The sequence below is a fragment of the Sphaerodactylus townsendi genome, linkage group LG12 (genome assembly GCF_021028975.2).
Source record: "Sphaerodactylus townsendi isolate TG3544 linkage group LG12, MPM_Stown_v2.3, whole genome shotgun sequence".
NCBI classification, from domain to species: Eukaryota; Metazoa; Chordata; class Lepidosauria; order Squamata; family Sphaerodactylidae; genus Sphaerodactylus; species Sphaerodactylus townsendi.
The window spans coordinates 45831808-46104892 of record NC_059436.1 but is presented as its reverse complement, the minus strand read 5'-3'; the positions used below and the strand labels follow the sequence as shown (position 1 = coordinate 46104892).

General features: G+C 45.7%; 2 protein-coding genes across 6 annotated transcripts in view; both read left to right on the top strand.

Moving 5' to 3' along the window:
• The window catches only part of MEGF9 (multiple EGF like domains 9), a 91957-nt gene extending 66225 nt beyond the window's left edge, over positions 1 to 25732 (top strand). The window contains exons 3-6 of the mRNA XM_048513450.1: positions 17608 to 17747; positions 20016 to 20159; positions 23121 to 23393; positions 24667 to 25732. Of these exons, the coding sequence (XP_048369407.1) occupies positions 17608 to 17747; positions 20016 to 20159; positions 23121 to 23393; positions 24667 to 25121 (1012 nt within the window). The 3' untranslated portion in view covers positions 25122 to 25732. The remainder of the gene's footprint in view (positions 1 to 17607; positions 17748 to 20015; positions 20160 to 23120; positions 23394 to 24666) is intronic.
• Positions 25733 to 37042: 11310 nt separating this feature from the next.
• On the top strand, positions 37043 to 224623 carry CDK5RAP2 (CDK5 regulatory subunit associated protein 2). Of its 5 annotated transcripts, none has more exons than XM_048513447.1 (37): positions 37043 to 37226; positions 42426 to 42493; positions 46134 to 46201; positions 52806 to 52916; positions 59456 to 59532; positions 60524 to 60647; positions 62370 to 62524; positions 63873 to 64023; positions 65055 to 65108; positions 68005 to 68124; positions 70191 to 70283; positions 71415 to 71633; positions 84920 to 85093; positions 107614 to 107711; positions 114359 to 114486; positions 117131 to 117246; positions 118926 to 119054; positions 138379 to 138474; positions 140006 to 140184; positions 150644 to 151073; positions 154029 to 154272; positions 162187 to 162285; positions 165411 to 165990; positions 172068 to 172300; positions 176445 to 176493; positions 177268 to 177371; positions 184493 to 184621; positions 192893 to 193009; positions 195427 to 195616; positions 196967 to 197088; positions 203416 to 203664; positions 208965 to 209045; positions 212684 to 212913; positions 214668 to 214814; positions 216701 to 216839; positions 219977 to 220023; positions 222030 to 224623. In XM_048513447.1, the coding sequence occupies exons 1-37, from the start codon at positions 37174 to 37176 to the stop codon at positions 222084 to 222086; spliced, it is 5460 nt and encodes a 1819-aa protein (XP_048369404.1). In that variant the 5' UTR covers positions 37043 to 37173; the 3' UTR covers positions 222087 to 224623. The 5 variants fall into 5 exon arrangements, with proteins under 5 accessions (XP_048369404.1, XP_048369402.1, XP_048369406.1 ...); XM_048513445.1 differs by having other exon boundaries at positions 212681 to 212913; XM_048513446.1 differs by having other exon boundaries at positions 37044 to 37226; positions 184493 to 184618; positions 212681 to 212913.
• Positions 224624 to 273085: the final 48462 nt, after the last annotated feature.

Sequence of the window (273085 nt, the reverse complement as noted above, 5' to 3'; positions counted from 1 at the left end):
TAAAAGGAACACAGGATCTGCCCTCTGCTGCTTCCGCTGCTTCTCCCACAGGAAACGGGAGATCACGCCATAGGTGTATTCATGTGTATAATTAAACTTATAAAGCCACCTTCTGACAGGCAGACAGAAGACCTTTATTGGCATTTAAAACATACCAAATAATTATAATCGAACTAGAATCAAAATGCCCTGGATATGAAAGCTAAATGCAAGAAGATCTGTTCATACCCATTTCTCAAGGCAGATTCACAGGAATACTTATAAAGCTTCCTTCTGCTGACTCAGAATGTTGGTCCTTCAGTGTTATCATAGGATGATCCCTGCTGGATCAAACCAGTGGTCTGTTGAGTCTCACACAGTGTCCAACCGGTTGCTCTAGAGCAGGGGTGACCAACCTATGGTGCTCCAGATGTTTGTGGACTACAATTCCCATCAGCCCCTGCCAGCATGGCCGGACGTGCTGGCAGGGGCTGTGGCGCTTCCCCTCCCCGCGCAGGGCTCTCTGGCTGTGGTACCTTCCCTCCCTTTCCTGGGGTTTTTCCTCCCCAGAGATGTCTTTTTCCAATTGGCCCGAGGGGCCAAGAAATACTTTTGCCCACAGGGTGCCTGATGTTGGAGGTAGCCCGACCCTGTTTGCCCAGCTCTCCCTCCCCAACCCTATGCGTGCCAGCCGAGGTCCTGCTGCAGTCGCCTCACTGTCAGCTGGACCCTGCCCACCAAGCTGCGGCACTCCTGCCCAGTTGCCTCACTGGGCTCCCGCTAGCTTCCCGGCTTGAGCTGTTTCTAGCCTCCCCACCCGGCTCAGCCCCCTCACGCCTTTGCTCCTTTCACTGTCACCCAGAATCCCCCTCCTGTCACCCGGCTGCAGCGGCAGCTCCCGAGGCTCGGAGTTCCCCTCCTTAAATCCTCTTCCGACTCTCAAAAGCCTCCCTCTCCCCAGCTGGAGTGACTCTGAGCCACGCTGAATGGGCTCAGCTGTGCCCCGGGCGCGGCCGAGTCCATGGCCCTGCGCAGTTTCCCTGTGCGCTGCCATCCCCTTGCCCGGTTTTCCCGTCATTCCTCCGACGCGTTCCCGCTGCGCCCGGCTGTCTGCTCCTCCCGGGGACACATTGAAACTGCGACCGATCGCCTGGCTGGATGATTCTCCTGGGGTCGCGTCGACCCTTCGACAGGCTGGCGCAGTTTCCTCCCGCTCGCCCGCATGCCCAAGTCCGGGCGCAGGGGTGGCCAGAGTCCCTGTCACCGGAGCCCCGCCCGCGCCCGGACAGGGGCTGATGGGGATTGTAGTCCATGAACATCTGGAGTGCCATAGGTTAGCCACCCCTGCTTTAGAGAGACAACAAACAGGACAGAGAGTCCGAGGCCTTCTCCAGCATTGTCTCTTAGCAACGGTATTCAGAGGTTTACAGCCTCTGAATCTGTAGGCACCTTCTAGCTACTCTAGCTGGTAACCACTGGATGGACTTCTCCTCCATGAATCTCTCTGACACCCTTACTAAACTGTCAGGGGCTTCACTTTGTCCTCTAATAGTGAACTCTGTACTTGTATTATTTTTGGAGCAAAGCTTTTGCCACTGTGTCCTCTGGACACAGTGTGTAACAGACTTCCCTCTGTGATACACCTCTGAAGATGCCAGCCATAGATGCAAGCAAAATGTTAGGAACAAGATTTACCAGACCATGGCCACACAGCCCGGAAAACCCACAACAACCAGTTGAATCCGGCCGTGAAAGCCTTCGACAATACATATGTTTGATTGTTTACATGGTGCTGTTATAAGTGGGGGAGCCTTCTCAAAGAGAATAACCTGTTTGCCTAAACCTTACAATCCAGTCTATTGCATCAAGATGTATGCAGTGGATGTCAAACAGGCCTCATTTTCAACAATAATCACGCTGTCAAGTGTTGTTAGTATAGTCGTGGGGCAAAAAGAACGGCAGCTTCTTTGCAGACTTGGAGAACTTATGTCAGAAACTGGGATTTTCCAAGCGCGATGCCGGCAATTCAGTCACGTCTCTAGTGCTGACGTAGCTGTGGCCTGTGTCAAGCATTGAAGCTTTACCCCAGGCACTGTAGGAGGTTTGGTGCATATTGCCTTAGAAAAGATATAAAAAAAAAACATTTCTGCTGCCCGCCCGCTCTCAACCAAATATCTGCCACACACACCCGCCCAGTGGGCTAATTATTAATGAAGTCTCTGGTGGGGAATGTGGAGAGTAGAAACAGAATTCCTTCCTGCAGCGTCAGGCTGATCTTTGAATTGAACATTGACCTGACAGGCTGTCTCTATGAATGGGGTCTGCTGCTGACATAATCAAAGGCCGTTAAAGGAATGAAAAATCAGATTGTCGAAAGAGGGTGGGGTATGCGTGTATTTTTTTGGAGTGTATATTTTTTGGAGTGGGACACCACTTTTGTGTTGTATCTTAAATCCTCCGGGGGTGGGCGGTATAAAAGTCAATAATAATAATAATAATAATAATAATAATAATAATAATAATAATAATAATAATAATAATAATAATAATAATAATAATAATAATAATAATAATAATAAAAGTTATAGAGTTCAATGCTTTTTCTCATCTTGACTCTTTTTGCTTTGTTCTAGCATGCATTTATTTATTTATTTATTTATTTATTTCTTAGATTTATATACCGCCCGATCCCCGAAGGGCTCCGGGCGGTAAACAACATTGTCTAAGCATCAAACAGGAGCAATCGTACAAAATATAAATATATAGGCTCCATCCCATAAAATGACTTAAAACTCATAAAAACAGCGAAACAGTAATACATAAATAAACAGATAGAGGCGTCCAACCCCAATTTAAAACCTACCCCAGAGGAAAAGGGGGGGGAGGGCGGTGGGGCTCCTCAATAAAAGGAGCCCTGATATAACTGCACCGAAACACGGAGCAATGAAGAGCGACAAGGGGGCGACAAGAGCGACAAGGGGGCCCCATATCAGCGGCTGTGGTATTTGCAGCATTTGCTTTGTTCTAGCATTTTGTTCTAGCATTTGCAGGAAGACACCCACGCAGTCCTCTTCAAAAACCAATTTGTATCTTTCTTTTTAAAGCAGCCATGAAACAGTTTTCTTTTAAGGTTGGCAACTGAATTAATGTTAAACGTATGGGTCAGAACCCCCTTTTGTTTTTCGAAGTTTGTCTTTCTAGTCCCCAGATCTTTTCCTTTTTCAGCAATGCCCTGCCTTCTCCAGGTTTATAATGCTTCATCAAAGATTCTCTGCTCTTTTTCTTTTTGTAAAAACCCAGAGTCCCAACAGGTTTGCTCACTCTTTGACATTTCACAGATTAAAACAGGCACGAATTTGTAAGTCCCTTCTCTCATTGGCTGCTCGCTGAGTGCCACCCCTTTATCCCACCCTGTGTTTCTCAAAACTGTGTCCCATCTGGTGTCTGTCTGCATTTATTTCTTCTGTGGTAGCTCTTGGTTGTAAAAAAAACAACTAGAAGGCGTTTTTGCAATTTAAATTAAAGATATTCTGTGGGAGGGAGGTGGATCCCTGGCTGGTGGTTGTGTAGGGAGCTGTCCAAGGGAGGCAAAGGAGAGACACCACCAGATCAGCTGTGGAGCTGTCCAAACAGAAAATCAAACCCAGACTCAGAGAAATATACCTGCCAATTTCCGACTGCAACTGAGGAATCTTTAGAGATAGGGGCTAGTTCAGTGTTTCCCAACCTTTTCGAGGTCAGGGTACCCTTGACCTCACTCTTCATATCTCACGGTACCCCTGCCGCCACCCTCCAACTTCCCCTCCCATTGCCCCTGCTTGCCACACCCCCCACCTTCCCCTCCCAGGGTGAAGGGAAGCTGCTGACCTTGTGGCAGGCCCTACCCCATGGGCCATCTCCATGTCCTTGCTGGCACTGGTGGGAGACACCACAAAAATGGGGGCGGGGCGGTAGTGTTGCCGCGGTACCCCTGGGACATGCTCACAGCACCCCAGGGTACCACGGATCCCTGGTTGAGAATGGCTGGGCTAGTTGCTCCATCCTTCCTTTTGACTTGGGTGGAGTCCTGAGCTCAAGTCCCTTCTTTTGAGTAGAACTTTGGTGATGGGATGCTCAGGTACACCCCACACCACACACACATCTGGCCTTGGGCTCAAGTTTGTCACCTTCTTTGTTCTTCATGTTGTGGAGGCGGATGGATTTGGCTAGGGTGCTCTGGGTTCCCCATGTCCCACCAGCTCTCTGAATAGAGCCTCCACATGGCTGAGGGCTTTCCTCTGGCAGCGGGGGGAGAGCCTGACCTGGCTTGGTCCTTGGGGTATCAGGGACTTCCTCTGAAGGTTTCATCTCACCTTGGCTCTGGCAGTTATACCGTTGACTGCTATTCCAAGTAGTGAATGAGAGCAAGCCTTTATTGGCATAGACAACAGTACAACAATAATAAAAAACGGATTAAAAAGCATATACAATACAGGAAGTAAATGTTTGGTCGAAGGAAATCTACTGGCTTTTAGTAATTTCCAGGAGAAAGTCTGCCACTATCATACAGAGAGAAGGATCAGGGTTGTCCAACAAGTAGTGTAATCTCATTAAATCAGGGAGATCGGGTAAATGTAAAGGAGTAAGATTCACATACTTGGATCTGATTTCCATGAATCTGAGACAGTGAAGTAATTGGTGGGCCAGAGATTCAACTGAGCCATCGTTACATGGGCACAATCTTTTAGCCTTTTCTTGCTTATTAAATCTGCCACAAGTAGCGAATGGTGGATCTTCATCTGTAGTCTTCTGATATTTGCCATACGCTGGCAAATATCATCAGTCTTATTCATCAGTCTTTGTGGCACATTCCTAAATATCATTAGCAGATTAGTAAATAAAGCATAATTGCAGGATGTTTTAAGTTGTCCCCGGGAGGGCCAAATTAAGGGGATTTAATTCTCCCAGGAAAGAAAGACCCATGTATAGAAATGATTTAAATCAAGAAATGATTTAAATCAGGATTCCCACTTTGTAGCTCATACTTTCCTACTGTGTTGTAGGAACAGCACAAATACTTCTTTTCTTGCCTTTTCGCTGTAGCTTATTTGAATTATTTACTATATTTATATCCCCCCCTTTTCCCCCAGGGGCAACCTAAAGAGGCTTACCTGTGAGGTAGGTTAGGCTCAGGGTGTATGACAGGCTGAAGGTCACCTAGCAAGCTTCCATGACAGAGTAGAGACTGGAACTTGCGTTTCCTGGATCTTAGTCCCACCCTTTAACTTGTACACCATGCAAACTTTATGAATTAAACAGACCCCTTCAGAGGTTCCAGTGGAAAGATACAGTGATGGCGAACCTTTTCGAGACTGAGTGCCCAAATTGCAAATCAAAACCCACTTATTTATCGCAAAGTGCCAACACAGCAATTTAACCTGAATACTGAGGTTTTAATTTAGAAAAAACAGTTGGGTCCGAGGCACGTGTTACTCGGGAGTAAGCTTGGCGAAGCAACCGTGCAATGCTTCGAATGGGTGAATCAGGACCCTAGGAGAGTTTACTCAGAAGCAAGCCTCATTGCCAGCAACTGAGCTTACTCCCAGGTAAAGGATCGTGCCCAGGCCAGCCTGGGGGGGGTGGTGGTGGTGGTGGTGATTTTCCGCCCCCCACATGACGAACTCTGTGCATGCGTGCCCACAGAAAGGGCTCTGAGTGCCACCTCTGGCACCCGTGCCATAGGTTCGCCACCACTGGATTTAGAATGTGCAATGAAATAATGGCCCCTTCCCTTGGTTTATTTCCATATATTTCTTGGAGCCTCTCCTGGGTCTTCAGGATATAATAGCTACTGTCTGCTGTCTGAAAAGTTCTGCTTCTGTATAGCAGCGCTTCATAACCTCTGTAAAGCTTTCATAAATGCAGCAAGATATACTATTTACTGTCAAGGGCTATATACAGCGGTGGGATTCAGCCGGTTCGCACCACTTTGGCAGAGCCGGTTTGAAGAAGAAGAAGAGTTTGGATTTATATCCCCCCTTTCTCTCCTGCAGGAGACTCAAAGGGCTTCCAATCTCCTTGCCCTTCCCCCCTCACAACAAACACCCTGTGAGGTAGATGGGGCTGAGAGAGCTCCAAGAAGCTGTGACTAGCCCAAGGTCACCCAGCTGGCGTTTGTTGGAGTGTACAGGCTAATCTGAATTCCCCAGATAAGCCTCCACAGCTCTGGTGGCAGAGCGGGGAATCAAACCCGGTTCCTCCAGATTAGATACATGAGCTCTTAACCTCCTACGCCACTGCTGATCCATGGTGTTGTTAAAAATAGTAAACGACCAGTTGCTAAATTATTTGAATCCCTCCACTGGCTATATACTAATAAACATGGCCATGGGTGAATATTTGGCTTGCCTTTAGCCACGTTAGGAAAATAGCGCGATAACTTCTTAATCACATGGATCCCTTGTCTTTTGCGCTGCGCCGTTACAGCGGCTTCACCACGAGGCGAGCAGTTGCAAAACTGAACATTTCTGTTGTGGGTTTCATTGTACACATGCGAGTTATAATCTGATCAGTGGCACGACAGAAGGGGGGCAGAGAAAAAAGCCCCCTTACAGCCTTCTACCCGCCACAGCAACATCCACACTGAAAAAAATGGTTCATCTAGAGGCTGTTTTTTAAAGAGACAGTTCACATAACTGATTTTACTCCAATTTAATTTTTTTTAAAGAATCAATTTTTGTTGTTTAGCCTGTTTTCTCCTGGGGCTAAATCAATGCTTGCTGTCTCAAATAAGCAGACATACACTCATAGGTCATTTGACTTTTTTTTTTAAGTCCATCTATTTCAGCTTGGAACCTCTATCCCGTTTTGAAGAGTCAGGGCACGTGACTTGCTTTAACTATGTGCTTTATTTATTTATTTATTTATATATATTTATATTTATATTTATATTTATTTATTATTTCGATTTTTATACCGCCCTATCCCTGAGGGGCTCCAGGCGGTATACAACAAAATTAATGCAAACAAGTTAGGGGGCAAACCATAACAACAGCAGCCCATAAAAACTCCAACAGTAAAACACCCTAAATTTCATTATAACAGCGGTGATATCATAATAAAAGGTACCCGGTGAATCCTTTAAAACCCTCCTCTAGGGAGCAACCGGACTCTCCATAGGAGGATAATCTTGATGTAATCGAGCAGGGGTGCCATACTCAGCGGCTGGTTGCTCCAAAGGCTCGGCAGAACAACTCGGTCTTACAGGCCCTGCGGAATTCACTGAGATCCCGCAGGGCCCGGACAGCTGGAGGGAGAGTGTTCCACCAGGCCGGGGCCAGGGCAGTAAAAGCCCTGGCCTGCGTGGAGGCCAGCCGCATCACGGAGGGGCCGGGGACCACCAGTAAATTGTTTTTAATTGTTTTTATTCTGTATTTCTAATCAAGATAGTTTGCAGAGACCCATGTCCAGTACTGCAGGCCCCATGAATAGCATTGTAACACAACAAAATCGGCAGCCTTTCCCAGGTCCGTTGATCTGGAGACGCAACCAGTGTATTCGAACTGGGTCCTTGAAAGGTGTCCTGGATCACTTGTACAATTTCTTTTAATAGGTGATTACTGAGCCTTCACCTGTGACAATTAGAGATTGAACTGATCATATCTGCATACGAAGAAGGGAGTTGTTCCCCCCCACCTCCAAATGCACAAATCTTAGAAGATGCATGTAGGTGTCACAGCTTATTTCATTTTAGAAGCGTGGTAAGCTATAGTGCTGCTCACGCCCTGAGTTCGATCTCAACGGAAGTCAGTACATAAAGTCAGTACCTCTGAAATAGTTGGGCTGAGTAAAGGTACTGCAGTTTCCCTGAAAGGTTGACTCAGCCTTCCATCCTTCCGAGGTCAGTAAAATGAGTACCCCCCTTCCGCAGGGTAAAGTGTAGATGACTGGGGAAGGCAATGGCAAACCACCTTGTAAACAGAGTCTGCCTAGTGAACATCATGATGTGACATCGCTCCATGTGTCAGTTAGACCTGGTACTTCCTCGGGGGGCAGCCGTGGCGTAGTGGTTAAGAGCAAGTGTACTCTGATCTGGAGGAACCAGGTTTGATTCCCCGCTCCGCAGCCGCTTGAGCTGTGGAGGCTTATCTGGTGAATTCAGAATAGCCTGTATACTCCAACACACGCCAGCTGAGTGACCTTGGGCTAGTCAGAGTTCTTCGGAGCTCTCTCAGCTCCACCTACCTCACAGGGTGTTTGTTGGGGGGGGGAGGGAAAGGAGTTTCTTGTGAGGGGGAAGGGAAAGAAGACCCTTTGAGTCTTCTTACAAGAGAGAAAGGGAGGATATAAATCGTCCTCGTCCTCCTCGTCCTCGTCCTCGTCCTCGTCCTCGTCCTCCTCGTCCTTCTTCTCCTTCTCCTTCTCCTTCTCCTTCTCCTTCTTCTTCTTCTTCTTCTTCTTCTTCTTCTTCTTCTTCTTCTTCTTCTTCTTCTTCTTCTTCTTCTTCTTCTTCTTCTTCTTCTTCTTCTTCTTCTTCTTCTTCTTCTTCTTCTTCTTCTTCTTCTTCACTATTACCTGCTCTCCCCCCCGCCCCCAAACATGAGTGATAGAAGGGGGAAATGTATTGCTCTTCAGACCTCCTGGTGCTCCTTTCCTATCTGTTTTGTAGCTTGGGAAGGTTCTTTTCCTCCTTTATGCATCGCTCATACCCCTTTTGGGCCTGAGCCCAGACCTCCCTCTGCACCACATCATGGCACTTTTTAATGTGGTCGCTCCCCCTAACTTTAGAACTCAGCTATATCCCTGTCTCCAATACAATGTCTCTGATATAAGAGAATAAAGTGTCTCCGATATTCAAGTATTTTTTTCAGTGCTCCCCAAAGTTCCCAACTTTTCTATTTGAAAAAGGCCTGAGACCTTTTCATGCTATAAATTTTGAGTGTGAAAATCTTGTAAGAAGCATTTTGCTTCTTCTAAAAGAGAAAATAGGGGGTTCTTTAATGCTTCCTTGAATCTTTCATTGGAAAAGTTGAAAAAAAATTCAACACAGAGAAAATCTGTCCCCCCCCCCCCAGGATTCCCCATCTTTATTTCCAGATCTTCACTCAGTACTCTCATTTTTGGAGATTGGAGAGGCTGCAACTGGCGGCACGGCCTTCTTAGTGGTGGTGCTCAACTTCTGAAATCTTCCTCGATGTTGCCTAGTTCCAGTTTTCTGTCAGGCACCATGTTAAGACCTTTTAAGTCTGCTCGTGTTTAATACTACTTGTTTCTCTTTTCAAGTCCTCCAGTTGCTGTTTTCGTCTTATCATGGTGAGAGAACAGCAGAATAGAAATAATGTGTTTTTGCTATACTGTGAGCTATTTGTAACAAGTGAAAATCTTAAAAAAAAATTTTTTATTTGTATAGTTGGACCCATTTCAATACATACATGTATAACAGTTAACATTTATCCAAACCGTACAGTTTGCCTCCTTTTTCCCTCCCCCCCCCCAAAGGAGTTGGATTCTTCTTAATTTCTTAACTGAGCAGCGGCAGGTTCATTCTTTCCAGCCTCCTCTCCCATCTTCCTTCATTAACTCCAACTTCTCTCATCCAGTCCGCATATAACAGTGATGGCAAACCTTTTCGAGACCGAGTGCCCAAATTGCAACCCAAAACCCGCTTATTTATCGCAAAGTGCCAATACGGCAATTAAACCTGAATACTGAGGTTTTAGTTTAGAAAAAACGGTTGGCTCCGAGGCGTGTGTTACTCAGGAGTAAGCTTGGTGGTAGTTGGAGGGTTTACTCAGGAGCAAGCCCCATTGCCAACAACCGAGCTTACTCCCTGGTAAAGGATCGCACTTTAGTTCTTCACATGAAAATCAGTGGGGTTTAACAGCGCTTTACAGGGTTACCTACACTGCTTCCCCAAAACTAGGTCTTAGATTTAATTCTAATAATCGAGCCCAGTGGCCCAGGCCAGCCTAGATGTGTGTGTGGGGGTGGGTGGGGGCAACTCTGTTTGCCCGTGCCCACAGAGAGGGCTCTGAGTGCCACTTCTGGCACCCGTGCCATAGGTTCGCCACCACTGGCATATAAAGTCCGTATCTTACAAGTGAAAATCTGACGGGGGAAAGAATGATCTGTTTCCAGCCTTTCCCTTTTCGGACCTGGCTCCTAATGGGTCTTTTAGACCAGGGGTAGGGAACCTGCGGCTCTCCAGATGTTCAGGAACTACAATTCCCATCAGCCCCTACCAGCATGGCCAATTGGCCATGCTGATAGAGGCTGATGGGAATTGTAGTTTAGACAAAACAGCAACTGGAGCAAAAACTGGGCATCCCTTGCTCTGTCCCAGTTCTGCGAACTGTAATAAAGATGGAATGGTGGACGCCTCTAAAAATGTGGGACGTGGAAACATTTCCTAATGTTAGTTCTGTTGTTCATTTTCATGTTTGTTTGTCTTTTGCGAGCTGCCTGTTTTCCAAATGAGTGAAGTGACAGGATCACAAGTCTTTGGAATGAACCAAACACCCTATAATCCACGTAGCAATTTCAGGGTAGCCCCCCTTTTGGCTCAGGGGCCCAGAATGGTCCACGCTGGCAGGCTGATGTGGCGGAGGCTGTAATGCTGGCCAGACGCTTGTGCCTTTTGACATTTTACAAAACGCCTCCTCAAAGCTCTTGAGCGTTTCAGCTCCCTCGACTGATTTCGTGCAGCTGGATTCCATTCTGAGGCATAAAGCGAGGAATGTTTTATGCACAATGCCCGAGTGTTTTCTGGGAATAAAGCTGCCCTTCTTCCCTTCCTCTTGACCCCCCCACCACAAAAGGAGCTTTGCTGGGATTGCATAATGTTGGGGCTCCGGGGGGGGGGGGGGCTTCCTCTGAATACGTCGGGTGTGATGAAATTCAGATGGTTTCAAATTGCCAAGATGGATCCAGGGAGCAAAGTGATGAAATGGAACCATTTTGCTAATAGGCCTTTCTGCCTCTTGGTTTCCCTCTCTCCCGATGTCTGGATTAATTGCCCTGAAAACCAACACATAGGTTATGATGTTTCCATTAGGGCTCAATTGAGGCTTGGTGAATGTAGATGGTGATATTTCCCTCTGGGATCGTCTTGTACAATAAGTTCTCTGTGGGCTTGCTGAACCGTTCTGCGAGGCCAGAGGGAGGCAAAAAATGAATTCGGTTTCAGGCATTAGTCTTAGCGAGTGGTTTTGAAAATCCTTTTTTGGGGGGAAAAATATCTTTTTCTTTCTCAGTACAGCCAAGCAACAACATACCTTTTAAAATACATTTTTAAAACCTCTCAGGGTATAGAGTTACAACTTCTCACCTTCCAATAATAACTGAAATTATAGAACTGAAAACAAAGAGGTTATCAAGTGGGCTCTTTATACTATTATGGTCCGTTCATGTCAAGTTGCAGTTTAAAGTAGTCGAGAGATTGGCCGAGAATGATTCATTGTGAAATGTTTATCAATAGGCTGTCCTGTTTCATAACAGAGCAAAGAGCGGCAGTTACTGAAAGAGTTGGTGAGTTTACACTAATGCTCAGACTAGTTAGTTTGATTGTTGATAATCCTAATTTTCTTTCATTATGCAAGAATTTAAGATAGTCTCCCTTAGGAGATAGCCTATCCGGGCACTACCCAGACATTAACTTGCTTAGCTTCACCAAGACTGTTCTGCCACAGTGGCGTATTTGCCTAGGGACAGGGGGTACCCTCTGTCCCTGGGCGTCACTGATCTGATCACGGGGGGCGGTGCAAAATTGGCCCCCCACGTGACCAGGAAGACGTCAAGGCAGCAGGAAGTCCTGCTGCCTTGTCATCTTCTGGCACCCTCGACATCGACATGGGCAGGACCAAGGAAGCCAAAGGACCCTCCCAAGCCTTGCCCCTCTCCCAGCTGCCAGCTCCCCCAAGACTCACCCCCTCCAGGCTGCCGGCTCTGAGCTGGCAGCCAGCATTCCCCTCTGCCCTCCCCTCTGCCCCTTTGGGGGTGTGGCCCCACCCCCCAAGCTTATAAAAGCAAAGGCCCCAGCACAGAGCCTTCCAGTTGCAGAAAGGACTGCCGGCTACCAACTCTGAGGGACAGGGCTAAGGGGTGGGTCCTGCTGTGTGCCCCACCCCAGGCATAGTGGGGGGGGGGCGCCCGTGGAACGGATATCTCCGAGCACCATTTCCCCCCGGTATGCCTCTGTTCTGCCATGCGCCCTTCAACAATGCTCTGGAGCCTAGGCTGATTCCGCATGGGCCAAAAACAGCAGTGTGAAAACGGTGTGAAAATGGTGTAAAAGGGTTTAAAACCGTGTAAAAGGATTTATACCGTTTTCACGCCGCTATTTTTGGCCTGTGCAGAATCAGCCCTAGTTGCATCTGACAGGCCAGATTTTCTCTTTGGGCAAGTGAAAAGAACCCAGTTCATTCTAATGCCTGTGGAATTCCTCAACGACTTTGGCTCCTCAAAGACTGTGGCTAACATGGTGTAGTGGTTAAAGTGTTGGACTAGGATCCGGGAAACGCAGGTTTGAATTCCGGCTCTGGGATTGAAGCTTGCTGGGTTACCTCAGGCCAGTCACACACTCTCAACCCAACCTGCAGGGTTGTTGTGAGGATAAAATGGAAGGAAAGAGCACAATGTAAGCCGCTTTGGGCTTCCATTGGAGAGAAAGGGAAATGATGGGAACTGAAGTCCATAACATCTGGAGGGCCGTGAGTTTGACACCTGTGCCCTGGTGCTTTCCTGCCCCTGTGAAGCTGCCACGCAATTAAAATGTTTTATGCTTTGAAAGCCTGTAGACTTTTTAAAAAAGTAATTTATTAAGAATTTCAAATACAATTTTAAAAATAAACAGACAATTTATATACATTTCAGTAATCAATACAAAACATATTTCATTCAATAAATTAGTTAACTTCAAAAAAGAAAAAAATATACTTCTCCTTTCTCTTTGTTTATTACCTTCTGTACTATTTTAGATAAGTAAAAAAAGAATCTTCCTCCTCCACGTTTACATATTTCTCTCCATTTATACATATAATAAACTAGACTTTCATCTACATTTTACTCATTATAGTTCCATTCTCTCTAAAAAGTAAAACATGGAGTCGCATGGCGGAAAAAAAAGAAAACTTTTTCTCAGAAGTTATTACTCCTGTCCCTATAACTCTAAACATTCCATTTCCTAATTCTTAAACAAATACTATAATTTATAATATTGTATTGTCGAAGACTTCAGATCCTCTGAAGATGCCAGCCACAGATGCAGGCAAAACGTCAGGAGAGAATGCTGCTAGAACACGGCCATACAGCCCGGAAACCACACAGCACCCAATTTATAATATTGTTTAAATGGCTTCCAAATTTCTTCAAATCTCTCAAATCTGGTCACTTGCTGAAGCTGATCCCACTGCTTGTCCATAAGACTGAAACAAGCAACTTCTTGACAGCTGAAGGCTTGGATATGGAGTGGCAGTGTGCAAGAGCAGCAGTGGCGCAGTGGTTAAGAGCAGGTGTACTCTAATCTGGATGAACCAGGTTTGATTCTCCGCTCTGCCGCTTGAACTGTGGAGGCTTATTTAGGGAATTCAGAGTAGCCTGTGCACTCCCACACACGCCAGCTGGGTGACCTTGGGCTAGTCACAGTTCTTCAGAGCTCTCTCAGCCCCACCCACCTCACAGGGTGTTTGTTTTGAGTGGGGAAGGGAAAGGAGTTTGTAACCCACTTTGAATCTCCTTACAGGAGAGAAAGGGGGATATAAATCCAACTCTTCTTCTTTTTCTTCTTAATCTCCTCCTCCTCCTCCTCCTCCTCCTCCTTCTACTACTACTACTACTACCTAGCAGATTTTCAGTTCTCTGGGGGAGGGAGCCTTTAATAATATCAAATAAGAGCCACATTTTCTTGTCTGCCAATAAAGATCTGAATGAGATGCAATAATAATGGTGAATATATGCAATTGGGTAAGGAAGGTCATTTTTAAAAAATGAAAGGAAGTTGCTGGCTCAGGCTTGTCATTGAAAGAACAGCGCAGTCCGGAACCATGATGCTGTCAGCATTTTTTGCAGGGGGGGGGGGGTGGTTAAAAAAAAAAGAATCACCCTTTTAACAGGACCGTGAGTGTGCATGTGTGGTTTACACACATTTAGACTGTTGACCTTTTCCTGGCAGAGTGGCTTGATTATATAGGAGCTGTGAATGAGGATGTTGTAAAGAGCTTCATTCTATACGTGCATTGACCAGAGGCAAAAGGGAAAAAAAATCTCTTGCTGAAAGATTTAATTCTTGTATATACCCCGGCCTTGGCTTTGAGCCACCTGTGTCCTGTTGGACTTCCTGCCAGAGAAGCATCACATTTGAACTTTCCAGCACCCGGTCTCCTTTTCAAAAAGTTATCTTGCTTCCTTTCCCGCTATCTCTTGGCTGGGATGTTTAAAAGCAAGAGGTCCAATCCAGTGAGAATTAAGCCTTAAAATACTGGGGGCTCGACTGCTGCTCAAAGTTTAATATTTAAAGCTGACTGACTTCAATGGCGGCTTTAGAGGTTTCTTATGGATGGAAAAACAATAAAACGTTTCATATAAGAAGTGCACCCGTGTAGTTAAAAAAGTGGGAACATTTAAATACTTTTTTTTTTAAAAAAAGAAACAACTAATTGAACAGAAGGTTTAATGGGATATGATTGAATGTTTACATGATAATTCTAGATTTTGTTTCTGGTTGGTATCATATTGTTTATGCAGTGAAGGGTCTGCAAACAGTGCCTGGCTTGATCCAGTTCTATTGTGAGGGTATTATCAAATGGAATAGTCAGGAGGGGGCCTTAGGCTTAAGGTGACCAGATTGTCACCTTTGTAAACCGGGACCCGAGCGCGTGCACGTAGCCACAGGAGCACACTGCCTTCTGGGGCGCTCCCATTTCCCGCCCTGTCACACTGCCTTTTGGGGCGCTCCCTGTCCTGCCCTGCGGTGCCCCAGAAGGCAGTACACTCCTGCGGCCGTGTGCGCAGGAGGCTGCCACACTGCCTTCTGGGGCGCAGCCTTCCAAAAATTGGGATGGGGGACAAATTGTTTAAAAGCGGGACAAATTGTTTAAAAGTGGGACTGTCCCACCAAAAGCGGGACGTCTGGTCACCATACCTTAGGCAGATTTACTGGTGGTCCCAGGCCCCCAAAGTGTCCTGTTGTTCTCGACCACAGGTGGAGACTTCTGAGCTTTGGTCTGGTGGAACTCTCTATCAAAGGAGATCCAGGCCTTCATGGACCTGGCTCATTCCTGAGGGCCTTTAAGATTGAGATGTTCCACCAGGACTATAGTTGAGGACCGTGACCTCCCTGCCCTTCCCTTCCCTTTGTTCTTTCTCTTCTTCCCTCTTCCTGTTCTCTTTCTTTTCTTGCCCCTCCCTTAATTATTTCTCCCTGCTATTACTATTATAGAGGCCTCATCCGGAATTTAATTTTAATGATGCTAAATGTTTCAATCTATATTCTTGAGCAGTATCCGCCTTAATTGTATATTATGCCTCTTGGCAGCCTACTTCATTTGGGAAAGGGCGGGGTAAAAATTAAGTCAATCAATAAGAAAGTGCAGAGGTTTATGGCTGCCGAGTTGTCACGTACTTGCACCAGCTTGTGGCCTGTAACAAGCTGTGGTTTTTGTGCCCGTCAAAGCTTACAGGTCATCATTTCCAGGGGCAGCCTCTGTATACATAAGAATATTAAACAATAGTTTTAAATTAAAAGGCTCAACAACTGCAGAGCTTGGCCAACAAATCCTGCTCGCCAATGAACGTGGCAATTCCATTTGTGCAGGGAAACCCAGCCTACTATATTGCAGCGCTTACCAGCCCTATATATAGGAGAGCCTACATGCTGGCTAGATTTAACATTATGCCATCCCTGCTCCATAGAGGAAGACTCAAGGGTCTACCAAACGATAAGAGGCTTTGCCCCTGCAGTCCAGGGCAGTTGGATTCCATTGCGCACATTCTCCTCCACTGCCCACTTTACCAGAATCCAAGATCCAGCTTACTATTACAAATCATTGACTCTATGAAATCCCTGACAGAGCTTGATAAAGTAAATATGCTCTTAAACTGTAAAGACCTTGACTGTTGTCTCGCAGTGGCAAAGTTTCTGGCTGAGGTTTGCGAACTGAACTTATGATCCAGTGTGAAGTTTTATCTAGTAATTTTAACTGTATTTATATTGTATGTTCTGTATGCCATTAAAGGCTAACTGAAATTGAATTGAAATTAAAAGGCACTCTGTGTTTGGATGACGCACCCAGATATTGCAGGGGGCATCAGAGAAGAATTCTAGAGCGGCTCCATGTTAATTTGTTCCAGCAAAATCAAAAAAAGGATTTTGTAGCACTCTTGTGTACAGCATGCAACTGAAGCTGACTTAGGCAGATTCCGTATGGGCCAAAAACAGTGGTGTGAAAACGGTGTAAAATGGTTTAAAAGGGTGTAAAAGGGTTTAACACTGTTTTCACACTGCTGTTTTTGGGCCATGAGGAATCTGCCTTAGATCACAGTCTTTAAGGTTCTTCTTGCGGCTTCACCTGAGAAGAGGCATTCTCTCCTATGTGTGAGCAACAAGGATGCCTCCTCTTGGATGGTACTGGAAGATGGCTTTGCAGGTAAAAACTGTAACTCAACAGAGTTACAGCTGATGCATTCTCTTGGTCAGTACAATTCCTTTGACTTATATTTGGTTGAGGAGCACAGTTTTTAGCCAAGTGCTTTTTACCTCGTTATTTTAAACCACCGACTAAATGTCATCCTAGCAATTATGATGTATGGAATGATCTCCTAACATTTTTTCTATTTCCCCAGAAAAATTAAAATCAATTATTTCAGTTATTTTGTGCTGCATTTGACATCAGAACCTTGATACTACCTTTGGCTCATTCCGCACATGCAGAATAATGCCCTTTCAAACTGCTTTCAGTGCTCTTTAAAGCTGTGCGGAATAGCAAAATCCACTTGCAAACAGTTGTGAAAGTGGTTTGAAAACACATTATTTTGCGTGTGCGGAAGGGGCCTTTGATTGATGCTGCCTTTAATCTTATCACTAGACTTGATCTAGTATTTGTTAAAAGTACATCTGCTTAAGTGTCCTGCAGGTTCAGTAGGTCACAGTTCTGCTGTTCTGTATCCGCACTGTTTACAGTGAGTCCTACATTCAGTACCCAGTATCTCCAGACAAAGGTGATGTGAAAGGTCGTAGAGATCCGCAGCAGTCATAGCAGGCAGTGCTGATCTTGAGAGACCAAGGGCCGGATGAAGTTTAGGGTGGCTTCATGTGTTTATATACAGTGCACACAAGTTGGAAACGGCGTCTCTGGATCTCTGAGGATACTGTGAGGGATCCTGGGCTACACCAGTCAGATCTTGCGTGAGGGGTTGACCTACAACACAGTGATAGAATGGGTGCTTACTATGTAGAAATTCTCAGGATTCAATCCCCAGTTATTCCATAGCAGGCTTTCAAAGACCTGTAATCTGGTCAGAGCAGGTTATGTTGCGCTGCCTGTGCTTGCTCCAGATCCCTTCTTGCCGATTTCCCCTCATTCCAATAAGACTGCTCCACAGAGGCTAATGTGTTCACAATCCATCTCTGCCCCTTTCTCATCTCTCTCTATGCAGCTCTGGAAGATGTCTGTGTAAAGCTGGGGCAACGGGTCCAAAATGTGCCGAATGTCAAGAAGGGTACTCCAAGTTCAACAAAAGCATTTGCGAACCGTGTTGGTGCAATAACCATTCCAAGAACTGTGATCGTGAGACAGGTAAATCAAGGGCTGTTGGGGCGGGCGGAATAAGCCGATGGAAGGATACGAAAGGGGGTTTCTCCTCTCAGGGGAGTCTTTGTGGATCATTATTTTATTAGTCAGCATCTGATAAAAGTGTATGCAAAAGTTGATAAGTCTGACCTGGATAGCCTGCAAGGGTGGCCAACCTATGGCACTCCAGATGTTCATGAACTACAGTTCATGAATCTACAGTTATATCTACAGTTATATCTACATTATATCTACAGTTATATCTACATTCTATGGCTTATTGTTATATCTACATGAACTACAGTTCCCATGGCCAATTAGCCATGCTGGGAGGGGATGATGGGAATTGTAGTCCATGAACATCTGGAGTGCCATAGGTTGGCCATCCCTGACTGGTAGCTAAGCAGGATTGGCCCTGGTTAGTACTTGGATGGGAGACCTGGTCATTAGGCAGAGACAGGCAATGACAAACCACCTCCAGATGTCTCTTGCCTTGACAGCCCTACAGAGTCACTGTGAATTAGCTGTGCCTTGATGGCAAAAAAAGAAAAGGAAAAAAATGGACCCCAAATTACAATTTTGCAGGACTTATTACAGTTCTGCAGGCCCTGTTAAGGTGGAACTGTTTTGCCAGGGCTATGGCTGTGGGCTACAATAATATTCAAATGACTGGCCTCCCTTCTTCGTTCTCTTTCATTTAACTGCATTCTATGGCTTATTGTTATATCATATTAATTATTCCCCTTCTGGTTGATCTGGAAGTGACCGATGCACCTGGATATTGCGTTGTGTAGAAATTATGCTTTCAATATTGGGGCTTGACCAATGTGAACCACCCTTGAACACAAAGAGCGGCCTGTAAGCTGAATAAATAAATAGATAGATAGATTAAATACATATACATTTTAAATGCTCTGAATCACCTCTAGAGATCTATACATCTTTGGCTCAGGCAGGACGTACTAATTAACAGATCCCAGAGCCTCAACTGGTGACTTACTACAAAACTAGCTGAGTGCCTACAATTTTTAACAACCGTGGCATTTTCTGCAGAGAGAAGCACATTCTGTAACACTTGAAGCAAGTATACCTGGCCAGTGGGTGCCATTTCTTTCACGACTGGTGCTATTTGCACACAGTAAAATAAATAGGAGATGTAAATATTTATTTGCATATTATACGCGTGGTGGTCGGGAAATTATTTGATAGATGTTGAGCGCCCTCTAATGGCTGCCCGAAGCATATTTTTGTTATTGTTTTTTAATGGAGGATATGCAAAAGGAAACTTAACTTGTGAGAGTTTTTGCCTTCCAGCATGGTGGTCTTGGATGCCTATGCAATCGTTTGAATCTGTGCGTAGGGAGAAATCATCCGTGTGCATGCGTGAGGACGCATTGTCCTAGAAAGGCGGTGGTTGGAAATGCAAGGACCTGTTGGCTTCATGTTGCATCCCCCCCACCCCCCACGGAAGCACATTCCTAACTGACAAAAATCCCATTAGGAGAATGGATGCATGCCATGTCACTTTAGAGGGACCAGGCTTGGCAGCAGAGTCTTGAATTCCACCCATGAGCAGCCATTCAGCAGCTTAGCAGAAAAGGGGAAACGGGGACAGGGAGAAACACTCTTCACAAGCCGGTCTCCATAGCTGCCGTCCAGTCCCTCCTTCAGCAGGAAAGAGAGAATGGGGAATCCGGCTGTTCTCTGGGGCCCCTTCCGCACACGCAAAATAATGCGTTTTCAACCCACTTTCACAACTGTTTGCAAGTGGATTTTGCCATTCCGCACGGCTTCAAAGAGCACTGAAAGCAGTTTGAAAGTGCATTATTCTGCATGTGCGGAATGAGCCTGGGTTTTTTTACACCCATTTGTGTTCACTATTCCCTGTCTTATTTGCCTTATTTGCCTTGAGTTTTACTCTTCTTAAAAAACAACAGCAGCCAATTGGCCATGCTGGCAGAGGCTGATGGGATTTGTAGTCCATGAACATCTGGAGAGCCGCAGATTGCAGACCCCTGATCTAGCTCATTTATATCCTCCCCTACCCCCCCAAAAGCCCAGGGCACTGGACAAAATTGCTTTGGCATTTTGGATCAAAATTTGCATTGGATTGGATCAATAAGCTACTTTGGACCTTAACCTAATCAAAATAAATGTGTTTGGCTACCTGTTTTGGAAGCAATGGTGAGGGGGAGACTCCATCATAATGTAAATGAGAAGCATTGTTATTTCACCAGCCACTATGAACTTTTCCATTTCTGGTTTTGTTTGTAGGCATCTGTCTGAAATGTCAAGGAAACACCGAAGGACCTTATTGTGAAAAATGTACAGACCAGTCTTACAGAAATATCTTACATCACCACGAGTGTCTCCGGTGTCCCTGCTCCACGGTGTTTTCTACTGGCAGCTGTAGAATAAGTAAGACCGTTCTCTAAGTATTAGCGTTTGATCAAGAAAACTAGCCTCGCGGACAATTTAACACCCTGGATCTTTGCTTAACTGTGTGCGCAAACACATTTGATCCTGTGCTCCGCCAGTTTTATTGACCCATGCAGAGTGCTACGATGGCCAGTAGCACAAACAAACATAGAAAGGATTAGTGATGTCGAAGATAAATCCGTCAGTATCTTCCAGCAACGACACCCAAATGCCTTGGGAAGTCCGTTCAGAAATGTGAAGTTGTGCAAAATACAGCGGCCTGTCTATGAGCAGGGTTGCCAGAATGAATATATCTACTATCGACAGCCCCGGCTCCTAGTTTGTTTCCAGGTTCAATTCAAAGTGCTAGTTTGGAATCTGAAAGCCTTAAACAGCTTGGATCCAAAGTATCTGATGGACCCTCTCTTCCCATATGAACCTGCCTAGAGGGCCTTTGTCACAGGAACTCTTATTGTTCTGACGTAAGAGCTCATGACGTAGGAGCTCACGAAAGATCCTTAACAACCGCCACTCCTAAATTAGAACTCCCTAGAAGTGCATCTGGCATAATCTGACAATATATTTGCTCTAAAGGTAACTGTTTAGTGGGTCACAATAAGATTGGTTTTGGTTCCTTTGTCCTGTTTCGTTGATACTACTGGTTGGAATCGATGAGTTGAATGCACTTACGGTGTTTGATTGTAATTAACGTTGTAGGTTCTTTTTGTGGGGGAAGCTGAAGGTAGAAGTCATCCACTAGATCCGTGGTGGCGAACCTTTGGCACTCCAGATGTTATGGACTACAATTGACCATGCTGGCAGGGGCTGATGGGAATTGTAGTCCATAACATCTGGAGTGCCAAAGGTTCGCCACCACGGCACTAGAGGAATTAAATTCAGCCACTATGATCAGAGAGTATGTCTCAGAGTAGCACAGTTAGCTCAGCTTGTGGTTGTGTGCATGTTTCTCTACTTTTTGTCCTATACACGAGCCTCCTCTTTTTTCTTGTCTTCTATTTACATTTCTCCTGTCCACTTTGAGATACATCGTCTCTTCTCCTGCTTTCATTTTAGCTCTGTCTTCTCTCCACCCCCATGTCCTTATTTCCCATTTGAGAGATCGCCTGCGTCCACCTTCCCCTGCATGGCTTTCATTTAGCAAGAGGTGGGCGCGTGTCTTTTTTGTGTATGTACCCTGCTTAGTTCTCATTATGCCTATCAAACTCTGTCAGGGCTGTGTACCATAGCTAAGATGAACGTCACAAGGCTCTCACTCTCTGCCCCAATTTGCAAACCAAAGGGGGTGAATGGGGATAGGGACTTTTCTATGGCAAGACTTCAGGACTCCCTTCCCACAGACGTTCAGTACTGAGCCTATGGTCTTTTCAAGCATCCAGTCAAGGCATCTTAATGTTCCCACGCCTTTTGTTGACGTTTTCATCTTGCCTTGTATTATTGTTTTTTTCCTTCCTTTTTCTGACTTTTTTATTGTTGGGTTTTTTAAAATAATTTTTTATTGTATAGAATATTGTTGTATTTGTTACATTCAATATGTTTATTCAAACTATACATTTTTCCTTTTTCTCCCCCCTCCCCTCCTTCTTTTCATTGGTTATTCAAGCAAGCAGCAGAAGGTTCATTCTTCTTATTCTCTTGTTCCATAGTTCTTCGTTAAATCTGGCTTCTTCCATCCATTTCTCATACAATGTCCATAATTTCATAATATCTTCTAATTTCTCTTGCCATAGTGTATTTTTTGCCAGTCTCTCGAAAATTTCTAACTGTATTTGTTCCCAAATATATTCTAACCATTTTGAGACTCCATTTCTTGTTATCTTTCCAGCCCAACGCTAACACTGCATGTGCTGCTCTAATCATTATTTTATACATTGGTTCTTTATTGTTGGTTTTAACCTAGATAATTGGTCTTTTTTATTTTTGTTGGTTTTTTTGCTCATTTATTGCTGGTTTAAATTAGAGCAATGCTAGTTTTATTTTTTTTCCTTTCTGCTTTCATTAATGACCTCATTGCTGATTTTATTGGTTTTTATGCAGCGGGTGTTACTTTTTTTTAGGGGATTGGGTTTGCTGCTTTTCCTTGACCTGGCTCTCTCTGGCTGCCCACTCTCATCAGATCTTGGCTGCTAAGCAGGGTCTGCCCTGATTAATACTTGGATAGGAGACCACTGAGGAATACCAGGTTGGATGGGAGACCACTAAGGAATACCAGAGTTGGATGGGAGACCACTAAGGAATACCAGAGTTGGATGGGAGACCACTAAGGAATACCAGAGTTGGATGGGAGACCACTAAGGAATACCAGAGTTGGATGGGAGACCACTAAGGAATACCAGAGTTGGATGGGAGACCACTAAGGAATACCAGAGTTGGGTGGGAGACCACTAAGGAATACCAGAGTTGGGTGGGAGACCACTAAGGAATACCAGAGTTGGGTGGGAGACCACTAAGGAATACCAGAGTTGGGTGGGAGACCACTAAGGAATACCAGAGTTGGGTGGGAGACCACTAAGGAATACCAGAGTTGGATGGGAGACCACTAAGGAATACCAGAGTTGGGTGGGAGACCACTAAGGAATACCAGAGTTGGGTGGGAGACCACTAAGGAATACCAGAGTTGGATGGGAAACTACTAAGGAATACCAGGTTGCTATGCAGAGGCAGACAATGACAAACCACCTCTGTTTGTCTCCTGCCCCGAAACCTCTATGGAGTCTCCATATGCCAGATGAGACTAAACAGCATTTTCTACCACTACCATAAGCTCCCTCCGGAAATACTTTTTTTAAACAAAAAGTGCAAGGTTTTAAAAAACTGGATAAATGAATAGACGGATCAGCGATTTGACTCTGTGTACAGCAGGTTCCTACGTTCAGTTTGGCAACTAAAGAATTGGGGCAGCGTGCCGGATTCTGCCAACGGTTTTGTTTTTTCCTCCTGCAGGGTCTGGTCACCACACACCGACCTGTGACAAGTGTAAACCTGGCTACACGGGTGCCCTCTGCACCCAGTGTGACAACGGCTACTACAACTCTGACAGCATCTGCATAAAATGTCAGTGTAATGGGAACGTTGACCCGGCACGGACACCACAAGTCTGCAAGCCAGACACGGGAGAATGCATCGGCTGCCTCTACCACACGGCTGGGTTCCGCTGTGAAGCGTGTCAGGAAGGTTACGTCAGAAATCCCGAAGGAGGAAACTGCACCAGGAAAGGTGATGTCGTCTTCTGCCATTCATATTTAGAGTATCCTTGGCAAGAGCAGAAACTATGTGGGTTAGGAGAGATCTGTGCTTGGATCATCTAATGATTCTGTTAAATCTAGTTTGGGTGGTGACGACATACTGATTTTCATTAAACAGGGCTGTGCTGTGAGGGTTTATTTTCAGTGCGGTGTTTTTGTAGTGAGTTTGAAAGACTTGCAATACCACCATTAGCTCCATAGATGAGAAACTACAGGCATGACTTTCATATCTTTCTATTGATCCCTCTATAATAGTCAGTCAAAGCTTGGAGGAACATTAGCCTGCAAAAACAGGGAGACTAAAGTTTATATTCCATCTCTGTGATACATTCCTCTATTTAAGTCATTAGGCCCTGTGGCTCTTGTTAAATAAATGTAAGACCCTCAAGAGATCTGTCATGGATAAACCATGTAAATGGCGTCCCCTGAGTATGGATGCTAATTCCTTCAATGCTGATTTAACACCAAGATGATATATATCATAGGAAAGTTTGGAATGTAAAGGCATCCACTTTACAATCCAAATCATATGAGCAGTATTTGCAAACAATTGTTTGGAATGGTGCATGTATCACATGGGGTGCAGACTGTGGCCCCCGTACTAGCTGTCGCTCTGTTGGTGGTATCTGTCTTCATCATGTATCGGTAGGGCTCTAACAGTGTAGTCCGGGCGGGGGGAGGGGGAATGAAAGGGTTGTGGAATTGGCATGACCCTGTCTCTGGCGTAAACGCCACTTGACACAGCATAGGTGGCATCTATGTTGGCGATGGGGGTACTTATACTGGCACTGAGCAGCAGTGGCGTAGTGGATAAGAGCAGGTGTACTCTAATCTGGAGGAACCGGGTTTGATTCTCCGCTCTGCTGCTTGAACTGTGGAGGCTTATCTGGGGAATTCAGATTAGCCTGTACACTCCCATACACGCCAGCTGGGTGACCTTGGGCTAGTCACAGCTTCTCGGAGCTCTCTCAGCCCCACCTACCACACAGGGTGTTTGTTGTGGTGGGGGGAGGGCAAGGAGATTGTCAGCCCCTTTAAGTCTCCTTACAGGAGAGAAAGGGGATATAAATCCTCCTCCTCCTCCTCCTCCTCCTCCTCCTCCTCCTCCTCCTCCTCCTCCTCCTCTCTTCTTCTTCTTCTTCTTCTTCTTCTTCTTCTTCTTCTTCTTCTTCTTCTTCTTCTTCTTCTTCTTCTTCTTCTAAATTGTCTTGTTTTTTTTTTTTAAAAAAAAAAAAACCTTGCAGAACCCACACCTGGTCCAGAAGGTAGAGGACTCATCCCTCCATCTCCAAACGTCAGCGTGGCTACAACTGTCCCAACGATAGCCGTCAACAGTACATTCATCCAGACAATGGTACCATCGGTTTATCCCTTCAGCTCCTCTGATAACAGCACCTCTACGCTAGCCGACGTCTCGTGGACTCAGTTCAACATCATCATTCTTACGGTCATCATTATTTTGGTGGTTCTGCTGATGGGCTTCGTGGGGGCAGTCTACATGTACCGGGAGTATCAGAACCGGAAACTGAATGCCCCTTTTTGGACTATTGAGCTCAAGGAAGACAATATTAGCTTTAGCAGCTACCATGACAGCATTCCCAACGCGGATGTCTCCGGCTTGTTGGAGGATGATGGGAATGAGGTAGCCCCCAACGGTCAGCTGACGTTAACCACTCCCATGCATAACTACAAGGCATAACAACAAAACTAAAAGAATTTACTTTGAAGCCCCTACGTGGAGCAAATTAATGTAGTGTTCACTGGGGGAAGTACCGCTCAATGATGCAACTGTCCCAGACAAGGAAAACGGAGTACTTCCCCAGTGTTGGCATGGCAACGCTTTGTTAGCAGCCAATGAGGGCTGGGCAGCAGAGATGCTAGAGGAGTTTCAGGTAAATATTGTGTTGGGTTCAGAATTTCCCATCAAAATGGCATTATGGACAATAACTTGTATTTAAAAGGGGGGCGGCTGCTCTGAAATATATTTTTATATAGAACGACGATGGAGACATACCAAGACATCATCTCATACTTGATCAAAAGCAATGTTTGTTCTGGAATCTTAATTTTTAAGCTCCTGCGTTAAAAGGCGGAAGGTGACCAAGTGAATTCAGAGATGGTGCTCTATTTCATGTCCTGATGGTTTTGCTATTTATTTCATGGCCTGATAGTTTTGCCATTTAAAACAAAACAGAAAATGGGGTCGTATTGGTTTCACGGATTGGCTAAAAGCATCCCAACGCATACTCAACAGCAATCAAGGATTTTAATTCTTTGTATTGTCGAAGGCTTTCACGGCCAGAATCACTGGGGTGCTGTGTGGTTTCCGGGCTGTATGGCCGTGTTCTAGCAGCTTTCTCTCCTGAGGTTCGCCTACCAAACGCAGCACTCAGACACGAATCAAAGAACACGAAAGGCACTGCAGATTATTTCAGCCAGAAAAATCAGCAATAGCAGAACACATGATAAACCAACCTGGACACAAAATATTATTTGAGAACACAGACATTCTGGACCACTCTGACAACCACTACGTCTGACTACACAGAGAAGCCATTGAAATTCAGAAGCACATGGACAATTTCAACAGGAAGGAAGAAACCATGAAAATGAACAGAATTTGGCTGCCAGTGTTGAAAAACTCTAGAATCAAGACAGTGACTAATCAGCTCCACACAAACACAGGACAACTATAGACAATAGCAATCGAAGGAAACAAAGACCAGGATACTTCTATTCAGATGCATTCACCTATTGACCTTGCTAACTTCATTGTTACTCACAAGTTACAGACTTCTTTGTGACTCACATGCCAGGCTACTCTATTCAGATGGCCTCACCTTTTGACCTCACAGTATATATACTCCACTTGCTTTCCATTCCTACTATCAGATCCTCTGAAGATGCCAGCCACAGATGCAGGTGAAACGTCAGGAGAGAATGCTGCTAGAACACGGCCATACAGCCCGGAAACCACACAGCACCCCAGATTTTAATTCTTCTTTGACACCCAGGGCAGAAAAGAAAGAGGTTGTTGATGAAGTCAGAGAGGGTTTGTCCGTCTTTCTTCCTTTTCTGCAGCCTTCCTCCCAAGATGTCAACGCTATTTAAAATGCAAGGATCCCGTTTTAGCTTTAACAAACTTGGATTGAGTTCAAGGAAGGGGAACGATACAGGGGTAGCTTTCTCTCAAGTCTCCTCTCCTGAGCAGAAGCATTATGTGTACAGAATGTAACAAAAGATTGATAAGACATTGTATTTGTAACTATTTGTACAAAAATATCCCGAGTCATATTTTATTCCTTTAGATTTTATCTGTACAGGAGTTCATGGCATTGTAAAAAAGAACAAAAACCAAACCAACAAAAAAAAGCAAGTATTGCTTAAAAGAGTTGTAAATGTAGATAGCAATATGGTTGGAGCTGGGTCTCCACCAACCGTTCTTTACTGAGGGTTCCTCTTTTGATGATATGAATTACTTTTTGTCTTGAAACTGATCATGCTCCTTGCTCGTTTGCATCATGTTTTTTCTCATTGTCCCTCTGCCCCCTCATTATCGATATGTTTATCGTTGAAGCATTGGTCAATTTTTGGCAACCAGACATGATCAATGGAAAAATGGATGCTTACCCAAAATGCATAAGAACATAAGAACAAGCCAGCTGGATCAGACCAGAGTGCATCTAGTCCAGCTCTCTGCTACTCGGAGTGGCCCACCAGGTGCCTGTGGGAGCTGACATGCAGGATGTGAAAGCAATGGCCTTCTGCGGCTGTTGCTCCCGAGCACCTGGTCTGTTAAGGCATTTGCAATCTCAGATCAAAGAGGATCAAGATTGGTAGCCATAGATTGACTTCTCCTCCATAAATCTGTCCAAACCCCTTGTAAAGCTATCCAGGTGAGTGGCCATCACCACCTCCTGTGGCAGCATATTCCAAACACCAATCACACGTTGCGTGAAGAAGTGTTTCCTTTTATTAGTCCTAATTCTTCCCCCCAGCATTTTCAATAGATGCCCCCTGGTTCTAGTATTGTGAGAAAGAGAGAAAAATTTCTCTCTGTCGACATTTTCTACCCCATGCATAATCTTATAGACTTCAATCATATCCCCCCCCCTCAGACGTCTCCTCTCCAAACTAAAGAGTCCCAAACGCTGCAGCCTCTCCTCATAAGGAAGGTGCTCCAGTCCCTCAATCATCCTCGTTGCCCTTCTCTGCACTTTTTCTATCTCTTCAATATGCAGGGATACTTCTCCCAATATGAAAAGGATACTGAGAAGGATTGGAGTACTTTTCTGCTGTTGAGTTTCCGCTAGACCACGGGTTCCAAACCTAGGGTTTGTGTATCCCCCAGTGGTACATGCCAGAGCATTTGGGGATACGTGGAAAAATTCCAAATGGGTTTGCTAATACGGGGGTACAATTTTAGGAAAATGGGATGCCAGGGGGTTCACAAGTTTGCAGCTTCATATGCCTTTCTGAACAAGCAGTGGAGACATTTAACAAATGAGGATTGCAACAAATTCTGCTGGAAGTGGAATTCCGCTCCAACTCTGACTATCGTACTTCAGAATTCTTCCATACATCCCCCAAAAAGCTTTATTGACTGAACAGAATGTAGAGATTTCTTATGAGCCTCATAGCAACCAAGGAAAGACAGAGGGCCCACTCTGTACTTCTGTAGCTGCTGGCATGAGCTGATAAAAGCAACATGGCATTGTGGTTAGAGCAGGGGTCTGCAACCTGTGGCTCTCCAGATGTTCATGGACTACAATTCAGGGGCTGATGGGATTTGTAGTCCATGAACATCTGGAGAACAGCAGATTGCTGGCAGGGGCTGATGGGATTTGTAGCCCATGAACACCTGGAGAGCCGCAGGTTGCTGGGGCAGGGGGCTGATGGGATTTGTAGTCCATGAGCATCTGGAGAGCCGCAGGTTGCTGGGGCAGGGGCTGATGGGATTTGTAGTCCATGAGCATCTGGAGAGCCGCAGGTTGCTGGCAGGGACTGATGGGATTTGTAGCCCATGAACATCTGGAGAGCCGCAGGTTGCTGGCAGGGGCTGATGGGATTTGTAGCCCATGAACATCTGGAGAGCCGCAGGTTACTGGCAGGGGGGTTAGAGTGTCATCTAGAATTGGGGAGACCACAGTTCAAATCCCTGTTCAGTTGTGAACTTTGTTGCATTGGGCCTGGGGACACACAGAGCTTACAGGTTGTGCGGATAAAATGGATCCAAGAGAAAGCGGCCCTTTCCCTCTAGTGTCTCCACAGTATTCCTCAATCCCATTGTTAATGATGAAGGAGAAGGGACAGCAATTCAAGGGAGACCAGCCATACATCTCTAAAGCATATAAGAACTAGATTTTGCTGCATAGGGTACCAGTCTGTTATGTCAGAATACAGGACTTAATACGGCTTTTCCTGTCATGTAGGAACATAAATGAAGAGTAAATGAAAATAGGCAGAGAACATTGTCTTCACTGAAGAAGAGTGATAAAATCAGATTTGGGGAAAGGAGTTTCTGGATCAGAGAGACAGAGTGACCCCGCTTTTATCCCCCCTCCCATATTAAACACACTACCAACGTGCTTGTTAGGCCTAACCACTGCCACAGGCCATTTAAATGTTTGCCTAAAGAACGTACCTCATCCTCTTACCTAAGGTAGTGCTTTTCAAAGGACAATCTTTCCCCAGTCACTCTTTTCAAGGGACATTCCTGCTGTGTGACTTTGGACTAGTCACAGTTCTCTCTGAACTCTCAGCCCCACCTACCTCACAAGGGGTCTGTTGTGAGGAGAGGAAGGGAAAAGAGCTGAGAGAGTTCTGAGAGAACTGTGACTGGCCCAAGGTCACCCAGCAGGAATGTTTCCCCAATCACTTTTACCTAAGGTAGTGCTTTTCAAAGGACAATCCCAAACGGCTGGCAATCTGGTACACTTGTCCGCAGTTACAGAATGTGATGAAGGAACTGCAAAAGAAGGCTTTCATGGCCGGATTCAACTGGTTCTGGTGGGTTTTCCGGGCTGTGTGGCCGTGATCTGGTGGATCTTGTTCCTAACGTTTTGCCTGCATCTGTGGCTGGCATCTTCAGAGGTGTATCACAGAGGGAAGTCTGTCAGGAACGTTAGGAACAAGATCCACCAGACCATGGCCACACAGCCCGGAAAACCCACCAGAACCAACGAATTGCAAAAGAGTTTAGGAAGTTACAGGAAGACCACTTGAAAATCCCTCTCCACTTACAACTGAGTTTTGTTTACCTCATAAATAGCTGATTTGTCCCCATCTTAACTTTTGGGGGGTGCATGGTTTCAAAATGGTGTGAATTGGCATTCTTTAGCACTCTCCCCTAAAGGGTTTTTCTAGAAGCTCGACCTCTGTATCTTGGGTGGTTGCATTTTGCCTCCAGAGCACATGTGGACGAAAGCATGCGCATGAACACTAATACACTGTGCTGTGCGCAGCTTGCTCCTTTGCACATAGCACTTCTCAAGGTATGTTTTGAACTGTTGGTAACTGTAAAGGGCAGTTGTGTTCCTTCTTAATGAAAGATATACAATAAAAAAACCCCTGGTTTTTATATCAGTGGGAGACTGATTCTGTAAGGTTAAATGAGTATGGCATCCAGTTCATGGTGAAGAATTTCTAATGCTGTGTAATAACTGGAAAAGTATGAGCTTGCGTTGTTGTTTGATTTAAGAATTAGGATATTCCACGCGTGTTGATGTTCTTGTCTGTTAAATACTGGACGGATGCTAAAGCACCTGGCACGAGGGCATTAAAAGCTCGGAGGAACGAAGAAAAAAGTACGCAGAAGTTTCAGCCTCGAGATGTTTGACTCCACAAAACTCACTGTTGTTGGCCACATTCAGACATTGTGACAAACTTCAGTTTGGACAGGCAGGAGTATGGCTTGCTTGCTTTGCTGGCGGGCGGAGCGAGGGGGAATTGCGCCCGGGGCTTGCCTGCGTCCTCCGCCCCCACGCAGGCACACATCTGGGGCATCGTGCCCCACCCTGCCCCGTTGGCGCTACGTCGCTGCTTGCCGGTGCACGGTGCATAGCTGACGTTCTTTTGAGTTGGGAAGCCTCCATTCAGGCTCTGGTTTTCTATGGTGTACAAAATGCAGGGCTCGGGCAAATAGGGGCAGAGGTGGGATCCAGCAGGTTCTCACAGGTTCCTGAGAGTAGGTTACTAATTATTTGTGCGTGCCGAGAGGGGGTTACTAATTGGTGATTTTGCCACGTGATTTTTGCCTTAGTTACGCCCCTCCTCTCAGCAGTAGCGGCAGAACTTGAAGCAGTCTAGCAGGAGGTGCACTGGCGTGCGTGGCAGCCTGTGCCTCCGTGCATTCGTTTCCCGCCCAAGGACCGGCGCAGCGGCTGCGTCCTTGCCACAGCCCCGCCCAGGAATGCCCCGCCCCCGGAATGCCCGGCCACGCCCCCGTCGTGCCCTGCCCAGCCCCATTGGCGCTACGCCACAGTTTGAGTCCCACCACCATGGGAACCTGTTACTAACATTTTTGGATCCCACCACTGAATAGGGGGTTGTTTCCCTGTACAAGCCAGGGTTCTAAACTGTTCCCACTGTTAAAAGCCTGGATGTAGAGAGGAAATTAACTCCAGTTTGCCCAGGCCACCAGCATTTGGACACCATTAATAACCGGATTTTGATTTGAAGCTTCTGCATTGTGATGGCAAACAAAAGATGTACGTGTTTATTATGAAGCAACAGAAGTTTGTGCCTAACGCAGCCTCCGGACTCACTGGACAACAATAGTAACCAGATTAAAACTCTAGAAGACGGGGTCCAGCATGAGAATGGCCCATGTAAGTGTTACCCAGGTGTTTCATTATTTCTGTTCTCTGCATCCTCTCCAAATTCCCAGTCCCCTCAGGAAAGCCATGACAGGCTAAATCATTTGGGTTTGTGATGCAGATGCGTACTTTAAGGGATGCTATTTGACAAAAAATGTAAGGAAACAGTAGGGCTGCCATGTGACCATGGAGAAAATTGAAATAGAGATGGCTAGTCCATGGTTGCTTAAGACATAATGGCCCTTACAGCTTGTTCCAGCTATGATCTTAAAACACATCTGTGGGGAATTTTGAGTTTGCTCAATCCATGCGCTCAAATCAGGATGATAAATCACTCTCAATCCATGAATAGAATGACCCATACAAGTGGTGAGTTTTGCTTCCACAACATTTTTTTTCCCAAACAGGTGTTCCATAATCCTGAGAAATGGACCAGGTAAATCAATAACTCTATTCCGTAGCAAAGAGAAATAATGAGGTGCCGTATTCAGGATCTTATATTTCCTGAACGATCATAGCTAGAAATAACTGCACCAAGGTTTAACTGTAGAGAGACAGCATAAATCGTATGGGGAAAAGATGCAGCATTAGATCAGCCAAAACAATATACTACTCTTAAGGAGGTGCGATGATTTTAAAATCCCGGCAGAATGGTCCAAAAGACACCTTATTATCTGGCATCTTTATCCCACATGACATGCCCAAGGGATATAACATCCTGTTATAATCTGAGAATAAAGCTTGGAGCAAAAATCTTTTTTAACGTTCTATTCTAAATTTAACGCCACTCACGTCTCTGAGTCGTATAAAAACAGCAGGGGGTTACAACTTGAAGATAAATTGCATTTCTTCAGATACAGTTCATCAGTTATATTTTACAGCCAGGATCCCAAGCATACGTGAAGCTTTCAAGATGCATTTGTTTGAAAAAAGACAAAGGTGTATGATCAGAATATATGTTGGAATTTATACAGAAGAATGTTATTTAAAACAATTAAAAATAAATGTATATAATTTGTATCTATGCAAAGTCTGGCTTTGTCTTTTGGTTTTTAAGTGACCGGGCCCTGCCCTTGTCCAACAGAAGTTAAAAGGTGGGGGCCTGAGAATATTACCACCCGTTGTATATATTTTTGGCAAGGCAATGGTTGATTCTGCACGGCAAATATATAATGGGTTGCAGTCTTTATAAAGGAACCCATTTTCTTTTTCCCTGTTGACATGTGTGCTGTGCAGGCAGCAATTGGAATCCGGGTTGCTTTCACACCTTCGCATAGAGACACTTCTCTTTTTTAAAAACATTCCTTTTTTTTTGGAGGGGGGTTGTTTCCATGGGAGATAGGCATGGGTAGGGGATTCCAGCCTCAGATTACATTTCCCCAAGGATCCACAGCAGAAATGCAAAAGCCAACTCTCTGATCAATGTATTGATACAAGGTTAGAGAAACGGGAAGGAGTCAGTAACAGAGAGGAGGGCAAGGGGGAGGCGAGCAAAACAGAACAAGGAAGGTGGTGGTGGTAGGGGGGTGAGACTAGGCGGGCTGGCTGTGGGTAAAAGGAGGGAAGAGGCCCAGGGCAAAGCTGTTGCCCACTGGGAAATCTGCCCACTCTGGTGTCAAAGCAAAATTAAATTCATGCTGGAAGTGTTTCACTTGCCGTGGGGAGAACAGAAAGTGAAAGCGGGGCGTGAGGAAATACGTCCATACAAGAAATTCAACGGTGACACCCATTTGCCCCCATTGCGCAGCAAATGCCTTGTGCGTAGTTGGCCAATGTGTGCTAAAATGCACCCAAGATAAGCACAGTAACCACTCACCAAAGCAATTACTGTAATAGGTAATAATAGCCTTACAAGACTTGTTCAGCTCTTTTAACACTCAAGATAAAGGCATTAGTACAACCGAGGCTGAAATGGATAAACATCACACTGGCTTAATCTGTTTCTGCTAGGTGGTGATCGCATTGATTCGTAGGATCACCGTGAGTCAGAAGCAACTTGACAACACTTAATACCCGCAGGTGGTGATGAACTCCCTTCTGCCAATTCAGGAACGACCCAGCTGTTAACTCTCACCTTCAAAAACTGAGAAGTGATTAGAGTAGTGGAGTACATAGGACTCTTTTGACTGGGAACAGTCTGTTTGTGTGTAATGTGCCATCAAGTTTCAAGTTGGGGTGCTGTGTGGTTTCTGGGCTGTATGGCCGTGTTCTAGCAGCATTCTCTCCTGACGTTTCGCCTGCATCTGTGGCTGGCATCTTCAGAGGATCTGAAGATGCCAGCCACAGATGCAGGCGAAACGTCAGGAGAGAATGCTGCTAGAACACGGCCATACAGCCTGGAAACCACACACCACCCCAGTGATTTCGGCCGTGAAAGCCTTCGACAATAAGTTTCAAGTTGCAGCCAATGTATGGTTAGTCAGTAGGGTTTTCAAGGCAAGAGACTACCTGAGGTGGTTTGCCGTTGCCTTCCTCTGCATAGCAACCCTGGTGCTCCCTTGGTGTTCTCCTATCAAGATCAGGATGGCCTCTGCAGTCCATGGTAGAAATTGGAGTGCTTTTTCTTTTGCAGTTTACATTTGAATCTTGCTAGCAGGGGGTGGGGCCTGGGTGCTATTCCCCCTCCCCCACGCCTTTGGATGTCAGCATGGCAGTGGGGGTTCATTTGTGCATGCCTGCATAGCTATGCATCAATGACAGGTAAGTTTAAAAAAATAGACACATCACCTTGCGAAGGTGCGACGGCAATCTGCATTGTTTCCGTGGGCCCCAATCACTGCATGCACAGATACATGTGAACGCAAAATAGGAAAGCAGGTTACTTTATCCTGAGTGCAGCCTGCAATACATTTGCTGGGGGGAAGGGTCCTAAGTGTTTCTAGAACAGGGGACTTCAAACTATGGCCCTCCAGATGTTCATAGACTACAATTCCCATGAGCCCTACCACTTGGCCATGCTGGCAGGGGCTGATGGGAACTGTAGTCCATGAACATCTGGAGGGCCATAGTTTGAAGACCCCTGTTCTAGAACATGGGTCTGCAACCTACGGCCATGCTGGCAGGGGCTGATGGGATTTGTAGTCCATGAACATCTGGAGAGCCGCAGGTTGCAGACCCCTGTTCTAGAAAGAGTTAGCTGGCAAATGAAGTTTGGAGTTAGGAACTGCACCAATGGCTCTCTGGGATTTGATGCTTGCAGACTGCCTTTCCAGTTAGTAAATAAAGTACTACAAAGTCACCACAACTGTGCATGCTCTCTCTCATCCTAAGGAAAGGAAAGCCAATAGCAATCCTTTTGGAACTTCTCTCTACTTTTAGTTGAGCGGCTTATTAACAAAAACAGGGGATCCCTTTTCCCTAACTCCCCCCAAGACTGGCGCTTGCAAATGCTGGAACTCTGCCTGCCAATAACCACTTGCTGGTAGAAGGATTTAGAAGGATTTAATCTTTTGCAATGTACAAGTAATTAAGATAAGGCTAAACAATGCTAATCTGATTAGCAGGAAGGCAGGGCTTTTAATTGCCTCAAAAGGATAGCATAACCCACCCACCCACCCACCCAGCTTTTCCACAGCCCTCTGATGCCATCTGCGCTGGGAGACTCAAGAGTCTGGAAGAGAAGAACCCTTTTTTTACAAGGCAGGGATGTATAGCATTGTCCATACCCCACAGATTTCTCAGAGCTCTAGTTGTGCAGTTCTCGGTATTGGGCACAATCAGAAATCAGTTGGGATCTCTGATGAAACCAGCATGTTAGCTGAAACCGAGCAAATGGCTTTAGGTGACTGAAATGAGTCACAGGGAAAGTTCATTTCCACGTCCATCAGCATTGGACAGAAGAAAATGGAACCATAGAGTAGGAAGGGACCACAAGGGCCATCAAACCAACCTCTGCTATGCAAGAATATACAATCAGAATCAGGGGCGTAAGGAGGCAAACTGGAGCCCTGGGCAAAACCTGAGTTGGATGCCCCCTCCCCCCATGGGCGGCCACCCCACCACGACCCAAAAATTGTTTTGCACCAGGTCATTGGTGCCTTTAGAGCCGCCCCCCCCCCGCCTGGCTCCCCCGGGACCCCCCCTCCCCCGCCCGTCCTGATCGGGGGCCGCAGCAGAGGAGAATCTGCCCCACAGTGCTCGGGAGAGCCCCCTCCGTCCCTTCCCTGGACCACGCCACGCTGACCGCCGCCTTCGCACGAGACCGCACGTGGATGTTATGGGGGATTCCGCCATCTTCCCAAGCCTCTTTGAGCTGGGCAGCCCGTTTGGACGATGTAGCCGAGAGCCCCTAGGGCGCCACCTTCGCACGAGGCCCCACGTCGAGGTTGTGGCGCGTCCGAGCCTCTTTGGGCAGGGGAGCCGCTGGGGTGCTGCTGCCCTCCAGTGGCCAAAGGTGTGAATTACAAGCGCAACCCGCCCATCCTCCCAACGCGGCATTTCTCAGGTGATAGTTGGTATAATGTGGCGTGTCTCTTTGGGCAGAGAAGACACGGCGGAGGGCTGCCCGAGTGCGTGGTAACGGTTACAACACTTTTGGAAAGAGCCACCGGGATTCGGAGATCGTTACAACGCTCTCGGGAGGAGTCACCACGCTCTCTGACGAGCGTTACAACGCTCTCGGGAGGGAGCCGCCACGCTCTCGGAAGCGTTACAACGTTCTCGGGAGGAGCCACTACGCCCTCTCAGCGTTAGAACGCTCTCGGAGGAGTTAGAACGCTCTCGGGAGGGAGTTGCCACGCTCTCAGGATGAGTTAGCACGATCTCGGAACGCGTTACAACGCTTTCAGGAAGAGTCAGCACGATCTCGGAAAGTCGGCGCGATGTCGGAAAGCGTTACCACGCTGTCGGGGAGCCCTCCGCCGTGTCTTCCCTGCCCAAAGATACATGCCACATTATACCAACTATAACCTGAGAAATGCCGCGTGGTGGTGGTGGTGGGGGGGGGGGGGGCGCTTGTAATTCACACCTTTGGCCACTGGAGGGCAGCAGCATCACCAGCGGCTCCCCTGCCCAAAGAGGCTCAGACACGCCACAAAAAGTCATTTTATATGTTTCGCATGGAGACTAACCATTTCTCCTTTCTCCTAGCAGGCCAAAAGAGTGATGAAATCAATTTCATAAAACAGCATCTATTCAATGGGATGTGGATGAAACACCTGATACACCTTTGCCCTGTATAACTTCCCCGAGCCATGAAAAATGCAGCTCACCGCAGTCCAGAAACTAGTTGCAATTGTCAGACAACTCCACCAGGTTCCACCTGGAGATTGGCAACCATTTCAAGTTAGCATAATTTTAAAAAAAACCCTGATAAAGTGTGCATTTTTTTGGAAGCTGGCAATTAATATGATCAGATGTTGTCAGAGATAACATAACTTTAAAGCATGCAACGTAAAAAGGAAAAGCATGTTGAGTGCAATAATATGTCTTCCGGAGGGGGCGCCAAGAAAAAAAGCCTCGCTCGTTTTGTTCCGGCTTCTCGTCTTGATCTGTATTAATAGTTCTCAGCCCTTCGTTTCTATTTACCCACAATAAACATGGATCCCTCCACAGACTCCTCCCGGTTCCGGGTATTCAAAATGGCGCCCCATTTATAACCTTGCCCTCCTTCCCGGAGCTAATATGGCGCCTTTCTTAAACTCCCCGTCTCCGTTGTGTGATCATCGCTTTGCCACATCTTTCCCTTAACCCAAATGGCGCCCAAAACAACCTCTGAAGCCGATGCCCTCAAGAAAAATGGCCGCTCCCTCTTAATTATAGACGTTTCCACGGGGCCTTTTCCCAGTCTGGCTTCTTTGGCTTCACAAAGATGGCGGCGCCGAGAGGCTCCTGCGGTCGTTTGAATTCCATCCCCGCCGCCAAACTCGGACAATAACAGCTAGTGTCGCCAGCGGAGAAGTCGCAGCTGCCCGCCCGTCCTCCTCCTCGCCCATCATGGACTCCTTCCCGGGGGAAGACCCCACCTTACCTGTGGAATTCAACGGCAGGTGAGGCGGGGACCGTTGAAGTCCGTTAGAACCGTTACAGTTCGGGTTAACCCTTTCTTGCCCGTGCGCGTTTCAACACACAGGGATGGGCTTTGAAAGTGTGTTTACATCTCTCACTTACGGGGTGGGGAGAAAGATGCCAAGGAGGGAAACTTCCCTTTTGTGGGGTCACCTGGGTTTAGGATCCCCGATTGACTGGGGAGAAAGCAGCCTCCGAAGTAAAGAATTATGCCGTCCCTCCAGCTCCCCACAACTTCTTCAACAGGAGATTTTACAACGTTTCAAAGAGATAGATGGGTGGCAAGCTGGTTCTTTAAAGCAGGGGCGTCCAACTCTGGTCCTCCAGATGTTTATGGAGTACGATTCCCATCTGCCCCTGCCATCATGGGCAATTGCTGGCAGGGACTGATGGGAATCATAGTCCATGAACATCTGGAGGACCAGAGTTGAATACCTCTGCTTTACAGCAAGGTGTAAAGCTCATGGAATCTAGTCCACGGACATCTCGAGGGCCAGATTTGGGCACCCCTGCTTCAGAGCAAGGTGTAACGCTCAGTTGTCCATTCTGGCAGAGGCTGATGGGAATTGTAGTGTTACTGCAGACTATGAACATCTGGAGGGCCATAGTTGGGTACTGCTTCTTTAGAGCAAGTTGTAAAGTCTAGTCTGACATGCAGCTTCTGAGCCTACCTGACTTGCACCTGGATTGAGTTTACGGGGTGATCTTTGCCTTTAAGAGTTGATTTGATGGGCGGAGTTAAGAATCCCAGGGAATGCAGTCGGAACTGAGAAAGTTAAGACAGAGCTTCTGGTTAGCTGTTATTTAGTTCAGTGTTAGATGCAGTGTATCGTAACCATTAATGTGTTGAACTATGATCTGGGAGACCCAGATCTGAATCCCCACTCTCCCATGGAAGCTCATTGGCTGGCCTTGGGTCAGTCACACACTTACAGCCTCACCTACCTCACAGGGTTGTTGTGAGGATTAAATGGAGAAGTAGTGAACAATGTAAGCCACTCTGGGCCCCTATGGGGGAAAAAGGCAGGGTGTAAGCCAAATAAGTAAATAAGTCTTGCGAGAAACGGCATACTAGCTTTCCCTCTTGTGGTTTATCTTCATTGCAATCCTGTATGATAGGTGAATCTGGGAGAGAAAGACTGTGAAATTGGTACATGATCACCCATTGGGTGGGTTGCCTGGTGTAAGACACAGGTGGCCAATCTATGGTGCTCCAGATGTTTGTGGACTACAATTCCCATCAGCCCCTGGCAGCAAGGCTGATGGGAATTGTAGTCCATGAACTTCTGGAGCACCATAGGTTGGCCACCCCTTGTGTAAGGCAATGCTCTAACCCTCTGCCGTCTGTTTCTGATAGTGGTCAGCTAGATGTTTGTGGCAGGTGGCTCATGAAAGGCAGCAACGTTCTCCTTATGTTACCCTGGTCCCCTAGCGAGTGCATTCGGAGGTAGACTGGTAGACTGACTGTGAATATGGAGGTTCAATTGGCTGTCAAACCTAACAGCAACTGAAAGCCATATCTTTCCTAAATTTGTGTTGCTTTTGGTTTATTGGGAGGCCGCGATTGAGGGATTACATTTCCTTTGCAGCGGGGAGGAGGGAGGCTTAGTTTTCTGGAGCCTATTCCAATTCCTTCTTTGGGAGGAACTCACTGCAACAGGGGTATTGATAATAATTTCTACCATCTCTTTTCAGACATGGTGTTGGAAGGTAATAGGAGTGGTTTGCAGAGCATTTGGAGAGGATAAATGTTTTCCTGTGCAAATGCCAAACAGCGTCTTCGTAAAGTAATTGAGATTGGAACCTTCTCAGCTCCCCACATCTTACAAACAGTGTTGTGAACTGCCTGCCTTTAACAGAGGCTTAATGGGCAGTTATTTACCCAGCGAAGCTATTTATCAACGGGCCATGAAAACTTTCTCGGACCATTTCACGGAACCTCTATGAAAGAGACAGGCAGTTTTGCTCCAGGCCCCTTGGCAACCTTACCTACAAACTTCCAGATATGCCATGATAGAGTGTTGAGCATAAAGGTTTGCTTGTCTAAGGCTGGGCGCTCCTTGACATTGCTTTACAATACAAAGACCCCTCTGGGGAAGGAACTGGCTATTACCGCCTGCCACAAGTGGGCTTCGAATTCCGCCTTGCATATAAATCTCCAAAAACTGCTGACCCTTCTGACCATGCATGATAATTTAGCTACATATGGAGCTAAAGTAAAAAGGAATCTGTTTTTTTAAAAGGCTCCTTGTGTGTATTGTCGAAGGCTTTCGCGGCCGGAATCGCTGGGCTGTTGTGTGGTTTCCGGGCTGTGGCCGTGTTCTAGTAGCATTTTCTCCTGACGTTTTGCCTGCATCTGTGGCGTTTTGCCTGCATCTCTGAAGATGCCAGCCACAGATGCGTAAGCATTTTATTGTCATTGTGCACGCACAACGAAATTTACAGCAGCATTCCTCGACGCACACAGTTTCAGACTCATACCCCATCCTCACTTTCCCCTTCCTCCACCCATCCCTACACAGCCCCAAACACATCAACACGAAGCCGCAGAGTTTAGCATAGCCACAGCTCTAGAGCAGAAGCTGTCTCTAAGCCTCTTTGTCCTAGTTTTGATAGACCTGTATTGTCTGCCGGATGGTAACAGTTCAAAAAGAGAGTGTGCTGGATGAGACGGGTCTCTCAGAATATTTTGGGCTTTTTTTAGGCTTCGGGAATTATAGAGTTCTTCCAAGGAGGGGAGAGGGCAGCCGATAATCCTCTGTGCAGTAGTGATCACCCTTTGGAGCGCCTTCCTATCTTTCTATATTCAGGCAAAACGTCAGGAGAAAATGCTACTGGAACACGACCATTCAGCCTGGAAACCACACAACAGCCCAGGCTCCTTGCCTGTTCTCTTGGCCCTCATTCTTACCACACATTACTTATACAAGCCTGTTAGAGCACATTCTGGCTCATAAATTACAGATGCAGAGAGCCTGCCAGATGTGTTTGCAAGAAATTTGGTGGGCGTCTTTGAGCTCTACCGTTTCCTTCCTCCAGCAGCAGGCAGGAGGTGAAGAGAGTGGGAGGGGGTTGTTACAGCCTCTTTAGTCTTTTCAGAGGAATCCGGAAGCAGTGGCCTGCCATGACTGCTGCAAAGACGGGCTTTCTCGGGATCTGCCAGCAGCCATCATTGTCTGGCACAAGGATCCATGCTAGTGCTGTGTCCTGGTGTAACCGCGCTGCCTGGTAACTTTTAATAGCTCCAGACCAACCAGCTCTCGGCAGTGCAGAGGAACAGAAACGGGACCCAACACAGCGATTATAGTGAAATAATAAAGGAGTTTATTGAGATGCTGACCTACGTGTCAGCACCTCCACACCACAGCAGCTGCGCTGCCTAGCAGCTTTACAACAACCTTTATACACTTTCTCCCTCCCGGGAGTCCGGGGGAATACAGGACAGCCTACAACCATTCATTCACAAAATACATAGCAACCAATCATACACCTACAAATACATAGCAACCAATTAGAGTCCGGTGGGCAGTCCCTTCTTGAATTTCGTGGCCGGAGTAGGGCGAGGCGATGACGTAGGTACAGGCGGGAAAAACACAAAAGAGTCCTTTGGGTGCTTGGGGTCAGGAAACGAAACCTAACGACGACAGCACCCTTATCTGCCTGCTGGTGAGATTAAGGCAGGTGGAGGCGCTTCTTCCGGGGTCCCTTTTGTCAACGTCCATTCAGGGTTTTTGCAAATGAAAGGGACATGCCCAGGGGGAGCAGGGGTGGATTCCTGCCTTGAGCCAAGAAGGTTCCATGCAGACACAAATAGAAAATATAGCTATAATTCCTACTTTCCACCTAATACAGTTTGTTCCTACCTAACTTATACAGAAATAAAACATAGTTCCATCTTTATTTAAAAACAAGATCAGAAATGGAATAAATCATTTCTGGCCCCGCTATCACTGGGAAGTTGCGAGATGTAGCACTGGGGCCATTCAGAATTTTCCTACCCACAAGCTGGTGGCCTTTTGTGGAGAAGACAAAACGTAAGAACGAAGACCTTGAATTGCGCCCAGAGAATGTTGTTCTTTTTTAAAAAAAATACTACAATACTGCCAAGATGGTGAACCAACCATCCTACCAAAAGAAAGATAAAGCTTGAATACATCATTGTCAACCTAATGCCCATGCTTGTCAACCTAATTCGAACATCCCATACAGGGACATTTAGAATAGAAAAGTCAGAAAAGCAGAAAAAAGAAACTAAAGGGCTCCTGTCTTGCTTTCACCTTATGCATAGAGTTTTAAAAATCTAATGATATCTATTCTTATATCAGCTCTTCTTACTATTTTTCTTCCTTGTAAAACCAATCACATCAGATCACTTATAGCACTGCCTGTCTGTAGAAATCTAAACACAGACTCACTCTGTTTTGATCGCTTTCCTGAAAGCCTTCAACAATACATCACTCTTTTTTCTTTGGTTATCTGCAAACTGCCTCCACCCACCTTTTGTATACCCCCTTATGATACCCCCCACCAATAAACCAGGAAGCCCAGAAAGGTGGCTGATGAAATAAAAGCTGCTGCAATGTCCACAGCATTCCCAGGATTGCATGCTTCTTTGTTATGTTTCAGTGACTATCTCTAGGCAAGGCAGTTCCCATTTCAAAACTGTACTGAAAGACAGAGTTCTATAGGGTTAGATCAGGGGTCTGCAATCTGTGGCTCTCCAGATGTTCATGGACTACAGTTCTCATCAGCCCCCGCCACCATGGCCAATTGGTTTACAATTCTCTACAATTGGACTACAATTCTCATCAGACCCCTGGTTTAGCTATTATAACCAGGTCAGACACTCTGGGACTCTTGGTAGTGTACTGTCCCAAGTGGCACAGATGTAAGATCTACAACAGTGGTTCTCAACCTGTGGGTCAGGACCCCTTTGGGGGTCGAACGACCCTTTCACAGGGGTTGCCTAAGTCCCTCTGCATCAGTGTTCTCCATCTGTGAAATGGATAAATGTTAGGGTTGGGGGTCACCACAACATGAGGAACTGTATTAAAGGGTCGCGGCATTAGGAAGGTTGAGAACCACTGATCTACAATGATCTCGAGATGGTTTGGGAAACACAGAAAGATACTGAACAGATGCACCTGTAAACATCCTCAACGCACAATTTTTTTTTAAAGTGTCAACATTTCCCGACTGCCAGATGTCTCAGGAGATGAAATTCGTATCCCTTTGGGAGGTGGCGGAGGTAAGAATATTGTAAAGACTTCCTTTGAAACAGGAAAGTGATCAATTGTTAAATTTTTGAAGAAGAAATTGGGATGTTAGTTTCGTAACCGTTGGTGTAACTAAGGGTATCTGAAGAGTTTCCCTAGGAAAGACAGCTGGAGCACTCTCAAGTGTTTTTACAAGTCTGGGCAGCACAGCGACCTCTAGCAGCATGTAGAGTCAATTCCTGGCAAATTCTCATGAGTATGGGGTCTGCGTGTAACCATTTTTTCAAAATTGTGGTCCTCATTGTAATCAGGGACTTCCAAAATGTGACGTAATGCGCTGATTCTTAAACATCACAATATTGCAAGACCACTGTTCTGGATTTCATGTTCTTTACCGGCCGCTTTGTCTCCCAACATACAACTGCCATGTAGTCTATTTGAAAAGCTTCTGCTAATTTTAAAAAAATCTACTGTAGATGTGCTGGTTTGACCAGCATTTGTCAGTTAAGATGCTATTGTTCAAGACCGAAGTGGTCGATACGCAAAACTGTAAGTCTGGCAAACAAATTGTCCTCTTGGTCAGTCCTGGCATACAGAAAGAGTGGAATATTTAGTGTCTGTCACTGCTTGCTGGGGGAAAACAAGAATCGAAGTTATGCGGGCATCTTGCAAACGGACCGCAAGTTAAATACCAGTGCTTTTGTGTGACATGCAGTGAGTTTGACCAGATGGATTTTGTGGTCGCTTCCAGGCCAGTACGATTTTATAATTCTGTGATCTGTACCTTGTAATTCTCCACCCACCCAATAATTGATGATTCCCAGTGTTATCAAATCTCTTGACTCTTGAAATGCTGCCTTTCAGTCTCCTTCCAGAATCATTTATTTATGACCCTCTTGGAGGCACTGAAACATACTGTTATCTAATAACTTCAAGTGGAAGGTCTGTCATTCAGGCGCTAAGCCAGAGCGCCGCCATAGATAGCATGCATCCGATGAGGCTGGAAAAAAGTAGAAGGGAATTGCTCAGTTTGGATGGTGGTCCATGTGCCTGAGAATGAAATTAAAATGATCCATAGATTGTACAGGTAGAGCAGAGACGTAGGAGTGGCATAGGAGGTTAAGAGCTCAGCAGTGGCGTAGGAGGTCAAGAGCTCATGTATCTAATCTGGAGGAACCGGGTTTGATTCCCCGCTCTGCCGCCTAAGCTGTGGAGGCTTATCTGGGGAATTCAGTTTAGCCTCTGCACTCCTACACACGCCAGCTGGGGGACCTTGGGCTAGTCACAGCTTCTCGGAGCTCTCTCAGCCCCACCCACCTCACAGGGTGTTTGTGGTGAGGGGGGAAGGGCAAGGAGATTGTAAGACCCTTTGAGTCTCCTGCAGGAGAGAAAGGGGGATATAAATCCAAACTCCTCCTCCTCCTCCTCCTCCTCCTCCTCCTCCTCCTCCTATGGGAAACCTGAAGGGGCTTGAAATGATAAACGTGACGTTCTGAAACTTCAAATTAAAATGTGGATGTTAGCACTATGTAATAGGGCAGTGGTGGCGAACCTTTGGCACTCCAGATGTACATGGACTACAATTCCCATCAGCCCCTGCCAGCATGGCCAATTGGCCATGCTGGAAGGGGCTGATGGGAATTGTAGTCCATAACATCTGGAGTGCCAAAGGTTCGCCACCACAGTAATAGGGGATTCTAAACAAAAGAGGGAATGGGTGTTCCTGCTCCTTTGAAGGACTTCCCTGTTTCCCCGAAAATAAGACATCCCCTGAAAATAAGACGTAGTAGAGGTTTTGCTGAAGTGCTAAATATAGAGCATCCCCCAAAAGTAGTAAAGGCGTATTAGCAAAGTTTCTTTGTTTTGGAAGCATGTCCGATTTTAGACAAGAACAATTCAGAACATGCAGCTGTAGGAGCCCGGAAAAAGAAGACATCCCCTAGAAAATAAGACATAGCTACACATTCTTTGGGGAGACAAAAATTAATAATATAAGACGCACTGTCTTGGCTTTTAGAGCTCTGAGTGATCAAGTGCCAGTGCTTTTCACTAGCACTGGTGTAAAAATATTTCAGGTTTCCAGGTGACAGCATGAACTAAATATCTTGACTTTTCCAGCCTTTGGTGTGATTATTAGGAGACATATCTTTATTGTCATCAATCCTGTAGCCTTTTGAAGTGCCAAACTATTTTTCATTTTTCTTGCAGAAGTAGATTAGGCGTTGAGGTTGAGAATTGCTCAGGGTCTGCTTGGGAGCTTCTTTTTGGGTGGGGATTTTTTTTTAGATTAGTTTATTTATATGGTCATTTACCAGAAATAGATACAAATACATAAAAAAATAATTCACTAGAAGTTAAAATTACAATTATGTAAAATACAAAGCCCAGGAAAGGTGTAACAACCTGTGGTCCCTTCCCCATGGGCAGGTGAGTGGAGGGTTGTTAACGCTTGTGCATCCCCCGGGGATGTGAATTTTGATCTCCCCCAACCTAGCATAACATAACTACCAATGGCAGCTGTGTTCATGCCGCTGTTTCGCTTTGGGCAACTCTTCAATGCCGTTTTGTTCTGTTGCTGTTCTCACTGGGAGAGGAAATTAGGTGTGGCAGAAAAGAAGAAGAAGATGATGAAGAAGAAGAGTTGGATTTATATCCCCCCTTTCTCTCCTGCAAGGAGACTCAAAGGGGCTGACAATCTCCTTTCCCTTCCCCCCTCACAACAAACACCCTGTGAGGTAGGTGGGGCTAAGAGAGCTCAGAAGAACTGTGACTAGCCCAAGGTCACCGAGCTGGCGTATGTTGGAGTGTACAGGTTAATCTGAATTCCCCAGATAAGCCTCCACAGCTCAGGCAGTAGAGCAGGGAATCAAACCTGGTTCCTCCAGATTAGAGTACACCTGCTCTTAACCACTAAGCCACTGCTGCTCTTTGCATACAAAGGTGTATGTGTCCCTATTATAGCATGAGAATTTTGGGATGCCTTTGGTGACTTTCTTTGAATAACGCTCCTTGAGTGGGATATGTTCTTAGTGTTGTTTTACTTGATGTCAATTCTGCTTGCAGTGTGGCAGAATCCTAATCTAAGAAGAACAGGAGAATGAAATTAAAATGATCCGTAGTTTGTACAGGTGGACCAGAGACCACTTTCACAACTGTTTGCAAGTGGATTTTGCTATTCTGCACAGCTTCAAAGAGCACTGAAAGCAGTTTGAAAGTGCACTATTCTGCATGTGTGGAATGAGCCTAAGTAATGTATACCATACCTTTCTTCCCAGTGGGGCCCTAAAGAGTCTTAAAATGAAACTAACAATGGCAAGATTAACATTCCGTGAAGTCTTGAGAATCTCTACGCATTGCTCTCCTTGCTTGAAAATTAAACGTTTCTACAGCGAGCCATAGTTCTGTTGTTTCATCTGAATCGCAACCTATAATTTTTTCTCTTCTTTCCGGATTAGGGTTCCCAACCACATTTTAATCCTGTGTTGAAATTCTACTGCAGGGGGAAGAGATCAAACCATAATTTGTGGTTTAGGGGAAAAAAATGAAAAGCTGTGCTTAGTCGTAGAAGTGACAGGGTTTAATTTTTTTGAGCCGTGTTCTGCAAAGTCTGCCCAAATCTGTTATTTCTGGAATCAGAATCCCTCCCTTTTAATTGCTTTCTCACTTTTGTAGCGTTACCAGATGTGGCGGAAGATGCAGTTTCACCAACCAGAGTACGGACCATGAAGGATTTTGAAAATGTAAGTGAACCATAGTCTCTAATTTGAGTGGTGTGGTCGATTTAATTAGGTTTTTTGCAATAAAGTGGAAAAGGTATTTGTGAATGGGCAGTTAATTGATTAATCTAGACCTCTTCCACTCCTCCCTGAGATTTCATGTAGGGCTTTCACTGTATTCTTCTAAAACAAGAATGTCTCTTGTGTATAGGAATCACAGTTTTCTGAAACCTGCCTTATGCTTGCAGACTTCTTCTAGTCAACTATGCGCAAATCCAAACATGGGTTTGTGAGGTAACGATATTTCCTTTGTTGATTGTTTGGAGTGGAATCAGATTTTGTCTAAAATACTGGTTGAGAGAAAATGGCTGTTTTGGCTAATGGTTTAAAATCAGGGATGGTTGATTTGGTGCAATTATTAGTGTGTGTGTGTTAAGTGCCATCAAGTTGCATCTGACTCATGGTGACCCTATGAATCAATGCCCTCCAAAATGTCCTATTATTAACAGCTTTGCTCCGGTCTTGCAATCTGAGGGCTATTTCTTTATAAACTGATAGAATTGCTGACTTTGGTTGCTTAGTTTAAATGATACACTTGGAACCACATATTCTTCACACTCAGAAGCAGTACTGTATGTGACAGGGGATGGAATCAGTCTCAATTTAACTGTATCTTATTTTGAAGCTGTATTATTTTTATTTATTTATTTCTTGGATTTATATCCCGCCCTTCCTGAAAAGGCTCAGGGCAGCGAACATCATTATAACTGAATAAAAACAATTATATTAAGACAGAATGTTGGCCCGCTTGGTTCAGTACTACTTATTCTGACCAATAATGGGTCTTCAAGGTCTCTGTGAAGTCTTCCACAACATCTGGAAATGCAACTGGTTAACTTGTGAAACATGTGCTTTGCCACAGCCAATCCTGAACTAAGCATCCACAAGTGTTATGTAAACTGCTTCTGAATCAAAAGATGAAGGAGGGTGCAAATATTCTAGCCCAGCTTCCTGTACAACTGGCATCCTGATCAGTGATCTGGCAGTGCTGTTCTTTGTCCAGCGTGGCCATTATGAAGCATTCATGTGAACACTCTCTTTGGACTGGCACTCTTTAGAAGAAGACAAGCGGTTGGATTTAAGATGTTCCCAGGGTGCAGTGCTGCCCTGTGTGTTCATAGCTCCTGGCATCGGGACAGTTTCCACAGGGCTGCATATAATTCCCTTTCTCCCTTCTCCGACCACAGTGTCTACATACCTAGCTTGCCAAGGGCAGGTTGGAAAATAGGTATTCGTTGAGTACCTCCTATATTCCCATCCAGCCTTCCTTCTCTGCATGAATTGCCTTCCACAAGGACAGGGGTTTGCAACCTGTGGCTCTCCAGATGTTCATGGACTACAATTTCCATCAGCCCCTGCCAGCATGGCCAATTGGCCCTGCTGACAGGTTGCAGACCCCTGCACTAGGAATCACGGTGTAGGGAAGCTTGCTGAGGAACAGGCACGTCATACCAAAACCTCAACTTGTACGAAGTTGTTACAAAAGGCAAATAAAATAAAGTAGTCACGACTCTAAGAGTTAGAATGGGTGAGGTTCCCAAGTGCTGCCTTAATAAGGTATTTGGCAAATGATTGCGTTTATGCCAGTCAATTGAGTGTTTCTTAGATCCATGGCTTTCTTAAGGTGACAAATTACATGCATTATTTAAAAGCCTGCTAATCAGACACTTGAAAATTAAGAGGTTGTTGCAAATAATTAGCATTCCCAAGTGACTGACTGTTATTGAATAAACTGGGATTGTTAGGAGGCAAATGAGATTAAGATCACAACCTTTTGAAGGGCATACGCAAAGTAGTCGGCTGGTTGCTTAGACTTCTGGTTGTTTTCTTGTGTTGTCTGAAACTTCCAGGCTCTCCTCCCCAGGTGTTTTAAGGGCTGCTTTTGAAGCCCTATACAGATACTTATTCTTTTGAGGTTGCAAGACTGTGACCTGCTTGGAGCACAACATGAATCTGATCTGAACGGATCTTGTGCAGTCCAGGAATTTAATTTTTCTCCAGGCAGTTGCCGCCTTCCAGAAACCAAACAAAATCCTTCTGTTTCAACGGGGCCATAGAAACAGGATTCTTGTTCGTTCACTGGCACTGATTTACCTCGAGGAACAATTCTGCCACAGTTGATCTTCTGGGCTGGTTAATTGCTTGCTTGTTTGGGTTTTTCATGGGTTGTAAAGCAGCAAACTGATACGTAAATGAGATAACTGAAAAGTGGTACACAAAGGCTGCAAGGAAAATAAATCCCCAGGCCAGACCCCTGGAATTACTTCTCTAGAGGTGTTTGTTCATGGGGCAGGCTGCTTTGGAGTAAACTTCACTTGGTCCCTGTATTAGGAATGGGGAGAAGGGGGAGTCCAAGATGCAGTAGGCTGCTGAGGTCACCCACTGAGTTTGTGGCAGAGGCTAAAATTGAATTGACTCTAAAATTGAATTGGGAGAATGGGCCTTATAGCCCGTTCTCTTCACTGCCCAGCTGTGCTGTCTCCCAGTCAGTAGCAGCTGACAGGATTCCTGCTTTAGTTGCAGTTCTACAGGCACAGGGCTCTCAAAAGGATTGGAGCACCTTCCTGTTTGGACCATTTTACATCTGAGTTTACTCCAGAGGAGCCCCGAATGCTGCAAAGCTGAGGCTACCCCGTGCAGCCTTGTTAGCGTCTCAAGTTTCTAATAAGCCAGCTTGCCTGTAACCTCTGTACCTGTTCCAGCCCTTTCATTCCACCAAGGGATGGGCGTAAATATTTCATTGGTGTATTTGATCCCTCTGTTTGGAAAGCATCTGGCAGGTTGTGAGGGAAGAGGAAGGTGGCGGTTTTATTTGAATAAATATTTCATACTTACTCGCTTTAAAAATTTAAAAGACCTTTCTCTTCTTGTGAAATTCTTCTTCCCGTGGGCAGGGAAAATACCTCATGAAGAGAGTTGGACACACCTTGTGTTTAGAGTCCTGTTGACTGCCATTGGCAGGGAAGCAGTTGGCATCTGAAGTCATCAACGAAAGAATGAACTAGATGAGGTCTTGGGATAACAGTGAAAGGATCGTCCTAGGATTTTGGGGTGGGAGGGCAGCTATGCATAGCCCTAATTTGTATAAGGACCATAGTTTGGGGAGAGAGGATTAAATTCAATCCTTGCCCGGATGTGTGGCTTTGACTTGAATCTGCCACCCAAAATTATTTTTAGCCCTGGTAGGGGGAAAAGACACTGTGATGGGGAACAAACCAGCCCTTCATCTGCTATCTTACATTTTCAAGGCGGGAAGGTTATCGTCAAGATCCTTGTCTCAGTGATAACATTCCTGCCATGTTTAATTCGTTTGTGATGGAATGGACTCACAAGCCTTCCTTCAGCTCAGGCCTCAGTAAGTCGGAAAACCCTGCTGGTCCATAAGTCTATGCATGGCACCACCACCCTTTCTCCTCATTCCACAGTGGACCCCAAACAAGCAGGATCATAACCACTGCCACCAACGACTCTGCGAGGATTCCCTGCGGCATGGAGTTGCACATCCCACACATTGTACCTGCATTGCCATTTGGAAACTCTGCCTGTTTGCTGCAGCGTCTGCTTTGTCCCTGCGTAGGTGTGATCTCTTTCAGCTTCGCCATTTTGAGTAGTCATATTCCTAAGGATGGGCAGTTTGCCTGGTGTGCTTCCTCCTTTGGGCAGGCAGTCTTGGATGGGTCTAGCAGCAACAGCAGAAGAGTTGGATTTATATCCCCCCTTTCTCTCCTGTAAGGAGACTCAAAGAGACTTTCAAGCTCCTTTCCCTTTACCCCCTCCCACAACAAGCACCCTGTGAGGTAGGTGGGGCTGAGAGAGCTCAGAATAACTGTGACTAGCCCAAGGTCACCCAGCTGGCGTGTGTGGGAGTGCACAGGCTAATCTGAATTCCCCAGATAAGCCTCCACAGTTCAAGCGGCAGAGCGAGGAATCAAACCCGGTTCCTCCAGATTAGAGTGCACCTGCTCTTAACCACTACGCCACTGCTGCTCCTATTATCTTGAAATGTGTGAGTGGTGCAGTTCCTTTTCCACCCTTCTCAACCACACTTCTCTGGGGGAGAGAGAGGTAGAACTTCACCTTGCACTGCATCATTATGGCAGAGGGCTGTGACTAGCCCAAGGTCACCCAGCTGGTGTGTGTTGGAGTGCACAAGCTAATCTAGTTCCCCAGATAAGCCTCCACAGCTCAAGCGGCAGAGCGGGGAATCAAACCCAGTTCTCCAGATTAGAGTGCACCTGCTCTTAACCACTACACCACGCAGGCAGTCTCTCAGTCCTTTAGGAACACGAGGTCGGGATGAGCTGAAAGACGGGGCTGTTTTTCCCTTCCAGTCTACCCCTGCTCAGAATCCTATACATGAGAGGTACATGAGCCTATCCCTTCTTTGGATGTCGAAGTATCATTATGCTGGGTGCCTTTTGCAAAGTAGGCTGGAAAGGATGGCATGAAGAGCAAAAGTGTTAACTATTTGCAGCTAACAAGCTCTCTTGTTAGCTCAGTGTTTCACGTCCTTTATTTATGTGTGTGACACCAAGTACATTTCCTGGATCAGGCAATTTAGCTACTGCTCACAGAAGATGATCTCCCACAAGAAAAGGGCAGACGGGAGACGTAAGAACTGTTAGATTCTGAGTCTGGACTGATGCGGTGTTTAGTCTGCTGTACTGGAGCAGCAGGCCTCTAAGTATTTTGTAAAGACTTAAGCATTTCTGACAAATAAGGTAGAAGAGTATAAAGCATCACAGGATTTCGAAGTGGCACAATCTTTTTCCATTTACCCCATGACAGTTGGAAAGAGGAAGCGTGATTAACTGTGGAGTGGCATGCCACCATTAAACAATTAACCACCTAGGCCAAATATGCTATGATTTGTTTATTAAAAGATCTTTGCCTCAGTGTGGCTTGCAAATCCAGATTTAAAACGTACTCAATAGGGTAGAAGACCCCAGTAACCCACGCCTGCAGACTACACCCTATTAAAAGCCACAACAAACAAAATAGCCCAGAAGCACTGCCTAAAATCATCAAAAGATGGTGCTACTCTCACCTGTTCCATAGAATGAGAGCTGTAGTGGGGGACAGTCTGAGCTCTGGTCAATGCCAGACTGACTTCCTCAAGAGGGGAACAGCAACTAGGAAGCAAGAATGACAGTGTAGGTGAAATCTGTTTCATTTTCCTCTGTTTGTCTGAATGTATGATGGCTCTGTGTGTGCCCCTGTCCTCTTGGACTACAGAAATGCACATTTGTAGTCCCTGCCACCACCTTGAGAACATTTTTTAGGTTGGGTGGCTCTAGGCTGGGGTGGACAACCTATGGTGCTCCAGCTGTTCATGGACTACAATTCCCATCAATTGGCCATCCTGGCAGGGGCTGATGGGAGTTGTAGTCCATGAACATCTGGAGCACCATAGGTTGGCCATTCTACTCTAGGCCAACAGATAACTTTCCTCTTGAATGTATCTGCATGTGTGATAGATGGGAGGTTTCCTACCTCTCCTTTTAGGGTCTGTCTGGTAGAGTGAACTTAATAGGGAAAATGACCCTGAAAGTCTCACAAAACCAAAAGATGTTATTCTGTATACACACAAGTAAGCTAAAAGCATACACTAAAAGATGAACCTACATAATACAGGAAACAATACAAAAAACGAAAGCAAAGCGTAGTTTGCTTGCTGACTGAAACTTACATCATGGATTTCATTCAGTCGCCTTTTCCATAGCAGAAGTTGGCCTTGGCAAAATAGCGGCAAAGGCTTTCTCCTTTCTGGCCATATGTCAAGCGGTTCCTCAGAAGCAGGGAATTCCTTTGGGTCCGGTCAAAAAGTAGTATATCAATTCAAATTTCCTGCCAATTTATTTAACCAGAGAATTTAACCAGTAAACTCTTTCCATAAAATCCCAGGGCCATTTTTTGCATGGAGCCTTTTTTGATGTAGCGTGCAAAGGAGGAAGTAACGGGTATCATTCCCTCTGGAGCTGGAAACTTGGCAGATCATGATGTCATCTGTAGACAGCATCTCTCTTTCTCTCCCATGTGTGGGATTCTTATGTGCTTTTTTCATCTTTGGGTAATACAGCTGCGGAATCGTTGAGTCCCACAACCTTTTCAGTTGTACCCTGGTAGCATTTTAGCTTTTTAGGAAAAGCAGTGTACAGATATGTTAGACAATTTAATTAAGAATAACATGGTGATATATTAATCTTGGACGGTGCTCTGTAGTCTGTAGTGAAGAAGTTTCTCAACAGACAGATTTGCTTTGAGTTTTGCTATTGTATGTAGAGTTAAAATCTATTCAGTATGGACTGGATTTGTCAAAAAGATTCATATGCACAAAAGGTCTTAGGGACAATTCCTCCCTCCTGTGGCAGCTCTCTCACTGTCCCCTGATGCTGTCCCTGGGCATTCCCCCTCTTCTGGGAACACATGTTAAGGAGCATTTGGGGCTAGTTGGGAAGGAGGAGGCAGGGAACAACGCTTCTGCGCCCAGAATTCAGACAGTGTCTGACCCTGAGTCGTTGCATTTATGTTGCATATCTCTCACATGGTCTCTTCTTTTCTACCCTAGCAAATCATTGAGCTGCGAAAAGAGAATTTCAACCTGAAACTGCGCATCTACTTTCTGGAAGAACGAATACAGCAGAAATTTGATGGTCCAAGTGAAGAGATCTACCGAATGGTAGGTATTAAAAACCTTTCCAAGTCACTGGCCCAAGTGCAGACATCTTGGCCCAGTTGTGGGTTGGCTGCTGGGAAAATGCTGCGGGCTGATATGCTCTCTCCTCCCCGCACATTGTAATTTGTTTCTGATTCTGGCTCGGAGGTAAACTGTAGTCAGCGTTGCTGGATTCGAATCCAGCAGCCCCTTGAAGGCCAACAAGATTTTTGGGTTATAAGTTTTTGAAAGTCAAAGCTAGGCTCATTCCGCACATGCAGAATACTGCACTTTCAAACTGCTTTCAGTGCTCTTTGAAGCTGTGCGGAATGGCAAAATCCACTTGCAAACAGTTGTGAAAGTGGTTTGAAAATGCATTATTTTGCGTGTGCTGAAGGGGCCCTACTTTCATCAGATACCCTGAATATTAAGTTGGTCTCTAAGAGGCTGCTGGACTTGAATCTAACTGTTTTACTGCAGCTTAAAATTGCCACCCTCTGAAAATATAGCTAGCATTGACTATAGTATGCCTGGTTTGGGCGTTTGAGTAACTTGTGACTACTTTGAACCAGGATGTGGAGGAAAGAGTTAACATGTGCACAGGGATGTAGCCTAGGAGCCTGGAGTATGTTGCACATCTCTCACATGATCTTTTCCTTGCTGCACCTGATCATGTCCTGAATTCTGTGCCTTGAGAATGGTTAAGCAAGCTGCACTAATGTGCTACTGAATTATCCATTTGCAGAGATTATTTACAACACGGAGCATTCATCAGCATTCTACTGAAGTCTATAAAAATGCTTTGTTATCGCGAACGGCGTTATAGAATGGCTTTCCTCTGAATACTTCGTGTTCCAGAGAAGGAGTACAGCACTGCTCAAATTCCCTATCGTTGCAGCCAGGACTGTTACTAAGGGAATTTTTCAATTCATACATGTTTTGTATACATTTGTATGGTGGAATGTTTTGTATGTTTACACTGTTCTCGATAATTAGGTACCTTTATTACTTTTTCCTTCACTAAGTAAATGGTTTAGCTCAGGGGTCTGCAACCTGCGGCTCTCCAGATGTTCATGGACTACAAATCCCATCAACTCCAATTGGCCATGCTGGCAGGGGCTGATGGGAATTGAAGTCCATGAACATCTCTAGCTCAATGCAGGAATCTTGTATGTGTGTCTATGATAATAGCAGTAGGACTGGCAGTGGTTTCATATGTATAATTGCTATCTAGTATGCTTGTCTTAATCATAATAGTTACATAGCCTAGAGTCTGTCCCCAAATACCAAATGCTTGCTGGTGACCTCTGAGCTGAAGCTCCCGTGATTTCTTTTCCAAACATTTCCTTCTCTTGCTCATTTTGCTAGCTCCACACCTGCTTGATTCAGAATTGCTGGCTGTTGAAGCTTTCAGTGGATCTGTGTCATTATATTTCAGCTTCATAAATGTGCCGTAATGAAGGGTTTGCATGACCTTTATGTGATGTGCGGGATTAACTTTTTAAACGGTTCTGGTTCAATAGCATAAAACAATTTTTCCCCCTATCAGAGCACTTATTTTCCTTCTTCACTTAAATTGCTTGTTCAGTCTTATTCTTTTATCACTAAAACAAAGGCTTTCAGAAATTACATTCTAATCCTCTCACATCAAGCTAACTGTGGCAGAACGATGATGCATTCTAATCTGAGCTTGCTACTTCTCTTACATGGGTTTGTTTTGCTCTGTAAGGTCATGTATATTTACGATCGAGGGAATATTTAAAAGAATGCTATAACTGTTGTGCCTCTGCATGCCCACAATGAAAAAAAAATTCAGCTGCAATGTGTGCACCCATTGTTAACAAATAACAACCCTTCAACTACTTATACCCACTAACGTGTGTGACGTATATGGCTACCAGTTTAGCGAAAAGAAACTGGTATTATTTCCTGATCAACGCTTTGGTTTGCTTCACGTGCAACATCAGACTAACTGGTGTAACTTGAGCATACTAGGGCTTGCATTCTTTCTTCGGCCCCTTCCGCACACGCAAAATAATGCATTTTCAAACCACTTTCAACTGTTTGCAAGTGGATTTTGCCATTCTGCACAGCTTCAAAGAGCACTGAAAGCAGTTTGAAAGTGCATTATTCTGCATGTGCGGAATGAGCCTTCCCCTCATAGGCTCCAAACTCTTCAGTTTTGCCCTACTCAGCAGTTTTTCATTCCATCTAAAACAACACATTGCCAGTTGCATTTGCTTTCCGAAACCAAATTGGGAGCTACAGCTAGACCAGTGATTCTCAACCTGTGGGTCAGGACCCCTTTGGGGGTCGAACGCCCCTTTCACAGGGGTCGCCTGAGACCATTGGAAAACACACATTTCCGATGGTCTTAGGAACCGAGACTCAAATAATTTTATGGTTGGGGGTCACCACAACATGAGGAACTGTATTAAAGGGTTGTGGCATTAGGAAGGTTGAGAACCACTTTCCTAGAGTGTAGTTTAAATGCGGATGTGCGAGCAGGCCTGATTCACCCTCTATTACGGTCTAAGAATACATAGTTCTTCATATGCCGAACGTTTTCTTTTACAGGAGTATTCTTTTGACGTTACTCGAGCAGTTGCTTCCTTTTTGGCAATTATTTCAAAACGATAGCCATTGTTTTGCTGTACTTATTTTGCCCATTGCTGACGGAAGATTTTATTATTTTCTATTTTACTGTTGTTGTTTTATGCTAATAAAAGGCAACGAAGAAGAAGAGTTGGATTTATATCCCTCCTTTCTCTCCTGTAGGAGACTCAAAGGGGCTTATCTTTCCCTTCCCCGCTCACAACAAACACCCTGTGAAGTAGGTGGGGCTGAGAGAGCTCCGAAGAACTGTGACTAGCCCAAGGTCACTCAGCTGGCGTGAGTGGGAGTGCACAGGCTAATCTGAATTCCCCAGATAAGCCTCCACAGTTCAAGTGGCAGAGCGGGGAATCAAACCTGGCTCCTCCAGATTAGAGTACACCTGCTCTTAACCACTACGCCACTGCTGCTCTCTGACTGACTGGCAACAATCTTGTATGATAGGTTAGGCTGAATAGATATAATAACTGGCCCAAGCTGTCTCTCCCAGATCCAGCTGTCTAACTATTACGCCATGCTGGCTCATGGTATACATTTATGTCACAACTAAAGTCATCATTTAGTGGTTATACTGTACTTGTTATGTCCTCTTCAGCGGTCCATTCTAGAAACATGAGAAAGTACTGCAGAAGCAGCGTTGTCATGTCTTACCTGCTTCCCTCCCCGCTTAGAGCTGTAAATCCACAGCTGATAGCAGAAAGATCCGTCAGTGTAAATTTAATGTCTTTTCATCGTTGAGCTTATAATACAGCTAAAGTGTCCAAGTCCCATTGACAGTAATTTAAAGTAAAGGGCATCTGCAAGAAAACACGAAATAAAACATTTTAATTGAAGATACATACACAGGTCCATGCCATTTAACAGTGGGACTATCTATCCTGTTTCAACAATAGACACTATTTTTCAGCGATTCACTTCAGAGCTAGGTTATTGCTAAGTAGAGTCGGTTGCACTATGACATTTCACCACTTGCAGACAAATAGTCCTGAGTCAAATTTTGTGGCCAGTGTGGTGTAATGGTTTAGAGCAGGTGTACTCTAATCTGGAGAACCGTGTTGGATTCCCTTCTCTGCCACTTGAGCTGTGGAAGCTTATCTGGTGAACTAGATTAGCTTGTGCACGCCAACACATGCCAGCTGGGTAACCTTGGGCTAGTCACAGTTCTTTGGAGTCCTCTCAGCCCCACCCACCTCACAGGGTGTTTGTTGTGGGGGGGAAGGAGTTTGTAAGCCCCTTTGAGTCTCCTCTGGAGAGAAAGGGGGGATATAAATCCAACTTTTCTTCTTCTACAATACTCCGCCTTGCAGTTGCTCCTGATGAATTCAAGGGGACGATCCCGGTGGTGGTGTGAGATCTCTGAGTACATTTGGAGAGGACTGTGTGCTATCCTGAAGCTCCAATCCCTAGATCCTAGGCCAATTGGGCATGCTGGCAGGGGCTGATGGGAATTGTAGTCCATAACATCTGGAGTGCCAAAGGTTCGCCACCACTGCCCTAGATGGAAGTGGTACATCAGTTCTGAGCCCCATCATAGATCTGGCAGTTGCAATATTTGGCTGCATCTTATTTGTGCAGAAGTGGTCAAGGCTGCATTGATGCTGTATTTTTTTGTCACTTTTTCGCACACAAAAAATGTGCAGATGACAGATTTAGTGGTGTAGAGTGCCTCAGCCTGTTGGAGGATTGATGAATGTGACAAGTCATGCCAACATCAGATTTTCTACATCCTTGCTGACAGACTAGAGCAGGTTTGATGTAAGGCAAACGTGTGTTAGACTTTGTTTTCTTGTTTACTTGCGGAGTAGACAAGTAGCTATTCCAGCCAGAAAAACCACCGCTGTACAAATAGAAGCAAAATTTGGATTATAACAAGCGATGCAGTCAGAATGGGAGCAATTTGCACTTCTGAGGCGTGTCTTTCCCCTCAGACTTTTGGCAATCAATCTTGTGCTTTTCTACAGTGAATGGTTGGAGTCAGCATCATAAAGGACACTTGTTAAATTATTTGGACCACGAGTTATAGTTTGGTTTTCTAAATTCACACACTTTGGAATTAAAATCAGTGTTGGCAACCCGAAATGGCAACCAATGTCAATCTGATTTGAATTGTCTCTGAATTTGTTTTGAGATACCTCTCAAAGTTTGGCAGTCTTATGTAAACTTGAGTCTTTAAAACAAATTAATTTTATGTCATCTTCTACAGACTAGTGAATGGGAGCCAGACATTTATTTAATATTGCTCACTGTCAGTAAAATTCTTGAGGTGGTTTCCATGTAGCAAAAGTCTCTACTAGTACAACTGATAAATTGCAATAAAATCCAAGTTTAATGAAGAATTGGCAGTCCCCCCTCAGTTACAACAAAACAGATAGCAATAGATGAGACAATCATTTGCCATCCATAAACATATTTTCAGGTTACACTGCTGTGTAATGGTATGCTGCCAGGACAGTAAAACTGCAGGTCAATTTTCCCATTTTTCAGTGGAATAAGAGAACGGCCATTCTGTTTACCTCAGCATCCTATTTATATATTTCCTCAATTGTCAATCCTTTTTCAGCTTAAGCCCCAAAGTGAGTGAGAATGGCCTGAGTTAAGCTGTTTTGGGCTATTTTATCAATTTCCTGAGGGGGAAAAATCCTTAGGTATCAAAACCAATGAGCAAATGTAATCTGTGTCTTCTGAAATGTTATTAAGCATGCAAGATGCTGGCAAGGCATCCAGAATGGGGGAAAAGCTCATTCTGGAGATGGGAATAGAGATGACATAATCTATGTAGGTCTCTCTTTATAAACAAGAGATTAAGGATTCAATTGCTGCTGCTTTTTGGTGCTGTTTGAAAACACAATTTTGGTCTCTTCTTCCTAGAAAACTGTTGTTAAATGAAGTTAAAGAAAAAGAAAGCTTGATTTACAGCCCGCTTTTATCAACTGTAAGGAGTCTCATAGTGTCTTACAAACAACTTTACTTTCTCTGTAAAGCAGCAGAGGGGTAGTGGTTAAGAGCGGTGTACTCTAATCTAGAGGAACCGGGTTTGATTCCCCGCTCTGCCGCTTGTGTTGTGGAGGCTAATCTGGGGAATTCAGATTAGCCTGTGCACTCCAACACACGCCAGTTGGGTGACCTTGGGCTAGTCACAGTTCTTCTGAGCTCTCTCAGCCCCATCTACCTCACAGGGTGTTTGTTGTGGGGGGCGGCGGAAAGGAGTTTGTCAGCCCCTTTGAGTCTCCTATAGGAGAGAAAGGGGGGATATAAATCCAACTCTTCTTCTTCTCTCCCCAGAACAGACACCTTGTGATGGTGGGGCTGAGAGAGTTCTGAGAGAACTGTGACTAACCCAAGGTCACCCAGCAGGTTTCACTTGGAGGAGTAAGGAAACAAACCCAGTTTTCCAGATTAGAGTCCACAACTCTTAACCGCTACACCAACTCTGGCTCTCATCATGCTGGGCAGACACTTTCTGGAAACGTAGCGGTAATAATGCCAGTAACCAATTATATTCCATCCTTCGCCTATATGAAATACACTGGTAGATTTAGGGCCAAGTGTTTAATCCTGAGATGTTGGGAGGATAACATGGAGGAGGAAAGGGCCCCAAATGCCACTCCAAATTCCTTGGTGGAAAGGCAAGATTATAATGTACTGAAACATAAAACATGCCTGAAAACTGTTTTGCATTTGCCATGGTTGTCTCATTTTGTTGCGTAGTGCGTAGGCGCACGCACTGATGCTCCCTGCAGAAAAATTAGGGGCAATTGTATAAGCTTGCCTTTAGCAACGCAGAGGACTTAATGCTTTTATCCTTCAGCGTTTAAAATCCCAATTACTGAACATAATTAGATATTGAAGTTACAAACTGCCAATTTGGGCAGCGGCTGGGTGAAGGGGAGTGCTCTGGGGCATTCCTGGTGTGAGTGAGATGTTGTTCTCTTCTTCTCATTCTGCTACAGAATATTGAACTCAAAATTGAATTGGAAAGCCTAAAACGAGAGCTGCAGGAACGGGAACGGTTGCTCATCAAGGCTTCGTAAGTATCACCTTTCTTTCTTTCTTTCTTTCTTTCTTTCTTTCTTTCTTTCTTTCTTTCTTTCTTTCTTTCTTTCTTTCTTTCTTTCTTTCTTTCTTTCTTTCTTTCTTTTCTTTTCTTTCTTTTTTCTTCTTTTCTTCCTTTTTCTTTTCCTTCTTTTCCTCTTTCTCCTTCTTTCCCTTCTTTCCTCCCTCCCTCCCCTCCTTCCTCCCTCCTTCTTTCTTTCTTTTTCTTTCTTTCTTCCTTCCTTCCTTCCTTCCTTCCCTTTCTCTTTCTTCCTCCCTTCCTTCCTTCCTCTTCCTTCCTTCCTTCCTTCCTTCCTTCCTTCCTTCCTTCCTTCCTTCCTTCCTTCCTTCCTTCCTTTCTCCCTCTCTTCCTTCCTTCCTTCCTTCCTTCCTCCTTTCTTCCTTCCTCCTTCCCTCCCTCCTCCCTCCCTCCCTCCCTCCCTCCCTTCTTCCTCTCTCTCTTCCTCCCTCCCTCCCTCCCTCCTCCCCCCCTCCTTCCTCCTTTCCTCCTTCCCTCCCTCCCTCCCTCCCTCCCTCCCTCCCTCCCTCCCACTTTCTTTCTTTCTTTCTTTCTTTCTTTCTTTCTTTCTTTCTTTCTTTCTTTCTTTCTTTCTTTCTTTCTTTCTTGAATGCTCTGTAATCAATAACTGTTGTTCCTCAGGCCCGAGCCATTGGGGGTCAGCCAACACATTTCACAATGCTGCTCTTGCGTAGCCTTCCCAAATGTTAAAAACTTGAGTTGGCATCTGTCCACCAGCAAGTCCACTCATGACCAAACCACTCTCCCCACTGCTTGATGCAGACAGCTGAAGCCCAGCCCTGCAAGAAATGCCTGCCTGCCTCACAGGGTTGTTTTAAGAAGGTCCGAGAGAGTGCATATGAAATACTCCAAAATGTTAACATAAGTAAGGCTAGTGAATAGCCTGAGGATGACACCCCCCACCCCTTCTTGTCATTCCTGCTGCATGGTGCTTGTATTTTTGCAGGAAAGCAGTGGAAAGCTTGGCTCAGGGTGGTGATGCTGAAATCCAGCATGTGCAGGAGGAGGCGCATAAGAAGGTTCAGCAAGTTGAAGAACATTTGACCAGCAGAATGAACCTTTTGGAAGAGGCAAGTCCTTAAAGATCACTGCATACCATGCAAGTCTATTAATGACTGTTTCTTGAGGTTCTCTGTTTCTTCTGACATGAGCACATCTTGGAGAGAGAAGCCCTATTGTCTATAACGGATGTGAAAAATGGCCCTTGGTTTCTATATTGGTGAAATTCTGCCTATGTGTGTCCCTCTGAGATGCAGTGGCTGATGAAAGCATCATGTGAAAACTCAGTTGCTCAAAGCACTATGGGACATCCTGAGGCCCTTGTAGATACATTTTTGGATAGGACAGACTGGGCCCAGGGAAATTCTGAAGGGACAGAGAAAAGGATGGATTTCATCCAGTGGTGGGATCCAAAAATTTTAGTAACAGGTTCCCATGGTGGTGGGATTCAAACAGTGGCGTAGCGCCAATGGGGCTGGGTGGGGCATTCTGGGGGCGTGGCCGGGCATTCCGGGGGCGGGGCATTAATAATTTCTCTGTTATTGTAAAAAACTCTTACTGTAAAAAAAAGTTCCTAATTTCCACCTGGTATCTTTCTGTCCATAATTTAAACTCATTATAGCAAGTCCTATTGTCTACTGCCAACAGAAACAACTCCTCCTCCTCTAATTGACTGGCTGTCAAATACTTTCAAATACTTAATTTTGTTTCTAGAAATCAAAAGAAGGATACTTTCCTTAAACAAGGAACTTTTCCATATTTCTAAAACAAGTTTTTAAAACAGCCCAACAGGGAGAATTATCCCTTTTTCTACCTTCGCTAACCAGCCACATAGGAAACAACAGGACTTTATGATTTTTGGACCTAATGGAATTTCTAACCCACTTTAGTAGCCCCCTCTCGGCGCACACAAATAATTAGTAACCCACTCTTGGGAACTGGTGAGAACCTGCTGGATCCCGCCTCTGATTTCATCATGGCCAATTTATTCAGATGTTTTTGTCCTGCCTGCCTTATCTGAGGTTCAAGGTTGCTTAGAATAATGGCCCATAAAACGCAGGCAAGAAGAATCAATCTAACACCAGTCTAAATCAAAATAATCAAGACACACAGTAGAAAAACCCCTGTGAACAAAATTGGTGAAAGAATATCAGGTGGAAAACGGCTGGTAAAAGAAATGCCTTCGGAATGCTAACAGTGAACGTACTCTGTGTGCTCTCTGGTAATCTTTTTTTTTGTGAAACTGAAACTTATTCCATCGGAGGCATTTGCCTCAGATATCTGGTTTGTTGAAATGGGGGTATAATCAGCTGGGCCTTTTGATGGACTGGAAAGGCAGTCTTTCAGAAAAGGAGGTGCTGAGGGTACGTATAGGTAAGAACCAGCCCCTTGAATTCACCCTAATAGGAAATTGGAGCTTTAAAAGATATGCTGAACATGAACATGGTTTACAAATGCTTATGGAGGAGGGAATACATAGTCTTGCCTATTGTGTGTATAAAGCATTGTTTGAGCTGGGCACCCCACATGCAGGCTTTGGATTCATGTAGACTCAGTTCTGTGAACCTCTCCTGACCTGTTGCTTTTAACGAGGTTGTAGCACATTAGGCCCCTGTGTGTACAGGTGTACACAGAAACTACACAGAGATATGCCAATTTCCTCCACTGTTTCACTGTATGTCAATCCTTGGCCTAATTAAATGCAGGAATCATCCCAGATGCACGTAATGTTGTTTGGAGAACTGATGACTGTATCTCTGGCATTCATTACGAGTCTTTGGTTTTGAGTACAGGACCTGAAAACTGCACATGAAGAACTAGAAAAAGCATTTGCGGCAACAAAACGGGAGCGGGCTCTAAGAATGGCTGCTGATCGTCAGCTCTCTTTGCTTACAAATATCCCACCTAAGGATCTGGATATGATGGCGGCACTCGAAGAAAAAGACAGGTTAGCTGATGAACAGTGGTATAGCTGGTACCTTGTTCAAGTTGCTCCTTTTCCAAATAAGCTGGGTGCCTGTGAGAAACTGAATGGAAATCTTGTCCCCCCCAAACTGTTCTTCCAAGATCCTACAAGACACCCAGTGAGGTGCAGTGGTTAAGTGTGGTGGACTCTAATCTGGTGAACCAGGTTTGTTTCCCTGCTCCTGCGCATGAAGCCTGCTGGGTAACCTTGGGCTTGTCACAGTTCTTTTTGAACTCTCTCAGCCCCACCTGCCTCACAAGGTGTCTGTTATGAGGAGGGGAAGAAGAAGGAGTTTGTGAGCCACTTTGAGACACCGTACAGTTGAAAAAAGCAGGGAGTAAATTCAAACTTTTCTTCTCTTCAAACTCTTTTATAAGCTGTTAGGGGTTTGAGCCACCCCCCCCCCCTTTTTTTAAAACAGTTTATCAGAGTTCTCAACGTTACATGCCTTTTTGGGTGGAATAATTCTTCATCTAATTGTTTTAGGGTGTTTCCCTTTGGTTGATTCACAAAATTGTACTTTTTCTGTCTGCCTAGGGTATAATTCTCCATATTTAGAAATACCTACCTTACCGCAAGTGGCCTGGATTTCTGTGTCAGTGATTGCCATGGGACTATCCACTTTACTGGTGGAAGGAGTGGTAGCTTTGGCCTGTGTGTATTTGCAGCTAAGCACTACTCTAGTCTTCTTTATGCATCAATAAAAGAGTGGATGGAGGAAGAGATGGGGATAAAGAAGCAAAGAGCGTGCATCTGTTCTATTTGTACAGGCCTGGACTTAGTTTTGGTTGGTGGATGAAGGGATTGGACTGAAGGTCTTGTTGGAAAAGTGGTTTTTGCTGAAGAGTTTGGAGGGAAGAGAGGGAGAGGTGGTGTCACTCAGGTGTTCTGGGAGCAGTTCCAGGTATAAAAGGCAGCACGGGAGAATTTGTTTGAGTGGTGGTGGTGTTTGAGGGAGCAGAATGCTGAGAGTGGTGTAGCCGGAGGAGAGACAGTTGTGGGCAGGGGTGTATCTGAATGCTGGAATGAGGAGAAAAAGGAGAACTAGGCAAGGTAGATTTGTTAGGGTCAGAACAAAGAGTTGTGGTGTCTAAACGAGAATCCCAGTTAAATGTCCTGATGTGAAACTTGCTTAATTTGTATAGTTTGTACTTGGACAACAGAGCAACAAACTCCAAGATTAAGGTTAATGATTGTTTGTTGTGAAGAAAGAGCTGAAATAAAATAGAGACCCTGTGATCAAGGTGTTACATTTGGACGCGGTATTGCACATACACGCTGCCTCAAGTTTCCACACCAGTGTTTTAATATTGCAGTTTTGCAATTTTAGGTGTATAGAACAGTTGAGACTGTTGTTGAAAAACAAAGAAGCTCTCATCCAGCACCTGGAAGAGGCCAAGTCTAGTGGTGGATTTTCTGAGGAGAATTTGTCAGCAGAGAAAACCCAAGATTTGATGGATGAAAAAGAGCAGGAATTTGAGGTGAGGAAACTCTCTGAAGTACCGAAGCGCTTTGTGTTTGCTCAGGGCAAGGTTTTGTGGCCGCTTGAGCTGAAACAGAAATATAGCTGTGACCTGATGCCTGCTTGTATCAGATGCAGGCCATGGCTCAGTGGGAGAGCGCATGGAGAATGCCCCAGGTTCATTCCCTGGTATCTCCAGTTAAAGGCTCTTCAATGTTGGCAAAGATCTGTTTCTTCTGGAGACCTTGGAGAATAGCTGCTAGGGCAGATAATGCTGATGGAGATGGTCTAGTGATCTGACTCTGCATAACTGCATTGGACTAGTATTTGTAAATTTTCACTTAAACTTATCACCTAGACAGGAGACTCCCACAGCAGTATTGCTCACAGTTTTGGGTGAGCAAGATAAAGGTTGCTGCCCCAGAAAGATAAAGGTTGCTACCCTCCTTCCCCTCCCTTGCATGCCACCCCTCCCTCCCTCCCTTTCCCTTGCATTCCATCCCTCCCTCGCTCTCCCCTCCCCTGCTAGGGTGGGTGGGCCATGTCCAGATGCCGGGCCCACTCCTTCCCCTCCCTCCCTCCCTTGCATGCCACCCCTCCCTCCCCCTCCCTTGTTCATACCTTGGACTTCCCTCACCATCCATTATTTGTAACTGTTATTATATATCTATTATATGTTGTAAGCCCCTCTGTGTTGTATTTATTATACGTTGTTTTTGTTACACGTCGTATTTATTGTGCATTATAAGCCACTCTGAGCCCACTGTGGTGGGGGAGAGTGGGGTAATAAGTTGAATAATAATAATAATAATAATAATAATAATAATAATAATAATAATAATAATAATAATAATAATAATAATTATTATTATTATTATTATTACTATTACTATCAACAACAACAATAACAATAATAACAATAATAACAACAATAATAATAATACATCTCATTTTTGCTGTCTTACTGATTGGAATTGTGAAATTCTAATATTAGTCGATCTGGCTGATGATTTCTCCTGGAGTAAAAGTATGATGTTTCTATTCTTTCAGACTCTCAGAACAAAGCACCAAAACGAGCAGAACGAGTTAGAAAAACGAATTCAGGTAATTTTGAATATTTTGTCTCTGTCTGATGAATCCTGGCAGGTGATGGACAGATTCTGTTTATTAGGGCAGGGTATGATTAAGTATCGCCAGTGGTGGGATTCAAATAATTTACCAACTGGTTCTGGCTTCCCTCTGTGATACACCTCTGAAGATGCCAGCCACGGATCCAGGCGAAACGTTAGGAACAAGATCCACCAGACCACGGCCACATGGCACGGAAAACCCGCCAGAACCAGTTGAATCTGGCCGTGAAAGCCTTCGACAATACATAACAACTGGTTGTTTACAAGCCCCATTTTAACAACTGGTTCTGCCGAAGTGGTGCGAACCTGCTGGATCCCATCACTGCTTTCTACCAAAGGGTGTTTTCAGCAATTTCGTCCTTGAAGAAATATGCAGAACTTTGAAATGCAAATTTAATTCTTTACCCTTCCTTTTGTTATTTATTCCTAATGTTTTTGCTCTGCAACTCATATATATCCCGAGCATCCCAATCCAGAGTCGTGATGGTGGGGGACGGGACAGACCTACCTGTGGAGTGGCGCATCCTTGCAGGGATGAGGGGCACTCTGCTGGCACAAGGGGCGAAAGCCCTGGTGGAGGGCCTGATACGCGTGCAACCAGACAGCCCTCAGCCTTGCCACTGCAAAAGCTGGAAGTCCTGGCTGTAATGGGGCTGTGCTGGCATCCACAACGGATGCTGACACCGGGGGGTGGGGGGAGGCCTAAGTGTTCCCAGGGACAGAGCTGACATTAGTCAGCTGCCACCTGGGGTTTGCGGCCAGTTGTTCCACAGCCCTGGACTTCCACAGCCACCAAGTCCACTGGGCCCAATGGAGGGCTTTCCGGAGGCAAGGAAGGATTTTCCTGTTTTCTCTCTGCACCTTCAGAAAGCCCTCTGAAGGCAGCAAGGTGGCACAGCAGCATCACCTGCGCTGGCTGCCTCCACCGTCTAGATTGAGCTGTGAAATATCTCTCATCCAGCAGTGGCGGCAGTGGTTAAGAGCAGGTGCATTCTAATCTGGAGGAACCGGGTTTGATTCCCCGCTCTGCCGCCTGAGCTGTGGAGGCTTCTCTGGGGAATTCAGATTAGCCTGTACACTCCAACACACGCCAGCTGGGTGACCTTGGGCTAGTCACAGTTCTTCTGAGCTCTCTCAGCCCCACCTACCTCACAGGGTGTTTGTTGTGAGGGGGGGGGGGGGATTGAAAGGAATTTGCAAGTTCCTTTGAGTCTCCTTACAAGAGAGAAAGGGGAGATATAAATCCAATTCTTCTTTTTCTTCTTCATCTCATAACCAATTAAAGAAGACCCACACTGATGCTATCTGATGTTCCTTTCAGCTTGTAAAAAGCAGACTACCAGTGTTTCTCTCTGGATCTGTATTTGCAAATATACAAATGACATATGCAAAATGCAGACTTAGGGCTGCATCCAGACATTATTAATTTACTTATTGAATTTTTCACTAGATTGATCAGTCCGCTCTATTGCCTGATATGCTTCAATGCCGGTGATCCGGTCTGGGATTTCAGCCTACCATTTAAACTAGTTTATTAACTGCAGCTTGTGCTGCTGTGGCTTGCCGTGAGGTTTGAATCTGCCATTTTATTTTGCTTCATTTATATTCTGCGCTTCTCCCCATGGGGACCTGAAGTGGCTTGTGTCATTCTCTTCTCCATTTTACCCTTGCAGCAACCTGGTTCTGGTTAGGCTGAAAGTTTGTGACCAGCCCCAGACTGCCCAACAAGTCCCGTGGCAGAATGCGACTTCAAAGCTGGGTTTCCGAGCTCCTAGTCCAGCAAAACGTCTGGCTCTAGTGCAAACTTTACAACTCTATTTTTAATGAAAATAATTAAAATTTATATAACAGAGCCACAACTTTTAATCAACAACAAAGTATACATATAATAAATAACAACAACAAAACGATGAATAAAACACACATGGGGATCCCAAATACAATAATATCAAGTCTCTGTAATAAAGGTATCATTTTGAAAGAGATCCACTACTGGTGTAGATGTGAAGGATACCAAGTGTCTGATGCCTGTAAATACTCAACTTCTGTGGATGAGCTTCATGTACTTATAGATGAATGTACAAAACACCATAAGAAGAAGAAGAGTTTGGATTTATATCCCCCCTTTCTCTCCTGCAGGAGACTCCTTGCCCTTCCCCCCTCACAACAAACACCCTGTGAGGTAGGTGGGGCTGAGAGAGCTCCGAGAAGCTGTGTCTAGCCCAAGGTCACCCAGCTGGCGTGTGTGGGAGTGTACAGGCTAATCTGAATTCCCCAGATAAGCCTCCACAGCTCAGGCGGCAGAGCGGAGAATCAAACCCGGTTCCTCCAGATTAGATACACGAGCTCTTAACCTCCTACGCCACTGCTGCTCCAGGATGTTGATGGAGAGATCCTTGGCTGGTGGTCAATAGAAGGTGGGAGTATTGACCTTGGGTTAGTCACAGTTCTCTCATGTCACAGTTCTCTCAGAACTCTTCAGTCCCACCTACCTTGCAAGGAGTTTGATGGGGGGAGGGGAAGGGAATGTGAATGTAAGCCGGTTTGAGACTTCTTAAATGTAGAGAAAAACAGGGTATACAGACCAACTCTTCTTCTGATTCACCTTGGGCAAATGCCCGAGAGATAGAAGTAACTCACGTCCATCTGGCACAGCCTCTTTTGGTGAGACTGGACCATCCATTCTACAGAGCCGCCTAGCACTGCCCTTGTAATCCTGACCGCTCTGGCCCAAGCAGAGAAAAGAGGCCCGCTGCCCTAGGCCAGCAGCAAGACCTGCCATGAATGAATTGTTCTGACATTCTTACTTCCAATCCGCAAAATGGTTGCTGTGTTTAAAATCGTGTTCCCCTTTTCATTCTCTCATTTAGTCACTCCAGGAGGAGCTGCAGGAACGGCAGAGGGAGCTTTCTGTGGAAAGGAGAAATGCTTTGAAACGAGACAAAACCATCCAAGGGTTAACAGTTGCTTTAAAGGCCAAGGATGGCGAGGTATGTAGTATATGTTGCACCCAGAAAATAGTTTTGAGCAAATCATGCTGGAAATGGTTCAAGGCACAGGTGTCAAACTCGCGGCCCTCCAGATGTTATGGACTACAGTTCCCATCATCCCCTGCCAGCATGATGTTGGCAGGGGATGATGGGCACTGTAGTCCATACCATCTGGAGGGCCACGAGTTTGACACCTATGGTTTAAGGGAAACCATTGAACTTGATATGAAGCTCTTCAGGGTGAGGGGTTTCTCCCTTGTGAATCTGTTGGAGCAGGGATTGAGACAGAGCTGACTGGGTCTTGTGGTAACTTCCAAAAGCCCCTAGGCATCAGGACCTCCGTGTTCTGGGTCAATCTGGAACATCCCCCCTTGAAGCACTTTTTATAGGATTGAGCCTCACGCAAACTGCCCATCAGCCACATCTTCCAATTGTGAGAACGTCAGAAACTTCTAGCAGTCTTGGCTTTGGCAAGAACCATGTTATTAATGTATTGTCGAAGGCTTTCACGGCCGGAATCGCTGGGGTGCTGTGTGGTTTCTGGGCTGTATGGCCGTGTTCTAGCACCATTCTCTCCTGACATTTCGCCTGCATCTGTGGCTGGCATCCTCTGAAGATCCTCTGAAGAATCCTCTGAAGATGCCAGCCACAGATGCAGGCGAAACGTCAGGAGAGAATGCTGCTAGAACACGACCATACAGCCCGGAAACCACACAGCACCCCAACCATGTTATTGTTCAAGAACCTTTGCAGCTTTCCTAGCACCTGTTTCTGAGTTCCTTTTCACTGGAGATGCCAGGTGTTTAGATGGAAACATGTTGACTGAGCAAAAAGACGGAGCATTTTGCGTGCTCTGCCGCTGAGCCGCAGTTTCTGTCACAAGAGGATTGAACCTTAAGCCTGCAGGGGAGAAAGCAGCACACTTGGGGGTGGGGGAGGAATAAAAGCTCAGTCAGAACTGAATCAGGTGTTCAGATTCTCTGTTGGCACAGATAGATATCTGTATGCAGGAAAGTATCCAAGTCTTCCTTTTGCAGGTGGATGAAGGATGGCTTCAGCTGTTGGGCAATCGCCAGCCAGTCTGAAAGCAATTTCCTTGAGGTTCAACTTGGATTCTTCAGTGTCTGCAATTGTTTTTTGTTTGTTTGTTGTGGACATTTGACGGTTCTGGGGCTGCAGTTTGGCTGCAAAACTGAGTGGGATTCTTCCCATTGGGAAAGGCAGAGGGGACTTTTGCACGTGCAGAATAATGCACTTTCAATCCACTTTCAAGGTACTTTGCAGCTGGATTTTACTGTGCGAAACAGCAAAATCCACTTGCAAATAGTTGTGGCAGTGAATCGAAAGTGCATTATTCTGCATGCGTGAAAGTGCCCTGAGTACCACAAGCTTGGCCTCTACAAATAGCAAGGTAAGTTACAGCAGTGGTTCTCAACCTGTGGGTCAGGACCGCTTTGGGGGTCGAACGGCCCTTTCACAGGGGTTGCCTAAGACTCTCTGCATCAGTGTTCTCCATCTGTGAAATGGATAAATGTCAGGGTTGGGGGTCACCACAACATGAGGAACTGTATTGAAGGGTCGCAGCATTAGGAAGGTTGAGAACCACTGAGTTAGAGGTAGGACTTCCTTGAGACAGCAGTGGTGTAGGAGGTTAAGAGCTCGTGTATCTAACCTGGAGGAACCGGGTTTGATTCCCAGCTCTGCTTCCTGAGCTGTGGAGGCTTATCTGGGGAACTCAGATTAGCCTGTGCACTCCCACACACGCCAGCTGGGTGACCTTGGGCTAGACACAGCTTCTCGGAGCTCTCTCAGCCCCACCTACCTCACAGGGTGTTTGTTGTGAGGGGGGAAGGGCAAGGAGATTGTAAGCCCCTTTGAGTCTCCTGCAGGAGAGAAAGGGGGGATATAAATCCAAACTCTTCTTCTTCTTCTTGAGGTCCTCTTCCTACTTAGGGGCAAAAACATTCACAGTAAGATCCAAAGTTCCTTTTTCCCCAAGCCCTTTTTCAGCAGCATTTCTCTCTTAACACTTGGAACTTCAATGGGTGGTTTTCTTCTCTTTTTAGAACAAAGAGCTCAATTATAAATTAGAAAGCTTGAATGCCTCATTGGTCAAGACCAGAGAGGTCACCCATGAAGCTCAGATGCAGACGTTCCAGGTAAGGTCTTAACAACTGTAGCTTTTTTTTAAAAAAAGTATATTGATTGTGAACTGGATTTTGGGACAAGTGCTATTTGTAGATAAAGAGGTTAAATTATATTATCCCGTACCAGATGACTTGTTCCATAATATGGGATATTGAGTTGCGGGACTGGATCCATGGAGAGAATGCCACGTTCGACCACGTGATGCTATTGCAATTTCAGTTTGCACTATGGTACAAAATGATAAAAAGGGATTATACAAGAGGGCCACTTTCCAAAAACCCTTTGCAGACACCATGGCACCTATTGGCATCACGTTGGGGACCCCTGGCCTAGGGGCTCGCTCAGTGGTGGGATCCAAAAATTTTAGTAACAGGTTCCCATGGTGGTGGGATTCAAACTGTGGCGTAGAGCCAATGGGGCTGGGCGGGGCACGACGGGGCGTGGCCGGGCATTCCGGGGGTGGGGCATTCCTGGGCAAGGCTATGGCAAAGACGCATGGCAGCTTTCGCGCAGCTCCTTGGGCAGGAAAGCGAAGCAGTCTGAAGGCGCAGGAACATGCCGCGCGCGCATCCTGTGCACTTCCTGCTAGACTGCTTCAAGTTCTGCGCGCTACTGCTGAGAGGAGGGGCGTAACTCAGGCAAAAATCACGTGGCAAAATCACCAATTAGTAACCCCCTCTCGGCACACACAAATAATTAGCAACCTACTCTCGGGAACCTGTGAGAACCTGCTGGATCCCACCTCTGGGCTCTTTGTTCTAAGGATGGAAGGGTTTTTTTTACAAAAGGTGTTTGTAGCCCTGTTTTAAATAATAGGAGCTGGACTCATAGTCGTTGTGTTCTGCATAGTTATTCAGGTGAGGGCTAAGTGCCATTTAATCTGCAGCATTCCTAATATTTGGGGAATTCCTAATAATTCAGGGAAGGGCGGTATACAAATCAAATAATACAATACAATACAATACAATATGTTTGTGATGGAGCTGCTCCCCAAGCCATCCTTTGGATCACTGGGATTCCCCAGTCTTTTGCACTGCCTTGCTTTCTGTCATTGCCAGCCATGAAAGAGACAAATAAATGGGAAGCTGGGCAAGACGAGTGGCTTTGCTTGTGCCATCCAAGGCGGTTCTTTTTCGTTCCAGGGTACTGAAGATTACCAGGCCCTCTTGACCGAAAAAGAAAACCTCCTGGTGGAGCTGCATTCTGAAATCCGGACCAAAGACATGGAGAACCATCAGCTCCAGCAGAGGATTGAGAGGACCGACCAAGAACTGACTGATCTGCAGGTTGAGAAGGAGAGGCTGGTGAAGGAGCTTGAGGAAGCCCAGCTGCCGAAGAGTAGAAGTGACAAGCCTGTCGGTGTGAGTATCTGTTCCGCACTGACGTTAAGGATTGGAAATAGCACACGTAACGTTTGGATTCTCTGCGCACAGATGTGGGTTGAGAATGAACGTTCAGCACCATCAGCACGATATCTGAGCTTTTGATCCTGAACTGAGGAGGAATATCCTTCCCACCTCATTCTAACATCACAAGTGAAAAATCCTCCTCTTCCTTCAGCATCAAAAGCTTAGACCTCGTGTCAGTGGCCTTGAACAGATTCTCCCCTCCCCTGAACTTCTCTCTGTGTGGATGGCTCTAGCTAAATGTCATTACTGCATCCAGTAGCAAAGGGAGCAGCTGGCATGAAGCATAAAGTGGCAAACTCTACGTACAAGATTAAGAACATAAGAACTAGCCTGCTGGATCAGACCAGAGTCCATCTAGTCCAGCACTCTGCTACTCGCAGTGGCCCACCAGGTGCCTTTGGGAGCTCACAGGCAGGATGGGAAAGCAACGGCCGCCTGCTGCTGCTGCTCCTGAGCACCTGGTCTGCTAAGGCATTTGCAATCTGAGATCAAGGAGGATCAAGATTGGTAGCCATAGATCGACTTCCCCTCCATAAATCTGTCCAAGCCCCTTTTAAAGTTATCCAGGTTAGTGGCCATCACCACCTCCTGTGACAGCATATTCCAAACACCAATCACATGTTGCGTGAAGAAGTGTTTCCTTTTATTAGTCCTAATTCTTCCCCCCAGCATTTTCAATGAATGCTCCCTGGCTCTAGTATTGTGAGAAAGGGAGAAAAATGTCTCTCTGTCAACATTTTCTACTCCATGCATAATTTTATAGACTTCGATCATATCTCCCCTCAGACGTCTCCTCTCCAAACTAAAGAGCCCCAAACGCTGCAGCCTCTCCTCATAGGGAAGGTGCTCTAATCCTTCAATCATCCTCGTTGCCCTTCTCTGCACTTTTTCTATCTCTTCGATATCCTTTTTGAGATGTGGCGACCAGAACTGAACACAGTACTCCAAGTGCGGTCGCACCACGGCTTTATATAAGGGCATGACAATCCTTGCAGTTTTATTATCAACTCCTTTCTTAACTATCCCCAGCGCAGAGTTTGCCTTTTTCACAGCTGCCATGCATTGAGTTGACATTCCCATGGAACTATCAACTAAGACGCCCAAATCCCTTTCCTGGTCTGTGACTGATAGCCCTGACACTTGTAGCGTGTATGAGAAGTTTGGATTTTTTGCCCCATGTGCATCACTTTGCATTTTGCTACATTGAACTGTATCGGGGTGTACTCAGATTTGGTAATGCTCAGGTATATAGAAAGATTAGCTGAAAGATGTCCCTCTCACACCCTGATGAGAACTGATCGTGCTCAAAGCCTTCAGAATGCTGAAGATTGCAGAGAGACAGTCAAAAGGGAAGAAATTTGACGGTGATGGTAGAACTTGCCTGAGAGATTATAGTATCCAGATTTGGAAGAGTGAGGGGATGTGTGCCATTCCCCCTGCCCTCCCCAGCTTGAGCCTATCATTAAGACAATGAAAAAGAGGCTCCTTGCAGATATGGTTGTGTTTCTCGACACTTTTGGGGTTGTCTGGGTGTGCAGAGGAAAAAATAACAGCTTCAAAAAAGACCAAGCCTAAAAGAACCCTTGTGAGGTAGGTGGGGCTGAGAGAGCTCCGAAGAACTGCGACTAGCCCAAGGTCACCCAGCTGGCGTGTGTTGGAGTGTACAGGCTAATCTGAATTCCCCAGATAAGCCTCCACAGCTCGAGCGGCAGAGAGGGAATCAAACCCGGTTCCTCCAGATTAGAATACACCTGCTCTAAACTACTACGCCACTACTGCTCCTATTATCTTGAAATGTGTGAGCGGTGCAGTTCACACCTTGTTGTGAGGGAGGAAGGGAAAGACGTTTGTAATCCCCTTTGAGTCTGCTTGCAGGAGAGAAAGGGGGAATATAAATCCAACTCTTCCAAATCCAAGTCTTCTTCTGTCTGGCTGACTTCCTGCATCATAATAGAGTATGGGTGGAGGGGAAAGGAATTTGAATGCCACCATGAAAAGAATAGATGGCGGAAGATTCGGTTTTCCATGGCCAAGATGTCATTTTTTGGCTTAAAGCAGAGTTCTTTTCACTCAACCCCTCTGCTTGATACAGGGCTGCTGCTTCTATATCTGCTTTGTGGAGATTTCACTTAAACAGGGCCTCTTGCAGTATTATTGAAATCCAGCAGAGGGGAGTCTGTGTCCACAGATCAGCAGCTACAGCATTCCCCCCCCCCCAAAAAAAAAACAAAAAAAAAACACACACACACAATTTTATAGGACTGAATTACAGATGCCGTTTCATATCCCTGCTGGTTCTCTGAAATTTTTTTTGTCTCTTCAGAGTGAACCTCTTAGAAAAGCCAGATAGTATGTCTGCTTTTAAGGCAGGTGTGGACAATTGAGCGAAGGTTATCCTGACCGGGAGCTAATATGCAGCATATGCAATTACTGCAGTTGGCATGTCAGCTTCTTTGGCGTCACAAGCACCAAGCTACCGTTGGCAGATGTGTCTTATGAGTTCGTCGTGCGGTTTATGTTACTTAAGTTCGCCGAACGTTAGCTTCAAATGTGCACAAGCTTAGAGGAATTCACTGCGCTGACGAACATTAGCTTCCAATGTGAGCTTCAATTGCGCAAAAGCTTGGAGCAATTTATTGCACTGTGAACTTAAAGATCCACCGGAATGTAAAACAGTTATGAAGCTGGGATTGTTTGCCTTCTAAGCTGGCATTGTATCACTACATCAGGGCCCTTCTCCCAAGGAGAGTGGAAATGATACTTTCTGCTTTGCAGGGGGGTGGGAGGGGCGGGTTCTCTGTTATGAGAAAGTAGAAAAGAAACTTCGCTGAGAGCCGAGTTTCTCGGAATAATAATAATCCTTGGGGTTTGCATCGTGTGCTGGAGAGCCGGAGCTCTTAAAGATGCATTTTCTAGCCAGATTCAAATCAGGAGAGTTAAAGTCTGAGCTCTGTGTGGAAATTCATTTCCTCCAGGAGGGAGAAGGGAGAAAATCTTCTTCGAGACATTAAAATTAGGATTTAAACAGCGGAACAAAAAAAAAAAACCACAACCCTTTGCTCTTTAGGTTTTCGACACAGCGTTATTGGCTGTGTGTCATTGTGTTGTATGTTTTAATGGGGCTTTTAACCCGTTATGTATGCCTCCTGGGAGTTCGGTGTAGGGCGGAGTATAAATGGAATAATAAATGTATTTATTTATTATTGAACTTATATACCACCCTCCCCTAGAGGGCTCAGGGCGGTTTACAACAGAAAAATAAAAGTACACATCATACAATGGCGATAGTGTACATTAAAATAAATAACAAATGTCTGTTACTTTCAAGGGATAAGGGTACACTACTCTGCAGTGAATCCACAGTGGATTTTCTTCCGTTTCAGTGGATATGCACTGCTATTCTGAAGGATTGTGTTAAGGGGGGGGGGATCCTTTCAACCCATGATGGTACAGCGGGGGCTCCTCTAAACGTTCCAGTGCCCTGTTTACGAGGTTTTATGAGTGAGATGTTCAGAGCATCTCTTTATGGAAAGGCCCATTGGTCAATTTAGCAACAGATTTTAACATTTACTTATTGATGGTGATGGAAATGCTCCTATGAAGGTTGCCTTTGGAATGGCAAGAGAGCACCAAAAATTTGTAGTCGTCTATGCTGCTGACAGTTTTTATGACAAAGGACTTCAGTCGAGGTAGAGTTTGGTCTTTTGGGTTTTCCTTTATTATTGCTGCAATATTTTGTTATGACGTGTGTGTGTGTGTGTGTTTGACAAATCATGCCAATTCTAACTGCCTGAAGAGGGGGTGGAGGCCATACTCTCTACATTGTTTTAACTACTGTGGGGACTGCCTGCCGTCGTTTTAAAACATTCTGGGGAGCGCTTTAATTCATGTGCCAGCCTTGCTTGCAATAATATTGTGCAGTAAAACGGATGGTTAAAAAAACAGATTTTAGAAATTCATCAGAACGAATACAGATGTTCACTCCGATCAGGGGAAGGGCATTCCGCTTAAGGAAGATCTCGCTATTGGGACAGGGCAGGCGGGGCTGTATAAGCCATATCACTCCCTAGCTACCCAATCCTCTTCTGCCTTGCTTGTAGAATGCCTGGAGTATCCATAAGTTTTTTCTTGGCGGTCTCTGGGCATTATCCTGATGGGTTTTGTGCCCACTTAGAACGTAGCTTCATAAAAGTTACAGGTAAGCAACCTGTCTTTCTTCACAAGATTTCTAAAACTCATGGGATTTTTCAGTCTGTATGGCCATGGTCTGGTAGTTTTTGCTGCTAACTTTTCGCCCACTTCTGTGGCTGGCATCTTCAGAGGCACATCGCAGCGAGATGTGTTTCTCTCCATGGCACATTTTCAGCTTGAGGCCTTAATGGTGCCTTTTAACCATGATGGCTGAATGGCACCTCCATGTCAAAAGCAACACACCTCTGAACGCTGGTTGCTGAGACAGGACAACAGAGGAAGTCTTTGGCCTCCACGCCTGGCTTGCAAGCTGTCCAAGAGCATGTGACTGACCTCTGTGAGAACAGGATGCTGGACTAGACGGACCTTTGCTGTGATCCAGCAGGGTTTTTGTTATTTCCCTCTTCTTAGAACGGCAGCCCTGGCCATCTTTCCTGTTGCTGGTGTATCGGCACAAGAACTGCTTCCATTTTATACAGTTAAACCCATTTCCCCAGAACCTCCATGAATGCGCTCTGTTACCCACTAAGTAGGCAGGGGGGAGCAAGGAGCAGATCGCAATATTTTTGTTATTTGACAAATAGGAAAGCGTTTGAGGACTCTGGTGCAAAATCTCCGTGAATGAGCTTCCTAGCAACCTGTTCTATTAACGTTCGCCGAGACGGCTGCTCTGCTTTCTTGCCAGTTCATAAAGCTAACAAAATGAACCGTCCCAATTTCCGTCTTTTAAATCCCACTCTGTTCGGAATGAGACGTAATGTGAGCTTCTGGTTGGGAAATTAAATGATCTCTAAAATAAAATCATTCTAAGGAAGGCAGCCTTTCGACGGAGCTGGGTTTGAGGAAACCTCATAGGGATTCTGTCGATGATAATGCTGTCAGTTGCTTTATACCACGGTTAAGCAATTAAGGCTGGGTGGTGAAGAACACACGTTGCCTCTCTTCTTACATGACCAAGCTCACCATTATGTTATAGCTGCATGTTTCTTCCTCCTGTACATTTTTAAAATTTGTGAAGCCAAGCAAAGGAATAGTGGAAAGAGAAAGTGCTGTGTTTCAAAACTGCCAAGCCGGGTTGCTTTGTGAGCTAGCGTGGTGTAGTGGGTAACAGCAGGTGCATTCTAATCTGGAGAACTGGGTTCGATTCCCCTTCTACCACTTGAGCTGTGGAGGCTTATCTGGTGAACCAGATTAGCTTGTGCACGCCAACACATGCCAGCTGGGTGATCTTGGGCTAGTCACAGTCCTTCAGAGCTCCCTCAGCCTCACCCACCTCGCAGGGTGTTTGTTGTGGGGGGGGAAGGGCAAGGAGATTGTAAGCCCCTTTGAGTCTCCTACAGGAGAGAAAGGGGGGATATAAATCCAAACTACTCCTCCTCCTCCTCCTCCTGTTGTTATTGTTGTTGTTGTTGTTGCTTTTCCCAGGGAGGCTGAATAGCAGCAGGGGGAAGGGTCTTGAGAGTCCTTTTACCAGAACTCCTTTTTTTTAAAAAAATTCAGAACTAAGGCCCCTTCTGCACACGCAAAATAATGTGTTTTCAAACCACTTTCACAACTGTTTGCAAGTGGATTTTGCTATTCCGCGCAGCTTCAAAGAGCACTGAAAGCAGTTTGAAAGTGCATTATTCTGCATGTGTGGAATGACCCTAAGTTAAATGCAAGTGAGTGCTCTTTAGCACAGAGTACTCTTTAGCACAGCCTACACTAGGGTTCCCCAACACCTGCTGAGAAAGCCCTAAGCCATATGCCCACAATATCTTGTGGAAGCAGGGCCCCAACACAAGGCCCAGGGTCACTGGCAGGTAATGCCTTCTCCCACATGACCTAGCCCTGGTGGTGAAGGCAAACTTCAGAGGCCTTCTGATGTACCTGTTCTTTGGGAATTGAGGCGAGTGGGTACCAAAGACGGGGACTTCGCTGTTGTAGTACCTGAGGTTTGGAATGTCCTCCCCACAGACATTTGTCTGGGTCTAAGCCAACAGATAAAAATCCCCCCACTCCACCCCCAGGCAATTGGTTAGTGTTCCCTTTTTCTCCCGCTTTTCTATTTTATGTTTTTTGAATAGCTGAGTTTATTTGTTCGGTTGGCATTTACTGAGACATCACTAAGAGCAGTTTTAGAGCAATCCGCTAGCCCTGGTTCTGGGGGTGTTCTGCTCATAATTATTGATGTTGGCGGTTGAACTTTGGATATTTTGATATTCCCTTTTGCCATCTTAATTGCTTCTGTGCCTTTTAATTATTTGTTGATTATTATTCTATTAGCTCCCCTGGGAGTACTTTTACCAAGAGGGCGAGAGGAAGGAAAACTCCTTTTGGTAGATAAATAGGGATGCAGGAAATCCTCTGGGTCGTTGCCCACAAAGTTAATCATGGTTAGGCCCGATAGGAAGCAGTTTGTGCTCCAAAGAATGGCGATGGAGGCTGTAAATCCGGATCATCACGTTGCCACTGAGCTGCTTAACAATGATCCTTGTGCACTGATCATGCATTCTTTGTTCTTCTTCACAGTCTGTCTGCGGTACCACCTTCTGCACTGCTGTAAAAGCAACTTTTGAAAGTTTTCTTTTATTTATTATTTTTATATTTTTACCCTGCCCTACCCCCCAAAGGGCTCAGGGTGGCTTACAATGGCATGAAACCTAAAATCATACCTAAAATTCCTATCAATAACAATCAACAGCTGCTTCTAGAGAACCTGACCTTAACCAAAACTCTAAAGGGTCCTCATGTCAAGAACCAAGTGTCATCTGTGCAGGCTTCTTTTTCTTCACCCCGGGTACACCTTAATCTTGGTCGGGTTCTGGGACCTTCCTAGCAGTGCAAAAATTACTTCTTTGCTCAACAATCCTGAGGCTGAAATAACTGAACCCGCAGCCAAATTTCTGCTGCGCATTTTGGATTAGGTTCCCTTGGCTTCTGTTCACAATATTCACACTATTCTTTACTGGATTTACTTCTGTTCTTTGTCCGTATGTTGTATGTACCTAATAAAGGTCTCTGAATCTGAATAACAATCAATAAAAACAAATTGTCAAATCTAGAACTCTAGCTCAGAAACTGGTGCTCCAATCTCCTTCCCTGAGGAGAGTTTTGTCACTCTGTAAATGCACAAAGAGAGGAACGACCTCCTTAGTTCTCCCCTGACCGCCTAGTTGTTAGCAACTCTGTGTTCTCTTGATGTGCCTTTATTTTCCCCCTCTTAGCATTTGTTCATTTCTCCATACCTTTTGCACTTTTTGATGTTTTTTCTCTAGCTTTTTTTTAGCAAAGGTAAAACAACAGTTAGTGTCGGTTAGCAGATGCCAGTCCTTGTTTCTCTGTTTCTTTCTTTGTCTCAGTCACATGTCCTTTCTTTCTCACACTGTGTATATCACAATGGCTTAACTTTAAATAGCATCAAAATTGTGGAGGGCAGGCAGCTCGCTGCCTCGGGTGAGTACAACTTGTTCCTGTTGTGGGGTGACCCACAAGAGAGAATCCTGTCCTTACTGTTTAAAATGTACCGAGGACGCCTTCTGGAGTCCCAATTCTGCTCTTCCACACTCTCTTTTGAGAAAGAAATCATCACCACTTGGTTCCATGGCTCAGTGTGTTCCATCGATTCGATTACATGCTTTGGAATCCACAGCTTCGATCCTGTCGTCAGTACTGGTTGTAGGCGCTCAAGGCACTCTTGAGCGCCGGCTTTGGACAAGTGAGCAATTTCCCTGGGGCTCCTCCGGCACATGCAGAATGATCCACTTCGAATCCACTTTCACAATTGTTTGCAAGTGGATTTTGCTATTCCACACCATAAAACCCAGCTGCGAAGTGCATTGAAAGCGGATTGGAAGTGCATTATTCTGCATGTGTGGAAAGAGCCTAAGTGATCATTGTATCAAATTAGAGAAAGACCCAGGTACAGTTCAACACTGGAACGTGCACAGCTGTAAGCCCCCAAATCAACAAATCCAGTCTTTCCAGCCAAGCTTTCCCACCGTATCCTGCAGGCTTGACAGAAGACGGAGACTCTCCAATGCTATATCTGTGCTGCAGATTAAAGATGTTTCTTTTTCTCCTGTGGAGCGTTAACGTTTTGGGACTTGGGATGGATTTTGCAGATCTTATGAAATCCCAGAGAGCACTGAGCTACATGCAGCTTCACCAAAGAGAAGCGCCTCTGATGATGTATTAGAGAATGTTGCAGGTGTACAAGTCAACCCTTTGGGTTTGCGCAGTGAAGTCGTAGAATTGCTGAGGCAAATCCCCCAATCCAAGATTTCTGCCGAGCGACTGCATTTAGCTGTCTTATCTAGACCTTAATCTTCAATGCCGATGATTTAGTTAGATGGGTATACCTGGAACAATCCTTGTTGATAACTTAACTGGGGAAGGACCACAATTAATTGGGCTGGGCCTGCCATTTGTTTTTCTCCTTCCCTTCTTGAATTTTGATTGAGAGTTTTGCCCTTAAAAGTTTCCACCCTCTCCCCTGTTTCCATTCAACGAGGGAGGGGGCACCTGTTTTGACCTTCAGCCTACGTTCATTAAAAGTGCTCCCCATTCGTTTTCCAAGTCCAACTGTTATTAATCATGGAGTGGTCCCTTGAGGTACACATTGGCAGAAAGCATCTTGGAGCAGGGCCGCTGGTGTTCTATTAGCTGATGCGTGGAAACCAATTGACTTTCTTCTAAGTGCTCTAGTGATGGATAGTTCCCCCCCACTTTCAAATGGCTCAGTTTGTGCAACTAAAAAAACTCCCAATGAATCCAAATCAGGCCAACACTCTTTTGGTTATTGTTAGAGTCCGTCTGTGGCATGTGCTCAGATTGCCACAATGTGGTGGCCCGTTCTGCACAGGCACAACGTGGTGGCCCGTTCTGCACAGGCAACACAAATGGGTTAATGAACCTGTTGCCTGTCTCGTCATTGCACAGCGGGTGTGGGGGCCATCCAGGATTGCTGTGATCCCAGTGCCAGGATGTAGCATGGTTCACAACAGAAACCCTGTGTTTTCCTGTGAACCACGCACCTGAGAATCCCTCCTCCCAAGAAGAAGGAGGAGGAGGAGGAGGAGGAAGAGGAGGAGGAGGAGGAGGAGGAGTTTGGATTTATATCCCCCTTTCTTTCCTGTAGGAGACTCAAAGGGGCTTACAATCTCCTTGTCCCTCCCCCCTCACAACAAACACCCTGTGTGGTAGGTGGGGCTGAGAGAGCTCTGAGAAGCTGTGACTAGCCCAAGGTCACCCAGCTGACATGTGTGGGAGTGTACAGGCTAATCTGAATTCCCCAGATAAGCCTCCGCAGCTCAGGCGGCAGAGCGGAGAATCAAATCCGGTTTCTCCAGATTAGATACACGAGCTCTTAACCTCCTATGCCACTGCTGCTCTTAACCTCCTACGCCACTGGCAGCCACCTAGATGATCCACTTTAATGGCGGCTACCTGGAGAATCCACCATAATGGTGGACAGAAGGTGGGGAACAGAACACTGCAGGAAGCATCTGAAACCCAGGTTAAAGGGAAAACATCGCTAATTTAGCTATTTTCATTTCATGGGTTCAGCCAAATATAATGGGTTAGAAGCATGGGGGGGGGGGAGTTCTGTGGGAAACTCTTCCCCTTAACCCTTTTTTCCACACTCCTATATTTGGCCTGCATGGAATCACCCAGTGCTCCCGTTTGACTGGTTCATGGAGCTGACAGTAGTTGCTTGAAACTTGCTCAGTCTTGTGCGATCCAGAGGTCTGACGTTTCACAGGAGTAAAAACATTAGACTAGGATAGGAGAGACCTGCATTCAAGTCCCTGCTTGAATGATCCAATCTAGGTCACCATGGACCTGTTGCTCTCAGCCTTATCTATCGCAAGGGATTTCTGGGAGAAGAAAAAGAAAGTGAAAATGTGGGCTGTCTTGGGTTCCTTGCAGAATGTGGGTGTTTGCCACACTGTTAAATTCTAGCAGAGAAGTGTGGTCAGTGAACAGAAACCTTGCAGATCTGTGCGAGTTGGAAAACTAGGGCTGGAGCAGTTTCTGGAGACTCTTGGAACTTCTGTAGCTAAACTTCAGTCTGGATAGCCCAGACTAGCTCATGAGAGCTCAGAAGATAAGTGGGGTCATTACTTAGATGGGAAACCACCAAGGTAGACTAGGGTTGATATGTAGAGGAAGGCAATGGCTAAACACCTGTGTCATGGTTTGTACTTGGATGGGAAACCACCAAGGAAAACGAGGATTGCTATTTAGAAGACACTGCTCAATTGATATCTTCTTGAAAATCCCATGAGGGGTCACCTTGACAACTCTTAATTATTATCTCAGCAACAATGACACAAGCAATCCTTTCCCCAAATTTCTTTCTGGTTGCTATCTTAAGCTCCATCCATTTTTGCGGTGCTCCCCAGTTTTGCACAAATCAGAGGAAATTGTTTTTAAGTAAGGAGGGCCAAGTTAGGATATCCACTTTCCACTCTTTGTCTGGAAAGCAGAAATAAAAATGTAAAAAAAATCTGATGATCTTGAATACATTTTTCCAAAGGCTTGAGATTGCCAGACTGTGTGATCTCCTTGATAGGTAAGAGTTACACAATGTTTTTTCCTGTGAAAATATGCTCTGAAAGTTATGAATAAGGATTCTGTGCAGAGAAATTAGTTTTGAGAGGTGGGATGTTGTTTTTTTAGTTGCTTTTAGATTGCATTGGCTTGAAAGCTGCTTTGAGAACCCTGTGGAGCATGAGTAACATAAAGCAATGAAAACTGAAACTTAACACAAGCCTTTCCTTTGAAGACTTTTGTGAAACTTCTTGTGTACTCGGGTAAACGAAGCTCTGTTTTACTCACTGGCTAACTTCCTCCCTCCTGCTTTTCTCGATGAGGACCTCCGAAATCAGCTTGAGAAATCTCATGGCGAAATGGTTGAGAAAGACAAGACATTGGCACTTGATCCCGACACTCTTTTGAGTGACAGCAGTCAAGAAATGCAAAGCCAAGATTTGGTCGTCACATGCTTAACCGACAGTGCCACTGAGAAGGATCCCATGCTCCCAGTAGGCAGACTTGAGCGCCAGAGCGAGACAGAAGAGAACCGATTAGGAATTAGAACCAAATGTTCTATTTTGAGATGGTTCTTCTGATTTCTTTTTTCCACGACAGCCCATTGCTTTTGATTATATTGCAGAGTTTGGGCATGCTTCATTCGCTCTCTTATTTAAACCTAAGATGTTCAGGGTGGGTTTTTATTTATTTTTTGGGTAAACTGCAATAGAGCTGCTAATGCTCATATCAATATTTTTTTTCTGCTCTACTAAAGATGAGTTAAGAAAATTCCCAGACGTTTGCTGCCTTTGTTTGCTTCCCAGAAACCAATGCTTCAGAAAGCAGTTCAAGATTCTTAACTGCGGCTTGAATCCAGATGAGCCTTTTGGTTGCTAGGGAGGATTTTTCTCTCTCCCCCCCCCCAACCCCTCCCTTTTGCTCACGAAAGAGACTCTTTTGGTTTCAGCCTCTTGACTTCACCCATGGGGGTATTCCAGGTGTTTGATCCTCCCTCATTAGCAATTCTGGTTCAAATTACTGGAGTTATTTCCTTAAAGGTGATTAATTTGTGGTTCTATGCTAAGTTGACAAATCAGATTCAAGAACATTACCATGAAATCAAACCAGCATCCAGAATGTCTTTTGGCTAGGTGATCTGCCAGCGATCTAGAAGCCTTGGCTGACAGTAATACTGACAGTCCAGTTTGGATGCATGAATAGTTAATTGAGCAACTGCTGACTTTCCCCTGACAGCACATCTCTTTGCGAGTGTGCTTGTAGCAGGGGGGGCCAGGCTGTGGCCATGGCATGCTACTAGACTTGCCATGTGGTTCTGCGCATAACTTCCTGATTAGCCACATCACCTAAAAAAGCCAAGAAGGCGGGACTTCCTGTTATAATTTGTGAGCCAGCCACTTCACTGAAGGTGCTCCTTTGATTGTCAACCGTGTAGATCACAGGTGTCAAACTCATGGCCCTCCAGATGTTATGGACTACAGTTCCCATCATCCCCTGCCAGCATCATGCTTGCGGGGGATGATGGGAACTGTAGTCCATAACATCTGGAGGGCTACGAATTTGACACCTAGGGTGTAGATCATTTGAATCCATAGAGAGCCACTGCTGGTAAGAGCAGATATTAACTCGGCTTGATGAACCAATAGCCTGACTTGATATATATGGCAATTTTGCCTGTCTTAACAACATAAGAGAAGCTGACCTGGATTGTACCGGTGTTCCATCTAGTCCACCATCCTGTCTGACATGGTAGACAACTGGATGCTTCCATGATTTTTTCCAATTCCATTTTAACTACATTAGGAGCATTCACTACACTTTGTAGCAGCACACGAGGAAGTGCTTTTTAATTCTCCGAAATCTACTGCCCATCATCTTCACGGGTCTGTAAAGTCCAGTGTTATAAGAGAGAGGACACAACATTCTCTTTATCCACTCTTAACACCTCACCTACAATATTATAACCCTCTATCATGTCCTTCCTTAATATTTGTTGCTCAACTTGGAGAGCTTGTACCAGTCACAGGAGACTGTGCAGGGAACATTCAAACTAATGGTGTGACTCCAGGCAAGGCTGCTTTGTAGGATCATAAACGTTGTATTGTCTAAGGCTTTCATGACCGGAATCAGCTGGCTGTTGTGGGTTTTCTGGGCTGTGTGACCGTGGACTGGTAGTTTTCGCTCCTACTGTTTCACCTGCATCTACTGCTGGCGGTGGCGTAGCGCCCACAGGGGGGGGGGCACGCCCCGGGTGGAGCAGCGGTGGAGGAGTGGCTGGGCCATTGAGGGGGCATTGCGGGGGCATTGTGGGGTGGGGGCGGGCAATGCTGCGGCAGGGCGCACGCGCGCCCCAGGTGCAGTTTCCCCTCACTTTGACTCTGACTGCTGGCATCTTCAAGGACATGGCACAGTCATATGGGTTTTTCCACCATGAGCCAGCACATAAATTGTTTGTTCAAAGTCGTTAACTTTGCATGCTTCATTGTCGTGTGTTCTCTCTGTTTTTTTCTTAGGAACTAGATGGGATGATTAAAGGAAAGGATGGGGAGTTTCAGGAACCGTTGGAGAGGCCTCAAAGTCTTTTAGATGATCACGTGATTCTGCAGAGGGAGAATGAAGCCTCGGCAAAGGAAAAGCGTGCTGTTGAATCTCCGCATGCCATGATTAAAATGTTCCAGGGATTTGAGGTAGGTTTGACTCTCTCTCCTTTTTCTTGTTATCTTTCCGAATGAAAATGGCTATTGGAAATGTTGCCTCCCTGCTGGTATTTATATGGTACAGCAGGGAAAGCCAGGGGTTCCAAGCCAAGTGGGAGTTTCTCCTTGTTCACAGAATGGTTTGTGTTTTAGTATTCCATTCTTGTCGGAGGCTTGAACTTCTCTTGGTCCCTTATCCATCCTTGCAGCTGATTCTGGGACCCGAAGGAGCTTTGCACCCGGCTTACGGGTGAGGAAATGGTCCAGGAGCAAATGAAGCTGCCATTGATGCCTCCTGCACTATACAATTAGCCCCTAATTAAAGGTTCGGGTATTTCTGACCTGGTTCCTGATCCTTCGTCAGACTCTCCATTGACCTCTAGGACTTCAAACTAGCTTTTCTCATTCTTAGAAAGCACCCACTCCCTATTCCACATGCTACAAAGTCTACAGAGAGGTACAGGTTTTGTGAACAACTTGCCAGCGAGGGAGGCAAGCTTGTTTCTGTTGAATTGGTGGGAATGAGCAGTACAAAGGCACTGAAATATGTTTTGGGATGCGGTGCTCTGGACTGAAGAGCGACGAGGCTGGAGGATGGATGAGCTGTAATTGGATACAAAGTGAGTCGCGGCCCTAGCTTGACTACTAAGGAGAGTAGGTGGCCAAGAGTAGCATCCTCTTGAGGGGCAAGGAGAAGATGGGGGGAGATTTGACTGTAGTTCAGAATGCCCTTCATGATCCCAGGTGAGCTGGACTGGGATCAAGAGTTTTAGTGTTACATTTATGGCGGCTTCCTCCAGAGCCAGCCGGCCTGCCTAGTACATTCAGCAAGGACGCCATTTTGAATTTGGTCGCTGGAAATTGTCTTGCTAGTGTTTCTGCAGGTGTGTGATTAATGTGTATCCTATTTGTCTGGTCTCACATTGCCCATGTATATAACCTGGAAAGCCGCTACAGGGCTGTTGACTATAATGGGAAAGGGATTCTGCAGTTCTAAAACTGGTACATAAGAACGTAAGAAAGAGCCTGCTGGATCAGACCAGAGTCCATCTAGTCTAGCACTCTGCTACTTTCAGTGGCCCACCAGATGCCTTTGGGAGGTCACATGCAGGAGGTGAAAACAATGGCCTGCTGCTGCTGCTGCTCCTGAGCACCTGGTCTACTAAGGCATTTGCAACCTCAGATCAAGGAGGATCAAGATTGGTAGCCATAGATCGACTTCTCCTCCATAAATCTGTCCAAGCCCCTTTTAAAGCTATCCAAGTTAGTGACCGTCACCACCTCCTGTGGCAGCATATTCCAAACACCAATCACGCGTTGGGTGAAGAAATGTTTCCTTTTATTAGTCCTAATTCTTCCCCCCAGCATTTTCAATGTATGCCCCCTGGTTCTAGTATTGTGAGAAAGAGAGAAAAATTTCTCTCTGTCGACATTTTCTACCCCATGCATAAGTTTATAAACTTCAACCATATTCCCCCTCAGACGTCTCCTCTCCAAATTAGAGTCCCAAACGCTGCAGTGAAGGTATGTTACCTACAAGCCAGTTGGGAGAGGCTTTCTTTGTCGCATTGGGTGCTCGCTCTGAGTGAAGATTGGCAGGGTTAGGCAAATATGTAACCTTGCCATATACATTTTGCTCCTTGTTCCAATGGTGAGTCCAACTGTAATTTTCACATCCGGTACTGCTCCTAAGCTGAACAATGGGGTCATCTGTATCTTGGAAAACATGCTGTAGGTTCTGCACCCAAACAGAGTTTTTGCTGCTCAATTTGGGCATCTGGGAAGAGGAGCAAAGGTGAGAATTTGAGGATGAAGCAGAGAGCCGGGCTTGATTCTTCTGGGTGTGAGTGCGCTCATACATATCTACGCACTGATAAGGCTGGTAGAAATGAGTTGTGAAGATTGCAGTAAAGTGCACGGTTGAGGGACGGAGCCGGCGTTCCTCGGTGGTTAGAGTGTGAGACAAGAGAGATCTGTATTCAAAACCCACTCAGTCATGGAGCTCACTGGGTGAAATTGGCCTCTCTCTCTCTCTTCCTCCCCAACCTATTTTACAGAGAGGGTGTGAGGGTAAAATGGAGGAAGAGAGATAGACTCCAAACAGGCCTGGGGTGCAAAATTCTCCATCCATAAAACCATTAAGGTATATGCTTGCCTGAATTCTTGGAAGAAAGAGCGGGCAGAAGGGTGATAGATAGTAGAAGGAATGTGAATAATAGAGGGGCGGGAATGGTATAGGAGGGGTGAGCTGCACTTGGTCTTCTGTAAAGCAGGGGAATTGTTTTAGTCTGAAATGCAGGATTAAAAATATAACAAGTCTAAAGCAAAGTGTCTATAGAAGAAGAGCAAAATGAGGATTTCCACTCATGCGCCCTGTCGCCTTTCCCGTGGAGGTCATAGTGCCGTGGTGGCGAACCTTTGGCACTCCAGATGTTATGGACTACAATTCCCATCAGCCAATTGGCCATGCTGGAAGGGGCTGTTGGGAATTGTGGTCCATAACATCTGGAGTGCCAAAGGTTCGCCACCACTGTCATAGTGCATGTGAACCCACCACAGTAATACAAGCCTGTGATTTCCAATAGTATTCCACAAGGTTCACCGGGAGCAGCAGTGGCGTAGTGGTTAAGAGCAGGTGTACTCTAATCTGGAAGAACCAAGTTTGATTCCCTGCCTTGACACTTGAGCTGTGGAGGCTTTTCTGGGGAATTCAGATCAGCCTGGGCACTCCAACACATGCAGAGGTGGGATCCAGCAGGTTCTCACCAGTTCCCGAGAGTGGGTTACTAATTATTTGTGTGTGCCGAGAGGGGGTTGCTAATTGGGTCTGCTTTTCCGTTAGAAATTCCATTAGGTCCAAAAATCATAAAGTCCTGTTGTTTCCTATGTGGCTGGTTAGCGAAGGTAGAAAATGGGATAATTCTCCCTGTTGGGCTGTTTTAAAAACATGTTTTAGAATTATGGTAAAGTTCCTTTAAGGAAAGTATCCTTCTGTTGATTTCTAGAAACAAAATTAAGTATTTGAAAGAGTATTAAAGTAATGTTTGACCTGACAGCAGTCAATTTAGAGGGAGAAGTAGTTGTTTCTGTTGGCAGTGGTAGAGCGATAGGACTTGCTATAATGAGTTTAAATTATGGACAGAAAGATACCAGCTGGAAATTAGGAACTTTTTTTTTACAGTAAGAGTTTTTTACAGTAACAGAGAAATTATTAATGCCCCGCCCCCAGAATGCCCGGCCACGCCCCCGTTGTGCCCTGCCCAGCCCCATTGGCGCTACGCCACTGTTTGAATCCCACCACCATGGGAACCTGTTACTAAAATTTTTGGATCCCACCACTGAACACATGTCAGTTGGGTAATCTTGGGCTAGTCTCAGTTCTTCTGAGCTCTCTCAGCTCTACCTACCTCACAGGGTGTTTGTTATGAGGGGGGAAGGGAAAGCTCCTTTGAGTCTCCTTGCAGGAGAGAAAAGGGGGATATAAATCTAACTCTTCTTCTTCTTCAGTTGCTAACAATGATATCCTGCCCAGGGTTCTTCTTTCCTTGCCTGTTTATTCATTCTGTTTCAATAATGTTAGATGGAAGTGTTTCTGCCTTTGGAAGCATGCAGTCTGGGATAGAAAAGTTTCACTTTCCACTTAACCATCCAGCTATTTGTTAAGGTCACAGGCCAGCCGTCTAAAACAACATTAGCACCTCAGTGTAGAGCCGGGCATATTTAGGCCGCAGTGAATAAATCCCAAATAAATGCGCTTCTGATCTCCCAACCTGGTCAGGTGGTGGCTGCCACCTGAAACGATAACTGCAGTGGCAAACGATGCTGTTGACAGTAATGACATGCCCTCATCTGCTAATCACACCCTGTTGTCTCATGCTTCAGTTCCTAGGTGATGGAGACAAATAGGTAATCACAGCCCATTTTCCATAGGGCTCGACCAGCATCTAACCACCTCTTAAAGACTCCCAGTGTCATATTAATAAAATACCTTTCCAGTTACACTGCCTTCTGATAGGCTTGCCTTGGCCTTCCATGTGTTGTCGAAGGCTTTCACGGCCGGATTCAACTGGTTGATGTGGGCTTTCCGGGCTGTGTGGCCGTTTTCTGGTAGATCTTGTTCCTGGACCCAGTGTGCAACAGACTTCCCTCTGTGATACACCTCTGAAGATGCCAGCCACAGATGCTGGCGAAATGTTAGGAACAAGATCTACCAGACCACAGCCACATAGCCCAGAAAACCCACAAAAACCAGTTGCCTTGGCCTGTTTGGAGTCCCAGTCCCCCCCCACGCATGCACACACGCACGCGCGCGCACACACACACATATACACCAGCAGCAGTTACATAGCCAGGATCTAGTCTTCTTGTAAGGTTTCTCCTTAAAGCAATTTGCCTCAATTGAGAAGTATGTCAGATTATCGGGCCCAGAAGTACCTCTCTCCCCCCCACTTCCACCCATTTTTACAGATCACCCTTCTGCAATTCTTTGAACACCCAGAAAGTATCTCTGCCAAACACACAGGGAAAATGCATGAAACAGGATTCTATGAATAAGTTAGTTCATGGGGATTGTTTTGGGGTCACATGCATGAGTTCAGTGCTGCTTGTTGCTGCAATCGTGCAGTTCCCTGCCCTTGTCCCAGCAGTCTGCAAAGTGGACAGAGGCAATACTGAGAAACCAGTCCAGACTGGCATCTTTTGCTTTGCTCTGGTCCCGCACCTGTAGCCTCCTGCTTTGGTGTTATTTTAATCACAAAGGAATGGGACTGCATGCTACTTCCAGTCCCCAACAAGGCACAGGGAAGAAAGGGTTTATTGTGAGCAAAGGATATTCTCCTTACCTTTAGTCTGGGAACATAAAGTCATACCTGTCGTCTCAGGTCAGGTTCCTACCTGTCCTGTGTGTATTTGTGAGACAGTGCCATCACGGCATCACTTTGGTATTGGATAGGTATTTCAGCTGCACCTTATCTATCCGATATAACGTCAGCAAGGAGCCGATGGGCTTTTTCTAGGGCTCGTTTTGATGCCTTCCCGTCAGCTTATCTGATGGGACGATTCCAAAATATTCCAAGGCACAGGAGAACCTGTGTGTGCGGCTCAGGGGAAGTAGACTCAGTGTCACATCTCTTACTGCATTGCAAGTTACACGAAGGGAGCTGTTAATCCAACCATTGTTATCTCGTCATGTATATCCATTCATAGATAATTCAGATACAAATTCTGTAAGAATGCTATCAGAAGATCGTGTTTCCGCCATTTCACAGAAGGTAGCTAAATTTTGTATACTGGTACACAACCAGCGTAGTTCCTTATTAAGACAAAGAGCTGTACTGTATGATGAGGACTGTAATAATGCCTGAAGTTAATGTTATTTATCAGTAGATTTTATAATGGATTTACAATTTATATTATATTTTTGTATAAATGGAATGCTATGTATTCACACGTATTCTGTTCTTAAACTATTGGCTGGCCTAAAGGCCGTAATAAATATCTATCTATCACTTTGGTATTGTGGTTAGAGGGTCAGGCTCATAGTGGGGAGACCCATCTCCCCTCAGTTGTTGTCCTTGGGTAAGTCATTCCTCTTAGCTTGACCTAACTCATTTCATTTCATTTTCACCTTTAATGGCATATAAATTATTAGCATATTTCCATTTAAAAGAGAAAACTTTTAGAACATTTAAATACGGGTGTTTAAAATGCTTTCCAAGAATTTAGCCACTGCCAAGGTGATCGATGGATTACAGTCACTTAGCAGAAAGCGAGTGGTCTGGAACTTGGAGCGCTCAAGTCTTGGAAGCTTGTAATGAAGGGTGAATTAAAATCATGCGCAGGTTACTGTGAAGACAGCATTCCAGAAGAATATGAGTTATGGTTTCTATAGATCCACATCCGCAACGGCATAGTCTCTGATGTTTTGGGATCTGGAGGTATCTCCCTGAGGTTTAGCTTGACCTAGCTCACAGAATTATTATTATTTTTTTGGCATGGGTGTGGAATACCATGAATTTCCATAGAGGAAGAGTGGGTTAAAATTCTGCCTTTTGTAATGGTGCCTTTTGAGGTTTTACAGTAATTACATTTTTTTTTGTTTACCATCTTGGCTGTCCATTTTATGGGCGGAAGGGTGGGATATAAATAATCTACTACCATAATGAAAGGGTACAAAATAAATAAATCATGAGAGCAGCTTGGCTATCTAGCAGACACCCCCCCGCCAAAGCTGGAAAAGAACGAAATGCCTATTTGGTTTGGTTTAGAGAAACAGAATACTCTACTTTTCTTCCAAAATCAATTAGCACCCAAGGTGGCTTCTTATTTCTTTGAAACTGTTTTCGTCTAAATTAGCTTCCAAGGGGCTTCTGCCATCTGTGTTGAAAACAATAAAACATCATCAATAAACAAATCAGACAACCAGCCGTAAAAACCTTGAAATACTGGAAATAATGGTGGAAATAAAGCTGTAATAGAAAGAATAAAACTGTAGCCTTGATGAACAGTCAAACAGCCAAGAATAAGAGCAGGGGCCTATAAATGGTCCAAAGACTAGTGGAGCGATAAAAGATGTTAAAAGACTAAAACAGCATGCGAGCCCGTTGCTCGTGTGTGTGAACCGTCTCTCTGCCAAAGGCCTGGCGTACGAAATCCATCCATCCATAAAGCCAGCAATTTAAAAATGAACCATTAAAAACAGACAATTAAAACTACTAAACAGTAGTAGCCCCGTTAAAATTCAGAGCAGCATTAAAACCTTGGGTAGAACGGCTCATTAGCAGCATAAAAACCGAGTCTGACAGGCCCATTGCCACTTGCTTACCTCCATGTGCGCAAAGATGTAAAAATGCCTACAAAGACGTTAAAAATGCCTTAACTAGAAGTGAAGGGGCCAGCAAGTGTTTTCGCAGGAAAGCTTTCCTGGTCACGGACATTTGAAACCCCCTTTGCTGACTGGCTGCCTTTTCCCTCTCATTCCCTTTAACCTTGTGATCCTGATCCAGATAGTGTATACAGAAGTTCTACCAGCACCTCCATTGCCACACGCAGTGGCTGGAGCTGTAGGAAAACAAGAGTCTAAATTTTGTGGGCCTCTTTCTTACTGAGCTGGTCAACCTTTCCTGGACTGTACCATTTCAGACTGCAGGTAGGGTCTCTCATAATGGAATGCTCCTCCATACCACCCCATTCTTGGCACATAGAAACAAAGCTGTCGGCAAGAAGGCTAGGATAGAACCCTGCTCCCTGACATGCTTGGTTGTTTTCTAGGGCAGAGGGGTTTATTTTATTTCTTAGTAAGGCACGTTGCATCTTTTGAGATTCCACCTGTACACTGAAAATAGCAAAACCGAGATCTACAACGAGAACGGGTACAAAGAATGACATGGTAATTTCTGGAGGCCTAGCAGAGAAGGAGGTGGCTGGAAAGCAACTCAGGTTTCCTGTGCTCCAACTTGTGCAGAATTGCTGTCCCTCATTCATTCATTCATTCATTCATTCATTCATTCATTCATTCATTCATTCATTCATTCATTCATTCATTCATTCATTCATTCATTCTTCGATGTCTACCCCACCCATCCCCATAGGGCTCAGGTGGTGAACAACATAACACAACAGTATCCGTTAAATAGAAAAAATACTGCTAAAGACATAAGAACTGTAAAATACAAAACAAAGTTAGAGATGGCGACTTAAACACATCAGACCTAGCATTAGCCAATACCAATAACAGCAGCACTATATCAATACATTAACAACATTAACAACAATATATATTGTTGGCAGTGTGATAGATGCGATCTCCAGTACAGTTATGACTGTTTGCTGATGACAAAGCACAAAAAGTTAACCAATGCTTCCAATACTTCTACATATCCACAATCCAACATAGTTACCACAATTGATGCATCAGTGCATTCAATGGAAGTTCTTAACCACAGGCTTAGAAATTTATTCTTAGCTAAGCTATGTAACGGACAATGTAAAACTGAATCATAGAGTTGGAAGTAACCCCAAGGGCCATCAAGTCCAACCCCTTGCAATGCAGGAACACATAATCAGAGCACTCCTGACAGATGGCCATGCAACCTCTGTTTAAAAACCTCCAAAGAAGGAGACTCCACCGCACTCTGAAGTAATGCATTCCACTATTGAACAGCCCTAAGAGTCAGAAAGTTTTCCTGATGTTTAGGTGGAATCTCTTTTCCTTCACCTTGAACCCATTGCTCCTGGTCCTAGTCTCCGGAGCAGCAGAAAACAAGCTTGCTTGGTTACCAACATGACATCCCTTCAAATATCTAAACATGGCTATCATGTCACCTTTCAACCTTCTCTTCATGTCACCTCTTCACCAAACTAATCATACCCAGCTCCCTAAGTCTTTCCTTGTAGGGCATGCATTCCTGACCTTTGACCATTTTGGTTGCCCTCCTCTGGACCCGTTCCAGCTTGTCAATATCCTCCTTGAATTGCGGTGCCCAGAACTGTACCCAATATTCCAGGTAGAATAGAATAAAATAGAATAGAATAGAATAGAATAGAATCTTTATTGGCCAAGTGTGATTGGACACACAAGGAATTTGTCTCCGGTGCATATGCTCTCAGTGTACATAAAAGAAAATACATTTGTCAAGAATCATAAGGTACAGCACTTAATGATTGTCATATAGGTCTAGTAAGCAATCAGGAAACAATCAATAGTAATAAAAACATAAAATGTAAAATCATAAAATAAAATGTAGAAATGTCAGCACAGGCTATAGTCATACAGTCATAGAGGTGGGAGGAGATGGGTAATAGGAATGATGAAAAAAGTAGTGCAGTAATTATATAATAAATATATAATAAATAGTTTGACATTATCGAGGGAATTATTTGTTTAACAGAGTGATGGCATTCGGGAAAAAACTGTTCTTATGTCTAGTTGTCTTGGTGTGCAGTGCTCTGTAGCGACGTTTAGAGGGTAAGAGTTGAAACAGTTTAGGTAGAGCAGAAACTAAAGGAAAACCCAGACAAGTAAAACGTGTGGTGGCATGTACTAACTTTTTTAGGACAAGGACATTTACCTTTTCTAACGAGCCTGCTGCTTCAGTCTTATCACGCCTACATTGGATACTGTGAGGTATGTAAAAATGCCAGTCTGGAAACTTCACCATCGGAGAGTCCCACTGAAAATGTTTATTTCAAGTAGGGCAACTTTCAGGTTTCGATCTGAAGGAGATTGAAAAGTTTCGCCGGGAGGAGGGCCTTGCACCCCAACATTTTCCTCCGTGCAAAACCGTTCCCGCTTTGTACCCCGTCAGGAGGAAAGCAAGTAGGCATTTTACAAAGCCAAGTAGGTGGCCAAGTAGGAGCAGCAGTGGCGCAGGAGGTTAAGAGCTCGGGTCTCTAATCTGGAGGAACCGGGTTTGATTCCCCGCTCTGCCGCCTGAGCTGTGGAGGCTTCTCTGGGGAATTCAGATTAGCCTGGGCACTCCCACACACGCCAGCTGGGTGACCTTGGGCTAGTCACAGCTTCTTGGAGCTCTCTCAGCCCCACCTACCTCACAGGGTGTTTGTTGTGAGGGGGGAAGGGCAAGGAGATTGTAAGTCCCTTTGAGTCTCCTGCAGGAGAAAGGGGGATATAAATCCAAACTCCTCCTCTTCTTCTTCTTCTTCTTCTTCTTCTTCTTCTTCTTCTTCTTCTTCTTCTCCTTCTCCTTCTTCTTCTTCTCCTTCTCCTTCTTCTTCTCCTTCTCTCCTTCTCCTTCTCTATTCTCCTTCTCTATTCTCCTTGCTCCTTCTCCTTCTCCTTCTCCTTCTCCTTCTCCTTCTCCTTCTCCTTCTTCTTCTTCTTCTCCTTCTCCTCCTTCTCCTTCTCCTCCTTCTCCTTCTCCTTCTCCTTCTCCTTCTCCTTCTTCTTCTCCTTCTCCTTCTCCTTCTCCTTCTCCTTCTCCTTCTCCTTCTCCTTCTTCTCCTCCTTCTTCTCCTTCTCCTTCTTCTTCTTCTTCTCCTTCTCCTTCTCCTCCTTCTCCTTCTCCTTCTCCTTCTCCTTCTCCTTCTCCTTCTCCTTCTTCTCCTTCTCCTCCTTCTCCTTCTCCTTCTCCTTCTTCTTCTTCTTCTTGATTTTTGCATTGGACGCAGCTGCAGAGGTCTTTTGCCAGGCTGATGTCGGCCCCCTGTATGCATTTCATTTAAATGACTTAGGGAGGTAATTCTGTGCAGTCGGGAGGAGGGGAGCTGCACGAATGCAGCCGGGGTGTTTAATTTGCTGCAGTCCAAGAATTATAGGCGGTGCGCCAAAGTTATTGATGTGGTCAGAGTTTTGCAGCTGATGTGTCCCGGGGTTGGAAATTGATGCCGTTGTTTGCCGTGGCTGGGCCGCTGACACACCGGAGCTATTGAAATTGATGTAGTGTGCCAGTTGCTGCTGAGTCATCTCAACTGTGCAGACTTATGTGGGTGACATTTTTTTCTTCTTCTAAGCACGCCCTGTCTTTTAAAACTGCCATCAGCAAATTGCGGCGAGCCTATCAAAGCTGATTGATGTTGGGAACACACTTGTCAGAGTTGACTCCTTCAGGCGGGCCCGTTTTCTGAAAGTAGCTGTGTTTTTGGTGATTGCTTTTCCCTCCGTCCACACCGCTCGCTGATTGCCTTGTGTGTAAGCTTTATTTTGGTTAAGAATGCTTAATGGGGTTTCTAACATGGGATATCTTTTTGATGGGTGATTATGGATGAGCGGCAGCTGATGCTTTGTATGCACAGGGCCTCGAGTTTGATGCCCGGCATCTCTGCTGAAAGAATCTCAAGCAGCAGGAACTAGGAAAGATTCCTCTCTGCCTGAGCCGGCGGGAGGCAGTACCAGCTGAGATGGATGAAAGATCTGATTCGGTGGTAGAAAGTGTGCTTAGCATGTAGAATCTCCGACATCAGGGGTCGGCCACCTTCACTATCAAAAGAGGTATTTTTGTGTGTCCCTGTCCTCCCCCCGGAAAAAACTGTCTGGAAACACAAAACATATTTGAGCCTTAGGATACCCTTGTTCCTGGTCTCTGCCAAGGCTTGGCTGTGGAGGGGAGAGCACCGGTCTTTGGCTGCTAGACCTTCTCCCCTGCTAGAGGTCTGCCTCCGCTCGTCTTTGCATTCTCTCCCCCTCTCTTTCTTCCTCTCAGGTCCATTCTGTCCTTCTCTCCCCATCTCTCCTTCTCTTCCTCTCTCTTCTTCTCCTTTGCCATCTTTCCCCCTCCCATTTATGCTCTCCTCCTGGCCAATCCCAACCCTGATCCCTCTCTCCCCGGCTCTCCTCTGACTGTTACTAACCAGTTCCCTCTGTGTCCTACCCCTACTACTGCCCCTACAACTGCCCCTACTGCCCCTATAACTGCAGGGGCAGTTGCCTGCCCATGCTTCCTGCTCTACTCTGCCTCCTTGGCTGTCTGTTATCTGCCTGATAAGCCCAGCGTTGTCAGTTTTGACTGGGCTGGCCCCTCCTGAGCCCTGAAACTGCAGGGGCTGGTGGGTCTGTCAGCTGATGGGCAGTAGGATGGGCTACACAGAGCCACTTTTGGAGGAGCAAAAGAGCTGCCGGTTGCAGACCCCTGTCCTTTGTTCATCAGTATCTCAGGGGCATGTGGCGGAAGGACCTTTATTCACCTGAGGTCCTGGAGGGTCAGTGTAGGCCAGTACACATACAGTGGCTCAAGAACCACATGTGACTGTCTGTCGTGCCACCTGGGACCTTTATGAACACTCTTGTATGGCACCTGCCCCGAGCCAGGTGGGGTGGTTGGCAGGTGGTTCTCATTTTGGAACAACCACCAGAGGAGCAGGTAGGGCAGTGGTGGCGAACCTTTGGCACTCCAGATGTTACGGACTACAATTCCCATCAGCCCCTGCCAGCATGGCCAATTGACCATGCTGACAGGGGCTGATGGGAATTGTAGTCCATAACATCTGGATGCCAAAGGTTCGCCACCACGGAGGTAGGGTGTCAATTACTTCAGGCCTCATGTCAGGGTTGGAAGTAAATGTGATTCTTTTGGTCAATGAAAACTGAAAATGTGGCTCTCTGAGCTGAGGAGAAGTACCACAGGTATAGGCAATGCTGAGCTAGATGAGCTAGTGATATGCTGCAGTGATATGCTTCATGCAGTCATTTTTCATTTGAATTCGGGATATCCTGTTTCTACAACGGATGTGGTCGTTTGCCTTGCTGATCCATGAACTGTCATCTTTACTATTTATCCATGCTCTTCTTCTGCCAGGTATCAGGAGCTTCTGGGGCTAGAAACATGTGGACTTGAGCACTACTTTTCCTGAGTTGAGCCACTGGGGTTACATATCAGAGCATCCGTGGGCTCTGGAGTGACTCTTCCCATCCAGGCTGGCCATTGGCTGCTTCTCACACAGGGCAACTATAAAAGCTTTCTACTTAAGCTATGACTTTGTTGGGGCAATAACGGTTGTTATTGTTCTGGCTTCAGCTTTTGTTGCGATCCAGAGCTCTGATTCTTGACTTGAAGCTTCTGGATTATGGTTTCTGTTTCCTAAGAAGAAGAAGAGTTGGATTTACATCCCCCCTTTCTCTCCTGCAAGGAGACTCAAAGGGGCTTACAAACTCCTCTCCCTTCCCCCCTCACAACAAACAACCTGTGAGGTAGGTGGGCCTGAGAGAGCTCCGAAGAACTGTGACTAGCCCAAGGCCACCCAGCTGGCGTGTGTTGGAGTGCACAGGCTAATCTGAATTCCCCAGATAATTTTATTGATTGATTGATTGATTGATTGATTGTTTAGTTTTATATACCGCCCTATCCCCGAAGGGCTCTGAATTCCCCAGATAAGCCTCCACAGCTCAGATGGCAGAGCGGAGATTCAAACCCGGTTCCTCCAGATCAGAGTACACCTGCTCATAACCACTATGCCACTGCTGCTCCTTCGGGCCTCATGTCAGGGTTGGAAATAACTCACTGGACCACTCATCTCTGATGCTGTGGGCCTGCTTATGTTAGGCACGGTCTTTCAAATGGAGGGAGAACCTCAGACATACATGGTGCAGATTTGTGTGATGTGGAGATTTAAACATACACACAGGTAAACATCTGTGTGGAAGCAGATTTGTAGAAGTATTTCTTCAAGTTGTGTTCTTCTGCCAAGGGCGCACAGAGGTGAAGACACACGAGCTTCATTCTTCCCCTTTTCCTTAGAAAAGTTTGGCATAAGGAATCAACTACTTGTTGGGGCTGGTTTAGGGCAGCCTTGGGGCTGACTTTGATCCTCCATGAGACGCTTTTTGTTAGAAGCCCCAGGTTGCACCAGTTAAATGTACAAATTAGGTGCCTGTCCCATGGATCAGTTAAGGCACAGGTGTCAAACTCGTGGCCCTCCAGATGTTATGGACTACAGTTCCAATCATCCCCTGCCAGCATGGTGATACTGAGTCTGCCTGCTCGCTGGAGCATATCTGATGTGCCTTGATGGATCAGACCAAGAGCCAGAACATCCAGCAGAATGTCATTGAGCCAGAATGTCATTGAGCCAACAGAAGTGAGCTCTGACCAGCGAGCTATTCCAGCAAGAAATGACCAGTGATCTGCTGCTAGATCATGCTTTTCCCCCTCTCTGCATCCATGCTCTAGATCACCTTCAAGCTACCCTCGCCGTTCGAGGCTTCTTATCGGAAACGTTTGGATAAGTTTTTCCAGCTCTGGTACTACATGTCAAAATGTTGACTGCTTCATTAACTGCCTCTGCATAACAGCCTGCGTGGGCTATGTACCTACCTTTGTTCTTTGTAATTCATGGGAGAATTACTTGAAATAATTCACACCTACGCCTTCCACAGCAGAGATGGTATACAGAGGAGCTTGATGATGTTGCTTCTAATGGCCATAGTTGGCTGATGTGCACGGGCCTTTTACAGCGCCCTAGGGACGGCAAAAACTTCGTCACTAGGGAGCTGTTCGCATGGGGGGGCGCAGCAAGGTTTTCTCACCATCCCCCCCCCTTCCGATCGACTTACCTTCCCTGTGACCTTCCGGCGCGTTGCCAAGGCCTGGGGACACGCCCCCCTGCTCTGTGACTCCGGAGCAGTCGCGCAGGGCAGGGGGGCGTGTCCCCTGACCTCGGTGACGCGCCAGAAGGTCGCAGGGAAGGTAAGTCGATTGGGCGACGGCGCAGTGCTGCACCGTTTTCCCTGTCTTTACCGGGACAGTTCGCGGCGACGGTCAGGGTAAAGAGATTGTCGGCATCGCATAATTTACGCCGACACCCCCTAGTACGTCAGCCATCGCGAGAAGCTGACCTCTGATTCTGGGAGGCATAAAAAATAAAGTTATAGAAATATAATAATGGGACAAAGAACCAAAAGGCTCCAGTTCTGCCTCTGGCCTTGAGGCACAAGACCCAACACCATTAGCCATAACAGCAGTGGCACATTGACCTGCCACCACCTGTAATTTCTTACACTAATCAGGTCTGCAACCTGTGGCACTCCAGATATTCATGGACTCTCTAGATCAGGGGTCCCCAAACTACGGCCCGGGGGCCAAATGTGGCCCCCTGAAGGCATTTATCCGGCCCGCCAGGCATGGCAGCGATGGCTCCATTCATGTGCAGTGGGGTCTCGAGGGAGAGGAGGAACCGGCCCCAACGGCTGTTGATTGCAGTTACATGATGGCACCCCCAAATCTCCATGAATTTTCTGACCCACAGTTGGAAACCTTACATGTGGCAATGCCTGCTCCGCCCTTCCCTCTCGGCTACTCCATGTGCTGCTCTCAGGCTTTCTGTTCCGCCTCACTCCCATTGGCATCAGCCAGGCTGGCGAATCGCTCGCTGGCTGCTAGGGAGGAAAGAACCCAGGAAGATACCTGATCCTGGGTTAGATGGAATGCTTCATTGGCAAAGTTCTGCTTTTTTTTTTTTTTACAGGGGAAGGTATTCCACAGCCTCCCCAACAATATTTGGAGCCCACCCTATACTTGACATACTTTGGTCACTGTTCTAAAAATAGACCATGACAGAAAGGCTGAAAGGTGAAATCAAACATTTTACAATCATTTGTGCATAGGAATTTGTTCATAGTTTTTTTTAGTCCGGCCCTCCAACAGTCTGAGAGACAGTGAACTGGCCCCCGGTTTAAAAAGTTTGGGGACCCCTGCTCTAGATGTTCAATAGGCCATGCTGGCAGGGGCTGATGGGTTTTGTAGTCCATGAACATCTGGAGACCCCTGCTGTAATCCCTCTCCCCCTTCCCTTTACCCATGCTTGTTAGGCTACAACCAGATGCTAGGCTGCCTCCTTCCTTTCCCTCCCTCCCCCCCCCGGGTGGGCTGGCCATGACCAGATGATGGCTCCCTCCCCCCAGAATGGGTGGGTCATGACCAGATGCCACCCTCCCTTCCCCTCTCACCAAGTAGTTGTCTCACTGCTATTTGCATTGGCTATACCATATCACACTCTTAAAAAAATAATTGTTATTGATCTTCTCAAAATAGTTATACAGAAGACAATAAACGGCAACATGAGAAAAATAACCCAAGCATAATTAAACAGAAAAATACCTAACCGTAAAAATAAAACACAACAACCAAATGGAACTAAAAATTTTATACACATAATACCACTTTGAGATAGAACCTTCTGTCTTCTTTTATCTCATCTAGCATTCTATTCTTAAGTCATTTCACTAACACCTAGTGGTATATAAATAAATACTTATAACCTTAACAATTGACATATTTACGTTATTGATTCAGCCTCAGAGCCAGTGTGGTGTAGTGGTTAAGAGCAGGTGCACTCTAATCTGGAGAACCAGGTTTGATTCCCTGCTCTGCCGCTTGAGTTGTGGAGGCTTATCTGATGAACTAGATTAGCTTGTGCATTCGACACATGCCAGCTGGGTGACCTTGGGCTAGTCACAGTTCTTTGGAGCTCTCTCAGCCCCACCTATCTCACAGGGGGTTTGTTGTGAGGGGGGAAGGGAAAGGAATTTGTAAGCCCCTTTGAGTCTCCTTGCAGGAGAAAAAGGGGGGATATAAATCCAAACTCTTCTTCTTCTTCATACTGAAAAAAATGCTTCGTACTTCTCATCAAACTCAGATTTTGACTTTTTGTTTACAAAGTTTGTTAGTTTTGCCATTGTAGCACACTCTCTTATTTTCTCCCCCCAGTCTTCCATATTGGGGCAGCTCTCAGTCTTCCAGCTAGATTCTATTAACACTCTGGCAGCCATTAACATATATAAACATAGTTCAGACTGTCCTTGTTCAAGAGAATAAATGGACCCAAACCTGGCATCATGAAAATGCTCAAATGCGGAGCCACATTTTGACTTTTCAAACCTTCAGGTAACATTCTTTTAAAGGTGGCCGTTCTTTGGATAGATATCCCTAAAGCCTGTGGGAATTTTGAGAAAAATCAATGGGTGCCACCACAAGGTGGCCATGGGTTGTAGAGCCAATCATGGAAAGCCGTCATGGGGACTGGGGCCAATCACAAAACGTGATGAGATTCTATAAAATGTCAAAAAGATTCCAAGCCAAGCTTCTCCTTGGGATGGAGGCAGCTAATTAAAAATGATTGATCCCTACATAGGCAAAGGTTATGGCTCCTGGGCTCTCCTGAATCACCATCTGCTCCGGGGTGGCGTAGGAAAGGTATGACTGGGAGGCCATTGACATTCACAAACACCAAGACAACTTCAACTGGAAAAAAGAGACTTTGAAAATTAGCAAAGCTTGGCTACCAGTACTTAAAAACACCAAAAGCAAACCCCAAGGACATGCTAAATTCCTGAACAATGGACTCCACCCAAACACAGGATTTGCATTCACCAATACTGCTGCTGCTACAGGGCATGAAAATGTGAATCACTCCCTGGACTGATGAGCCCCACCTGCAATACAATACTATCAACCACATCTTTGCATAACAAGTTCCACCCAGACACTTACTGATTGGTTCCCCACCCTGGGACATGGACAATGCATACCCCAGACATTCCCTTCTCTCTGGACACAGTGTGTAACAGACTTCCCTCTGTGATACACCTCTGAAGATGCCAGCTACAGATGTAGGCGAAAGGTTAGGAACAGGATCCACCAGACCACGGCCGGAAAACCCACCAGAACCAGTATGACTTTGGAGATGAGAGACTTTGGAGAATGAAGCCACTGAGTAGGGAACTGGAGAGTTCCGTAAATGCCCGCTGGTGCCGTGTCGGGGCTCACTCTTAGCCGAATAATTTCAAAGGGAGCCTTCAGTGAAAATTGCTGGCTTGGAATTCACGCGTAGATTTGACATGAGGAAATTTGGCTCAGTAGCGATTGGGGTTAGCTCACTGCTGAATGTAATTGGCCTCCCTGCCAAGTTTGTATACACTATTCATCTTAGTTTGCCGTTCATCAACGGTTTGAAGTGGTCCGCATACACTCTGATTGGATTGTTTGCTCTTTGGACGGGATCTGGGTTTGTTTGTGCCGTGCTTGTAATGCAACGTACCTGTTTCTCGAATTGCTTGGCTTTGTTTTGTAATCAGTCCTTCTCGCCCATTCGTGCCTCTGTGCCTGAGCTCGGATAAACTGGTACAATTGTGGGTAACCCTCCTTGCGTTTGCTGGAATGAGCAGGGCCTCACAAAAGCTTACGACACAATAAATATGTTAGTTTGTAAGCTGAAGTGTGACATTTTTATTGTTTTTGCTTTGAAGCCATGGTTTTTCCACGAGTCACAAACGGTTTCAGACTGATAGGGCTTGCCAAGATGATAAAGTCACTGCAGGGGTTATTTTAGCATGCTGCTGGTTCGAATGCTGTGAGGATGCAAGCAAAGTGGTGACTTTCAAATCCATCACTTCCTGGCTCATCTCCCATTTCACAGAATCTCTAGGAGGTGATCCAGATAGATCTGAGGCCAGAAATGCTTTAGAGACCGAGAAGATTATTGGGGACGTAAGCTTTTGAGAGCCAGAGATGCCTCTGTCAGATATATGACAAAGGGAGCGTTGTCTTTCAACTGTTTATACCCTGAAAATGTTGTTGGCCTCCAAGGGGCTACTGGACTGAAATCTATCTGCTCTGCTGCAGGCCAACATGGCTGCCCCCTGAAACTGTCTTCCAGAATGTGGTGAGATAAATCTCACTGCTTCCCTCTGTGCATGAACTCTGAGGCATTTACCCCAAACAAACTAAAAAAGGGAGGTGGCGCATTGTGAGGGATGGCGGCAGAGATGAGAGCCGGCGGGGTGTAGTGGTTAAAAGCGGGCGGACTCTGACCTGGAGAGCCAGGTTTGATTCCACACTCCTCCACATTCGCTCTTATCTGGTGGGCTGGATTTGTAAACAAATAGCAAATTGACATTTTTAAGCGTTCCTGAATGTGCTGCCTAACAGTTTCGCTGGGCGGTTCATATTATTATGGGGGCGGGAGAAAAAGTTCCATCAGGAATTCAAGAGATTTGCCCGTGTCTCTGAGCCTTCTTCCCGCCCTCCCGAGCAAGAAGGGGATAACGATGCTGTCTGGCTTCGCAGGGATTGCAACAAGATTGCATCTGTAGCGTGCTCTGGATCTTTGAACGCAGCATGCAAATAGTTTTCTTTTCCTTCTCCCTATCTGGTTTCTCCGCACCGTGCATAATTTTGTAAGCTTCTATCAGGAGAGGTGCTCTGGAGGAATTGTAGGGGGGGACACCGACAAGGAGGAGGCAGACAGCAGTCTGGATGAGGAGGATGCCCCCGGAAGGGAGCACAGTCTGCAGCTTGAAAAGCCGCAAGCAGACGAAGAATTAAGCGAGCCACCTGTGAGTGAGATGGAGCGTTCAGACTAGAGCTCAGTCAGTTTCCTGTTCTGTGCCCTTTGGCAAGCCGGAGCTTGGCAGAGATAATTCCCACCAAGGAGTTTGTTAGAATATATGCAGTATTTGCTATTAATAATTTTTAAGCGGTTCAGCAAACCTCAGGATTCTTTCCCCTCGTCTGGGCGAGCTGGAGAGGGGGGGAGAGCACAATGCGATCTCACACGAGGGAGGCGACGGTGGCCTCCGGCAGTTTCTGCCTTAATGGAGATGTCTGACGCACACCTTGTGAGAGCGGTGGCTGAGCAGCGGCGCATCTCATTTGGAAAACGGAGTCTGAAAGGCACAGGCATGGTGGGAACGATCGGCTGTTCAGTCCTTGTACGGCAAGAAATAGCAGAATCCCATGAATTCAGGCACAATTTTCTACAAAGGTAGTGTTGTGAATGTCAGTGCTGTGGGAGATGCTTCAGGGGACCAGAGCCCCAACGTCATTGAACTTATGGGCGCTGTTGGAATTTTGAAGAAAGGTGCTACGCACCTCAGAAAAATGGATGCCATGGGGAATGGGAGCAATCACAAAATGGCTGCCATGGGGAATGGGGGCAATCACAAAATGGCTGCCATGGGGAATGGAGGCAATCACAAAATGGCTGCCATGGGGAATGGGAGCAATCACAAAATGGCTACCATGATGCTGGGTCCAATCTTAAGAATGTTAAACCAAATGTTGAGAGGTTTAAAGTCAAGCATCTTCCTGGATGGAGGGAGCACTTGCAGATGTAGAAATGATACCTCCGCGGCTCTTTAAAAAATCGCCTGTTCCACTGAGGGAGAAGAAAGCCACAACAGACACTGGGGGAAAATCCAGAGGCTGCCAAGAAACACATCAGTGGGTACCATCGTGTGGATCACTGTTGTACTTAGCAAGGTATCTATCATTCTTGTATCTGGTCCTTCTGTTTATCAAAGGACATAGGTGGTTCTCCCTTCTGTTTTATCTTATAACAACACTGTGAGGTAGGTTAGTCTGAGAGAGTGAAACTTGATTGGCACTATGCTTCCTGAGCTAAGGGAGCCTTTCAGCGCGGGTCTCTCCAGCATCCTTACTTCAACCACACTGTTTCTTATCCATCTACCGCATTCGATTCTCTGTGTTGAGAGTACTTGGGTGGTTTCCTCCTGCCAGTGGCCATGTTCACATCAGTGAAGGTGTCTGGGAGTTAATGCCAGTGGAAGAGGAGGTGCCAATTGAATTTGGAGACTGAGGTGGAACCGCAGAGACTTGGGACAAGGTGCCTGGTCAACCTTCAGCTAGTAGCTCCTCTCCCGCCCGACCAATGGTGGTGTAACATCAGGAACACTCATCCAAGAATGTATCCAGTACAAGGCGTGCTCATATTCCTGCCTCTCAAAATCAAGGCCATTGCTTTCACATCCTGCATGTGAGCTCCCAATGGCACCTGGTGGGCCACTGTGAGTAGCAGAGAGCTGGACTAGATGGACTCTGGTCTGATCCAGCTGGCTTGTTCTTATGTTCTTATGTTCTTAATAGTAGCATTGGAAAATGCTTCTCTTGTCATTCATTTGAATAAGCAGGAGGAGCTTGCAGCCAGTGGTGCCCCTATTCCTGGGCAGTGCACTGTTTTTACTGTTCAGCTGCTGCTGGAATCCCTCCTGTAGCAACAACATTCGCTTTGCCTCATTAGCGCTTCCTGTTCTTTCAAGATTTATTTATTCGTAATGTTTCCAGCCAAACGTTGGTGCCCAAAGCCACTCGCAGGGGTCAGAAGACAATGCATAGAACATTGAAAACACAAAACAAAATGTTGAATGGGATGGGAATATTGGTTGCCTTGCACAGTCCAAACAGTGCAAATCGCCCTTCCCAAATCCAAACAGAAGAGAGATACACACCTTACAAAAGTGGAGAGATGAGTCCCCTTGGATTCTTGACCTTGGCAGTTTTCCAACCACTGATGTTAACTATCTGGCTAAAGCTCCATGGAAGTGATATGACCTGACAGACCTCTGCATGCATCTCTGAGAAGTTACAAATGATACTGCTGCTGTTCTGACTGTTAGTATGCAAGCAGCTATGGGAAGAGGCTGCCACCCAGCCTGGCCGAACACGGGTTTAAGTCATGCTCCTAAGTCCGCTGTCTGTCCCGGAGAACTTTGGAATAGATGGACTGGGCCTCTCTTGATGCTCTGCATTGGGGAGGGGAGAAGACAGAAGTTCTCTGGCATACGAGGCTTTCAAAGTAGGAATGAGGTCAGTGGCAACTACTGGTTATGGCTGGCATGTAAGCCAAGCCCAGATCTGTGGTTTCTGTGCTGTTTTGTCTAGGAGAACAGTCCCATCATGTGAGCTGCCGGCCACAGTCTGAAGTGGCCCAGTTCACACATAGATTTGACCACCTGTTGGTGAAAACTAGGCCTTAACCCACGGAGCTTTAAAGTAAGGCAGATAGCCAGAAGCATATCGAGTGGAAATGACGCCCGAGGCAACACCTCCTCCAGGCACTCCTGTGCCCCCCCCACACACACTTGGGGGATGGGGGCAGGGCTCGGCCTCTCTGCAGGTCAGCTCCTGCTGTCCCCAGGGCCTGGGGAGGGCAAAAGCCGGCCTGTATGGAGGCCAGGAGTGAGGCTCAGGGGCTGTGAGGTAGCCCAGGCAAGTGAGGAGCAAGAGCTCAGTGGTGCTGACTGGGAGCTCCCAGCTGTTTAGATCATGTGACCAAAAGGCATGCACCCGAGGTCATGGGTGACCTCACGTCCCTATAGGCCGTACACCTCTGCAGATACCTCTCTGAAGCTTTGGAGGGAGACAGATTCTCATCTGTGTTTCTGTCACTTCCTAGGTTTTCTCCCATATTTTCTTAGAACATACTAGGAGCCCTGCTGGATCAGACCAGTAGTCCATCTAGTTGAGCAGCCTTTCACAAAGCAGCCAACCAGTTGCTCTGGAAGGCTAACAAACGGGGCATAGATACCAAAGCTTTTTTCTGATCCTTCCTTCTAGCATTGGCGTTCAGAGGTTTGCTGCTTTTGACTGTGGCGGTTCCCTTTAGTCACCATGGCTAGTAGTTTGTGGATCTCTCCCCTGTGAATCTGTCTGACCTAGTCATATTCACTCAGTGGCTTGGGAACCACATCTGGGCTCTTTGGCATGCCTCCTGTGGCCCTTCTGTTCTCATTAGCACCGTGCTCCATGTTCCAGGCTGGTGAGCAATTTCTTTGGAAATCAGAATAATTTCATAATTACTCTGGGCTCAAGATAAAGTCCTTTTTTAAAAAAAGCAGTACCTTTTACCTGTCTTGGTGATACTAAGGTTGTGTAGATGCACAGGTTCTTTGCTGGAGGCTGACTCAACACATGCAGCTGAATAAGGTGGTGGAATGGGGCATATTACTGTGGAATTCTAGCCCATAAAGCAAACCCTCCTAGTAGTGGAGAAAGGCAGCCCAAGATGCTCAGAAGTGCTTTGGGAATTGAAAGAGTTATAGTATAGATTTTTGTCTGTGCCTGCTTGGGGGTGGTGTGCGTGGCCTAAAGTAATTGTGTGGCTCATTTGGTTGATGGAAATTGTGAATGTGATTTTTTTTTTGTAATTGACAAAGTACCACTGGTCTAACCCCTTTTAAAGCCAGCCCTGTGTGTGTGACTTATTTGCAGACAAACTAATTTGTCACGGCATCTGTTAAGTAAATCTGTATGTGTTTTTTAATTTAGCATGCAAAAGAATCTGAATATGCAGGAGTGATTGAAGCCCTAAGAAAAGAACGTGACGTTTTTTCAAATCTGATCAAGTCGCTGAAAGATGCGGAAGGGTGAGTGTCCAATTCTTCATTCTAGGAGAGTTTCTGAATGTAAATGATCTAAATTGTGCAGAGATTAGGAAAACCACACATACGTGGAACAAACAAGAATTTTAATGATAAAGAAAAACCTTAACTCTGGTCCTGTGCGTTGGCTATAAAGAACCATACCACGCTTTGGAGCAAAATACAGTGGCACCTCGAAAATCGGTGCCTTCGACAATTGTCGATTTCAGAAATCGACGATTGCCAGGCACCGATTTCCGCCCTCTAAAATTGTCGGCCGCCGAGTGATTTACAGAAACGCTTGTAGTTGCTACGTTATAAGCGGCGTTGATGACATCGCGTAATAATGCGTTCCAAAACAGCATCATTGCCAAATGAAATACCTCTAAATACACCGTTTTTGGAAATCGCTGATAATCTCCGGACGGATTATCGGCAATTTTCGAGGTGCCACTGTATCCACACTGGTATTCTGTCTTGTGTTTTCTTTCTGTCACAGTTCCATTATTATTTCTTAATGGAATGTTCTAGATTCCTGTTATACCTGTTTTATGGCAACGGAAAAGATTTTGGGATGGATCAAGAGCTCTTCTAAGCCAGAAATTTAGGGGGGGTTGTTTACAAACTGGTGCTGGGACAGAAGGGAGGCCCCTCTCCCTGGAGATGTAGCAGATCGGTTGTAGAATATCTGGTTTGTGCGCAAAAGTGCCAGGTTCAGTCCTTGGTGCCCCCAGTCAGAGGATTTCATGTAGCAAGGCTGGAAAACACCTCTCTGTGATAAAGGCTTTGGAGAGCTGCTGCCAGTCAGAAGATGATAATAGTCTAACTCTGCATATGAAGCCGACCCTTTCTTTGACCAGAAAATGCTCAGATCCCTAGGAAACTGGCATTGCGTTCTGAAGGCAACAAAGATGATTTGTCTACCATGGGAAAATGCAGGTAAAAACTGCAAGAATGCCCACTGGGTTAAACCCATAACATCCTCAGTTCCCGAGGCCTTTGGAACACAAACCTTTGTGAAGGGAAAATGAATTCATAATTTTTACAAGAAAACTAGTAACACATGGGACTCCTCTTTTGTCTTTTGTGTTTCAAAGGACAGCTTCTCAGACAGTCTACCGAGTTGTTCTTTAACTTGACACCTCTAGGCTATTTGAGGTCTGGTTTACATGGTATAAAGACCTTGTGTCTGCTCTGATTCTTTTGAGCAGATGTGCACAGGCCGTTCGTCTTCGTGCAACACTATTTTTCTGTGGGTATAACAATATCCAAGCACACCAGGCCTGGGGTGAATTGGGACAGTGGAGAGAGGGAATTTGTCTTGCTGTTCTTCCGACCTGAAATGACTTTAGGGAGCAGCTATTTGTACCCCTTGGGGAAATGTGTCTACAGCCCATCAGTATTCATATAGCCCTCAGCAAGGCAATATAGAGTTCCCTTGAGATATACCTAGGGCGATTCCGAACACGAGTAAAATAGGTTCGACCCAGTTCCCTGAGAAGGGTACTAACCTAGGTCGAAGCCATTGTTGTTCCCCACTGCAACCAGCTTGATCCCAGCTCGGTGGGCGGAATCATCCTGTGCCTCTTCACTGCTCCGTTCCGATTGGCTACTGTTCTACGGCCATGTTCCGTCTATGCCCACACAAATTATAAAAAAAACTGCCACAGGAATGGAGGGACGAAGGTGGTGTTTTTTGATTGGCCAGCTGTACGCATGCCCGAAACACTCAGCTGTGATTGGCTGAATGGGGGATTCCTGGCACCAGAGATTCCGCACTTTACTGGAATCAAGCTGAGTTCGAGCGTGGTTCCCTGAAAAAGTAGTAGTTCCCAACTGGAGTCGGAAATTTGACCGTTACATGGGGTGAAGCTGGTACAAAACCACATCGATCCCAGTGGTTGTGCGGAGCACTTAGGTCGAACGCAGCTCGAACTTAGGTCGATAACACAAGTGCAGAATCGACCCTAGTCAAGTAAATGGTGTGAGGAGGGAGGAAGGTGTGGTCCTGATCTGAGCTGAACCTGCAGCTCCTCAGAATTATATTCTGAGCACTGAACTCCTATCACCTGTCTGAAGTAGAAGAGTTGGGTTTTATACCCCACTTCTGTCAACCTCTCAGGATTCTCAAAGCCACTTCCAATCACTTTCCCTTCGTTTCCTCACAGTTGATACCTTGTGAAGTAGGGGGGGCACAGCAAGTTCAGAAAGAACTGTGACTAGCCCAAGGCAACCCGGCAGGCTTCATGTGGAGAAGTGAGGAATCGAACCCAGCTCTCCAGATTAGAGTGGATACGTGGAGGAAGCAAGGGCTTCATCCCACGTTCATTGCCCTGAGTCCTTGCACTGCCTTACCTAGGAAGAGTTTGCGAAACAAATGCAGAAGCTTCGTTTCAAGCATGTGAGCAGATTCGTCTGCCTTCCTTATCTTGTAAAGCAGTTCTTCCTTGAAATGGATTTGTGTTTGAAATATGCCGGTGGTGAAAGATCCTTTTTTACGCAGCTGGAGCTTTGCTGCCTTCTGAACACTGTCACAAATTGGAACTATGTGACAGAAATGGACGTTCAGCTTAAAATGGGGAGGGCCTCCTTATTAGAAGGTGATTCCTTCCATCTGGATCTGGAGGCGGGGCAAGACGTCTAATGCCTGCTCTCTTCGTCCTGCCTTGGAGGTGTGAGGTAAATTGGTGTTAGACCCCACTGGATGGGCCACATGTGTTATTTCACCAGTGGCACAGTGGTTAAGAGCAGGTACATTCTAATCTGGAGGAACCGGGTTTGATTCTCCGCTCTGCCGCTTGTGTTGTGGAGGCTTATCTGGGGAATTCAGATTAGCCTGTGCACTCCAACACACACCAGCTGGGTGACCTTGGGCTAGTCGCAGTTCTTCTGAGCTCTCTCAGCCTAATCTACCTCACAGGGTGTTTGTTGTGGGGGAAAGGAGCTTGTATGCCCCTTCGGGTCTCCTATACGAGAGAAAGGTGGGATTTAAATCCAACTCTTTTTCTTCTCTCCCCACAGCAGACACCTTGTGAGGGTGGGGCTGAGAAAGTTCTGAGAGAACTGTGACTAACCCAAGGTCACCCGGCAGGTTTCACTTGGAGGAGTAAGGAAACAAACCCAGTTTTCCAGATTAGTTTGTTGTGAGGGGGAAGGGAAAGGAGATTGTAAGCCCCTTTGAGTCTCCTACAGGAGAGAAAGCGGGGGAGGGGGGGGTAATAAATCCAAACTCTTCTTCTTCTCTTGGGGACTACCCATCATTTGATTCATTCTTGAGTTCAGCCATAAATTTCTGCCAGTCCATCTTGTTGGCAGCCAAATATTAGATGTGTTTCCTTTAATCCTTTAGCAAAAAAAGCCAGTGGCCCATTTAGATGATCTTAGTTCGGGTTGTCGTTTTATTGCCAACCTCCCTAGCCTTGTTCCATGTTGACACTGAGGTAATCCTTCACTCAAATGTTAGAACAAGGGCTTGCCTGCAGAAGGCAGGAGATCAGTGCGCCTCATCCGTAAATCCACTATGTTTGTTGGGGAGTCAAAGTTTGAGAGGCTGCAGTTTATATATATATACACAAACATATATATATTTAATATACTGTTATCTTCCCTTCATATTTTAGTTGGAGAAGCTAAACATTCAGTGGTACATGTTGGAAACTAATGAGGAGTTGGAGTAGAACCATTTGGGAAATGTCTCCCATAACCCTCCCAGCAAGCCTCTCACTCCTAGGACTGACAAATTTTCAAGTGCTTGGTCAGGCTAATTCCTTCTTCTATTTCAATGGTTCTCAACCTGCGGGTCGTGACCCCTTTGGGGGTCGAACGACCCTTTCACAGGGGTCGCCTAAGACTCTCTGCATCAGTGTTCTCCATCTATAAAATGGAGAAATGTTAAGGTTGGGGGTCACCACAACATGAGTAACTGTATTAAAGGGTCGCGGCATTAGGAAGGTTGAGAACCACTGTTCTATTTCTGTATTTGTTTTCCTTTTAACTTAATCCTCTTTGGTCTGTGCCTCCTGGAGCATGCTCAGTTTCCTCAGGCTCCTTCCCTGATTCGAGATCCTCCATCGCATTAAGGAGCGGTTATTTGATCAGGAATACCAACTCCTAATTGGTAGAGCAAGGACTCTCAGTTCCCATCTCTACTTCGAAATCTACCGGAGAAATGCAGGACAGCTGTTTATTTAAACGTATTGTTTGACCCTGGGCTAAGATGGGCGATCACTAGAGCAAGAACCAACACATTTCTTCTTGCTCTATCCCCAGAGAGATTTACGGCATCCTTACACCTGATGCGTGCTTGTGCACACTGCCTAACCTCTGAAGAGACCTTAGAGCATATCTTATTTGCCTGCTGTAGATTCACAGAATTTAGACCTAGCTTTTTTCTGAAGGCCCCAATTCTGGCACTCCCATCCTCTCCAAATTCCAAACTGAAGTATCTCTTGAACAATCAGGACCCCAAGATACTGGAAATGGTGGCCAACTTCCTGGTCACCTACTATACCTACTTTTGTATAAACATTGCCTTTAATACAGTTCCTGACTCTTCTACCAGGTGCATCATTCTGTTTAATCCTATCTGGTGCGTATTTTATGTGTGTGTGTGTGTATGTGTATATACATATATGCATGCATGCATGCATGCATACATACATACATACATACATACATATATATATACACACACACACACATAAAATTTTCCTTCTTTTGATGCCTAATAAAGGTCTAGTTTGAGTTTGTGTCCTTCCCGAATTTGATTAATTTATATTTTCTGCATAGTTGGGGAGAGTTCCCCGTAGCGTTGTACCTCTTTGTAAGTCGATTCCTTCGTGATTGACCTAAGCCGCCACTTGACTATTCAACATGGTTGTGACAACCGACGCCCTTCTAGTTTTTAGGTTTTAGGGGTGGGAGTGTGAGAAAATTAATCATTTCAAACAGTCCCAGGGCTGGTTGCCGCTTGCTCTTTGTCCTGCCCCTAAAAGTCTCTGAAGCCTGTGTGTACCCAAACCTCGAGGACCACGACTTTGGCCAATAGCTTCCCCCGCAGTTCTATTTCCGCCCTGCAAATATCACCGGAGCTCTTGTTTGCCCTGTCATCTCCAACCACCTTTTATTCAGATTTTCATGAAATGTGTCTTGTCTTCAATGCTTCACACCTTTAATTTATATTAAAATAAGTTCCACTTATATTAAACGAGGGGGAGGATTCCCCCCCCCCTTGTCTGAAAGTAGGTGGTGAGAGGCAGCGCGGTGGCAGCTCCCGGATTATTAATGTTTAATATTCAAGTTAATTGACTCCTGCCCCATTTTTCATTTTTTAAATTGTATGTGCTTTTTAAATTGCCTGCTTGTAACTAACCATTAAAAGCCGCCACCGTAGGAAGAGGTGACAGCTTTCATAGTGAAGTAGAGAACTACTTGAAAAAGGGAGAAGTTTGGGACGCAATAACAAGCGAGGCATAAACTCAAAGGTATTTGCAGCAATTACCTTCTGTCTCAGGTTTCGGTCTCAGAATTTGGCTTTCCCTGCTCCAGAGTTGGAATTTACACCAAGCCTTGGCTCATCTAGCTCAATATACTTCACTTTGACTGGCAGGGTTGTCCGAGTCCCAGGAAGGGGTCGTTCCCAAAATGATCATCAGAGGGCCAAACTAAATGTGTCAGTTCACCTGAGAGCGCCTTGGGGACTAGCTGTGAGCCGCATCTCCCATGTGCTTTAGCCCTGATTCAAATTGGGCTAGTGCAGCATTTCTAAAGGGAGCTGCCACCAGGAACTCACGGCTGCAGTATGGCAGACAGTCCCCAGGGTGAACGTGTGCAAAAAGTCACATTTAGTCTGGTCTTCATGAGATCTTTGGGATCTGTATTTAGAATACAGCTTAGAGCTCTAGCCGTGGTTCATCCACCCCTTTCCCTCTGCCTTTGCAGTCTTCCGATTTACCCCAAAAGGTTGGACCTAATTCGTACTGTGATGATCAGTCTATAACTTGGCTGCAATTCACACAGCAGGTGGGGGACTCTTCCATACCAAGAAAATCCTGTCTGCTGGCAACCTAGGTTGGTTATCGTCATTTCTCTCAAGGTCCTACCTTTCTGTGTGTGGATTTTTAAATTTTTTGCAGACATTTGCCGTTGTTAATTTTTTGTTCAGTCATGTGACCCCCCACCTATACCCTGAAGTGATGCAGTCCGCACACAGATTTACGACCCCATTTGTGAGAAGATAAGATTAAGTTATTTCATTGTCCCAGATGAACGACTGAATACACTGGGTATCTCTGTGATGAATTTTTAAAGCTCGTCAGTTAGGTTTCAGGCTGGGTGGGTGGGTAATAAACCTGAAGTTAAGTGTGTCTTGATGATTCCCAAAAACCACCAGAATGGGGCCATGCAAGTTTTATTGTCATCTTATGTAAAGATTTGTTTACACCGTAGCTCAAGATAAGAGGAATGTAGGCTTTAAAGGGAGTTTAGCAGTTGCTCCTTTGGAAATGAGTTCTTTTGTAGAAGCCTTGATGTGTAAAAGATGCCGGAGGTGCGCGACTAAATGTTTTCTAATGTTTGACAGAGCCCAAGACGCATTGTCTTAAAGCTTCAACCGTCTGGTTTTCTTCTTTTATAAAAAAAATAAAATAATGTAGGATAAATAACCTGCAAGCGGAGCTGAACAACATTTCTCTGTTGCGCCGGCAACTGGAAGATGACATCTTGGCAAACTGGAATTTGCGGAAAGAACTGGAAGAGCAAATCAAGGCTAACAAAGGGGAAGGTAAGGGGGGTTATGGGAAAGCAGTTTCTTCTTTTCTTGCCAGCTCTTCCGTTTTGTTTGCTTTTAAAGAAAGGAAAGAAATGTGTCAATTACACCATTCTGGAGTAGCAGGAGCCCCATGACAGACATAGGAGCCCCATGACAGACACAATCTAGAACAGAGTGGATGAGCTGAGTGGAAGGGCTGAACATGATTCTTTGCAGGAGATACATTAAGTGTCTCCTTAACTTTGGGCCTTCTACTGAGTCAGATAAGGGGGCAATGACTGCCAGTTCCGGCAATGAAACACTCAGGGAAGTGGCTTCTACACACAAGCATGCACGCACGCACACATGCACACACACACACACACTCCCACACACCCCCACACTCCACACCCCCCCGGCTGCCTGCTTAGAATCGCCCTCTCCAAACTGTGTTTCACTGTAAAAATGAAAATATCTCTATTCTCTTTTCCACTGAAGATTAAATTACAATTTTATATTCATCCGCCTCAAGCTGGACCTTCTTTGCTTGGGTCCTAGTGCCTGCCTAGTTCTGTTTCCCCTCCCCGCATTTGCCTTTTATCATCTCTCGTTCCTCTTTAAGAGACTGGGCATGGGGTGTCACTTGGCTCTGCCGCAGTGTGGGGCTGGCTGTGGGCTGCCTCTCGTCCTCATGCTCTCCCCACCAGCCGAATCTCACTGCCGCCATCACCTCATTGGCGAGGCAGCCTAAAGATTCCTCCCTCAGGCCAGTTCCTGCTCCCCTGCCTGCCAAGCCTTGCTGCCACCACCATCTCGTTGGTGAGGTGGCCTAAAGATTCCTTCCCCCCGCCAGTTCCTGCTCCTCCACCCACTAAGCCTTGCTGCTACCTCCCTGATTGTTGACGAGGAAGCCTGAAGATTCCATCCTCAGCAAGTACCTGCTCCCCCCACCCACCAAGCCTCGCTTCTGCTGCCTCGTCGATAAGGAAGCCTAAAGATTCCTCTCCTGGCAGGTTCTTGCTCCCCGGTCTGCCAAGCCTTGCTGTCATCTCCCCCCTCGTCAACAAGGCAGCCTAAAGATTCCTTCCCCCAGTGGGTTCCTGCTCCCCTGCTTGCCGAGCCATGTTCGAATATGCACAGAATAATGGTTTTGACAAAGGCATCAAAATGAACGATAATTCTCATATTCATTCCGGGCTATTTTCTAGTGCGGACACATACTATTTCCTCTTCCTCCGCACCACAACTGACTGCTCTGTAATCTTTCAGTGAAAAAGAGTATAGTAGGGAAGGCATATTTGTGCATGCGTTGTGCAGAAGAACGCACTAAGCAGGGAAAGCATTAAGAAGTCTGTCCTCTTCCATGTCACTGTTTCAGCTGCCCACTTGCTATTAAAGGGAACCCTCCCTTCTTAATTTTTTAAAATATTAAGCTTATATCCCAGCTGTTCATCTTGGAACGTTTGCCCCCCAGGTGGAATGTTGTTACCTCTGCGGGTTCTTTCATCCCCCCCTCCCCCCGTCATGCCGCCCAACAGGCATTGGGGGGGGGGGTCACAGACCAAAATGCCTTGGTTTCCCTAAAGCGCCCCTCCCCAGGAGCAGGCTGACTGCATTATATCCCTTTCCACAATTAGATAGTTCAATGACACAAGTTGCTATTTTCTATTCAGTTCCTGCAGTCTGTTGTGCCAATAGCAAACTAAAAAAATACTGCAATGTTATTTAACCTGGCTTTTCCCCTTGAGACCCAGGGTTCATTTTCATGAGATCTCAACTACAGCAGAATAATTCATGCCTTCCAATATTTTTTTTTGCTCTGCACCTGCCTGAAATTATTTCAAAATGAAATGCTAAATATGCAAATTATAATTTCTGCATTAGATTCACACGGCTTGCTGATAACTAGGGAGGATATCGAAGGTGTCAAAAAGGTACAAAGAACTCCAAGGGTAAAAGTTCTTTCAATTAAAGAGAATGCTTTTGTGTAGGATGGGACAGGCAGCTATATTTTCTTCCAAATTTACCCGTCTGGCACTTATTATAAAAACGTATTTTTGCGTGATTATTATGCATCCCCCCCCCAAAGCACACAAAATTAGAGCAAAACTAATCCTTATCCCATGTGGTTTATAATTTGAAACACTTGCCTTCAGTCTTTCCAGACCCAGAACATGACTTTATCCCCAACCTGCAGCTTGAACCCCTCCGTAATAAATATATATCTGGCTTGCCATTATGTAAATATATGTTGATCTTCAGGATATCTTCCCTTCTTCTCCTTACTTGCAACCAGCTTATTAGAGACTTTTGCGTTAGCAACAAGCCATAGTGTACCATTATGTCCAAACTGCCAAACCATATCTTGCATTTCGGAAACAAACCAGAATATGCCACGCAAAGGCCTTCTGGAAGGAAAACCTCCTGAAATGAATGAAGGGGATGGGGCAAACATGGTGCAGCTTCCTGAAAAGTCCTTCCTGTGGGTCCCCACCAATCTTTCAGATCCCACAGATTTCCTCAGGAAGGCCCCATCATCTGTCTCCAGCCTCAGACAGGTTGATGTGGATGGAGGCAGATGCAGGTACCAATTGGTTACAAAATGAACTTACGGCGAAGGAGGGAGGCTTTTCCAATGCAAACATAGATTTTGAATTCATGATCTCTTTTTTGGTAGAAGAAACATTGTTCTCTTGGGGCGACCAGACTTCTTACATGAGCATTTGTTTGGGTGAACAAGATCCCTGGAACTTGCGGATCGACCAGCTGTCTGTGGAAGAACTCAAGAAAAAGGTATTGCTCTCATGTTCAGTGACTACTTTTCACATTTGTTGGAGGGAACATACCTCTTGGTGGCCTCTTTGGGGTCGGGTCTCTGGAGTTCCAAACCTGTATTTCTTTGGTAATGATATCGAGGGGGGAGGCTTGCAGGGGAAATGTGTTTGACTGGAGAGAAATGGTCAGTCCTCTTCTTCATACCCTCATAATTCCTGTCCCGCACAAATCCCCCCAACTGGTTTTTAAAGTCGACCTGCAGCTGGGTTTTGAAACTAGAAGGGAAAAATGACCACGAGTTTAAAACTGCAGGAGAGGATCATGAATGTGAGAGGGCTAAAGAATCCCTCCCACCTACCGGTCTTTCCTCCATTCTAGTTACCTTGGCCAGTATAGCCGCCATGGTGTGATTTATTTATTTACTTTGACATTGTAACGGGGGATGTTGGGGCCATTTTGCTAAGACCTCTTCTTACCCTCAAGGTAGGTGATTCACATCAGAGAGTTATACGTTGTTGCCCTGCACCTTCACCTGCACTTGTACTGGCCACTTTCTTTCCTAAGTTGCCAACTAAGTTTCCTAAATTACCCTTAGGAGCAGCAGTGACGTAGTGGTTAAGAGCAGGTGCACTCTAATCTGGAGGAACTGGGTTTGATTCCCAGCTCTGCCACCTGAGCTGTGGAGGCTTATCTGGGGAATTCAGATTAGCCTGTGCACTCCCACACATGCCAACTGGGTGACCTTGGGCTAGTCACAGCTCTTCGGAGCTCTCTCAGCCCCACCAACCTCACAGCGGGTTTGTTGTGAGGGGGGAAGGGTAAGGAGTTTGTAAGCCCCTTTGAGTCTCCTGCAGGAGAGAAAGGGGGGATGTAAATCCAAACTCTTCTTCCTTTGCTGAATTTTTGCTGGAAAATAGAATTCTCACTCTGCCTTTAGGGGTGGTTTATTCGTCCACTTTACAGGTCTTTGCCTTTGGGTTATGATGGCTGAAGAGTTGCCCCAGAGGGAGGGGCAGGGCTGCCTAGGAATATATGACAAGAGGGACTGATAAAAATACAGAGCAACGTGGTAAACCAAAACATAGGCATAGAGGAAACCACCACCTTTGTGTATGTGTTAGTGGAAGACAGCTTGTCAGCCAAAGTGCCCAGAGTTATGATACGGTTGCCCTGCTTGAAACCCCACTTTCTGTTCTCACTGCGGAATACAGTCTTCGTGTTTCCTTTCCTTGGACTTCCGAAAAGAACAGATGGCGTACAGGTGGTGAATTGCTCGCTTCATTCTACTATGTTTAAACATAGGGGGTTCTCTATATGCAACAATCTTATGTATACCAAAGCATGTTGCTGTGGTTACTGTCAGACTGGAAGTGTGGGGACGCAGGTCCCGATCACCACTCAAGGTGAGCCTGGCCAGTCATTCTCTCTCATTCTAAACCACCTCACAGGAAGGTGTGGAGGGTAATGTAGGGGGAGGAAAAAATCAGTACTGCCATCATAATCTCCTTGGGGAAAGGGCAGGAAGAAAATGTAAGGAGGCCAGTACTTCAAACATAGTGATGTGTGTGTATTTCAAATCGGACCAGCTTTCAACAATCTAGTGATGCCTGTTGCTAATCCGCCTTGTTAAAAATCGTAATGTGTGAAAAGGCTTGAGGAACATAACGGGTCCCCCGGTTTTCTTTTTGCTTTCTTAGATTATGGAACTCCTTTTGATGCTGAAGGAGCTGCATTTGGTCAATCAAGATCTCAGGCAGAGGCACCCGGACGGCTCCAGGTTGGATTCTGTAGCAAAGGAAACACTGCAAACATTTGACGAGAGTGAGGTAAAGAGAACTGTGGGCTTCCTTTCCTATTCCTGCAAGTTGCGGTGGTGTGCCGCCATGTTTTTTTTTTGTGTGTGTGTGTGTTTTAGTGCTGTCAGTGTACCCACACGGTTGAATAATGGCAAGTTCATAGGATGAGAATTCATCTTTCATTGGACTGGCATCTGCCACTCTTGGCATATTCGCCCTTTCAATTGAATACCCCTCTGTTTTAGCCTTGCTCTTGCTGAGGTTGTCAGTCTGTGTTTGGGCTGTACCATTCCACACTGTAAGCAGGGACTCTTGCAATAAAATGGTCCTCCATAGCAGAAGCATTCCCCGCACAAGGAAAGCAAGATGCCACGCAGAAGTCTTCTGCCCTAACCCTCTTTTTCGGGGAGTTTTGCAGCAGCAAGGATTTGTTCTGCACGGAGAAGCAATCAGTTTTTAACCGCTTCAGTTTTAACCCCTTTTTGTCTGAGCTCGTACAATCTGGATTTTTTTTTTCATAGTGAGAACTAGGCCTCAGTCAGGCAGAATGGACAGCCAGGTCTCAGCTATTTAGAAAATAAAGGTTTCCAATTCATTGCTGCAGAAGGTTTTATTCCAGTGGGCTTGTTTGGTTAAGTTAGTTGTTGGCTTCTGTGGATTTATGTACCGTCGCCGTTGAAAAAGTGCATGTCCTTCCTGTGAATCCCCACCTGCAGTTGAAAGACACATAGTCTGGACCAGGAGTCTGCAACCTGCGGCTCTCCAATTGGCCATGCTGACAGGGGCTGATGGGAATTGTAGTCCTTGAACATCTGGAGAGCCGCAGGTTGCAGACCCCTGGTCTGGACAAGTTTATTACCTCCTCAGGGGAGAAATCCTTTCAAGAGGGGCTGTTGCTCAGCGGCAAAGCATCAGCTTGCCATCCAGAAGTTCCCAGGTTCAAACCTCAGCATCTCCAGTTAAAGGATGAGATCGTAGGTGATGTATAAGATCTCTTCCTCAGGCCCTCTGCCTGCCTGCCTGAGTAGATAATACAGCCCTTCATGGACCAATGGTGTGATTTTATATAACACAGATGGCAAATGTATATTGGGTTGCAGTCATTATAAAGGAACCTATTTTCCTTTTTCCCATTCACATGTGTGCCGTGCAGGCAGCGATTGGAGCCCATGGGAACAACCCGGGTTGTTTTTGCAGGGAGACACTTCTCTCTTTTAATTTTTTTCCCCTGCAATGCATGCGTAGCTGCACAGGTATATAGAAACAAACCCCTGCAGCCGTGCCAATCATCCCACAATCCGATCGACTTCACCTGCATAGCTGTGCATGTACAACATGCAAAAGAAAAAGGGACCTTCCTGCAACGGCAGGACAATAATGACCATATTGCTGTGGCAGGCTTCTCTCTGACCATCAACAGTGCAGTGGAAGGGAGGGAAATAAAATGCCTCCTTTATTTCTGCCACTCTTGGCGTAGTGGCTAAGAGCAGGTGCACTCTGATCTGGAGGAACCGGGTTTGATTCTTAGCTCTGCCGCTTGAGTTGTGGAGGCTTATCTGGGGAATTCAGATTAGCCTGTACACTCCAACACACGCCAGCTGGGTGACCTGAGCTAGTCCCGTGGTGGTGAACTTTTGGCACTCCAGATGTTATGGACTACAATTCCCATCAGCCCCTGCCAGCCTGGCCAATTGGCTGATGGGAATTGTAGTCCATAACATCTGGAGTGCCAAAGGTTCGCCATCACTGGGCTAGTCAGAGCTTTTCGGAGCTCTCTCAGCCCCACCCACCTCACAGGGTGTTTGTTGTGAGGGGGGAAGGGCAAGGAGATTGTAAGCCCTTTGAGTCTCCTACAGGAGAGAAAGGGGGGATATAAATCCAAACTTCTTCTCCTGTCAGTCCGGTCATGTGGGAACGGCTCCAACCCGAGAGTTTGCAAAAGGATCATTGGTTTAGCAATTTTTGAAAATCCCAGGTTGAGGGAAATAAAATGGGGCAAACTCGTTTTGGGCATGGGGCCTGTACAAAGTCCGTCTGTCCCCCCCCCCCCCTCAATGGTTTGTGTTGCGCTCTATACCCATTATATTTGCCCTGTACGGAATCCACCTCAGTTTCATGTGTTCATTCTTTCAGTTTTTCCTTGCCCAAGAAGCACTGTGCTCGAGTGACCCTCCCCGTATGATTCCTTTGACTTTGGTTAAATATATCGAATCCACACATGTATGCTTTAAAACTTTCCTTTCTCTTCTAATACAGTTAGAGTGCACATTTCAGTAAATAATAATAGGGATCTGTCCCCATTCCCCCAAGTTCAGCAATACTTGTGGCCCAGTCATTTGCCTCCATTGTATCAGTGGAAATTAATCTTTCCACATTATTGGACCGAAATGAGACATTTGTCCTTCCAGCACTATTCTGTCAACCTCAACAGAAATAAGCACTTTTAACCACTGCTGCCGGCAGGAAAGACCGAAATCTACAGATACTGGTCCAAACGCTTCTCTCCAAGTGCTTCCAGCCCTTCCATTCTGGTAATAATCACCTGCGTTGCCTGGCCTCCCACCTCTGTTCCTGCCACTCAAGGAGGTCCAAGATGTAGGAAGCAAACGTGTCCTGTGAGCTAAACTTCCAGGAGAGAATTGTTCCTCTCCTTCTCAATTATTTTTACTAGCCTAGAATGAATGGAAAATGCCCGGGTTCTCCAGAAGGCCACAAAATCAAAAGACCAACTTAATACGAAACATTAACAAACACCTGCTAACAAAATATGAAGCAAGAAAAATGTTCCATAATATCTAGTGAGGGAATGCCCTTCACTTTTTTCTTAAGTTTAAACCTTATCCCTAGGCTGGTGTATAAGAAAGAAGCAGCGGATACTCAAAGGTGCCCAATTTCAGTTTCCATCTTTTTCTCCTGGTGAGGAGAAAAGTGACTTCCTGATGCCAGTTTTTTGTCCCCAAGCGTGAGCCAGGGCGGCCTCCCTTTTTTCTTCCCGAAGAAGAAAACAGCCCTTCAGCTCTGTCATAAATCTGTTTCTTTGCCCAGTTTAGGCCACATTTTAATCTGCCCTTCTTGAATCATTTCATTACAGTCTTTTTTCTGTACTGTGCGATTTCAGTTTTGACTGCAAACAAAAGAGGTCTAGAAGCAAGCAGACTAGAAGCAAGCAGACCTGCCATCCCCGCCCCCTGTTATTTAGGAGTGCCCCAAGGATTAAACTGTGGGGCAACCCAATGTATATACTGATATTGTGCTCAAAGTGTCCAGTGACACAGAATTGGCAACAGGGACACAACAGTTTGCCAGCCTCCCTTTCCTAAGGCTCCTTTGGCTGCTTTGCAATTAATCAGCGGACTTGTTTACCTTCCCAGGTCACCCTCAAACCTCGGCCTCAACCACGTTTTCAATTTTTTTTTTCAAACTTGGTTCCTTTTCTTTTAATTTCCCTGCCTTCCTTCAGCGTGCACGCCGTTGCGGCGCAGATGAAATCAAAGCAAACAAACGCGGCTGATTGACAGTTTCTATCTTGAGTTCTTAAATTGGACTTCTGCCCCAAAGAGCTGGAAAATGGAATGTTTTTAGAGATGGTTGTTGTTGCCGTTGTTCATTTCCAATGAATGTTGCACAACCGTGCGTCTTTGGCACGGGCTTTATGGGGTTATGCTCAATTGAAGTGCAGTCTTATTATATTCTTTTGGCTTGGATCCAATCAAGTGCAAATGGTGCAAGCTGGCAGATATTTTCTGGTTTCCTATTGCAGCTGCCCGGCTGCCTGTGAAACCATTCCAGAACATGGGGGGGCGGGGGGGGGGGGCTTAAAATGACTGTAATCTCCATTCACATTTTAATGAGTTTTTGCATGCAAGAAAGAGACACATAAGAGTGTGTCTGTGGGAAAATTTCCCCTGTCCCTCATGCACGGCATCCCATAGTGAACTCAAGGGTCCCCCAGCCATCAGGAAGCGGCATTCCACAACCAAAGGAAAGGCCTGGAGTTTGAGAGCCCTTAGCTCAGTGGTGGTGAACCTTTGGCACTCCAGATGTTAAGGACTACAACTCCCATCAACCCCTGCCAGGATGGCCAATTGGCCATGCTGGCAGGTGCTGATGGGAATTGTAGTCCATAACATCTGGAGTGCCAAAGGTTCGCTACCACTGCCTTAGCTGATCTCCGAAAGTGGGTGAACTCCAAAAAGGGCCTCCTATGAAGATCTCAGCTGAGGGGCAGACCCGTGTGGTAGAAGTCAGTCTCTGTGTAGCCTGGTTCCAGGTCATTTTGAACTTCTTAGGTCATACCATCACCTCAAAATGTTCTTAAAAACAAACTGGGAACCAGGGAACCAAACTTTCTATGTGATCCCAACATCTTTTCAGATCAAATAGGAAAACCGTGCCCAGAATTCTTTCAATACTAATGGCTTGACTGGATGAGGACTGGAACAGATTCTTCTAGTGGTCTAAAATGGTGATCTTTAACCATTCCAAACCTGGAACCCAGATCAGAGTCAAACCATTCCCTCCCCATCATTAAGCCTTTTCTTTGGCATGGCTGGGCTGTGAATGAACTAGATCAGGGGTCTGCAACCTGCAGCTCTCCAGATGTTCATGGACTACAATTCACATCAGGTGGTGGGGGCTGATGGGAATTGTAGTCCATGAACATCTGGAGAGCCGCAGGTTGCAGACCCGTGAACTAGAGGTCTGTGAGGGCAAATTGGTGCCAGTGTCATTGCAGGCACTGAAACTGAGGCATGGTGTTATAATAAGTAAGCAGTGTGTTGATACTTACATGCCATTGCCTGATCTTATGTGCAGCAGATGGCAGGAACTAACCTTGTTATTACCCCAAAAACGAAGGCAATTTTGCTTCTCAGAAATGCATACTCCCAAAATCTTGTTCGTTTCTGAGGTGCTGCTGGACTCAAATCTAGTTCTGGTCGCCACATCTCAAAAAGGATTTCGAAGAAATAGAAAAAGTGCAGAGAAGGGCAACAAGGATGATTGAAGGACTGAAGCACCTTCCTTACGAGGAGAGGCTGCAGCATTTGGGACTCTTTAGTTTGGAGAGGAGACATCTGAGGGGGGATATGATCGAAGTCTCTAAAATTATGCATGGGGTAGAAAATGTTGACAGAGAGAAATTTTTCTCTCTTTCACACAATACTAGAACCAGGGGGCATCCATTGAAAATGTTGGGGGGAAGAATTAGGACTAAAAAAAGAAACATTTCTTCACGCAACACGTGATTGGTGTTTGGAATATGCTGCCACAGGAGATGGTGACGGCCACTAACCTGGATAGCTTTAAAAAGGGGCTTGGACAGATTTATGGAGGAGACGTCGATCTCTGGCTACCAATCTTGATCCTCCTTGATCTGAGATTGCAAATGCCTTAGCAGACCAGGTGCTCAGGAGCAGCAGCAGCAGAAGGCCCTTGCTTTCCCATCCTGCATGTGAGCTCCCAAAGGCACCTGGTGGGCCACTGCGAGTAGCAGAGTGCTGGACTAGATGGACTCTGGTCTGATCCAGCAGGCTCTTTTTTATGGTCTTACGTTCTTAGTTCTTCGGTAGCAGACCAGCAGAGCTGCTTTCTAGGGAAGAACCCACAACTGTGTTAATGTCTGGGTTAATGTCTGGGTTAATGTCTCGGGGGAGGGTGGTTTATAAGCCCAATAAAATAAATAAATAAATAAATAAGAATATTGGTTCCCTTTTCTGCTCATGTTTACTTCAACACGCCTACTCAGATATGACTTGTGGTTCTGGATGTAATTTGTAATCACGAATGCAAAATTACTTCTCATTAAGATTAAAGACTGCCGCTTGACATTTTGGGAACTGTTCCTGAACTGCTTCATGTGCAGCTTAACAATAACGCTGGTTAACAGTTCGTGAAACTGAGCTTCTTGCCCAGAGAATATCCTTGTTGCAATTAGCATCGCTTTGCTCTAGAGGGGGATGTTTCCCCACCAATGCCACTACTAATAATACCGTGTTTCCCTGAATATAAGACAGTGTCTTATATTAATTTTTGCTCCCAAAGATGCGCTATGTCTTATTTTCAGGGGATATCTTATATTTCTGTATTCTGTTCGTCAGGCATGCTTCCCAACAAAAACTTTGCTTCGTCTTACTTTTGGGGGATGCCTTATATTTTGCACTTCAGCAAAACCTCTACTACGTCTTATTTTCAGGGGATGTCTTATATTCAGGGAAACAGGGTAGTAGCAGCAGTAGTAGTAACATTAATGTTAAAGGCACTTTAAATAGATTGTTGCACGATCCTTACAACAGTCCTGTAAAGTAGGGCAATATTGTCAGTCCTTTATGGGAGGATTGGGGGCCGTGAAAGAATGCTTCCTGCAGGGGAGATTTGAACCAGCGAATCCCTGGTTCAATCTTGGAACCATTATTGCCTCCTCTCAGCCACCAGAGACACCACCATCCCGAAAAGGAAAACAGCCTGTCTTGCTTCTCAGTCTCAAGATTGAGATCAATAGCTATTCTTTTCATGTTTGGGAGCTGCTTCTTTTCACGGCGGCGAAAACAACGGGCGCATAAAAGGCTAACAGATTTATCATGGCCTATCACAGCCTAATGTCCGTTTCAGCAGACGCATGTAGCGTTCTCCCCAGTCGGCGAATGTCGCGCATCTGACAAATGTATGATATTTTCCTCCCACTGTTCAGACAACTTGTGGGTCCCAAAGCGCAGGGTCCTGTCCTTGAGGCAAACTAAAAAAACAAGATGTACAAAGAGAGGGAAGCAAACGGAAAAAAAAATAGAGATCAGTTGTACAGAATAAGCTTTTATCTGTAGTAGCGGCCCCGATGATTCTCCTTTTCCTTTAGCATTCTGTATACATGGGAGCAGAAGGGGCCTCTCAGGGTCTGTAGGATCTCTGGCTGTTGAAAGTTGTCTGGTAGCAGGGCATCCTTTCCCTAGAAACCGATCCTAATAAGCAAGTCTGCTTAGAAATAAGTCTCATGTTGTTCAGTGGGATTTAGAATTGTAGCCACAGTCTATGAATCTTTATTCCTTAATAAATCTGGCAGACGACGGGTCCCTTTGTTGTATTTGCTGCAATAGACTAACCTAACTGTCAGGAAATCTGTACTGCAGCATCGGAGATGCCTTATAGGGCCATGAGCGCTGCTTTAATAGCAATATCCTTTAGTATTGGTCTTGCTTACCTACAGTGACCTGTAGTGATCTCTATACTGAATGCCTGAAGCTGACAGTAGTTATCAACGTTACCTTCAGCCAGCCAACAGCATGAGCAAGAAGCTCCCAATTCAGTCTGTTCTTATCCATTTAGCACCAGAAACACCTCTTTTTGAGAACTGGGTGTTCAGTTGACATTTGGAATAGAGAGACAGTCCAGGAGCTTGTTCTGCGCCCTCCCCCCCCCCCACACACACACATTACACCAGTGTTGCAGCCTTTCCAGAAGCAGTGCACAAAAACAGATTTGCACAGTCTTGTGTTTCTTTATCAAACGGAGCCTCATTAGGGTTGGTAAAGAATCCCTTCTGTGCATTTAACTTTCTATCATTAGACTGCAGCCACCCGCATGTAAGCTCACATGCTGGGAAAGTGCCGGCGGCGCGGGGAACACATTAAATGCTGCATCAGGATATTTGCTATTCAGATCTTTAAAACAAAAACAAAACCCCCCAAAACAGAATACCGTCTGATCTCCTTTTCACCTGAAAAGCCCAAGGGATATTCGAAATAATCACTTATCAGGATTCCAGATAAACTGGTGTGTTATGCTGAATAGAGCTATACTGGCAAAGAGTGGGATGCACTGAAATCCAAGAAAGGAGGTTGTGTTATAAGTATGGTTTGTTACAATTATTGATGTCCTGCCCTTTCCTCAATAAAATGGTCCCTCAGGGTTAGTTGAAACAAATTAACGTTAATAGAAGCAAACCCACTGGCCAGTAAGCTGCTCCTAATTCCCCTCTTAAGCATATCATAAACACTAACATCGTTTAAAACTGTGTTACTTAAAACTGGCACCATTAGAAAAATCCGCCAAATTGTTAATGGGGACATGACCGACAAAGGCCATATTTGAGAAAGTACGAGGTGAAGCGTTCCTGTAACATTTAGGGCAGTGATGGCGAACCTTTTTGAGACCGTGTGCCCAAACTGCAACCCAAAACCCACTTATTTACCGCAAAGTGCCAACATGGCAATTTAACCTGAGTACTGAGGTTTTAGTATAGAAAAAATGGTGGGCTCCAAGGTGTGCGTTACTCGGGAGTAAGCTTGGTAGTCAGTGGCTTTGCTTTGAAGCAACTGTGCAACGCTTTGAACTCAGAAGCAAACCCCATTGCCAGCAACAGAGCTTACTCCCAGGTAAAGGATCACGCTTTCGTTCTTCCCATGAAAATCAGTAGAATTTAACAGCGTTTAACAGGGTTATCTACACGGCTTCCCCAAAACTAGGTCTTAGGTTTAATGCTAATAATGAAATAATTATACTATTATCACATGACGAACTCTGTGTATGCGTGTCCACAGAGAGGGCTCTGAGTGCCACCTCTGGCACCCGTGCCATAGGTTCGCCACCACTGATTTAGGGCTTTAAAATTTATGACCAGCGCTTTTGAATGAAGGTAAAGGTAAAGTTTCCCCTTCAGTTGTGTCCGACCCTGGGGTACCACTGCAAGCAATGATTTCATGGGCAAGCCTCTTTTGTGGGGTAGTTTGCCATTGCTTTCCCCAGCTATTCTTTACCCACTAGCTATGAGCTAGGTAGTCATTTACCGACCAAGAAATGGATGGATGGCTGAGTTTGAATAGCACCCAGAAACTCTCTGGCAACTCCTGCAGACTGGGCAAAGTGGGAAGGGTATGCTTTCAGTAGCTTATTGAAGTCAGGGTCTAGTCTGAATGTCTCTATATCATGTTTTGTGTCCCATGTTTGCTCCAAGAGTATCAGCGTTCTATGCGTAGATATATCCCATTTATTTTTGAACTAGCCCTATGGAATAGGGTAGATTGAAATAAAGTGATTGGTCCATAGTCACTCAGTGAGTGTCTGGCCCAAGCAGAGATTTGAACTTGTGTCCAGTGCTCCGTTCCATTATACCTGTGACCAGTGGTTAAAAAATGACATCAGCAGCATTCTGGAGCTCTTTTATTCTGGCTGCCGGGCAGGCTTAACATCTGCAATAGTGCCTCCTCTTAGTTACTCAGTGTAGTCAACCAGCAACCACTAAAGCTGGGATAACCACTAAAATGTGCCACTGTCTCAAATATTGAGCCAGTCACCCAAACAAATTTGATAAGAACATAAGAACTAGCCTGCTGGATCAGACCAGAGTCCATCTAGTCCAGCACTCTGCTACTCGCAGTGGCCCACCAGGTGCCTTTGGGAGCTCACAGGCAGGATGGGAAAGCAAGGGCCTTAAGAACATAAGAACAAGCCAGCTGGATCAGACCAGAGTCCATCTAGTCCAGCTCTCTGCTACTCGCAGTGGCCCACCAGGTGCCTTTGGGAGCTCACATGCAGGATGTGAAAGCAAGGGCCTTAAGAACATAAGAACTAGCCTGCTGGATCAGACCAGAGTCCATCTAGTCCAGCACTCTGCTACCGCAGTGGCCCACCACAGGTGTACCTTTTTAAGCCTCTCACATGCAGGGATGTGAAAGCAAGGGCTCAAGGTTGCCAAGCTGCTCCCGAGCACCTGGTCTGCTAAGGCATTTGCAATCTGAGATCAAGGAGGATCAAGATTGGTAGCCATAGATCGACTTCTCCTCCATAAATCTGTAAAGCCCTTTTTAAAGCTAACCACCTCCTGTGGCAGCATATTTCAAACACCAATCACACGTTGTGTGAAGTAGTGTTTCCTTTTATTAGTCCTAATTCTTCCCCCCAGCATTTTCAATGAATGCCCCCTGGTACTAGTATTGTGAGAAAGGGAGAAAAATTGCTCTCTTTTCTACCCCATGCATAATTTTATAGACTTCAATCATATCCCCCCTCAGACGTCTCCTCTCCAAACTAAAGAGTCCCAAACGCTGCAGCCTCTCTTCATAAGGAAGGTGCTCCAATCCTTCAATCATCCTCGTTGCCCTTCTCTGCACTTTTTCTATCTCTTCAAAACCCTTTTTGAGATGTGGCGACCAGATGTGTGCCTTCTTACATTTTAGCCAGGAAGGGTTTTTTCCTCCTTTTAGAACAATACTAGCAGCGTATTAATATAGCTGATTATTAATATAGATGATCACCCCTGTGATCAGGTGACATCAACCCATGTTTCAACATTGACTTCACACGGGCCCTCCTGAAACATGATTTGCAGTTCTGTTTGGCACCCTTTGCTTCATATTGCGGAGCTAAGCAGCAAGAACCCACTCGAATTCCTGCAGGCTGTTGAGGCTGCTTTTTGTTGTTTTGCATTTTTACGGGAAAGCCTGTTATGGATCCCTGAGAGGAGTCGGGTGTGAAAGACCATTCCCCCACCCACAGGGATCCACGACTGGCTTTTCCCTAAAAATGCAAAAGCAATCAAAACTAGCATCAAGAATATCAATATAAGCAATATCGATATTACCATTAAAGGGTAACATCTTGCCTTTTGAGTGGGGGCAGGCAGCTGTGAGTGTGATTGTGGTTGCGCAGCAGTCACTGGGGCTCCTCCTCGCATTTAAACAGAGAAATGCTAGGAGACCCCACTGCAAAGGGACCATGGGGCTAGGAGCACTGCGGAAAGTGCTCCGTACATAATGGGCCTGTCTTCATTTGATCCCCTAGGTCCATGGTGGCGAACCTTTGGCACTCCAGATGTTATGGACTTCAATTCCCATCAGCTCCTGCCAGCAAGGCCAATTGGCCATGCTGGCAGGGGCTGATGGGAATTGAAATCCATAACATCTGGAGTCCCAAAGGTTCGCCACCACTGCCCTAGGTACCTGTCCACTCAAGGAATTAAGTATGTACTATTTTGGGGCATCACATAAGTTATAGGGTTCTGAGTTGCATGCCTTCTCTGTGAATAGTGGACCGTGCATTTTTCCTGATGATGAGGTAGTCCTTAGAATGGACCTCATGTTTCTTCCTAAGCCCCCAAACACCTTTCATATCCTGAAGAAATAGCTCTGCCTTCCCTTTGTCCAAAGCTGTTTCATCTGCAGGAGAGAAAAAATGGCATTGTTTAGATGCTGAAAGGCCTTTGTTATTAGTTCTCCAGTTCTCGCTTTTTGTGTTCCTTCAGAACTTGACAGCAGAGAGTTAGATTTCCAGTGCATTGAGTTAGATCATGCAGTACATAAGGACAGCTTGGGGCTTATTCTAGTGTCTGATTTGGGATGTGTTTAGATATGGGAACTCAAATGTGAACACCTGTTACCATTCCATTTGGGCATTTTCAAACTCAGTCTTCCCTTTCTACACCCCCCCCCCGGTTGTGTGTCTTGTGTCTTTAAACTGTACAATCAGGATAAGTATCCTTTCCCCACTTACAAATAGCCTCTGCCACCAGCACGCTCAATTGAATTTTAATTGTTGTGAATGACTTTGAAAACCTCCCCTTTTTTCTGAAAAAGCAGGCTAAAAACTTCCTAAGAATAAAATACTGAATTTGTGGAGGCTAAGGAGATCTTAGGGTTTATTCTAGTGCAGGGGTCGGTAACCTTTACCACCCAAAGAGCTATTTGGACCCGTTTTCCATGGCCCCGAAGATCTACTGAGCCGGAGAGGCAGTTGTGCACAGAGCCGCCTCCGGTTCGGCCCCTCCACTCACCTTTCCTTCCAGCGCTACTCTGGAGGGACACGCCCATGCTACCCTCCAACCTCCAGGCCATGCGGAGCCGCAGTATAAGGCTGAAAGAGCCGCATGCGGCTCCGGAGCCGCGGGTTGCAGACCCCTGTTCTAGTGTCTCACTCAGAATGGGCTTGTTGCACGTATCTTAGGAAACCCAGGACTTCAAGGTAGTACAGCAAAGTCGATGGTTTTCTTGCTACTATTAAATTGTACCTCTTTCTCCTTCACGTTGACAGAACAGGAGCAAAATCCAGCTAAGCCCCGTCCTTTCTAAGCCATCTCCCTTGGGTGTAGCTCTCCAAGTAGGCAGCTTTGGGCTCCAAACGAGAGATAAAAAGGATTGTTTTTGAACTGTCCTTTGAACATCTGCTTTCAGCCAGTGAAGCCACAGCACTGAGTCCTGCCTCTAGGGCTCCTGGAACCTTTGCAAACCAAGCATATCAGCACTGCGTTTAGGAGAAACACATTCTCAAGGTTTTTAGCCGCCACAGGAAGATTTGCAAGAAGCCGCTTATCCTCAGTAGACCTTCTCCTGGCTTTGAGCCACTTACTTTGCATTTAATATTTTTGCTCAAGCATTAAAGTCTGTTCCTTAGGGAGCAAAAGGGTTTTCTCCGTCGGTCAGAAACGAACGCCCGAAATTTCCAGTGCAGCCGCACACGTTTCCTCTTGTTGGGGAGCTGGTGTTTGGGTCAACGTTAGCTTAGATGAATTGAATTGGGCCTGGAAAAACAGCTTTGCACTCTTTGGAACATAACCTTGTAGGCGCAGAAGTCATGAGAGGGATATATTTTACTATACGCAAAGGTTTTCTTCTTGCCCCCCATTACTTTCTTTCTGTAATGAGGAGTTGGCAACCATAATGCAGCTGAGCAAAGAAACAATGCAGGCCTGAAAGTCTATTCTCTTTCTGTTACTAGGCAAGCTTGATAGTCTAACAGAATGCCCTTTGTCCAGAGTTATACAGAATGTGCAGATTCAACTGTTTTAAGGCCTTACAGTTCCTAATCAGATACCTTGAATTTGCCCTTCTCCTAGAGACAGAAGAGAGAAGCATAAAGATGTTTAGGCTCTCTTTTTGAGAAGAAGAACAACAAAGGCAAAATAGATAGGAAAGAGGGAAGAGGTCCTAGTTCATCTTGCGTCAAAAGATCAGGTGTTCCCACCTTCCAATAAGGGTCTTAGAAAGTTCAATTGTTTTGGGAAGAAGGGAAATCTCCACCTTTCTGTATGACTAAGTGAGGATGATGAACTTTGGGGTGTATTCTTTTTACTGCTATTCTGATGTAACCTATAAAAGTAAGAACACACTGCTTTTTTATAGAGGCTCCGTGGTACTCTATTGCCCATTGTTGGCTGAATAAAATTCCTAAAAGATTTTTATTCTGTATCGGCTTGAGCTTTCTTGAGCTTCTTTTATTTACTGGTTAACCTGGGTTAACAACCTGAGCAACCTGCAAACGGACATTTGACAAGAAAATAAAGAAGGATTTCGAGTGTCCATTGGTATGACAGCTGCCCAGTGAGACCCGTCTAGGGAGGGAAGCTGTTTATATTATTGAATTACAAGCACTGGATTATATATTGTTAAAATTCAAACCTGCTTGACGAAATGGTTTCAAGACCAGGTGTGGTGAAATGCTTTACACCCCAGAATTTGTGACAGTATTATAACAGGGCCTCTGTGCTGTGTGTGGCCAGAGAGTGTTAAAGCACCTTTTGTACATCAGGGTAAAAGCAGGGTGGGACATCAGTTGTCTTCTAGCACAAAAACCATCTATTTCCTTAGATGTGCAAATGACCTACCAGGGAAGAACAAAGGATAGGAAAGTCACAACGTAAGCCACAGAACGTGGCAGGCCAAATGGTAGAATATCAACCTTTGTAAACAGGAAGATAGAGGTAGGAATGATAAAAACACCTATCCATGAAAGAGGGATTCTCTTAGCTACCTTGTCTTCTTACTGAAAACTATCCTCCTTGATCTGAGATTGCAAATGCCTTAGCAAACCAGGGGCTCGGGAGCAGCAGCAGCAGAAGGCCATTGCTTTCACATCCTGTGCGTGAGTTCCCAAAGGCATCTGGTGGGCCACTGCGAGTAGCAGAGTGCTGGACTAGATGGACTGTGGTCTGGTCCAGCAGGCTCTTTTTTATGTTCTTAACTATATAATCCCTGAACTCTATCTCAGTGGCAGCCATAACCACGTATTGCTAAATAAAGGGGTGAAACCTAGGCTCCTTCCGCACATGCAGAATAATGCACTTTCAAACTGCTTTCAGTGCTCTTTGAAGCTGTGCGGAATAGCAAAATCCACTTGCAAACAGTTGTGAAAGTGGTTTGAAAACGCATTATTTTGCGTGTGCGGAAGGGGCCCTAGACTGAATAATTTCTGAAACATGCAACATAGATAGCCTAGCCCTATTATAACCTCCTGTACAGTTTTAGGGAGAGAGCATTGTGGGTTTATTGTCTTTCTCTTTTAATCCTTGCTCAGTTGCAATGTATATGGACCACGCGTGAACTTTTAAATTTGAACTTCTTTACACTCTAAACTGTGCCTCAGTAAAACATGTTTACCTAGTGAGAGAAACACCCCAGCAAAAGCTCTACTGGCAAAAGAAGAGACCTGAGTCCAGACCACTATGGAAGGGAATTCCATCAGTCCATGGCCTGTGAAGGCACCAGAACAGAGACAGCACAAATTGGGGAGCAGAGAAGCGGCAGCTGGGCTGGACAGGAGATCATGAAGCATAGTAACTTTCTCTCTGTACTACATGGGCTGGAATGGATGCTTGCAAGGCCCAGTTCCACATACCAGCTCTTATTCTTTTTCACTGCCATCACAACCCACAGGCAATGTATCTGTTGGAGAACAGAGGCAACAAACTGAGTAACGCTCCTTCACTCTGGAGCAGCGACTAATCCTTTCATGTGTGGGGCACGAGGACTTGCCTGCCTCTTACCCATGCGTCAAAAGCTCAGCAGCTGTCGTCCGCACAGCTCTGGAAGTTGTGCCAAATGCAACTGGTTGAGGGCAACGCGCAGCCAGAGTCCGCTTCCTTGCTCCTTCCTCTGCCTCCCCAGCAGCCGCTGATCTCTCTTATCCTTCCTGTGGCAGTTGCTAAGCCCATCCTGCAGTGCTTTGGTGCTTCCATTTCTACCCAGTGGGCCGCTGGGGCATCTCCAACAGCTATTGCAATGCACACTGTGACTAGAGAGAGATTAGCTGCATTCATTACTTGGGCAGCAGTGTTGCCAGGCCGTCGTGGAGTTCAGCCCTAAAACAGGAACTCCTTTTACACATGATCTTTACACATATTCTGTTCTAAAGAGAAAAAGAAGAAGAGCTGGACTTATATCCCCCCTTTCTCTCCTGCAAGGAGACTCAACGGGGCTTACAATCTCCTTTCCCCTCCCCCTCACAACAAACACCCTGCGAGGTACCCTGTTTCCCCTAATATAAGACATTCCCGAAAAATAAGACATAGTAGAGGTTTTGCTGAAGTGCGAAATATAAGGCATCCCCCGAAAGTAAGACATAGCAAAGTTTTTGTTTGGAAGCATGCCCGACGAACAGAACACAGAAAAATAAGACATCTCCTGAAAATAAGACATAGCGCATCTTTGGGAACAAAAATTAATATAAGTCACTGTCTTATATTCGGGGAAACACGGTAGGTGGGGCTGAGAGAACTGACTAGTCCAAGGTCACCCAGCTGGCGTATGTTGGAGTGCAGAGGCTAATCTGAATTCCCCAGATGAGCCTCCACAGCTCAGGCGGCAGAGTGAGAATCAAACCCAGTTCCTCCAGATTGGATTTCACCTGCTCTTAACCACTTTGCCACTGCATGTGTACGGTCATAAATCACTGCATTTTATTTCTGTTTGAAAAGATTGACACCCTGCTGTTCCGATCAAGTAGTCTCTGAGCTAACCCACAAGGAAAGAAGAAGAAGAAGAGTTTGGATTTATATCCCCCCTTTCTCTCCTGCAGGAGACTCAAAGGGGCTTACAATCGCCTTGCCCTTCCCCCCTCACAACAAACACCCTGTGAAGTAGGTGGGGTTGAGAGAGCTCCGAGAAGCTGTTACTAGCCCAAGGTCACCCAGCTGGCGTGTGTGGGAGTGTACAGGCTAATCTGAATTTCCCAGATAAGTCTCCACAGCTCAGGCGGCGGAGCTGGGACTCAAACCCAGTTCCTCCAGATTAGATACATGAGCTCTTAACCTCCTAGTTTCCCTTAATGCATTAGGACACAGAAACGGTCTCTGAACCTCAGATCTTTTTGTTATGCTATTATCATGGCTGAACGAAGAAACGGGAGATCCAGAACCGCTTGAATGTGCATGCGCCTTGGGAAAGTAAAGCATGGTAGTGCAGTGAAAAGTCGCCGTGATGTTCTTGTGGGTAAAGACCAGTGATGGCGAACCTATGGCACGGGTGCCAGAGGTGGCACTCAGAGTCCTCTCTGTGGGCACGCGCAAACAGAGTCCCCCCTCCCCCCACATCTAGACTGGCCTGGGCTGCTGGGCTCGATTATTAGCATTAAACCTAAGACCTAGTTTTGGGGAAGCAGTGTAGGTAACCCTGTTAAGCGCTGTAAAACTAAAGCGCGATCCTTTACCTGGAAGTAAGCTCGGTTGCTGGCAATGGGGCTTGCTTCTGAGTAAACCCTCCTAGGTGTAAAGGATTCAATGGTGTTGATGGGAAGGGCAGCCGCCTAACCTTGAGTACATTCCACAGCCCGGGCGATGGGCCAGCTTCATCGGCGGAGACCTTATCTCTGCGCGGGAGATGAGGTCTCCGTTCCCATGGGAAGCCGGGAGGGGGATGGGATGGATAGAGTTATAACCTGTGCTTCTGGCGGGAAGTGTCATTCCTGCCACTGCGTGTACTTGAGCTTTCTAAGATGTCTGAATAAACGGTCTTTTTCACCAAAGAGCCTTTTATTTCTGCTTCTATGGAATTCCTTACACTAGGGTTGTGATTCACCCATTGGAAGAGTTGCATGGTTGCTTCAAAGCAAAGCCACCAACCACCACCAAGCTTACTCCTGAGTAACGCACGCCTCGGAGCCAACCGTTTTTTTCTAAACAAAAACCTCAGTATTCCGGTTAAATTGCCGTGTTGGCACTTTGCGATAAATAAGTGGGTTTTGGGTTGCAATTTGGGCACTCGGTCTCGAAAAGGTTCGCCATCGCTGGTATAGACTATTTTTAGGGATGCTTCATTCATGACACTGAGGAAAGGCTTGCCTGCTGGAGAACTATTTACTATTTGAGCAGCGCTTGCTTTGGACTTCTGAATCCACAGTCAGTGCAAGCTATCGAAGCTTTGTTAGGTGAGAGATGAATCCCAGACTCCCTGTGTATACTTGAAAACAAGGAAGAGAACCAAAGTGGCGTAGCAGGGAGATTGTTGAGCTAGAACTAGGAATACCTGGGCGGCCTCTGGCCTGTCACCTTCTTTCAGCTTAACTGATATGGAGTGCACTTGTTAACCGGCCTTTTCACTTCTTCATATACATTCTGTAATTGCAGTCCTTATGGAAGAGGATAGTATTAGGACCCACCATTTGTACAGGAGAGTTGGTACATGGGTGGCTCTCTGAAATCCACCTGGTGACTTCATGGCAGAGATGAGAAGCTCTTGGCTTAGGTCTCTCCTGCAAATAGGGTAGTGTAGGCAAAACAATGGTAGAATGATGGACAGACAGCTGCCTCTTTTGTTGCTGGTGCTGCGGGGATATCTAGTTCCCCCACACTTACTCCTCTGCTGACACATTCCCATCTCTGGCCCTAGTAGGGACTTTACTCCTTCTATGCTTCTTGCTGGCTTCTCCTTTAAAAAACTTCTTGCAGGCTTCTTTTTTTCCTTGAAGGGCCCAGCTGAAATGTGTGTTTGGTACCATTGCGGGACTGGGACTAGTCAGAGTCCCCAACCAAAAAGAACGACACAACACTCTTGTCCGTGGAGTTAAACTTTGGCCATAGTCAAACTGTTTTATTGACAAAGGATGAAAAGCAGCGTGAGGCGCAGCATGGGATCTGATCTGAACACTGGGCAGCCCGAGTGCTGTCCCCCAGTGAAACTTTCCTCCAACCCGCCTGTTGGAGGAAACCATTAACCTTGCGCAGTAACCGTGGATCCCAACCGGGCGGCAGGCCACTTTCTAGAGATCTGTTTTGCGCAGTGCAGCAATAGTGGAATTCAGCTAAGCGCCAGGCCACTTTCTGAAGAACCGTCTTACCGATAAGGGGCACAAGCTACAGTAGCCCACGCCTGGGCGTCCTGACCCCAGGGCTTGCTCCACCCCAAACCTCTTAAGGAGGTTCCTCCAAAGAGGGTTAGCTCCCCAGCTCCCCTCACCATCAGGTCAGTTCCCATGTGCCAACCGCCAGCTTGGCTATGACAGCAAACACATGCATTTACATTGTCCAAAAGGGAGAGGTGGGTGGGAAACTTGCTGCCGCTTTCTCCAGAGGAGGGGCCAAGGGCCGGGTCAAAGCCTTATAAAGGCTCCCAACTGCCCCCTTGCTGATATCATTGCGCCACACCAGCGTCATGACGCAGTTGCCCATAATGGGCATGGCCACCGCCTGCCTTCCACCCTTCTTTGCAGTGCCCTTCCTGGGCAGCAATGGCTGGCCCCGTTAATTCGGTGCCGTTCTTTAATTGAATTTCTTTGGGTGTGGGGGAGAGCGATTTCATGCTTACCAAAAGGGCCAGCCGACAAGTGCTCTGCCCAGGTGGGTGTGGAGGGCCTGATTTTGTCAGGGAGATTGGCTAGTCCCCATTCTGCACCGTGATTCCTGGTCTCTGTTCAATCGGGACCTTTGCACATCACTCCAAAAACGGGTTTGTGCAGAAGCTCGGCACCTTCTCCCTTCTAGCCATATGCATTTGTTCTCCTTCATATCACATTTTGCAACGTCAGGGAATCCAACCACCACGCAACCTTTATTAGGCATTTAAAATAGAGCGTTACCAGACATTTATAAAGTACAAATCAAGAGTACATTCGAAACGCAGACAGAAAGACTGTATACAGCAGCATACATTACTTAGAAAGTTCTGTCACTTGTAAAAGAAATTTTGCTACTTTTACACCAGGGATCTTGCTACCAAAGAGGCAGTAGAGACGTTCGTGAATTGGAATCCATTGCTTTGATTTATTTATTCAGATTTGTATCCCGCCCTTCCAGGCGGCAAACATCAGTATAAACTAGATAAAACAATACAATATAAAAACCAGTGTAAAAAAACAACCATACCAATTAAAACTTAAAACAGTAGAACAATAGATAAACAGATGGCGATAAAACCCCATAATAGGTACCCATGGGAGGTCCCGATGTTCCGGTCAGGCCGGTTGGCAAGATATAAAAGCCTTTTGTGTTTGTATCTTTCGGGATCCCACGGGCACAAGCTAAACTGAACGTTTGTTACTCTGTTGCAGGCTTTTGAAATTTTCGTTTCTTTAAAAAAAGACATACTGATTTGTACATGTTTCATGTCACCTGATTTTATTTTGAGAGCGTTACGTTTTCATATCATTCCATACTTTTGTGTAGTTTCTTAAAATAACAGAAGATGGCAAGTCTGAAACGGAAGCTTACGATGAAGATATGAACACCGTGAGTTTTCAGAATCCTGAGGAGGAAAGCAAGGTGGGATTTTTATTGATAGTTGCGCGGTTGTGGTTGGGTGGCTTGAGTACCACGGGGTACATCTAAGTTACTGTCCAAACCTGGGGTTCTTTTTTGAGTCTGCAGGCATATTTTGAATTCTGGTACAGCATGGGGGCGGAGGAACAAAATGGCTGCCATGGGAGGCGGAGTCAGCCACAAAATGATTGCAACAGCTTAACCTTGGTAACACGGTGCAGATCCTTGTTAAAAAAAATCTGTACAACCAATCAGGCTCCTCCCACTTCCTAAAAAATAAAACATGTTGGTGGACACCATGACACACATCACCACCACGCTGGGGACCCTGCTTCCTGTGGAAACATCCGGCTCACCAGATAAGCCTCTGCCACTCAGGTGGAGGAGTGGGGAATCAAACCCAGTTCTCCAGTTTAGAATCCACCTGCTCCTAACCACTACACCATGCTGGCTCCATGCAAAGCTCCTCTCTTTTTTAGGGGGAAGATCGGTCTTCACTTAGTGCGTGTATGTGGGCATCAGAGGGTGGTGGGCATTCCTTGACAGCCACTAGACCAGGGGTCTGCAACCTGCGGCTCTCCAGATGTTCATGGACTACAATTCCCATCAGCCCCTTCCAGCATGGCCAATTGGCTGATGGGATTTGTAGTCCCTGCACTAGACTGTCAGCTATCTCCCTAGACCATTGTGTTCATCTGGCACCATCCTGGATTACTTTTTGTAAACCGGTGAAAGCAGATTTGTTTCAGACAGCCTTTGGTGGGTGAAATTGATCGATGTAATTGATTCTGTTGACCTTTGATTGTTTGGGGCCCTTGTTTCTTGCTGTTTGATTCTCTAATTTTGATCCATGAATTTAACTGTTTGGGGTTTTGCTCTTTGCTGAAACAAACAAGTAAATAAAAACAATTTTTAACTTTTAATAATGGATGTATATGCTTAAAGCCTATGGGGGTATAAAACGTGTGTACCCAGAAAAATCCAAGAGAGCAACTTGGGGTGATCTGACATCCCTCCGGGATTTTATTTATTCAGTCCTGGCTTCTGTGGGCCGCCTCTCAGTGAAATGGCACCCATAATGATGTACAGCATTGCTTTGCCCGCCTGCATTTCTTGCAGTTCATATGCCTGTGTAGGGGGTATGGAAGGCCGAACTGAATAAGCCTCCTTTGAACCAAATTTAAAATGAGTAAGGCCCTATAAAGTGCCTTTCTGAGCTGTCAAGGTTTTTGCAGAAATACAAGAGATGTCTCCTAAGTACTGGAGCTGTCATTTGGAGGGCGGGGGGATGCTTCTTATGCAGATATTCTCTAAGAAACCTACCGGCAGTTACTATAAAAAATAGAAATTAACTTTATCTGATGTTCATTCTTCTCTGTGCTAATGAATAGCATGGGGAAGGATGTACTTTAAGACTCTCCAAAACGATCCGGCCTGATTCTGCACAGATTCCAGCCTCAGAGGAAATGGAATACAGCATACCTGTTGAGTTAAAATAGACCCTCAATAACTCCATCTTCTCCCTTTTCCACAGGTAATTCCTTTAGACTCTTCAGACAGACAGAGCTGGAATTCCAGTAAGCTTGGATCTGAAAGCGATCCAGCTGCCGACGACTGCTTTGGAGCAGGCAAGACGGGCAAACACGAAGCTCAAGAAAGCAGTTCGCTCATGTCTCTTTCAAATGAAAACGGAGCAGTGGTACTTGACTCGAGGTGAGCAGTCAGCTCAGACGCAGCCCTTTTGACAGTCGCTCTATTGGAAACGAGAAGAAAGCAATTGTGTTTGAAAGTGAATTTAGATAATGGCGCTCTCTAATTTACCTGGGAGACTGGCAGGCCTCCTTCGCAACTCTTTCAATCTAACATGCAATTAGGCAATTAGGAGACATAACGCTCAGTAGGAGAAATCAGTTATGAGTGAAGATTCCTTGGCAGCAGGAGGTATAGGAAGTGAGCCTCCTCCGCCAAGGAGCTTTCAGGCGGGTGAAAGGGCTCAGCCAGTCATCCAAAATGGTGCAGTAAAGATCTCTAAATGCTTGCTGAGCAAATAAAAAGTCCTCCTTGGGCTGCAAGGTTATGATTATACAATCAGTTGGGAAGCCAGGGAGGAACATTATACCTTTTGTCACCTGTCTCTTTTGCTATCTGGTTCCTGACTGCCCTTTGCCATCACATTTTAAGAACATAAGAACAAGCCTGCTGGATCAGACTAGAGTCCATCTAGACCAGCACTCTGCTACTCGCAGTGGCCCACCTGGTGCCTTTGGGAGCTCACATGCAGGATGTGAAAGCAATGGCCTTCTGCTGCTGTCACTCCCAAGCACCTGGTTCAAGCATATTACTGTAGCTGCAAAAGATCTTTTTATCATCAACAGCTTCAGGTTTCTTAAAATTCTATGCTGAGTTGGGATATGGCCACCCTGAGTTGAAATTGGCCAGGAAACTCTTTGCGGGGTGCTGGATGTATCATTGGCTTGGTTCAAGTGGCGTTCAGTGAAGGAGGCTTGAGAGGAATCTGACCATGGAATCCTAAGGATACTTTCTGGGGAGTCAGACCCACTGAATACACCTGAGTAGGATTCTGAGTAGATTTGCTTAGAATGGCCCTATTAGTCTTGTTCGTGCCATCCCATGTTCTCTCACACATCCCATTCTTAAATTAGTTGTGTCTAGGCATGGCAGAGCACAGATACCATAGTTAGGGTATCAAACAAGGGCAGGCTAGATCCGGGTTCAAACCTTCACTCACTCATGAAGCTTATTCTATGACAGTGATGGCGAACCTTTTCGAGACCGAGTGCCCAAATTGCAACCCAAAACCCACTTATTTATCGCCAAGTGCCAACACAGCAATTTAACCTGAATACTGAGGTTTTTGTTTAGAAAAAACAGTTGGCTCTGAGGCGCATGTTACTCGGGAGTAAGCTTGGTGAAGCAACTGTGCAACGCTTCGAATGGATGAATCATGACCCTAGGAGGGTTTACTTAGAAGCAAGCCCCATTGCCAGCAACCGAGCTTTCTCCCAGGTAAAGGATCATGCCCAGGCCAACCTAGGTGTGTGTGTGTGTGTGGGGGGGGGGTGATTTTCCACCCCCCCACATGATGAACTCTGCATGCATGCCCACAGAAAGGGCTCTGAGTGCCACCTCTGGCACCCGTGCCATAGGTTCGCCACCACTGTTCTATGACCTGGTTGTATTCTTTCTTTCAGCCAATTCTATTATTATTTATTCGATTGAATCCCCCACCCTCCCTGGCCAAGGACTGGGCTCAGGCAGCTAACACCACATTGTTTAATTCACAATAGTAAAACCCTACACTGATAAATAAATCATCAAAACATTCCAGCGTACTAGTTACCCAGATGGCGACTTGGCAATACCCTGCCCACAAATCGATCCCAACTCTTGCCACAATTTTATAAGGATTTGCGGGTGAGAGAGAAGGTGATTATAATTCACAGGGAAAGCCAGTATTCGCGTTTTAATTGGGGTAGGGGTGGGGTGAACTGCTGGAGAAGGGACCCAATCCGATGGGAGGGGGATGGATTCTATTAAGACTTGCAGAATGGGATTATTCTTGATGGTGTCTTGTTCAGATCTGAACAGGTCCTGGAGTCAGGGGAGCTGGTGGAAGCTGGAAGTCTTGGAGAAAGGGAATTGGCCATCAAACTCTTTTCAGGGTGCTGGATGTATCATTGGCTTAGTTCAAGTGGCGTTCAGTGGAGGAGGCTTGAAGTGAACCTGACCATGGAATCCTAAGAATACTTTCTGGGGAGTCAGGCCCACTGAATGCACCTGAGTAGGATTCTGATAAGAATTTATAAGATTCTGATAAGAATTTATAAGGATTTGTGGGTGACAGAGAAGGTGGTTACAATTCACAGGGAAAGCCAGTATTCATGTTTTAACTGGAGTAGGGGTAGGGTGGAGTCCATATTCTAAAGAAGGGCCAAAATGGTCTGTGCTGTGAACAAACTTCCCTGTACACATACTTTTCCATGATTTATTTATTCATTACACTTATACCCTGCTTTCTGGCTAAATGGACTCCAGGGGACTCTTAACAATCACAATTCATCTCAGCATACATGGGTGTGCATTCGTATGGCTGTGGCAAAATTTTTGTGGTTGGCTCCGCACCTTGTGGCTGCCATTTCGTTGCTGTGCCCATCATGCCATGTCAGAATTCCTGCAGGCTCAAAAACGTATGGGACCCCTTTCCTAGGGCATTAAGCTGACCCTGACCTATGCTAAAGAAGTCTTTTCCAGTGACATGCGTCAACCCAAGACATGTAAGAGGGAGGCACAAGCCTCCGTATATGGGCTGTTGGGGAAGATGCAATGTCTGGAAATATTTTTTTTTACTGCAGCCTTGTGTATTTATCGGAAGTTCTTATCAGAAGTGACAAAGGGTAGCTCCAGGAATCACCAGAAACTCTACAGTTACCCTTTGTCTCTTTGGGTAAGAACTTCCAGTAAGCACAGAAGTTTGCATTTTGTAAAACAAAAATTCTCTAACCCAGTGGTTCTTACCTGCGGGTTCGGACCCCTTTGGGGGTCAAACGACCCTTTCTCAGGGGTCGCCTAAGACTCTGCATCCGTGTTCTCCATCTGTAAAATGGATAAATGTTAGGGTTGGGGGTCACCAAAACATGAGGAACTGTATTAAAGGGTCACGGTGTTAAGAAGGTTGAGAATCACTGCTCTATCCACTACTCTAAGTGGTGATGGGCAGCTGACCCTGGGGCTGGGATCCCTTGTCCCCCTTGGGGGCTTGAGAGGCCATCACATAGGACCTTGTGATTAAACACTCTCCAGCAGTGGATCCTCTGTGATTGGTTAAGAAGAGGGCTTTGAAAATTTTCTTCCAATTGTTTTTTAAGGAGGAGTCAGAACTCTCCCTTTTTGTCTGGCATCAATGGTGGGTTTAGTGCCCTTGCTCATCGATGCTCGAGCAAAGCATTTGTGTGTGCCACAATTACACGTGAGGATCTTTGACCTCTCACTAGTGAAACAATTGGTCAGCTCCAAAAAGTGAGGTTTTTTGTGGAAAAGGTTAAATCTGAGAAACCTTGTTTGGAATTATCCCTCCAAAATCCTTCTCATCGCTTGGCTAGACTTCCACTCCGGCAAGCATCGCAATTCCCCCCTCCTTCCCACCTTCAGACTCTTGTGAGGTTGCTGCTGCCAGTAAATTAGTCCAGGTGTAATGTATCTCTTTTGTGAGGCTAACAAGCTGTTGTCTGACGTTAGAGGGTAGGGATCTATTTGTTTATAGAAAAGACAGTTCATAGCCGATATATAAATACTTGCTATTGTGTCTTCATCGCTATTCAGAACTGCATGAATGAATGCCACATTCAAGAGCATAAGGGCATAGCCTATTTCCCTGGGGGTCTCGTCTGGTGATCAGTGGTCTCACCTGGCATCCTTTCTCACAAAGCAGCTAATCAAATTGCCCAGGAGAGCCAACAGCAGGGCCCAGAGGATGAAGTCATCCCCTGTTGTGGCCTCCTGGTATTGGTATTGATATTCAGAGGCTTATTGCCTCAGTGGGGATGTTCCTTTTAGTTATCATGGCTTGTAGCCCCTTATGGATTTGTTCTCCATTGAAGTGTTCGGTCCCCTTTTATTTTTATTTTTATTTTTTTTAATTAATTTTATATATCTCCCTCCCCCTGAGGGCTCAGGGCGGTTTACAACAAGGTTAAAACATACATTAAAACACAATTTAAATATTAATTACATAAAAACAGAACCCATTGAAAAATGTGGATGGCGTCTGGCTACCCCCCAATTCCCCCACTTGTGCCCACGGGAGGCCAGATGACACGGTAGATGTATTTTTAACCAGGTTGGCCAAACAGCCATGTGAACAGGTCCAGTCTTGCAGGCCCCAAGTGGAAACTCTAGTAGAGATCCCTTGCAGGGGGCCCTGATCTCCCTAGGGAGCCTGTTCCACCAGGTAGGGGCCAGGGCTGAAAAGGCCCTGCCCCCCGTCGAGGCCAGCCTGATCATTTTTAAAGTTGTCAGTGCCAGTGGCCAACACCAAATCCTCTGGCAGCACATTCCACATTTTAATCACCCATATAAAGAAGTGCTGTAGAGAGCCAGCGTAGAGTAGTTGGTTAAGGTGTCAGATTGGAATCTGGGAAACCCAGGTTAAAATGTCCACTTGTACCATGGAAGCCTGTTGGGTGACCCTGGGCCAATCACGTACTCTCAGCCTTACCCCATGAGCTGGGAATTTCGGTTGGGGAGGACCACTTGAGGGAATGCCGAGTTTCACATGACCTTGGAGGCAGTGGTATAAATAAGCAAACCACCTCTGGATGTCTCTTGCCTTGGAAACCTTATGGAGTCGGCATAAGTCAGCTGTGACTTGACAGCGAAAAAGAAAAATCATTAAAAGAGAGAGCGAGGCCCCTTCCGCACATGCAGAATATTTCCTTTTCAATCCACTTTCACAATTGTTTGCAAGTGGATTTTGCTCTTCCGCACTGTAAAATCCATCCGCATAGTGCATTGAAAGTGGATTGAAAGTACATTATTCTGCTTGTGCGGAAGGGGCAGGAGAGAGAGGGGTTTTTCCTATTGTCTGTCCTAAATTTACTGCCCTTCGGCTTTATTGGGTGTCCTCGAATTCTAGTATTTTAGGAGAGGGAGAAAAAGTTCCCGCTTTCTGCTCTCTGCACTGCTTGTATAGTTTAATAAAATTCTATCAGCAGTGGTGTAGGAGGTTAAGCAGTGGCGTAGGAGGAGGAGCCGCGGCGTAGGAGGTTAAGAGCTCGTGTATCTAATCTGGAGGAACCGGGTTTGATTCCCAGCTCTGCCGCCTGAGCTGTGGAGGCTTATCTGGGGAATTCAGATTAGCCTGTACACTCCCACACACGCCAGCTGGGTGACCTTGGGCTGGTCACAGTTCTCTCAGCCCCACCTACCTCGCAGGGTGTTTGTTGTGAGGGGGAGGGGAAAGGTGATTGTAAGCCCCTTTGAGTCTCCTACAGGAGAGAAAGGTGGGATATAAATCCAAACTCCTCCTCCTCCTCCTCCTCCTCCTCCTCCTCCTCCTCCTCCTTCTTCTTCTTCTTCTTCTTCTTCTTCTTCTTCTTCTTCTTCTTCTTCTTCCCCTTAGAGTCTAAATGCCCCACTTTTCCCTTCCTTTAAGCCCTAGATGTAAGGTTTACACTCTTTTCTCTAAATTGGAAAGGCCCAGAGACTTCTGCCTTTTCTCATAAGAAAGGTACTTCAACCCCCCTTAACTATTTAACCACTTAATCATCTAGAATATTTTATCTTATTTCTCATGCTTACTTAAAAGTTTTACAACAAGCAGTACCCCCCACCCCCCCGCCCTCCCCAGTTCATTTTAGCATTCAGCTGCGCAGTCCCGTCTAATGTTTTGGCGTAAATTTTCCCAGCTCAATTGGTGCCAAGACTATAGTGGTGGGTAACTTAATTCTCACAAATGGCATTAGATGCCAGGGAGAAGGCATTAAAAGCACATTTAGCATTTTCTCTCTCAAATGCCAGCCTTCTAAATGCCTCTGTTTTCAGGACCAGATTGTATTTTAAATGGCATGAAATGTTTCTTTATTGACACGCGTGAAATTAATGACAGGATTTGTTTGGAGTATAACGTCCCATATTTAGTTTCTGTCGGGTTGCAAAGCTGTTTTCAAGCTGTGGTCGGCGAGCCATTAGCAGCCCGGGAAGACCTGGCTGGAAGTTTACAAAGTTGGCTGTTGTGTTCTGATGGATGCTCCCTGGTTGCGTCCTGATTGATGCACGGTGATAAAAGGCAGTTTTGCCTGTTCGGATAGGCTTAAACCATACAATAAGCATACAATAAAACGTAACGGGGCCCATCAATAAATAGCAGTGACACAAATAAACGTAAGAGCTGATATTCGTACCAAATTGGGTCTTCAAGTAAAATCAGAGGGGAAAAAGATATATCTGCTTTTGAAAAGAAGTGAAAAGAGGGATAACGTGGAGTTTTGGAGGGAAAGCAGTCCATAAAGAGTGGAGCAGCAGTGGCGTAGTGGTTAAGAGCAGGTGCATTCTAATCTGGAGGAACCGGGTTTGATTCCCCGCTCTGCCGCCTGAGCTGTGGAGGCTTATCTGGGGAATTCAGATTAGCCCGTGCACTCCAACACATGCCAGCAGGGTAACCTTGAGCTAGTCACAGCTTTTCAGAGCTCTCTCAGCCCCACCTACCTCACAGGGTGTTTGTTGTGAGGGGGGAAGGGCAAGGAGATTGTAAGCCCCTTTGAGTCTCCTACGGGAGAGAAAGGGGGGATATAAATCCAAACTCCTCCTCCTCTTCCTCCTCCTCCTCCTTCTTCTTCATCTTCATAAACTTGAGTCCTCTGTTGAGAAGGCTCTTCTCAGATAGGTTCTTCTGAAAAGAGAAGGTGCATGATCATGCTTCGAGATATATATCTCCACCTTCTCTTTTCAGAAGAACCTATCTGAGAAGAGCATTCAGAGGAGCCTTCTCAAGAGATGCTCCAAGATTTAGATATACCCTCTTATCTCGAAGGGTGATGTATGACCCATGTTTTTCTTTCAGCAGCCTTGTAGTGTATGCTGTGAGGGTGTGTCTAATCCAGGGGTAGGGAACCTGCAGCTCTCCAGATGTTCAGGAACTACAATTCCCATCAGCCCCTACCAGCATGGCCAATTGGCCATGCTGACAGAGGCTGATGGGAATTGTAGTTCCTGAACATCTGGAGAGCCTCAGGTTCCCTACCCCTGGTCTAATCCAAAGTGACCCAGTGAGTGGGGTGTTGTGTGGTTTCCAGGCTGCATGGCCATGCTCTAGCAGCATTTTCTCCTGACGTTTCACCTGCATCTGTGGCTGGCATCTTCAGAGGATCTGATGTTAGTAAAGCAAGCAGAGTATATGCCTGTGGAATGTCCAGGGTGGGAGAAAGAACCATTTGCCTGTTAAGAAGTGTAAAGGGTGCAATTAGCAAGCTTGATTTGCATGTGTTGGGTGGGATCCACCCATTTAGCATGGGAGTAACCATGAAGATAGCATAATCAATTAGTGAGGGCATCTGCATTGTAGTAGCCTGGCCTTTTGATCCCTTCGATTGCTTACTGACCCAGTGAATTTCATGAGGTAAGAGTATATGAGAATAAAGGGCGAGAACTTTAACCGAATCTCCAGACAAATGTACTAGCCTTTGTCTAAAGAGTAACTGTGCCCCATTTGCCCCCAACACTGTCAGTCAACATGTAGAAAGTGAGGGAGCCGCCCATCCTATGCTGAGTAGGTTAGGAATGGAAACAGCTCTGGGCTTTTTTTTTCCTGGTCGAAACCCATCATGCACCTTGTCAAAGGATTTCCTCTTTGGTTTCTGTTTCGGTGCTATACTGCTAAGGAGGAAACCCAAGGCATGCCCAAACTCACAAAGTGAGTGAGATCTTAACAAACGATACATAAAATATGATTCTGTTCATGTTTCCTGGTAACAACTTCAGATGTTCTCAAAATAATCCGACAGGTAAGCACAAAGTCTTATTGGGCTATTAAACCTCCAGATTTGGTGTTATTTCGGCACTCCTTTCTCAAGCCAATTTCATGCATGCAAGGTTCGGCATCAGGATCTAATGTGAGAGCAACCGTTAAAGGACTGTTATGAGAAGAGTCTTTTGAGTGAAATTTGGAATAAATTTTGGAGATTGTGCAGTTTTCGAAAAACAAGTTTACGCCTAGAGGAGAAAAGAAAGGAAAACCGTGCATGAATTATACAGGCTTGAGAAAGGATTCCTGAAATGAAACCAAATCTGGAGGTTTTATAGCCCAATAAGACTTTGTGCTTACCTGTTGGATTATTTTGAGAACATCTGGAGTTGTTACCAGGAAACATAAACAGAATCATATTTTATGTATTTGTTTGTTAAGATGTTACTCACTTTGTGAGTTTAAGTGCTACTTGGTGTAACTTCGTATGTCTGCACCTGTTGAACACCTGGCTTGATTATTATGAAGGAGGAAACCCAAGCAGTGAACCCTGTGAGGTTTCTTGCTTCAGCGAGCTATTTTCTGATATCTGGGCAAAACTGCAGTGGATCAGAGTCTGGTAAGTGGAGGTGCCACGTGGCTTGCTGAGACTGGAGAGCGAGTACATCGTCGGAACCGTAAGCACTGGTCCTTGCAGATCTAATTCTAGTATCTTCTGTGTCATCAAGAAAATACTTTTTCATAGGGAGTTTCAGCAGATGCTGGATGCGGCCAACAAATCCTGCTCCCCTGTTTTTATATATATATATATATTCTTTTTGTTAGGTTATCAGTGGCTAGATACTTTTACTTACTGATTGAGGCTCGAGGGTGTAGAGCTCTTACCACTGCTAGGTGTAACGTTTGACCTTCCTCCCTCCAACAAGGAGGCCCTCTGGGAGCCCTTACAAAGATAAGAAATGTTCATGTGATCAGGATTGTGTGGAATCTGTAACCCACATGATGTTATGTGAGCAACGCTGAAGAACTGGAAATTATGCTTTAAAGAAATACAATATAAAGATAGCAATATAGTAGTATTGCTTAGATAGATCTCTCCCACTGCTCTTAGGTTAGGCTAATTACATTCCTTAGCAAATTACCCAGACAGGGAGCCCCCCATCCCATAGGGCTAATTTACTGTTAGATATTGGAAGATAACCCTTTCCGCTATGCAGAGATAGCCATAAACAACCTGAATGTCTAAACACCCCGTCCTCGCTTTCCTGGCCTCTCAGGAACTTGATGACCTTACTGTTGTTACAAGAAGTACCATAAACACGGTGATAGCCGGAGAAGCCAGGATGCAATAGATAACTGTTCTCACATTCACTTGGGTTAGAGATGCACTGCTTGGGAACTTGCACCAAATGTTTGACGTGGGATAATTTGTTGCAACCCTAAATCTTTTGCAATGTATGTGACTCTGCTTTGATGTACCCTAAAGAGACCCTTTAAAACCCCGGACCTTTCACCACCAGTTCGCAAAGACTCTCATTTAGGTGGGATCTGTGCTTTCAGCTTCAGGAAATAAACTCTGCTTTTATTCTGAGTAAGACTTTTTGTCTGTGATTGGGAACCTTTGCCTCTCTTTCTTCCCTCTGGCTTGAGGGGAGAAGAGTTCCCTTGCCCTTGGCCTAGGTGGCTGTAACGGAAACTCTAGATAGAGAGGCAGCTCTATTATATTCATAATAACAATAATTCTAATCTGAACCTTGCCAACAGTTATACTGCCCCTTCTATGCCTTATCCAGGGAAAAGTATATAGCTCCCCTTTTGTGTGAAGTGGAAGGGACCACTGATCAACAGAAGGTTACATTTTGTCTTCTAAACAGTGACTGTTATGAGGCGTTGGAAGCTGTGGCTAAATTTTAACTGGTGCAATTTCTATGCATTCTAAATCATGTTAATTGGCAGGTTGTGATGCTATGTTTTTGTCTTTTACATGCCATTAAAGGTATTTGAATTGAATTGATTCTAGTACCTTAGAAGTACACCATAGGTCTGTAGAGAGATTCAGTTGTGGAATACCTTTTCATTGGGATAACGAAAATATCACAAAGTAGCAAGTTTCTGAGTTCCACAGAATTTTTCACAGACTGGATGTACAAAACAGAACAGAACAAGGAGGAGGGTAAGCACCATGTGCATCTCCCTCGTCCCTTGAAAAACCTTTCCCCCCCCCCCATGTGCAACCCCCTCCCCTTGTTTTCGCTTTTGTTTTTCCGAACATCCAGTGTGACGGAACTCAAAATGTCGCCATTTTGTGATATTTTGCTTCGTCCTAATGAAAGGAAATAAATAAAAAGGTAGTACCTGACTGTTGTTTTTTGGTATTTTAGAAGTGTAATTTAGGTTCGCTGCGCAACTCTTCTGATCCTGTTCCAAAGCAGCCTCCCTTCTCTCTTCTCCTGCTTTTAACGAACAGCAGCGCTTATGACAGTGCCTTCCTTTGACACATCCATTTGGTTTATCGTGACTTCCCTATGTCTGGAGTTGCTTTGTACGAATGGCGTTTGAAATTATGAAAATAAAAAAGAATGCATTAAGAGTTTGTGCTTCATGTTGACTCTACAAAGATATTTCAGGTAGAAGGTAATCTTGTCTCCTTAACGGATGTTTTTTCTGTTGTTTCCACCCAATGGGTAAAAGCAGACAAGAGCACATGAAATCTGCAAATAAGCTCTTAGATCATCTGAGCCCAACTGAGCAAGACAGGTGGAGCGAGGATCTGGAGAATAAAGATGAGAAAGATCTTAAGCAACTGATTATTCAACTGCGGGCTGAACCCCAACTCTGCACAGAAGTAAATAAATTCGTCAAACAGCTGGAGGAATTGAAGTCAGCTTTGGAAGAGAAAGCATTGCTTGATCCCACTCCAGAGCTGGGGATGAATGCAAATATTGGATTTTCAAAAGCAGAATTGAAAGATTCGGCTACACAGACAATGGTTGTGGAGGGGAAAGGCATGGGACTGAAACATGAAGGCAGTATCGTAAGCTCTGAAGACAAAGGCAAATCTTCACAATTAAACCGAAAGTGGGAACAGTGGCAAGAAACCGCAGCTCTGAACAGAACAAATAAAGTAAGTTTATTGAACATCGGCGAATTCTTGAAAGATGAAAGAGCAGGTAATTTCTAATAGGGCTGTGTTGTTTGGAAAATATGCTGAAGAGGGTGGAGGTCAATAATAGTGCAAATAATTGTGCAAGGAACAGTAAGCATTTGCTGCAGAGTCCTATTCTTGGGTTTCGTGTCCTTTGCTGGCTACCCAATAAGGTGAAGTCATGACCGGCTCGTGTGAGGCCAGTGGAAAGAAGAAGAAGAGTTGGATTTATATCACCCCTTTCTCTCCTGTAGGAGACTCAAAGGGGCTTACAATCTCCTTGCCCTTCCCCCCTCACAACAAACACCTTGTGAGGTAGGTGGGGCTGAGAGAGCTCAGAAGAACTGTGACTAGCCCAAGGTCACCCAGCTGGAATGTGTTGAAGTGTACAGGCTAATCTGAATTCCCCAGATAAGCCTCCACAGCTCAAGTGGCAGAGTGGGGAATCAAGCCTGGTTCCTCCAGATTAGAGTACACCTACTCCTAACCACTACGCCACTGCTGCTCCCCTTGGAAAGGCCTTTGGATTCAACACACAACATCTGCACTCCTGTACTGGAAGTGCGGGAAGAAGGGAAGAGTGTGTCGGTGTTGTCACTAGACAGCACGTGGCCCTTCCTGGCTTTATGCATATTGGGTATCATTGCAACAGTTGTCAGACTGAAGCGCTGCAAACTTCCTACCTCCATACCTTTTCCCTGTGTTGCAGCATCCTCTGACAAGGTCCTGCTCCTCCATGCAGTTATGTTCACTGGTGAACCGTGGTAGTCTACCAGCCAAGTCACTGCCGAGAAGCAATGAGGTCTTGGCTCAGTTGACAACATTTAAGTGAAACAAGCTAAAAGCAGCTGTTGGAGGTTGGATTGGAACATGGGGATCGTGGAGATGCTGGCCACTAGGTTGCCTTTTCCTGTCCTCATTGATGGTATCGTGTGAAACAGTTTTAAAAGGAATTATAATATTAAAACCCCACTCGCTACAACTTTTAACCATCTTGGTAGAGGAGGGGATTTGAGAAGGCTAGCGAACAGCTGCACTGCCTGAAATCAGTGTCCAGGAGTTAGGATCAAAACAGATGAGACACTGGGAGATCTGTGATTAAGTTTCCTCGTGGTTTCAAAAACAACACACAGGTAGGCCGCTTACCCACTTCAGGGTGTTCCTCGCCCTGCTCTGGCACGAAAAGACACACTACAGAAAGCGCATGTGGGCAAGAGGAAAGCATTGGGACAATGTCCTACATCGCCCAGTGGGCAATTGGCTGTGAATTGTAGCCACTTGAGTTTCTGATTAGGCTATGATGGGAAGGGAGAAGGCGGAGGAGGAACTGTTCTCTCCAACAAGAGGGTTTTGCCAATCAAATCGCCTCCGAGCGTGGTTAAGAGCAGGTGGATTCTAATCTGAAGAACCAGGTTTGATTTCTCACTCCTCCACCTGAGTGGCGGAGGCTTATCTGGTGAACCAGATATGTTTCTGCCCTCCAACATTCCTGCTGGGTGACCTTGGGCTAGTCACAGTTCTTCGAAACTCACTCAGCTCCACCTACCTCACAAGGTGTCTGTTGTGGGGACAGGAAGCGAAAGGAATTTGAGTCTCCTTACAGGAGAGAAAGAAGGAGTATAAATCCAAACTCCTCTTCTTCTTCTCCCCACTCTGTTGTGCAATTATTTTGCCTTTAAAAGAAAAGGAAGGAGATAAGCAAAGACAGGATGGTTACCTGTTTCTTTAGAGCTCTGTTTTATTAGCAAAACCCAGCGGGGCAAAGGAATTGAATCTCTTTTCTTCCTTCTCAGCACTGGGATCCTGATAAGATTATAACAAGAACCCCTTTAGATCAGATCAAGGATTAATCTCATCCAGCATTCTGCTTCTTCTAGTGGACAATCAAATGCTCCGAGGAAGGCCACAAGCAGGCTGTGATGGTGACTGTCCTCCTCTAATGTTACTCAGCCTCCCCCAACATATAGTCCCTCTGGATATGCAAATTTCATTTAGTAGTGCCCTAACGGTGACCCACCTAACATTAGAATATGACCCACTTATAGGTCGCAAGCCACCGACTATGGGCTTAAACAAGGAAAACCCAGGTTTGAAACTGCTCATTCATGGGATGACCTCAGGCCAGTTCAGTCTCTCTCTGCCATGCCCAGCTCATAAAATGATAAGAAATGCCTTCCTGAATCAGCAAAAGATCTAGAGTTCAGCGGTCAGGAGTGCACATGTCTAGCAAGATACCCTGTGCCAAATGGATAGAACTTCTGTTCAGAGGCATAGCAATGGAGAAAAGCGCCTGGTGCACTGGTGTGTCCTCCACCCCCGGAACGCCCCTCCCCACACTGCCACAGGAGCGCCCCCCCGGTGTGTTGCGCCCCCTCCCTGTCCCCTTGGAGCTACACCTCTGCTCTGCTTCTTTCCACCCCCTGGTGGAAACCTGGACTAGAACAGCCTTGGTCTGATCCAGCAAGATAATTCGTATATTCTTATGGCAATCAGAATAATATTGCCTTCGTGTGCAGAGGTTCCATTTTTCACCATTATGGCTAATAAGCCATTGATAGAACTATATTCCATAAACGGGTGACCCATTTTTTAAAATCATCTACATCCATGGCTATCACAACACAATATAGCAATGAATTTCCTAAGTTAACGATGCATTGCATGAAGAAATACTTCCTTTCCATATTATCCTTACATGAACTTGCGGGGTTTTTTTTTTTGAAAGATAATGTTAGGTAAGAATTGCTCTTTAAAGTCTATTGAAATCTAATTCACTCATCCTTCCATCACAACCTAGTGGTGGTGGTTTTTAGAATGTTCTGCAGAACTCTCGTTCCCTGGAGCACACTGAGGGGTTGGGGAGGGGGGCATTGTTCCTGGTATCTCACAAATCCCTTTTGCTCCATCTTACCGTCACATTTTACTGTCATTCAGGGTGTTTCCAATTATCCAGCCAAGAAATCCCGTTTGCCCGTTTTACTGAAATCATCGAGGTCACTGGGAAACATTCCCTTAAGCACCCACACAAAGAAGCAGGACATGCACCTTCAATATCGCATCCTCACCTTGGATGAGGATCTGAAAGACAAATGCGACCAACCTGAGTCCCTTCACGATGAATCACAGTTGAGCGAAGCTGCAAATGGGAGACCAGAACAAGAAGGGGCATTCGTAGGAGGTAAGTTAGCCCGTTTAGCTGGAAATTGTAACAAAAGCTGGCCCTGGACATGTTCCTGTCCTGGATTGATCGCATCTCGTTTTGGTTCCACATTAACATCAAGGATGACAACTTTGTTTTTAGGGTAGCAGAACTTCAGAAGCATTTAGTCCAAATCAAGAACAAACATTGTGCAAATAGCTATGGGTCTGCTACCTTTAGTTCCTTGCAGATGAACTCACTTTTCTATATTTCCTCTTCTAGCAGTTCTGTGGGGCCCCCAGGCTACATGCCACATACTAAGCAGGTGATATCCTTGATTAAATGCCTTGGAGGGGGTTACAAAAACTGGGGAGGTCCTGGTGGTTCCAGGTGTTTTATTCGGCCGCTGTTTATGGCTAGCATTCCATATGTAGCTTCCAAGTTGCATGATGTGTAAACACATAATATCCAATGTACTTATGCTATCTTACACTGAGATAGAAACAGCAAAGCGAGAAACAAAAATGGAAGTACAGTGTAACAAGGAACCCATTTATCAAGGGGAAAAAAACCAAACCACTATACAATGGCTATAAATAATGACAATAAGTGTATTTAATATTAACAAGGAGCATCTGTATAAACAACTACAGTGCAAATCATAGAGATCCAAGTATTAAACATCCAAATAGTACTTCCATAAAATGGATAACAAACCCTCAAGAAACAGAATCAAAGTGCAATTTGCAAGTCAGGTTCACAGAAGACGGATCATAAATTCCACTTCATCAGTAATTAATGCAATGTGGCAACATTATCTTCATAACAGCGTATTCCATTAAAATAGGTTAAACCACACGCTGAGGCTGCATTTGTCACCCAATAGCTACGGGACACATTTTACTTTGTCTTAGCTCATTGCCACATTGTGTGGACTATATGAGTGAATCTGTAACTTTATGCTGAAATAGACCATCGATCTATCAGGTTGATGATTGATTGATTGATTGATTTGGATTTCTAGACCACTCTTTCTCTTCTGGGCTCAGGACAGCTTTCAATAGAACAATTCACTACAGTCCAACAATCAGTTACCAAAACACATGGTCCCTTAGCATATCTCAGTTTAGGATGGAATTAATAGTACAAAGAAGAAGAAGAAGAGTTTGGTTCCTGCAGGAGACTCAAAGGGGCTTACAATCTCCTTGCCCTTCCCCCCTCACAACAGACACCCTGTGAGGTAGGTGGGGCTGAGAGAGCTCCGAAGAGCTGTGACTAGCCCAAGGTCACCCAGCTGGCGTGTGTGGGAGTGCAGAGGCTAATCTGAATTCCCCAGATAAGCCTCCATAGCTCAGGCGGCAGAGCGGGGAATCAAACCCGGTTCCTCCAGATTAGATACATGAGCTCTTAACCTCCTATGCCACCTCCTAAGCAAGGAACCTCACCAAAAACAGCGAAAAAGGAATAAAGGGAAGGGAAGGGAGGCCAGGCAGATGGATTCTGTTGCTGCTCTCAAATAAAATCCCAACAGCTCTGTCTTGAAGGCCATGGAGATCTGTGATAAGTCTCACAGGGCCTGGGTTTCATTAGACCACCAGACCAAGGCCAGAGCCAAAAAGCCTCTAGCTCAGATCAAGGATGGATATTTTAGGGCCAGTGACCACCACTAAGGTGTTGTATGTAGAGCACAATACTCGGGGGGGATACGTAGAGAGAAGGTCCCAAAGTTAAGAGAGCCCCCCTGTTTAGGGCTTTAAAAGTTAGAACCAAAACCCTGAGCCTGATTTGGTACTCTACCAGAAGCCAGTACAGCTGATAGAGCATTGGATGTATATATATTTACCACGGTGTCCCCATGAGGACCACATTTTGCACCAGTTGTTGTTTCCAGATAATCCTCAAGGGTAGTCCTTCACAGAGTGAGTTATAGCAATCCAATCGGGAGGGGACCATTGCATGGTTTGCTTTGGCTAGGTCAGGATGGGACAAATAGGGGGCCAGAAACCTGGCCTGGCAAAGATGAAAAAACACCAGCTTGGCCACCTTTGTCTGCTCCATCTGGTCCTCAGTCTCCATGACTTCATGACACACTCAGGTGGTGGATGGTTGCTCTGAGGCCTGCAGCCCAAGATCTAGATCAGTGATAGCGAACCTTTTCGAGACCGAGTGCCCAAATTGCAACCCAAAACCCACTTATTTATCACAAAGTGCCAACACGGCAATTTAACCTGAATACTGAGGTTTTAGTTTGGAAAAAACGGTTGGCTCCAAGGCATGCGTTACTCGGGAGTAAGCTTGGTGGTAGTCGGTGGCTTTGCTTTGAAGCAACCGTGCAACTCTTCCAACAGGTGAATCATGACCCTAGGAGGGTTTACTCAGAAGCAAGCCTCATTACCAGCAACCAGACTTACTCCCAGGATCACGCTTTAGTTCTTCGCATGAAAATCAGTGAGGCTTAACAAGGTTACCTACACTGCTTCCCCAAAACTAGGTCTTAGGTTTAATGCTAATAATCAAGCCCAGCAGCCCAGGCCAGCCTAGATGTTGGGGGGGGGGTGTGTGTGTGTCTCTGTTTGTGCGTGCCCACAGAGAGGGCTCTGAGTGCCACCTCTGGCACCCGTGCCATAGATTCGCCACCACTGATCTAGATCTTCATCGCCAGAGGTCCATAAATGGTGGTTTTAACAGGGTTCCAGCTGAGTGTGCCATGGTGCTTCACAGTTCAACATTTCATTCTAATTTTTATCAATGGGGGTTCCCCCCCACACACACATGTTTTAGAAAGAAAGCATTCCAAGAGCATGTCTGTGAGGAGACACTCTTCAATTTGTATCCCAAATCACAAAAATTAGAGGTAGGAGAGATGTCAGCCGTCTTAATTCTCCTTCTGGCCTAATATACTATTGCTGACCAATGGAGCCCTTGATCAAGCTACCCAATCCAAAAGGGGAGATCAGAAAGTAGTAAGACAGAAGTGGGGGGGGGGGGGGGCTTGTGGCACAAGCATATGCTGCATGGAACTGCCAGTAAATGTTGTTAGAAGGGGGGTGTAGATTGAATTGAAGGCCCAGCAGAGGCTGGGGGAAATTCTGTCAGTCTTAAAGCGGGATTAGCCAACCCCCAGTAAAAAAAACATTTGTGCAACTGCTCCCCAAGTAATCCAGTTTACTTTGTGAATGTAACAACTTTATTCCTTCTTGCAAGAATGAAAACATTAAATGCTTTGTCCCCATCTGCAATGTTAAAATGATGTACTTTGTCTGTCGTCAGGCAAGCAGCTCTGTAAAACTTTTTAGTGTTGCACAACTGTCTTATTTATTACGCGTATTCCCTTACGTACCACTTGTTCCGTGAGACACGTGCACTGGAGAACCTGAGATACTGTGCATAATAAATAAGATGTTTGTATTAACTTTTGTCTCCGTGAAAACATATGTGTGCGCATGCACACATGTGCAACTGCTCCAGAATAGCAAAAGCGTTATGGCATAGTGGAGAGCTGAGAGTCAGGGACGGCAAGCAAGAAGGGATCCGAAGGTCCCAAGTAGAAATCTTGTGGTCAGGCAGCTTAGTGCTGGAGATGAGGTAGGAGTGCCGTAGTCCAGTTCTTAGATGGGCAAGAAGGATAAGCTGTTTCATACAGCAGCAGGAATGCTTTCCTTTTCATCTCACTTGGCTGTTAGAATACTGCAAGTTCCTTGTATCCCAGTACTGTGAGCAACAGAATCCTTGCAAAAACTAACAGCTAAGTTGTTCATAACATCCCAGCTCTTGTCTTTCAAAGTTGGGTAACAGCCCTACAGGGCTCCTGCCAGTAATGCCCACTAAACAGATGAAAGTGTAAGAGATTTAATTACCTGCCTCCTAATTTTGGATGTATCCCCTAGCATGCTAGGCAGAGACCACCTCCGCATATTGTGATTTTCTCTGCCATTTCCTCATGGCACGGACTCATTGTTGGTGGTCTCTCGGGACTTGCATAGCTTGGCAATACCTTCGGCTGTGTTTTTCATCTCCCTGAGGAGATGGCCTTCTATTTTGTAGGATATTCACTTTGGTCCTGTGATACGCTCTGGCTACTGTAAAGGGAGAGAAGGATGTACCAAATATTTTCTGGATGGCATTCTTCTAGAGTTTTTTTTGCGTTTTAGAAGATGTATTCAGGCATACTGGAAAACAGGCACTGTGGTGCCTTCTTCAATGGAGCGAACCGCCCTGACCTCCTGTCCCCCCACCTCCACAACACAAATGGGAAATGAACACTGATTTAAATGCGAGCTCTCCCCCTTTCCACTCCATGCAGCCTGTCCAGTACTTTTGTATCATTTTTAAAGCACAAAGTGAATATTTTTTGTCAAATGTTAGTTTGCTGTCTTTTTTGGGTGGAGGAGCATTTTTTTTTCAAAACTAGAAATGCACCAGAGATGGGATAAGGCAAGCAGCTTTGTGATGGTATTACAGCCAGCTAATCAGTGTTATGCCTAGCCAAGCGCAGCTTTAAACAAGGGAGATTTTTTTCAGAAGGGCGATTGCAGCAAGTGTGTTAGAATTTCATCAAGTTTCTCATTCACTTCCTCAGTCCATATCTCTGCATTATAAGTTACTTGCAGAGTTTCTTCAGCCTGAAATAAAGCCAGTGCTGAAGGGTTGTTGCATCTCCCAGATAGCATTAGCTGTTATTCCAGTCTTTAGTTCTAATGCCTGATGGTGTTTCCACCTTGCGTTTTACCTAAAAAAGGTATTTTAAATTGTTGGACCTACTCCAAAGTCTAACCACCCATTGACCCATTAACGTTATTGTGGTGTGCATAACAAATAAAAATCATTACTTTTGATTTTTCATAATGATTAATTCCTCATCTTTACAGGATTTTGAAAAAGACCTCAGAGTTCAGTGTTCTGTTCGAGAAAGCAAAACCACATCATCTGCATATAGCAGAAATGTAACCTCCTTACTGCCTAGCATGGGGTTATGGTAACTTATCTTTGAAGTTGCTCAGAAGATTATTGATGTAAAGATTCAATAATATTGGCACTAGCATTGAGCCTTGCTGTCCTCTTCTATCCTACATTATACTATTTGATAGGTTCCCATGAAAGCCATATCTCATCCTTGAAGAAAACATTAGGAAGGGTTTTTTTTCCTTTAGCCATAACAGTCTGCAACTAGAGGATTCTCCAGTTTATCCCACAGTCGCTCTCTTGAGATAGAATCAAAGGCATGATGTAAATCCATGAATGCTGTATATAGGGTATTGATTTCTAAGATGCTCAGACTTGGGGGCATTGTCATGTGAATATAATGAGGTGACCAGCAGCCACCAATCCAGTAAACTGTGAATTCATCCTGTGGCTTAGTGAGCATTATCTGCTGAAACAGAACATTTTTACACTATGTAGGACGCTTTTTGTCCAGAACATAGAGACATAACAGAAAAGCAGGCTGATGATGTGGTGGGGCCAGAAGGGATGCAACATCGTTCTGGAGAAGGGGTTGTTGCACAGCAATGGTGAGGCCACATGAATGCAACAAACAAGATATAAGAAAATATTAAATGGACAACATATGATAAAATATTAAATGGACAACCTGTAAGGCTGGCAGGATAGGTAGAGACACTACTGTAAAAATAGGCCTTCTCTACGCACGCACGCACGCACACACACACACACACACACACACACACACCCCGCATGGGACTGTCTGGTAACACCTGGAACTCAGTAAACTGTGGCCATCCCTCCTCTGACCCCTAATTGGTGCCTGACAGGAATGACTGGCTATTCTTCAGGGCCACAACATTTTCAACTACACATCTGCTGGCCAAATGCCGAATCTCCTAGAGCTTCTCTCAAGTGTGCAAGGCTCTTCCTGCCTCCCCTCAGATAAAGATACTTTCTCAGCTTTTCCTTCATGGCACCCTAATGCCCAGATGTTCCTTTGCAGCCATAGATTGAACATCTCCTCAGCAATCCTCCTTGACGTTCCAGTCACAGACATCTTCTTTTTTACTTAATGAGTTTCTCCCTGCTCCCTTGTTTATTTGGTCTTCTGAACAGTTTTATCTCCTGTGTGTATTCCTTATCTGTTGAGAACTAATTACTTCACAGCCAGATACTGTTTGTAGCCAGAGGGCTTTGAGTTCTCAGAAGAGTGACAGTTGCTTGCTGAATGGCACCGAGAGATATTTCTTTACAGAAGTATTCTCAGCATGTTGTGGTGGGAAAGTAGCCCAATGAAGCAAGCACCATAAACGTGTCATCTACCTCAGAGAAAGGCATAATGTGTCTAGCTGCCAACAACTGACTTCTGAGCTAGAAACGAAAGGGCCTTCTGGCTTAAATCAATTCTCTAGGAACAGGATTTACCCCCTGGCAGCTCATCTGCCAACTCTTCAAAGTGGCTGTTTTCATTTCAAAAGGCAGGGGCTGGATTTTACAACAGAATGAGCGGTAAAAGAAAATACCTTCTTCAGCACTGCAGCACTTCATGACCAACTCAAACAAACCCAAACAATCAGCAATTCCATATTAAAGAAGCCACTCTGAAAGCCGGACTAGCATACCTTCCTACGATGAGACAAGGCTTCGGATGAGACCAAACGAAGAAGCCATTCTCCATCAAAATCAACGAAGGAAAATAAAAGGATCCACCACCACCACTCTTTCACCACTCTTTCTTGTAGTTCCCCACTGATTGTAGTTCCCCACTGCTGCTGCCTGGCTCTTTCCTTTGCTCGAGTCAGGAACGGTGTGGGAAGTCCCAAATGGTTCCCCACAAGCCCAGGGCTGTCCTATAAGCACCGCTTAAGCACCGTGAGCTCTTCCGCAGTCTCTTTCACATATGCGCGGGCAGAGTGGTGGTGGATCCTTTTATTATCAGCTTTCAGCTGATACGTTAATTCTTGGAGAGTTATAGGATGCCTGAAGGTTCCTAGCACTCTATATGCATACCTTAGAGAGACCGAAGCTGGTTTATGCCATGTTAGATCATTGGTTTGTCAATCTCAGTATCAGCTGTTCTGATCGGCAGTGACTTTCCAGATTTTCAGGCAGGTGCTTTTGAACCCATGTTAGGCCAAGACCCTTGAACTGGAACTACCAGGAACTGAAGGTGGAATGTATGGTGTCCAAATAAAATTAGTTGGGAGTATTCCTGTGCCCTTAAATGCAGCTTGGATATCACAGACTTTCTAGCTTGCAGTCAGCAAGTTTGTTGTGAAATCTGAATGGAGAACTTGTGTGGCATAGTGACTAGAGCAGGGGTAGGGAACCTGCGGCTCTCCAGATGTTCAGGAACTACAATTCCCATCAGCCTCTGTCAGCATGGCCAATTGGCCATGCTGGTAGGGGCTGCTGGGAATGGTAGTTCCTGAACATCTGGAGAGCCGCAGGTTCCCTACCCCTGGACTAGAGCGTCAGCCGTATAGCTTATTGTGTGGCGTAGTGATTGCGTGCAGCCGTATAGCTTACTGTGAGCCAGTATGTGATCGTTGAGGGTGTCAAATGGAAGAGGGGAGGGGTCATGCAGCTTTTTTGGGCTCCTCAGGAAGGACAAGAATGTTTTGCTATCCCAAAGATGGTATGCCTCCTCACATAGGGGTTTTACAATGCAACTTAGAAATCTCCACAAAAGTCAAGGTGTGATGGGTGAAGCCTGCTTCGACAAAGGCATCTTGTAAATTATGACAGCTGCACAGTCAGCCTGTTGCTCTCCCTCTTCATCTGGGTTCAGTGCGGCAGGCGGAGATCTGCGCATGCCGGAAATGTGCACCACGTGGCTGAGCAGGATCATTTTGTGCAAAGGAATGCTTGAGATCCTCGGAAACTGTCCTTTCCCGGCATATTTTGCTCTTGCGAATTGCTGAGTTGCTTCTCTGTTTTTCAAAGGCATATGCGTACATTGCTTAGATGTATATCCTCTCCTTTCTGGTCTTTCTTTCTTTCCTCTAGCTGAATCCTTGACCCAGCTGGATTGTTCGGATGCAAGCATTAGTTTGGTCAGTGGTGACAGCAAAGAAGAGATGAGCCAGGACCAGAGCAAAGGCCAAGGTATGGGTAGATGAATCCACAGCCGTCAGAAAAAAAAAGGGGGGGGGAGGACTTACAGTAAAATAGTGTTTTATTCTGTTGGAGCTTCTGAGTGCTCCTAAACTACACATTACTCATAGGGGCTATTTTGTTGACTGTGGAGCAAGTTCTTCTTAGCTCACCTCCCCAGATATTGGGAATCTTAAATTTGAAAGGTGGACTCTAAGGCGTTTGGATTTTAGACCCACTAGTTCTGAAAAAACCCAGGATCAGCAGAGTGAGCGAGCTGTAGAGCTCTTAGCAACAGCCTTCCCCCCTTCTTTTTATCCCCTTGTTAGTCTTTCCTTATCGTCTCTATTTTTTTCTTTTCGTTACATCATTGTTGTTATTGTTAGGTTTGTTCATGTTTACTTATTTTTTATTCTTTTAACTTTCTTTTCCTTTCCTGTAATTCTTTGTTGACAAAATAAAAGCTGTTTGGGAAAAGAAAAGAAAAGAAAAAGGGAGGGGAGTCTTGCTTTCAGATGCTTAGTTTTCAAACAGACCGTTTTGGGTTGCTTAAAATAATTTTATCTGTTAGTTTATTGGTGTGAATTGCCCCTTTTTACCATTGTTCTTTGCTTTTAAATATTGTGTACTTAATTATCTCAGAATAGCCATCCACAAGAATCCCACGGTAGTCTCTTTAGAGTTACTCTTCTGGAAGGGTCAATAGGATTTATGAGCATGGGTTGTAATAAAAATAATGAGAAGTGTGCCCAACTCCCTCTGCACCCAGTGTGACAGAATTTCTCTGATCCTGCCAGTGAATTAAACATGTTCATGAATACATTAGAACAGGCATGTGTTTCTGAAGCCTTGGAACACCAGCTTTCCCCCGCCTCCCGTCTCCTTCGAATAAGAATGATCTCAAACTGTTTTGAGTCTCTTAAACGAAACCGTATCGCTTAATGCAGGTATAAATGAGCGTAATGACCATGCTGTGAGTTTTAATGTGAAGCCTTCAGTGTTCTTTTTATCTGGAGACACTTTAAAAAGTAGCATATTCCATTAGACGTGATGAAATCCCTCTCGAAATGTATGGGACCTGTCGAAGTGCACTGTGGGATATGAGCGCTTTGTCATGTTGGGACTGAGTTTAGATACAGTAAAATAGCTGCATAAACTGTGGTTTTTCCCCTTTCCCTACGAAACAGGATTTGATTCTGGTTTGTTTGGAAAGTGCAAAGCATGATGGGCTAGTTTGGATGTAATGGCAAGGTGGGTTTCCGGAAATAATTTATAATTTGCATATTTAGCAAAGGCTCATGGGTATGCTGTGAAAAAAAATGTAAATTCATTTTTATTTTTAGTTTCATATCCTGTCCATCCCAGAAGGGCTTAGGGGGGCAACAACATGTTAAACCTACATTACAGTTAAAAATCATCATTTAAAAAATGCTCGCCATAACGTAAAAGATAGCCCAAAGGCAGGACCACGCCTGCTAAAATACAACCTTCTTTAATGCACAGAGCCAGCAGGCCTGTGTGTAGCCTGGATGTCTGAGGCACTTGTGCCTGGCCTGGCAAGGGGGTGTGGCCTTTCAGTGGGGCCATTTTGCACTCCCCCATGTGACCTACAATGATGATGCCTGGGTCTCTGTAACCAGGGCATATTTTTGGAGTAGGGCTTATATTTCAAGCATCCTCCAAAAATCCCAAAAAATCATGCTGGGGCTTGTTTTTGGGGAAACACAGTAAGTGGGCGGGGAGAGGTGGAAAATACAGAGTGCGCACTGGGCACAGCATGGCCCCGTTACGCCTCTGGATCAAGGTGTTATTTGGAGGTTAAATTAGCCATGACCCTTAATGGAAACCTCATGGTCAGAGGTAGTATATCAAATGCCTTTGAGCGCTGTTTGTTGCGATCAAGTAACTGGGGGTGACCATCATGAAGCCCACCCTTCCCAAACGCTTTTAGAAACATCAGGTTGGCTTGTTGAAGGCTTTCACAACCCGATTCAACTGGTTTGTATCACGAAACACCTCTGAAGATGCCAGCCAAAGATGCAGGCGAAACGTTAGGAACAAAATCCACCAGACCACGACCACACAGCCGGAAAACCCTCCAGAACCAATCAGGTTGGTTTCTTTGGCGACGGAATTCTGGACCAAGGTACGGTTTCCATTTTCCTTGTCAAAATAAAGTGCAGTTGCCCAAAGTACTGATCAGATGTATTCAGAAATGTATTGTTCAATTATTTTTCCCCTCAAATAAGCCCTCAGGAGAGAATTTATTGGGTTTTCTAGGGTCAAGAAACTGGGTGAAGCAGAGGTTGAAGGCTAAACAATGTTCTCTGGAGTCAATGAGAATTTTAAGTTTACCAATAGATTGTTGCTGAGATTCTGTAAGAATGTTTTGGCCTTGGATGGCAGAAATGAGGGATTTCTTTTGAAAATCTTCAAATGCGGTGTCTTATGATAAATGTAAGTGGAGAACATCATAAACTAACTCATACACTAATGACTGCTGCAAAGCTTCTGATAACTTCCAAGTGGCCCAGCTTTCCAGCTTTCTTTTCTGTCAAAGAAATCATGTTTACAGAATGGCAGCAATGAGAGTGTTTGCAAATTAGGGGAAGGAAAAAAGGATTTCAGTCTTTGTGGGCTGCCACTTGTTAATTTTATTAAGCAAAGATTCATCACGGACTTGAATAAATTTGAGCGGTTTCGCTGGGATAAAAAAATGAAAGCATTGCTTGTTTATGGGAACGGGGCTAGCGTAGTGAGAGTGTCAGACTAGGAAGTGGGAAACCCGAGTTCAGATCCGTAGTCTGCTGTGGAAACTTGTTACCTTTGACCAGTCATTCACTTCTAACCTAACCTTCCTCAGGATTGTTGTTGTGTGGATAAAACAGAGGCTAATTCCGCACATGCAGAATAATGCACTTTTAAACTGCTTTCAGTGCTCTTTGAAGCTGTGCGGAATGGCAAAATCCACTTGCAAACAGTTGTGAAAGTGGTTTGAAAATGCATTATTTTGCGTGTGCAGAAGGGGCCAGAGGAAGGAAAAAAGATGTTGTTTCCCTTTTGGTCCCCTGTTGTGAAGTCAAGCAGGATACAAATAGTTAATTAAATAAAAGGAATGTACATGTTTTCCCCCTCAGAAACAGAAGATGCTGTACCCGAGCCTTACCATCCTGCCGCGAAAGTGCAAAATCAGGAGGTTTCTTTCTTGGATAAACCAGATGTTGACTCATCCACCACATATTCCAGTTCCAAGAGCCTGCTCTCTCTCAAGCTGAGCATAACAAGCACAGAAGCTTTTGATGTCGACTCTACAGATGATGTCGAGGAACTGCGGCAAAGAGTTAAGGATCTGAAATCCGACTTGGCAAAGTACAGAACGCTGCTGCTCTATTTGCAGCCCGCTATGCAGCTCCTCCCTGGGGACATTCGCGGTATCGTCCAGGGGGTTGGAGAGTTGCCCATGGATAGCCACTTTCTCCCAGTATTAGACATTGGTAAACAGGAGGCAGAGATGTTATCGGGCAGCCACCGACAAATCGACTATCAAAGCAACATTGAGAATCTGACCTCTCGAGCCACAGAAAATCAGAACGAAGTCACCGTGGAGCGGCTGATGGATAACGAGGCTGAGCTTGAGAAAGAGCAGATTGCAAATATGCACCTCCTGGATGAAGTGTATTGTCTGCAATATAAGCTCAATGATATTTCGCCATTGAGGTGAGTTGTGTGCCTGGATGCATTTGTTTGAGAGCCGAGGTTTTATTTTTACGAAGTGAAGACTCCTCTGCTGGAGAGGTTGAAAGGGTCCAGTCATACTTTCTGTATAAAATCCTTGGCTTGCCCCATTCTATTCCCTATGCGGCCCTGTGCTTAGAAACAGGCCAGCATCGGCTGGAAACTCTGGCCTGGTGCCATACATTCGTTTTGGGCCAGGATTTGTTTTAATCGAGATGAACTGAACTATACATCCCAGGGACGCTCCATCCTCCACACAACCCAGTGGTGGGTTAAAATCGAAGCCAAACTTAATGAGTTGGGCATTTCCTTGGAGGACCTGCTAATGTTAACAGAGCAGGAGGTCTATGGGGCTATCAAGAAGAGACTTTTTGATAGAGAGTTTCAACAGATGCTAGAGGAAGCTAATAAAACCTGTTCCCCAATCTCTCTGGGAATACCTGTGGATAGATTAATTGTAGCCTGGTACCTTTATCTCCTGGTTGAGGCCTGGTAGCGTAGAGCAATCACCTTAGCTAGGTGTAATGCCCTGCCTTCTTCCTTTAGCCTTGGACGCCACCTTGGAATTCCACATAAAGAAAGGAAATGCCCGTGTGGCGTGGGTTCTGTGGAAACAGTATCTCATATGCTGTTGAATTGTCCTTTTTAAGAGATAGATAGGAAGAAGCACATAATCCCCTTCCTGTATGGAAGTGAAGGCATTACAAATAAACAGAAGGTTATATATCTTTTAAACAGCCACAACTACGAGCTGTTGGAAGCGGTGGCTAAATATTTAAATGGTGTTATTTTAACTCGTCAGAAGTTGTAAAGGCTGTTATTATCTTGCAATGTTAATGTTAAACTATTTATATGCCATTAAAGGTATTCGGAATTGACTCCTCTGCTGGAAGGAGGACTTCTGTTCCAATGAGGGGAAAAAGCCTTCCGCCAAAGGATGTTTCTTCACTTAGAGCAGGGGACTGCAACCTGTGGCTCTCCAGATGTTCATGGACTACAATTCCCATCAGCCCCTGCCAGCATGGCCAATTGGCCATGCTGGCAGGGGCTGGAGAGCCACAGGTTGCAGTCCCCTGACTTATATAAATAATGGTACCTTCCAGATGGATTATTAGTTCGACATCTCCCCTGCCAGCATGATGCTGGCAGGGAATGATGGGAACTGTAGTCCATAACATCTGGAGGACCGCGCGTTTGACACTGAACAGATCCAAGCCAACATTGGCATTCCATTTTTCTAGAGTAGTTCAAAGTATTTTTACAAATCAATCCAATGTGTGATTTGCAGCCACTCTGAATCACAGGAAAGAGGTAGATTCCTCAACATATTGCGGAAGGAGCTTCCAGAATTTAGAGGTTATGACCTGACCATCAAAGTTTTTTTTTCACACTTGTGTCCTAAACGGCCATAGAGATGGAACAGCAAGCATTGTCCCAGTTGGTTCTGGTGGGTTTTCCGGGTTGTGTGGTCGTGGTCTGGTGGTTCGTGTTCCTAACGTTTCGCCTCCATCTGTGGCTGGCATCTGCAGAGGTGTATCTCAGAGAGAAGTCTGCTACACACTGTGTGTAACAGATTTCCCTCTGTGATACACCTCTGAAGATGTTAGGAACAAGATCCACCAAACGTTAGGAACAAGATCCACCAGACCACAGCCACACAGTCTGGAAAACCGAGCAGAACCAGTTGAATCCGGCCGTGAAAGCCTTCGACAATACATTGTCCCAGTAATCAGCGCTGCCAGATAATAGTAAGAGGTGATAATAACCCATATGCCCATATGAAACTCAGTTTGTTCTGTTTAATGAAGGAGGTAGACTTACTCTTAATAGGTAGCAGTGGTTTTTGAGGGTTCTTCCTTCTAGAGCCATCTCTCCATAAAATGGCTCAGACAGCTAGGCCCAAGTATCTGCTGTGGTATTCCATCTCTCGTAGATGGCATGGTAACTTTCTGCTTCATAAGATGGCATAATGACCAAGGCCTGAAAGATGGCATAATGACCAAGGCCTGATAGAGCTACCATCAGTAAGACTGACAATGGGGTAATAGTGGGAGGGCTTATATATGGCTCATCTTGAGGATAAAACACTCTGGGAGAAGTGATTTGGAAGAACGTGGCCTGCAAATGCAAAAGTTTCATGAATGCAAATTTCAAAAAAAAAATTGGGCATAGTTTTGCCTGCCACACTTGATACCACCTCATGTGTCTCCTGAGATATAATTAAGCGTATCTTAGCACTGCAAGAATGTCCCACGAAGAGGAAAGGAAGATCCTACAGACAAATCCTTCAGCCCACCCCACACTTCATGACATTTTCATCCAGTAGTGTTAGTCATTGGTTCATCAGCATGGGGGGAATTCGGGGACTTCATCTAACATTGCTGGTGCTTTCATTGTCACTGCTCAGAAAGTACTGGGAGCTCAGTGAAGGAGGAATGCAATGGAGCTCCCATTACTCAGACTTTTCAGAGAATTCCCGAAACAGCCTGTGTGTCCCACTGTTTATTCTTAAGCTAAACAGTGACCAGTATCCAGATCTGTATGGAGAAGTAGAGAAGGGAGGCCTTTTGCCACTAGATGAAGACAAGATTATCTGGGAGGCACTGGTAGAAAAAGGTTCTGTCAACCAAGCAGCCAGCTCTTGGTGCATTCCAGGTTGTAACTTATTTCTGTCATTTCAGCCCATCCCAGTCTGATGTTACTCAATAGCTGGATGCATTAACCTCTTTTCAGCATTGAGGACAGACTGTCGGTGGTTGCGAGTCATGGTGGCAAGGAATGCGTTCATTTTCTCAGGAAATAGGCCTGTGACTACCAGATGTCGGGAGCCGCCAGTAAGGAACGGCTAAGCTTCTTGTCTGTGAAGTTCTCTGTGGTGTCTGGTTGAACAGGCTTTGAGCAGGGGATTAGGTGAACCTCGATTTTGCCCACCATGACTCTTCATGATGATGAGAATATGCAGTGTGAAAAGGCCTGCACTTAATATAAATTGGAAACATTTCACTGCTCATTTAGCAGCCCCCCGTGAAAAAAATTGTGAAGCACAATAGAGCTGGAACATATCACCAGACTGACAGTGAATCTTCCCTTCGTACAAATTGATAGATCATGAATTTCCTTCCCACCGTTTGGGGTTGTGGAACAAAAGATGGACCGGCTGGAGAAATTACTGGAGCAATCCAGTAATTTTAAGCCACGCAAGACGTTCAGTGGTCACCTAGAAGGGCGATCAGATATGGTGTTCCTACTCTTCATGGTCTCTTAAAGCAGAAATAACATGGCGGGGTGATCCAGTGGCAACACAACATCAAATCCTGCCAAATCTAGCGGAGAGGTTGCTTTGGTTTGTGTGAATCCTGGTTGTTGCTATGGTGGTTGGTAGTACCTGCATACAGTCATCTTCCCTGCCAAAAGGAGAACCCAGTTTGAACAAATATGACGAAAATCCTCTAAAAATCCTCATCTACCAAACAGCTACTTCTTTGTACCTATTTTGTTTCTCAGCGATATTTTATTTGCTTCATTTAGGTTTAGGAAAATTAGCTTTTTATAAGTATATGTCAGAATTATGGGACACAATATGATGGAAAGAACTGTTACTGTACTATGAACGACAGCAGGTCTGTGTAACAAAACATATTTTGTGAAATGCATTATTGGAAAGCCTTTCTCTGTTTATTCTCCTGATAAAACTGAGAGAATCGCGAAAACAGATTTGACTTTCCTTTGGAGGACGTTTGCTTTTTACAGGGTATTTTCTCCAGGACATCAGATGGCTTTTAATGATGCAGTCTCACCAGATTATTTTAGGCACTGTTTGTCTCACTCCTAAAATCTCTGTGAAACATTAAGTAAATCAGAACAATCTCTAAAATGATTCTTGACATCCAGTCTACTTATTGTTACTTCTAATTCTGAACCGAGTGGATAAAAAAAGGCACCCACTGTTGCCAGGAGCAGATAGGTGGGATTCTTTTCTACAAACCTGAGAGAAGCTAAGTGTTTGCTGAAAAATCTGAAATCTTTGTTTAAAACACACACACACACACACATCATAATAATAGAAGCAATATCTATAGCATTAAGAGATGTATGCCCACTGAGATATCATAAGACTGTGTTATGAAACCTTGTTGGCCATTTTGAGAGTAGCTGACAGTGACAATATTGTTGAAGGCTTTCACGGCCGGAATCACTGGGGTGCTGTGTGGTTTCCGGGCTGTATGGCCGTGTTCTAGCAGCATTCTCTCCTGACGTTTCGCCTGCATCTGTGGCTGGCATTCAGATCCTCTGAAGATGCCGGTCACAGATGCAGGCAAAACGTCAGGAGAGAATGCTGCTAGAACACGGCCATACAGCCCGGAAACCACACAGCACCCCAGTGACAATATTGCCAAATCTTCCAAATCTTGGTTTCTATCAGGGAAGGAAGCAGGGAAAGGAGTGAGGAAAAAGAATAGTTATGTGGATCAGCAGGATGAAAAGGTTTCTGGGTCTTGCTTCGTAAATCTTCTCTTAAAGGCCAAAAACTGCAGCCCTTCCCTCTCCCTTTTAGGGGCAGAAAACAAAAATAGAGGACTGGCAATACTGTTACGGTTGCCTGACAATCATTACAGTGGCTACTGGGATTTTCTTTCTTATAGGTACAGGTGCTGCTTCTATTAATTCGGGGTTTTTAACCACCCAATGTATTTGTTTTTAAATTTCAGATCTTTCTACAAACTTGGGGCTTTTCTCAGGGTTTTCTTGGTGGGGGGCGGGGGTTGCAAAGAAAGCATGGTCTTGTCTCTGAATTTAAGTATCCACAGATTTGGCCATATTGAGAGTTAGATATATTGATTTCATGATGGTCACATAACCCATGGAATACTGGCAAGTATCATATTGGGAAGTATCATTCCCCAGTATTTTGGGAATGTGATCCTTTGGATTCCTCCAGTGTGATGGATTCTGAGAGTTTTCTCCTGCAACCCATCTTTTCCTGTTTCAACCTGTTCCTCCCTAAATTCTAATATGCATTTTGGGTTGTCACCCAGAGCTGACTGGTCTCTTGTGCTTGGCTTCCCTTTACATTTTTAAAAATGTCACCAAGCTGCTCTGTTTAAACAAAACCATAATTCTGCAAATACTGAATGTGCAAATCCTGGACTCTGGATAAAATATCTTTTTTAAACAAATGTGGGGTTTTTAAAAAGAAGTTAGGGATCTTTTGGCACTGACTTGTAAAAAAAAACAAGAGCAAGGCTTTGGCTTGGCTCCAAACATTGCATTACACAAGCAGAAGGCCCTTGCATTCACTCAAGGCCATTGTCTTCTGCGGTCCTGGTGCCTCCTTCTCGAATTCAGGGGCTGTTCAGGAGTGGCAGAAGAGGGCAAGTCAAAGATTTCCTTGTTTGAGTAGAAGTGCATTCCACTCAAGCAGCCAGGCTTGGATCTCAGCCGTGTTGCTCCTTTGAAGTATAAATCAGGGGTCCCCAGCATGTGGGTACCACGGCGCCTGCTGCCACCATTCTTGGTGCTCACCAAGTGTTTGGAGAAAGGGTGCAGATTTGTTTTAAGAGCTGCTTCGACCACAGCTGCTGCCACAATACAAGGGGCTTCGTTGTGTTTGAAGGTAAGCTGCAGCAGGCATTTTCTGGTTGGCTCTGCCTCCTGCAGCAGCTAGATAATTCCAGCCTCCAGTCGAATTTGGATCAGCTTCAAGTGAAGCCTGAAAAAATATTTTCCAACTTGACCCCCCTCTCCCCTTGGGAGCAGCAGTGGGATGGTGGTTAAGAGCAGGTGCACTCTAATCTGGAGGAACCGGGTACAATTCCCCGTTCTGCCGCCTCAGCTGTGGAGGCTTATCTAGGGAATTCAGATTAGCCTATGCACTCCCACACATGGGTGACCTCAGGCTAGTCACAGTTCTTCAGAGCTCTCTCAGCCCCACCCACCTCACAGGGTGTTTGTTGTGAGTGTGGGGGGGGGGGGAAGGAAAAGGAGATTGCCAGCCCCTTTGAGTCTCCTACAGGAGAGTGGGGGATATAAATCCAACTCTTCTTCTTCTTCCTTTTCAGGCACGATACTCTGATCCTCTCACTGCAGCATGAACACTCCAGCCAGCCCCAGAAAATTCAAGACAGCCACAGCGTCTGTGAGACTTACCGCCAGCACCTCGCCAGCCTGATCAAAGCGTTTGAGGAACTCCTGCAGGCCAGCGAGGTGGATCACTGCGTTGCTGAAGGCTTCCGCGAGCAGCTCAGTCAAAGCGTCCAGCTGTTTGAGAGGCTGGAGCAGCAGTGCGTCTACGGTGGGTCGGTGTGGCTTTTTCTTAATTGCCTGCCCGTACAGATCTCGGCGCATGGACTCTCACATCGCTGGCTGCCTCTTCTGAGTATGTTGCGTGAGTCATGAGACGGAGAGGGGATTTGCCCTTTGGCTCGCCCCTGTTTTCCCAAGCTTCACCAATGGTGCTCAGTAGCAACCCTGGCATTAGTCTCCGAGCATTCTCTCCTTTCTGTGACAGAACTGTCTCTGTCTTGGAAACTAGTTGGTGCATCCAAAGGGGAGAGGGGAAAATACCCCACTGCCCCCAGATAATGTCTGAGAGAAAGGTATCTTTAGCTCTCTTAAAACCTTGCTTCCAGTGGTTATAGTTTCTCTTCAGCAGTGGCGAGCAGCAGTGGCATAGTGGTGCAGAGCAGGTGTACTCTAATCTGGAGGAACCGAGTTCGATTCCCCGCTCTGCCGCTTGAGCTGTGGAGGCTTATCTGGGGAATTCAGATTAGCCTGTGCACTCCCGCACACGCCAGCTGGGTGACCTTGGGCTAGTCACAGCTTTTCGGAGCTCTCTCACAGGGTGTTTGTTGTGAGGGGGGAAAGGAAAGGAGAGTGTAAGCCCCTTTGTGTCTCCTACAGGAGAGAAAGGGGATATAAATCCAAACTCTTCTTCTTCATCATCTTTTCCTGTTCTTTGATTTTCTTTCAGTCCCTTTCTGAGGAGCAGTTCGGGGCTGCGCCGGTGTATTTGATTTTCTTTCAGTCCCTTCCAGCTGGGAGCAGTGCGGGGTCGCGCCGGTGTATTTGCCCTCCCTGGGGCATTTGCCCCAGCAGAGTGGCAGATCCGCTGGTGGGCGGCTGCCAGGGACCTCCATGGTGGTGGAATGAGGCTCTGAGTGCTGCGCCAGAATCCCCTTACCCGCTCCAGCATAGCAGGGTCGGTCCAGAGGCGTGGCCAGGGAGGGGTTGACTAAGCCCAGTGGTGGATTTCCAGCAGTGGAGGGGCTTTTTTGAGGTTTTTGCCTCTATATTGCCAGAAAGCCCCCTTAGAATAGTCGGACAGAGCAGCCGCAGTGGTGTGTCTGTACACCCAGCTCTTTGGATGGGGCTGCCCGTTTCTTATTTTTCTATCCCTGACTCCCTGTTTCTCTGTAGTCCCTGCAGAGAGGGTCTTTGCAGCAAAGTGGCTTAAAAATACGTGACAGAATCTTGTGGGCTTCTCTCCCCCACTTCCCTTGTAAGCTGCTGGTCTCCCCTCCTAAAGATCAGGGCTGTTTTGGAGTGATGTTGCAGGAGCGTCCCTGCTCATTCTTGCCTGTGCCATTCAGTGGGAGCGGAGTTCTTTCTGGCAACATGGCACAGGAACAGATGACCCTGCCTTATCCCGAATCAGCCCATCGGTCCACCAAGGTCAGCATTGGGTGCTCAGACTGACAGTAGCTCTTTAAGGTTCAACTAAAGGTCTTTCACACCACTTGTTGCCTCCTCCTTTAAACTGGAGATGCTGGGGATGGAACCTGGGACCTCACGCATGCCAAGCAGATGTTCTACCACTGAGCCAATGGCACCATCCTATACCCCTGCCTGGGTGTGGGGGAGGGGAACACCTCTTGCAGCTGCTCGTTCTCAGTCCTGTGGCTGAAGCCAGAAGGGCCTCTCTTTTGCTGTAATGTTTTTGAGGTGTCTCCTCAAAAACGGGAGCAGCAGTGGCGTAGGAGGTTAAGAGCTCGTGTATCTAATCTGGAGGAACCGGGTTTGATTCCCCGCTCTGCCACCTGAGCTGTGGAGGCTTATCTGGGGAATTCAGATTAGTCTGTACACTCCCACAGCTTCTTGGAGCTCTCTCAGCCCCACCTACCTCACAGGGTGTTTGTTGTGAGGGGGGAAGGGCCAGGAGATTGTAAGCCCCTTTGAGTCTCCTACAGGAGAGAAAGGGGGGATATAAATCCAAACTCTTCTTCTTCTTCTTCTTCCTCTTGGTTACCCTTGATTTTCTTGCTGGTGTCAGAAGCCTCAGCGTCTATTCACTGAATCACTACTGCAGAGCAGTATAATCATACTCATGCAGCACAAAATGATGGTGGTGGTGGTGGGCAAGGACCCGCAGCCCCGTCATGTGAAGCAATTCCATCACATAGCAACGTGACTGAAAGCGTTCTCCAAAGCATGCCCCGTTGAGTCCACCAAAACTGAGTATCGTTAAGGGCAGGCGATTCAAGGTCTGAGGTAGTTGGGGTTGCCGACACCAAGGGAGCTCAATTTGCGAAGCAATATTGCAGCTCGCGCGTCCTAGCAATATCCTCAAAAGACTGAGTGTATTCAATTATCATATATCAAATTCTTTGCATTACAAATAAGTTTCTCTGGCAAATAAACATTAAAATGCCTTTCCATTCAGAATCGGCAGATGGTATCATATATACTAATGAAGTTGCTGACAACTGAGACAATTCAATATATCTTGGCACAACAGGGTTGCACTGAATCGCAAATTAAAAATAAAATGAGAGAATGTTGCAGAGAATGTTGAAGAATTCTAAGAAATGAGGTTGTAAAAGAAGAGTGGTGGAAGACTTGGGGGGGGGGGTGCAGATTGAGCTCGGGTCCACCTCTGTGCAAAGGTGATTTCCATCATCTCTTTCGAGCATCCTTTGCTCTCCTAATGAGGAAGGTTACTTTAAAAAATATAAAGCCGTGGTGTGACCGCACTTGGAGTACTGTGTTCAGTTCTGGTCGCCACATCTCAAAAAGGATATCGAAGAGATAGAAAAAGTGCAGAGAAGGGCAACGAGGATGATTGAGAGATTGGAGCACCTTCCTTATGAGGAGAGGCTGCAGCGTTTGGGACTCTTTAGTTTGGAGAGGAGACGTCTGAGGGGGGATATGATTGAAGTCTATAAAAATATGCATGGGGTAGAAAATGTTGACAGAGAGAAATTTTTCTCTCTCACAATACTAGAACCAGGGGGCATTCATTGAAAATGCTAGGGGGAAGAATTAGGACTAATAAAAGGAAACAATTCCTCACACAACGTGTGATTGGTGTTTGGAATATGCTGCCACAGGAGGTGGGGATGGCCACTAACCTGGATAGCTTTAAAAGGGGCTTGGACAGATTTATGGAGGAGAAGTCGATCTATGGCTACCAATCTTTATCCTCCTTGATCTGAGATTGCAAATGCCTTAGCAGACCAGGTGCTCAGGAGCAGGAGCAGCAGAAGGCCCTTGCTTTCACATCCTGCATGTGGGCTCCCAAAGGCCCCCAATGGGCCACTGCGAGTAGCAGAGTGCTGGACTAGATGGACTCTGGTCTGATCCAGCAGGCTAGTTCTTATGTTCTTACGTTCTTAAAAAACAAAACAAAATGAGCCTCAATTTCTGATTAGGCAGACCAGTCTGCCATTATGTATGGCATATCAATCAATCACCAGTTCCCTATCTGGTGTTGGGGAGAAAGGAGGACAGATCTGACTTCCCTCTGAGTTTCTGCATAAGGTAAAACAAAGCGAGTGGTCTTACTACTGCCTCCTGAAAAAAAACCCAGCAGGAAGCGAAGGAAGACCATGCTTAGAGTAGTCGGGTGGTGGATTTTTTTTCTTCACACTTATCAGGCTTCATAAAGGCTCTGCAGAACATCTTTCCTGCTCAGGGAAAAGTACAGATTGTATTCTTGAAGGCTTTCACAGCCAGAATCAACTGGCTGTTGTGGATTTTCCAGGCAGTGTGGTCATAGTCTGGTAGCTTTTGCTCCAAATGTTAGGAGCAAAAACTACCTGACAAAGCCACAGAGCCCAGAAAACCTACAACAGCCCATACAAACTGGGTCCGGAAGACATGCCCTCTGTATGTGGTCTTGCTTTCTCTTTTATGGGATTTACGCAGAAGTTTGGAGAGGTATATGATTTCTTTATGGCATCTGACTTCTGCAAAGCTCACCGTTTTAAAACTCCTATTTATTTCTGTTCATTGCTTTTATGGGTGATGTCGGGGTAAGTTTCAGACCTCCAATCACGTAATTCTGTCTCTGACCCTTTGGCTAGCAGTCTGTCTTTTGTGACTGCTGTCCTTTGGTGGTCACTTGCCAGCCCTTCTTTTTCTCTTTGTCATGGAAGTTAACGGAGAAATCTGTCATCCTGACATTGTTTAGAAGGGCGCCCATCTTTTTCTTTTTGCAGGGGAGTCCATAGATGATGAAATGAGTGAACTTCGCAGGGTCACCCGAAGGTAAGTGCATTGTTTGCTTGCGTTAGTGATTCCAGCAGACATCCTGACGTGGTCTTAAAATTCAAAGTATATCATAGCATATGCATTTGAAATAAAAGATGGAGAAAGGGATGGAGACTCCAACCTCACAGCTCACCTTTAGGATTTAGGATTCCATCAGGGCATGCTGGCCCTTAGCGCTTTCCTGGATGCTACAGATCACTGTCTCTCTGCCCTCTGAAGCTGATATATGACAAATTAGACAGATAAGAAGCAGATAGATGACAAATTAGACAGACAAATAAGATAGGATTACAGGATGTGATCAGAAGGCAGACCTGGGTAGCTGGGGTTTGGATCTGTGCTCCAGTGGGAGCCACGCTGAGTTTCAGGATGAAAAAAGGCTGGATTTAAATAATAGAATGATCAATCGGAGATTAGCCAATAGGAGATTATGTCTGTGTCGTCTCCATTCATCAGAAGACATTCGCCCCTGAATACAGGATGCATTGCCCTCACTTTAACTCGGCTTAGTAATTTTGTTGTGCAGCAAGTTCTGATTTGCAGTTTGGCACCATGATGTCATGATACTTGATTGTTCGAATCAGAGAGCTGTGTGCTGTTCTTTCCAGTCTGCTCTTGGAGGACAGGAAGCCTTGGAGGAGCTGGTCGGGTCTGGGTCTGGGCATTGTTTCTTGAACCAAAGGAATCGTCTTTCCCAAAGGGTAAAGAAAGATTTCTTCTGATAAAGCAGGATGGAAATTTACAAAAGAAATTATCTTTTTTCCCACTTAGCTTTTCCAACTTCGAGACGGCCGAAAACTCGCCAGAGCATAACACAGAAGGCGTAGCACGAGTGAAAGAGCCGCAGGCAGGTGTGCCAGCCAAGTTTCCCCCAGGTAACTGCTGTTTCCTTTGAAGGTCATCCTACAAGGCTCGATCCTGAGCTTTGACTCCGTACAGGGGCTGAGCCACATAAGAGTCTCACGCCAATTAAGACCGTTGGCCCAACCAGTTCGGCATTGGCTGTTCTGGTTTTCCCAGGGGTTCGGGTAGGGAAAAGGTCTTTCCTAACCAAAGCTCCTTTAACAGGAGATATCAAGGCAAGGACGTAGGTAAAGCGGGGGGGGGGGGTTCCTCGGGTTCAAACCCCCCATTACATGTCTGAAGCTCTGCCCCATGGTTGGTTTTTTTTTTTGTATTTTTAGTGTTTTTTTTGGTTTGTGGCCTGCAGGGGGTGCAGTTTTTAGGCTAGCGCAGGGGTAGGGAACCTGCGGCTCTCCAGATGTTCAGGAACTACAATTCCCATCAGCCTCTGTCAGCATGGCCAATTGGCCATGCTGGTAGGGGCTGATGGGAATTGTAGTTCCTGAACATCTGGAGAGCCGCAGGTTCAAACTACTTTTAGCAGCACCAAAATTTTCAAGGGATTTGTTATGATTGTCCTTGATGATACCCCCCTGTAGGTTTGGTCTTGACGGTTTGGTTCAGCGGCTCCAAAGACCTGGACTCCCAAAGGGGGTGCCCCAATCCTCCATTGTTTCCAATGGGAGCTAATAGAAGATGGGGGCTACACCTTTGAGGGTCGATAACTTTGGACCCCCTGAACCAAACTTCACTAAACCTGAGTAGTATCATCAGGAGAGTCTCCTAAAGGTACCCTGAAAGTTTGGTGCTGCTAGCTTAACAACTGCACCCATGACAAGGCAACCCCCCCAAATTTCCCCAGATTTTTCTTTTAAATCCACCACCTTCGCCATGGATTTAAAGGGAAAATCTGAGGTCCCCAGTTTAAACATTGAAAGTGATGCTGTTTCAGGGTGGGGGATAATCACCCCAAAACAGCACCCCTTTCAATGTTGTTTTAACTGCGGATCCTAGATTCTCCCTATAAGGTGAATTTACAAGGAGAATCTGGGCTCCCTAGTTTAAATACCATTGAAAGTGATGCTGTTTGGGGGTGGATTCCAGCATCACAGCGGCCGCCTATGGCGGGGGGGGGGGGCGCTCAGATTTTGCACCGGGCTCCATTTTCCCTAGCTACACCTCTGCCTGGAGGGCAGGGCAGAAGGGACTGCCGGCTGGGAGCCTAGCCGGTGCGGAGGGGAGGGGAGTCTGCCGTCCCTGGCCTCAGAGAGCTGCTTTTATAAGCACTGAGGCCAGGGGTGGAGCTTGGGGAGGCGTGGCCAACCCCCCCATAAAAAAATCTATACCTACATCACTGTGTCAAGGAATGAACCTAGTCTCTTATGCATGTGGTACATAGTCTGCTGCTGCGTCATAGCCCTTCTGAGTCAGGAATATGAACATCTGAAACTGTGTAGTAATAGGATAAGCTATTGGATCATCTAGTGTGCTGCTGCCTGTTCTCTATCCAAGGATGAATTGAGCAAGATGTTAGGGGAAAGGATTCAAGCTTTCTACTTTATTGCTCATGTTCTGTGTGCAAGGCATGTTTTGCCAGGAGCAGATCACCTGTAGTGTAACATGGCATACTGCAGGTAAAATTAACTCATTTCATCTAGATCAGAACTATGTTTTCCAGATGTTTCAGGGACCATATCTCCTATCGTTTCTACCAGCATGGCCAATTTCGGCCATGCTGACAGAGGCTGATGGGAATTAAATTCCGGAACATCTGGAGAGCCGCAGGTTCCTACCCCTGATCTAGACCAGGGGTAGGAACTGCGGCTCTCCGAAGATGTTCAGGAACTACAATTCCCATAGCCCCTACCAGCATGGCTGGTGGCCATGCTGACGAAACTGATAGGGGTGCTGAATTCCTAATTTATCTGGAAACACAGGACCAAATGGAAAACGTGCAAAGGAGCATCCCCATCAAGGATAGCTGTGGGGGCAGCGGCTTGATCTTCAGCATACACACATTCGATCCTGAAGGAGTAGACTCTTTTGTCTCTGCAGAGGCTTCCTTGGAAAAGCAAACATTGCAGCTGGTTCTTCAACTGCCCCAAATTCCTCCACCTTGGGCAGTGTGCCACCTAGGGGATGCATTCTGAATTTTCCTTCTGGCTGTGAAGTGGCTATCAGCTCAACTATTTCCCCTGCTTTTACAAATCATGGACAGACCGTAGATCAGGCAGCAAACCAATTTCCTCTCAGTGATATCTTCTTCTTACCTTCTTTTGTTCTCTTTTTTGGCATGCAAGTTTGCACAGTTTGCTGTTTTCTTGGTGCAAAATAAGTCGGCATTCCACCTGGGGGGAGAAAGGATCTCTCCTTCCGGCTGAGCTATTCTGCTTTTCATATAGGAGGGGGCCAACCGCTCTCCCCCCTCCCCCAGTGTCGGGCTGGCTTTTTCCTCCAACCAGAAAGAAGATCTGTGTAGGCCAGTTTTTCATCCAACATCTTTGTTCTTTTATCTCTCTCTTTTTAAAGCCAGTCTTCTGGGTGAATTTAAAAAAAGAAAAACAAAGATATGAAGAGCAGACAATTGGCAAGTGATGATTAAATTACCTGATTTCTAGCATTTGAGAGCCAGGCATAGAGTTTCCTTGGGATTAGCGCACGCTACATAATTAATAAAGGGAGTGAGGTTTGACCTGGAAATATAGTCTCAGTGCAATTGATGCTTGCCAGTCCGTTCTGCTAGCGGCTCAAAAGAAAGCAGGCACGGTTCTGAAAAACGCTATTAAAAGTAAAGCAGCCGTCTCTTTGCTGGCTTTGCTGCCAGATAAGAAGGAGAGTAGGCAGAGAACAGACGAGCTCCTGAGAAATGTAGACATGTTCAACAGGTGGGGGGAAATCGGTAGGCCTACCGAACAGAAGATCGCAGGTATGTTCCAGAAATGCTGTAGAGCTGGCTTAATTGTGCAAAGTTTATCCTTGTTATGCAAATCAAATACTATTGTTAAATTTTCAAATGTGTTATTTTTTTTAAAGTGCTGACAGAGTAAAATAAGCAAAATAGGCCTCTGTCCCAAAGGCCTTACAGTTTAAATTTCGTGGGGTGGAGGGGAGAAGAAAGGATGATGGATGGAGAGGGAAGGAGAACCTGCAAGGGACGAGCACGTAGTTTTATGTGTGTACATTTGCTTTGTGACAGTACATTTGCTTTGTGCGTACATTTGCTTTGTGACGGGGAGTAGGCGGATGAACCAAACAGTTCACCGAAAAGCCGCGCTTGGAGGTGCCACTGCATAACTACTTTGAGAGGGCGTTCCAAAATAAGGGAAGCAGGCAGGGTCATTTAAAAGCAAAAACTTTTAGGTGACCAGGGACATTCACAGGCAGAATGGAAAATGCCGCGGAGTGATATAAAAATATGATTCGTGGATCTATCTCTGAAGCAGTGAAGGGATTGGAGGGTCTGTCATGTGTTAGTGGCAAAAAAAAATTGAGCAGCAGAGTTCTGAAGTGAGAGGAGGAGTCTGCAGAGATCAGGATGAGAAATGAGCCAGAGTTTCACCAGAAGAAGCTGGACTTTACCCTTGACTGGACATGTCAGGGATTGGTTTCCTCCCTTTGTGCCTCCAAGAGACTTGAAGCAGGGAGAGGTAGAAGTCACTGGGCATGGAGACAGCACCTGAGATCAGAGGTGGGATCCAGCAGGATCTCACCAGTTCCCGAGAGTGGGTTACTAATTATATGTGTGTGCCGAGAGGGGGTTACTAATTGGGTCTGCTTTTCTGTTAGAAATCCCATTAGGTCCAAAAATCATCAAGGCTTGTTGTTTCCTATGTGGCTGGTTAGCGAAGGTCGAAAACGGGATAATTCTCTCTGTTGGGCTGTTTTAAAAACATGTTTTAGAAATATGGTAAAGTTCCTTGTTTAAGGAAAGTATCCAGAGCTGGGATCCAGCAGGTTCTCCCAGGTTCCCGAGAGTAGGTTACTAATTATTTGTGTGTGCCGAGAGGGGGTTACTAATTGGTGATTTTGCCACGTGATTTTTGCCTTAGTTACGCCCCTCCTCTCAGCAGTAGCGCGCAGAACTTGAAGCAGTCTAGCAGGAGGTGCACCGGGCGCAGGTGGCAGCTTCGCGTGCATTCGTACTGCTAAGCCGCGCCAAGGATTGGGCGCGAGCTGCTGTAAAGTCCTTGCCACAGCCCCGCTCTGGAATGCCCCCCCGCCTATCATGCCCTCCGGGCTACGCATTCCCATTGGCGCTACGCCATAGTTTGAATCCCACCACCATGGGAACCTGTTACTAAAATTTTTGGATCCCACCACTGCCTGAGATGTACCTGGCACAGCAAGTAATCTTTCTCCAGGGCTGTCTGTTTTGCCAGCATGGTTGGTCAAGAATTAGCGGGCAAGCAGGATGGAGCCACTAATGATTATAAGGGGTCTTATCTCTTTCCTTTGCTTTCCTTTTGCCGGGTTTCTCTTGGAATTTTTCTTCCTGTATTTCCTGTGCACCAAATACAAACGCAATTAAGAATTTACCACTAGCTCCCTTATAATTATAAAACAATTCTGAACTATTATTACTGATAAGATTCACGTTGTCCTCTATTATATGTATTTTCTTATTCTTCCAATCCGTAAACCGTCAGTTCATTTTGTTCTGTTCTGTGCAAAAAAGTCCATCGGGGCTTTCCAATTATCGAATTAAGATATATATATTTTTCTGATCAAAGAAGTAAGCTTAACCATTCTTCTATTGTAGATGTGGAGGAGGTTTCCCAGTTTTGTGCATATAGCATTCTCACTGCCAATGTCATATATCAAAACAAAATTCCATATCTTTTTTTCAAACACTCTGTCCATCAGACCCGAAAGCAAAGACTCTGGTTTCTTTTGGATATTAAGTGCAGTCCTGGGGGGCGAGGGGCACAGCCAGGGGTGGTGCTGCTGCGCACCCTCCTAAGGTCGATTCCGTACTTGGGTTATCGACCTAAGTTCGAGCTGCGTTCGACCTAAGTGCTCCGCACAACCACTGGGATCGACGTGGTTTTGTACCAGCTTCGCCTCATGTAATGGTCAAATTTCCAACTCCAGTTGGGAACTACTACTTTTTCAGGGAACCACGCTCGAACTCAGCTTGATTCCAGTAAAGTGCAGAATCTCTGGTGCTGGGAGTCCCCCATTCAGCCAATCACAGCTGAGTGTTTCGGGCATGCGTACAGCTGGCCTATCAAAAAACGCCACCTTCGTCCCTCCATTCCTGTGGCAGTTTTTTTAATAACATGTGTGGGGATAGACAGAACATGGCCGTAGAACAGTAGCCAATCGGAACGGAGCAGCAAAGAGGCACAGGATGATTCCGCCCTCCAAGCTGGGATCAAGCTGGTTGCAGTGGGGAACAACAATGGCTTCGACCTAGTTTAGTACCCTTCTCAGGGAACTGGGTCGAACCTATTTTACTCGTGTGCGGAATTGCCCTAAGAAACTTGCTTTGTCTCAGCTAGCAAGCAAACAGCAACGCTGCCCCTTTTCCCATTCAGATTACCTGTGCGGCACGATGGGTGGTGCCACTGATTTGGCTGGCATAACTGTGCGCCGGCAAATGGAAGCATTCCTAAATGTCAGGAAGGTGCCTCCTCCTTCCTGGCCTCAAATGAATGCAGGGTACAAGGAGCTAGGAATGACACCTGGGTGAGGGAGTGTTGTGACCGTTGGGGCAGGACTGTGTCCTTCACTGTGCAGCAGTGGCGTAGTGGTTAAGAGCAGGTGTACTCTAATCTGGAGGAACCGGGTTTGGTTCCCCGCTCTGCCGCCTGAGCTGTGGAGGCTTATCTGGGGAATTTCAATGAGTCTGCACTCCAGCACACGCCAGCTGGGTGACCTTGGGCTAGTCACAGTTCTTCCGAGTTTCCTCAGCCCTACTTACCTCACAGGGTGTTTGTTGTGAGGGAGCAAGGGCAAGGAGATTGTAAACCCCTTTGAGTCTCCTATAGGAGAGAAAGGGGGGATATAAATCCAACTCTTCTTCCAACTGGAACTGAAACTATGATATGGTAATCTCTCTCTTTCCTGTTTGATCTTTCTCTGCGTTTACATATGTAGATAACTAGGCTAACCCTGTCTGGCGCCCAGGGGGAGGAGGAAGCAATGGAGTCCATGGAGAAAGCGTGGCAGGAGTCTATCTATGTCTGACCTTGGGATGTTCAGCTTCAAAATAAATTCCTTCGCACCTCTCTCTTTCACACATTTCCTGGGGAAACGGGAGTGGGGAAGATCAAGGGGATAAATGTAACTGGAGAAGCCGGGTTCCCCAGAACTGGCTTCCTTGGTGATGAGCACTTGATGCCAACTCAGTAAACACTACTGCACCTACTTCCAGAGTCTGTTTATTGATTACTGGTCCAAGACCTAACACTAGCTCAGGAAGCCAGCTAAAGCCAGCTCTCTGTGTAGGAATGCCCCTTTAGCACTGGTTACGGTCTGCTGTGCTGGAGGACTACTGTTGCCATGGCTACATTGGCACCTGGGCATCACACTTCCTCATGACTCCCCAGCGCCGCCAATAAGTGCCTCTACGTCAGCATCAATGCCCCTTATGCAGTCACAAGGGCAGTGGTGGGATCCAAAAATTTTAGTCACAGGTTCCCATGGTGGTGGGATTCAAACAGTGGCATAGTGCTAATGGGGCTGGGCGGGGCACAATGAGGGCATGGCCTGGCATTCTGGGGGCGGGGCATTCCTGGGCGGGGCTGTGGCAAGGACGCAGCCACTGCGCCGGTCCTTGGGCGGGAAACGAATGCATGCAGGCGCAGGCTGCCATGCACGCCGGTGCACCTCTTGCTAGACTGCTTTAAGTTCTGCGCACTACTGCTGAGGAGCAGAGGAGGGGCGTAACGAAGGCAAAAATCACATGGCAAAATCACCAATTAGTAACCCCCTCTCGGCACACACAAATAATTAGTAACCTACTCTCGGGAACCTGTGAGAACCTGCTGGATCCCACCTCTGCACAAGGGGCATTGACACCAGCGCAGGGGTTAGACCGCCGCCTCAGTGGTTTCAGCCCTTTTCCCCTTTGGATTGCTCTGTTCGTCTTTAAAACACATTGTCAAAGTTGTCTGACATTAAGTGACTCATTTGCTGTCCTGCTGTTTAGAACTGTTAATGGAGCATCTCCAAGAAATTCGAATGCTGAGGCATCAGCTTGAAGAATCCATCAAAACCAACGATCGCTTGAGAAAGCAGCTTGAGCAGCAGGTGGCAGACTCCGCCCCCGACCAAGGTAGCACGTTTCAAGACTATGGCGTACAGCAGAGCTATGCAGAGGATGGGCCCCTGGATAGACACAACCCCCAAGCCTAAATGTGTAGAAATATCTGGGCTAATTCAGTTTAACATGAGCACCTGTCTAACCGCAGTAGTACCAATGGCTTCTCCCTCTCCCCGTTATTTGTTTGCTCTCTGGCACTTTCCGCGCATGCAGAATAATGCACTTTCAATCCACTTTCAAGGCACTTTGCAACTGTGCGGAATAGTAAAAGCCACTTGCAAACAATTGTGAAGGTGGATTGAAAGTGCATTATTCTGCATGTGCGGAACGGGCCTCTGAGAGGCATCCATTTTGTGTGGAACACTGCCTTGCTCTTATGACACTCTTCCTTTGTGGCACCCCTTAGCAGGAGGAGGGGAGCTGACTGCTTAGAAAAGTGAGCTCCCCTCTTAACTTGTTTCACCCCTGCTGGTGTTGAAAACAACCGCAGCCCTTTAGCATCGTTTCTCCAGCTATTTTTGTTGTTTAAATGGTCGCTACCTGCAAACGACAGTTCCTCGCAGGAACAATTTACGCTGATGGAAAAGTATATTTTGTTCGTGAAGTATTTACACGCTGCTGGAAAGGCACCCGGTTCTCGCAAAATGACCACACCTGAAATGGTTCCAGCTACTTTATGGCTTCATAAAGACTCAGGGTAAAAATGTCCATTAATGCAGCAAGCGTATATTACCTTATGCCTCGCATCCATCTCTCTGTTACTTTAGCAGATTTATCACTGTTTGATGGAAAAAAATTCAGAGCGGAAAAGGAACAGGGGCGGCTAATGATAAGTAAGAGACGGCCCTCTTGCTCTTCAGGCTGCGAACATGTGGCTAGATCAAGTGGCAGATGTGTGGTTTAAATTCCAGCGCAGTAATGCGTTTGACCTCAATTTGGCTGCTAACCTTCTTGCGTACGTAGGAGTAACTGCCACATGTGAAAGCTAGTGATGTCACTGATAAGCATAATAGGAATTTATGTAGCTCATAATTTTGGGATGAATTATACATCAACTCCTATTTCCTGGGATGTTCTTCCACTCCTCAGAATGTAAAATATGCTTTAACATCTCTGTGGAATATGCTTTCAGTATAATTCTCCCCCCCCCCCACCCCCCCAATTTGTGGACAGAAATCAATGCTCAGACAATACTAGGCATAAACCCCCAGGAGATTGTTGAGGCCCAAGTGAAAAACTGAGGACAAGTCTTAAGGGCGCTTCGGAGCCTTGGGAGGAATAGAAGCTGTGTGGTCCCTAAGTTTGTTGGGTCGAGGTGTGGGAAGCTCCTTAACCTAGAAACGGCTTAGATGTGCAACTGCTATTTATTTATTTATGTACATATGGTCTCCTTTTTATTTGTTTATTATTTATTTATTATTTGGTTTTCTATACCTGTGAGCAGCAGTGGCGTAGGAGGCTAAGAGCTCGTGTATCTAATCTGGAGGAACCGGGTTTGATTCCCTGCTCTGCCGCTTGAGCTGTGGAGGCTTATCTGGGGAATTCAGATTAGCCTGTGCACTCCAACACACGCCAGCTGGGTGACCTTGGGCTAGTCACAGCTTCTCGGAGCTCTCTCAGCCCCACCCACCTCACAGGGTGTTTGTTGTGAGGGGGGAAAGGCAAGGAGATTGTAAGCCCCTTTGAGTCTCCTACAGGAGAGAAAAAGGGGATATAAATCCAAACTCTTCTCTTCTTCTTCTTCTATACCGCCCTATCCCCGAGGGGCTCTGGGCGGTGTACAACACAAATTCTATCATAAGATGATCAGAAGAAGGGAGCAGGGATTAAATACATGGTTAAACTTCAAATTGCATCTGCTCCATCAATTTAAAAACATGACTGCTAAACCCCTTTAAAAACAGCAAAAAAATAAAAAATAAATAAAATAAAGATCTAAATAAAATAAAAGGCGTCCAGCAAAGCCTCGTATTTAACACCTCCTTCCCAAGGGGAAACGGCGGGCCCTATTGCTAATATAAAGGGACCCTCGCGATGTAAAGGGAGCAAGAACAAAAAGGAGGCAATTCCTCATCAGCTGCTGGAGTCACTCCAAAGGCCCGGTTCGGAAAGGGAGACCTTTTCCCCATAATGGGCTCAGCTTGTGGCAGCCTGCAACATATTAATAGCAAATTCATTGGAAATCATAAAATCAACATTTCTTAAATCAATACTCCCCAATATAACTTCCAATGGTGCCTTTAATCAATTCTGCAAATAAAGTAAAAAGGGGAGGTAGAGAGAGAAGGGAAGCAGAGGGAGATCAGTTTGGTTGGAATGTCGTTGCTGCCATCAACCGTAGATAAAACGCTATTGTTTTCTCTGTTGTTTTTGCTCCGTGCATGGAGCCCATGTGGTGTAGTGGTTTCGAGCAGGTGGATTCTAATCTGGAGAACCGGGTTTGATTCCCCACTCCTCCACTTGAGTGGCAGAGGCTTATCTGATGAACCAGATGTGTTTCCACACTCCTACATTCCTGCTGGGTGACCTGGGGCTAGTCACATTTCTTCGGAACTCTCTCAGCCCCACCTACCTCACAAGGTGTCTGTTGTGGGGAGAGGGAGGGAAAGGAGCTTGTAAGCCACCTTGAGTCTCCTTACAGGAGAGAAAGGTAGGATATAAATCCAAACTCCTCCTCCTCCTCCTCCTCCTCTTCTTCTTCTTCTTAACCACCAACAACAAAAATCACACATACCTTTTATTCCTGACAAAATAGCTCAATGCAAATTAATGACAGATAACAGCATTTTCATAATGCTAGGAGTAGTTGTGGAATATATAGCAGTGACTAGAAAAATGGCATAAATGAATGAGTTCATTCATACAAGTGCTGGTAGCCCTTGAGACAATACCAGACCATCCATCCATCCATCCATCCATTCGTTCATTCATTCATTCATTCATTCATTCATTCATTCATTCATTCATTCATTCATTCATTCATTCATTCATTCATTCATTCATTCATTCATTCATTCATTTATTTGCTTAAGGCAGGGCTTAGCAAATCCAGCCATCAGGGCACCCTAGCACCTAGAAATTTCATTATGGCACTTAGCATTTTTAGCAGTCATTTATTGTATCCTTCGCACCTCTTTTTTTTCGGTAATTCTCAGTAGAAGTACAGAGCTTATTCAGGTGGGGGATAGAAGTTTGCTTTCGGTTGTCATGGCAGCAAGAGTTACCCCATATTTAATAATATGGGAAGCTAGCCGGGAAAACTAGCATGGGGAAACTAAGATAAAATAAAAAATTGAGCCGGGGCAAGGAGATCGTGGAAGCACTGCAGAAAACCAACCAAAATCAAATCAACAGCATGTTTGGGAGAATCAAAGTATTTTTGCCTAGTACCAGGTAAATTATAAGAGGGAGTTTTATAATTGAGGTGCCACTGCTGAAAAGTTCCCGCCTCTTGTGCTCATCCAGCTTACCTGTGAATACCCAGCTAGCCAATTTCCTCAGATTTTAGAGACTAAACAGGATTGATGCTGGTTAGTGTTTGGATGGGGGACCATCAATGAATCCCAGGGTTGCTCTGCAGAGGTCAACAGTGGCCAAACACCTCTGAACATCTCCTGCCTTGAAAACTCTACAGGGTCCCCACAAGTTGACTTCAACTTTATGGCGAAAAATCCCTCAATATTTTGTTTTAATCTGTGGTTTTAAGCTCATTTTAATGCTAAATATGACCTTATTTTAATTAAGGATTGTGTTTCTTTTAATCCTTAGATTGTTTTACAACGTACATTGAAAGATGCCTGTGATAAAAATTTTATACAGAGGGGGGATGTAAATGTTTCAAAGTAAAATATATTAACTGTTTGGCTACTCTCCATTCATTCATTTAGTGCTCCTAGAACAACAGGTTGTGAGCAAAAGAGAAAGGGTACATTTATAAACAACATATATAAAAATCCCTATATACAAAATTCCATGAAAATGTACATTGATATTTGTAAAAGCTAACGAAGTTATAGTATACATAATTATTCAGTTAAAAATTTAAAGAGTGGTGCCATTAAGGGCCAGAGAAAAATTTTTTTACAACTGCAAAGGTCTCATTAAGATGGTTGGCCATGGAGAGCCAGAGTGGTGTTGTGGTTAAGAGCAGGTGCACTCTAATCTGGAGAACCGGTTTGATTCCCTGCTCTGTCACTTGAACTGTGGAGGCTTATCTGGGGAATTCAGATTAGCTTGTGCGCTCCAACACACGCCAGCTGGGTGACCTTGGGCTAGTCACTGTTCTTCTGAGCTCTCTCAGCTCCACCTGCCACACAGGGTGTTTGTTGTGGCAGGGGGGAAGGGAAAGGAGTTTGTAAGTCCCTTTGAGTCTCCTTGCAGGAAGAAGAAGAGTTTGGATTTATATCCCCCCTTTCTCTCCTGCAGGAGACTCAAAGGGGCTTGCAATCTCCTTGCCCTTCCCCCCTCACAACAAACACCCTGTGAGGTGGGTGGGGCTGAGAGAGCTCCGAAAAGCTGTGACTAGCCCAAGGTCACCCAGCTGGCATGTGTGGGAGTGCACAGGCTAATCTGAATTCCCCAGATAAGCCTCCACAGCTCAAGCGGCAGAGCTGGGAATCAAACCCAGTTCCTCCAGATCAGAGTGCATCTGCTCTTAACCTCCTACGCCACTGCTGCTGCTTCTTCTTCATGATGGGAAATCGTGAGCTGGAGTGAATGGAGCTGGTCTGATCTAACAAGGCTCTCGTGTTCTTATGCCAAATATACAGAGGCTCCGAATCTGGAATAGGCTTCCTGTAATGGTATCATTCCCACATGTAAAGAGAGTGCATGCACACTTGTGCCCACATCAGAGTATCTATCTGTCTTACAGGCAAGCTGGGCTTTCAGAAGTAGTTCCTCAGTTTAAGCTCACAGCAGAGAAACTGCACTTTGAAATGATGACAGTTGAAAAACAAAGCGAACGGGGGCTACTTTTCCTTGGACCCAATTTGATCCGTTGTCACTTTCATCCATCTTATCTTCAAACATCTCTGCTGCCTAGACACTGGCTCGCTCGTTATAAATAAAAGCCGGGCGTCTCAGCGCTTTGGAATTGTCAGCTGTTACTTGTCACTGACCAAGGCTCCCAAGCTGAGTCCCACAAAAATAGTTTGAGCCGCTTCAAGGATAATCACTTCTCGCAGCCAGATCGCCCCCACTTCTCCGGCTGAGATGAAAAGGAAAGAGAGAATTTAAGTTTGATGGGCAAAACTCAATCTGGAGCCCTGCTGGAAGACCCAGATACAGAAGCAGTGCTCTGCCACTGAGCTGTGACCCACCTCATAATTTACAGGCAGTGGTGGGATCCAAAAATTTTAGTAACAGGTTCCCAGGATGGTGCGATTCAAACTGTGGTGTAGCACCAATGGGGCTGGGCGGGGCACGATGGGGGCCTGGCCGGGCATTCCAGGGGCGGGGCATTCCTGGGCGGGGCTGTGGCAAGGACGCAGCCGCTGTGCCGGTCCTTGGGCGGGAAACGAATGCACGCAGGCGTAGGCTGCCACGCACGCCGGAGCACCTCCTGCTAGACTGCTTCAAGTTCTGCGTGCTACTGCTGAGAGGAGGGGCGTAACGAAGGCAAAAATCATGTGGCAAAATCACCCATTAGTAACCCCCTCTCTGCACACGTAAATGATTAGTAACCTACTCTCGGGAACCTGTGAGAACCTGCTGGATCCCACCTCTGTTTACAGGTATCAGCTTTCCTCTATTAGGACTCTTAAGAAATGGCTTTCTTCCTAGCCCTCCAACCTGAGAACCTTTAATTGGAGGTGCCGTTGGTTTTGCCAGGGATGTTTTGAATTCCAATCTCCATCTGATCCACGTCCCTCCCTTGTAAAGGTGCTTTATTCTAAAACCGTGGTTCTCAACCTGTGGGTCGGGACCCCTTTGGGGTTCGAACGACCCTTTCACAGGGGTCGCCTAAGACTCTCTGCATCAGTGTTCTCCATCTGTAAAATGGATAAATGCTAGGGTTGGGGGTCACCAAAGGGTCGCGGCATTGAGAACCACTGTTCTAAAATCATGCTACTGGTCCAGGATGGTCTGCTTGGCTCACTGAGATTTTGCACGGTTTGGCAGCTGAAGCCTTTTTTGCACGGTTTGGCAGCTGAAGCCTTTTCACGGTTTGGCAGCTGAAATCCTTTGAGGTGAGACTAGAATCTCCCGCAAATCATGAGCTCCGGCATTGAGCTGTGAGCTGCCTTGCTTAGCATTGTCTGCTCAGGGGCTGCTCAGGGGCTGTTTAAGGCATTGTCATTCTCCTAACCCAGTAGCTTAACTGAAGACTCCAGGGATGGAACTGGGGACTTTCTGCATGGGAAATGTGCTCCACTGCCACACCTCCTTTTGACATCTGCCATGTGGGTACCGCCATGCTGGAGCTGCTTATTGGAGTTGGAAGAGACTCCAAGGGCCATCAAGTCCAACCCCCTGTCATGCAGGAATCAAAGCACTCCTGACAGCCTCTGCTTAAAAACCTCCGAAGAAGGAGACTCCACCACACTCCAAGGCAGCGCATTCCACTGTCAAACCGCTCTTCCTGTCAGAAAGTTCTTCATAATGTTTAGGTGAAACCTCCTTTCCTGTTGTTGTAATCCGTTACTCCTTGTCCTAGCCTTTGGAACGGCGGAAAACAGGTTTGCTCCCTCTTCAACGTGACATCCAAATATTTAAACATGGCGATCATGTCACACCTTAACCTTCTCATCTCCAGATTAAATATATCCAGCTACCTGAGTCTCTCCTCATAGGGCATGGATTCCGGACCTTTTACCATTTTATGTTGGCCTAGTGCACAGCGGAAGGACTAGGTGCCAACTCACCCTTGCTAGAACAGGAGGTAACTGCTTGCAGTATAAGAAAAAGAAACACTCAGACAGTAGATTTAGTTCCAACAGGAATACTTTATCTCTTGTTTCTCAAAGGAACAAAAATAACAATAACTATCCACTCTCTACTCTGACAACAATCTGAGCCCGAACCTGAAGGTGAAGGAGAGGTACTGAATTGGGTATGCAGTCTTCTTATATAGTTTTGTCCAGCAAATCATTAGCTAGATGATCTAATCATCCTGGCCTGTGACCTTTTCACTTCTGCTGACTGTTACATGCCAATCACTGCAGACCCAGACAGAGAGGCTCCGACCTTTACAATTCTGCTGACTGTTACATGCCAATCACTGCAGACCCAGACAGAGAGGCTCCGACCTTTACAATTCTGCTGACTGTTACATTCCAGTCATTCTAGACCAGCATATGACCACCTTGCAATTTTCAATATCCTGACATTTTAGTCACCCTCCTCTGGACCCATTCCAGCTTGCCAATATCCTTCTTGAATTGCGGTGTCCAGAAACTGGACCCAGTGTTCCAGGTGAGGTCTGACCAATGCAGAATAGAGAGGCACTATTACGTCCCTCAGTCTAGACCAGGGGTAGGGAACCTGCGGCTCTCCAGATGTTCAGGAACTACAATTCCCATCAGCCCCTACCAGCATGGCCAATTGGCCATGCTGACAGAGGCTGATGGGAATTGTAGTTCCTGAACATCTGGAGAGCCGCAGGTTCCCTACCCCGGTCTAGACACTATACTCAAATTGATGCAGCCCAGAATTGCATTGGCTTTCTTGGCTGCGGCATCACACTGCTGACTCATGTCCAGTTTGCGGTCTACTAAGTACTGCATACCAGTGGCTCCAACATGCTGAAGAGCACTTCATTAGCAATGTGGCAGGGGATCTCTCGAACCCTCACCCAGGGACATGCTCCGTGCTAAGACTGTACAGCTGCTCCTCGAGCGGACGCACTCCCAGCTTAGCAGGGAGATCAGTTAGGACTTATGAAGCACAGAACTCACATCCTACTTTGAAAATGCAGTAATTTACAAGGTGCTGAAAATGCCTGTAATCTGTCTTTCTGCAATCTCTGGCTGGAGGCCCAAGATAAGTGTGCCAGTGTCTGTACCCAACACTGTTATCTGCGAGGTATAATTTGCAGTTTTGTTGATATTAGCCTGGCATCAGAAGCGTCATTAGGATGACTTGCTCGGAGTCTACCTGAATTACCTCTCTCTGTAGTGATGATAACCTTCAGAATATATAGGGGGTAAATAGCTTTCGTGGCGTGCAGCGTTCTCTCTCCCACCCCCCCACCCCCGCTTTGTTTAAATTGTTCTTGTCTAGAAAAGTTTAATCTTTACTGACCTCGAGATGACTCGTAAATCATTTTTATGTATATATTTATAGGTTCTGCAAACATTTGTATCCATGGCTCGGAGCACCATAATTCCCTGACTTCTGAAATTCATTTCCTGAGGAAGCAAAATCAGCTTCTGAATGTAATGCTGGCAAAAGGATCTCGAGGTATGATAAGAAAACTCGGCGCTAAAGGAATGGGGTGAAATTTGGAGAAGGCCTACCATTTGAGTAAAGACAGAAAACGGGAGGGTGGTATTGTGGTGATGTTCTCAACAGCATGCTTTGGATAGCATTTTTGTTACTTTGCTGTTGAGCGTTAGAACAGCTGCTGCATTCAGTAGATTCTTGAGTGCACCCCGGTTTTTTTTTTAAATTTCATTTTCAAAGACTTGGTTTCATGTCACGTCAGCGCACTGCTTGTTTCCTGGCACAGTCAGCAGTCCCACAGAGCCCCATTGCTGGAGAGAGGGTCGCTTCTCAGACGCTTTTGCCCCAATGTGCGGAATTCCATGATCTCTCCCCCCCCCGCCCCGGTCTATCTTGCCACTTTAGATCTTCCCTCTAAACCTTGCTTTTTGCTCCCAAACCTTCAACGGTGAAATGTATTGTCGAAGGCTTTCACAGCCGGATTCAACTGGTTGTTGTGGATTTTCCAGGCTACGTGGCCGTGGTCTGGTAGATCTTGTTCCTAGCGTTTTACCTAAATCTGTGGCTGGCATCTTCACAGGTGTATCACAGAGAGAAGTCTGTTACACACTGTGATACACCTCTGAAGATGCTGTGTGTTACAGACTTCTCTCTGTGATACACCTCTGAAGATGCCAGCCACAGATGCAGGCAAAACATGAGGAACAAGATCTACCAAACCTTGGCCACACAGCCTGGAAAATCCACAACAACCACTTCAGAGGGGAGACAGGTGGCTACAGTCAAGGCAGTTTGGGGGGGGTGTCCCCTCACCTTTGGAATGCCCTTCCCCTTTGAGACCCTTGTAGAGCCTTCCATAATATCTTTTAGACCCCAGTCAAAACGTGTCTTTTTACTCAGGCTTTTTAACTTAGGGTTTTAAAAAATCGTTTTTGCTGCTTAAAGGTCTGCTTGTGGTCTGTTTTGGTGATATTTTTAGTGTGCTTGGGGGTTGTTTTATGTTGCTTTTATGCCCTAAACAAATAAATATCCTAATTCATCGATGATATGTGTGAACCAGTCTATACCTGCCACATGCAATTATTTATTTCTGAAAACATTTCTACCCCATCGTTTTTGTAACATCCCAAGACAATTCACAACATTTTTAACGACAGTCATAAAAACATTAAAACTATATGAAGCTGGCTTATAGCAAATCAGACAATTGATCACTCTAGTCCAGTGCTATCTACTCTGATTGGCTCTCTCAACAGCTGCTACCCAAGATTTTTTAAATGGAGAAGTTAGGGACAGCCCTGGGGCTTCTGTATGCAAAACTGCCACTTTACCCCTGAGCCAGAGTTCTTCCCGAATTAACACCCATCTACGTAGTAAAAAAGGGAAGTGGAAGCAGCATTTTAAATCAGAGTGCCAATAGGAAAAACTGCAAGTCACAAGAGGAGAGAGTTTTGGAGTCTCTGTGCCACTGCTGAAAAGCCCCTGCCCCGTTTTCTCACCCATTGTCGGAACTGGAGGCACTGGCAACAGAGCTGCTGAGTGGTACTTAAACTCTGCCTGGTCTTCCGTGGGAAAAGGCAATTCTGAACGTTAAAGCCAGCGGCCAAAATCCATCCCTTTATTTTGCTGGCCTTGTGGCGCAATGCCTTTTTGCTTAAGGTCAGCCGTGGCCCTTCGGAACGACTTGAGGTTCTTTTTTTAAAAATAATAATAATAATATTTTATTGCTTTTTCCCCAAATAACATTAATGGGGAGTCACATTTGTACAATAATATAAAATATATAGAAATAGGAGCAAGTTTGTTAGTCCAAAACAACCACCAAAAAATAATTATACAAATTAAAATCATGATTCTATTATACAAACTTTGTTACTTGATCCCTTTAAATTGCGACTCCCTTATAACCTACCCACCAATCCCTCCCCCCCTGTTTCCCCCCTGACTTCCCCTCTACTACATAGTCTTAATGTAATAATCAGAAAGATGCAGATTAGTCATTAAGTTTTAAGAGAAGATAGAGGAAAAGAAGAATACACAAAACAAAACGTAACAATTTGATATAGAATCTGGTTAATCAGACCTAAAAAACCTTCATACAGACTGAGGTTTTATACAATAAAGAAACATGATTTATCCACGGCTGCCATATACGATAGTAATCTTCGGTTGGCTGATCTTTCAGATCAAAGGTAATTCTATCCATAATAAAAAGTTTTTGGACCTTATTTCTCCAATCATCTAGGTTCGGAATCTTCCCGGATTTCCACTGTTGTGCAAGTACTGTCCTTGCTGCAGAGAACATGTGGAACAGCAAATATTTATTATCTATTGAAAAATTTTCTTTAGCCATTGCTGGGCCCAAAAGGTAGGTAATACTCTGTTTTTTAAATTTAATTTTCAGTATTTCTAATATCTGGTTCTTCTCCTTGCAGACAAGCAAAAGGAAAACGAGAAGCTGCGCGAGTCGCTTTCAAAGAAGCACGTCATTGTTGAGCGCCTGCACAAGGACTACGAGCATGTGAAGAAGGAAAACGAGAAGCTGCAGAAACAAGTGGGCAAGAGGGAGGAAGAGAACGGGCAGCTGACGCATGAAGTGTATAATATCAGAAATGAGCTAAATAGGTATTAATCCTATCGTTGCTTGAATCTCTATTGATAAGAGCTGGGTAGCCAGTTCTCTGTGACTGTGGAAGCGGCACCCCCTCTCAATCTGGAGTGGTGAGAACTGCAAGCAGGGATTTGTAAAGTAAAGTGAACTTGTGTCCAGTGATGGGATTCAGCAGATTCACACCACTTCGGCAGAACCGGTTGTTCAAATGGTGCTTGTAAACAACCAGTTGTTAGTAGGTTGTTGTGGGTTTTCTGGGCTGTGTGGCCATGGTCTGGTAGATCTTGTTTACTGTTGCAGATGGGATCTGGAACTCCATTGGAGGAAAATCACCTGGGGGCAGAAACAAACTTTGTAGCAGGGGTTTGAAAGGCATAAGAACATAAGAAAGAGCCTGCTGGATCAGACCAGAGTCCATGTAGTCCAGCACTCTGCTACTTGTAGTGGCCCACCAGATGCCTTTGGGAGCTCACATGCAGGATGTGAAAGCAATGGGCTTCTGCTGTTGCTGCTGCTGTTCCTGAGCACCTGGTCTGCTAAGGCATTTGCAATCTCAGATCAAGGAGGATCAAGATTGGGAGCCATAGATCGACTTCTCCTCCATAAATCTGTCCAAGCCCCTTTTAAAGCTATCCAGGTTAGTGGCCATCACCACCTCCTGTGGCAGCAGATTCCAAACACCAATCATGCGTTGCATAAAGAAATGTTTCCTTTTATTAGTCCTAATTCTCACCCCCCCACCCCCCCAGCATATTCATTGTATGCCCCCTGACATGTTTTCATATATCCAGTTATCTGGTTGCTCTGTTTTGCAGCCCGTAAAGCCCTTCTATAGACAGAGCACTTGCAGGATGCAAAGCTAACAGTAAGGAAGGGATTTTCCTTTAGTTCATGGTTTGAGTCCAATAGCCTAAGCATTTGAGAATCAAACTTTCCTTTGTCAGATGGAATCTTGGATTTGATAAAGGAGCTTTGACTATCAGGAGATTTGGACTCAAATCTCGCTCTTCTACTGCAGACTGACATAGCTAAGCTGCTGAGATTATGTTGACTGGGAATGTTGGAGGACTCGTCTTCTGCTGCACCCTGTTTCTGGATCTGTCTGCCTTGTAGGGATGCCCATGTGCTCCCTCAGGCTTTTTCTGCCATTGGGATCATGATCTGGGTTTATGTGGTGCGGAGCAGACGTAGTGGAGATTTTCTTCCAGGGCAGGAGGTGTAACTTTATGACCTGGTCAATTCCAGCCTTGTCGTTCTATTTTCCTTCCGAATGGGTTACAGTTGTGGCGTTTGCACAATCAGATCAGATTTAGGAAGTGCCAGGTCTTAAGCTCTTACTAATCAGCTAAATTGGAATGTCACAGGCTGCAGACGGAGCTGAACGCAAAGCAGCACCAGCAGTTGGAGAACGAAAAATTACTACAGTCCCTGCAACTCGAGCTCAAGGTGTATGAAAAGTTAGATGAAACAATCAGAAGTCGAAAAGGTATGAACAGTGGGATCTTGCCTACAGCTTTTCTTGCTGCAGTCGTCTTGTCTCTGGTTCATTCCGCACATGCAGAATAATGCACTTTCAAACTGCTTTCAGTGCTCTTTGAAGCTGTGCAGAATGGCAAAATCCACTTGCAAACAGTTGTGAAAGTGGTTTGAAAACGCATTATTTTGCGTGTGTGCAAGGGGCCTGTGGATCCAGACCTCTGCTTTCCATTGTGGGCTTTATTTCCCCTAGTTGGAAAAAAGAAGGGATATTGGATCAGGGTTCAACACGGGGGCTTTCAAACTGTGGGCTGCCTCCCTTCAACCAGGGGCCTGGGGGATGTTTCAGGAAGAGAAAAAGAACAGTCCCCTTCCAGCTACTCATGCATGACCTGGGTGGTCCCTAGTAGGAGTGAGCACCAGTTTTTTTGGGGGAGGGGTGTTAAACTCGGATTTGGGTTTGACAGGCCTGCTGGATCAGAGCAGAGTCTGATTTTGGAGTTTGATTTTGACTAGAGTTTGATTTTGGAAAATAAAAAAAAAGCTGTATCCCCATAGTGACATGGGGCGCTTTCCCCCCCAAATGTTCCGGTCTATTGAAACTTAAGGGAAAGCTTTGTGGAGCTCTTTTTTTTTTTTTTTGAGGTAGAGCCACCCAATTTGCAGCGTAGGTGATACTGACTCTCCTTATAAGAACTGCCCAGCTTGGTGAAGATTGGGTCAGGGGGTCCAATTGTATGGGCCCCCAAAGAGGGGGGGGGGAAGGGAGAACCAGCTAAGCTATCCTGAGATTTGTAGTGGAAGAGCAGTATATGGCCAATTATTCACAAGGTGTCTGCCATGCTGTGGGGCAAATGTTTGCCAGGGCAAGATTTCTTGTGCAGATGTATTTCCCCAAGCCCCACTTTCAATTTCCATTCTCCCCCCACCAAACAACACCACTTTAAGTTCAACTTTAATTTTCTTTGCTGCCAGAGTGGGGGAGATTTTCCAGTGAGCACAGCTTTGCCCCGACACCTTCCCTCTGCCCACCTCCAGCCTACCTAGCTTCACCCCTTCCATTCCCTCATGCTGCTGTACACTCCTCCCCTCTTCCCCCTTCCCCCTCCTTGTTGTGAATGACTCCTTTCTGCTTCCTTCTCATTTTCCTGGAGGCGACTGAGGGCATCTTGGATGGGTGATGTCCCAACCCTTTCTCAGGGAGGCAGGAACTAGAACTTGCTACTTCCTGTGGAAGGCTTGGGCGTCCATCTTGTGCCCCAGTATTTTTCCTGCCTCAGCAGGGAGAGCAGTACTTTACTGAGCTCCAGAGCCAGTATAGTTTTTTTCTTCAATCTTTCATGTTTTGTGTTCGTTTGTCGGCGTGTGTCTTGCAGTTTGTCTTTTTGTAAGTAAGTTCCCGCCACCTGTTTACTGTCCCTGCCCCCCTCTTGCTGCTGACTTCTATGTGCTGGGACAAACAAGGCACAGAACAATCTGCATATAACAGAGCATGGAAAAGTGATGTTTGGGAATTAGGAGAGCATTCCAAACGGTGGATCACGTTGTTACAGGTGGTTTATGGCCGCCATTACTGCCCCCCTTCCTGCCCACCAGAGAATGGAAACAGTGGGCAGGCGACGGGCAAGGAATCTTTTCACATTTATTATTCAGTGTTTGTTATTTATTATATCGATATGTCAATATAAGAAGTTCATCATTGTAAAAATGGTTATTTTTTGTGCATTTTCAAGCCAGATTTGTGTCTCCCCGCTTCCCCCTCCTTCCATAAAAAAAACCAAGACGATTGCCTGGGGTTTTCTCCAGCCATTATTAGATAAGCACTTGCATTGCAGGCCCCCACCCCACCCCCACTTGGTGAAAAGAGCACTCGTCCCTGAAAGCCCCAAGCCGTGTAAATTGCAATATACACGACATAAGATGTTTGAATTACGATAGCCACTGGACTAATAAGATGAGGGGAGTTTTCCTGGGAGGGAGGGGATGTCTGATGAGAACACGCGTGCAGCTGGTCTGGGCTGAACAGGGCAAAGCTGCCAATCCAATGAACATGATGACGCTCAGCCCCGCAACAAGAAACGCTGAACCCCAGGGTAAGGGTTTTATCTGCCCCCCTGCAAACAGGGCAATGGGTAACGATGCCCCAAATGGGTAACGTGCCCCAAAACAATGGGTAACGTGCCCCGAAACAATGGGTAACGTGCCCCGAAACAAAGGCTGCACAGCGAATGCTACTTCTGATTGGGGTAAGCTCCCTATGCATAATGGGCCTGTGTGATTGATATTGTAGGTGAGAGGACCAAGAATGGAAGCCAAAAAGGCAGCCTTTATTTATGGAACGACCTCCCCCGGGAGGTGTGCCCAGCCCCCCCCCTCGTCAGTTTTTAGGAGGCAGCTGATGTCTGTTTTATTGGGAACAGAATTTAATTAAAGCGGTCCTGTACTGTGATTTTGGTTGGTTATATGTTTTTATGTCATCTATTCCATCAATAATGGAAGCTGCCAGGAGCCGCATATGGAAGACAGGCAGCTAACAAAATATTTTAGATACGTAAATAACATTCATAAATTCTTATTTGTCTCCAGTCCACACTTTAGCGTGGTGATCTTCCATCTGGGTTCTCAACAGGCTGTGACCTGCTTAGCTTCAGTGAGGTGGCTGCCTCATGTGCTCCTAGCCACAGCCTGTATGCTTTGCAAGGGCAAATCTGGGTCATCATTTGCAGATTTATGCACAGCTTGCTGAACACGGGTGACGAACCTGAGAACCACAGGCAGCTTTATGGTCGGCAAGTGGCTTTCACACAAGCACATCTTTTGAAGGGCGCCTCACCTACCGTTTAAAGGATGTTTTGTGGGTTTTGATAGGTGTTTTGGCTGTGAGATAGAGGGTTGATTCTGTGGCAATACAATAGTTAGTGGTGGGTGAAGGAAGACATGGAATTGGGAGGGAGACAGGCCTGGCGATGGGAAGAAGACTCCGACAAATTGTGTCTCGTTCTGTCCCCAGTTCGGATTAATGGGGCTCTGAGCTGCCAGAGGATGTAGGGCTGGCCGCAGGCATAGATGGCTTTAAAAAGGGATCTTGTTTCTCTCCCATTTGAGACTGTTAGCTCTTCATCACACGGACTGAACTTTATATACGGTGCTCGTAAAGTGGTGAGATGCATGGGAAGAAGCCACGCCAGTGGAGGAGGTTTAATCAGGGTGGGGTATGGCAACTTTTGCTACATCCTTTCTATGATATACGGCTGGTGTCACTTGAGAGAAACCATTTTCCGAGCTGGCATTTCTTCTCGCTGCTAAGAATACAGCCACTCATCTGGGAGCTAATAAACGTTGGTTCTTCCAGATGACAAGCATCTGCTGTTTTAAGATGCGAATGACTAGCATCTGCTAGTAAAATTTTTGTAGGCGACTTACCTCAGTGGACTTCTTTTCAAGGCTATGATATAGCTTAATTCTGGTGATTTGCCGCCCGGCTTCCCTGTTTGGGCGAGTGTCCCGCTGGAAGAAAAGGAGGAGGAAAAAACTGAGTATGAGAACTTAAGGGATAGCATCGGTATTCTCTTACGGGAGCAGCAGTGGCGTAGGAGGTTAAGAGCTCATGTATCTGATCTGGAGGAACTGGGTTTGATTCCCAGCTCTGCCGCCTGAGCTGTGGAGGCTTATTTGGAGAATTCAGATTAACCTGTACCCTCCCACACACGGCAGCTGGGTGACCTAGGGCTAGTCACAGCTTCTCGGAGCTCTCTCAGCCCCACCTACCTCACAGGGTGTTTGTTGTGAGGGGGGAAGGGCAAGGAGATTGTAAGCCCCTTTGAGTCTCCTGCAGGAGAGAAAGGGGGATATAAATCCAAACTCTTCTTCTTCTTACAACATCATCTTAGAGCAGGTCTGTAATGCTGATCGTTAGTTGTTTTTTATCTGATCGTAGAGTGACACTGAACTTGTTGGGGAGGGCATGAATCAAGGCACAAAATAATGCACCTTGTAATGGGTGGGTGTGGGTGTACGCGCTTGTCTGTACAATGCTGTCAAGTTGCATCCAACTTAGAGGCCGTTTCCGCACGGCCAAAAAACAGCGCCCCAGAGACGGGAAAAAACTGGTCCCTGGGGTGCTGTTTGCACAGGAGGCACTGCTGCATCCTGGCTCCCCCCACTTTTAAACCTCGCTCAATGAGTGGCGAACCGCACCGGCGGGAATGCGCCGCTTTTCCCCTCCCCTCCACTCACCTCTTCTGCCAGCGTTGCTTTGGAGGGACACGCCCACCCTGCCCTCCAACTCCTGGAGGTTGGAGGGTAGCATGGGTGTGTCCCTCCAGAGTGACGCTGGAAGAAGAGGTGAGTGGAGGGGACCGAAGGAGAGGCAGCTCCATGTGGAGCCGCCTCTCTGGCTGGGGAGAAAGTTGGGGATGCTACGGTGCGAACAGTCCCCGAGCCTCCACCGGCATAATTTATGCCGGTGCAGGTTCGTTTCCGTGGCTGTGCGGAAACATCCATAGTGACTCCACCGAGTGGCTTTCAAGGCAAGTGAGAAACAGAGGTTGGTGGTCACTGCCTTCCTCTGCAGAATTATCCTTGGTGGTTTCCCAAGTACTGACCCTGCTTAGCTTCTGAGATCTGACAAAATCAGGCTACCGGTATATGGAATTCACTGAAATGGTGCCAGTTGGTATGTTTGCTGCCCCCGGCATATTTTATGAAAAAGAGTGAACAATCCGGGGAAGATCTGATGCTCCACTTTCCAGTTGTAAGTGTGGTTTTTCTAGCCATAGCCACCACTGGGTGAAGTAGCCAAAGCGGAAAGACAGTGATACTCCAAGTCACAGGTGTCAAACTCGCGGCCCTCCAGATGTTATGGACTACAGTTCCCATCATCCCCTGCCAGCATAACATCTGGAGGGCCACAAGTTTGACACCTATGCTCCAAGCCATTCAGTGAGTTTCATACCTAAGTTAAGAACAGAACTTAGGTTTCCTGGATCCAAGCCCCCAAGATGGAGAGAGATAAGCAAAGGGGTGGGAGGATCGGATCAACAAGAGAAATGAGTTCCCCCCAAAAATAACATTTGAGTGTATAAATATTTAAAGTTAATAAATTAAGTTAATACAATCCCAGCCATAAGGGTGATGCATCTGTCCTGAAACCATAAACCATCACCTTCTGCTACATTAGGAATATTTCCTATCCTGGTTCTGCTTGCTCCTGATTGCATGTAGTCAAGTGTGGCCCAATCTGCACACATGCAGATCCACAGATCAGGACCACACTGACCAAAAACAGATAGTTCTGTGACCTTGAGTAGCCTCTTTGGTTTGCGGAAAAATCTGAGAATGTTAGTAAAATAACATTTTACTAATGTAAAATGGGGGGGGGGGCTTAATTCCTCCCACAATCAAGAATGTTTTCTGCGCCAGTGCAGACAAAGCTGCTATACTCCTCTGTCAACCATGCAACCGGGCAATAAAGCCGTAGGAGTGACTGCTGCCAAGGTAGATATGGGGGCGGGGGAGAGCTGGAGAATAAGAGTGGGGCGGGGGAGGATTCAAAGGTGAAGGGAATGGGTTGGCTGTACTGCAGGTTGTTTGCTTGCAGGGCCCCTCCTGTGTGTGTGTGTGTGTGTGTGTGTGTGTGTGTGTGTGTGTGTGTGTGTGTGTGTGTGTGTGTGTGTGTGTGTGTAAAAATTGCTTTTTGCACTTTACATTGTTGTAAGCAGCCCTGAGCACTTTTAAATGGAAAGGCAGCATATTAACGGGCCGAATAGGTAAATTTGAGAGGGCCGGGTCGATTGCTCTGATTCGCAATCATACGGTTTAGTCACATAATGAAAACATCCTCTTTGTTTTCTCTCAGTCTCAAATAGGATATCTTTGGGATATGGCCCCTCTATTGTTCTTTGTTTCCTGTCTGAAATATTTCATCTATTAAGCGCAAGTTTGTCCTTTCTTCCTGGTTTGTTGTCTTTCTTCTGTTTTTTGGTTTCCTTTTTTTGTTAGATTCTTATCTTTCTTTCTTCCCTCCCCTGCTTTCAAGTGCCCTTCAGAATTTACAAATCCTTTTTTGTTCCAGTCCCTTATTATCCATAATTTTGCCTTGGGTATGCAACATTAGCTTTTATAGACAAATTGAAAAATAATTTTGGCTCTTATTAAATCTTTGGAGGGTAGAGGCAATTAAGAGTGGTGGATCCCCCCCCCCCCCCCCCCCAAGCCATTATCTACCTACTGTTTGTAGTTAGTTCTTAATATCTGGCTCAAAGGCGCTCGTTCAGCATTTAATAATGACTATTATAATTGTTCACAACGGTGATTTATTTTTGCTTAACGTCCTCAGATCTCGGCCGTGACGGATCAGACGAGTGCCGGAAAGATCAGAACGGCCCACTTGACTTGCATGAGCTGTTAACTGAAATACGGGACTTGAGAACACAGCTTGAAGGAAGCATCCAGGCAAACAGGGCCTTGCACGTAAAATTAGAAGAGCAGCTTTCGAGAGGCAGGAGAGAAAAAGCCGGCTCAGGGTCAACTGTGAATATCAACTACCTTTTGAAACAGGAACTGCAGCATTACACTGGGATAAACGGTACGGCACGGTGCACATTTGAATGCGTGACTTCACTTGAAAGAGGTCAGGTCGGAAAGGGTGGAACTTGAATATGTGTGTGGGGGGGGTTGTTTTGCTTTTCTCTCTTGACAAATTTAACTCCGTCGAGACAGTATTTTGAGAACTACTCTCTGATTTTTACCTCAGAAACCTGCAACCGTTTGTTCCCTTTGCAAAAAAGTATGTGTGTGGGGGGGAGGGGAGTTTTGCAGCTGTATCTAACAGAACAGTTGGGTTATGTTTCTACACGTTTTATGCTTACCTGAATGGTTTATTTAATGCACAACCATAGAGCATTTGCTGCAGGAGGCAGCACATTACTCACCAACGATCAATATGTGCCTCGGATGGTCTGTGAATAAATCAACAGAATAAATTTTGTACCCTGGAGGAATATTTTTTTTCCTCTATTTGCATTGCTGTTAAATGAAGGACACTAGCAATTTGAAACGTTAAGGAATGCTGGAAATACTTGCAAGCTGTAGAAATCTGCCTCATAAGGGGACATCCAGAGATCTGCAATGCCCCGGAACATGAATGAATGCTTCATCGCTCAGAGGTGGATTCCGCACAGCAAATATATAACAGGTTGCAGTCATGATAAAGGAACTTGTTTTCCTTTTTCCTGTTCGCATGTGTGCCTTTCACCCGTTCAGCGATTGGAGCCCATGGGAACAATCTGGGTTGCTTTAACGCCTTCCCGCCCCTCCCTGGCATGCCACCTCACCCCTCCCCCTCCCCTCCCTCCACCAGGGTGGGTGGGCCATGTCCAGAAGTCGTGGCCCCTCCCCTTCCTTCCCCTCCCTTGCTTGCCACCCCTCATCCCCTTCCCTCCCTTGCATGCCACCCCTCCCCCTCCCTCCGCTAGGGTGGGTGGGCCAGGTCCAGATGCTGGGCCCCCTCCCCTTCCCTCTTTTTTTTCATTTCCTGCAATACATGCGCAGCTGCGCAGGTATTACAGAAACGAACCCCACAGCCATGCCGATTGTCCCACAGTCTGATCGTGTTGCTGCACTTGTGCGCCCTACAGAATAAAAAGGGATCTCCCTCCAACGACCAGGCAATAATGAACATGTTGCAGTAGATCCATAGGGTGGTCATACTGCCACGGGGGCAAGGACTTTGTACCCTGTCGTGTGCTCAAAGAATCTGCCCGCCAGGTGCTGGGTGACCTGCACAGAATGGCAGGTGGGTGGATTCTCCCTGACAGTGGATGGCACAGAACCTAAAGCGATGGAAGAGAGGGAAATAAAGCGTCTCCTGCCTGCTGTGTTTGTGCAAGAGCACCTCCAACCCGGCCTTCTGCAAGAAGATCAGTGTTTTAGTGATTTTCGAAAATCCCAGGTTGAGGGGGATAAAACAGGCTAAACTCATTTGGGGTACGGGACCTGTACGAAGACACACACCCTCCCCCCAGTGGTTTTTATAACATCCTGCAGACACTATAGTTGACCTGTACGGAATACACCAGAATACTTCAGAAACAAATACTACAGTTCTTTTTACTGTTTCCTTTCATATGCTCGATTCTGTTGAGCCAAGCTGAAACAAGCAAGACAGCTGAAATGCGGGGAGAATTAGTTTCAGCTCTTTCAGCCCTGCGATATTTGAATTTCACCATAAAATTCAAATTGGCAGTAGCATTTAATTTACTTTGCAGGTTAACCCAGATACTTCGGAGGTTAGAAAATGGCTCTAATGTTTATGTTTGAAGAACCCCTGGGTTAGGGTGAAGGAAGTGGGGAATTTTTGCAAACCTTTATTTTGGAATTATTCAGTAGAACTGGACTGTAGTTAGATGAAAGGAAGCCTGTTCAATTCCATTGTTGGGCACTTTCCTTATGCCTTAGCACAGAACCAAGTTGAAAGACTTCCTGATTTAGAAAGTTTTTAGCCTAACTCCAACATCTGAATCGGGCACTGGCTAACTGGTGTCATTTCTTGTCCAATCCAATCCAATCCAAAACCTTTATTAGGCATTAAACCGGTGTGCGTCAAGAATTCCAAATACACTTTTCTTGTCCACAAATCGTAAGCAGAGGTGGGATCCAGCAGGTTCTCACAGGTTCCCGAGAGTAGATTACTAATTATTTGTGTGTGCCGAGAGGGGGTTACTAATTAGTGATTTTGCCACGTGATTTTTGCCTTAGTTACGCCCTCCTCTCAGCAGTAGCGCGCAGAACTTGAAGCAGTCTAGCAGGAGGTGCACCGGCGTGCGTGTCAGCCTGTGCCTGTGTGTATTTGTTTCCCGCCCAAGGACCAGCGCAGCGGCTGCGTCCTTGCCACAGCCCTGCCCAGGAATGCCCCGCCCCTGGAATGCCCGGCCACGCCCCCATCGTGCCCCGCCACGCCCCATTGGCGCTATGCCACAATTTGAATCCCACCACCATGGGAACCTGTTACTAAAAATTTTGGTTCTCACCACTGATTGTAAGTACAAAGCACCCAGTTTGTGGTCAGGAAGCAAGCTCCATTTTGCCAAAGTGGATGGATTTGGATGTCAAAACAGACTGTGGTTAGATTGAGAGCTTCTTAAATCAGGATGTCTTTATTCCAGCCTAAGGACAAATCAGGTTTGTTTGTAACAACTGAATGAAGTCTGTGGCGAGAACCAGGTTGGCATCCCTCAAAGCAGTGGGAGAAGTCTCTTTTGTCATCGACTTATTGGCGGTGACTGTCCTTTTGAAAAATCCAGATTGTTTGTTTGTTTATACCTGCCTTTCTCCCAAGTGTTTCAAAACCCAAAATAAGTCGCGACAATGTAAAAACAATATAAAAATAGGATTAAATGACAGATATAACATACATTAAAATGCTACCAGGAGCAGCAGTGGCGTAGGAGGTTAAGAGCTCGTGTATCTAATCTGGAGGAACCGGGTTTGATTCCCAGCTCTGCCGCCTGAGCTGTGGAGGTTTATCTGGGGAATTCAGATTAGCCTGTACACTCCCACACACGCCAGCTGGGTGACCTTGGGCTAGTCACAGCTTCTCGGAGCTCTCTCAGCCATACCTACCTCACAGGGTGTTTGTTGTGAGGGGGGAAGGGCAAGGAGATTGTAAGCCCCTTTGAGTCTCCTACAGGAGAGAAAGGGGGGATATAAATCCAAACTCCTCCTCCTCCTCCTCCTCCTCCTCCTCTTCTTCTTCTTTTTTTTCTTCTTCTTCTTCTTCTTCTTCTTCTTCTTCTTCTTCTTCTTCTTCTTCTTCTTCTTCTTCTTCTTCTTCTTCTTCTTCTTCTTCTTCTTCTTCTTCTTCTTCTTCTTCTTCTACCATAACCTAGCTTAAAACACCTTGTATCGAATATCAAATAAACCTTTAAACGGCATTAAAAATACAGAGTCGGAAACAAACAGGGCAAAATCTGAAATATAGGGGAAGATCAACATACCAGAACCTTTCCCCAGAAATCTGCAACCATCTCCAATATCACAGATGAGCTATTATTTAACAAAAAAACAAGCCCAAAGGATTCGGAGCAGAGTGCCCTAACAGAGGAGGGATAATACACTAAAAATCAGGTCTAAAATCCGTGTATTTGGGACAGTAGAATAAAATGTGCCGCATCGTCTCAGGAGTATTGGTGTAATGAGAGCAACCCTGGTCTTGTTTAGGGGTCCCCAAAAAAATGCCCTTGAAGAAAGGCTGAGGGGAAAGAGTTGCACCTAGCTTGAGCAAGGGCCCACCTTTGTTTGGGATTGAATAGAATCTTTAAATAGCAGGCAATTTGTACTTCAGTAGGGATGAAAACACCTTGTACCTAACCAGCAAGGAATTCCTCCTTTGCCCGCTCAGGCTGCCCCAAAAACTCTCTGGAGTAAACTCTGTTTTGTAGCCTTGCCAGAAAGCCCAAAGAACAGAACCCCTGACCTCTTTTCCCCAAGTATTGGGCAGCCATTGAAAAGTCTGAGCCCAGACCATTGCAGAGATTTCTTTAAACAAAGCAAGTTCCAACATTAGACATCTCTGGGAAGAATGAAGCTTTCTTACAAGAGCATGCAGGAAAAGGCAGTTGTGCAAGTGTGTGTGCCCAAGATTATAAAGGCCTTTACAGGTGGGTACCAGCATTTTGAATGACACCCAGAAATTAATCAGCAGCCAGTGAAAGGACGTTAGAACAGCAGTAACGCGGTTCTGCCAGTTAACCTGGGATAACAATAAGGCTGCTATATTGTGTACCTCTTGCAGTTTCTTGATTATCTTCAAGGGCAGCCCCCCATAGATTGTGTTAGCAGTAGTCTAGCCTCGACCTTTTTGAAGCACGGATCAGTGTTAGGCTCATTCCGCACATGCAGAATAATGCACTTTCAAACTGCTTTCAGTGCTCTTTGAAGCTGTGCGGAACGGCAAAATCCACTTGCAAACAGTTGTGAAAGTGGTTTGAAAACGCATTATTTTGCGTGTGCGGAAGGGGCCTCAGTCAGATTGGCCTTCTGTAAATAGGGCGCCAGTTTTCTCACTAACTATAGCAGGAAAAAAACTCTTGTCAACAATTATCGAATTCTATGGCAACGTAGCCATTTCAGTAAGCTATTCTTAAATATTCAAGCTATTCTTAAGTATTACAAATGTTTTAAAGAGTTGGACATATCAGACCAAAGTTGAGCCCTTTACAGCCCACTCCTGTGAACACTTTCCTGGGAGTAAGCACCATCGAATAGACCTCAGTAGGATTTTGAGTAAACCTGCTTTAAAGAATTGTACTTTAAAAGTCCAGTAGCTTCAGTGGGAGGAGTTTAAACCTTTGCTTAACTTTCCCACTGAGGTCAACATGAATTCTCAGTATTAACTTGCGGGATCATGATCCTTCCTTTTATAGAGAGGTTTTGAAAATAGGCCACAAAGAAATTTGCAGAATTTACTTCTCTAATCTGGGCAAATGCTACTTGAACTATCTCAGACATCTGATATTTCATAAGACGTTACCCACTCTTTACAGATGTTGCCCCCAACTCTTGAAGGTTAGAGCTTGCTCTGAAGAAAGGGAGAAAAGAAGCCCGCAATATCAAGATCTGTTTCAGTCTGTGAACTTCTTCACATTTGAAACAATTGCATCCATTTAGTTGGTTGCGTTTCTATCTTGCCTTTCAAAGAACTCCAGGTGCTGTTCCACATGGGATTCCCATGAGATCTGTCCAGGTGCTGACCAGATCCCCTCTCGCTTAGCTTTCTGCAAGGTTCTTGTGCCCTTCACCGATATCCTGAGATACAATTATGAACGTGTAGAAAAACACAGCTGTAACACTGCCCTCTTACTGACACTCTTCTCTTTCGATAACTAGAGTTCAAATTCCCCGCTGCCGACAGCAATGTCCTTGACTTACAGCAGAAATACGGATGCTCCACATCACCGGTAAAAGCAGGTACTGCTACAGACAGCAAAATCCCGAGTTTTTTACGCACATTCAGTGTTGCCTGGTAGCAATACAAATGTTGATTTTATTTGTTTTATTTGTCGCCCGTCCTCATGGGCTCAAGGCGGGCTACGAACATAAAATAGTACAATTTCAGCACTCTAAGATAATGGACAGATCCTGGAACCTAGCCTGTCAATAAAACATGTTCCAGTGGCAGCCAAATCTCAATAAGTGACAGATCACAAAACCTCACAGCCTACACAGAAAAAGTAAGGGAACAAGGGGGTGGGAGGCGATTTCATTTTGCAGCCCCACCCTGGCTGAGGGGATTTCATTCTATAGCTTCATCCTAGTTGGATTTTGCTTCAGGGGAGATGATCAAGACCCTAGCTTCTGCTCTGTCCCACTCTGGTGCTGCTAATGCCAGGTAGGAATGGAAGCTCACAACGGAAACCGGATCCTGCCAGGTAGGAATGAAAGCTCACAACAGAAACCGGATCCTGGCCATGCTAGCAGGGGCTGATGGGAATTGTAGTCCATAACATCTGGAGTGCCAAAGGTTCGCCATCACGGTCCTAGTTCATCTAGACCACAGGTGTCAAACTCGCGGCCCTCCAGATGTTCATGACCTACAATTCCCATCAGCCCTTGCCAGTATAGCCAATGCTCATGTTGGGAGGGACTAATGGGAATTGTAGTTCGTGAACATCTGGAGGGCTGTGAGTTTGACATCCCTGATCTAGACTCTGGATTCTCATAGAAAGAACGCAATAGCCAATAGTAAAGCCACCTGCAAGGCACCAGTCCTATTGCAACTGTTTTGGAAGAAAGAGTTATAATGAGCCCATCAGAGTAAGAATGCAAAAGCAGGCAGGATTCAGGCCCAGCTGAGAGCCCTTGCCCTTGTAGCTCCATCCCAAAGATTGTTTTTGAAAAGGGCAGAAAATTGCCAAGCATTCTTCCAACATGCTAAGATCCTATTCCTGCTGTGAGCTTCCATTCCTACTTGGCATCAGCAGCACCAGAGTGGGATGGAGCAGAAGCTAGGGGCTTGATCATCTCTCCTGAAGCAAAATCCAATGAAGAGCCCCTTCTTCATGTCTCTTTCAAAGTGATATCTTAATTGATGCTTCTATTTTTCTTTTCTTTTTTTAAAAAAAAATCTGTTTGAGCATCGTCATTTTTGGCTGAGTAATTGTATTCCAATAAAGGTATCTGTATCTTGCTGACTGAATAACAGGATAAAACTCCAGTGAAGGAATAATCTTGGTTGAGAACAAGAGCTTGAGCTTTCTCACCAAAGGGATGATTGCAGATGCCCAAAAGCAAGCTGCCTGACCTGGGAGGCCCAGTCTAGCCCAGCCTCATCAGATCTTGGCTGCTCTGCAGAATCAGCCCTGGTGAGTACGTGGATGGGTGACCACCAAGGAAGCCCACGGTCACTACGCAGAGACAAGCAGTGGCTTGCCGTTGCCTGTCTCTGCATAGTGACCGTGAGCTTCCTTGGTGGTCTCTCATCCACGTACTCACCAGGGCCGATCCTGCATAGCAACCATAGCGATCCTGCATAGCAGCCTTTTGCCTTGGAAACCCTACAACAGGGGGTCCCCAAATGTTTTCATCCCACAAGCTCCTTTAGACTTCTGACACAGTGTATGGCAGGCACAGCCACAAAATGGACGCTGCAGGAGGAGGAGCCGGCCACAAAATGGCAGAACAGCTTCCTTTCAGTCACACAGTGAAGACCCCTCTCCTGTGGATGCAGCTGCTGTTAAAACAATTTATGAAAAAATCTGCACAGTCTCCCATGGCCAATCAGAATCCCTGCTGGGCGAAAGTATCCCACTGTTTAAAAACCCTTGGTAGGCATCAGGGAAGGTGTCAGCGGGTGTCATGGGGACCCTAGCTTATAAGTTAACTATAAATCAGCTGTGAATTGATGGCCCTTTCCACCACCGAAGGCACATTGGCGGAATCCCCTGATAAGCACATGACCCTTCAGTTCTTTGAATCCAGGTGACCCTTCAGCTCCCTGGCCCAGCCCGGTGAGCTTCTGCTTGCTGTCTCTGAGTAGGACTTTTGCGTCAGCTTAGAGGATCAGGAGTAGGCCGCAGTCCAGCTTGATATTTGGGTGAAGTATCTGGAGTGAATACCAGGACAACCTTTGATGTCTGAAATCCTTGGGCTGTTTCCGCACGGGCCAAAAAAGCTGGCAAAACGACGGCAAAAACAGCATTATGGGCAGGGATTTCGCACGGCCACTGCTGCAGAAACAACGCTGCAGCGATGCAGCAACATTCCAGCGGCCCCACAATGGTGTATTTGAAAATAGCTCAACGAGCGTGTCTTTTCAGCAACGGCGTTCCACAGCTGGCGTCGGGTGAAGCGCCCGCCAAGAATCGGTGCTGCAGAGCCCACCCCTGATGATGGCGTCCCACACTGGCCAATCCTGGCAGCAATCGCCCGTTACATCTACCCTGAGAAAATTAGAATGCCGTTTGCAAAGTGCAGCTGTGTGAAGCACTGCAGTTCAGCCAATGAGCTACCTGTCCACAGAGTGCCCACCCAAGGAGTGGGTGGTGCCCACTGCAACCACCAACGGCACAACGCTGTAATGGGCTGTGCAGAAACAGCCTTAGGAAAAAGCATTGCACGCACCATGAAGAGCTGTCGAGGTCAAACCCTTATCCGAATGCCCAACTAGCTCAGTGGTTTATGTGTAGTCTTTGCATTATGACTTTGATCCAGGCATTGTGTGTGTAAAAATTGTATGGAACACCTTGTGTCATACTTTGTAGCACAATCGGCACATTGCCGAGTTGAATATTGAGCGGATGCTTGTACGGTCTATAAGATTAATATAACACCAGAAAAGTATCTGGAAGTTTGTTTCTGTATGGTTATTCAGGGATGTACGCCCTGTTAAGAGATAGAAGTGACACAGCCACGTGCTGTGAACCTGACAACAGGGTTACACTAACCCCCGCTTTATGTTATCATTCTGTCAGAGTGTCAGGACAATGACCGTAGCCACAGGCAGACATTATCACCTTGGTTGCATCCCACAGGGGATCGACAAGAAGAAGAAGAAGAGAAGAGTTTGGATTTATATCCCCCCTTTCTCTCCTGCAGGAGACTCAAAGGGGCTTACAATCTCCTTGCCCTTCCCCCCTCACAACAAACACCCTGTGAGGTGAGTGGGGCTGAGAGAGCTCAGAAGAACTGTGACTAGCCCAAGGTCACCCAGCTGGCGTGTGTGGGAGTGTACAGGCTAATCTGAATTCCTCAGATAAGCCTCCACAACTCAAGCGGCAGAGCTGGGAATCAAACCCAGTTCCTCCAGATCAGAGTGCACCTGCTCTTAGCCACTGCTCTTAGCCACTACGCCACTGCTCTTAGCCACTGCGCCACTGCTCTTAGCCACTATGCCACAACAATGCTTGCCTCACCCAGCGGTTTTTCCAGGTGTATTAGAATTATTATAATAGAACACCCATTTCTCAAATAGAGGGGAGTGGTTGCAAGCCAAGGAAAACACAGTGGGATGGGGACAGAGTTGAACTGGAGCTATATATTTGAGCAGCTAGCCATGTTGCGTAGGATTGCAGACGTTTGCTGACCTTTGGTTTCTTGTGCATTAGAAGCAGAGCTATCTTTGGATGATTCAGATGGATCTTCCCAGTTCAGCTCCCAGTCTTGTGAGCCTGGTATTGTTCCTGGTCATTGCGTCTGGGCAGACAAAAATGGAAGACACATCCTTGGCTTGGTTGAGAACTATAATTCTTTACGGAAGCAGATCTCTGGAACAGGAAAGCTGTTATCCGAATTGGACCTTCCTCTGAAAGCCGCGGAACATCAGGAGCGTGGAGTGAAGGTACGTAGTAATGTTGTGATCCTGAATTGGTACGACTGTGCCTTCATTGTGCTTTAAATAAAGCACTTAATAGAGAAATACGACTGAGCTGGTTTTCAGAAATAAATTAAGTTTATGTCTCTCACTTCCCATTAAAAGTGGAACGTGTCAGTGAAGCTGAAGGAAGGAGATTTTGAGACCGAGAGAGAGGAGTGTCCAGTTTTCTTTAGACGATTAACAGATTATTTAACATATAAAAACAAAACAAAATCTCGTTGTGAACAATATTCAACTATTGCCCTGATATGGCAAGTGGAGTTGGGTAATGGGGTGACTCTAGAATTTGGAACGTGAGCAACTTTGAGTGGAAAAATAGTCAAGTAACCTAAATAAATAAACAAAATATAAGAAAGGCTTTCATGGCTGGATTCAACTGGTTCTGGTGGGTTTTCCGGGCTTTGTGGCCGTGGTCTGGTGGATCTTGTCCCTAACGTTTCGCCTGCATCTGTGGCTGGCATCTTCAGAGGTGTACCACAGAGAGAAGTCTGTTACACCCTGTCTCCAGTGAGAAGGGAATGATTTTAGTGGAGTATATATTGTCCATGTCCCAGAGTGAGGAACCAATCAGTAAGTGTTTGGGTGGAACTTGCTATGCAAAGGGGGGGTTGATAGTATTGTATTTGCGGGTGGGGTTTTTCAGCCTGCAGCAGCAACAGTGAATGCAAACCCTGTGTCTGGGTAGAGTCCATTGTCCGTAAACCTAGCATGCCCTTGACCTTTGATTCTGGTGTTTTTAATTACCAAGTTTTGTTAATTCTCAGAGTCTGTCTTGTCCTTTGCTGAGCGTAGCATCTGCTGTATTTTTCTGGTAGGTTTGAAGATTGATTGTAGGTTCTGTTTTTTCATCAGTTTCGCTATTTGATCTGTGATTCCCTTGAGGTGTGGCAGAAATATTTTTCCTGTGGGGGGCTGTTTCTCCTCAGTCCTCTGGGTTCTCTTCTCTTAAGACCAAGAGAGTCTCCACACTGGAGATCAGGGGCGGTTCCATCCAACAGGAAGAGGAAAAGAAAATCATTTCCTGCCTCCCGGATGGGACGATGGGAACCACCCACACAATGTCCTCCATAAAACGTCTTGAAGTTTGCAGTCTGCAACCTCACATTCATTCTCAGGGGCTCATGGAAATTACTGTAAAAGCAATCCCACCCGATATATCCCAGCCTGCCCTGGTCCCACTCAACATTTTTTTCTCTGTGCATTCCTCACCATTCCTCATCTTGGCAGCTTCTCCCATTTGTTTTCTCATCTGTCCGCCGAAGAAAGCATTTTGCCTTCGCCCCAACAGTTAGCTTAACATTAAATGGGACAGTTTAAAGGGCCCGCTAAGGAAGAAACATCTATATTGCCTAAATTAATGCCGGGAGTCATTTGAATTTCAAATCGCATGCCATGAAATGCAAATCAGACGAGGAAAAGTCTTTTCCAAGTGGCACAGCAAATGTAGTAAATGTAACCTTTTATTAATTACCGTTATTGATTAGGCTAAGTCACCGTCCGCTCTGTTCCCCCCTTCCCCAAATTCTTGAATAATGTATAATTCAGCAGCCTTTTTAACCTAATAAATTAGTTTTGCCTGGCACACAATACACTTGTTCATCAAAATGAATCCAGAATTCATAGCAAATTGGATTTATGCCATTAATTAAAGCCTACGTTTTCATAATCTTTTTAGGATAAAATAGAAAACTTTTTTTTTCTCCAATTCTGCAATGCAGGTTGCATGCCAAGCATCTCTGGACAGGCATTCTGCAGCCATCTGCGCTGCACGGTGCAACTTGGAAGAAGCGGCTCACCTCTTGAAGCTCTTTTGGAGAATCTCCTTGCCTATGAAAGTGGTCCATAAAACTGCTTACTCTCTTCAGGTACGGGGAACAAAAGCGGCAGACCACTTTAGCTGAGAGTGCCCAGTGGCCTGCCGTCATTTGTTTGTTGAAAACTCCTTTTATCCCAAACTCTCCCCCAAAGAACGTACCAGCCTGGACCATCAAAACTGCCAGCCTGGACCATCTGGTTGGGCCCAAAGTCCATCATGGGCCCTGCCTATCTCCTCCCCTTCCCTTCCCTTCTGCTTCCTTTTCTTTCCTGGCCTTAGATCGGGCGCCTGTATATATGTGTTTACACAATCTGGCTGTTTTTAATGTATTTATTGATTGCTGCTGAGTTTCAATGGTTTAACTTTTATGTTGTATTATTTGCTGTCGGGAACAGCCGTGTTGGGAGCCGCCTCGAGCCCTTCGGGGATGAGGCGGCCTACAAATTTAATAAATAATAAAATAAATAAATAAAAGTGCTGACTGGACATATGATAACAAAATTTGAAAGGGGAACTACGCGTGCGTGCGTGCGTGCCAGTCAAGTGCCATCAAGTTCCTTCTGATTTATGGCCACCCTACAGATTACTATCTTCCAAAATGTTCTGTTATTAACAGCCTTGCTCAGGTTGTCCAGACTGAAGACTGTGACTTTCTTTGAGGCTGATTCTTCAAAGGTCAAGCGGTTTCAAAGAGAGGCACCTGGCCCTCCCTGTGAGGAAACCTAACAAAAGGGACTCGGATTCCTCTGCATTGTTTCTGTTCCAAACATGTAAGCGGCAAACGAACAGGACCAAAGGGGGACTGACTTCAAAAGGAAACTGGACTCCCTTTGCTGACCGTCTAAGAAAGGAGCAACAAATAATATTTTCTTTGTGAATATAATCCTTAAACACTGGAGAACCAGTGCCCACAGACTAGCATTCCCAAAAGTCACCCATGTATTTCTGTGTCTTAAGAACTCTTGTGTGCAGTGAGAGAGAAAAAGTTTGAATTTATACCCTGCTTTTCTCAACTGTAAGGAGTCCTACAGTGGCTTACAATCACAATCCCTTCCTCTCCCCACAACAGACACTTTGTGAGGTAGGTTGGGTTGAGAGTTCTGAGAGAACTGTGACTGGTCCAAGGTCGCCCAGCAGGCTGCGTGTGGAAGAGCGGGGAAACAAACCCAGTTCTCCAGATTAGTCTCCACTGCTCATTGGAGTAGTGGGGAATCCAACCCAGTTTTACAGATTAGAGTCCACCCCTTTTAATCACTGCACCACACCCACATCTTACCAGCAATATACGACAATCACCAGGGCTGCCCAAGAGTACTACTCACTCAGTTTGCACTGATTTCAGAGTATTCAAATCACAGATCGGTCTCCAGCAGCAAGATTTGAAAGAGAATCCAAAGCTTATCCGGGCGCTCCAGTGCACACACGGGGCACCCATCATTCAAGCAGCTTTGCTGACTCAGGGCTGAAGCAAGGGGTGGTGGTGTTTCTGCATATGTTTATTCATGGGTCACACAGTGGCAGAGGTGCAGCTGGGCACTCTGCGCTTTCTGCACCCCCCCCCCTTGCAGCATCCCACCCTGCACACCCCCCACACACACTCTTACCTTAGTTCAGCCTGAAAGTGCAGGCTAGAAAAAGCGGCCTGTTCACTTGAGGCCGAAAACGGCCTGGTGGGAACTACACTTCCTAGGAGACCTTGGGGCTTGAAAGGTCTCCTGGGGAATGTAGTTCCCACCAGGTTGTTTCCGCCTCAAGCCGCTTTTCCAGCCTCCACTGTCAGGCTGAACTAAGATAAGAGTGTGTGTGGCAGTGGGGGGGATTTTCCGCCCCCCAGGCATGTGCCCAGTGCAGTGCCCCCTGTCCCCTGGTAGCTCCGCCTCTGCACAGTGGTAACATGGGGCTGAAAAGTCACCTTGGTATTTTCTCCTTCCGTAGGATGAAAGCATGAAAGCAGAGCTGCATCAGCTCCGGAGAAAACTGGCTACTCAGGAGAAGACATTGCACAGTACTATGATGCACTTGCGCTTGACCAACCAGCTAAAAGAAAACATGGAGAAAGTCATCATCAATCAATGTGAGCGAGCTGCCCCTCACCTTCCCCTTCTGTTTACTTATTATTTTAAAATTCCTTTCCAGGAGTCCGCATGGATTGCATAGCAATCAGCAGATTGAGGCAAACGCTTTAGAATAGAACAGTACGCTGAACGACGACATTAAAGCAAGGAAATGAACACATCGGGGAAATGACTTCCACACATCTGACTCCCTGAGCAAGTAGCATTCAGTCAAACCCCAGTCTTGAAAGGCAGGTTAAGAACATAAGAGTGAACCTGCTGGATCAGATCAGAGTCCATCTAGTCCGGCACTCTACTACTCGCAGTGGCCCACCAGATGCCTTGGGGAGCTCACAAAATGGAGATTGGAGGTTACAATCTCCATTCTGAATGACCACAGATCCAATCAGAATTTTGATCCAATCGAAATTTGATCGTCAGAATTTTAGTCCAATCAGAATTTTAGTCCCTAGGGGAGCTCACAAAATGGAGATTGGAGGTTACAATCTCCATTCTGAATTTTAGTCCAATCAGAATTTTAGTCCAATCAGAATTTAGTCCAATCAGAATTTTAGTCCAATCAGAATTTTAGTCCAATCAGAATTTTCGTCCAGTAGCACCTTCAAGCCCAACAGACATTTCCAGGGCATAACTTTTTTTAAAGTCAAAGTTGGACAAAAGCTTCCACCCTGGAAAGTTGAGTTGGACTTTCAGGTGTTCCTGGACTTTCTTTTTATTCTGATACTGTGGACTAACCCAGCTTTCACCTGAAACAGTCTGAAAACAGAAGCTAACCACAGTACAGGGACAATCAAGCATAAAATCAGTGGTAGGACGACCGTGAAAAGACTTTTAAAAAAGGGTAAAAGGAATTATACTCAGCAGGAAAATCAGCAATGCAAAAAAAGAGAAGGGAACGTGCCAGGGAATCTCATTACAGAATGCCTTCCTGGATATGATGATTTGTGCAGACTTTTGGAAGGTGAGAGTGAGACTAGAGTTTGTGGGGCAAGGAATTCCAAAGGCTGCTACTGAAAATCCCTTCTTTGGGCCTAGCATAGGCTGACCAGCCGTCCTGCTTTTGGCAGGACCGTCACGCCTTTAAACAATTTGTCCCGCGTCCCGCAGGTTCTACAAATTGTCCCGATTTTTGGGAGGCTGCCGCACTGCCTTCTGGGGCTAAGGCGGTCGCGGCGGCCTCCCGTACTTGACGCGGGAGCGCATGGCCTTCTGGGGCTTGCCGTTTGCAGCTCTCTGTCACAGAGGCGTGGCAAGCCCCAGTAGGCCGTGCGCTCTTGACGGCTATGCTTAACAAGCAAACGGCAAGCCCCAGAAGCCCGTGCGCTTCTGCGGCTGCGTGCGCGCGGCCGTTTCCCCGTCCCGGATCACAGAGGTGAACATCTGGTCACCTTAGCCTAGCATTGCACTGAGCATGTTGTCTGAAAGCAGAGGGGCCTCCTTTTTCCTTACACCTTTGATTTAAAAAAACCCTAAATCCATCCCCCCACCCCTACCCCAACCCATGTACTATAGGACCGTGGTGGCGAACCTTTGGCACTCCAGATGTTATGGACTACAATTCCCATCACCCCCCCACCAGCACAGCCAATTGGCAAGCTGGCAGGGGCCGATGGGAATTGTAGTCCATAACATCTGGAGTGCCAAAGGTTCGCCACCACTGCTATAGGAGGAATTTTTCACCTTCTTCAAAGGCATCTGCCTGATGGGGCAAAGTGGCTCGGTGAACTCGCCCAACATACAATTACGTTCTTAGGAGTAACTAATCTGAAATTGAAAATGCCATCTTCGCGCCCTCCCCTGAAATGTGTCGGAAACTAAACTGTATAAATGTCGTAAGTTACTCAAGCCACCGAAATGAAACATGCCCTTGCGTTTGATGTCAATTATTAGACACAAAACCTTGCAAATATACAATTTTTAAAGGTTAGCACGCATCCTTTCCCAGCGGCTTGTCCTTTCAAGCCTGTTTTTAAAGAGGAACTTCTCCATTAACAAGCGGCACAAAAATTGGGCTTTATGGACTCCATCTCCACCCCTGCATGGGAGTGGGGGAGCTTTTGAGTTCTATATGGACTGCTTATTGTGATAATTCAAAAGAGCTCCAAATCTTTGGGCACTTCACCAACATTAGAAATCAAGGTGGGCCCTTGTACCTATTCTCTCTTTCTTGCTGCATGCAACCACCTCTGCCCTGTATTAACTCTTTATTCTCTGGAGAGGCAGACTGCACGGGTGGGTGATTGGATGTGTCCTGGAAAGGAACTTCTTGTTGGCCAGGGCAACAGATTCTCCCGGGACCAAGTGGTTTTATCAAGAGTCTTCTCTGCCTCTCCCATTCTCCTTTCCCAGAGGGAATTCGTAATAGGCAGAAAATAAGTAAGAACTACTTATGCTTCCAAGATGCATGACCGAGTGACAAACAGCTGTACAAAACAATTGGGGCTAAACACAACTGGAAATCAGTGGGGCTACCAGAACATATTCCAAGTTTGTGTTGGGCCCCATCAGGGGGATGCTGTCTAGTTGATTGTCCCTGCTTAAAATAACAAATTACTGTTGCTATTAAGATATATGTAACCAGCCTACTATATGTATCCACTGCCATCTGGAGCATTCCTTCTTTGATCTTTACTTTATGACTTCACATGCTTTGTAGACAACTAAGCTTCCCCTTGCCCTCTTGTCTCATGGGAACAATGTTGCCTTCATTATCTCGTGGGGCAAGGAAGCTGGGTGGCTTTCTCTTGCTATCTGCTGGTGACCTTGGGGCGCCTTAGCTCCAAAGGCTGTTTGTCACAAATTCTTGGGAAACCGGGAGGGAGGCTCGCTCGGGGGATAAAGGAAACTGTGAACGCCAGCTTCGTCAAAACTGACTTTACCAGTGTGGTGCTTCGATGCCTATTCAATAAATGCTACTGATCAATACTTGAGAGTCCGTTTATTAAGGGTCTGAGACCAACAGGCCCAGAGGAATGGTGTTGGGCCCCTGAATTTAAGCATGCATTTCCTGGCCAGTTGCAACCATCATGCTCTGTCTGCATTTTTTTTCCCTCTTCAAGTCCCTTTCCTGTATGCAGAGCCCTATGAAAAATAAAACCAGATTTCAAACCCTTTGCCCTGTGTTTTCTCTTTGCAGTGGCCTTAACTCACGATGTTTTAAAGAAGGCAAGAGGAAACCTGCAAGTGAGTAAAACCTCCATGTCCATTAATTAGCTCGTGCTGTTCTCCCTCCCGCCTGCTGCAGCCTGTTCATTTATACGAGCAACATAAATTGCCTTGTTAATCAAATCCTTTGCAAAATGACTGGTCACTGGCTTGGCATGCATTTCACGCCCGTCGGTTGGGGAATGATAGCTCGGTTTCTACCCATGGAATGCAACAAACGGGCCTTAATATTTAATGTTCACAGTGCACTCCGATGAGATCTTTAATGGCTGTGTCCAGATAATCTGTCTCTGCCTTTTAGTTTTCCTGTCCCGTCCGTCCGTCCGTCCATTCATCGCCCCCCCCCCCCCCGGCTCCTAAGGTTCTTTTATCCACAGCCGCTAATATTATTTCATGCTATAACTCAGTGGTGGCGAACCTATGGCACGGGTGCCAGAGGTGGCACTCGGAGCCCTCTCTGTGGGCACGCACACACAGTGTTCATCATGTGGGGGGGTGGAAAATCACCCCCCCCCAACACACACACACACATCTAGGCTGGCCTGGGCACAGTCCTTTACCTGGGAGTAAACTCGGTTTCTGGCAATGGGGCTTGCTTCTGAGTAAACCCTCCTAGGGTCGTGATTCGCCCATTTGAAGCGTTGCACAGTTGCTTCACCCAGCTTACTCCCGAGTAACGCGCACCTCAGAGCCAACCGCCTTTTCTAACCTAAAACCTCAGTATTCAGTTTAAATTGCCGTGTTGGCACTTTGCGATAAATAAGTGGGTTTTGGGTTTCAATTTGGGCACTCGCTTTCAAAAAAGTTCGCCATCACTGCTATAACTCCTGAGCTTTCTTGGGATGGGAGAGGAGAAAAAGAGTGCAACGCAACCACAGTTGCGGATGAAATTGGACCCTCCCCCTGAAGCGGTCCAGCAGCTTTCCCTTCCTGCTTCTAGTTGCCCTTCAAAACCAACCTCTTTTATTCAGTCATCCATCCCAGTGGACCTTCTCTGTTGCTGGTCCCGGTCTAAGCAGTCATTTGTCAGCCCCGGTCATCTTCATCCAGACAGGGCTTCCTCCGTCATCTTCAGCCTCTGTCACTTCATGCAGGCATCTTTCTCCACCCTGGGTAAAATGACCTTCTCTGATCAACTCCCCCACTTGCGCTGAAGTGCAGGTATTTGGGGCTTTGGCTGTGGGGCTTGAAGGAGACTGGGAGAACCACAAGTCAGCTTCTTCCTCTGGGCCCCCTACTTGTTGGAAATGGGAATCCTCTTCTGAGGCCCTTGTGACAAATACATCTTCCATTTCCTAACTGCAAGAGAAGGGTCCCAGGAAAAGCTGCAGCACCTAACCACAGAATGGCTCCTCCCAGCCCTATTGATCAGGTGCAGGTGGTGGGCTTTCTCTGGCAGCCACCCAGTCATGCCAAATCCTTATATTGGCCTGGCCCTCGTATTTCCTCATTGGGTACCCCCTGACACGGCATAGCTGTGTCCACGTTGGACCACCTCCGTTTGTACCATGTTTCCCCGAATATAAGACAGTGTCTTATATTAATTTTTGCTCCCAAAGATGCGCTATGTCTTATTTTCAGGGGATGTCTTATTTTTCTGTGTTCTGTTCGTCGGGCATACTTCCAAACAAAAACTTTGCTATGTCTTACTTTCAGGGGATGCCTTATATTTTGCACTTCAGCAAAACCTCTGCTATGACTTATTTTTGGGGGATGTCTTATATTCGGGGAAACAGGGTAGATCAGGAATCTTGTGATAAAATCGTTCCCTATCCTAAGTTAATCACTGCCCATAGAAAGCTATCAGGTCAGGGAGAAAGTTAGGCTAGATCCCTGCTATTCTAGTTTTCTACGTGGAGGGACATTTTGCGTACGAATCATGAGAGCTTCCTCTTGCAGAAATAGTACAGCGAGTTCCCCACTCGTGTGAGGCTGTAGTTTGGAAGTGATCCAGCATTGACCACAGCCTCAAGTAATTTCCACCAGTAATTCTCAGTAATTTAAATGGTTGCTTTCTTCCACAGGTTCAGCCAGAGAACAAAATCTCAAACTCCTGTTTCAGCACAAACAAGGTTTTGTGAAGACCTTGCTGCCCCAATAAAGGCCATTATTCCATGCTGACCCTCTTTCTTTCGACTGTTTTCTGTCTTTCAGGGCCTTGTAATTTATTATCTTTCAGACTGGTTTATTCAGAGTATCCTTTGCATCCTACACTTTTGTGTGTGGAGCGGGAAGCATTTGAGAAAAATAACATATTTTAGATCTGGTTTTGAAAACTGGGATTCAGATGTAATCAATGTCAAGAAGATTTTAAAATAGGATATAGTTGTAGGTTTTTTTAAAAAAATTAAAAAATAAAACCTCTGGAAGGTTCTTGGGGTTTTTTTTAAGTCACAAGGTACGACGTTTATTAATGTTGGCAATCACAGCGCAAAACACAGATCTCTTCTCAGCGCAACGAAACGGCAACAAAAGCTGCGCGCCAGCAATTTAATTTAGGTCTGTTGTGCCTGGATGGGTTTTTTTGGAATGTGGGAAACCTTGAATAATATTTTAAAGTGTTGTGATTATTTGCTTGAAGGGTTTCGTGGGAAACTGCCGTATGCGGCTGGCGAGTTTCTAATCCAGTTCATCACAACAATCTGATGCCGGGTTAGAAAAATGTTAACTGAACCAGATGCTTATTTTGTAAGGGTAGATTAAAAAAAAAAAGTACAAGGGAAAAAAATTAAGTTTTGGAGGACTGCAGGAGTTGCTGATTCAGCGGCCCTTGTCTGGAAATATGTATGCAGCCGGAGAGTTAAGGTAATGTTAACCTTCTTAGCAGGTACACTCAATTGGGAGCCAGGAGAGTCCCAGCTTGGGCTACAGGCCCATGACCACGGCACGATCTGTTTCTGACCCTTCATAAAATAGAACTTTTTCTTTCATGACTTTTGAGGTTATAGGCCTGGGCTAGGACTTAGTGGGGTTGAGACCACTATTCAACATTTGTACCAGGCCCAAAGAAAAGTTCTTAGCCGTTTGGCCCCAAGTGGAACAGTTCACCCAGCTTTTAGATGTCTATTTTAGAGACTATTTATAAATTCTGCGGACTGACTTTTATGATAATTTTTACTACATGTGAGCAATGTAGTAGGCTGAATTCAGCGCCTAATGCAGATGTATGTTTCTGCAGTATGAGACTTCTAATACATACGTTTCGCATTTATGTAACTTGAATGAATGATTTGTTATGGCTGTCAAAACCACCACAAAGGGAATTTTTCTAGAAATGTTCCCAAACCTCATTATCGAAATTTTCACTTTTTCCCAATTTTGCTTTTGTTCTCTTAAACCGTGCTTGTAAAAAACAATTTGGGAAGCAGTCCAGAGGAATGAGAAGCTTGTGGCCTCTTAAGAGGCAGAAGAGATTTCTTGTCGCATAAATGCTTGAGTCCATTTGGTCAGGTGCACATAGACACATGCATGTTTCACATGAGAGTAAAGAATAAATTCTAAGCAGTGGGGCGAGGAAGGCAGCAAGAAGTCTAGACTGGGACCGCTCTATGAACCCATTGACTGTTCTCAACAGTAGGAATTAATAACAACACACTGTTCATGATTTAACTACAAGATCAATTGTAGGAGAAACAATGACTTGATTTTGATGAAGCCTTAAATCTGGTGGTTGCTTTAGATCTTGCGAGGTTTTATATAGAAAAAGGACCACAGTGATTTAAGCGCTGGGATAAAAATGGGCTCAAGCAGGTCAACAAATTAGAGCTCGCCTTGTGAGAAAGGCCTGTTTACCAGACTGGATTTCCCAAATTTCTAAAACTAGAGAGTAGTTCGGACCAAAGAATTCCATCCGGGGTTTGTGCTGTGGAAACCAGAAGCACACTAGAAAGCATGGGTTGGATCCATCCAACTTTATGTCCCAAGCTCACCTTTTATCCTTACTTCAGTACCTGTCCCATATTACATCACCTGCTCATTCAGGTACTACAAATCACCAGCATAACTTTTTGTGTGTGTTAAAGGAGATCCCTCCTCTCTTTGTCACCAGAAGAAAAGCTGGTAGGGCCAACGATGTCTTCTGTTGGCCCAAATTTTCTATCCACAGAACTCTTTCATCACATCAAAGTCCTGTGTTACTCAGAGGTTTGCAGACAGTTGTTTCCAAAAGACTAGTGAACTGGCACCGAATCAATCAACAACAAAAAGGCAGATGCTACAAAGATGCCAAGTATTGAATTTTCTAATTCGAGTTAGCTAGTCTCAAGAAAAAACTTAACAGCCAGATGAAGACCACAAGCTGCAAGTGTCAGGCAGAAGAAATCAGGTCAGTTACCAGGTGTACCTGTTCTTGGATTCTGGTTCTGGAAATGGCCATTCCAACAGAAACAGTTCATAGGCATGTTCTGAATTCTCCAGCAGTCTTTATCAAGTTGAATTATTCGGTCCATGCATTGCTGCTGTGGTCACAGGTGGTTATTTTGTTGAGCGGGAACTGATATTCACGACATTTTGTATATCATTGTGATGCTAGATGCAAAAAAACTGAATTGAATTAAAAGAGATGATGTGTGTGTGTACTAAATGCCGATTTAATAAATCGATCGCTTTATTTAAAAAACACTGTTTCAGAGTGGTCTTCCCCTTCTGCTCTGTTTTGGCTCAATCTCTCTTCTCCTTTTGACCCCCCCCCCAATAATGCTGGTTACATTCTGTGGAGGAATGGCTCCTTCTTCCCCTTTTTTTCCCTTCCCTTCTCCCACCAGGTATCATAGATTTGGAGGACTTAGAAAATGCCAGAGGGACATCAGGAAGAGCTACTTGACCTAGGGGGAAAAGATATCTTGACCCAGCCTGATCAGGTCAAAAGAGGGTGGGAAACTGCCGTAGGGGGGGCCAGGTAACTGGTAAAAGTGCTGGGAGCAGAGAGGTGTGGTCTCTCTCTTTCTGCTGGGTCACTGAAGGGAGCAGACCTGTTGGCTGGACTCTGGAGAGAGCAGCCATCTTTTGACCATGTGCTCTTCCAGGTAATGGGAACTCTTTGAGAATTGTAACCTTCCAAGCTTTACGTGCCTACCCTATTTTCAACAACTGCTAAGGTATGTTTAGAGAGAGGGATAGAGGATTTGCATTTATATCTCTTTTGTTTTGGAAACCCTTGGTCAATCTGGTGCAGTGCTAAAACATACTTGTGACCATTTTATTTTTAATAAATGATTTTTAAACCCTACATGTGGGAAACAGTTTTCTGTACCATTAATGCCCCACCGTCTTTGGGGAGGGAGGAGGGGGGAGGAAGGCTGGCAGCGGGCGAGCAGCTTTTCCTCCGGAACCTCCAGTCTGCCCTGTGAAACCCAGGAGAGGGGAACCGAGGAAAACTGAGGCTGGGCCTCAAGGTTGGAAAGGAAGTTGGGGAGCCCTGACCTTCTCCAGCGGGCAGTTCCTCAAATGGTCAGGCGATGGCAGCAGTTTACCCAGAGAGAAAGCAAGCCCTCTCCAGGAAAAGGTGGCAACCCCTGCCTGCCAGGCAAAGCAAGCCCATTCCACCACACGTTCCCAGACTTTTCAGATAGTACCATTTTATACTGTGAACTAAACTGGAATAAATTTAAGGGGAAATATTCATTACTGCATTGAAAAACAATGACGATCCCAATGATGCCTGAAAAACCTTTTCTTTTACCGATAAACCCCACTGGTGTATTTGGCTTTTCGAATACACCCCCAAAAGCCAAATTTCGTTCAAAGATCTTGTCTCTTGAAGTAAGATACAATCATAACATTTCAAATAGTGACGTCAAAGTCATTTGTTTTGTTATTCCACCCAGCAATATTCCAAAAATAACATAAAATTGAGAAGGGGGAGGTTTTCGGGGTAGTCAAATCAATTTCCAGTATTTGGTCTAACATCTTATAAATATCCTCAAAGACATACCCATTTGGGAGAGAAATATTTAAATAATCTAAATCTGAGCTTGAGAAGCACTAGTGTGGGAAGAGCCAGCCAGATTCTTCATGTAGGGCTGATTTAGTCCCCCGCCGGTGTTTTTTACCCTTTGTCAGATCCTGCATGTTCTCTCCCCAATGTTTCCCAAGCCTGAGGGAAAAAAAATTAAATTTTCAGGTTCAGGTTTTGAACCTTGAACATTTTCAGTAATCACCAAATAAAGCCAAGGGAATTCGGCTTTACCGAAAATTCCTGGGTTTACAAAACCCGAACCCGAAATTTACCAATATTTTTCATCAGCGCTCAAGCCGAGCTATAACTTGACGGCACTTTCCACCACACTATAATTACTATTTCGGTTTCCTTAGTCCAAGGGTAGGGAACCTGCGGCTCGAGAGCCGCATGCGGCTCTTCTGCCCTTGCACTGCGGCTCCACGAGCTGAGCCGCTGGCCTGATCCTGTCTTCTCCGCCTCTGAAGGCAGCAGGGCTGGCACACCATCCGCCCCACGGCCGGCTGGGCCGCAAGGCCGCGGGCTTCCTCTCGGCCTTCGCCCCCCCTTTGGAGCTGGGCTGGCGCTTCTCATGGCCAGCAAGCGCCGAGCCGCTGGCTCCATCCTTGCCTTCCCTGCAGGCAGCAGGGCAGACGCATCCATGCGCTTCTCAGAATGAGCGGAGTAAAAGGTAAAAAACCCCAATATATACAGTGTTATCTTTATTTTTAATGTCAAAAATTATTTGCAGCTCCAAGTATTTTCTTTTCCCATGGAAAATAGGTCCAAATGGCTCTTTGAGTGTTAAAGGTTCCCCACCCCTGCCTTAGTCTCTTTGAGAATCATTCCTATCACCAGAATTACTTTTATCTGGCATTTTGGCTCTTCACACTGACATTTCCTCAACTCTAGTCAGTCTAAGCTAGAAAGTGAACAAGTCCATGTTTCTTTAGCCAGCTAGATATAAGGGAAGACCTATCAACCTGCACCTGTCACTTTTGCTGAGAATGCAAAAAAAAATCATATGAAGACATTTTAAATTATGCTTGCCGAGAAAGTTCACATCCTGCATTTCTGCCACACGTTCCGTGTTCTGTTTGGCCCAAGTGTCAACCGGCTCATGGATACTTTTAGGGACTGCAGGAGCATACAGGTGAACCAGCGATATTATTTTAAAAGAACCGAATAAAAGTTAAGTTTAATTTTAGATTTCAGCTTGTTGAAGTGCTAAAAGAGTCAGTGTAGCACTCCATATCCTTCACACATTGTCTTCTCATCTCATAAGAAACATCAATTTCATTTTACTAAGTAGCTAAATTATGCACACTCAGAGGTAATCAAAAATGATAAAAATTCTAATCTTCCAAATTAATCATGCTATGGTTTTTGGAGCTGGCACCTGAAAGAGGCGACTGGATCGCTCTATATAGGAGCAGCAGTGGCATAGGAGGTTAAGAGCTCATGTATCCAATCTGGAGGAACCGGGTTTGATTCCCAGCTCTGCCGCCTGAGCTGTGGAGGCTTACCTGGGGAATTCAGATTAGCCTGTGCACCCCCACACAGCCAGCTGGGTGGCCTTGGGCTAGTCACAGCTTCTTGGAGCTCTCTCAGCCCCACCTACCTCACAGGGTGTTTGTTGTGAGGGGGGAAGGGCAAGGAGATTGTAAGCCCCTTTGAGTCTCCTGCAGGAGAGAAAGGGGGGATATAAATCCAAACTCTTCTTCTCTTCTATAGAGCGCACCAATTCCACATTGCCTTTCTGCATCCTTCATTCACACCATTTTTATTTCACATTCACAGTTCTTCTCAGGCTGAATGGTGTTTTCCCTGAAAACTCTTCTCCATTGCCTATAGCAGATGTATTAGACTCACATGGTCAGAGTGATTATCTTATTTTTTTTTCAAATGGGAAGGGCTTCCTTGCACTGCAACTGGGTCAGCCAAAAAGAGCTGTTTTCTCTCAAACGGAAAAAAAATGCAAAGAGAACAAAGCAAACTCTTAACAGGAAACTCTTAATGAAACAAACCATTTTGAATGCACAGTATATACTGAAAGCACCTTGCAAATGGCCTCTCTGTCACAAAAAGACTTCCTCCTCCCCAAAAACACTTTGATCCAATTAGTTTAAATAGATCTTTAAAAACAATTAGTACAGCAGGCAAAAAAATAAGTAGGTTGTGAGAAGAGGAACATATGTCTAATGGGTACCTATCTTCGGTTATTTGATGTTTGGAGGAGGCAATGGTACAATTATTTAGTGGGTCGCTCCTGGAACTGGGTTTGACACTGGCTTGAATGGGGAGTTTGAAACCTCCATTTGTTATCAGAATCTGCCTTCTTGCCACGTAGCCTCCGTTAGCCATCTTAATAGGTGCTCCTTAAAACTGGCATGGATCGAGGCTCCTCCATCTTAGTCCTCCCTCCCTTCCAGTGGTGGGATCCAAAAATTTTAGTAACAGGTTCCCAAGGTGGTGGGATTCAAACTGTGGTGTAACGCCAATAGGGCTGGGCGGGGCACGACAGGGGCGTGGCCGGGCATTCCGGGGGCGGGGCATTCCTGGGCGGGGCTGTGGCAAGGACGCAGCCGCTGTGCCGGTCCTTGGGCGGGAAACGAATGCACGCAGGCTGCCATGCACGCCGGTGCACCTCCTGCTAGACTGCTACTGTTATTCGCTGTTTTAAAGGTTTTAGTAATTTATTTATAATTATGTTTTATGTTGGACACCGCCCAGAGCCCCTAGGGGATTGGGCGGTATATAAGTTTAAACAATAAATAAATAAATAAATAAAGTTCTGTGCGCTACTGCTGAGAGGAGGGGCGTAACTAAGGCAAAAATCACATGGCAAAATCACCAATTAGTAACCCCCTCTTGGCACACACAAATAATTAGTAACCTACTCTTGGGAACCTGCTGGATCCCACCTCTGCTCCCTTCCATTTCTTTGGGTCCCTTGTTATCAGTATAAATGTAGGGACTCCATGGAGCCAGCACATCCTGCTATATATAGTTAGGGCAGGCAATAAAGGGGCCTCAGTGGATGCAATACAAAGGCATCTGATACAAAAAAGCCCCAAACCACATGGTAGCCCATATCTAACAATTCAGGGATGTTGCAGATTGGGAATTTTCTGCTTTCTCTCAGTTCTCTCAATCCCACCCACCTCACAAGTGCCTGTTCTGGGAGGGGGGAATTGTAAGCTGTTCTGAGATTGCTTGTGGCTGAGAAAAGCAAGGTATAAAAACCAATTCTTCCTGACTCTCGCCAACAGAATAGAAGCATGGAGGAAGCGTGGTTACGTGGAAGAGGGAATTTGATGGCAATTGCCACCCCCTCTTCCAAATGAAGTTTTTAGAACTGCACTGTATGACATTATAAATAAATCCCATCAATCAACATAAACGTCTGCCACATTCATTCAACAGTACGCTGTCCTGAACTGTATTGCCTTGCATTTGCTTCTAACCACTAAAGGAGGCACAGTTCTAACTTTCAGAGGCAACGTATTCAAAGGCATCAGTGTAATTCCTGGAGGTCCTCTAGAATGGGCCAACACGATTGCCAACATGTATACACTCTTGTTGAGATCTGAAAGATTGTATGAAAAAAAAGGTGATTAACTTTGGGTGGAATATACAAATGGAACAATGGAAGAATATGTGGTTTGCTCTTAAATTTACATTGTTCCAGTCTTAATGAGAATGTATAAAATGATGTATTGTTGATTTTTGTCACTAGAGAAATGGGCAAAAATGTTTTAAAAAGTGTTGAATGTGTTGGAAATATGAACTTCTGGAAGGGCCTTTTTATAATTTAAGGTGGACTTGTAGTAAAGATGAAAAACTTGGATGCAAATACGTTTAATAATTCAGAAGATATTAAAAACTAATATAAAAATGAAACCAGAATTGTTTTATGGACAGACAGTTGCAAAAAAATGGAACCTTGTTTTTATATATATGATGTTGGAAGCAACATTGCTATATACCCAAAAATGGAAATCTGCATCCATACTTACTATAGAAGAATGGTTTCTAAAGGTACTGGAACTGGTGGAGATGGCCAAACGTACCTTTTTATTAGAGAAAAGAACTTATTCAAATGCATTAACAATTGGAAACCCCTGATTTACTTTTTGCATAAAACGGGGGAAAAAATAAACTGATGATTAGCGGTTTCAAGAAGTAGTAGAAGAAGAAAATAGATATAATAAAGATGGCTGTTGTTTTTGTTAGTAATATCAGTCATGAATTAATTCTTTGACTGTAATTAAAGAGCAAGTGGTGAATTAGTTAATTATGATTGTATTTGGTCCAGGGGGGATTGTGAGTCCTCCCTTTCCCCTTTTTTAATGTAGCTTTTCTGTGTATTCTTGGCTGTTGCTTTTGTTTTGTTTTTTAAAAATAGTCTTAATGAAACGAGCCAAAGCGGGTTGAACCTTTCTACGGCCCCTTCCGCACATGCAGAATAATGCACTTTCAATCCACTTGCACAATTGTTTGCAAGTGGATTTTGCTGTTCCACAAATCCAGCTGCAAAGTGGATTGAAAGTGCATCGTTCTGCATATGCGGAAGGGGCCTATGACAGTGGTGGCAAACCTTTGGCACTCCAGATGTTGTGGACTAAAATTCCCATCAGCCCCTGCCAGCATGGCCAATTGGTCATGCTGGAAGGGGCTGATGGGAATTGTAGTCCATAACATCTGGAGTGCCAAAGGTTCGCCACCACGGGCCTATGAGAACCCTTGTGTGAGAGGAAGCTACAGGGAAGAGTTCAATAGATGTATGGGAAGATGATGGGAGAATACTTTTGTTTGGTGGGTCCCAGTCATAAAGAGCTTTAGACATCAAATCTTAAATTGAACCTGGACCCAAGCAGGCATTGAATGCATAGTCTTCTGAACAAATGGAATATCCTCACGAACATCTGAAAATGGCCGTTTGCAAGCTATCTTTCAGGGAGCCCTTAATAGAGAGCATTGCAATAATATTGTCTTGTAGCAATGATAGCATGCGCCGGCACGGTGGATCCGAAGGGGGAGATGACCTATGAGCCACATATAGATAGTAAAAAGCACACTTAGCAACAGGGGGCATATGCCTATCTAACAACAAGGTTGGAAGTACCCTCAAGTTCGTAATACAATCAAGAATGAAGACCACCCCCTCCAAAACAAAATACAGTGCTTGGAAGTTGGCTTTTTAAGTTGATTTGCCTGGGGCCTCAAGCTTTGAAGGATATCGTGTGTGACATGTGCTCTGGGAAATGAAGAAGTTCCAAATGAAGATGTGTGTCCTCTTATAAAGTGGCCTCCACAACAAGACTGATTTTTCTATCAGCCAGAAATTTGGAAAGGAGGATCCCATGTTGATGCAGTACAATTCCAACTAATCCTATCTGAACAGCGCAGCAAAGGAAAAAACCCTACATGTAGCCATGTCTGCCTTGTACAGAGTGGGACTCCGCAATATCAGCCTGGCTTTTTGTGAATATATACAGGTTTCCTACTGCCAGCTTAGTCCACCAGGGATGCTTTCAAAGTTTGCCCGTTGAGGGATGCAAAGAAGAAAGACACTTTTTTCCCACTTCACACTAAAGCAGAGCGAACAAGCTACTCAATTCTGGCGACTTCTCCATTAGCATTCTATATATTTTATGTACATATCCTTGAAGCATAAGCCTCTTTTTAGCCCAAGTCTCCAACATAAGAATCTGAGTTCAAACAGAACTCGACAAACACACCCCAAGGGGGTCAATTTTTAAGATGCAAACGACAGGCAGCTGTGCCGTTTCTTCTTTTGCACTGCCCCACATTCTCAAGAGCAGTTCAGAACGGTTTCAAACTCTAACCTGGAGTCTGCTTTTATTCTTGTATTTGTTTTTAATTGCAGAGTTTTCTCTCACCTCCAGAGTGTCTTTGTGGATCATGGATCCCAAATTGTCCTTCAATATCAATTGCAAACATACAAAAGTACTTGATGACAGCCATTTTTATACCTCTCCCATTTGACATCTTTTCTCCCCACCCCTTTCTCCCCTCCTTCTCGCACCCCCACCCCCACCCTAGCACTACACATCCCAGACTGTTTCATATTGAACTGGCAGTAGATCGCCAAGAACTTGGAGGGGGGTGGCTTTCCAAGATGTCTCATCTGAGATCCCATACAGAGTGAACCTGTAGCTTGCATGACCTCAACCTCCAAGTCACCTAAACCCAGGATTAACTTCTCCAGCTGATTCTCCAAGGTCTCAGGCCAAGATCTTTGCATGTATTGCTGCCCCAAAAGTCTTTTAACTAGATATGCTATGGACTGAACGCCTACTTCAAACGGACCTTTCCCCCTCCTTCCTCAATGCAAAATGTCCCCATGTATGCTTGCTAGCTGCAGCTGATATAGCGTTGTCAGGGGACTCTTTTCAACTGGTGTGGCAAGTAATTCTATTTGACACTTTCCAGCCCATTCTCATCCAGGGCAGGGTTCTGACTAAACTCAGGGCAGACAGCTCACGCTGCATCCTAACTGCCCAAATAGGTGTGATTTCCAACCCTATAGTCTCCCTCCAGGGGCACCTATGTCTGCTTATCAGAGGCGGAGCTTCTGCTGCACATAGGTCCCCATAACGTCCAGTCCTTGCATCTGGCAGCTTGGCTGCTGGTAGGAGAATCAGCTGGTCTGACAGAGTAGCACATGCACACTTATCTTCTAGATGTTCTTCTACCAGGAAGTCCTACACCGCTAAGCAGACTAGATTCATCCACTGGGCACCAGCTCAGGGGACACATGGTAGACCTTCATTAAGTACTATGCTGTCATCATAGATTCCAAGAGGAAGAAGAAGAGGAGGAGGAGGAGGAGTTTGGATTTATATCCCCCCTTTCTCTCCTGTTGGAGACTCAAAGGGGTTTACAATCTCCTTGCCCTTCCTCCCTCACAACAAACACCCTGTGAGGTAGGTGGGGCTGAGAGAGCTCCGAGAAGCTGTGACTAGCCCAGAGATGGCGAACCTATGGCACGGATGCCAGAGGTGGCACTCGGAGCCCTCTCTGTGGGCACGCGCACACAGAGTTCGTCATGTGGGGGTGAAAAATCACACACACACCCCACACACATCTAGGCTGGCCTGAGCCACTGAGCACAACGTGCAGGCACTGCAGTGAGCAGGGAGGACTCGGCTGGCGGGCCTGGTGCCTGTGCTCCAGGTGGCTGTTGCCTGGGGGGGGGGCGCAGAGGAGGCAGAGATGCTAGAGAGGCACAGAGTGGTGCACATGGGACTTGCTGCAGGCTAGAGCAGGCTGGTTCCTGCTCGAGCAGGTGGGGGAGAGGAAGAGGGAGCCAACCGTTTTTTCTAAACGAAAACTTCAGCATTCAGGTTAAATTGCCGGGTTGGCACTTTGCGATAAATAAGTGGGGTTTGGGTTGCAATTTGGCACTTGGTATCAAAAAGGTTCGCCATCACTGGACTAGCCCAAGGTCACCCAGCTGGCATGTGTAGGAATGCACAGGCTAATCTGAATTCCCCAGATAAGCCTCCACAGTTCAGGCAGCAGAGTGGGGAATCAAACCCAGTTCCTCCAGATTAGAATGCACCTGCTCTTAACCACTACGCCACTGCTGCTCCCCACAGATGAAGCTGTGGGGGACACATTTCTGCAATCATTGTTTCAAACCTACCTCGCTTGCTAATCTCCAAATGCGGGACTGCGCTGAAGCCACGGCGATGAAAACAGTGTTGTACTTAACTGTTACTGTTGTTCGTTGAGTGGTCTTCTGTGCAGGCATTCATCCCTCCCTCTTTTCCCCACTGTGGGATCCTCTGCTGCATGGTCTTTCTCCACAGCAGCAAAGGGAGGGCTGAGGGGAGGTGTGATCTCCCAGGTTCTGCCATGTGCTGATTTGGGTGGAAAAACTCTGGGTCGAGCCAGAGGGAAAGAAGAGAGCTCTGAATCTTATGGAATCTTCTAGAAAGTGCTAGGTCACATGCATTATGTGCTTGCCCAGAAGATCACTCGATGAACAACACTGACTGGTAAGACAATGCTGTTTTCTACTCCAGACCAACATGGGTACTATCTGAAATTAAAGCAAAGGTCCTTCTTGCCCATCAATAGACACTAGGAGCTCACCCCTGCTGGATCTCTGGGACTTTCAGGCAGCGTTCAATGCCAGTATTCTTCTAGACCAGCTGGCCAGATTTTCATCCTAAATTTGGAGAAACCATAAAAGACAACTGAATGCTCAGGAAGAACCAAAGTGGTCTTGAAATCCCTGGTTGATAATAAGCACGAGATAAGCAATACGGGTCTATAAAAACTAGGACAAAGAGGCTTAGAGACAGCTTCTACTCTAGAGCTGTGGCGATGCTGAACTCCGCGGCTTCGTGTTGATGTGTTTGGGGCTGTGTAGGGATGGGTGGAGGAAGGGGAAAGTGAGGATGGGGTATGAGTCTGAAATTGTGTGCATCGAGGAATGCTGCTGTAAATTTCGTTGTGCGTGCACAATGACAATAAAATGCTTATCTTCCTCTTTCCTAGAACTGCCAAGAGGAAGAGGCGGGGGAGGGGGCGGGTTCTGCTTGAGACCGGGGAGAGCCACTGCCCATCTGAGTAGACAAGACTAACCTCTATGGACCAAAGATCTAATTTGGTATAAGGCAGACTCATGTATTCACGTGTCCAAAGGTCACATGACTAACTACACTGTAGGCTTCTACACTGCACAGTTTGGAGATATGAATCTTACTATCTGGCCATTGGATCCTTGTTCGTCTTCCAGGGGAGTTTTGTCCTAATTGGTGTCATGAATAATTAATTATTCGTTGACAGAAGGGCCAATGCCTCTGACTTTCAATGGCAGCAGGGAGAACTCCACTGAAAACAAAATATTTTCCTTTAGGCAAAGTTCTTGAAAATATTGTAGCTTTGTGGATCCTGCTGTTTTTGGATCGTGCTACTCTATCTAAAACCAGTGGGTATGGTGGTTAAGAGTGGTGGACTCTTATCGGGAGAACTGGGTTTGATTCTCCACTCCCCCACATGAAGCCTACTGGGTGATCTCAGGTCAGTCACAGTTGTGAGCACAGACTCTAATCTGGACAACCAGGTTTGTTTCCCTGCTCCTCCACATGAAGCCTGCTGGGTGATCTCAGGCCAGTCCCAATTGTGTCTGAACTCTCACAGTCCCACCTACCTCACAAGGTAGGAGTTTGTAAGCCGCTTTGAGACTCTTTACAGTTGAGAAAAGTGGGGTATCAATCAAATTGCTTCTTCCTCTTCTAGGACAATGTCGTTCTGGCATCTAAGGTAGTTGTGGTATAGAAACCTTTTTGGTTGGCCTGTGCCCATCCATAGACACTAGGAGCTCACCCCTGCTGGATCTCTGGGACTTCCAGGCAGCGTTCAATACCAGTATTCTTCTAGACCAGCTGGCCAGATTTTCATCCTATGCTTGGAGAAACCATAAAAGACAACTGAATGCTCAGGAAGAACCGAAGTGGTCTTGAAATCCCTGGTTGATAATAAGCACAAGATAAGCAATTTTCGGATGATGTTGACATGAATTGGACTTCAACAGGAGCTATAAACAGTGGTAAAGCCCTCATAGATACTCTCTAGCTTGATGTTTTACAGATCAATTTTGCCATGACTAAATGTCCAAGCTTTAGCTGGCTTCACTTGCAGCCTCTGAAGGGATGCCATGAGCAAACCACACTTATTAGCTAGGACAGCTTTGGCCACACTTAACAAATAGCATCTATTACACCCCCAGGCAAGCAAACAGTTTCAAAACTATTGAAAGCTTTTCTGTCCCTTCTTCCCACTGTCAGTATCCAAAGCACCTTAGGATACTTGCAAAACAATAGAAACAAAATACACAAGCGAGACAATAATTGCAAGATGAAAAAGAAAATAATCTGCTGAGAAAAATAATGGTGGTGGGAGCATATTGAACAGATGCGTCCTGATCTTGATATCTGCTTCTTCCAGGGTTCAGAGGGGGACTTAAGAAGGCCTTTGTCAGATCAGACTATATAAGCCAGCACCCTGTTTCCGTAGAAGCCACCCAAATGTCCCCTCCCCCATGAAGCCCACAAGTTGGGCTTAATTAAAAGGCCACTTTGGCTTTGTTCCCCAGCAATAGGTGTTGTAGACAGACTGCATCTGAAGCCAAAGGTTTCCTTGAGCCATCGTGGCTAACAGCTGTTTCTCCTCTTTGAATTCCCATTTAACTTAGGCGGATTCCGCATGGGTCAAAAACAGCAGTGTGACAACAGTGTGAAAATGATGTAAAACCCGATTGAAAAAAAAAAAAAAAAAAATGGGTATAAAAAGCGGCTTTTTACACGTTTTCACACCACTATTTTTGTCCCATGTGGAGGAGAATCTACCTCAAGAATACATGAATTGAGCTTATTCAGTACCTGCTCCAAAGTTTTATTCATCAAGAGTTTAATATTCAATTTTTAGCCTGCCTTGGTGGCAAACAGCGCAGGCAAGTCACTGCTGACATATGGCGACCCTGAAGGGTTTTCAAGGCAAGAGATGATCAGAGGTAGTTTGCCATTGCCTTCCTCTGCATGGGTTGAGAAAGTTCTAGGAAGAGCCAATTAGCTGGTCAAAAGGTGCCCAGCTGGACTTCATTGTGGAGAGTGGGGGGTCTGACCTTCCGGTTCACCAGATAAGAGTCGATCGCTCTTAACCGCTATACCATGCTGGCTCTCCTGTCTGTCCTGCAGAGACACAAATGTTTATCTCCATGGGTCCTGTGCAGCCTCAGATGTATTCTCGGATAGAAGACGACTCCACAAACAACAGTTGTTGTTGTTGTTGTTGTTGTTGTTGTTGTTGTTGTTGTTTATTTATTATTGTAATTAAGATTTTAATATGCAGCTATCCCCAAAAGGGCTCAGTAGGTAGACAATATAAAAATATTATATATAAACAACATATAGACAATTTAAAACAGTTACATTCTAAAACCATGTCCCACGAACCCATATACAACCCTCCCCAGAAAGGAATAATGGAGTCCCAATGGTGATGAGACTTCTGTCAGAAGAGCGAGAGCACCCGTCAGCTGGTTTCTCACAGGCCAGGTGGAATAACTTGAGCGTGCTTACAGGCCCTCGCGGAACTCCCAAAGGAGTCCACAGTCTCCCGGACAGCTGGTGGTAGAAGTGTTCCCACCAGGCGAGACCAGAGGCGTAGAGGCCCTGTGCCCAGTGGAGGTGCTTCAACTCATTGAGGGGCCAGGGATCTCCAGTAAATTGTGTAGGGACATACGGGGTAATGCGGTCCCGAAGGTACGAGGGTCCCAGGCCGCGTAAGGCCTTAAAGGTCAATACCCACACCTTGAAGATGATTCGGAATTCAACCAGTAACCAATGCAGTTACTGGTAAGTGCAACCCTGTTTTCCATTCTGCACCATCCCACTGATCCACCGTAAATTTCTGTGCATGTGACTTTTGAAGTTAATTATGTGTGAGAGATAACTGATACATGCTGCAGTCTATACTTTTCTAATGACCATTTGCATCTAGCGTACGTTACCCAATCCCAGAGCCGTAGCGAGGGGGGACTGCGCCCAGGGCACATGTGTGCCCTGCCGCCCCGCCGTGCCAGACGCCCACCACGCCCTAGCGGTGGTGCCGAGGGCAAGACCCACCCTACCATCCCTGGGCACTCGCCACTTTCTGCCAGCCACCCTCTGGAAAATTAGCAAAAAGGCAGTTCTTGTTCTGTGCTCTAAACATGTTAGATCAGAATGGTGCATTCTGGGGAGAATTCCAGTTGAAGAGGAACTTGGAGCACACTTTCTTTTAAAAGGATCCAAGTTAGCTGCAAACATCGCGCCCAACAGGAGTAAATCCCACCAGTTAAATCTGTTAGGCTTTTTAAAAAAATAGAGTAGTCCCTTGCCATTCGTGATTTGATCATGTGACAAGGTCTCCAGCTCATTTTTTACTCCCATACCCTCATTGTAATCATTGCATTGTTAAATTTTGCAGGGAATATGGTGGTTTTACTATTGAGGTGGTAGAATCCTGCTTCCAAATTCTCACATATTTCACTATTCCCAGTGATCCCTGGGAACAGTTTTCCTGCAAATGGCAAAGACATGCTGTATTTTCTCCTGCCTATCCTGGATCTATTACCTCTTGCCAGATGATCCTAAACTTCCATTATGGGGAAGGGAGGAAACATTTTTTTTTCTTTCTCCAGTTTCTGCAGAGCATGTATAATTTTGTAAACCTTTACCACATTTCCCCTCTTTCCACAAAAAAAAGTTCTTCGAAATTTCCAGTATGAGATGAAGGAAGAAGAAACTGCTGCATAAAGCAAAGGAACTCTCTGTAGTTAATTTTAACACTTTAATGTGGTTTATACATGCAATGGAATCGGGTAGCATTGTACCACTTTGCTGTCAAATCCCCACACCCGTAGAAAGCCAATACCATAGCCCAGTGGTGGCGAACCTTTGGCACTCCAGATGTTATGGACTACAATTCCCATCAGCCCCTGCCAGCATGGCCAGCCATGCTGGCAGGGGCTGATGGGAATTGTAGTCATAACATCTGGAGTGCCAAAGGTTCGCCACCACGGCCACAATGCTCTTATTCCTTCTGTATTTGTTTTCTACTTACAAGGGGACAATTTCTTTGTTTTTGTACAGAAATATTTCAAGGTGCAATCTACCCCCTGAAATTTAATGTAGAATGGATCATAAGGCTTGCCAACTGCCTTGAGAAATTCCTGGAGATTTGGTGGGGGTGCCTCGGCATGGTGGAATTTGAGAAAAAGAAGGGTTGGATTTATATCCCCCCCCCTTTCTCTCCTGCAAGGAGACTCAAAGGGGCTTACAATCTCCTTTCCCTTTCCCCCTCACAACAAACACCCTGTGAAGTAGGTGGGGCTTAGAGAGCTTAGAAGAACTGTGACTAGCCCAAGGTCACCCAGCTGGTTTGTGTTGGAATGTACAGGCTAATTTGAATTCCCCAGATAAGCCTCCACAGCTCAGGTGGCAGAGTGGGGAATCAAACCCAGTTCCTCCAGATTAGAGTACACCTGTTCCTAACCACTACGCCACTGCTGCATCACTGAGGATGGGAGGACGCTCAGCAGAGATGTGATGCCATAAAGTCCACCCTCTAAGGCAGCCATGTTCTCCATGTTCTCAATAGTCTGTACATCAGTTAAAATTCTGGGAGAACTGCTGGCCCTTCCTGAAAGTTGGCAACCTTATTAATCATGGAAAACCCCTCCCCCTGGTTCCCACTTGCCTTCATTCTGAGCCGCCGCAGCCAGGCCTCTAAGGAAGATTGACAAATACAATGTTGAGCAGATTCCTGGTCCCACAACAAATATTTTCCCACTAGATGGCATTAGAATGCTATCCTTGTTTGCAGGCTCCCCAGCTATGCTGATCACATGGCTCTCTGGCCCTCCAAAACCACCTACGCTTTACGTTCCAGAGCAGGGGCAACTTCGGAGCCAGGGATGACTACAGTAGCTTTATACGAACAGTCACAGAAAGAGACAGACCTAGAGCAGCCGGGCATGAGAAATGCTTCATGGGGCAAATGTAGAGGGAAACATTCTCAGACCATTCCATCCCTCTCCCCATTTAATCTCTTCTTGCACGCAGTGGTTTATTTTTGACCAATGAGGGGACACAGAAGAAATGTTCAATTGGAAAAAAAATCAGGGACTCTTGTGTCTTCTATTTTTTCACAGATCCCAGAGCTGAGACCTAGAGAAAAGTTTGGATTTATACCAGTGATGGCGAATCTTTTTTGAGACCCGAGTGCTTCCCAAACTGCAACCCCAAAGCTCCACTTTATTTATCGCATAAGAAGTGCCAACCACGGGCAATTTTAATCTGAAGATTGAGGCTTCAGTTTAGAAAAAGTGGCTGGCTCCAAGGCGTGCATTACTCGGGAGTAAGCTTGATGGTAGTCGGTGGCTTTGGTTTGAAGCAACCGTGCAACTCTTCCAATGGGTGAATCATGACCCATTGCCAGCAACTGAACTTACTCCCGGGTAAAGGATCACACTTTAGTTGTTTGCATGAAAATAGTGGGGTTTAACAGCGCTTAACAGGGTTACATACACTGCTTCCCCAAAACTAGGTCTTAGGTTTAATGCTAATAATCAATTGTGAGCTGCAGCCAGCCCAGGCCAGCCTAGATGTGTTGGGGAGGGCACTCTGTTTGAGCGTGCCCACAGAGAAGGCTCTGAGTGCCACCTCTGGCACCCGTGCCATAGGTTCGCCACCACTGATTTATACACTGCCTTCCTCTCCTGTAATAGATCCAAGGCAGCTTACAAATTCCTTTTCCTGACACCTTGTGAGGTTGGTGGGGCTGAGAAAGTTCTTGAGAGAACTGTGACTAATCCAAAGTCACCCAGCAGGCTTCATGTGTTTGGAGAAAAAAAAAATCCAGTTCAGCAGATTAGAGTCTGCCACTCATGGGGAGGAGCGGGGAATCGAGCCTGGTTCTCCAGTTTAGAGTCCACCTGCTCTTTACCGCTGCATCACGCTGGCTAGAGAAGCCTCCACTTCCGATGAATCCCTCTTTGCAAGCAGGAATCCCAAGTTTAGAACCTGACTGTAGTGAAATCGGTGTCATGACATCACACGACACTCTACAAATTCCCCAGTGGTTTTGTCCTCCATTTGGTTTCCGCTGCTCCATCAAGCATCAGCAGAGGTCATAGATGGAAAATTTCCCACCATAGTGGATGCCCTGGCAAGGCTACCCTCTCTGATCCTGCATCTGACTAGGTGGGCCTGTGGATGGGCCCCTGGTCAATCTCAGCTCCTGCACGGGCTCCCCCTCTTGCCAAATTTGTGTCTTCCAAAAGCTGACGCTATAGATCAGTGGTGGCGAACCTATGGCACGGGAGCCAGAGGTGACACTCAGAGCCATCTCTGTGGGCACTCGTGCACAGAGTTCATCATGTGGGAGGGGGTGGAAAATCACCCCCTCACACACATCTAGGCTGGCCTGGGCATGATCCTTTACCTGGGAGTAAGCTTGGTTGCTGGCAATGGGGCTTGCTTCTGAGTAAACCCTCCTAGGATCATGATTCCAGCCATTTGAAAGCCGTTACTGCAACGGTTGCTTCACCAAAAAACTTACTCCTGAGTAACGATGCTTGTCTTTCGAGAGCCAACCATTTTTTCTAAACTAAAGGCATATTGTTCAGGTTAAACTGCCATGTTGGCACTTTACGATAAATAAGTGGGGTTTGGGTTGCAATTTGGGCACTCGGTCTCGAAAAGGTTTGCCATCACTGCTATAGATGGCACAGCTCCTTTTTAAACAGTCTTTACATCACCTTTGCTGCAGACCCAAAATGGCAGCAACCTTCTTCCCAACCATAACTTAAGTCTTGTAATCTTCATTCTTGCAATCTTCTTCCCAAGCCATAACGTAATTGTTGTGATCACTCCTACTAATGAATTAAATGGACTTGTTCTCTCAAAACAGCTGCAAAACTGGGCCACCCACAGCCAAGGGGCTTCTTTATACATACAGGACTCCTGAAGGACACAGAGAAAATAATTCATCAATTCTTAAAAAAGAGAGGAAATCAAACAAAAGCCCAAAAATGTTCTGATGAGAGACTATGTTTTTTCCATTAGCAGAAGTCAGAGAAAATTGAGGACAGTTGAATCTATATTGTCAATACAAGGGAGAAGGAATCGGTTTGATAGAGTGCCTAACAATTGTTAGAGTAAAGCAGTTGGGGAGTGTGAGGAGATTAATGCCAGGGGATTTGTGGCGTAACTCACATATTTTGGCCATATTCTTCCCTCCCTACTACCCTGCTCCAGGTTGCTCTAACATTTTAGAAGTTCTGACCAAAGGTGGGATCCAGCAGGTTCTCACAGGTTGCCGAGAGTAGGCTACTAATTATTTGTGTGTGCCGAGAGGGGGTTACTAATTGGTGATTTTGCCACGTGATTTTTGCCTTAGTTACGCCCCTCCTCTCAGCAGTAGCGCACAGAACTTGAAGCAGTCTAGCAGGAGGTGCACCGGCGTGTGTGGCAGCCTGCACCTGCATGCATTCGTTTCCCCTGCCCAAGGACCCGTGGCGAGCTGCGTCAAGGCCCTTACCAGGGGAGCCCAGCCCAGGAATGCCCTGCCCCGAATGCCCAGCTCCGCCTCCCATGGGTTGCCTCGGGCCCCCAGCCCCATTGGGCGCTTACGCCACAAAGTTTGAATCCCACCCACCATGGGAACCTTGTTTACTGGGTTTTGGATCCCACCACTGGTTCTGACCCCATTGAAAATAAACGTTGTAAGGAATGGTGTGTGCAATTCACTAATTTCAGAGATAAAGTGTTCCCTCCAATATGAATAATTTTTTGTGCCCTAAAGACTCTCCAATAGAACACCCAACATCTTGAAATACATTTGAACACTTCTAAACATGATATCACTGGTCCATTTTTTGTAATTGGCGACAGCTCTCTAGAGTCTCAGAGAACAGCGATGGAACTTTCCAACCTGAAATTCTTGCTAGAGAAACCTGTTAAAATAAAGTGATGTGTGTATGTCATGCTCCATCAGAGGCGGAGCAAGGGGAAACTGTGCCTGGGAGGCTTGCTTGCACGCAGCTCTGCCATGGCATCTCACTTCAGAGTGCCCCTGCCCTGCTGCCCTCCCACTACCTGTACGCCACGCTTTCCACTGGTCCCGCCAGGAGTGTCACAGTCTGCCCACGCCCTGTGGCTGCCAGGCTACTACACACCACAATTCTCATCCTGCACATGCAACATCTTAAATGTGCCATACAACATAGGAAGTGGGAAGGAAAAATGTCCCTTCCATGAACTTACCACTCAGACTTGGGGCTACATAAGCTAGCCTGATCTCTACAGATCTCAGAAGCTAAGCAAGGTCACCCGTGGTTAGTATTTGAACAGGAGATTGCCAAGGAAATACAGAGTTACTACACTGCTGCTAGTGTTTTAATGTTTAATTTATTTATTGTTTTAATTGACACTATTTGCTGTATTCAAATGTTGATTGTTTTGTAAACCGCCCTGAGCCCTTCGGGGGTAGGGCGGTCTATTAAATTTAATTAACTAACTAACTAATTAGCTAATTAACTAATTAACAACAACAAACAACAACAACAACAACAACAACAACAACAATAATAATAATAATAATAATAATAATAATAATAATAATAGGCAACGGCAGACCACCTGTGAATGTTTCTTGTCTTGACTGTGACTGTCTTGACTGTGACTGCCATTTGATGGTACTTCCTACCAACACAACTATGACCATCAAGCAATACCTGGCTCACTTTGCCTGGAACCCCACCATTCAGGGGGGCTTCAAAGCAGTAGTGTTACAGTTCTAGATTGCTGAGATGCATGAGGAGAACACAGTCAAAATTCCAGTCATTTAACATGTAAACTCAGCAATCTTGCTACTGTGCAATTGAGTGAGGAGTTTCCCTGAGATAGTCCCTGACCCTGAGATAGTGCACCTACAGAGGTGGGATCCAGCAGGTTCTTACCAGTTCCCGAGAGTGGGTTACTAATTATTTGTGTGTGCCGAGAGGGGGTTACTAATTGGGTCTGCTTTTCTGTTAGAAATTCCATGAGGATCCCAAAATCTACATGCAAGTCCTGTTATTGTTTCCTATGTGGCTGGTTAGCGAAGGTGTAGAAAACGGGATGAATTCTCCCCTGTTGGGCTGCATTTAAAAACATGTTTGAGAAATATGGTCAGGACCTTTATTTAAGGAAAGTATCCTTCTTTTGATTTCCTAGAAACAAAATTGAAAGTATTTGAAAGTATTAAGAGTATTTGACAGGCAGTCAATTAGAGGGAGAAGTAAATGCGTTTCCGTTGGCAGTAGGCTTGATAGGACTTGCTATAATGAGTTTAAATTATGGACAGAAAGATACCAGCTGGAAATTAGGAACTTTTTTTTTTTTTTTTTTTTTACAGTAAAGAGTTTTTACAGTAACTTAAGAGAGAAATTATTAATGCCTGCATGCAGATGCCATTACATGCCCCATCTTAGCTGGCCGCCCAGCCCCATTGGCGCTGCGCCACTGTTTGAATCCCACCACCATGGGAACCTGTTACTAACATTTTTGGATCCCACCACTGTGCACCTACCCCCTACTTTTCCTGTCAAAATAGTTAAGTGCTGTCAAATGGCATTGCTTTCAGCTGCCCAGCTAGACTAAGTACAATCTGACCAATAGCGAGATAAGGCATTTTTTTAAAGAAATAAAATGGAAGCCAATTACATCCATCTGACTATATAGAGAGAATTGGACTAAACAGGAACAATGCTCCCTTCGAACAAATTCCCGACAAGTGCTCTTTTAAACATCAGCCTTCAAATGGCAGCCCAAGAAATGATCTATTTAGGTATTAAAAATCCCCAAAGATATTTCACAACTTGTCAAATTAAATATGGATCCCTCTTATTAATCAAATACCAGCCGACTTAGAGTATTGGAAAGCAAGCTGTTAGCCTATGGGGGGAAATTAATACCACGAAAATGAACGCCCTATCCTCACCTCTTATATACTTTGAAAGGCCTTCCAGCTTCAGTGCTAAAAGTAGCTTTGATTAAAAAATTAATAAAATCCACAACTTTTATGGGATAGAGCTGAAGAAATCCCTTTTAGAGCTTAAGTGTGGTGAAAAAAAACCCACAGCTTCCCAGGTTTAATGCAGAGCATTATCACAGGTCTTTCTCCACCTAGATGTCCACATCCGGGGTTATTATGGGTGTGGCATCTGGGGAGGCCTTCCCACTAGTGGCCACCTTGTCATTATATCACTCTCCTAGAAATGTCATCTTGGGGCTGTTGTAGTGTCTTAGACTGGAAATAATCCATGAGTTCCCCAGGTTAACGCTTTCAGCAATACCGACCTAATTTTAAGGGCTATTGTAAGAAGCCCAATGAGTATATGAGTATTTATTTGTAGGTAGCCAAAGGTGGAATTATCAGTAAAAACAAAATACGATATAAGTAAAATATACAAATACATGAGACGAAATAAAATGAAAATAAAATAAAATACAAAGTGCAATGTAATTTATGATATAAGCACAGTAAAATCAAAATGTGTCCTATCTGGTCATCAATTCAGGCTAGTTACATTCTTTGACACCCATTTGGCTCTCATCCTCTTGGCTGCTAGGGCAAAAAGTGATTGTAACTGACATATGAGTCAATATCTGACAAGAAGTACAACGAAATAACGGAAGTGAAGCATTCTAAACTATCTAAAGAGTTCAGTACTGAGTATTATATGAAAGCTAAACAATGATTATTCTTTTGATTAAGCAAAGTTTATTGCATTTTGTTAGGTTTTTGCGCAAAGATTTTTGCTTAAATCTTTGCTGCTGATGGTGTTGACAGTTCTTTAAAAAGCAAGCGGCGTGTTTTTGATGCTGTGTCACTAGTTCATTGACTTCCAGCGCCATCCTATACAGAAATATCCTCTCTTAAATCTGTCAAAGTCAGTAGGTTTAGAAAGGTGTGACTCTGCTTATGATGACATTGTCACGTGTTCATTTTGTGACCTACCTGGAGAAGAAATGTGGACTAAAAATGTTGTAATAAAAAGAGTAGTTGTGGACAGAGAAATCCAGGAAGGCGAGGTCTGCTTCAATGATTCTGCATCAATCTACGATACTTCTGCTTCACCTTCTCAGTGATTGAAACTTCATATGTAGAAGAAGAGGAAGAAGATTTATATCCCCCCTTTCTCTCCTGCAGGAGACTCAAAGGGGCTGACAATCTCCTTGCCCTTCCCCCCTCACAACAAACACCCTGTGAGGTAGGTGGGGCTGAGAGAGCTCCGAGAAGCTGTGACTAGCCCAAGGTCCACCCAGCTGGGCGTGGTGTGCAAGGAGTGCACAGGCTAATCTGAATTCCCCAGATAAGCCTCCACAGCTCAGGTGGCAGAGCGGGGAATCAAACCCGGTTCCTCCAGATTAGATACACAAGCTCTTAACCTCCTACGCCACTGCTGAATAACTAGATGTGAGTCCAATAGTACCTTAGAGAGTTCCAGCAATGGGTCTAAGTATGTTTAGAGCATAAGTAATTAACTTCTCCCTTCCTTATCACGCCACCTTACTTTAATATTTTATTGCTATACTACAATATATTAACCTGGGAATTTAGCATGTCTCTGTAGCAGCTCCTTGAAATGTTTATCTGTGAGGTATTAATTTTTAGATTTAATATGTGTTCAATTTCTGTCTCTTGCTAATAGTAAGTAATCATAACAAACATGGCCAGTATGAAGTGCAGACAGAGATTTGCTTGTTGGAGTGGCGTAGTTTGAACCCAGTGGGGTGAGGAACTGGGGGGGGCCTTCTTTTGTTGAAGATATGAGCGATGGATCGATGTGTCATCTTTGCGGTTTGCATTGGATGTGTTCTGCTGTATTGGTTTGTTTTGTAGCTATTGTGTTTTTTTTAATATGCCAATAAAGGCTTTCTGTTCTGTTCTGTTCTGTTCTGTTCTAGTACCTTAGAGAGCAACAAGATTTCGGGGGGATGAAGCTTTTAGATATGATGGGAGGTTTGACTCTTAGAAAGCTTTCCAGATATGATCGGAGATTTGACCCCACAAATCCTGCTGCCCCACTTAAAGGCTGCGTTTGCTCAGTAGGGCAGGAACTGTCTTCCAATCTGCTGATTGAGGGGAAAAAAAAGATCGCTGGATTCAGCAATTTTGGAAAACCCAGGTTAGAGAGGAATATAATGGGGATGAGAACTCGAATTTTGAGGGAAGAGCCCTGTGGAGACGTTCTTTACAGGCACTATTTATAATGTATTGTCGAAGGCTTTCCCGGCCAGATTCAACTAGCTGTGGTGGGTTTTCTGGGCTGTGTGGCCGTGGCCTGGTAGATCTTATTCTTAACGTTTCGCCTGCTTCTGTGACTAGCTTAATGGGGATGTGCATGGATGTGAAGGTTTCACCAAACATATTTACCCCAATTCTGGCTGCTAGAATGAGGAATCCAGGATTCTGATGAAGACCACTTCTCCTTGGCTAGAATAAGCGCATTCCGTTCATATTCCGCTGAGGCCAGACGGATTCAGTTTTGATTCTCTCTGATACTCCGTAGATTATTGACATGGAAGAGGACATTGTTTCATCAACGTTGAAGAAATTTTAGCAAGTAAAAAATGCAGATAGGGGCTTGGACAATACTTTGTAACGTGACGAGCTGATTCTTACAGCTAAAACTTGTTATAGTTATAAACTTTGTTCTTACACCTCTGAAGATCCCAACCACAGATGCAGGCGAAATGTTAGGAACAAGATCTATCAGACCACAGCCACACAGCCCCGAAAACCCACCACAACTATTTATAATGTCCTAAAGACCTTATATTTATGTAGTGTGAAATCCACGAATGTTTCAGCTCACAGCATTTTCCGTGTAAAAGATGAGGAGGTGGTTTGCCATTGTCTTTCAATAGTAGAAACAACCCCCAGTCACCTCCTTGAGTTGTTCTCTCATCCAAGTACTGACCCAATTTAGATTCTGAACAAGACTGGGCTATTCTGGGCTGTTGCAGCACATGCGTAGGGATGCACAACATTATATTTTTCCATTCCATGCCTCTTTTGTTTGTCCAATTCTCCCTTTTTGTGTGTGTTCCTGTTATGCCATTTTCACGTTGCTGATGCAAAACCAGAGGTTACTCTTGAGATGGCGTTTCTATTGATTTTCATTGAGTATGGCAGGAGGAAAAGATGACTGCAGATTGTGAGGAATCTATAAAAGAAAAATGAACTTTGCAGTGGTACCAGAGTTGTCATGAAAACGAGCAATCTCCCTAAATGCCAAAGAGAATAGGAAAGCTGTACCAATTTAAAGGGCCAGCCAGTGGCAAATTGCTCCCAGCACTGTTAAATCATCTGTGGGAGGCTTACAGCTGTGCAAGAAAATATATCTATATATATATCTATATATATATATATATATATATATATATTTTTCTGACCATTTCAATGGTAACTCGGGTAAATTCTTCTTCATTCTGGCATTGCAGGTAGGCCAGGGGCAAATCAGTTAGTACAGTGTGGGACTGCCTAGAAGTGGCACAATTTGGGCTTGATATCTATGTTCTGTATCAACAGCTCTCCCAAGCCTCATTACTGCTTACCTCAAGGAATCTCCTAATGGCCTTTTGTTCCAATACTATGCAACATTTCGTCCGAGCCGTGCCAAATGGATCCCACGTGCTGCTCTCATTGTAAAAACACTAGTTCTTCAAAATTGGAAACACATCATATTTCTGCCTATAAATGAGTAGCAGGAAGCAGTTGCAGAACACAGAATAAAAAAACCTGTCATCTACAAATTGCAGGCAGAGGTGTAGCCAGTGGTGGGATCCAAAAATTTTAGTAACAGGTTCCCATGGTGGTGGGATTCAAACTGTGGCGTAGCACCAATGGGGCTGAAGGCGTGGCGCGGCCAGAGCGTGGCTGGGCATTGTGGGGAGCAGGGCTGCTTGGCAAGGACACAGCCTTCTGCATGACCGTCGCTTGGCCCGGAAACGAATGCGCTTGAAGCGCGCAGGCTGCTACGCCGCCCGGTGCACCTCCTGCTAGACGCTGCTTCAAGTTCTGCGCTGCTACTGCTGAGAGGAGAGGATGAAAGCTAAAGGCAAAAATCATGTGGCAAAATCACCAATTAGTAACCCCCTCTCGGCACACACAAATAATTAGTAACCTACTCTCGGGAACCTGTGGGAACCTTCTGGATCCCACCTCTGGGTGTAGCCTGTGCCCCTGCCACACCCCTGCCCGCCTCCCCCGGAATGTCCCGGACATAGCTTCCAGTACGCTTCCATGCCACCTTGCGCTGGCACTTTCGTCCAGAGGCAATACACACACACCGCCTCTGAAACAGCCAGTGACATAGGTATAGATGTTTTATGAGGTGGGTTTGGTGACTGAGGGTTTTCCGTCTGTTCCATTCCATGCATTGTTTCAAGCAAGCCGGACATGTAATGGGAGGGGTTTGAACCCGAGAAAACACCCCCTTATCTACGTCCCTGTGCGCTATGCCTCTGATTGTGGGCTAAATGCCTTATCACTCTCTGTATATGTAAGTACCGTGTTTCCCCGAAAATAAGACAGTGTCTTATATTAATTTTTGCTCCCAAAGATGCGCTATGTCTTATTTTCAGGGGATGTCTTCTTTTTCTGTGTTCTGTTCGTTGGACATGCTTCCAAACGAAAACTTTGCTACGTCTTACTTTTGGGGAATGCCTTATATTCGGGGAAACGGTATATACCATGTTGCTGTTTATGTATTTGATTATTGCGGTTTCCTGTTACACATTATGTTTGTCTATTGTCATTATAATGTGGTCTCTGCAGGGTTGTTCTGGCTGAGGAAGAACGGGTCAAAAGTGTTGAACTCACCCGGGTCAATACTACCACTAACTGTTATTTTGAATAACTGATGTTTGCATGTGGCTAATCGCCTGAAGAGGATTCCAGCGTTACATCTGAAAATTGGAATCCTTCCTGCTCATGCTATTTTGGGATTTTCCTTAAAGGGATATCACTTATACAGAGACTTTGAGTTCCAAGCGTACATTTTGGGATCCCCTTGTTGTTTGTATTGTGTTATCCATGTCGTGGAATTTTCTTTATTGTTGGTATTTTGGTTTTTTTTAATATATATTTTTTAATTATTAAAGGTTTAGTTTTTTAACGCTGTTATTTGAGCCAGACAAAGGTGATCTTTTTTTTTAATGGAAACAGAAATTCATAGCGGTTTGAACTAAGTCCTCAGCATGTAAGCTGGAGGTTGCTAGCCCACAGCCTCTGAGATAATGCCCAGGTGTGGAGACTTGGCTTCCGTCTGGAGGTATTTTAAACACACACACAATAATGTTGGAATCATGGAACTGCAATCTTTAAATTATATTCCAAAAAGATGTTTGGCTCATATATCATTGAATTATAAAGAGATTTGGCAGCTTTATTGATGATGTTGAATCTGGCTGACAGATGCACTTAGACTAGATAAGCATTCAAGATGCTGGCGTAATTGCTTATTAGTCTAGTCGCGAGGCAAAACAGCAGATTGAAATGAATAGGAGGGTTCGTGAACACAGGATTTTGCTGGCTTTGGAGGTTTGGGTTCCCCCCCCCCCCCTTCAAGTTTCCCATCTGCTAAGCATCTGGGGATTTACGAAAAAAATAATATCAAGAGCCACGCCATCCGCAGGTGGGAATGACACACACACAAAAGGGAGGCTGCGGCCATTCAATGCAGACTAGCACATGGTTTGCTCTTGTCTTGGAGTGTGGCTTAAACACAAAATGAGTTTCATCAGTCAGTCAGAGACATTGGTAGAATTCTGCTTAAGTCCTGGAATTCTCATAACAAGGGGCTGTTGGGGGTTTTCTGGACTGTGTGGTCGTGGTCTGGTAATTTTTGCTCCTAACATTTCACCTGTACTATGGCTGGGATCTTTAGAGGCATGTCATGGTATTGGCACAGTTTGGAGTGATTGTGTGGTGGGGGGGTCTATATTAAGCTGACCATCCGTCCCGCTTTTGGCGGGACATTCACGCCTTGGGAGAACGGGATTTGGAAGGCTGCCACACTGCCTTCTAAGCAAGGCAGTCGCGGCAGCCTCCAGCTGACATGAGACGCCACAACCTTCTGGAGCCGTTTTCCGCCCTGTCACAGGGTGGGAAACGGCAGCGCCCCAGAAGGCTGTGCGCTCCTGCGGCCGCGCGAGTGTGTGTTTGTGCGTGTGCACGCGCACGAGGGTCTGCCCACCCGTCCCGGTTGACAAAGGTGACCATCTGGTCACCTTAGTCTATATCCTGTCCACCTCACAGATGTGTGTGTGGGAGGGGGGTGGGGGCAAAGTGTATTTGCATGCTTCTTGGTGGAGATCACAGTAACACATCTTTCATGACATGCCCTGAAGACTGAACGCCATCCATGCATTGTGCACCAAGTCCTGCACCATTTATATACAATTGTTGCAAAACAGACTTAAAATGTAATGGCAAAATTTATATCAAATTGCATAGTTTGGTTGGGATAAAAGGACAATTGGGTTTATATGTGAGAAATTTGTCAACAAACTGACTTCTCATATCATATCAGTCTGAAAACAGAGTCATGTCACAGAGTCATATCACTAGCTTAGTTGACAGGTGCCCTTTCTGATATCACCCCCGTTTTGTGCAGAAAGAGTTTGTGGCTACTTTCACACATATTGGATAGTACACATTCAGTGCACTTTAGCAAACAGTTGTAACTGGATTTCCCCGTTTTGTACAGGAAAATCCAGTTGCAAATGATTGCTAAAGTGCATTATCCAACGCAGTGGTGGGATCCAAAAATTTTAGTAACAAGTTCCCATGATGGTGGGATTCAAACTGTGGCGTAGCGCCAATGGGGCTGGGTGGGGCGCGACGGGGGCGTGGCCAGGCATTCCGGGGGTGGGGCATTCCTGGGCGGGGCTGTGGCAAGGACGCAGCTGCTGCGCCGGTCCTTGGGTGGGAAACGAATGCGCGCAGGCTGCCACACACGCCGGTGCACCTCCTGCTAGACTGCTTCAAGTTCTGCATGCTACTGCTGAGAGGAGGGGCGTAACTAAAGCAAAAATCATGTGGCAAAATCACCAATTAGTAACCCCCTCTCGGCACACACAAATAATTAGTAACCTACTCTCGGGAACCTGTGAGAACCTGCTGGATCCCACCTCTGATCCAATGTGTGTGAAAGCAGCCAAAGAGACCGAAGAGGCACAGGATCTGTAAAAAAAAACCCCTTCTCTCCTGTGTAGAGATGGAGGTGGCAACAGCAACTATCTGAAAACGAGCCATCTCCCCCAACCCTATCACTTCACAGAAATTCTGGTCACTTTGACAGCTGGACTCTTGGAAGTGCAATCCAGAAAATACTCATTGCTGCTAAGCGCAGTGCTTCATGCCACGGCAAGGGATTTGAGCAGCTTTCCTTTGTGCATCTCTGATGTCAAATGGCTCAAGACGTCTCCTGCAAAATTAGCATCGTTACTATTTTCATTAACTAGGTTCATTCATCATCCTCGTGAGCCCATTCTTGATTTTTAACATAATAAATAACCAGACGCTTACAGTAATAAATTCGACAGCCTCGGTAAGCAAAATCGTAATTGCCACTATCGCTCACAGAGGTTTTATTTAATATGTATTTATAAGGAGTCCCTCCTGCAAAATACCCTCATAGATTTTCTCCATTTGCACACCCCTTGATGCTGAAAGAACATGTCGGCAATGTATGCTTAGGAGTCAGCGCATGGGCACTGAGTGATTGCTTAAAACTGGTGGTGCCCCAAAAACCTTTCTTGATATTGTAACTCAAAAGCAAAAAACAAATTAATTAAATAATCATGGGACATGTAGTTCCCTAGAAAGAGGTTCTGTGGCCATACCTATTGACTTGGCCCCAAGCTACGTATTATTTATTTTACTTATTTATATATCAAATTTCTAAACCGCCCACCCCCGAAGGGCTCTGGGCAGTGTACACTAGGCCAGAAACAGTATTACATACAATAGGCCAAAACAACAGTACATAGAATAAAATTAATTAAATCGGGTTAAAAACAATTTACAAAATTCATAAAAATAGCAGCAACAATACAATGCAATACAATACAGCAAGAATATAGCAGAATCATAGGAGTATATGGCGCCCGAACCCAAGGCCGGGCGGGGGAGCAGTGTAGATTAGATATTATATTGGGCGTGCTGATGATGGAATGGCACGCAACACAGGGGCATCCCAGAGGGGGAATCCACGGCCGGCCTCACCAAAAGCCCGGTGGAACAAAACCGTTTTACAGGCCCTGCGGAATTCACCAAGATCCCGCAGGGCCCGTACATCTGATGGAAGGGTGTTCCACCAGGCAGGGGCCAGGGCCGTAAAAGCCCTGGCCCGGGTAGAGGCCAGTCGCACCATGGAGGGGCCAGGGACCACCAGTAAATTGGCCTCTGCCGACCGCAGAGGCCTACCTGGGACATATGGGGTGAGACGGTCACGAAGGTATGAGGGTCCCAAGCTGCGAAGGGCCTTAAAGGTCAACACCAACACCTTGAAAGTGACCAGGAATTCCACTGGAAGCCAGTGTAGGTGGCGCAACACGGGGGTGATATGCTCACGAAAAGAGCCACCCACCAAGAGCTGCGCCGCCGCATTCTGGACCAGTTTCAATTTCCGGATCAGCCGCAAGGGGAGGCCCGCGTAGAGCGAGTTACAATAATCTAGCCTGGAGGTGACCGTTGCATGGATCACAGTGGCTAGGTCGGCCTGGGATAGGGGTGGGTTGGGAGAGATAGGGTATTACAGATCGTTGCTGTTTTTTGGGTGGGGCGGGTTGAGTTGCTTTCCCCATATTCCCACAGCAGCTGAGGGGAAGGAATTTTCAAAATCCACAGAGCAGTGGTGGGATTCAACAGGTTCATACCACTCTGGCAGAACCAGTTGTTAAAATGGTGCTTGTAAACAACCAGTTGTTAAATTATTTGAATCCCACCACTGCCACAGAGGCCCAATTTGGCTGCACATTCAGTTTCAAAATGGCTCCCTTCTGGGCACTGGCGTAATGCCCATTGGGCAAGGTGGGCAGCTGCCCAGGGCATCACCTTGTGGGGGGCATCAAAATGCTGGGTTCGTTTTTGGGTATTTTAGTGGTTTTCCATTTTTGGCCTGCAGGGGGCGCAGTTTTTAGGCTAGCGGCACCATAATTTCAGTGTATCATCAGGAGACTGTCCTTATGCTACCCCCCAGGTTTGGTGAGGTTTGGTTCAGGGAGTCCAAAGTTATGGACTCCCAAAAGGGGTGCCCCTATCCCCCATTGTTTCCAGTGGGAGCTAATAGGAGATTGGGGGCTACAGTTTTGAGGGTCCATAACTTTGGCCCCCCTGAACCAAATTGCACCAAATTTGGGGGGTATCATTAGGGCAGTCTCCTGATGAGACCCTGAAAGTTTTGAGACTGTGCCTTCAGAAATGTGCCCCCCACAGCCTGCAACCTCCATTGACAGCAATGCAGAAAACTCAATGCAGAACAAAGATTCTTGGGCAAATTTCTAGGATGTTCCTGCAGGGGGTGCATTTTTGGATGTATCGGCACCAAAATTTCAGGGTATCATCTGGAGATGATGGCACCCCCCAAGTTTGATGCAGTTTGGTTTAGGGGGGCCAAAGTTATGGACCTTCAAAACTGTACCCCCCATCTCCTATTAGCTCCCATTGGAAACAATGGGGGATGGGGCACCCCCTTTGGGAGTCCATAACTTTGGCCTCCTTGAACCAAACCTCACCAAACCTGGGGAGTAGCACAAGGACAGTCTCCTGATGATATGCTGAAATTTTGGTGCTGATATGTCTAAAAAAGCACCCCCTGCAGGCACCAATGTCCTGGTGCAAAAATAAATTTGGTCGTGGTGGAGTGGCCGCCCATGGGGGGGGGGGCATCCAACTCAGGTTTTGCCCAGAGCTACAGTTTGCCCAGGGCTGCCTCGTTACGCCCCTGCTTCTGGGGAAGCGCCTTATGTTTCCCAACCAATCATTTTGCTGTCTGGTCAGTTTCACCCTCAGCGTCTGCCCGACATTTTGCATGCAGCTGAAGGGATTCTTCCTCCCTGCATTCGGCCCAGGATATTTACTTCAGGGTCTGTTCCTGGGTGCCTTTTCAGTTCAAAAACTACAAAGTTGTACTCAGTTGGCCCTGCAGATTCTGGCAATATATTGTTTCCCTTTATTAGAAAACAAATTCAAGGGGCTATCTTTGTAGCTACACAGACACACGGAAGAGAATCTTAGCCACTCAGAAGATGGTTCCACTGCCCATCCAAAAACATTCAGTTGACCTGCCCTCCATTGTTCACGGAGAGCAGGTCAACCTAATGCTTTTTCAATGGGCAGCAGAACTGTCTTCTGAGTGGCTAAGAGTCTCTTATTTTTGGCTGCTACAGAAAACCCCACCCAAACATTTCCAGATATCTGGTTCTGGTGGTTTTTCCGGGCTGTGTGGTCGTGGTCTGGTGGATTCTGTTCCTAACGTTTCACCTGCATCTGTGGCTGGCATCTTCAGAGGTGTATCACAGAGTAAAGTCTGTTCCACACTGTGTCTAAGTGAGTACTGGGAGCCAGGCTTTGCTAATTTTTAACGTCTCTTCTTTCTTATTGAAGTTGTCCTGGTGTTTGTGAATTTCAATGGCCTCCCTGTGCAGTCTGACATAGTAAGCTTCTGAATAAGTAAGTTTCAATAAGAAAGAAGAGACGTTAAAAATTAGCAAAGCGTGGCTCCCAGTACTTAAAAAATGGACTGATAACCCCACCCGCAATACAGTGCACTCAACCACACCTTTGCATAGCAAGTTCCACCCAAACACATAATGATTGGTTCCCCACCCTAGGACAGGGACAATATACCCCACTAAACTTTCCCTTCTCACTTAGACACAGTGTGGAACAGACTTTTCTCTGTGATACACCTCTGAAGATGCCAGCCACAGATGCAGGCGAAACGTTAGGAAAAAAATCCACCAGACCACTGCCACACAGCCTGGAAAACCCACCAGAACCAGTTGAATCTGGCCGTGAAAGCGTTCAACAATACATTTCCAGATATCATTCATTCAAGATATTGTGACATCTGGAACATTGCCTTTCTCCCATTCTTTTCATTATCTTTTGCTAGATGTTTGAATGTTTTTAATATTAAAAATGGTTGTTCAGGGAATGATTGAAAGATGTAAAGATGGAAGCTAGAAGTAGGCAAACGCGTTCTTTTTGTCTGAAAGCTGAAGCAAGAGGTTCTTGTGAGGGAGGAAGCAATAAAGTACATTGGGGATGAGTTGATCGCCAGCTGTGTCTAATCACTGACTGAATCTGCACAGGTAACTCAAATGGGTTACACGAACCCATGTTGCTTTGGGCCACTGTTTGCATGGTAAATGTAGAGGCTGATCCCAGCACAGGAGGCAGCATGGTTCACACAGGAAATGCAGTATGGTTCGCATGGTTCGCACAGGAAATGCAGTATGGTTCGCATGGTTCGCACAGGAAATGCAGTATGGTTCGCATGGTTCGCACAGGAAATGCAGTATGGTTCGCATGGTTCGCACAGGAAATGCAGTATTTTTGCAAACCATGCAGCTGAGAATCCCCCCACCTGAGAACCCACCTTGCCGAGAATCCCTCCCACCCACCTACAGGCACAACTTGGTGGCCACCTATTAGAGAATCCACTTTAATGGCGACCACCTAGGGCAGTGGTGGCGAACCTTTGGCACTCCTGATGTTATGGACTACAATTCCCATCAGCCCCTGCCAGCATGGCCAATTGACAGTGCTGGCAGGGGCTGATGAAATTATGATCCCTGTATCTGGAATACTGGTCCGCCACCTGATAGGAACCACCATCAAAATGGTGGACGGAAGGTGGTGGGAATAGAACGCTTCCTGCTGTAGTTTGCACAGGCAGGCAGGAAGTCTTTGACACCCAGTTTAAAGGAAAATAGTTTGCCCACTTTCATTTAACATAGGTTCAGCCAATTATAACGGGTTAGAAGCATTGGGGAGGGGGAATTCTGTGGGAACTTCTCCCCCATAACACTTTTTTATAGGGCCTGACCCCATTATATTTGACCTTTGCAGAATCTCTCAGGCCAGCCTCCTGTGCAGGATTATTGTAAGGCTAAAATGGAGAAATGTGAGCTATGAAGAAGAAGAAGAAGAAGAAGAAGAAGAAGAAGAGTTTGGATTTATATCCCCCCTTTCTCTCCTGCAGGAGACTCAAAGGGGCTTACAATCTCCTTGCCCTTCCCCTCTCACAACAAACACCCTGTGAGGTGGGTGGGGCTGAGAGAGCTCCGAGAAGCTGTGACTAGCCCAAGGTCACCCAGCTGGCGTGTGTGGGGGTGCCCAGGCTCATCTGAATACCCCAGATAAGCCTCCACAGCTCAGGCAGCAGAGCTGGGAATCAAACCCAGTTCCTCCAGATTAGATACACGAGCTCTTAACCTCCTACGCCACTGCTGCTATGCAGGTTGACCTGAACTTTTTGGAGCAAAGACACCAAAAAACATTCAAAAGAACTCCCAGATAAGTTCTTTTCTGCAGCAGCATCTCGGTTGTTTACACGGGATCCCTCAGGGAGCTCAAAGTATCAAATACAATTCTCTTCCTCCCTTTCCCAAGAACCTTGCGAGGTAGGTCAGGCTGAGAAATGGAGACTGTTCCAAGGTCATCCAATGATCTTCCTGACCGGAGAGGGGATGTGAGTTTTGGGTATTCGCGATGCAAACGTAAACAGCAGCAACGAAACTGGAGGAATTTGAGCTACAAAAAAAATGCCACACGCTCTATCTACTGGAACAAGCAAAGAAAATAAATTCCTGCAGAGTGCTTTCATGTTTTATGAATCAGTGATCCTTTTCACAGGCGGGCTTTCGTTTCCCCATTGACAACAAGGTCCTCTCTCAAGAGGGCCGGGTAATTGCTGTGAGAAAAGTTCAGTGTGTTTCCAGATGCTTTGATTAGGGAACTGTACAGATTCAATTTCTCCCAACTTGATTCAATTCTAATCTAATCTCGAGAAAGAAAACGCCCGTGTAATAATGACAAAAGAAAGGGACAGCGTTGACAGATGCTTTAAATGTTTTTCATAGTGGGGGGAAAAATAGTCAGCCGAGGTGGGAGGGAGAGGCGGTGGCCCGAAATGAAAAGAGGACTCCTGAAGCAGGCACTTGCCAAAATAACCTCAAAGGCTGATTCTGCGGAGCAAATGTATGACAGGTCGCAGTCGCGATGAAGGAAGCCGCTTTCCTGTTTTCCCGTTCACAAGCGTGCCGTGCATGCAGCGATTGGAGCCCACAGAAACAATCCGGGTCACTTCTCTCTCTTTCAAAATTTCCTGCAACACATGTCTAGCAGGCATGCAGAAAGGAACTCCCACAGCCATGCCAATTGTCCCACGATACGACCGGCTGCACCTGTATAGCTACGCATGTGCAACCAGCACTATTATCAACATTTAACATCACACTTCAAGGTCCTGGTCAGGTTTCATTTTCAAGTCCTTATATTTACAGTCTACTGATACTGCCAAGTCCAATTCTTCTTTGCAAGTGGATTGGCTCCTGAAGACTCCAAGGGCTTGATGAACAGGATTCAGCATGATGAAGGTTTCCCGGAGAACTTTCACCCATTACGAACATAAAAAACCCTGGCTCATTCCGTACTTGCAGAATAATGCACTTTCAAACTGCTTTCAGTGCTCTTTGAAGCTGTGCGGAATAGCAAAATCCACTTGCAAACAGTTGTGAAAGTGGTTTGAAAACGCATTATTTTGTGTGTGCAGAAGGGGCCACTGAAACAATAAACTCCAACATTCACAACATAGCAAAAATAAACAACTGCCTTCCCAGTAGTTCCCAACAACATTGCAGTTACCTTAACAAGGTGTTAAGGGCTTATAGAAATCAAGGTCCGAGTCTGGTAGCCTTGTCTCCTCCAAACTACATGAGTTTTGCAGCCTCCTCCTGCTTTGGGTCTCCACCCCTTTCTGGGTCAACCCATTCTGTGCATGGGGGTTACATGATCATCATATTCTGTAGAGTGTGCACAGTTCTGAGAAACAGTCATTGGCTGGTGGTCAATCTGAGATGGAGGTGGAAGTATTAACCCGGGATGAATCCAATACTTTCGACTTGGTAGTCTTCTTCAGCCACTCTGGGCACAGTTTGTTAGCCCGATACAATTCCGGTGCATACACATAAGGCATTTCGCTCTGGCCTCAAGCTCAACACCACAAGTCTGCCCATTCACCCAAGGTCACCCGGCTGGTGTGTATTGGAGTGCACAGGCTAATCTGAATCCCCCAGATAAGCCTCCCCAGCTCAAGCGGGGAATCAAACCCAGTTGCTCCAGATTGGAGTACACCTGCTCTTAACCACTACGCCACTGCTGTAGAGGGGCATATGGTTAAATATGTGAGTCCTATCTCAGAAGAGCTTTATAGGTGGTAACCAGCACCTTGAATTGATTCCAGATACTAGCTAGTAATCAATGGAATGACTGCAACATATATGTAACTTGCATATTTCTACCAGTTCCTGTATTAAATCTGCCATTGTGTTTTGTACTAGCTGGAGTTTCTGCCTTGTCTTTGAGGGCAGACCCATGTAGAGTGCACTGTCATAGTCTAGGCTGTGGCACGGATCCAAATGGCCTGATGAGCTGGGTCAAGGTAGGGAGCCAGCCACCCTTCAGGCTAAATGAAGAATGCTTTCTGTTCTGAAAGCTTCTGTTAAGCTTTTTCTGTTTTTCTGTTAAGAAACCTTCTGTTGAGATAACCTGATTGTATCATCGGTTGTTGGTAGATAGCTTAGTAATGAACACATGAAACGGCCCTGCGCTGGGTGAGACCACAGATAGATCAAGGTCGGTATAACTAGAAGCTGATTTCCAGGTTTTCATGGCAAGTGTATTTGATAGTCAAAGTTATTGTGTTCAACTGTTTCAATCAGTCATGAGCTAATCATTGGTCTGTTTCACCTTGATACTGAACGGCTTGAATTGTGAACAGGTGTCCATCAGATATCTGCAAAAGAATGCAGGCACAAAAACACCAGACATAACTAAACACCGACCTCACCAGCAACTAGTAGACAAAATATCGAACAGTGGGATTATTTCTCATCATGGTTTTTATGACCGATTCACGTCTCTTGTGACTGCTTTATAAGCATAAGCATAAGCATTTTATTGTCATTGTGCACGCACAACGAAATTTACAGCAGCATTCCTCGATGCACACAATTTCAGACTCATACCCCATCCTCACTTTCCCCTTCCTCCACCCATCCCTACACAGCCCCAAACACATCAACACGAAGCCGCGGAGTTCAGCATCGCCACAGCTCTAGAGTAGAATCTGTCTCTAAGCCTCTTTGTCCTAGTTTTGATAGACCTGTATCGTCTGCCGGATGGTAACAGTTCAAAAAGAGAGTGTGCTGGATGAGACGGGTCTCTCAGAATATTTTGGGCTTTTTTTAGGCTTTGGGAATTATAGAGTTCTTCCAAGGAGGGGAGAGGGCAGCCGATAATTCTCTGTGCAGTAGTGATCACTCTTTGGAGCGCCTTTCTATCTTCCACTGTGCAATTGGAGAACCATCCGCAGATGCAGTAGGTTAAGACACTCTCTATAGCACAGCGGTAAAAGGACACCAGGAGTTTTCCATTCAGTTGTTGTTTCCTTAAAAGTCTCAGACAGTACAGTCTTTGATGGGCCTTCTTTGCTGGGCCTTCTTATTGATCTGTTTGAATAATTGTCTGCTGTGTGGAGGAGCAACACAGGCATATAGAAGTTGAACTCCACTGGTCTGTGGGAAAACACACGTGTGCAAAAACACATTCACGCTTTTCTGCACTGTTAGGAAGGAGCAGTTGAAGCCACGGGCCCAGCAGCCCAGAACAGGTTGAAGAACAGATAAACAGACTGTCAAAAAAGATCTCCCTGTTCTCCACTGGCGTATAGAACGTGAGTCGAATTGGTGGGCGTTCAAGCGTCCCTACTCTCAGGCAGAGAAGAGCCTTTCTTGCTACTTGGTGTCCTTTAATGGGAGATGCCGAAGACTGACTGACTGACTGACTGACTGACTGACTGACTGACTGATTTATTTATTTATTTATTTATTTATTTATTTATTTATTTATTTATTTATTTATTTATTTATTTATTTATAGATTTATAAGCCGCCTCACCCCCCAAAGGGCTCGAGGCGGCTCACAAAACGGCTGCACTTTAAAACAGCAAATCAACAGAGCATTTCAAATACAAGAATGCAGCTTAATTCATTAAAACTTAAACATTTAAAAGCTTAAATAGCGATTGCAAATTTACATACAAGTTCAAACAACAAAGCGCCCAATCCAAAGGCCAGCGGAGGGAGGGGATAGGTAGGACCCAAGATGGAGATCAGGGCCCGACCAGGTGGAAGGCAGCAGCCTCAATGGGGGGTGATAAAACCACGGCCAGCCCCCCCGAAGGCCCGGTGGAATAGCTCAGTCTTACAGGCCCTGCGGAACTCACCAAGGTCCTGCAGGGCCCGGACAGAAGGCCCGGATTTGGGGGCCTTCTGCATGCAAGGTGCCTAGGCTCTACCCCACAGCCACCGTACTTTACTAGACATCTAAGGTTAACCACATTCTGACAAAAACAGACATTTCAGCAAACGGAGGGTGCCTCCCTTTCTTCATCTTGCTGTGCCAAGGACAAAGGGATGAAGAAGTCTTCATGCATGAATGATAGCTATCAAGCAGAAGGAAACAATCCTCTCATGCAGAGAAGCATCACCGAAAGCTGTTGGACCTTTGACAAAGAAGATTTTATGCTGCTTTGCGACGGGAGCACGAGACACGAAAGGTACCATCAAATGCAGATCAGGGGCATGGAAGAGAGCCCCTTCTGCTCTGCCCCAGGGGAGAGGTTGCCACCGTTCCAACGTCTGCCTTTCGGGGCTGCCTGTACAATAACAAAGGACGTCTCACAGAATTATGATGAACCGTGCTTCGGTTTTTCCTCACGCCATTGCTGTCCAGCTGCAATTGTCTGCCTCCCGTCTCCCTGAATCCAACAGAGTGCTGAAGTAGGGATTTCTCTGCAGTGGACTTTTTGAGCAGATGTTTATTTTAATTTAAAAACCACTAGCCTTTGTGGTTGCGGAGTTGCAAGCAAAAACCTGGAGGGCATTATGAGGTAGGTGGGGCTGAGAGAGCTCCGAGAAGCTGTGACTAGCCCAAGGTCACCCAGCTGGCGTGTGTGGGAGTGCACAGGCTAGTCTGAATTCCCCAGAGAAGCCTCCACAGCTCAGGCGGCAGAGCTGGGAATCAAACCCGGTTCCTCCAGATTAGATACACGAGCTCTTCACCTCCGACGCCACTTTTTTTTTGCATCTGATGCAAAAACACATGATGCAGTTTAATAACATTATTTCTGTCAAAGTTTTGTTATCTAAAGAAGCACGTCGACAACCTGCTGGTGTTCTTTTCTGAGGGAAAAGAAGACGAGGAATGGATTTTTATCCCCCCGCTTTTCTCTGCTTCTAAGAAGTCTCAAAGCAGTTTACAATTGCCTTAAGTTCCCCTGCCCACAACAGACACTTTGTGAGGAAGGTGGGGCTGAGAGAGTTCTGAGGGAACTGTGACTAACCCAAGGTCACCCAGCAGGCCGCATGTAGGGAACAGAAAAAGCAAACCTGGTTCTCCAGATTAGAGACCACCACTCATGAGGAGGAACGGGGAATCAATCCCTGGTCTCGTGATTACAGTCCACTGCTTGTAACCACTATACTAAGCTGGTTCTTATTCCTGCACTACCCAAACTGGCAAGTGTAATTTGTGGGATAGTCCAGTTTAAGCCCTTATGGTGTCAATAATTTTGAATTTTCACACGGGTTACAAATGCCTTTTTTGTGCACTGTTAATTACCAGCAGCCTCATTACTAATGTCAATATCGAATGTTTATTTCCTTCATAATAGATTTTTTAATTTTTCCTCGGAAGGGAAGAAACCTCCAAACACATAAAAATAATGGCAAATATTAAAGTCGCCAGACTAATGGCACCAGATCACTCTCCTAATCCTAAATTTAAATGCATTGCTGATCCCTGAAACACTAAAGGTCTGATAAGTTAAATTAGGTTCCTTGTAAGCATAATTAGTATCCTCTTTCAATGGAGATATTACAAGCCAGTTAATTTGAATCCCCAAAGGCAGTTCGAAAATTGAATTATAAAATAAAGCAAATATTTGACTTTTTACAGATAATTACCAAAGGCAGGGAAATCAATATGCAAATGAAAGCAGGCTTATTTAACTCTTTTGATACAAACAAGAGTTCATGTTTACACATGAGCACACAAGGCTGTTGCTTATCCAGGCAGGCCACTGGTCCAGCAAGCTCAGTATTAACAGTATTAACAACTTTGATTGGCAGTGGCTATCCAGAATAGGTGCCCTGTTATCTCTAGATGGTCTCCACCATTCCACTGGCTTTCTTGCCCCTCCTTTCCCAGGTTTTTTATTTCGGTCCTTTCTAGATGGTTTACAGTTTAGGACTGTAGTATATTTAAGATGAATGGGGAAGAAGAAGAAGAAGAAGAAGAAGAAGAAGAAGAAGAAGAAGAAGAAGAAGAAGAAGAAGAAGAAGAAGAAGAAGAAGAAGAGGAGGAGGAGGAGGAGGAGGAGGAGGAGGAGGAGGAGACTCAAAGGGGCTCACAAACTCCTTTCCCTTCCCCCCTCACAACAAACACCCTGTGAGGTAGGTGGGGCTGAGAGAGCTCAGAAGAACTGTGACTAGCCCAAGGTCAACCAGCTGGCATGTGTAAGAGTGCGCAGGCTAATCTGAATTCCCCAGATAAGCCTCCACAGCTCAAGCGGCAGAGCGGGGAACCAAACCTGGTTCCTCCAGATTAGAGTACACTTGCTCTTAACCACTACGCCACTGCTGTAGAGGGGCATATGGTTCAATATGTGAGTCCTATCTCAGAAGAGCTTTGTAGGTGGTAACCAGCGCCTTGAATTGATTCCAGACACGAGCTAGTAATCAATGGAATGACTGCAAAATAGGTGTAACGTGCGTATTCCTACTAGCCCCTGTATTAAATTTGCCATTGTGTTTTGTACTAGCTGGAGCAGCTGCTGTTGCTCCTAGAGTCTTCTGTTCATCTCTGACCTTGCAGGCTTGAAACCTGGACAATGAATCCTGCCCGCAATTTTAAACATTGTCAATCCAAATCCCCCCCTTCATTGGCCATTACATTTTTTTTTTAAAAAAAAACTAGCATTGGTTCATTTGCTCTTCTTTCAATTGGCTCATTTGCTCTCCTCTGCTCCCAGCATGAAACCAAGTTACAACACTTAGCCATTATAACTGCCCTGTGTCAAGACATCTGCTTTGTCAAATATTCTCTTTTCCTCTTTCTTTTTATAGACTTCATTTCTGCAAATTTGGGCCAATTTGTTGCTCATTAGTGTGGAGTCTGGAAATTTGGATTGGATGGGATCCAATCGTAAAGTGCCTACTTTGAAAATAGTTTTTTCCCCTTTTGGTATAAATCACTATGGGGACTTCTTTTCAGTCTTAGTGTTAAGTCATTGTTCCAAAAAGCTCCCAGAGATTAAACACACACAGACCAAGAAAAAGATAAGCTCATAAGCTGTCCCCGGTTAAAGAAATGAGAGTCAACTAATGGGATGAGTTTTAATGAATGAGTGCATTAAATCGGCATACATTTGCATAGCAGAAAAGAAAACATTCTTCCTTGATTTCCCTGCTGATGCACATATTTCATAGCAGGTGCTTTGAGGAGGCATTCCCTCCTACGTAAGATGGAAGGAAGAATGCCTCTTCCTCCAAGTAAGTTTAACAACGCCAGCTTGGGGAACTCCTGAGGTGGTGCTATGGGAGGTTAGAGTCTGGGGAAGTGAGATAGGTCAGGGGATTGGATGTCATTCTATGGTTTCTGTTCCTGCCCTCTGAAGCTGCCATTTCATGCAGGGTTTCTGGAATATGAACATCAGTTGTAATTATTGGAGAAGAACTGGTAACCATTCTTCAAAGATGGCACCCACCACCTGCCATCCATATTTTTTTCCATCTGCTGCATTATTAATTAAGGGCAATTCCCCACTGGCAGAGTCGACCTAGGTTCGACCTAGGTTCGTCCCATCAACTCCCCACTGCTGCTGAGTTCGACCTGGGTTCGTTTCAGTTCTGCCTCCCTCAGAACTGGAATTTCTGATTTCAGTTCTGAGGTACAGCTTTTTCCCCCAAACCTAGGTCGACCTCAGTTGTTTTCATGAATTATAATATTATTGTATTGTCCTTGGCTGTTGTGTGTTTTCTAGGCTGTGTGGTAGTGTTCTGGTAGTTTTTGCTCCTAACGTTTCATCCACAGAGCAGTAAATACGGGCAAAATGTTCAGAATGAAAACTACCAGGCCAGGGCCACACTGTCCAGAAAGCCCACAACAGCCAGTATAATATTATTATTCCGCTGAACATTGTTGTTCTTCTAATTACGCTTGCTGTCACAAATATTTAAGCCGAATATGAATTTAACCAGACTGGATGAGTAGACCAATCAAAAATTAACATCAGGAGCATGTAGGCTCCAGAGCAGAACAATTCCAACTTCAGGTAATAATTCTGTTTTCTCATCATAAAGGATAGGCCCCATACTCATACTCTCATGAAGCCACCTGAGCCAATCCTGGCCCTGGAAAAATTGCTTGGCAGTATAATAATCCCTTAGAATACATATTTATTCATCACATTGGCAAGGGTTGTATCCAGTTCATCCCAGTGGAATATAATATAACCTGTTAAGCCCTTAAGGGCATAGATATATCAAATCAACGCTGTGTGACTATGTCGATTGCTGGTGATTGACAGGGATGGTTGGTGTCAGAAGTGGGATCTTCTCTCCTTGACAGAAACGGTAAGCTAGTACACGACCCATGACCGAACAAATGATAGCACCCTTGAAGAAACTGGAAGTATCTGAATAGTAATCCCAGCAGAAAAAAAATGTTTAAATCCGCCCAGAGCCCCCGCGGATTGGGCGGTATAAAAATCTAAATAATAAATAAAATAAATAAATCGGGTCTTTGAAGTTTAAAAGGGGGGGGGGGATGGCACATTGCTGAAATTGGCAGACGAAGCTGAGTTGATTCATGTACTTTAATCATTGAAATGTCGCCCTGACGCTATGCCAGTGGAGGAAACATCCCTGGGAAAAATTCTGGAAATGGCAAGGGGCTTGGAGAATCACAAGTGGCACAAAATGCTGGGCACAACAAAACGAAGAGTAAGAGCTACAGGTGGGCAGTGGAAAAAAAGAACCGTTTTTGCAGGAAAGCATTTTTTTCTCGCACTGTGCAGGGGGAAAAAATCCAAAACGGTTCTTTTAAAAACATTTTGAAGATGTTTTAAATGTTCTGTACGATATGAATCATTGTTGGTCTCTAAGAGTGAGGGTTGCCATCAGATCACAGCTGACTTATAATGACCCTCATGAGTTTTCAAGTCAAGAGACCAGGGACGTAGGTATAGATTTTTTATGGGGGGGGTTGGGGGGCCACACCCCCACCTGCCCCTGGGGCATGGCCATGCCTCCCCAAGCCCCTGGCCTAGCGCTTATAAAAGCAGCTCTCCAAGGCCGGGGGCGGCAGACTCCCCCACCCTGCCCTCCCCTGCCCCCCACCAGCTGGGCTCCCAGCCGGCAGCGGGCAGATGTGGTTAGCCACTGCCTACCTCTTCATAGCGACCTTGGTGTCATGGCCAGTCCCTCCCGCCCTGGCACCAATGCCAATTGGCCATGCTGGCAGGGGCTGATGGTATTTGTAGTCCATGAACATCTGGAGAGCCACTGGTTGCAGACCCCTGTTCTAGGGCTTCCAGAGCAAGCCCAGCCATTTGTGCTCCGCCCTTGACCCCTTGTTGGACAGCAGATAAATGTTTTATGGCTGTAAAATCAATACACACCTCCTGGTTTTAAAAGCAATATGCACCTCCTGCGCCATGCCCTTGACTTCTCCACTTACAGCAGGGAGACATGACTCGGTTTTGAAAGTGAGGCAGAGGCAGATGACAGTGGCAGCAGCCTGGATGAAGAAGAGGCGGCAGCTGTCAATAGGGAAGTGTCGGGCCAGTTAGATCTGCCAATAGGAGAACAGCCGGCCAGGTAATTTCACCAACTTGGCCAGGAAGCCTCACCTGGCAATGACAGCTCTGGGCCAGGACAATCTTACTGGCTCCCTGGCAATCTTGCCCTCTTTCAGAATATGCCACCAGCACCCAGATCAAGACTGGTCTGTCATCTCCACTGGAACAACACAACTGCTGGCACCACTTTGACCTTTGACCTGGCCAAATGCTGAAAGGCAGCTAGATCACCGGTCTGTCGGTTGAAAGTGGTTCACAGAATTGATTCTGCAGAACAAGGCAAGATGACACGATCCACTCCCCTGGTCAATAAAAGAGAGGCTCAGTGGCGTAGTTCCAATGGGGCGGGGGGCGTGATGCCCGGGCATGCGCCTGTGCAGGGGCATGGGCAAGGCACGACAGGGGCATTCTGGCGTGTGGCAGAGGTGCGGGGCGCACACATGCTCCGGGTGCAGTTCCCCCTTGCTCCACCCCTGGAGAGGCTGCAAAGGTTGCCTATAAGGTAACACGTCACGTCATTTCACTGCTGCTCTGCCCTGGACCTGCATCCTGCACCTGGAGCCCCATCACTCTGCTCATCTCTTTGACTGTTTGACTCCAGACTGGCTCTGGGCTTCTCTTCTGGACTTTGCTATACTGTTTGCTGGTGACCCTTGACCTGGGACTGTACCTTGACTACCACTCCTGCCTTCCATTTTGGAATTGTACTTGCTTCCTTGTACCTGTACTCTGGACTGTTACTGACTCATGGAGGTCTCATGCCTCACCTGCTCGGCCAGCAGCCAGACCCCGACTCTTGGAACTTCCTTGGGGGTCTCCCATCCAAATACTAACCAGGGCCAGCCCTGCTTAGTTATTGTGGCCTGATGAAATTAGGTTAGCCTGGGCTATCCAAGGCAGGGTTCAAGGTACTGTTGGACTTGAATAAAGCTCTTCCACAGCTCAGGAGCTACCTGTAGATCTTCTGAGCGCTGTTCCTCTGTGTGACACCTATTCCATGTTTCAGGAAAAGTGGTCAAGGTCCAGTAGTGTGTGTGGCTGGCAGGTGGCTCTCACTTTGAAACGTCTGCTGCACCTGAACAGGCTAGCTGTAAGCCTCCTTGGGGTACACCTCTCATGCCAGGAAAGGAAGTAAACCTGGTTCTTTTGGTCAATGGCAACTGCAAATGTGGCTCTCCACAAACTACAGAGTGAGCATCAATGGGGAATTCAGATTAGCCTGTACACTCCCACACACGCCAGTTGGGTGGCCTTGGGCTAGTCACAGCTTCTTGGAGCTCTCTCAGCCCCACCTACCTCACAGGTGTTGTGAGGGGGGAAGGGCAAGGAGATTGTAAGCGCTTTTGAGTCTCCTGCAGGAGAGAAAGGGGGGATATAAATCCAAACTCTTCTTCTAAATGAAACGTATGAAAATGGGAGATTTACAAATGAAAATGGTTACGCTTAAAAAACAGCAACCAGTGAACTCCCCTCAACATGTCCACACAGCTGCAATATCCATCTTATATCTAATTCTGAAGCTGGCTCCTGAGTACAGATTTTTTTTAATCTTTTTTTTAATTAAAAAAAAATCTCAGTATAATAAGGCCAGTGTTTGGTTCCCCAAGCAAACTAAAATCAGGTGTGTAAGACCCATAGACAAATCAGGTGTGTAAGACCCATAGACAAATGAGCAACAGTTCAAAAAAGGGTTTAATAGTATTGAAGGTTTAGGATTCTCCCATGAAGTCTAACTAATAAAGAATACTTGCGATGGTGGAAACAATTGGAGATTGTTTGAAGAACTTGCAGACACCAATTCTTCCTTAACTGCTTTTAAGAAAGTCTGCGCTGCTTGTGCCGCTTCTGAGATCTCCCGGTGTCCTCTATCTGGACTCTGTTTCCCTGTTGAAACTTGATTGCTCAAAATACTATAGATCTTTAACACCTTATACTTAACATCTTAGACGTCTGGGGTATTGCTATATCCAGCCTTCCACAGACACCTGAACCAAAACAAACCCAAAAAAGGGACTGCTAACTAACAAAAATACTACAGTGCTCTTGCCTATAGAGGACTTCTTAAAGGGACAAGGTCTAACTAAGTTTCTCTCCCACAGAATACTGTACAAAAACAATTAAGCCCATTCTATCTAAGGGTATAACTGAGGCTTAAATAAAGAAAATGGTGAGAGTGTCTCTAGGGGTATGACAAACAGTTTAGGAAAGGGGAGTTTCTCTAAAACCACATGTGCAGACCAATCCCATCTTTTTAATAATAATAATTATTATTATTTTTAAAAAAGAAACCCTCAGTGGAGAGGCAATGTGTGAACAGGCATGTACATCGAAAAGCAAAGAAGTCACCCAAGATCTCTTGAAATCTCTTTAGTTTGGAGAGGAGACGTCTGAGGGGAGATATGATTGAAGTCTATAAAATTATGCATGGGGTAGAAAATGTTGACAGAGAGAAATTTTTCTCTCTTTCTCACAATACTAGAACCAGGGGGCATTCATTGAAAATGCTGGGGGGAAGAATTAGGACTAATAAAAGGAAACACTTCTTCACGCAACGTGTGATTGGTGTTTGGAATATGCTGCCACAGGAGGTGGTGATGGCCACTAACCTGGATAGCTTTAAAAAGGGCTTGGACAGATTTATGGAGGAGAAGTCAATCTATGGCTACCAATCTTGATCCTCCTTGATCTCAGATTGAAAATGCCTTAGCAGACCAGGTGCTCAGGAGCAGCAGCAGCAGAAGGCCATTGCTTTCACCTCCTGCATGTGAGCTCCCAAAGGCACCTGGTGGGCCACTGCAAGTAGCAGAATGCTGGACTAGATGGACTCTGGTCTGATCCAGCAGGCTAGTTCTTATGTTCTTATGTTCTTATGAAATTCCAGTCAACATCATGGAATAGTCTAGTAAACCAGTACCCAAATTTGTTTGTTTGGCTGGTTTAAAATAAGCAAAAGAAAGTAATAGCCAAGGGAAGAAATAAGTGAAGGCCTCATTGCCAAATCTGGTTTGGGAAATTTCTGGCGATTTGGGAGTGGCGCCTTGGGGATTTGAAGAGGGGAGGGAGTTCAGAAGGAATGTGATTTCACAGAGGCTGATTCCGCATGGGCCAAAAACAGCAGTGTGAAAACGGTGTAAAAGGGTTTAAACCGGTGTAAAAGGGTTTATACTGTTTTCACCCCGTTTTCACAGTGCTGTTTTTGGCCCATGCGGAATCAGCCAGAGGCTCATTCCGCACATGCAGAATAATGCACTTTCAAACTGCTTTCAGTGCTCTTCGAAGCTGTGCGGAATAGCAAAATCCACTTGCAAACAATTGTGAAAGTGGTTTGAAACCGCATTATTTTGCGTGTGCGGAAGGGGCCAGAGTATTTTCTCCAGGGGAACTGTTCTCTGTAGTCAGGGTTTTTTCTAATTCCAGGAGAACTCCAGCCTCCATTTCTATATGTTTTTACAGGGCTACATTGTAAGACCATCCCAGCTGAGGCTCATTTAAGAGAGTTTAAATTTAGAATAGTTTTGTCTTTTCCATCGTCTGTCCTCTCTGGAAGATTCCTCCGTGTTTCTTGACAACACTGCTCCTGTGGGGGCAGAAATACCCAACTGAATTTCGCACCTACTTTTTGATTGTCAGCTTTATAATGACCTGCAAGAGAAATTAATCACCCCAGCAATACAAACCAAAACGTCTCTAAGTAAAAAAAAGCAACATTTTTTTCTTCTCTCTGACAAAGACTCAGTACTTATTGGCTTTAATGCTAAATTTCTCTCACAGTTTCTAAAAACAAAGACCTGTTAAAATTTGACATTGGCTGAACAGTTCATTTATTGAACTTTTTCGCCCTTTAATAGTGTAATTTTAATGTATATAGATCTTAACTTATTTTTATGAGCCAGTAAGGATATCTGTACTTGTACTTGAATAGTTCTGTGTTGCGTTAATGTTAGGGATCTATGTGCATTGCAGCTCTGTCCCTGATATGTAAGGATAGTATATGGTTTTGTAAATTTACAATTTAATATTTTAATAAGAGTTTTAATAAGAGTTTTTAATGCTCTATTATAGAGAAAATATTACATCTAGAAAATTTATGTAAGGATCGTTTTAAGTGAATTACTACAAGGTCTATGGTATGTATTTAAAACTGTTCATTGTTCCTTGGTTTTGTATACATTATAAAATACATTAATAGGTCCATGATTTGTTATATAGTGTTTTTGAACCTTACTGAACCTCCTCTGAAGAGGAGGCATTACAAACAAGTGGACTTGGAGTACATTATGTTGCACTTTGAAATTTTAAGCCATGAATGGACTTTTTTAGAGATTCCTTGATTTATGTTTGCAAAATGTGAAGGAAATTCCATGCAATAATTATGAGTCGCCCATTGATAAAAGCAGAAACAATTACCCCAAAGAAGTTATTGACATATTAAGATTGTAAATTTCATTTGTGATTCAAGTTTGGATGCTTTATGGTTTCACCCACTGCAGCAGCTATCATTTCATTTTGGTGCAGTTTGATATTTTTGAGTGTCAGATTCTGTACCATTCCCACATGCAATGTTCCCCGTAAGCCACACAGGCACATGGTCGCACAGTCACTATATTGATGTCGTGCAGATAAGAGACTACCTGGTGGGGGGACTCTCCCAGGCACTTCAGTTCCGATCAGTGTTTGGGAAGTTCCACAGAGTGGTGGAGAACAATTGGACCAGTGGTGGGATCCAAATATTTCAGTAACAGGTTCGCATGGTGGTGGGATTCAAACTGTGGCGTAGAGCCAATGGGGCTGGGCGGGGCACGGTGGGGGTGGGGGTGTGGCCGGGCATACCGGGGGCAGGGCATTCCTGGGCGGGGCTGTGGCAAGGACGCAACCACTGCACCAGTCCTTGGGCGGGAAACGAATGCACGCAGGTTCAGGCTGCCACACACGCCAGTACACCTCCTGCTAGACTGCTTCGAGTTCTGCGTGCTACTGCTGAGAGGAGGGCGTAACTAAGGCAAAAATCACGTGGCAAAATCACCAATTAGTAACCCCCTCTTGGCACACACAAATAATTAGTAACCTACTCTCGGGAACCTGTGAGAACCTGCTGGATCCCACCTCTGAATTAGACGTACTATTGCCCACATGTAATCTTTGTTCTACTTGAAGGTTGAGAACCCTAAGTGTTGGAGGAGTTGGAAAAAGGAGGGACTACAAGGAGGAAGGATTTCTCCTTCTCCGTGAGTCCCTGTGGACCCCTTTCTTGTGGGCCCCACAGTGTGTCGTGGCAACATCAGGGGAAATGCCGATCTTCCTAACTCTTCCCCAAGTGCCCTAGCAAGTGGCATGGAGTCCACTCCAAAGCTGCCCTTCCTTCAGGGAAACCCATAGCTGTCATTGGGAGATCAGCTGTAGCTCTGGGAGAACTCCAGGTTTTGCCTAGAGCTTGATAACCCTATGGCCAGGCTATAGCCCTTCAATAGGGAGGCTCTAGATAGGGCCATACCTTTTGGCAGACCTGCCTTTTGCTCCTAGTTTTGCCTTCCACAAATTAGCAATCCTTGTTTAGGTGGGGTTGGAGGAAAGACACTTTCGGGATGACCAAAGTTGGGGTTAGAGTTGGGTTCAGATTTCTTCTTTGCCATGAAATGCTGGGATTGCACTCTCTCAGATGAACCTGTCTTACAAGGTTGCTGTGTTGACTATCTGAAGGAAGGGAGAAAGCTGTGTCCACTCAATTTCTTGGAGGAAGGAAAGGATAAAAATGTACTAGACAGATAAAGAGGCAGGGGTAGCCGGGTTGCTAGCCCATTACCACATTACCTCTTTAGGACATTTCAGAAACCTGTGGTTGATCTAAGAAGTAGCCTGAGGAACACAGCTTAGTCCAAAACAACCAGAGCTTGGAACCTAAGTAGAGTTGGCCTGGTTAGTACTTGGATGGGAGATCACCAAAGAAGATTGGGGTTGGCTATGGTGGCTGTGGTCTGGTAGTTTTTGCTCCTAAAGTTTTGCCCGCATCTAAGGCTGGCATCTTCAGAGGCATGTCACAATAAGATGTGTTTCTCTCCATGACCCAGTGTGGAGTGATTGTGTGGTAGGGTATTTTGTCCACCTCACAGTGGGGTGAGGCACATTTGCATGCGTCTGGGTGGAGTTTGCATGGGTGGCGTTTGCAGGCGTCTGGGTGGAGTTCATTTACAGTTGCATTGCTGTTGCAATTGCAACCATGTAGGCAGCTGCACTTGCAATTGCATTAGCATGTATCCAGACAGTGTTCATTTGTAGTTGCATTTGAATTTATCTGTTTTTTTTAAATTTAAGTGTTTTTTAGTACTAATAGCCAGGTTTTGTTGATTTTCAGACTC

Excerpts from the sequence above, each read along its gene's own strand:
- CDK5RAP2 (XM_048513445.1), top strand. The coding sequence starts at position 37,174 with ATGGACTCCTTCCCGGGGGAAGACCCCACCTTACCTGTGGAATTCAAC. Across the intron at positions 162,286-165,410 it reads GGACCAGAGCAAAGGCCAAG|AAACAGAAGATGCTGTACCC; the intron begins GTATGGGTAGAT and ends TTTCCCCCTCAG. Across the intron at positions 212,914-214,667 it reads ATCAGGAGCGTGGAGTGAAG|GTTGCATGCCAAGCATCTCT; the intron begins GTACGTAGTAAT and ends TCTGCAATGCAG.